Below are 288358 nucleotides of genomic sequence, written 5' to 3'. Positions count from 1 at the left end.
GAAGTTGGACTGCCCTGAGCCCATAATGCAGCTGAGGCTATGGGTAGGCACTCTAGATAAGAGGCCCAGCTGAGTCTAGCCTTCCAGATATACCTGACAAGGTACCAGAGACAGACATATGTATGAGGCTTTTTGGTGTCTGAGTCTCTCTAGAGCAGCCCATCAGTGGGCTGAGTATTGCTGAGTGATATCTGCAGAGGCAGGTTGGGCAGGAGAATCACCCAACTGAACTAAATTCCTAACCCACAGAATTTTGAGATATAATAAGATGGCTGCTGTTTTAATCAACTAATCTTGGGATCATTAGTTGTGCAGTAAATAACTAACCAAAACACAGATCCAGAAGAGTCAAACAATCCTATCCTCCCAGAAGTCTCATCCTGTGCTGCTTCCATTCAGGACTTCTAGCTGTCCTCTGAGCATCCCTTTTACATTCTTGTCACTATGGCTTTGCTACTGCTATTTCATCCATTTGAACTGACTTCTCATCTCGTCAACTGTACTCTCACTCATCACTTAAAGCTGCACTTTAAGGTCAACTTCTTATGCTTCCTTTCCTGACTATATTTAGTTCTCCTTGGTCTCTCCTCTCTTGTTCAAGAGGGTCTCACAACATGTTAGGGATAGAAAAGAGACCTTGATGGAGCAAACCCTATTCCCTAAAGGGAAAGCAGCTCAGATAGAGGGAAGTAGAAGTTAGGACATAGTGATATTGGGTTTACCTGGCAGTTTATTTCTAGGAGTAGTAGTGCATCTATGTATAAGGTTCATGGGTGATAGATATGAAGAGTTTTCCCTAAGGACTGGGTACAGCAGGGAACAGGGAGACTATCAAAGAAGTGGACTCCTCAGAGTTGAGATATTTCCTTCTCCTGAGAATTTACTATTTTTTGTAATGTACTTTATAGGACTCTACTTGGTAAAGTATTGGATGATCAGACCTGGTCTGCAGGAATATGTCAACATGTACTACTAGGTGGTTAGAAATATGAAATGACCCTTCACATATGCTCCTACTTGGTGAATCTGAAATGAACCCTCGAGCCTGAGCATATGGGCCTGGAAATATTGATTTGCAGGTTATAGGCACAGAGAACAGTGAAACTCATTTACAGAGAGTGAGCAAGAAAAAGCATGCTTCTTTTGGCTCTAAAGAATTTACTTAAAAATCTAAGTCTCCCCAGTCAGTCCCTGAGGCCTGGAGGCCTGAGTCATAGTTTGGCTCTCCCTACCTGTATCCCAAAATGCACTGGGGGAACTGTTGAACCTTTTGCCTGATTCCTGGTGGCTTACATGCTCTGAACAAGTTAATTCCCATGTCAGGATCTGTTTTCCATCTATAAAATGTGAGGCCTTGGCTGGCATGTATCCGAGGGCTCCTTGTGTCCTGCCTCCACCAATAGCAGCTGAAACTGAGACTGTGCCTGTGGCCTCCCACTCTGATGAGGCCCGGGCTCCTGGCCACCTGGTACAACAAGGCATTGGCAGGCTTCCAAAGCCAGGTTGGGACTTTATACTTAGCTAGGCCAGGGAGCCAATTAACAGTGGGTTGATCATAGTCTAAGACGCTCAATCTACGGATTTACTGAATCATTATTAAATCAGACCAATGAATAGTTTTTGGATGGATTTTTAATCCCTGTGAGGCACCCACCATGGGAAGGTAACAATGCACAATTACCAAGGCTACAGGTGATAAATGGCAATGGCCTTACAAGGAGAAAAAAGTCCTGCCTCCAGCCCCCTTGATTCCAGACACAGAGAAAACATTTGGGAAGGTCAGAACTGGGGATATGGAGTAAGCTAACAGAAATATTTTGTAAACCTCATTGTGAGTGATGTAGTTTTGAAAAATCCTACAAATAGAGCATCCAGAACAAGGGACAAGGAAGTCTACCCCTGTGGGTAGCAACTGGACTCATGGGACTGTGCTGTATTTTTTTTTTTTGGGGGGGGGGTCCAAAAAGCATGAATCTGCATCCCTGAAGTCTCAATTAGGCTGAGCTTTTCAGTGGAGGAGGCTAACAAGATCTATTCCATGCTTGTATGATTATGTCAAAATGGATTCTAATGTCATATGTAACTAAAAAGAACCAATTAAAAAAAGAAAAAATAATAAACTATGTGCAGACTGAATTCTCAAAGCCCATCAACCTTGATAGTGTTGGAGTTCACATGTTAGAAAGTGCACTTCTCTGTAAATGAAGAGCAAGACAGGAAGTAACCCATACTTTGGCCCAGTGGGAGGAGAATAAGATCATGATTGACAAACTTCCATGTTTTAGTCTTGCTCTCTCACCAACTGAATGGCCCTGATTTGACCTCTTAGGATCTTTGAGCTCACCTTGTATCCTCAATAAAATGACTGTGACAATAATCCTATTTCACAGAAATTTGGCACCAGCTTGAATAGCACCAAGAAGCCCCCAAGGAAATGAGATTAATTGGATTGTGTTATGTGCATGTAAAAATATGCACAATAAATTGTATTATTATGTATAAAGAACCAATAAAAATAAATTTTAAAAATAAAAAAGAAGCCATCATGGGGGCCAAACAAGAGAATATATGAGGGGCCCCAAGTTTCTGACTCGAGGTTGTCCCTGGCTTGTAGTTTGCACCACTCCTCAAACATCCATCCACTGCAGGCTGTGTGCTGTCGGTTTTAATGATTTCAGGAAGTCTGGGAGGATTGCCTGCCTTGCAAACTGAGATAGTACTTACCCAGTCAGGCTCCAGGGACCAAGTAGCACAGGAAGGCCAAGAGGCAAGACAGCATGCGGCCACTCCATCAGGGGACAGCCAGCTGGCCTTTGCCGACAACCACACATCTGTGCCTCAAGCCGAATCTCAGGTGGGGGCCTATGCGGCCTAAGGCATCTGTCAAGCAATTCACTCCCAAATATCAATAAAAAATAGTTTTAAGATTTCTAAAATGAACCACTTGGTTTAATAAGTTCTTGACAGGGAAACAGTAGATTTACAGTGCATCTTACATTGTAAATTTCTGTGAGTCCCCTAAGATCTTGCTAATATGCATATTCTGTTTCAGAAGGTTTTGGGGCAACCCAAATGTCTAAGGAAGCTCCCGGGTGATGCCACTAGTGCTAGTCCCTAGTCTGCACCCAGAGTAGCAAGGGACAAGGCTCAAGCCAAATCCTAAATGGGCCAGGCCAGGGTGAGAACCAGATTCCTGATGGGAAACACGCAGCCCTGGGAGCCAGGTAAATGATGTTCACAGTCATGGTCATGGCTCAAAGTGGGGATTCCAGGGGCACATCTATAGCACCTCTCTTCCCTTACAGAGTTCTGGACCAGAGGCTTCTCAGTTGGGTAGATGAAGATGGAAGTCCCAGCTCCATTACTGACAACCCCTCATGAGAGGAGTTGGGCCTAGTGAAGCACCACGGTGGGCTTGCCAGATGGCTCTACCATCTCCTCTCCTGATTTCAGCAGATGAACCCAGCCAGGCATTAGTGCAGCTGGCCAGTCTCCAGTGCCTTTGGGGTCCCCCCTGAGGGCCAGGCCCCTTTCTGCTTGGCCAAGAGCAGATCACACATTTCCCTGCATCCTGTGGTCAGGCAAGGAGGGAGGCCCTGAGAACAGAGAGGGAGGAGGGTGTGCGCCAGACAGAGGAGCAGGCCTGGCTCCTCCCCTGAAGCCCTGTCTGCTGCAGTCTGGCTGGGCACAAAATAGCGCAGCCACCAGGAGGCACTTGTAGGTTCAAACAGGAACTACTTTATTGCCCGAACTCTCACCCGCACTCCACTCGCGCTTCCCGGGAACTGTCTCACCCTCCACCGGGCTCCCCGAGAACTCAAGGGGAACTCCACCAGAACTCAAAAGTAGTGGGCGCCCGAGGCAGCAGGAGCCGCCCTATGGCCTGAACATATTGCACATTGCATATTGCCATATTGCAGACAGCAGGGGTCTATATACAACTGAATACACAGCCTGCTTCAATCCAGCATCATCCAGTCACAGCAATTATACACAGCTTAACTTAATTATCATCATCTTAATGGCTCCCTAGCACCTCTCAACCACTCCTTCTGGCAAAATGCTAGGCAACTCGGCTGTGCCTCTCAACACTGTCTGCTCTTGGGGGAGAGAAGTGGAGGGCAGAGGAGCATGGCTATGAGTGTCTCCTCTCACGTCCCTTGATGTGCTACCATGAAGTCCAGACATGGGGTCGAGGCCACACTCACCAACACAGGTTGAATGCAAGCTTGAGAAGCGGCAGCCTTCTGTCACCCTTTCCCTGGCTCTGCCCTGTCCATGTGCTCTCTACTCACCTCACAGTGGCCACAGTGGTCTTGCTGATCAGAATCCGATCCTGTCAGAGCTCTGCTCAAGAACTTCCAATGGCTTCCCTCTAGAGCTGCAGTGACACCTGCATCCCTCACAGTGGTGTGGAAGCCACGTGTGGTCTGGTCTCTGCTCACTCCACTCTAGCTACCTGGGCCTACTCACCTAGACTCGGGTCTCAGGTCAAGTGTCAAACCCTCAAACTGCCATGTGCACTCTCCCCCAAATGCCACCTTCCTTCATCACCTTTATTCCCACTCTCCTTTGTCGATGGCATTCTTCATTGCAAATTCTCTTCTGCCTATTGAAATTCAACTACAAATCTTACAGACAACTCCTCCTAGGAGGTGAATAATTTTTTGCAACATTTATCTGTCTCTGTACAGGTTTACTGGACCTATCCAAACCCTAGACACCCTTCCCTAGGGTCTTACTACTACAATAGTCTGTCAGTTTATATCATTCCAAAATTTAGATATTGAAATCTAATGGCAAATGCAATAGGATTAAGAGGTAGAACCTTTAGGAGATTATTGATATTAGTGTTCTTATAATGAGGGAACAAAAGAGCTTGTTTACCCCATCTGCCATGTGAGGACATAGCAACAAGGTACATAGATACTGGACCATCTGGTACCTTCACCTTTTACCTTCAAGCCTCCAGTACTTTGGCCAATAAATTTCTGTTGTGTATGAATTACCCAGACTAGTTATGGCATCTCAAGTGGACTAAGACACCACCCCTTTGCCAAATTCTTCTCCTATTTGTCTGTGGAGACCTGCCCTGAATCATATCTCTTACCTGGGATATACTGACTATCTGAGGATTTCATTCATCATGTGCAGGCCCCTACACAGGCTGTCCCCAAGGCCAGAGAGAGAGAATTACTTTTACAAGATCAAATAGCTTGTTATAGGCAGTGTTTATCCTCCAGCTCGACTCTTTTGTCTCTAACTGCATATCTTGGATATCTCATGAGGTCTTGAGACTCAACCAGGCCAAAACCAAACTTTTGATTCTCTTTCACCCCTGTCATCTCATCTTCCTACACTAAAATGAGCTCTCTTAGTGTGAGCCCATCCAGAGTATTTCAAGTGGGAAGGTGTACCTAGATAATGTTTCTACTCCATCTCTAAAGCAGCTGACTAGAGCCTTGTGTATCTGGAGCTCCTTGGTGGGTTGCCCTTCCCTTTCTTCCATTTTCCCTTCTGTTTACCACAGTGCCAGGTTTCTGTTCTCGCAACTAAAAGGCTCAGGGGTCACTCTAGTTGAACTGGGCTAACTGGGCTGCACGAAATAACCACACAAGAGACACACATACCTTTTTCTTTGGGGTAGCTGTGATGGCTCCTATGACCTTAAGGGGGTCCGCAGAAAGAGAGAAAGAGCACATGCTGACCCCTTTTATTGAGGAGAAGCTATTCAAATGAGGCAAGGGGTCAGGTTTCAGGGGCTGAATCTATCTTCATGATGGCCACTCTCAGCAGGTTGACTGACACCTGGGTAGGCCACACCCAAGGGCACAGTAAGAGGAGGGGATGACACAAGGCACTTCCATGGAAGATTCTATCCTAAACAGGGCAAGGGGTTAGATTACAAAGGAACAGGTGAGTGTAGCTCCACCCATGGGGCTGTAGCAAGACACACCCATGCAGGAGACACTGACCCTCGCACCCAAGAAGGGTGCCACGTTTTTGTGACTGGGAGCCTCAGCACCCAGCCGGGGAGTGTAACTCAGTCACGTGTAAGGTTGGCCTCCCACACCACAGTATATTATGTGACTATTCTGTTTTAGTTTGTCATCGATATTGAGAATAACTTCCTCCTTTCAGTGAATGCAAACATAAACCTGCACATTCTCCTTCAAATCCATTTTCTCATATTTTCATATCTCCCTCACTTCTCACACCTCAGCCATCAGCAAGTGTAGTTATTTGTCTCCAAATCTTATATCACATCCATCCATTTTTCTCTGACTTTAATACTCAGAGCCCAATCCAAACCACCATCACGACCTCTCCTGTAACATGAGTGACTACTTCTATGTCTGTTTCCTCCCCAGTGACACTGCTGCCAGGCTGTTCTTTTGTTCACAAGGTAGAAGTAATAAGGTTTAGAGAAATTTGCCCTTGTCCAGAAAACAATATGACTGCATTATATGCTGATACTTTGTTTGTTGTTACCAACCATCCATGTGATTTTGGAAAGTTCCTGCCCCTGTTTTGGTCTTACTATCATTACATCTGCAATTGGAGTGGGGGTGATAAGCCAGTCTCAGCACTGTTACCTTGAACATTCCCTGGAATGTTTCCCAAGCTTCTTGCCAAAGTGCTGCTCTATTTCTGCTACATAACCTGTCTAAGGCTCTCAGTATGACTTAAAACTCAGTTTACTATGGATAAAAGGCTTTACTCGAGGGTTATAATAATTGGCTTCAACTGGCAAAGCAAATGGCTTGACCTCAGATGCCATGGAAGCTTGTATGTGCCTCATTCAAACACCAAGTCAATAGTATAAGGGAGAGAAGTGCTTATACCAAATGCTGCCCTATTTCTAAGACTCCCAACAGTTTCATTGAGTTAGTTCTCTCACACTCTCATTGCTACACAGTGACCTAACTGGCAGTGATGATTTCTCCTACCCTTGCTATTTTTTTTTTCTCTGTGTTACAGCTGGACTCCTGAATGGTGCTATCATTCCTAGAACCAGGGCTTTAACTACCAATAGTTATTTTCCCTGACAATTGTGAATGGTATGTTATAGGTTGTAAGTTACATATTAATAGTATTATTTATGTAAATTGTTTTGACAATTTATTTTGCTCTTTTTAGCAAAATGAAGGAGACTGCTAACTCACAGTAATAGTAGCTTTAAGCACAATTAAAATGCTTTTTAGTAAGTATAAAAAGTTATCATAAATGAAAGAACTAATAACATAGTAAAGAATTAAACAGATGAAAATTGAAGTGGGAAACTAAATTTAAGCAAGCATGGAAGCTACCATTTACCAGGTGTATTTCAAAACCCCAGATTTGTGAATTAATAAGGTTTTTGGGTCTCCTGAGTTGAAAAAATGGAAAACAAATCTCAGTGTCTGAACAAAATGCAAAATGTAAAAACAGACCCCTTAAAACAACAACCTGGGACCATCAAATGATGAAAGTATTTAATAAGGACAAACTTATAGTAAATTAACCCAATTTTGGTCTTGAAGCCATGGTAGTAATTAAGCCAAGGTAGTCAAAGAAATATCATCTTGAACTTGGATGAAGGTTGTTCCAGATTAGAAGAATCCCTGGTAGTCCCATAGAAGCAAATGCTAATATTCTGTGAAGAAAAATCACATTAATCTTAGGTTTTGTTACTGTTACAATGAAAAAACCAGGCATACATAACTGGGCATGCAGGTAAACTCAGCACAATCAGTAAGAACAAAAACAACAAATACAAAAACTGTGGAAAATGGCAAAAGACACAGACTTCAAAAACTTAATAGTCAGACATAGATTGTTAAATAATAAAACATTGTAAAGTAAAATAAACACATACATAATTGCCAATTAGAGAAATTTTATATATCAATTCCCAATTATACTATATATTTATCTATTTATATTCACATATCTGTAAATGAGGAACTAAATATATAAGTTTAAGAGTAGATTATACCTCATGAAGGAATAATTGGTAAAACAAGAAATAGAGAAGAAATTATCCAGAATGCAACAAGAAGTTATGAAAATCTAGAAAATGCAGATAAGAGAGATAGAGACAAAATGGACACAATAAAGAGCTTTAACCTACATTTAATTCAAATCTCATGGGTGTATAAAGGAGAGAGAACATTGGTCAGAAGCAATATTTGAGGGGACAGTGGCAGATATATTTCCAAAACTGAAGAAAGGCACCAATCCACTGTTTTAGCAAGCCCCTTGCCCACCCTCAATCCCACTGGTAAAAAATAAGAAATAAAAAATCAGAAATATCATTATAGAACTCTAAAACAAAGGGAATAATTAACAGTGCCTGATACAATAACCAATATCTTTCAAAGGGTATATTAACAGCTAACTTCACAACAGCAAAAATGGGAATCAGAAAACAATGAAATTATATCATCTAAATAGTGAGGGAAAATGCCAACCCAGATTTCTATACCCACTGAACTTATCATTCAAGAATGAAAGCAAAACTAAGTAGTAGGAGATGTGATGATGGAAATAAGAGCTTGGAGATTAGAATACTAAGGAATGCCAGCAGCCCTAAAATCTGGAAAAGAAATTAATGTATTTTCCCCTGAAGTCTCTAGAAAGAGTCAGTCCTGCCAACACTGGGATTTTATTTTTTTCAAACCAAGAAAATATGTAATATATTCTTATTACAGACAAAAACATAGTATCTCAACTTAAATCAATTGCTACAAATCATGCAAAATAACAATCCATTGTGAAAGGAGATGTATCAGTCACTTACAAATGACAAAATAACCAATGATCCTATGAAAGAAAGTTCATCCTTAGAAATAATGAAAATGATTCTAGACAGATTTCCTATTAAACTTATAACTTTAAAATTATTAAAATTAATAGGATTGAATTAACAAGTACCTTTTTTAGCTGATGATATTTTACTTTACTTTTTATTTTATTTCTTTAAGATGAATTTATGATTTTCAGAAATGTAGGAGAAAATGCTGTTTAAAATCATTATGTTTTAAATCACCATGTTAATTTGTAACAACAGAAGTAGGTTTTATGTTTCTTCTTTCCTTGGTTGGAAATTTGTTCTGATAGAATATACTTTGACAGAGTTGACAACATATCCACATATCTTACATTATTTTGTGTAAATTCTATTATTTTGACTTTAATCTACCTATTTTCTGCAACCTATCCTCCAGATTATTCTATCTTGAACTATATCTAACCTGCAATTTTAACTCATATTTAAGCTTTTATTTTTGTGTAATCTGTAGTTATAACTCATCTCTAAGTATTTAACTTTACCTTTTAAAATTTCTAAATTAAAAAAAAATACCACAGGATCCTGATTAGGTTAGCTTTATGGTAAGTCTTAAAATCAACTAGTGTGAGTCTTCTGTATTGTTTTTCAAAATTACTTTGATTTTCTAGTTACTGTTTGTTTTGCTTTTTAAAAAAATATTTATATTTTAGTTGTAGTTGGGCACAATACCTTTATTTTATTTTATTTTATTTATTTATATATGGTGCTGAGGATTGAACCCAGGGCCTCGCATGTGCTAGTCAAGCACTCTACACTGAGCCACAACCCTAGCCCTGTTTGGGTGTGTTTTATTTTTCCATAATCAGTTCACAGATTTCTACTTAAAGTATCCAAAACCCTTCTGGCGTTTTTATCAAGATTACACAAAATATATAAATAACTCTGAATTTTTTATTTATTCTAATTTTTTATATATGACAGTAGAATGCAATTGAATTCATGTTTCACATATATAGCACAATTTTTCATGACTCTGATTGTACGCAAAGTAGAGTCACACTATTTGTGTCTTCATACATGTAGTTAGGGTAATGATGTCCATCTCATTCCACCATCTTTCCTACCCCCATGCTCCATCCCTTACCCTCCCTCCCCATTGCCTTATCTAAAGTTTGTCTGTTTCTCTCATGCTCCCCCCACATCCTCATTATAAATCAGCCTCCTTATATCAGAGAAAACATTCGACATTTGGTTATTTGGATTGGCTAACTTCACTTAGCATTATCTTCTCCAACTCCATCCATTTACCTGCAAATGCCATGATTTTGTTCTCTTTTAATGCTGAGAAATATTACATTGGGTGTATATGCCACATTTTTTTATCCACTCATCTACTGATGGCATCTATGTTGGTTCCACAATTTAGTTATTGTAAATTCTGCTGTCATAAACATTGATGTGGCTGTGTTCCTGCAGAATGCTGTTTGTAAGTCCTTTGGGTATAGACTGAGGAGTAGTATAGCTGGGTCCAATGGTCGTTCCATTCTCAGTTTTCCAAGGAATCTACATACTGCTGTCCATATTGGCTGCACCAATTTGGAGCCCCACCAGCAATGTATAAGTGTGCCTTTACCCCCACATCATCGCCAACACTTATTGTTATTTGTATTCTTGATAACTGCCATTCTGACTGGAGTGAGATGAAATCCTAGAGTAGTTTTGATCTGCATTTCTCAAATTGCTACAGATGATGAGCATTTTTTCATATATTTGTTGATTGATTGTATATCCTCTTCTGAGAAGTGTCTGTTCAGTTTCTTGACCCATTTATTGAATGGGTTATTAGAGTTTTTTTTCAGTATTAAGATTTTTGAGTTCTTTATATATCCTAGAGATCAGTGCTCTATCTGATGTGCATGTGGTAAACATTTGCACCCATTCTGTAGCCTTTAAATTCACCAACCCATTTATTGATTCTTGAAAGGTGAAAGACCTCTATAATGAAAACCACAGAACACTAAATAAAGAAAACATAGAAGAACTTAGAAGATGGAGAGAGCTTCCTTGTTCTTGGATAGGCAGAATTACTATTGTCAAAATGACCATACTACCAAAATCCCTTTACAAATTTAATACAATTACAATTAAAATACCAATGGCATTCCTCATAGAAATAGAAAAATTAGTTATGAAATTCATCTGGAAAATTAAGAGGCCCAGAATATCTGAAGCAATCCTTAGCAAGAAGAGTGAAGCAGGTGGCATCACTATACCAGACCTTAAACTAGAGTGCAGAGCAATAGTAACAAAAACAGTATTGGCACCAAAATAGACTGGTAGACCAATGACACGGAATTGAGGACACAGAGAAAAACCCACATAAATACAGTTATCTCATATTAGACAAAGATGCCAAAAACATATATTGCAGAAATGATAGCCTCTTAAACAAATGGGTGCTGGGAAAACTGGGAATCCATATGCAGCAAAATGAAATTAAACCTATCTCTCAACATGCACTAAACTCAACTCAAAGTGGATCAAGGACATAGAATTAAACCAGAGACCCTGAACCTAATAGAAGAAAAAATATGCCCAAATCTCCATCATGTCAGATTAGGCCCTGACATCCTTAAGAAGACACCTATAGCTCAAGAAATAAAATCAAGAATCAGTAAATAGGATGGATTCAAACTTTGAGTTCCTTTTGCATTCCTTGAGTACCTAATACCCTCCACCAAAAAACAAACAAAAAACTCCCCCACAAAAATCCCAAGAAATAAATGGGCAAAAGAACTAAATAGACGTTTCTCCAAAGAACAGTTACAAATGGGCAAAAAAATCTATGAAAAAAAAATGTTCAACATCCCTAGCAATCATGGAAATGCACATCAAAGCTTCATTGAGATTTCATTTCACTCCAGTTAGAATGACAATCATCAAGAATATAAATGATAATAAATGCTGGTGAGGACATTAGGGAAAAGGGTATACTCATGCTTTTTTTTGGTGGGACTGTAAATGTATATAACCACTTTTAAAGCAGTAAGGAGATTCCTCAAAAGACTAGGAATGGAACCACCATATGACCCAAGTATCCCACTCTTTGATATTTATCCAAAAAAAATTACAATCCACATACTACAGAGATGCAGCCACATCAATATTTACACCAGCACAATTAACAATAGCTAAATTGTGGAACCAAACTAGATGCCCTTCAGAAGATGAATGGATAAAGAAACTATGGTTCATATACACAATGGAATAATACTCAGCCTTAAAGAATGAAATTATGGCATTTGCTGGTAAATGGATGGAGTTGAAAAACATCCTGCCAAATGAAATAAGCCAGACTCAAAAAGACAAGGGTCCAATGTCCTCATATGAGGAAGCTAAAGAGCAAAAAGAAATCTAAAAAAAAGGATCTCATGAAAATAGAGATCAGTAGAGTAGAGGTAGAGGATCAAGAGGGAAGGAGGAGGTGAAGGAAAGGGTAACAACGGATGAATAAAATTGATTAAATTATATCTGTATGCATATATACATCACAATGAATCTCACTTTTATATATAAGTATAATGCAGCAATGAAAAAATATGGAAGATCAGAAGCAAAGAGGAAGTAAGAAATAAAATCAAGAATCAGTAAATGGGATGTATTCAAACTTTGAGTTCTTTTTGCAAAAAAAATGGGGATAGAGGTGGGGAGGGAAAGGGGAAGTACTAGGGAATGAAATGGAGCAAATTATATGCATCTATGCATATGTCACAATGAACCGAAATATTATGTATAATTATAATGCAATAATAAAAACATGTAAAATGAGCACTAATAAATAAATAGATTTAGATTTATTTGAGGGAATTAACCTATTTATTAACAGCATTAAGTCTTCAAATATATGAATTTGTTATAGCTCTCCAATTTCTTAGGTCTTTTTTGATTTCTCATATCAGAAATTTATTGAGTTTTTGCAATCAATCTTGCTTATGTTTTATTAAATTTATTTCTAAATATTTCAGATAATTTGGTTCTATTGTAAGTGGTTTGTAATTTCACTTATGAAATTATTTATGTAATTGTTTGCAAATTTCGATTTCCAATGGTTCTTTAGCAATAATAAAAATATGATTGATTTTGTCTGTTGACATCATGTACCACAATTTTTCCAAACTCAGTTCTAATAATTTCTGTGGTTTCTTTGGAATTTTGCATGGAAAAAATCTGTCCACCATAAAATCATATTTTATTTATTTATTTCCAATCTTTATTTTGTCACTGCTCTGACTAGTATCACTATGGTGATGTTAAAAAAGAGTGGTAAGAGTGCACATTTTTGTCTTTTCCCTAATGTTAGATGGAAAATATAGTGCTTTTTACTATTATGTATAAAGTTAAGTGTAGTTTTTTCATGTATGGATTTTAAGTTGAATAAGTTCCCTTCAATTCTTAATTTGCTGAGAATTTTATCATGAATTGATGCTGATTTTGTCAACTACTTTTCTGCATTTATTATCTTTGTTGTTTTTCTTGTTTATCCATCATGAATAGATTTAGAGCCATTCAGGTTATCTATTTCTTCTTGAATGAACTTTAACAGTTCATGTCCTTCAAATAATTTGTCTTTTTTCCTCATTTACCAAAATTTTTTATATAAATTTGATTATATGAAGCACTTATTATTCAATCTATTGATAATTTACATACCACAAATTTCACCTATTTCAAGTGTATAATCCAATGCTTTTAGTAAATTTATGGAGTTTTCAATCAACTTTAGAACATTTACATAACCCCCCAAAAATCTTCATGCCCATTTGCCATCAATATCCAATCCCATTTCCAGAGTCAGGCAAATACTAATCTATTTTTTGTTTCAATTGATTTCTCTTTTTTGGATATTTTGCATATATGAAGTTATACAATATATAGTGTCTCTTTGGCTTATATCAGCTACAACAAATTTCTTTAGTTTTATCCATTTTGTAATCCGATAGTATCCCTCCTTTATTATCTTTTAAAATTTCATATGGTCTGAATGTATTAATAATCATTTTTTTCTTTCCTCATGTCGCTAAATTGTGTGCTATAGCTTGGATATAGATTTTCCTCATAGGCATGTGTTAAAGGCCTAGTCTCCAACCCATGGGGCTGTTGGGAGATGGTGGAACCTTTAAAATGTGGGGCCCAGTTAGAAGTCACCCCATAATATAAAGGCATGCCCTTGCAGCTTTCTCTTCTTTCTTTTTTGCTTCCAGGTCATGATGTTGGGGCTTCTGCCATGTTATCCTACCATAGGCCCAAATGCAACATGATCAAGCAACCTTGATTGAACCTCTGAAACCACAAGCTAAAATAAACCTTTATCTTCATAAGCTTATTGTCTAATGCATTTGTTATAGTAATAGAAATCTAACATATAATGTATTTTCTCTATCTCTATCTAGCAAGAGGTTTATCAATTTTCTTAATTTCACAAAAACAGGATAACCTGGGTATGGTGGCACATGCCTGTAATCCCAGCGACTCAGAAGGCTGAAGCAGGAGGATGCAAGTTTGAGGCCAACCTCAGGAATTTAGTGAGGCCCTAAGATAAGAAATTTAGCAAGATCCTGTCTAAAAAAAAGTATAATTTCATTGTTTTATCTGTATTATTTCTATGTTCTCAATCTCACTGATTTTTTTAATCTTTATTATTCTGTATTATTAGATCTATGGGTCAGGTATGTTGTAGATTGTCTCTAAGTTTGGATTTGAGTAACATTTTCTCATTATGAGACTGGGATTACATTTTTTTTTATTTTTGGAGAAGAATCACTGAGGGAAAGTACCATCTTCATCCCATCATATTCTACTTCTTAACTGATTTTTGATATGATAAATGTACAATAATTTCCAGATATTTATGCATACATTTCATTCACATTTTTGTATATGTGCAGCTCTTCAATGCAAATACTTTTAAATGGTAAAATGAAATGGTAATGAGAAAATAAATCATAGGTCACTGCTTTCAACTCAGGGACCATTGACACCTTCAGAGAATTTTCTTTCACTGGAAATCTAGATTTCACCACTACAAGGCTCCTCCTTTTTGGTCATTTTTTTTAAACTACTTAATATTTTCACTATTTTAATACTTCCAACCTCTTCCTTTTGTTCCACCAGCCTACTAATTCCTGCAATTTCTGCCCCCATGATCACTGTTATTCATGGTTCATATGTACCAATGATAAAATTTAATTTATAAAGTAGTCACCGAAATAGATTAACAACAATAACAAATAAATTAGAACAATACTAAAAATACTATAATAAAAGTCTTCTTTCTCAAAATATTATATTGTACTAGATGTTTGGACTGTCATTAAACACAGGTTACCGAAACTGTGGAGTGTGAAACTGTGGATAAAGATGAATACTATACAGAGTATAAAAATCATTATATGAAATTCTCTTATTTCTGTGCCATATTCCCTTGATTTATAAAGAAACTGGAAATGAGTGGTTCCTGAAAGCAGCCAAAAAGTTTTGAGGATTGGTTTGATTGTGTCCTTGGGATAAAATATGCTGCTCAGCTCTAAGACCATGGAACATAGATGTTAGTAATCCACATATTGCCTTTGGTTAATAGTGATGAGATGCTTGTTGACATATGTGTTCTGGAACCCAAACTACTGCTATACTGACTGTTATGAGAGTAATTATGACCACAAAGACTGTGGGGTTGAACGAACTCTTGAATAAAAGGGCACTTGTCCAGAATGAAAATGGCAAATTCATATCTATAAACTTTCAGCTCAAATTATTCAAAGAACCAGATTATTGCTGTGTTGGCCCTAAACTAATTTATTTTTATAATCATAGGCCCAAAACTTCTGAAAATAAAGCACAAAATTTAATTGTGCAGGTTGTATAATTACAGTATAAGTTAAATTTCACAACCTCTCCATGATTTCAGGCTAATAATACTTTTAAAATCTTCATTTAACTATTTTTTTGCCTGTGTACAATATGAATATCTTGGAGAATAACTGTCAATTATTATTATCTTAATTAGGTGATGACTCCAATTCTAATTGCTATTGCAGATATAGTATCTTTACTGGAGCAAATCAACCCAGCTCCTGGCATTTTATATTCATCTACTGACCTTTACAATGCTTTCTCTCCATGCCAACTTGTAAAAAGTTTGCTCTACTTGAAAGGGTCAATAGTATGTTTTCAAAATCTTCCCTCAGGACTACATCAATTCTGCTTTTCCAAAATATAGAAACTAGAAATTTCAATTGCCTTGACATTCCATGCTACACAATGCTCTTCTATATTGACAAATCATGCTGATTATATATTATGATCAGGAAGTATGGGGAATATTATGTACTTTAGATATATTAATAAGACATAAGTGAACCAGAGGATAAGAGAAACAAAAAAATGACAATTCAGAGGAAGTTTTGGTGAGTCCATTGATTTGTAGCATCTTGAGAATCTCTCCAAGGGGAATGATCAAATCACTGCATTTTTTTTTACCACCAACAAATGAAAGAGATGTTAGTTTTATTTCCTATTCTTTTCTGAGGCAATATATACTACATTTGAGAATAGTGATTATACCATTTACTAAGCATCACATGTTATCAGTATTGAATGAGGGGCAGAGCAAGAGAAGACTCTGCAACAGCTCCAAATATTTCATTCCTCTGACCTTATAATGTAGATATGTTTTATGGAACATTTTGGAAACAAAAATAAGAAAACCACATACCAGCTCTCTAGGGCTTTGAAGTAAATCTGTGTTCTGTTTTTTTTTTTTAATTTTGTTTTGTTTTTTGTTTGTTTGTTTGGTTTGGTTTTTTTTTCTTTTTTCTGAGGATAACTTTTCTTTTGAGAAATATTTTCTGGATTTCCTGTGGGACTTAGCATAGAATGAATTCCAGATCAGATGATCATGCATCTCACTTTCTATCATGAACTAGATATTATTTGTCCTGGCAAGTCATGAAGTTGGGCATGCAAAGTTATCATCAGGTAGAATGACATATAACATGTAAAGTTGGAGCAGGTCTAGAAAACACAAGTAATTTGCATGAGCAGATGGCTCAGAATGATGCCTACTATATGAGATCCTCTAATTCTCTGTCTGTATACTATTGGTATAAACAACCTGAAATGATGGGGTTCTATTTTGCAGGATATGATATATACTTTGAATCAAAGACCAGTTGTGTGAGTTTGCTTGGGCTGCCATAATAAAATACCATACAGTGGTGATTAAAACAACCAAAATTTATTTTCTCATAGCTATAGATGCCAAAACATCTAAAATCAAGACTCCAGCAGGGTTCAATTTCTGGTGAGGGCCTACTTGCTGGTTTGTACAAACCTACCTTCGTACTGTGCCCTCAGATGGCAAAGAGAGAAATTTCTAGTATTTCTTCCTTTTTTCCTGAATTCATGCTGATATTTAATTAAAGCAAACAATAACAACAAAACTGAGACATGAAGAACTTCGTAGTTTGTAAACTGGAGAATATGTCTGAGCTTTGGAAACAAAAGTTTAACTTAAGAGTTTAACTACTTGTACCATCATTTACTTATTGTGTTGTGATGGGCAAGTCACTATCATTTCTTGATTTTCTTTATTGAGAAACAAGGGTAAATAGTTTTTGTTCTAGTAATCATACAACCTGAGTAAAATATGTGACACCATCATCACATGGGCTTGCAATAATAGCTCTTCTTTGGGTTGATAATGGTGTTAGCCTGACCTTTCTTTCAAAAACTTTTTTTGTTAGTGCATTATAGTTAACACCAGTTCTAGCAGCTTGGAGCTCCATCCATATGACCTCATTTAACATTAATCACATCTTTAAAGGCCATATCTCTAATATAGTTACATAGGGGATTAGGGTTTTAAATATGTGTTTTAGATGATATATTTTAGTTCATAGCACTAGGGTATGCCACTGAATATCTTACAGTCAGATATGTGTGTAAATCAAAGGGTGGAAGAGGGGACGCCCTGTTACTATTAAATCTATATTTATGGACTCTTTTTTTCATTGGCCTCTACAATTCAGAGCATTCTGGTTTGGATGTATTGATTCCTGAAAGAAGAATGTATCATGAGTGTTGCAGCAACAACAAAAACACTCAATTATTCCATTGAATTGTAATGTGAGGCAACTACCTGATCATTTTGGGCTCTTCATTCTACTGAACAAACAGGCAAAGAAGAAGCCAAGTGCAATGACACATGCCTGCAATCCCAGCGGCTCAGGAGGCTGAGGCAGGAGGATCATGAGTTCAAAGCCAGCCTCAGCAAAAGTGAGGCCCTAAGCAACTCAGTGAGACCCTGTCTCTAAATAAAATACAAAATAGGGCTGGGATGTGGCTCAGTGGTTCAGTGTCCTTGAGTTCAATCCCCAAGACCCCCCCAAAAAATGATGCCAAGAAGATTATTATATTGGCTGTAGTGATCAATCCATATTAGCAAGGGGGATTGGATTGTTGCTATATGATGAGGGCAGAAAGCAATATTTCTGGAACCTAGGAGGTTGTCTGGTACTTCTATGCCTCCAAATGAAAACTTCATGGGTAGTGATAGCAACCAAACCACAGAAGGACCATTAATTCTTCAGATCCTTCAGGAATGAAGATCTAGGTCAAATTACTATATGTCTATATCTATATATCTACATATCTTCAATTGGGGTCATAACTGAGAACAAGGGAATGTGGAATGATAAGGGGAAAAAATAAATTAAAAAAGTCTCTAGTCTCATGGCCAGGTATGGAAAATATGGATTACAACAGCTATTTATTTTTTCCCTTTCTTTTCTCATTCCCTGTATTATTTAGTATGTTTAGTTGGGGATTCACTTTAACATTTAAACTTTCTACAAAATAATATTAAATATTGTGACTGAATTTAAAAGATGGATCATGTGATCATTTCCCAGAAATAAATTCAATAATTTGGGAATCTTTATACATCTTTACTTTGAAAAATTGGTGTGGATGTCTTCTTTTGTATGAAGCACAGTTGGATCTTATCAGGCAGACACATAAATTTTTTTATTCCATAAAACAAGAAATCTTTACTTCTGATGCATAATTCTGGGCCTGAGACACTGCAAATAACATTTATGCTTTGTCAGTAAAGGTTCCTAAATGAAGCTCATAAGTCTGAAAGTAGGAGATGGGACTTCCTCCTTCTTGCCTGCTTCCTATGGATTTCTGTTCTTCTGCTTCCTCCAGTGAACATCACCCTAGCAACGTTGGGCAGCAACTGTTCCTTTTTGTAGCAATAGTTGAATCCAGATTTCACTGTTTCAAGCATTTGCATAACCACCATCATCCTGCCCTCTTAAAGGCATCATAATCAGTCTTTCTGAGATGTCTGAGTTCTGTCCCCACAATCCCCTCTTTTGAGCTCAAGGACAAGAGCACTAGCTGTTGGTGCACATTCCTAGAAGTTTAAGTTGTAGTTCTGGGCAGAACTAAGCTGATGGAGATCAGTTTTCAGAAATCTGTGTTCAAGCAACAAGGGGAAAACTTCTGAAAGTTTCTAAGTTTTAATAATTTTAACTTCTTTCTTTTTCTTCCACTCTTCCATCCTCTAGTTACTACCTCCATAACAGCTTAGAATTTCCTTTTACCCTTTCAGCTACCTGATTAGGTTTATTAGGTAACATTCTCTCTGTAAAAATTGATTTGATTCCTGTCTTGTAATTACACATGACATATGTATTAGTCAACAGCACTGCCATACTTCTTGTATTTACCACATCTCTTTATTGCATTAATAAGCCATGTTAAACAACAGACCTATGTAAGTGCATTCTGTGATGGACTCTTGTCAAAGCATTTCTCAGAACACATCCACATTGTAAAGTGATATAAGACTACATATTAATGCAGGATTCTAATAGGAGTAAGAGAGAAATGGATATCACCCAGAAATCTTAGTCTTGGAACTAGCTACATAAATGAATGACCCTTTGAATTTACACTTTTTTGGGGGTGGGCCTGAGTACTTCCTCAATTGTAAAAGTGTTCCTTTTCCTCCACAGCTTCTCTGTCATTTAGTAATTTGTATTTTTGATGGCTGCCATTCTAACTGGTGTGAGATGAAACCTCAATGCAAATTTTATCTGCATTTCCCTAATTGATAAAGATGCCGAACGTTGTTTCATATACTTGTTGGCCATTTGTAGTTCTTCTTTTGAGAAATGTCCATTTAGTTCATTTTCCCATTTATTAATTGGGGTTCTTTATGGTGAAAACTTTTTGAGATATTTATATATTTGGTGTATTAATCCTGTTAGAACAGCTAGCAATTTAATCAATTTCCTTTGTCTTTATATAAGCCTAAGTGAAATTCTATCATTTGCAACTAAGAACAATGAATTATATTCTTCTATTCTCTGGTAGTCCATTTTATAACTCTGCTTCCTATTCAACAGATCACAAGGCTCAGAAGGCTAACAGAAGGGTTAATTGGGCTTTCTATTTCAGTCTGAAGTTCCAATTATACCTTGGGACATGAGTTCCTACATCTGTCTTGCAGGTCTCACACATGCGCAGCTGATTCATCTAAAACCCAGGGGCCAGTCCTCCACCTAAATCCCATGAGAGGCTCCCTAATTATGGTTTTCCTGAACTTTATAATCCTATCAGATACCCTGGGTGAGTCATAAAGCTAGTCAAAGAAGGAGCCCAGAATTAAAAATTGCAGTTTCCAGTCATATTCAGAGTAGGGCAGAAAGAGGTATGAAGAGCCCTGGTCTAGAAGGTGTAGTTGAGGTTGAAGAAGGAGATACAGTCCTGGCTTGGCATGGTCACTCATTTACTCTCTGATCCTTGCTAGGTACTCACTTACTCTGAACCTTATAGTTCCCATTTGTCCAACTATGAGATTGAAGTAGCTGATCAATCTACAACCCCTACTCAATCTCTTTTCTCATTAATTTGGCTATGAGGGTTTGGAGAACAACTGAATCTAAGAATAAGGTCAAAATATTTAATTTGGGTATTAAATTTCATAAAGCCCTTACATGTTTGGGCTTTCATTTTTGTGTTATGTTGCTGATGAGATGATTGGTGAGCATAGCATTTTCTCCAGGAGTGTTCTGCTGCTTCAATCTCGGGAAGTAGTTGTGATAATTGATGAAAAGAAAGTGTCTGTCCTATGTAAAGAAAGAAGGAAGAATAGAATGCTAGCAAAGTATATATTATCTGACACGATGAAAGTTAGTTATGATCAATGCTATTGTCAATTAGAATGAAATCTTGCCAAGAAAGAATTTGGTTTGGGGAGATAATTGCCCTCTCAGGGCTGATGTGGGCCCCAAGTTGCCCTACCAGAAGGGAAGGGTTTGTGAAAGTTTTGAGACTGTTATGTTTCTCACTGGAAAAAGCAAACTAGATATCTATCACCAGCCAATTCAGCCCATCTCCTACATTCATACTTGTGCATGTTTATGTACATATATGCTCACATGTGAACATGTGCTGACACATAATCCCTCAAAGCCAGCACAGAGCCTGGCAGAGGTAGGTGCATGTTGCCTGAAGTAGGAAAATGACCAATGGTTAAAGTGTGTCAACATTGTCTGAATTGACAATGTAACTAAATACCAGCTTCTGGACAGCCCTTGATCCCTCCAACAAGTTTGTGCATAGCAGATCCAGCCAAGTGCAGTAAGAGTTCCCTCTTCTCCACTCTCTTGGAAGGCTCTTACCTGTATAAATGCTCCAGGAAAACTGAGGATGGTAGGATGTTTTTTTTTTTTAAGTGTAAAAGTTTGAACCAAGGGAGGAAGAGTGGCAGAGAGGGTGGAGGATGCAAAAGCAGCAAGTTGACATGATACAGAAGTTGGCAAAATCAAGAGTAGAGTGGGGCTAGCAGGAAAAGCTTGAGTGGAGCATGAAGAATTCTTATCACTTGAAGTGATCTGTGGCCAAAGAAATAGCAAATCATAATTTTCAAAATAACATATGTCAATGAAGAGAGAGATGCTCAGGAGAAATCAATCAACAAAGAATTCTAAACTGCACAATTTCTAGTCATCAGCTTGATTCACAGTCATTCTCCCATGTATGTATCCTCTCCTGCTTCCTCACTTTCCCTTATATCCTCGTCATCTGTAAAAGACATTGCTAACAGTTATTAAGTGCTTACCATGAGCAACTTACACACATTTATTTATTACTTATTCTCATATACCTAGGATATAGGTGCTGTTGTCATTATTCTTTTTCACAAATGAAGAAACTTAGGTGAAGATTGGTTAGGTAAGTTATACAAGATAATTCTGTTGATAAGTGGCTGAACTAAAACCTGAACCTGGGCAGGCTAACTCCAGCAAACTCTTACACCCTATACCAAACATATTTTACTTACTGAACACAGTGACTAGAAACTTTGTAAAGTTAGCAGAAGCTAACTTCATGCATAATATCAAAGGCAGGCATCTAAGATATTCCATTTACTGGGACCTTGAGGTTAACTTAAGGAACTATCAACCCCTCATTCCATATCTCCTTATATTTACTTCCTGCTTTTTTTTTTCAGCCACCAGCATTTAAAGAATGAAGTCTTCCAGTCTCTTTCCTTTACCAGAGCCTGGCCTTAGGCTGGGTACTGGCATATGATTGTAAGGCATTCAATTTTCTCTAGGGGTTCCCCTTACCCACAATAACATCTTTCCAGGGACCATCTCTGGGTGTGTGAGAATTGAGGCTTATTTTTTTCATGTCTGAATGGGATCTAGCAGAAAATAGAAAGATGGATGAAGTGCTAGTATGTCTGGCAGCCAGAGATGGATGGGCAGAAGCAAGAAGGAGAAGAACACAGAAAGAGTGCCTACTACTAGTGAATGACCACCAAAACCCTCTACTGGTGTAAGGATTTTCTTTCAGTATCATGGGGGAGGTACTCAATAACACAGAAACCTATCCTCTATCTGCATCAAAAACTGAATGATTTTTTTGGGTAAGTTTGCCCTTTTCACTCAATTGACATCTCAATGGTGAGCACTGAATTTTGCAACTTTTTTGCTTTATTTATCTATTCTAATTTGTTATTCATGACAGCAGAATGAATTACAATTCATAGTACACATATAGAGCACATTTTTTTCACGTATCTCGTTGTACACAAAGTAGAGTCACACCATTTGTGTCTTCATACATGTACTTGGAGTAGTGATGTCCATCTCATTCCACCATCTTTCCTACTCTCATTCCCCTTTCCCTTCCCTACCTTTTGCCCTATCTAAAGTTCCCCCATTCCTCCCATGCTCCCCACCTCCATCCCCATTATGGATCACCATCCACATATCAGATAAAATATTTGGCATTTGGGTTTTTGGAATTGGCTTACTTCATTAAGCATAATATTCTCCAACTCCATCCATTTACCTGCAAATGCCGTGATTTTATTCTCTTTTAATGCTGAGTAATATTCCATTATGTATATATACCACATTTTCTTTATCCATTCATCTACTGAAGGGCATCTAGGTTGGTTCCACAGTTTAACTATTGTGAATTGAGCTTCTATAAACATTGATGTGGCTACGTCACTATAGTATGCTGTTTTTAGTCCTTTGGGTAAAAACCAAGGAGTGGGATAGCTGGGTCTTATAGTCATCACTACCCGCAAGAGCAAGGGAATATGTCTGTCACTCAATCTTTCATTTGCTCTTGGAGAACTCCTCTCTTATTTAATCCTTTTTATTATTCATTGATTGTCATAAATGTGATTTTGAATTTTTGTGGCTATGATCTTTGTTAAAAATTGTGATTATCGCTAAGCATTATATAGACTCACTATGAAAACTGCCATTAGAATTTCCCATAACAATATTAATGATTGTAATTTAGCTCCTAGGAGCCTGTAATGCTGGAGAAGCTCTGTTCACAAAGCTTTGGTTGGATCTAGAAAGGCAGGAGGAAAGGTTACCTAGGACAATTTAAACATGGAGAAATAGTGCAGCTGGGTATTTGGCTTGTCAAGTCCAATTAGAGGGTGCATTCTAGTTAATGCCAGCCAAAGGAAACTGTGCAAAGAGGTCAGCCAAAAGGCTGGCAAGTGCAGCTGAGTGTATTTTCAGAAGTAAAAATCCCTGGGGCTGAGCTTACCTGGGTTTTTGCTAGATGGTAAGCTCACAACTGGTGAGCTGGTTGCTGGTTCTGGGGGATAAGAACCAGAATCAAATACATGTAAAGCGGACTTCATAAGAACTCTTCTTTTCAGGAAGAAATACCTACATGGGGCTGTGAACCATGGCTTGCATTAGGCAGGATTCCCGTCTCATCATCTTGTGTATTTCTCATTGGCAAATTAAACATGTAGTATCCACACTTATCAGGGCTCCTTAAGGATGTCAGAATTTGAGTGGAGGGAGAAGAGAAGCAGCATTATGTCTTGCTTGGTTAAAGGATATATCTCCAAATCATATTAAATCCCACTTCATCACAACCCTGAGTTCCAGCCTACCCAGCCTTGGTGTCCATTATAAGACTATTTTCCTTCTTTATTCAAATGGAAATGTCCCTTGTTTACCTGCATAGGGTGTGTGTGTGTGTGTGTGTGTGTGTGTGTGTGTGTATACACACACACATATATCTCACAAACACTACCCCTGTCAAGGGGTTGCAGGTATGAGCTTTTCATAAGAGCTACTCTTAATTCTGAGCAAGAAATACTCTCTTGTCTCCCCCAAAATGTGCTGTGCAAAACTCAACAAAAATTCATATTATAATAAATGTTACAGTAGTGATGGTAAATATGCTAGTGGGTGTGGAGTAAAGAGAGTTATAAAGTCCTAATAGATTGAGACAGATTGGTTTCATGAGTGGTGGGAAAGATATATTAACTTGATCTAATGTATACAGGTAAAGTTTAAGCCAACAATTGTAAAACTACAAAATTTTCTCATCCATGGAATATTTACCCCAAACCAGTGAACATGGTGTGTAGGCTGTAATAAAAGCCTCAAATGATTTCAAGGAATTGATTATCATACTGAGTGATTATTTATTCATCACAACATATTTTGGTAATAAACCAAGAACAAAAAAGATAAATAGAAATGATCATATATTCAGAAATACAAACACACACTTGTAGATGGCTTATGATTTAAATCAGAAATTAAAATGGAAATATAAAAATACTTAGAACTTAAAACAGCATATTTGAAGTCCAAGAATGTGGGACTTCTATCCATGGTAATAGGTATGTAATGGTATATTATTATGGTTTATTTGGCATTTTCTTGATGAATAATTATGTGTACGTTTTTATAAGCTTTTGTGTCACCTGTGTATCTTTTTGTAAAGTGTTCAAATATTTTACTCGTTTTTAATGGAATGCTTCATCTACTATTGTGGAGTTTGGGGAATTACTTATATAATCTAGATAAAGTCTTTTGTGAGATATATGATTTGTAATCATTGTCTCCTGATACATGTCATGCCTTTGATTCTCTTTTTGGAGATGAGAAATTTTAATTTTGATGAAGTCTGATTAATAATTATAGCAATTTTTTTTCTTTTATGGATCATGCTTTTTGTGTCATATCTAAGGAGTCAAGGTCATAAGCATTTTTTGTTTCCTTCCAGAAATTCCATAATTCTGGATTTTATATTTTGATGCCTTGCCTGTATGTAGATAACTTTTATAAATGGTATGAGTTATAAATCCAAGTTTAGACCTCATAGGGATATGATTGGTACATAGGTAGCCAAGTGTAAAAGCAAGACTTTTTGAAAAGACTATTTTTTTCTAGAAATTTGCCTTTGTATCTTCATTGAAAATCAGTTGTTCATATATGTGAGGGTCAATTTTTGGGTTTTGTTCAGTTCCTTTGACATGTTTGTCAACATCACACATTGATTGATTGATTATGTGGTTTTATAATAAGGCTTGAGACTAGAAAATGTAAGCTGTCCAACTTTGTTCTTTAAAAAATTTGTTTTGGCAATTCTAGGTAATTTATATTTCCAAATGAATTTTAGAATTTACGTATCTGGTCTACAAAAGACCTACAGTTTATTTTTATTTGTATTGCTGGAAAATTATAGAAAAAAAATGTGGATGAGTTATTTCTTAACAATATGTTGTCTTAGATAAAAGAGAGTGCATGTCTCCATTAATTAGATTTTTCTTTAACTTCTCCTAATAAAGGTTTAGGGTTTTCACTGTACATGTTTTATCAATGTTGTATGTGATTCATCCCTAAACATTTTTGTAATTTGATACCATTGTAATTGGTATTGTTTTATGTATTTCAATTTTTCATTGTTCATTGCTAGTACATAGAAATAAAAATTATTTTTATGTTGATCTGTATACTGTAAAATTCAAAACTTGTGAATTAAATATTTGATCAGAGCAAGGCACGGTGATGCACACCTGTAATCTTAGCAGCTTGAGAGGCTGAAGCAGGAAGATGGTGAATTAAATCCAGCCAAGCAACTCAGTGAGACCCTGTCTCTAGTAAAATAAAAAGAAGGATTGGGGATGTGGCTCAGTGGTTGAGTACTACTGAGTACAATCCCCAGTACCCCCTCCCCCAAAAAACATTTTATCAGGTTTTATAAATAGATAATTTTGTTTTCTGTAAATTAAGATGGTTTTGGAATTTTTTAAAAAGCAACAGATGACTTTTATTTATTTTTTTCTTGCCTAATTGACCTTGCTTGAACTTCCATGACAGTACTGAATAGGAGCAGTGAGTGTAGACCTCCTTGCTTTGCTCCTATACTTAGGGTAAAACATTCAGTCTTTCACCATGAAGAATGATGTTGGATGTGAATTTTTCATATATGGTCTTTATCAGATTGGGTAAGTTTCCTTCTATTCTTAGTTTGTAGAGTATATTCATCATGAAAGATTGTAGGATTTCTCAAATGACTTTTCTATCGAGAGGATTATGTTTTTATTTTTTAGTTTGTAAATATGGATAATTAACTATTGATTTTTTGAATACACAATATTTCAATCTTGTATTGCTGCAATAAACTAAGTTTGGTCATATGTATTATAGTTTTTTGTTGTTGGATGCAGTTTGCTATATCACTGTTCAGAATTGTTGCATCTATATTAATAAGGGATATGCCTGTAGCATTCTTTTCCTGTAATGTACTTTTCTTTGTGAGGCAAAGATAGCCTCACAGAATGAGGTGGGAAATACTCTTTCCTCTTCAATTTTATGTAATTTAGGTGGAATTGATATTATTTCTTCAATAAATGTTTGATAAAATTCACTGGTAAAGTCATTTGTGCCTGGAGGTTTCTTTGTGGGAGAGTTTATACAACAAATTCAATTACTTTAATAAATAAAGAGCCATTAGGTTTTTTTTTTCCTTTGCGGTGAACTTTGGTAGTTTATACTTTTCTGACAATTTGTCCATTTCACCTAAACTCTCAATTTTATGGCCATAAAATCTCCATAATATCCAGTTGTTTTCTTTCTAATATATGGAGAATCTGTAGTCATGCTTTTTCTCTTATTTATAATGTTGACAATTTACATCTTCTCTCTTTTGTTTCTGGTTTATTTATTTTATTAATCTTCTTAAAGAACCAGACTTTATTGTCATTGTATTTCTATACTGCTTGTGTTTCTATTTCATGGATTTATGCTCTTATATTTGTATTTATTATTGTTATCCTTCTTATTATTATTTTTTGTTCTTCTCTATTTCCATAAAGTAAAACCTTGCAGAATTAATTTAAAAATAAGTTTCTCCTATAGGCATTTAGTGGATGAGTTTCTCAGTACTGCATAATTTTCAATACATCATGTTTTCATTTTCCTTCTGTTGAAGTTTTTAGTTTCCCTTTTTATTTCTTCTGTGACTCATGAATTCTTTAATAGTATGCTTTTAGTTTCCAAGTACTTTGCAATTTTCCACCCAGATTTCTGTTATGATTTTCTGATTCAATCACATATTGCTAGATAACATACTCTGTATGGTGTGAATTATATTACATTTATTGTTGTATGTGCTATTCCTCATAATATGATCTATCTTGAAAAATATTCTATGTATGCTTGAGAGGAATGCATATTTTATTGTTGGTGGGTATATTGCTCTAAAAATATCATTCAAGAAGGACCTAAAATCAATAATTCTACTTTTCACCATAGAAAATTAGAAAAAAGAGCAAATTAAATCCAAAGCAAGTAGAAAAAAAGAAATAATCAAATGAATTCAGAAATCAATTAAATTGAAAAACAGAAATGAATGGGGAAAAATCAACAAAGCTAAAACTTTTGAAAAGATTGATAATATTAATCAATAAAATTGATAAAAATCGAGTTGAGCTAACTAAGAAAACAAAAGAGGAGACACAAATTAGACATATCAGAAATAAAAAAGGAACCACCATTACTTATCCCATCAGCATTAAAATAAAGGCCTCTAATCCTAGCAGCTTGGGATGCTGTAGTAGGAGAATCACAAGTTCAAAGTCAGCCTTAGCAACTTAGTGACGTCCTCAGCAATTTAGCAAGAGTCTGTCTCAAAATTAAAGTGGGGATGTGGCTCATTGGTTAAGCATCCCTGGGTTCAATCCCTGGTACCCCCCAAAAAAATAAAAAATAAAAGGAATATTAAGAACAACTTTATGTCCACAAATTTGTAAATTAGATGAAATGGACGTATTGCTTGAAAAAAAAGTCTACAAAAACTCACATAAGTAGAAATAGTTAATTTGAGTAAGTTTCTATTCATGTAAACAATCAATAGTTGATAACTTTTCAAATAGAATGCATCGACCCAGATGGTGTCACTGTTGAATTTTACCAAACATTTAAGTAAGAAATGATGTCAATTTTCTACCATGTCTTCCACAAAACAGAAGAACAGAGACTACTCCCTGATTCTATGAGATCAGCAGTACCTTAATGCCCTAATCAGAATAATACTTTGGAAGAAGGGACACTATAGATCAATATCTCTCGTAAGGATAGATGTAAAAAAAAAATACTCAAAATATTAGCAAACCAAATCTGACAGGGTATAAAAAGGAGTATATGGGATTTATTTTAGACATACAATACTAATTCACAATTCATAATTTAATAAGTAGTAAATCACATGAACAGGCTAAAGAAGAAAAGTCCTGTGATCACATCAATAGAAATAGAAAAAGTGAGGCACAGTGGTCATGCCTGGAATCCCAGCAATTTGGGAACTTGAGGCTGAAGGATCACAAGTTTGAGGCCAGCCTCAGCAATTTAACAAGACCGTCTCAAAATAAAAAAAACAAAACCAGCTAGTCATGTGGCTCAGTGGTTAAGCACCCCTGGGTTCAATTCCCAGTACAAAAAAAAAAAAAAAAAAAAAAAGATGAAGTGAACATATTCTACAAAATGCAATAGCAATTCACAATGAAAATTTTAGTGAACTAGAAATACAGGGGAAGTCTCTCAACTTGTTAAACACATTTACAAAATCAGCACAGCTACTATCAGATATTCAAAATATAGTTTAATGGCAGAAAGATCAGTAGAATAGAGGAAAGGGAATGGGGAAGGGAATAGGAGGTACTGGGGACTGACTGAATTAGAACAAGATATATTCCATGCTTTTATAATTGTGTCAAAACGGATTCTACTGTCCTGTATATTTAAAAAGAACCAATAAAAATTTAAAACATATATTTTAATTAACAAATACTAATTGGGTGTATTTAAGGGTTAAAATGTTGATCTGTATATACATTATAGAAAGAATCAATTAAATTAACATATGTATCACTTCACCAGCTATCATATATTTGTTGTGAGAATGTTAAAAATCTCTTCTATAAGAAATTGACATCAGATTTAGTGGTGAGAAATTATAAGCTTTCTGCCTAAAATTGAGAAAAAGGCAAGAATGCCCCTTCTCACCACTCTTACTCAATATCATAGTAAAACTCCAAGCTAATGCAGTAAAGCAAAAAAATGAAATAAAAGACATACAAATAACATGCCAATTTATGTAAAAAAATATCAAAGAATCAACAAAATATTTCCTGGAACTAACAAATGCTTATTGCAAGGTTGTGGGGTGCAAGATTAATATATAAGAGTTAACTGATTTCCTATATGTCAGCAATAAGCAATAGGAGTCTGGAATCTAAAACACAACACTATTTACATTAGAATCAAACATATCAAAATATTTTAGGGATAAATCTAATAAAATATGGACAACAGCTCTATTAGGAAAACTAAACAACTTTGAAAATAAGAGTGAAAGGAGATCTAAATAAATAGTACAAGTCCATAAATAAAAACATTCAAAACAATTATGTTGTCAGTTCTTCCAAACATGATACACATTTGATAAAATTTCAAAGTCCCAGAAAGTTATCTACTAGATATTGATATTGAAAAAATGAATCTAAAATTCATATAGAAAAATTAAAACCCAGAGTAGACAACACATTCAAGAGGAACAAAGTCGGAGGACTGACAATATTTGACTTCAAGTCTTACTAGAAATAATCAAGATATTGTGGTACTCATGAGAGAATAGACAAGTAGGTTAAAATAACATAATAGAGAACCCATATATAGACCCACTCAAATGTAGACACTTGATCCTTGACAAAGGAACAAAGGCAATTTGATATAAGAAATGATAGTTTTTTCAACAAATGATGCTTGAACATCTAGACATCAGCGTGCAAAGTAAATGCCACAAATCTTATATTCTGAGCTAAACTAATGCAAAATGGATCATAGACCTAAATGTAAAATATGAAGTTATAAAACTTCTACATGGTATCATAGGAGACTTTGTAGAGGAACTTGGTTTTGGTGATTATATTTTAATCATGGGAGATTAGACAACTGTATGCATTTGTCAGAACTCATCAAGTTACATACTTAAATAGATAAATTTTATTGGTTATAAACATATAAAGTAGACTGGTTTATTAAAACAACTTACAAAAGAACAGACAAATACATAATGTAAAAAGAAATAATCTGAAAGCAGACTCATGCATATGTGGAGAGTTTGTTTTTGACAAATGGAAAAGTAACATTTTCAGTGTCTTAGTCTGACTACTAGATATATATGTGTCTAAAAATAAAATTTTACCCTAACTCAAAAAATAATCCCAGGCATCTTGTCAATCTAAATAAGAAGAATAAAACAGTAAACCTGTTATGAGGATACATAGGAGAATAACACCATGACCTATAGTAGGTGAAAATTTCATAACCATAAAAGACAGCTTTGTAAATTGAACTACACCAAAAAATTAGGGCTTTTTTTCCCTTCAAAATAGAGTATTAAGAGAATATAAACACAAACCACAGGTTCCTGCTATAGGTGAAACTATTTAGAACTAATAGACACTGATGAATCACCTGCGTGATCTTTGACATATGTCCCCTTATAGTGGCACACTTGGTGAAAGAATTCAGCTGTTGAACTTTTCTGAAAACCTTGGCTGGGTATGAGGACCCTTGGAGAATAACAAAGAAAGAAATATTTTCTTTTAGGTACAGTGCCAGCTAACACCTCCCACGTGTGAAAGAATAGGGATTTAAGGCATGAGGAAGGGATTGGAGACAGGTACAATGTTTTTATCATGAGGTTTCTATAGGGAGTGTTAGCTCAATTCCCATTTTCTTGTCTGCTCCCTTAGATTATATCCTGCTATTTGGTAGAAGATCCGCAGTCCTCATTGGTACTTCTTATTTCTCAGCTTCCCAATCAGGAAACACTTTGTGAGAATAAATATTTTTGTGTAAATCCATAAATACAGCTGATGGTATAGAGTAAGTTAGCATTTCTGTCTGGACTTGAGCTATAACATAATTAGGCAAGGAGGCAGTAACAACTGTGTTTTTAAAAGATGAATTTGAAGAAAATATAACACAATGAAAGAATGTCTTTCTAGACACTAATGTGTTCTTAAAATAATCCAGAATGTTATCAGGAAAACATGAAGAAGAAGCCAAAGGTGTGACTGTGAAATTCTTTCTAAAGTTATCAGAAAATTTAAGGTGAAGTTTCATAAAACTCTCTCAGACAGAAAAAAAATGCTTTCTGAGACTCATAATTCATTTAAGTAATAGGATGTCTCTTGAACAGAATTTTTAAGAACTTTGAGGATATTATAGTGACCTGACTGCTTCACAGTGAGTCCAAGGAAGGCTTATCTCTTGAAGAGATTTGTGGGTTTTGTTTTTGTCTAACTGATTATAAATTGATATATAAATATCAATTTGAAGTGAACTATATCAGCATATACTGAAACATATAGAGACAATATAAAATAAACATTTAAACTCTACTCCAATTTGTACAGTCAAGAAGCAGACTGAAAAAATGACTGCACTGAAAACCCAGACAACTTTTGATGAGAAAGGAAGATTCAGAGAATTCAACAAAGAGCAAGGATGACAGAGTCAAGAGGAAAGGGAAAATCACTTTTAGGGAGCAGGATGTGGCCCTAATAAAAGAAATCTGGCAACATGTGCACAAGTAGATTGAGGATTGCTATGGAGCAGTGAGATTTATGTACCTCCCAATTATCCCATTTTTGAACTGAACTGTCTACTGAGGATATCCTATGCCTTCCTTCCCTTACAATATATCATGTGGGTTATATCAATTGTTACTTTAGTTTATAGGCCTTTAGTTCAAGAAGAACTACTCTCAATAAATTGAACACAGTCTTACTGACAGATGGATTTGATTTAAATGATAATATCTTGGACTTAATGCAATAACAGGGAAGGTGTCAGGGGTATAGGTGGGGGGTCTTTGGAGAGTCACAGTGTGTTTGCCTGGAGAGGAGTGTAAATATGTCACTAAATGGTGGATTATGGTATCTAAAAATCTTGGCAGCAAATCTTGTGACACTTCTCCTAGGAATCGAGGATAACTTCCCTTCACATGAATCTGAGAAGCTCAGGATTGCCTTGAACAATAAAGTGGACCTAATGCTGTTACTTCTAATGCCAGGTCATAGAAAGCAAGGCAAGTTCCTGCCTTGCTACTGAAATATTCATTTTGATACCTAATGACACTATGTAAGAAATCTAACATTTCTGGGGGAGTTCTGTTGTAAAGAAGTCCAAATCACATGGAAGGGCTATCTATAAGTGTGTCTGATAATAAAGTCAGCCAAGCCAAGCCTTTAGTCATCCAATCCTTTTGAACAGACATGTGAGCGAATAAGACTTCAGATGATTCCAGACACTCAACACACTGCCAACCATTCCAGTACTTCCAGCAGAGGTTTCACACATTGAGGAATGGAGATAAGTCATCCTCACTGTGCCTTAACCAAATCCATGATCCATGGAATCAGCGACTATAATAAAATGGGTTTTGTTTTACACTGCTACATTTGGGGTCATTTGTGATAAAGAAATTAATAATGGAAATATTCTTATTCAGAATATAATAAATGATACAAAATATTATGAATATAAGCAGAAAACTCAAGAGAAATATGGGCAAAAAATTCTAATAAGCACTAACCCAAATGAGGATATCAAAACAGCCAACATGCACATAAAAAGGTGCTTAACCTTATTACTCATCAGGGAAATGCAAATTAAACCATAATGAGATACCACTTCACACCCACCAGTGACTAAAAATAAAAATACAGAAAACAAATGCATGTATAGTTAAAAGAACTCTCATAAACTGCTGGCAGGAGTATAAGTTGGCTCAAGCACTTTAGAAAAATTGTTTGGCAGTAATTTTTCCAGTTAAAATATGCATATTGTGAATAGCAATGTCATTCCTAGGCTTATATTTAACAGACACCCATGCATGTGTGCACTGAAGGACTTGCACACAAATGTTCAAAGCAGCACTATTTATTAAAGCTGAAGACTAAAACTAACTCTCATGTCCATCATGAATAATAGGATAATTTCAATCGGGAGTGTAATAGAATATGTAATATTGAACAGCAATGAAAATTAATGATCTTCAGCTATAACCAACAACATAGGTGTATCTCAAAACATAAACATTACGGCTGGGTTTTGGCTCAACAGTAGAGCACTCACCTAGCACATGTAAGTCTCTGGGTTTGATCCTCAACACCACATGAAAATAAGTAAATAAAATAAAGGTACTGTGTCCAACTACAACTAAAAAAATATTTTTAAAAACATGAGCATTAGTAAGAAAAGCCAAATGTGAATGATACATATCTATGGTTCTATTTACCTATTGCTTAAAAACAAGAAAAGGCAATCAGTAGTGTTATATGACACAATAGTAATTTCTCTTGAGATGGAAAGAGAAGCAACAATTATAAAGGAAGATAAGAGGATTTGGGTATCATGGAAATACTCTTTCTTAATCTAAGGGGTTGCTACACTTGTATATTCACTCAGTAATATAATTGAATATTGGGTATGCAATTTTTGTAAGTAGGTTATACTTCACTAAAAGAAATTTTAAATGAAGTACAAAGAAGATTTTGAGTTGATAGATGAAATGAGGTGCAGAGAAAAAGAGGGTAAGTTATGAATTCACTCTGTGGAGGCAGGCCACAAGACAAAGGAGGCTGTTATGAGTGGCCATTGAGTTATAGAATCATCAGATATGAAGTTCTCATGTGTATGAGGTCTTTCCAACTGACTGGCAAAAATAGGGAAAAGTGTAGTAAGTGAACAAATATTAATAAAATAATAAATTAAAAATGCATAAATAAATATATTTAAAAAAACCTGTTTGGGTGGTGGGCTTATTTGTTTCTGCTCAAGTAGACAGAGAAAAATAAAAGGAGGGAGATTGTCCATTGTGCTACATATATCCCCTCTGGCAAAGCACAGAACAGACACAATACAGTTTGAAATGTGTTAGACAAATAGCTATTTTCTGAAGCAAGAGGAATGACAAGACCTATATTATGAAAATGTTCAGGGTCTAGGATCAGAGGAAACAAGGATCTGGAACTCTCAGAATCTAGGTGATCAGATACTAAGCTTGTGGTTCTCCTACTTTGTTTGGCTTTTGCTGAGAATCATCAGTGATACATGTGACTCAGCAATGAAATTTAATTAAGGCAAGTTACATTAAAAAGGTTCACTTCTTTCACCCTTTGAGCATATGTTTTGTGTGTGCTTACTACATGCAAGAGAATTGTAGGCGCTGTGAAGGAAATTAAGCCTATCCCCCCCCACCACACACACACACTCAGATCCACAAAACAGAGGAGATTAGCAAGGGCCACATGGAACAACATGGGATAGTAGTGGTCACAGGGCAGTGTCCTCTAAGAGCATAGCTGAAACATTGGAACTCATTCTGGGGCAAGATGACAACAGGAAAGTCTATGAAACAAGGACAGATAGATGAATAGACACATAGGAAAGGGCGCTTTGCGCTGAACCTCTGCAGGTCATTCAAGAAAAGTAAATGAAAATGGAGCAAAAGATATTAAAGGAGACATGGCAAGACTTTTGACTAGAGGCAGGTTAAGATCTTGACCATCAACATTATGATGTCAGGAAGTATATAGTGTTGGCTGAGATTGTAATTTGTCAGTTTTCTCCACCACAAAGTAACCCCCCTTTCCCTATTGTCCTCTTTGAAAGGAACTTATTATGCACAGTGACTTCTCTTCCATACTTAAGGAATGGGGATTTATACTCCCTCTCCTTGAAATGAAAGTTATCTATAAAAATTATTTGGAGTTCTGCAAGATTTTGACTCTTATTTCTTATTTATTTATTTATATCAACTTATGAAAATTTATTTTGTACTTTGGGTTATAATCCATACTACTTACTTTTTTCCCAAATCAATGCAGTTTTGGCCATTAAGAGCTCTTTCACTTGGCTAACAACTTTGTCCTTTTTACACACCACATTAAGGTAGGGTTGCATTTTGATCAACTCACTGCTTCCTTGCACTACAAGATGCTCTGGCTTACTGTGTATATTTATTCCTTCAGTCCTAGAATTATGTCTCCAAGGACTCTTGGCTAATTTATGGTTTTACAAACTTAAATCTGTTAGGAGTTATCTTTGCTACTGGGGATTCATTGCTTGCAGACTTTCTCAGCTGACAGAATAAGGAGATCTATGTGTTTACTAAACAGCATCTATAAACATTTAATACATGATACATTCTATATATTAAGACAAACATCATCTTTTAATAACTGTCTCCAATTTGAATTCATTACAGCTCATATGACATTAATCTCCTTACTGTGATTATCTTACTCAATAAGTTAAAACCTGGCTCTTCCATCTGCCATTGATTTGCTTAATTGTTCAATTCCAACATATATGTACAGTAATATCAGAACCGTGAATCCCTACCCTGAGAGGAAACAACTTTGTCAACTAGAGTATTATGATTATGTGTAGTTCATTTTGCCTTTAATCTCATAGATTCTATTCGTTTCCAAATTACTTTGGTCTTCATCTTTTCCCTCAATCCTTTCCCTAAGATGCTTTCAAACATTTGAAAACAGATTCTATGGTCACATTATGCATTCCTTCTTTATTATTATTATTTATTGTTTATTAGTTCTAAGTTATACATGACAGTAGAAAGTTCTTGACACATTATACAAAAATGGAACAGAATTTTTCATCTCTCTGGTTGTACATGAAGTAGTCACACCATCCATACAATCATACATGTACCTAGGGTAATGATGTCTGTCTCATTCCACCATCTTTCATACCCCTTTACCCCCCTCAGGCACTTTGTCCCATCCAAAGCTCTTCCACATATCCCATGTCTCCCCCCCATATGGATTAGTATCCACTTATCAGAAAACACGTTCAGCCCCTGTTTTTTTGAGATTGATTTCTTTTGTTTTGCATGATATTTTCCAACTCCATCTATTTACCTGCAAATATGCATTAATTCTTTTGTCATGGCTGCCTAAATTTTTAATTTTTTTTCAATATTGAGGTTTAGTCATTATACTATAAAGTTTTATTATCTGTCACAAATGCATTAATATGCATTTACCATTAAGGTATCATGCCAAACACTTTTATCTCCCTAAACAATCTCCTGTGCATTTGCTATTCAACCCTCCTTCCATCCTCCAAAATCCCGACAATCACTGATCTCTTTACTCTCACTATAGTTGTGTCTTTTCTATAATTACGTGTAATTGAAATCATAAATTTCATCTTTTCATACTGGGTTCTTTCACTTAGAAATAAATATTTTACATCCAGGTCTCTTCATACGTTAGATGTTAATTTCTTTTTATAGCTAAATAACTTTCCAATGTATGGGTACACTATAGTTTAATTTTCCATTCATCCACTGAAAGGCATCTTGATTGTTTCCTATTGTTATTATAAATAAAACTGCAATATACATTTGTGTGCATATTTATGTATGAACATAAGTTTTCACATAAATGGGATAAATATTTAAGACCATGATTGTTGAGTCATATATATATATAGCTGTGTAATACTATTTTAGCTATTTTTGAAACTATTAAAATATCTTCCAAAGAGACCGCACCATTTTACATTTTATAAACAAGGAAATTTCTTTTTAGACTTAATTTTTGCAGCATTTATTATTATTATTATTATTATTATTATTAATTTTGGGATTTCAAACATTTTACTAGGTGTGCAGAGGTATCATATTGTTCTAATTTTCAGTTCTTTAATGAAAAATAAACATCTTTTGATATGTTGAACATCTTTTCATGTGCTTTCACATCTGTATTTCTTCTTTGGTGAAGTGTCTACTCAAATTTTTTGTCTATTTTTGATTGGGTTGTATGTTTTCTTATATCTAAACTTTAAATATTCTTTCTAACATTTTGGATACAAGTTAGTTATCACGTATGTATTTTGAAAATGTATTCTCCCAAACTGTGGTTAATGGTTTCATCTCTTAAAAAAGTATTTCACAGCAGAATATTTTAATTTTAATCAAATCCATCTCATAATCTTTTCCTTCATGGATCATATTTCTGATGTTTAATCTAAAATCTTATTGCAAAAGCAAAGGTTACTTGGAGACTTATAAAATTAGAATTAAGACATTTGGTGCCACTTCAAGTAAAATAAAAGAGTAGGTCCCAATGGAGATAACAGAAACAGGCCCATATACTTGTGATATATGTTTTATGGCCAAGGTGGGCATTGTTGAGCAGTAGTGAATGGATGATTCATTCAACAAACCTTATGAGGACATATTTTCATTTTCAAAAAAATAAAAAGGCATATGGAAAAAAAATTTTTCTTTATCCCACAACCTACACAAAAATCTATTTCAATATGGATCTTAAGTCTAAATGAGAAAAGCAAATCAATAAAACTTCTAGAAGATAATAGACATGAATATTTTTGTGGGTGTAGAATAGGTAATCAGTGAACAAAATGAACAGCAAATCACTAATAATAAATGAAAATATTGATAAACAAGACTACTTAAAATGAAGTGTTTTAGTTATTATTTTTAAAGTAAAATAAAGGCAGGTCACACGGTGTCAGAACATATTTGTAACACATCAAATGAACCCAAGATTCCATCTTGGATATATAATTAACTTTTAAAAATCAATAATAAAATGATGGTATGATATAAAAGTGAGCTACAGACTAAGCAGTTATTTCATAAAGGAAAGTATATAAATAGCCAATAAGCATATAATGTAATGATCAACCTATTTGTTAAGCATAGGAGTATAAATTTATACTCCTGGGAGACACTACAATATATATAATATAGCTGATAAAATTAAAATAATTGTTTAAATCAACTGTTGATTGGAATATAAAGTAATAGGAATACTCAATATTTCCATTCCCCTGGTGGGAGTGTAAATTTTTATAACCACCTGGAGAAACCAGTAAGGCATAATTCATTGTATTTGAATAAATGATCATACTATATCCCAATTTCTGAGGTAAATGTACATGAATTTTCATGATAGAATTATGCATAATTGCCCTGTCTTAGTCTGTTTCATGCTGCTAAAACTGTATACCTGAGACTGGGTAAATTACAATGAAAATAAATTTATTTCTCTTGGTTCTAGAGGTTTTGAGAAGTCTAGTATGAAAGTGATGGCATTTAGTGGGGGCCTTCTTGCTGTGTCATCCCATGGTAGAAGTTGAGAAGGGAGATAGCAGGAGATTAAACATTCGGCCTCAAGCCCTTTAATCCATTCATGAGGCTGTAACCCTTATAACTTAAATACCTCCTATTAGGCTTAATTACTTAACATTATTGTATTGAGGATTAATTTTCCAATACAAAATGTTTTAGGGATGCATTCAAACAATAGCAAGCTCCAAACTGAAAAACTCCTAAATGTCTACCATTAGTAAAATGTATTTTAAACTGGTAGATTATTTGTATAATAGAATATTACACTGCAACACAAATGAACAAGCAAATTCCAAATATCAATATGGATGAACCTCACAAATATAAATTTGAATTACAAAAAGAAATTATATGTAAAAGAATATATATGCATATATATATTTATGTATACATATATAATTCCATTTATACAAGCTCAAAAATGAGCTAAACTAGAATATAATGTAGCATCAAAAAGGAACAAACTTCTGATATACGTACCAAAACAAATCCTGAAACAAAATAGTTTAAATATCATGATTCCATTTATATGAATTTCTGGAAAAGGAAAACTAATCTATTGTAACATCAGATAAATAGTTGCCTAAGGTGGGGGACAGACTGACTGAGAAGTAACATGAGGGAAATTCTCACAGTAATAAGAATGTTCTATATCAAGTATCAGTCAATAGGATTATCAAAATTCTTAATACAGTAGAAGAAAAAATAAATCTTAGATCAGTTAATGAAAGTTTTTCAGAATGAAACACAAAAAGGAAAAGGGAGTGAAAGAATAAAAATAGAATATTCAAGAATGGTAGGACAACTACAAATGGTCTAGACAAATGGGTTTTGGAGTAGTAGAGTCCGAGAATGAGAAAAGTTCAGAATAGAAGATATATTTGAAAAGATGATGATCAAGAAATTCCCAAGATTAATGAAATACAAAAATTAGAAGATCCATTTAGTTCAGGGGAAATAAACAGGAAAAAAAGAACACACAATAATCAAGCTGAAAAAATAAGATAATTACAAAACCTTGAAGACAATAATAATAAAAAATCACATATAGATGAAAGAAAGGTAAGAATCACATATAGATGAAAAAAAGTGGATTCACATGTAGTAGGTGACCTTTTGAACTTAGCTTTTTAAAAAATAAACAGCATAAGATAAAAGAGTGATATAGTTTAATTATTGAAAGAAGGGGAAAATTGCAATTCATGATTTATATCTGGCACTTGTCATTTCCTTCTGTAGGTGCCACATAGGCTTGATATAATGCAATAAGAACAACAACTTCACTTTGCTGACCTTCCTACCCCATGCTCATAGTTTCAGTATATAAAAACGGTTGGGGATATAGCTCCCTGGTACAGCACTTGCTTCACATGCTCAAGGTCCTGAGATAAACACCCCCTTTCCCAAATCAGATAAACCCTAATTGAGGGACAGTTTAAAACATATCTGACCAGTATTCCAACACTTCCAAGGTATTTTTTTTCTTAAAAAAAAAAAGGAAAATTTCAAAGTCTCAGAAAATGTTACAATAGGAGAAACTAAAGAGAACATGGCAACTAAATATAATACGGTATCTCAAATGAAGTCCTGAAACATGAAAAGTGAATTAGGTAAAAACTAAGGAAATATTAATTTATTATTTGTGGTGAAAGAATCATCAGAATATAAAATTTAATAATAAAGAAATCTCGTGTGGATATAAGGGAACTACCTTCAAAACATACCTGTAAACATAACATTTTCCAATTACAAAATTTATTAAAATTAAATGACAGCAGGAGAACTGTGAAAGAGAATCAAAATTGAAAGTAAGGTCACTATGGTAAGATGTTCATAACTCTGATTCACAAAATTTGATGATCCAAATATCACTGCACCTAACAACAGCAAAATACATATATTTTTTTCAAGTATATATTGGGCATTCATCAACACATATCCTAAATCACAAAGCAAACATCAAAAATTATTTTAAAATTGAAATTATACAGAGTATATTTTCTGAACATAGTGTAATCCAACTAGAAATTAAACAATAACAAGACAAAAGTCAAATTTCAAAACATATGGAAATTTTAAAATATACTTTTACAAAATCCTCTTGGCAAGAAGTGGTGGCACATACATGTAATCCCAGCAACTTGGGAAGCTCAGGCAGAAAATCACAAGTTTGAGGTCAGCCTCAGAAACTGCTATAGTGAGACCCTGTCTCAAAAACAATGTGATTTGGCAACCTGTATACTCAGAAAAATGAGATATTATATCTCATCTGATTCAAATGTATGATAAGTCAAGGTCATTGTATTGTCATGTGTAACTAATTAAAACAAATAAAAAATAACTTTTAAAAAAAGGATTGAGGATACAGCTCAATGGCAAAGTACCTCTGGGTTCAATCCACAGTAAACCCCACCCCAAATTCTTTCATATTAATGATCCCAGTAATGGGTCAAAGAGAATATTTTGAGGAAATAAAAAACTCAGTGAACTAAGTAAATTTTAAAATGCATATATTAGAATCTAGAGACGCAACTATACTCACATTTAAAGGAAAATTAGAGCATTTAGTGCTTAGATTAAGAACTAACACAGGTCTCAATTCAATAGTCTAAATTTCCACTTTGATGGAATAAAGAATCATTTAAAAAATAACCCAAAGCATACAGAAGAAAGAAAATAAAAAAGATAAGAATAAAAACAATGAAATAATTTCCCTTCTATTTTCATGGGATCCCCTTTTTAATTCTTTATTTTTCTCTAGCTTCTGCATAGGAGAGGAAATGTCACACTTTTGATTTTGAGTCTGGAGTAGAGGAAAGGGGTCAAGTGGGAAGGAGGAGGAACTGGAAAGGGGAAGAAACTGTGGAGTGAAATTGGCCAAATTATGCTATGTGTGTGTATAAATATATCACAATGAATTCCACTTGTATGTACTATGATAATGCATCAATTTTAAAAAGCAATAAATAAATAAATGGAAGGAAGTCAGAGGAAGAGATAAGGGAAAGAGGTAGTATGAGGGACTGAAATGAAGCAAATTTTGTTATATGCATCCATGAATATGTCAAAATGAATTTCACTATTATGTAAATATAAAGCAAAGTAAATGAAATAAATTTTAAAAAGAAATAAATGGAATTAAAAAATACAGAAACATCCAGGCACATGCCTGTATTCCCAGTGGCTCAGGAGGCTGAGGCAGGAGGATCGTGAGTTCAAAGCCAGCCTCAGCAACAGCAAGGGACTAAGCAACTCAGTGAGACCCTGTCTCTAAATAAAATACAAAATAGGGCTGGGGATGTGGCTCAGTGGTCTAGTTCCCTTCGGTTTAATCCCCAGCACCCCACAAAATATAGAGAAAACAAAGGAACCCCAAAGTTGTTTATTTGAAAGACCAATAAAATTAATAAAAATTTAGGGAGAAAACATAAGTAAAAAGACACAACTCCAAATATCAGGAATTAAACAGGGTATATCATTGCAGATACTGTAAAATAAAAAGAGCGAAATAAATAGGAAGAACATATTTATTTATATAAATTTAAAAACTTGTATTATGTTGAACAATTCTGCAAAAATTAGATGCTACCAAATCCCCAAACAGAATGAAAAATCTCAAAAGTACTGAAACTACTAAAGTGATGCCAACTGGAGATCTCTCTCAAAAATGTTTAAATAAAATTAACATCAATTGTACAAAATCTCTTTAAGAAAATAGAAGAGGAAGGAATATTTTCCAGCTTATTTTATGAGGTTAGTATTACCATCTATGAAAACTAGTCAAGACACTACAAAGAAAGGAAAATTGCAGAACAACACTTTTTGTGTACACAATAAAATTATCTTCTCCAAAATATTAGCAAATGCAATACAGAATATAAAAAGGATAATATACCATGATCAAGCAGCTTATCTGAGGATTGCAATATTTCACAATCATTGTAAACACCATAATAAAAGTAAATAAATTGATGATGATCTCACTTGAAGAAGAAAAAGCACTTGACATTATACAACTCCTATTTGTGGGAAAAACACTCAGAAAATGAAAACTAGATTTGAATTTACCCTGATAAAGGGCATCTACAAAATATTATCAAACACTATAGTGAAAGATGGAAAGCATTTTGCCTAAGAACAAGGATATACAATTGGCAAGGATATACATTCTCACCACTTACACTGAAGATTTTAGTGGAATACTTAGCATTGCAAGAAAGAAATAAGAATAAGAATAAATTATAAGCAAATAGATTGGAATGAAATACATGATGCTATCACCATTCTGACACATAATTGTCTATATATAAAATTCCAAGGAACTCCAAAAAATCCTAGAACCAATAAATGAGTTTGGCAAGTTGGCAGGACATAAATTCAATATACAAAAACTAATCATTTTCCATATCATACCAAAATATGTAAACCAAAAATTTAAAAGTACCATTTCAATAGCATCCATGTGTGTGTGTGTGTGTGTGTGTGTGTGTGTTTGAACATGCACAGGCATAATGAATCCCACTATTATGTATAATTATAATGCACCAATAAAAAATGCATAGGATCTAATGCTGAAAACTAGCTGATGAAAGAAATAAAAGAACACTTAAATAAAGAGAGAGACATAGTTTTCTGTGAACTTAAATATTCAAAGTAGTAAAAAGGTTATTTCTCATCAAATTACTATATAGATTAAAAACAATGCCAAACAGAATCTTATAATATAGACAAGATGATTCAAAAATTTATGGAAGGGCACAAGAAACCAGAATAGCCACGATAGTCCTGAAAAGGTAGAATAAAGTTGGAAGAATCACATTACAAAATTTTAAGATTTACTTTAAGGGTATATTACTCAATACAATATAATATCAGCTAAGGGGTAGATATATAGATCACACAAACTGAATAGAGAGTCCAGTAATAGATCCATACAATTATAATCTATAGAGTCTTTACAAAGGACTAAGACAATTCAATTGAAAAACATTGGTGATTCCGATAAATTGTATTGGGACTACTAGATAATCACATATCTTTAAAAATCTCTACTTCATACAAATAGATGATGTAGTTAAAGTATAAATGAAACATTATAGTTTTTAAAAATTATAGGAGAAAATCTTTATGACCTAAATTTATGCAAATGAAATGAATGAAAATGAATGAAATGACATGAATGAAAGAAGCCAATCTCAACAAATATTTATTCTTCCATTTATATGACATTCATGAACAGACAAAAGCAGAGCAATAAACAACAGTTGAGTGACTGATAAAATTAGATGTTGGGAGAGAGTAATTCTATAAAGGCATAATACATAAGAGGGGTGTTTGTTTACCTTTGAGGAAAATTATAGAACTGTTTTGTGTCCTGAATGTGGTTATGGCTATAGGAATCTACACGTGAATTTTTTACTGTATATCAACATTTTTCTGAAGAAGAGCTTTACTGGTTATAATTTAAAATACTGAAATAAGAAATTAAAAGATGGAATGACCATATTAATGTCAAAAATTGATTTAGAAGGAAAATTTTCATGGATAAATTGGAATGTTACATAATGATTGAAGAGGCATTTCAATAAGAAAATATAACAATTCTAAATGTGTATGCACCAAAAAGCAGAGCTTCAAAATACATGAAACAAAAACAGAACTGAGAAGACAGAGTCAATTCTACAATTATTGGAAGGGTGTAACACTCCTTCCTGAGTAAATGATAGAAAATGCAGATGGAAATCTTCAGAAATATAGATAGACCCAAATAGCACTACAGGCCAAATTCATCTAATTTGCCATTAAAGAACAATCCACAAAATATCATTGAAATACATGTTATGTTGAACTAAGGATAGTCACAAAAATAGACTAAAACACAATATTTAAAAGATTAAAAGAATTGAAATCATACAAAGTATATTCTGTACTCAGAACAAAATTAAAGAATATGATAACTATGAATTCCCCAAATATTTGAAAATAGAACAACTCATTTTTACTAGCTTATGTTTCAAAAGAAATTCTAAGGGAGGATTAGAAAACATTTAGAAATGGATGAAAATAAAATTATATATCAGAACTTATGAGATTTAGTTAATCAGTAGAGTGAAATTCACGTCATTAAATGCATATCTTAGAAAGGAAAAAATGAGCTGGGTGCAGTGGTGCATGCCTGTAATCCCAGCAGCTCAGGAGGCTGAGGCAGGAGGATCATGAGTTCAAAGTCAGCCTCAGCAAGGGAGAGGCGCTAAGCAACTCAGTGAAACCCTGTCTCTAAATAAAATACAAAATAGGCCTGGGGATGTGCCTCAGTGGTCGAGTGCCCCTGAGTTCAATACCCAGTACCTCGCCCAAAGAAAACCAATCAATAATCTAAGCTTCTACCTTAACAAATAATAAAAGAGTAAATTAAATCCTAAGCAAAAAGAAATGAGAATTATATATATAAGAGAAGAAATCAATAAGTTGAAATGAGGAAAACAATAAAATCAATGGCCATAAAAGTTGTAAAAAAAAAAAAAAACTTCAAGGAAAGTTAAACATCCCTGATATTAGATGATATTAAATATCTTGTTCAGAAACAATGACTTTGAACTCAGTTGAAGTATAAAAAACTGGAGATGAAAAGCAAGAGATACATATGAATTTGTAGAAAGGGTAAAAATGACAGAATACATACTATAATACATACATAAATTGAATGAATGTTTTATGATCCAGTAGTAGTATGAACTTGTTTCAATGTTAAGAACAGTTTTAATTTTGAAAGGGGAAAATTCTGGCTTAATATAAAATGTTTGGCCAAAAGGTAATGGTAAAAAATATTTGTGTTTATTAATTTCATTATATTCTATTTTAGAGAATGTGAGATGGCATTTTTAAAAGAGAGAAACAAAAATATTATGAAATTATTTCATTTAAAATAAATAAATTATGCACACAACTTTAAAGAGAAAGTACTTAAAGGAGAAAAGAGGATAAGTGGTTCTTTTTGAAGTGAAAGAACAAAGAACAAATTATACAATGGTGAGAAAATTCCCAATGCACAAGAAAAATATGAAATCCTATCAATATCAGAAAAAAACTATTCATGACTGTATTAGGACAGTGTGTGATTGAAAATGTTAAAATTGAGGAGGTATGAACGCAAAAAAAGTGAGATTTATTGCAAAACCAAGCACTTAACATCCTTAGTAGTGGATGAATCATTGTTCATTTTTATGTGGCGTTTTCCTTGTGAAAGATAATTATGTGGTGACTTTAAAATGTGTTGAAAACACATTAGGGAAAATGCAGGTCTTTGTTATAAAAAATATTGCATCCAACTTATAAAAATCAGATTAAAAAGTACAATAATCAATCATAACTTGGAATTAGTGATTGAAAAATTTAAATAACATAATTTGTATATTTCGATTTATTGCAAGAGACATATAGGCCTGGAGTTGCTCTTTTGCTCTCTGATCCATCCGACTTTATGGCATGCATTTTCTCCTTCAGTAAATCTATGCTTTGGCAAAATGAAAAAATAAAAGACAGAGAGATACAGAAGCAAGCTTTTGGCAAGAGATATATAAACAGCCCTCATAATGAAAGTGATCATGATAATTCCTTCTTCCAATATCGCCTATATACAGTCCTTCCTATAAATATCAAATCCTATCATGTCATGTAAAATATGACTTAAATATGAATATGATTTTCCTTTATAAACTAAAAGTTATTTCTAGAGGGGGGGTTTCAAAAACAGATTCTTAACTGTGAAGCATTGTATTTGAAAGTCTGAGAGAAATTGAATGACTACACATAGTCTACTAATTATGTTTCAAAGCTTTTTGTTTATTATTTATACTTATGCAAGTGGCAAGTACACTGGAGGCTGAATAGAATCCAACAAGAAGTTAATCAATATTGCAAAGAACCATCTAGGGAATTTGCATTTATTTTCAGTCATCCAAATCACATTTTAAAAATTTACAATAAAAAATTACAATGTTCTATTGTGATAATGGTAACCCATGTACTTTAGAAGTGTTAGAAATCTTGAAAGAGATTAAGAGAATTTAAAAATCACTCCTATTTATGTAAGAGAAAACATTCTTGGTGTTTAGCTGTATATATTCCCAACTGTATGTATATGTGTCTCTATGAACATATACATAGTCTTTTAATATATACATATACACAGCCATTCAATATGATTTTAATTTGAATAAATTGAAATGTTGGAGCATGTGTAATTCATGGCTAATTTAAGTTTTAAATCTGGAGTATAAGAATTCTGATTCTGGCCAACATGAAGTAATAAGGACCAAATTTACATATCTACCTGAAGCAACTAAAAAACAGACAAAAGATATGAAACAGCGATTTTCAATTTATTGGATATCAAGCAAAGAGTGCTTTGGAAGAGCTTGCAAATTAGTGAAGCAAGATCTACGGTTGTCCAAGCTTACTATCTAGAGAGACATTGCAGATCACAGTACACAGAGGGGGAAACTGATTATCTCCTTGAGTTAAGAACGTGATCTGGGAGTCTAGGGTGCCAACCAAGGGGCTTAGAGTTTGCAGGACAAAATTCCAGTAAAGAGAGAGAGAGCCACAGACAGAAATTTCCAGTGATCATGCAAGTCTGGGAATTATTCCTGCTTCCATTAGTTAGAATGGAGAACCTCGTAATTCATGGTGTATTGGTTGGAGTATACAGAACTGTTTTGCCTTAGAAGTGAGGAAATATTAGCCATAGACTAAACACTGTTTTTATCCTACTTAACAAAGTTTAAAACCAAGACCCAGTATTATTATCCATTTCTAAGTAATGTAACTGTATATCACAATGAAACTTGAGAATATTATTTAATTATAGCAACACAAAAATATCCAGCACTCAACAAGGTGAAATTCACAATGTCTGACATCCAATGCCCACTTACCAGGCATTCAAAGAAATGAGAAAGTAGGATCAATAATGAGAAGCAAAATAAGTAACAAACAATTTAGTAATGAGAGAGACAATAGAGTTAGTACACATATCAAAAGGATATCAAAACAATATATTGTGTTCCATATCTTAAATAAATAAGAGAAAAGGTTAAACATGTTAAATAGGGGCATGGAAACTATAAAAAGACTCTAAACAAATTTTGCAACATCGAAGCTACAATGTCTGAGTAGGATAAAAAATACACTGACTTGGATTAACAGCAGATTGGATTTGTAAAAAGAAAGAATTAATGAACACAGAGATATAGCAATAATGTGTAACAGAATAAAACACACAGGTGAAAACATTAAAAAACAATGATTAGAACATTACTGAGCTGTAAGGCAAGTTCAAGTGGCATAATTAACATACATTTGGAGACACTGACAGAGGAGAAAGAGGTATAGAAAAAGATATTTGAAGAAACAAAGAAAGAAAAATCTCCAAATCTGATGAAAACTATAAACTCCAAGATTCAAAAAGCTAAAAGAATTCCGAGAACAAGAACAAGAAAAATGGGGGAAAAAACAAATAACCCCAGATTCATCAAAATCAAATTAGTTGAAACCAGTGATTAACAGAAAACTCTAAAAATTGTTTAGAGAAAGAGACACTTTATCTACAGAGGAGCAAAGAGTCGATTTTTTGACAAAAACAATGCAGAAGAGAGGAGAAATACTTGCAAAATACTGAAACAAAAACATAACTGTCAATTTAAAATTCTGTACATCATGGAAATACATTGATGAAATAACGGTTTTTTAGGAAAGGCAAAATCTTAATCACTGACATATTAAAGGGAATCTTCTAGATAGAAATGATACCAGATAGAAATTTGGATCTAAACAAAGGAATGAGGAAAGTTATGCATTGCAACTTCATGAGTAAATTTAAAATTACTTCCTTAAAATATAATTTTTTTACAGATAATTGTTTGAAGTAAAAACAATAACAATGTGGGTTAAGATGTAGATCAGTAGTAGAGTGTTTTCCTGGCATATACTAGGCATGTTTAATTCCAACACCACAAAAAATATAATAATAACAATGCATAGTGGAGTATATATCATATAGGAATGGAATGTATGCCAACAATAGATGATAGGCTAAGAGGGGAGAAATGGAAATATACTGCTGTTTTTCATGTGTTTGATTATTCTTATTTCCAGTGGGTATGGCTAGCTATTTTCCTTTCTGTACTCACAGATCTAGTACAATGACTAGGTGAACCCTCACATATTAAGCATTTAAATAACACACATCATTTAAAATATGAGCACAGTGTGGCTTATTGGCAGGCTAAGAACTCCATATACAAAACTACTCTTTCTTCTTTGTTGAATAAGAAACTCATATGAGAAACACTTCACCTTGTGTTTTTACAGGGAATTAAGTACACATCTTTAAAACATTGTAATTGAAGTCAGGTGTGGTGGCACATGCATGTAATTCCAGCGACTAGGGAAACCTGACTCAGGAGGATCACAAGGTCAAAGCCAGCCTCAGCAATTTAGCAAGGCCCTAAGCAACTTAGCAAGACCCTGTCTCTAAATAATTTTTACAAAAAGGCTGGGGGTGTGGGTCAGAGGTTATACATAACTGAGTTCAATCCCTAGTTTTAAAAAAAATTTAGTTGAGATGAGATAATCTGAACATCAGTCACTCCCCATGTCTTCTATAATGTTGTGATGCAGCAAGAAGGCTCTCACCAGATATAGCCCTCAATCTTGCACTTCCAAGTCTGAAGAACTATAGGGAATAAATCTCTATATAAATTAGCCAGTCTCAGGTATTCTGTTACAGCAGCATAAAGTGGTCTATTACCAAAAAAAAAAAAAAAAAAATCAAACAGATTTTAATAAAGGCAGGTAGGGGAATTTTTTTAAAGGACATGAGGATTGTGAGTTCAAAGCCAGCTTCAGTAACTTATTGAGGTCCTAAGCAACTCAGTAAGAACCTGTCTCTAAATAAAATACAAATTAGGGCTGGGGATGTGGCTCAGTAGTTGAGTGCCCCTGAGTTTAATCGGTGGTACCGAGAGAGAGAGAGAGAGAGAGAGAGAGAGAGAGAGAGAGAGAGAGAGAGATCCCTTCCAGAAATCCAAATAGAATAAAAAATATATATGTACATATACCTATGTATATACAGATCACAGATAAACTCAAACAGGGTCTACTATGTTATAGGTGCTTTCAAACATAGCATCACATGTAATTTTCCAAGAATCTTTTAAGATATCCACAGGCAACCCCCAAATTTTGGTTGATCCTCAGCAAGGCATGTTTGCTTTCTCCATACAATAGCATTGTTATGCAGTACCCTTTGCAATATCATCTATAATGTCAGTAGGCTGAGAATCTCTCATTCCTTTTGACTGAACATATTTGAACAATAATAAAGGTGCTATTAGACACGCTGAAAACCAGGATTTTCTTGCAGGATAGGTACACAGACAAGAAACAAGATAGTAAACTACTGTTTTTTTTTTTTTTGAGAGAGAGAGAGGGAAAGAGAATTTTTTAGTATTTATTTTTCAGTTATTGGCAGACACAACAACTTTGTTTGAATGTGGTGCTGAGGATCAAACCCGGGCCGCACGCATGCCAGACGAGCGCGCTACCGCTTGAGCCACATCCCCAGCCCAACTACTGTTTTTTTTTTTCATTTCCCTCCCTTACATTTTATTGGTGCATTATAGTTGTACATAACGGTGGGATTCATTGTTACATATCTGTGCATGCGCATGCACATACATATACATACTATATATATATATATATATATATATATATATATATATATATATACACACACACACACACACACATATATATAGCACCAATTTGCCATTCTAGGGAAGGGGGAAATACTGGGGGATGAGTTTACTTTTCACCAAGAAACTATTTCCACCTCTTGGAGGCCCCAGAGATTTTAGGACTTCAGATTTCATAGTTTTAATGACAGTGATTTCTGTGGTCTTTCCTTATATACCACTGTGAGGGAGGATTTGGCCACATAGGCAAGGTAACTCATCTGTATATGTGTTCACTAGCCAGTTTCACATTAGGTATCATATTAAAATCCTCCTGCACGTATCTAGATCATTCCAAATATTCACTCACTAACTTCAATGTTAGATTTGAAGAACTAGTAGATTATGGGCCAAATCACTCTACTCTTCAGCTCATTTAAAAACAAAGTTTGTTTGGGGGAAATGACCAGTTGTCCAAATTTCACTGTCCAAATGCAAATTTTATATTAAAACAAATATTGCTATAATAGGGACTCCCAGGGATGAGACAGGAGGGCCAGGTTACTTCTAGAGGCAATAGGAATATTTCCTGTCACAGAGTTTGCAGGTAATTCTGGGCTGTTTGACAGGGAGAACAGTTGTCATAAGAGGCCACAGTGACAAGATCCCTGATTTGGATAGTAAGGGATGATGGGGATGACCAGGAGAAGGATGTTGTTAATGTTGAAAAGGTCTGGCTCTGGAGAAATGCCAACTCCTGCCAACTCCTATATAGAGTCGGCTGTTATAGGAACCTGGGGATTGGAACACAAAGATCTTATGTTAAAATCATCCACAGGCAACCCACAAATTTTGGTTGATCCTCACTGCCATGTTATGTTATTTAGGACTGATTTTAGCATGTTGGCTTCCTCCAGGGTTGTTTTGTCACCAGAGAGACATAATGCAGTGCTGAGAAGAGAAATAACTAATAAGTCAGAAGATTGGGCTCAGGCTAGCAGTGGGAAGAGTGTGGGCTCCAATAATTCAGACCATGGATCTCCTCCCAGTCCTGTCATTTAGTAGCCAGGGATCATGGGAATATCACAACCCTGTGAAGCTTGGAATCTTCTTCTCTGAAGTGGGCCTGAGAAGGTCTGTCCAGTAGGACTGTTGGATGTGTGTACTACTATATTTAAAGTCTCTAGAACAGTGCCTGGCCTATATTGGAACTGTAATGACTGTTTATATTGTCATTGTTCTCCAGCACATATTAAATAATACGCAATTCAAAAGTACATGGAATAGGTAATCAGCCAAATTTGAAATTTCATGATTTAAATTCAGTAAATATTCCCTCAGAGGACATACTGCAAAATCTGGGTTTGGAGGACCTATTCCCCTCTGGGAAGCTCTAAAAATCTTAGTTAAGGAACAGCTCTATCCTTCCTATCTGTTTTTTCATCCAAACCACTATTTTCATTCATTTGAACTCATCACCCCTTGCTTAGAGTTATCCAAATTACACTAAAGGTAAACTGATTAAAATGTTCTCTAATGGAGTTGGCTGACATGGAGGCAACATGTCACAGACTTACTTATCAGGAAAACCTTATTTTTCAGAAACCCTTTCAGATGATGGGTCTAAAATACCTAGTATGTGTACTATATTATAAAATATCTAGGTAAGAGCTCAAGATACCCTTTATACCTGTTCCAGGTAGAGATTCTTACCTGCTTTATCCACTCACCATCCAAAAGGAGCTACTCAGAGCAGATTTCCACTCTCTAACCCCTAAGAGATGCTATCTGAGTGTCTGGCCTCAGTCACTATGCTTTAATCACAATGAAGTTCTATAGGCAGAACTGCAATTTCTCAATGCCCCAAAATACCTTGGTTCAGGGCAAAAACAGATTGCTCTTCACTGGAATACCATCTTCTCATACCTCCTTTACTTGTTCTTAGGTCTTAGAGGACATTTCACCATCTTCATGATGTGACTGCTGAAGTTAGATTACCATTCTACAGATAAGAGTGGGTCTAGTTTACCCTAGTATCCCACTGCCAACCCAGGTCCTTGAAAATAGTGAATGCTCAATGAAAGCTTGAGGAAGAAATGAGCCAGTGAGCAGAGGTTTCATTTATTATAATTTAATTTTGATTTTAAGTTAACAAATCCAGGTGTATGTCTTTTAATTTTACAGAATGTAAGACTAAAAGTAATACAATAATAAAAGTCAATATGTTAAATTTTTTCCTTTACTGCTAAATCCATCCACATTTCCAAGAAAATTCCAATTCCAATGCTATGTATGTTGTTACATATTACAGAAAAGATAGAAAGCCTCCCAATTTGTTGTACAAAAGAGCAAAACTCTATTAAAGTGGGTAACAGGATGAATGTGAGATGAATGTAATTTGTAAGCTTAGATTCTGTGTCCCATATACCTTCTTGTAAAATTAACATTTTGAAACACCAAAAGGAAAATAAATTCCCAAATCACCTAAATAGTAAAACAAGGACGTTTTATAATGTATTCTCCCGAACTCCAGTCTGAACTTCAACTACTTTGATTATTGACTATGCAGGACCTTACTTTGGGCATAAAGAACTGCTACTGGCACTAAGACTTGCTCTGGCTGGGGTAGTAGCATCATCTGTTGTGGCAACTCTGGCCTGGGCTTTCTCTTCCTCATCTCTCAAAGCCTCCTCATACCATACCTGGAAGGCTCTGGGATCACTCCCATTGACCTTAGCCAAAAATTCCAAGAGACTCATTTTACTAGTTTCATTGTGGGCCCTTGGGCCCCACAGAAACTCATAGTGAGCAGGATCACTGTTAGGCACCTGCCGATACACCAGGTACTCTTCCTGCACCCAATCGTGGGTGATAAGCTTCCTGGGATCCCCATAGATGAAGTGTTCCCTCCCAGCACACACCCCCATAACACTCAGTGTTTCCCAAACTACCTCCTCAGAGGCACAGTTGCCCTCCATGAATATAATGCTCAGTATAAGTACCAGGAGACCAGCCTTGGGCATGCCCTGAACTTCACTCAGCATCCCATCATAGGTGAGGCCAAGGGTAGTCACAAGGACATAGGAGTGACTCGAGGGATCCACTTCCTTCAGGTCAATGCCAAAGACAAGCTGCATGCACTCAGAAGCCTCACTGAAGATCACAGGGAAGTGCTCCTGGTAATTTTTGATGACACTATTCAGCATTTCTGCCTTTGTAGTCAGCTCTTTCATTCGATACTTGAGGAGCAGAAATTCTACCAAATCATTCACCTTTTCATCTATCTCACTTCTAGACAAGGACTTACTAACTGTCAGGGATTGGGAGGTACTTGGACCCTCTTCTCCTTGGCTGGAGACATCAGATTGGCTGCATGGAGTAGAGGTTGTGGCAGTGTGGGAGGACGAAGCTGTCAGAGGACTCTGGGAAGGACTTAGTAACTCATCATAACCAAAATCATCCTCTGGGGAACTTGACAGTAGAGGATAGCAAGAGGAGGAAGTGGAGGAAGAGGAGCTGGGGAAAGAGGAAGAGCAAGTGGAGGAGGAAGAGGAAGTATCCTCCTCATCCACAGCTATGGAAACCTGGGCATCTATAAGGGCCTGTTTCTCCATTTGGGCCTGAAGGTCTTCCTCAAGCATGTAGCGCCGACGCTTTGGGGCTCGAGGCATGATGATTCTGGTCTAAGACAGCAAGCTGGACGATGGACAGGAGCTTAGTGTTGAAGACTTACCAGCCTGGGGAGAGAAGGTGCGTGTCAGGACCTTAGCTGAGAACTGAACCCTTGGAACCCCTCACAAAGGCCCACTACAGGTCTTCTCTTTGGGCAATGCTCTAGGTCTATTCAAGTTCCTCTCCTGGTAGGCCTATTTCCTGAAAACCTGAGGCAGGAAGTGAGGCAACTTCTGTGGGTACAGCAAGCCCACAGAGCACAAGGCCCAGGGTTAATAGTAGGGCTTCTGGGGCCTGAGCTCTGTGAGACTCCCTCTGTCCTGGTTAGTGTGGGATCCTTGATACACGTTCCCAGAGTGCACCACACCATGACTCCAAATACTGCCTGGGCCTCCTCTGCTCCAGGACCTGAGGACACTGCCTCATACAAAACCTTCACGACCTGGTTCCAGAAGTTCTTGTAAGAGGCACTGAGGGGCCCCACAGGTTGCAGACTCCAAGCACAACCTGATCCACCGGCCCTGATAGGAGGGATGGGCTGCCTTCTGTGAGGTCCCCACTGTTCTGAGGTGGATGGTCCCCTCTGCTTACTCTGGGCCCTTACCTTTCCCCTGGCAGGACCTGGATACCACCCATGTGCTGGCCTGAAGGACCTCCCTGTGAAGGAACACAAGGCAGTGAGGGGCCTCACATATGGCCACACCTTCTCAAAGGTGAAGCAAGAGCTGGCCAAATTCAATGGTTCCATGTGTCCTGGCCATGGAGGATCTGGCTCAGTCCCCACCTTAGGTATGAGATGCTCTTTAATGATCTAAGGGCACCTTCCTTAAACCTTAACAAATCCTTAAACAAACCCTGTCTACGTGAGACACCCAGAAAGGAAGTGAGGGAAAGGTAAAGCCAATGGAACTGGGTTGTCCTATGGCTGAGAAGAAAGGGCAGGTGAAGATCAGGGTCCTTGTGTTCCATTGAAGAAATTCCCTCTGTCCTTACCTGACTCCTGGCTATGCCTGAGATCCTCCTTCTGCTTTCCTGAGCCCAATCCCCTCTTACTGAGGCCTTCACTTCTCTGAAACCAATGACACACAGAAAATAAAGGAACCTTTACAACCCTGCCTGGGCTTCCTGTGCTGACAGCAGGTAACGGGAAGATTTCTGAGGGGCATCCACTGTATTCTGGGACCCTTGACCTTCCCCTAGGGTCCTCACTTTACTCTTGGGTAAACTGGGACACCTGTGTCTGATGACCAGATAGGGATCCCTGTGCTAAGGTGAAGTTACCCTGTCACATCAGGTTCCTCACTTCTCCAAGAGCCTGGTACTTCCCAGAGAAGTGAACAGTTTCCCACTGCCCTTGTGTAGGTTCTCCAGGGCTGGTGGTTGGACCTGGGTCCAATGTATTATGGGCTGAGAGATTACCCAAGTCCTTACTCATGCCCACGCCTGCCCTTCCTCACTACCACCCCATCTGAGATGAACTGACATCTTTACACCAAGACCCCATCTCCCTGAATACCTCCCATATTTGCGCCCATGGCAGAAGATCTTGCCACTTAGGGCCTCCTAGGGCTGACTATAGTGGGCAGGCACACTATGTGGTATCCACTGGGTCAGAGATGGGGATACTTTCAGTCCTCATGTAGAGTCCATACCTTGGGTCTGGCAGGTCCTGGATTCCTCCCTCTGCTGACGTGTTATCACCTCTTGGACCAAGGTCCCTACACATATAAAACCTCTCAGCCAAACCAGGAGGCAGAAATGAGCCAGAGTTACTTCCAGTGACCCTGAATGGGGTAGATTACAAGGGAAGCCAGACTCTGTGAGGTCCTTCTTTTGGGAGGTATGGCATTCAGTCCCTGTCACCAAAGTTCCTCACCTTGATTCCCAGCAGATGCTGGAATCCTCCCTCTGCTGACCAGCTGTGGCTCCTCTGCCGTCCTGATGAGCTCTCTCACACCAAGGCCTCACCTCCCTGATTTGGAGGAGACAGAAGTGAGGACAGCACATTTGGTTGGACACGGCTGCATGGGGTTTCCCCAGGTTACTGAACTTCCCAGAAGCCCCTGAGATTCCTCCCTCTCCTGACCTGAGAACACACACTTCAATCATGGTCACTCATCCCTGACACCCTGGAAGCACAGGAAGGTGCTGCCTCTGGCCACCCTGCCCTGGCCTGTCAGGGTAGAGGTCCCCCTTTGATCTGGAGTACAAGGCCCCCTCCTTCCTCCCTGAGTCCTCCCCTTGACTCCTGGCAGCAGCCCACTCCTCTCCTGAACTGAGTCCTCCTCCCTCAGATTCCAGAGTCAGAATGAAGGACAGGCTCAGTCTAAAAGCAGGGGCAGGACTAGGTGGTGCCCATTCTGTGTCCTAGGGCACTCAGTCCTCCCTCATTTCTAACCCTGACTGCCAACAGGCCCTCCTTCTTCTACTGAGTCTCTTAGCTCCCTTGGACCAAGATGCCAAAGTCAGAAATCATAGTCCCTGAAAACCTGCTACAGGCTTCTCAGGGATGAGAGTAGACTGGGCCTGATTGAAGGCTACCTCAGTCCTTCCTCAGTGCCCCCCTTGACTTCTAGCTGGTCTGGGCACCTCTTCTTGTTTACCTGAACCTATGCTTGTGCTACTAAACTATAACCTCACTCAGACATGAATGCCAAAGTCAGGAACCACCTTTTTCTTTACCTTATATGAGGCCTCCCTGGGCTGACTGCAGGGGCAGATTTCTATGGTGTTCTGGACATTCTGTAGTATATGGCCCCTCCTCCAAGACCAAGGGCATCACTTGTGTCAGATACCCAACTGAGGTTGTTAAGGTACTGCACCTCTACCCATCATGCCTAGATTTTCCCAGGTCTGATCTCAAGGGCTGAGTTAGATTTTGTGGGACTCCTCTACCAGTATCAAGTGGATCCCTTCATTCTTTCCTGTCTCTCCTCAACATGGTTTCTGTCAGTTTTTTGATCTTCATCCTCTGCTGATCTGTGTCCTTTGAGACTAACCAGGGTTCTTTAAAGCTGAGTGAAGGGTTCATTCCCCCCAATCTGGCCCTGTGTGCTGCAGAGCTGACCACACAGGCAAATCAGTGTAATTTTCTTGAACTCAGGGATGCTCTCTACCACTGAACAACATGTCTGTCTCTTTACATTTTATTTTTAAATTTTTGAGACAGGATCTTATCTGCTTAGGCTGCCCTTGAACTTGCCATCCTCCAGTCTCAGCATCTCAAGTAACTGGAATTATAGGTATGCACCCTCACTCCATCCAGACCTGCATAATTTGGGGTGGAACTGAAGCTAGATTTAAAGATAGGTAGTTAGTGTAGTTAGGTAAATTCGGTCTAATATCGGGTAAGATAAAAAAAAATGGAGACCATTATTATTTTTTTAAGAGAGAGAATTCTTTTTAATATTCATTTTTAGTTTTTGGTGGACACATCATCTTTATTTTTTTAATTTTTATGTTGTGCTGAGGGTCAAACCCAGCGCCCTGCGTATGCCAGGTAAGTGTCCTACCATGTCACCGGTTGAGACACATCCCCAGCCCAAGAGACCATGATTGAGAATGGTGTCCAGGAAACCAGAGCTGCACGTGGGGAAATTGAAATGTTAATGTCCCCAAGGCCCAGAACCCATCCTAAGGAACTGTTAAGGAAGTAGCTCCCAGTAAACAGGGAGGTGCTAATCAAAAACCACCCCAGGCCCTTCCTGGTCAGATTACTCCTTCAGCCCACCCAGGCCCCTCCTTTTGGCCTTTCCATCTGCATTCTAGCACTGAAAGATAAAGGGAAACAAAGGAAATGAGTGTGGGAAAGCTGAAAGAAGACCTTAGCTGTAAAAAAGGGAAGACCTCCTCTTCCATGGATTCCAACTTTGCCTTTAGGGTTCCCTTCTTCCTCGGGGAGAAGTCTTTTCTGCTGTCCTTTAATTAAAGCTTCCACTTTGCACCCTAAACTTGCCTCTGTGTGCTTCTGTGGTGTTATACTTCAGCATTGGGGAAGCAAGGACTCATCACCAGTAAACAGTGGTAACAGAAGTTTCTCAGTTTATCCTGAGCATCTCAGTTTGTCCTTTTCTTTTTTCATGCAAGTGTGCCAAGCTCTCTAATACTGAGCTACACCTAAAATCCAAATCTTGACATCAACGTAGTGCTGGTACTGTGTGCTACACGAACGTGAAGCACAGTCATGAAAACAAGGTCCTACTGAAGAATATCCTGCTAAGTGAAATAAGCCAATCCCCCAAATGCAAAGGCTGAAAGTTTTCTCTGATATGTGGATGCTAACACACAACGGCATGGGTGGGAGGCATAGGAGGGGGGGCGGCGAGAATAGAAGTACATGGATTAGGACAAAGGGGAATGAAGGGAAGAGGGAGGCGATGGGAATAGAAAAGACAGTGGAATGAATCTAACAGAACTTTCCTTGTATGTAGATGAATATACCACAGTGAAACTCCACAGTATGTATAACCACAAGAATGGGATCGTAATTAGAATAAGATACACTGCAAGTATGCATAATATGTCAAAATACACTGTACTTTCATATATATATATATATATATAAATGATTTATATATATATATATATATTTATATATATATTTATATATATATATATATATATATATATATATATATATATATATATATATATATAAATGAGAGAGAGAATTTTTAAAAAATCAAGGTCTTAACGTCTGTCCCATCCCCAAAGCAAACTCAGTGAATATCACAACCCACCGAATACCTGGGGCCACCTATTGTGGAAGGCAGGGCCGGATTGGGGTTCCCGAACTTTTCCCTTGGGCCCCTCACATACTATCGTCCGTTGAGCCTGGACCACAGGTCTCTACATACCCTCTGTTGGACCGGCACCACATCCCTCAGACCAAGACTTCACCTGTAAGATTCTGGAGAGCAAACTGAGGTTTAGCCTCATTCAGAAAACGGTTCTTGTGTCGGTTGACTTGAGATGGCGCCTCACGGGGAGCCTCCACTTCCTCAGCACTCCAGGGCGGAAGTCAGGGTGCACCACATCCGGCCAGGCTATCCTGACATCAGAGGTAGGCTTCTCTTCCGGTGTCTGAGGTCCCCTTGATCCCCCTTAAGAATTGTTATTTTGATCCTGGGTCCTGAGTCTTTTCCATTGGTTGATCTGTGTCTGGTTCCTCACTAAGGGTAATAACGTTTAGTCCTGGTCAGAGCCTGGAGCTCTTTTCTCTGATGATCAGAGGCTGCACTCTTCTCTTCAAATCTCACGTTCATAAATCCCTCCCCCTCACCATGACTTGGGGTACCCCTGAGCTGTCTGCAGGGGTATGGTAAAATTGGAATCCCTCTATTCTGCAATATGAGGTGTCCTCACTTCTACATCAATATCATTGTCTTCACTGCTGGCAAGGTCTGAGTGGTCTTACAATGCTGCCATGATTCTAGTTCCTTCAGGCCAAGGTTAAAACTGCCTTAAGACCCCCGAGGCAGAAATGAGTAGAGCCCTCAGCCTCACAATTATGTCTGGGGTCTTCAGGGCTGTTACCAGAGCTCAAGCTGAATTTTGTGCAATGTCTTCTCTTCTGAGATGCGTGGACCCCTTAGTCCTCACACATGAAAAATTCTGGCTCATTAATCAAATACTTGGCAAGACGTTCACTGTTCCTGACGTTTGCCCCACTGCAGTCTTTGCAAATGACATCATTTGCCAGTCCCAAGCTAGATTCTCTGTACAGCGCTGCAATGGCCATAATTGTGGTGAACTGTTACAGAAGCAGTCTCCAAGGCCCAAAGAACACATGAAGTCTCTTTGCCAGCCAGACGTAGACTGGAAATCTTTGTTCTTAAAGATTTCATTTTACCCTAACAGGTAGTCTAATTCTGCATTGTACAGTGTGCACTGACTTTCCCCTTTTTTAAGCCTCATTCTTAGTATGTTTAGAATATTAATTTCCTAAAATACTTATCCTTGCTATCTGTGATTCACTCACTATTCAATTTCTGTTCCATTATTTATATTCTATTAAAATATTTTTTCAAACAGGCCAGTCATCATAACTAACATACTTTCACGTAGTTTTAACACAGCCTCCACAGCCATATTTCTTCAATCTACACATTTTTCCTGCTGGCCTGATATTGCCCAATGGTTACTGGCATCTGTCCCTTGAGGTACTACCTCAGACTGTGCAATGAAGTATGGCCAAAAGTTGAAACATTTCCTGTTACCTATCCTGCCCCTGCCACCTCTAAAAGCTGGAGACCCTCTCCAACTTGATATCTGTCCTCCACTCCCTCCAACTCTTAATGCAAATGCTAGTTCAACAGTCCTGAATTCCCCAGTCTTTTCTTCTGTTTTGTTATTCAGATTTTGTTGATTATCAATACTGTATTTTCCCCTTCTCCCTTCAGTAGTTTTGCAGGGTTAATTTAGGAATTGTAACAAAGGAATAAGAACTTATTTTGACCCATGTAAGGTACTAACTCTGGAAATACTTTAGAAGTGTTCACATCTTTATAGTATTCCATTCTCTATTACTTAATATGATGAATGTTCCTCATATTTGGGAATTTGTTCATGTGACTATCAGCAAATTTTATAGTTGCCTCCATTAAGATCTTCTTCATTTTTGCTAGCATTCTTTTCAGGTGATTTGGGGGTTTGTTGCCATTGTGAATAGGATATTTTCTCTCACATGCTCTAATTACTTATGGCCTTGTGTAGCAGAATTCTTGATTTTCCCACTAATGAACTTCCATACAATTTTTATGAAGTTACTTATGCATTTATATGTTCACTTATGTATTCCTTTAGTGTTTTAAAAGATAATATTGTCACCAATATTCTTAATATCATATCTCATGTTTAGTTTTATAACCATAGCTCTGTGTATGTGTTCCAAAGCAATTTTGAACAGTAGAAGAGATACTATACATTTTTATCTTGACCCTCACTTTAATGAGAATTATTCTAATATTTCACATTTAAATGTACTTGTGATATTTTAGGAAGGGGAAATTATATTATAGTACTAGTTTACTTTTTTTACCATACAATTGTGTTGAATTTCTTTGAAAAGTTGTATGTTGCCATTAACAAGAACAAGTGTTTTTTTTTTCTCTTTTAATTTGTCTATAGGGAATTAAAATTGAAAGCATTTTATAATGTTAAATCATATTTTTATTCCTTGGACACAGCCTGTTTGTTCATTTAATTTACTGCTATGATGAATATGCTATTAAATTATTTAGAATATTTGCTGCTGTGGGCTTGGCTCCAGTGTGATTTTCATGGGGTGTTCTCATCTGGTATTGAAATCAACGAGCACTAGTCTGGCAAAATGAATTGAATAATTGCCATCATTTTGTGTGCTTTGGAAGAGTTTACATAAGACAGTAATTTATTTCTCCCTGACCATTTGCTAGAACTAGCCTGTAAAACTGCCTTGTCCTAGAACATTAGATGGTGGCTTGAGTTTTAAATGCAGTTTCTATCTATACTGTTTGATTAAATCTTTAAGTAGCCAATTTCACTTACAATTTTAAATTTAAGGCTTTTTTTTTGGCAGTGCTGGGGGTCAGAGACTCATGCATGCTAAGTAAATACTATACAACTGAGATACACATGGCATAATATTTATAATAAGATATTATATTCTCATGAAATAATATTAATAATAAAAATTTTAATGACAGAAATTCTAATCTATCTTCATCTCCTGCTATTGGAATAAACTGAAGCACATCCAAGATAAACCATTTTATTTCTAAACATTTCATATGCTTTTTTAATAAAAGATAACTCTTTTATGAACATAAATCCAATATAATTATATTTCCTCAAATTTTAAATAAATAATCATAAAGTATACAGCTATTTTTCACGTTTATGGGGCATACATACTTATAGAAAACTAGTTTCTCTGAATCAGTGTCCAAATATGTTTTAACCATTACAATTATTTGTTATGTTACTTAAGTTGTTTTTAATCTCCAATTCTTACTTCCATGACTTCATTTTCCTTGCAACTAAAAAATAAACAATGTGTCCTGTCCAGTTTCCCACAGAATGGATTATGCCTAATATAACACTTGTGCTGTCACTTAATTTTTTCAGACTACTTTCTCATGCTACAAAATGTTCTAGGAGAGACAGACAAAATATATACACAGGGAAATATATTATATAAAATATTTGTGTATGCACACACTATTAAGTATTCATATATGGATCTCAATATATATTAAACTGAACATGAGGTGTTGCTGAAGACTCCAATTCTAATTCATTACCACAAAAATCTTTCTAAGCCTCTGCCCCTTGCTTACTTGTAATATCCCATTCCAATAGTGAGAAATCTCCCTCCCACCATTCACCAATCTGTTCAATTAATTGTTTAATTTCAGTACACATGTATAGTGGTTTCACAATTATGAACCTGTTCTCCTGTGGAAAACAACATTACCACCACAGGATAGCTCTTAATACAGTTCTTTTTGATTTTAGCCTTATAGCATTCATTTCTGTTACTTAGGGCAGTAAATTCTCCCTCACACCCTTCAGAGAGGTTGCTTCATATTTTCTTAATGCAGTTAGAATATTTTGCGACATTCTGCATTCCATCATCCTGAAATTTCTTGATCTCCCAAATTATGTTGTTTTAAATTGTAATATATTAAAATTTGTGCTATGTAATGTCCTGGGTTCAATCCCCAGCACAAAACAAAACAAAAATTGTGTTGTTAAGTTCTATGATTTTAATAAATGTATATTGTCATACATGCACCATTATAGTATCATAAAAATACCTTCAGTGCCCTGTAAATCTCCTGTGATTAACTCATTTACACCTTTCCAAAATATCATGTAAATGGAGTAATACAGTCTCTAGTATTTTCTAGTTGGCTACTTTCACTTAGCAATATGAATTTAAAGCTCATTCATATCTTTGCAGGTCTTACAGATCATTCTTTTTAATTGATGAATGGTATGCCATTGTGTTCACAATTTGTCCATGTATTAAAGGACATCTTGCTTACTTTCACTTTTTCGAGAATTATCAAATAAGCAGTTATAAACATTCTTGAACAGGTTTTTGTGTGGAGGTAAGTTTTCAAAGTTGGGGGTATGTTTGCTGATCTATGGTTTATGTTTTACTTTGTATTTTTGAAAATATTTTTACTTATTTGATATTGTTTATTTTTCCACATTTTTACTGGTGCATTATAATTGTAGATATGATGGGATTTGTTGTTGCATATTTGTACAGGAACACAAGATAACTATATAATTTGGCCAATATCCACTCCACTTCCCAGCATTTCCCCCTCCCTCCCTGCCTCTCTCTCAGCCCCTGATCTCTTTCCTCTACTGATCTCACTTTGATTTCATGAGACCCGCCTCCACCTTTCCTTTCCTTTTCCTCTCTAGTTTCTACATATGAGAGAAAACATATATAACCTTTAACCTTTTGAGTTTAACTTACTTAAGTGTTTTGAAGAATGTGAAAAACCATCATCTAAAGTGTCTTTACTATTTTGCATTCCTCCCAGCATTGAGTGAAAGTTCCTACTCTGCATTTGCACCAGCAATTGGATTTGTAATTTTTTCTCAGTCCTAGACATGTCAGTAGGTATGAAGTAATATTTCAATTTTGTTTAATTTGGAATTCCTTAATAACAAATTATATTCACTATCTTTTATATGTTTATTTGTCATATATATATATATATATCTTCTTTACTGCATAGATCCATTGCCCAATTTTTAAATGAGTTGATTATTTCTATTGTTGAATTTGAAGAATTATTTGATTTTGCATACAAGATCTTTTGTAGATAAGTGTTTGACAGTTATTTTCTCCTTCTCGTGTCCTCTTTCATTCTCTTTACATTGTTTTTCACAGATCACATTTCAAAACAACAACCAAATTATAAACTTTTTTTCTTTCATGAATCTAAAAACTTATCCACACTCCTCCAAGGTCATATAAAATTTTCTCCTATGCTTTTTACTACAGCTTTTACAGTTTCTGCATTTTATACTTTGGTCTATAAGCTATTTGGGTTTACTTTTTGTGAAAAATTTAAGGATTTTTGTTCAAGTTTCTTTTCCTTTTTTTTTTTTTAAAAACTATCTTCGCCAAATTGCCTTTGCATCTTTGTCAGAAATCAGTAGACTCCATGAGTATGGTTTTATTTCTGATCAGTATTCTGTTTTATTAATCTGTATTTTTCTTACTTCCTCAAGTTTATACTGTCTTCATTACTATAGCTTTATAAAAATTGTTTAAGGTGGGTAATGTGAGTCATTCAACATTGTTGTTCTACATCTCATTGGCTATTTTAAGACATGATTTTTAGTCATGAGAACAATTGATATTTTAACAATTGATATTGTTTGCTTGCCATAATCACTTTTTTAGTCCCAACACTTTTGTTGTTGCTGATGTTATCAATTCCATGGATTTTTCCATATAAAACACCACTAAAGGGAGGCATAATTTTTCCTTCTCCAAATGTATGTACATTATTTACTTTTCTCATCTTATTGTACTAACTAGGACTTCCTCCCAAATTCTGAAAGAATGGCCACAGAAAACATCCTTGCCCTTTTTCTGATCATAGGTGAAAAGCATCTAATTCCTCACCATCAGGTATGGTGCTCCCTAAAGAATTTTTGTGGATGATCTTTATTAAACAGAGGAAGTTCCCTTCCTGGTTTGCTGAGACAATTTTGTCATGAATGAGTGTCGGAATTTATCAAATCAATTTTCTACATAAATTGATATGATAGTTTATCTTTAGCCTGTTGATGTCATGAATTACATGGATGTTTGATTTCATTTGCTTCTATTCTATTGAATATTATTGGATCTATGCTCATGAAAGAGATGTCTATAGTTCTGACTTCTTATAATAGATGTTGGTGTTAGGAATATTGTCGCTGCTTCTATTTTCTGGAAGAGATTGTGAAAAAGCGCTATCTATTCTTCCTTAAATGTCTAGGAGAATTTACCAGAGAAATAATCTGAACATGATGATATCTTTTTTGAAAGACATTAATTATTTATTAAATTAATTGGTCATAAATAAAATATAGATAGGAATGAATTTATGCAGGCTTTTTATACTTGTGTGAAGTTTTGTAGTTTGTGTCTTTAAGGATAATTTTATATTATTTATCAAATTTACAGATGTAGAGTTGTCACAGTATTCCTCCAATATCCTTTTTAATTTTTTTTTAGTTGTAGATGAACATAATACCTTTATTAGATTTGTTTATTTTTATGTGGTGCTGAGGACCAAACTCAGTGCCTCAGACATGATAGGCAAGCACTCTACCACTTAGCTACAACCCCAGACCTTCTCCACTATCCTTTTAATGTCTGTGGGATCAATAGGAATGATCCCTTTCTTATCTTTGATATTGGTAACTTGTGATTTCTTGTATTTCCTTGCCTATCCTTGCTAGAAGATTATCAATGTTGTTGATATGTTCCAGTAACTGGATTCTGATTTGATTGATTTTCCCTATTGTTTTCCTTTTTTTAATTTCATTGATTTATGCTATATTTATAATTAATTTTCTTCTGCTTGCTTTAAGTTTAATTTTCATTTCTTTATTCTACTAAGGTATATCTTAGGTTTTGATTTTAGATCTCTTTTTCTCTTTTACATACACTTAATGTTATAGTATTAATCCTAAACACTGATTTTGCTAATACTTCACAATTTTTAAAAATTATTTATTTATTAATTAATTTATTATTTTTTTAGATATACATGACAGTACAGTGTATTTGGACATACTATATATACATGGAGTATAACTTTCCATTTTTATAACCCACAAATTTTGATAATTTACATTTAATTTGAACTTAATTGAAAATTTCAATTAAGTATTCTCCTTTAGCCCATGAACTATTGGGATGTGTGTTGTTTAATTTATATATATATATATAACTATATATATATATTTATATATGTTTATGTATACTTATATATAAAGTATATATACCAACTATATAAATCAATTGATATATCTAAATATATAAAAATGTTTAGATATTAATTTAATTTATAAGTTATAAATTAATATACAGTATATATTGTATACTATTATAAATTATATGTATATATGTAATTATATCATATTATATATATTATTATATATCTTATCATATATTTCATATTATTATATATTTATATAAATACATATGCTATTTACAGATATGAAATGTATTTATATATCATATATAATTTTATATATCATATAACATATATTTAAATTTATATGTATTTTTAAAATTTATATATAAATTATATATAAATTAAATATATATAAATTTATATATATTTAAATTTCTCTTTCTTCTTTTTTTGGTATTCTGATTACTTAAATGTTATACCCTCAGAAAGTCTCCCACAGTTCTTCAATATTCTGTTTTTAAAATTCCGGTTTGTTTATGTGTTTCAATTCAGAAAGTTTCTATTGACGTACTTTAAAGCACACTATTTCTTCAGTATTTCTAGTCTATTGAGCTCATTAAAACTTTCTTCATTTTTGTTACTTTTTCTGCTTTCTGGCAATTCTTGTTGAATATTTTTAGAGTTGCATATTTCTGGTGATATCTGCTTACCTATCTGTTATTGCATATTGTATACTCTTTCCATTGCAGCCCTTAACATATTAGTCATAGTTATTTTAAATTTCTTGAATGATAATTTCAAAATTTCTATCATAGATGAGTCTGGTTGTAATGCTTGCTTTGTCTCTTCAGACTATTTTTTCTTGCCTTTTAGCATGACATGTAATTTTGTTTGTTGTTGAAAAGATAGGCATGTTATATGGGATAGCAGAAAATGAGGTAAATAGACCTTTATATTGTGGGATTTAATGTCAGTAAAAGTTGGACTATATTTATCATTCACTGCAACTATAGATTCCCAAGGCTTTAAATTCACTTATTGCTTTGGTTTCTTTTCCTTCTCTGTTGCCTTTGTGTTTCCCAATAGATTGCTTCTGTTTATTTATTTATTTAATTGCTGTGTTATAATTATACATAATAGTTGGTCTCATTAGTACGAGAACATAATATAATTGGATCAAGCTCATTCCCCAGTACCTTCCTTTTCTCTCCTCTCCTTCCTCTTCCTAATTAGCATCATCAGCATGGCATTACTTCTTAAACAAATTCTGTGTCTTATAGTTCTTTCAACTGTAATCCACTGTTATGATAGTGGAGATCTGTTGATATGGTGGTAAGTTGTAAGAGAAGGAAAATTCGCAATCTTAGGATTGAGTTTCAGTCTTTTAGAATATGTTTTACTGGATTTTGTCCTTTAGAAGTTTGTTTTACCTTTCTACCCCTCACATAAGAAAGAAATGGTAGAGAGACTGGAGTAAGGTAATTACACTTTTTACTGGAAAGCTTTTTTCATTAGAGAGTAGGTTTTGTTTTACAGAAGTGCAGGATATATTTAAAATGATTACTCTCCCCTTCCCAATTCAAAAACTATGAGGTGAATATTCACTCCCAAGTGTTGAAATATGGTGTACTTCTTGGAGATAAAATCCATAAACCAATGGATCCCCTCTAAGATCATAGTTCTAAGAGTGTTTGGCTCACACTCAACCTCCATCAGTTTTTCAATGTTTACATTTATGTCTTCCCATCACCTGCGGAGGCTTTGGCTCCCACTTAAGTTGTTCTCAGCTGTGTTTGTTATCATTTACCTGCCATTCTCAATTTTGGAGTAGCAGTTTCTACACAACCTCAATTCTTTGATACACCCAAGATAAGTTATCAATTTTCAGTTTTGTTCTTATTGTAATAGTGGAAGTGAAACTCCCAAACACTTTACATGTGAGACCTAAAACTGAAGGTCTACCATATTTTTAATGAAATTCAAAATTTATTTTGACAAATTAGGAAAATCAAAAGGATGCAAAAACAATGTAACAGAAATCTGTGTACTTGCTATAAGATTTTAATTTTGGACAGATTGCTGCAATCACAGTTTATGGCTTAATTTGAGGGAAAAAGATTAGAGTTCTGGCCAGTCGAGTCTGTTCAAATTTTTCTAGGCCCATTCTGAGAGAGGCCTCACGTGTTCCAGAGGAAATTATGGCCTTGCTATATCATTAGTTTTTTTTTTCTTCTTTCCCTTCTTCCTTTTTTTCCCTTTCTTCCTCCCTTCCCTCCCTCTTTCATTTTTCCTTTGTTGTGCTATGGATCAAACCTAGGTCTTTGTATATGATCAGCAAGTGTCAACAATTCATTTACCTCTCCAGCCACAGTATATTTTCATTCTTAGGCTATTATAACATTTGACGAAAACTGGTAACCTTGTGTGTGTGTGTATTTGCAATGTATATATGAATAGATATTTACAATACATGTGTAATAGTAAACTGTTTCTAGGTCAAAGACTATGCACATTTTCTATTTCTTTTTCAGTCAGCTTTGGTAATATAACAGTGGTTTATTTTGTAAAATTCCATCCATTTAATATAAATTGTCAAATATTCAGACTGTAGATTCTTCATTGCATTACCTTTTATTTTAAACTCTTTAATGCATTTCTGTCACTTTTTCTTTAGTCTCATGTCCATTTGAGTTTTATTTCTTAAGACTTACCTGAGGTATATCTTTTAAGAACTACTATGATGTTTTATTTTATTTTTCTTGTTTTTGTTTAGTATTGTGATTCTTTCCTTCCTCTTATATGCCTTTTGGTAAATATTTTTTGAGCTTGTTTAAATGAATGTTTAATTTATTTAACTTAAGTGGTTCTTATTTTCTATATAACTTCCAATGACTGCATTTAAGACTATAAAGTTTCTCTGTATATTGTTATTTGTAAGCATCCTACAGGTATTTAAATATAATGATCTATTGTCTTTCATGCTCACACATTCGAGTATTTTATTTTTCACTTGCTCTTTACTCAGACATTTTTTTAGACACCCACTGGTATTTTTCAGGTGGTTTGTTCTATCAATCTGTCTGTCTATCTGTCTATCACATTTAAGTGGGATATCTAATATTAATTTTGCAGTCCATTATGATGCAAGTATGGGGCTTGTATGATTAATTGATGAATGATTAGTACCCTGTCACATGATTAACTTTTGCGCTGTTTGGATGCAAAGCTTTATTTATATATATTCAACTCCATATCATCTATAATCAGAAACACAATGATTAAAGGAAAATAGTCATCAATTTCTCTTTCATACAGCAGTCCTAATCTATGTGAGTCAGGGTTGGGAACAGCTTTGCTTTACTTGTTCTGTCTAAAACCCATGATTCTGCTATTTTGCTACTCCAATACCCTTGGAGTGTTCTTTGTTTACGTATTTGAGCTAGGACACAAGTACATCTTTGTTCCGGGCATTGGAAATGAGAAAGAGGGCATCCAAGGCAAATGCTTTTTATTTTACTTACTCATGCAGTCATCACATTCACATATCATTGGCAGTTACGTTCCATTCAAAAGAATTGAGTCATGGGGCCTCATCTAGGTAAAAAGAAGACTAGAAATGGACTCTAGCTGAATAGCCAAGTGCAGCAGTCTGCTACAATAAGTATATACAAGTCTATGCTTTGTACATATGTGAATTCAAATTTATTAAATGATACTATTCAAATTTTATGTATTTCTATTATTAGTTTTTCCTATTTAAACTCTTAATTTTTGAGAAAGAATTGATAAATTTTTTTCTGCTTCAATTGTGCATATGTCCATTTTCCCTTGCATTTCAGATATTGTTTTTTACTTGAAACATTTTAGTGTGATATTGTTATATTGATAAATATTAAAGGTTGCTATAAACTACTTCTAGGATGTTTAGTGCCTTTTACCTTGACATCTACACTGTTTGATGATAATGTTTGCCCTACTGCTTCCTTTTTTTCTAGAATTTGACTTGAATGTATTTTATATCCATTTATTTTCCTACTATTTTGATCATTTTCTTTTAGCAATACCATGTGTTATGCTTTCAATTTTAAATATCTCCCAAAGACTCATACGCTAAAGGTTTAGTTGCCAACCTGTGGCACTATCTGGAGATGGTAAGGCCTATTGGAGAAATTTAGGTAGTTAGGGGCATAACTTTGATGGGGATACTGGGCCCAGGCCCCTTCCTCTCTCTCTTTTTGCTTACCAACTTGCAAAGATGAGAACAGTTTGCTCCACCACATGTTCCCTTCCATGATATCCTGCCTCAGCACAGACACATAGCAATGGAGCCCATTAGCCTTGGACTGAAACCTCTAAAACAATGACCCAAAACAAATCTTTTCCTCTTGGAAAAAACTTCTCCGGTATTTATCACAGTAATGAAAAAAAAATACAGCATGTAAATAGCATGTAACTATATTTCTTTCCAAGATAAATCTAAATGTATGTTTCTCTTAAGGAGGTAAATTTAATTAACCTACATATATTTAAATCACATATTGTTGGTGTGAATTTTTCTAACAGTTTTATTAAGAGATAAAACTTTAAAATTTATATAACATCCAATTTATACATTTGAAATGTACAAATCTATGTTTTTGTACGTGCAAAGAGTTGTGCAGTTATTAACCCAATCAATTTTAGACCATTTTCATTATTCAAAAAGGATCACTGTACACTTTAGTTATTATTCTCCAGCCAATCCCTTTCCTGCTAAATTTAGAAGACCACTAGTTTACATTCTTTCTCTATTAATTTACCTACACTAGACATTTAATGTAAGTGCAATTGTGTAATATGTGATCTTCTGAGACTGAATTCTTTCACATAGCACTTATTTAAGGTTTACCCATGTTGTAGATTGCATCAGTACTTTATTCCCACTTATACTAAGTAGCATTCCATTGTGTGGATGTAAAGCCCTGAGTGGCTATATTCTAATGTAATATTGGTGTTTTCAATGTTTTTCATTCTATTTTTTGTGTTATTCCCTTAGTGGTAGAACTAGCATCTGTAATATATTTTAACTTATTAGAAATTCCTTTAAATTTCTGGTAACATAATTCCAGTGATAGAAATATCATTCCTATTCCCTTTCCTCCCTTTTGTGATATATTTATTATACATACTAAATCTACATATATCACAAATTCAACAATATATAATTGTTATTTTATATATTTATGCATTTTAGAGAATGCATAAATATATAAATATATATTTATATATATGAATATATAAATATTAATATATATTATATATTAATAGTGTTATATTATCCTTCTTATTTATCATACCCATGTTTCTTTATTTGTTCCTGAGGATTCAAGTTACCATCTGGTCTTATTCATTTAACCAAATATAGTATTGTACCCACACACCTCCTTTGTGCTATTATTAGCAAATAAATTACTTTTCTGTATGTCAGAGTTCCAATAGCACAATTGGTACATATTGCTATGTGCAATTGTTTATGCAAAATAGTTAATAAAGGAAGATAATCATTTTTACTGAGTTACTCCACTTAATGGTTCTGTTTTCATTTTATATATGTTTGAATTATTATTTAGGGTCATTTGCTTTCAGTCTGAAGAATTTCTTTTAATAGTTTTGTAAGAAGGGTGTACTTACAATGAAATCTCCCCTTTTTTTAATGTGTGAGTGTTCTTACTTCACTTCATTTTGGCAGATACCTTTGCTAAATACAATTTCTTGGTTGATCCATTTTCTTCTTTAAACATTTAGAATATGTCATACCACTGCACCTGACCTCCCTTGTTTCTGATGAAAAATTTGTTATCCATCTTACTAATGTTCTTTTATAAATGAGAAGTCATTTTACTCTTGCTTCCTTCAAGATTTTCTCCTTTTCTTTGCCAATCAGTGTTTTTACTATGATGCATCTATTGTAGATACCACTGTCCTTATCCTACTTGGAGGTAACTGAGTTTCTTACAAGTCTATTTTGTCATCAAATTGGGCATGTTTTCAGCCATTATTTATTTGAATGTTCTGCTTCTAATGTCTCTCTCATCTATTCCTGCCATTCCCATTATGTATATGCAGATGTGCCCAATAATATCCTGTTTCTCAGAGGTTCTATTTAGTTTCCCTTATTGTTTTTGCTTTGTTTTTCAGACTGCATCATCTCTATTGCTGTTGAAGTTTGCTGATATTTTCTTCTGCCATTTGAAATATATTATTGAGATCCTTTAATCATTTTTCACTTTATTTCTTTCAAATTTTCAACTCCAGAATTTTCATTTGGTTCTTTGCATTAAACTTTTTATCTCTTTGCTGATATTCTTTATTTGATAAGGCATTGCCTTTGTACCTTAATTTACTTCTTTAGTTTTCAGAACATATTTGTAAAGAAGACTTTGAAGTTTTTATCTGTCTTCTCATGTCTCATAATTTTTCTTGGAAATTAGACATTTTAGATTAGATATTGCAACAGTTTTTGATACTGCCCCCATTTGTAGAGCTTGTTATTTTTATTTGCATACTTACTTGTTTAGTGACTGCCCAGATTGTTTTAGAGATATTTACCCCACAGTGTGAAACTTATGTTGTTGCTCTTTAGGGAGCACAGTCTTTGGCATGTGAGTAGTTTCCCTGTGATGACAATGGTTTAAGCATGGCTGTCTTTGACTCAATTTAATTTGAGGTTCTTTGCAGGGATAGTTTTTGAGTTCAGTGTTTGAGATTGTCCTGACCTCAGGAGGGCTCTTAGTTATCTCTTTCCCTGGTTATTTCTGGTAAACTAATTAGCCTCTCTTTTAATTTATTTATCTAATGAATCTACCAGCATCCTTTTAACAGCTTTTTATCACAACATCCTTTTTAAAGAATGCTTTTAGGCTTGAAATTCCCCATCTGTGTATCACATAAAGTCAGTTCCCTTAGGAAGAGCTTGACAGATTGCCCCTGTTGTGCTTGTTTCTTCCCCTGGCCAAAATCTGAGTCATGGTTCTGGAGGTGATGACAGAGACACAGGAATGCTTCTTTCTAAATGATATTCCTGCTTTAGGAACTGAGGGCTTGATATTTGGGGGAGGGGCAGGGAGTGTCCATAGTCTGGGGTCTGTTTGACTTGCTTCTCTTGGCATGGGAACTCTGCCTTATAAGACATGTTAAGGTGAATCAAGCCTCAGTATTTACAATGCCTTGTGACCAAACAGAGCTTATGGCCCATGAGTGTGGGCTAGGTGGAAGAAGTGAACTCCCACTTCTCAGTCACACTATCTGGGAAATTAGCTTCTGCTATAGGTAGCTTGGGGTGGGATGAGAAATGTTGATATCCTGACCCTTCTGGGAAGATACCATAGCATTTATCAGGGACCTAGGGGAGAAATAACTGTTACTGGCTGCACCCATCTGGAGTGAAGTTTCCTTTATCTTGTGGTAGGAAGGAGGTGGCAGGGAGTGGGTCATGGTTCAAACACTACAAACATTCACTCTCATTATTAAATGTCAGCAGATTTTCTTGAGTATTTTTCCATGTGCTCTATGCCCATAGGCCCATTTCCAGAAATTTTAAATGGTTATTCTAAAAATATTTTTACCACTCCCTGGTTTCACAGGGGAGTGGTTCCATGGAGCATTTCATTTTAGTAAGAACTCTGCTAAGTTGAGTTTAACAAGACCCCTTCCCCCATTCTCAATATCTTATCATTATCCATATCAGATCAGGTTTCTCATATTCTCCAGAATCCTCCTTACCCCTGATATTTCCAGTTAATAATTTCCCATCCACTAACTCCCACTCTGCTCCTTATTTATAAATTTATACTTGTCTGTGATGTACTTAGTGTTGAGTTCAATCTATTTCCTCCACTGTAGGACCCTGTTGCAGTGGTCCTTATATCAATCTCAGTCTTTCTGAATAAAGTCTTCTATACTATGCTTTAACAAGTGTCAATGTTATATATATATTTTTCCTTCTTTTTGCTTGGACTCAGATTTTTTTTTGCTAAAATATGTCTCAGAATAATGATCTTTTCAAAGATGTTGTGTGAGCTGTCCTCAGTATCCCTGAGAAAGACTTTATTTTGTCTTCATAATTGGTTAGTTTTTACATGGCTAGAGTACTCTTGTTTAAAAATATTTTTTCAACTTGGCACTGTAGCACATGCCTATAATCCCTGTGAGGTGGGAGGCTGAAGAAGAGGATGGTAAGTTCAAATCTAGCCTGAGCAATTTAATGAGACTTTCTTTCAAAATTTTTAAAAAATACTGAAAATAAAAAGGCTCAATGGTACAGGGCCCCTGGATTCAATTCTCAATATCTCAAAAATAAATAAAATATTTTCCCTAAGAAGTTTGTAGGTATCAGTTCACTGTTTCTAGTGTCTTGCATTGCACACGAGAAGTCTGATACCAGTCACATCTATATGTTTATGTGTAACCTCTTCTTTGTAGAAGGTTATGGCATTTTCTTTATAAAAAAATTGTAGATGGACTCAATACCTTTATTTTATGTATTTACTTCTATGTGATGCTGAGAATCTAACCCAGTGCCTCACACATACTAGGCAAGTGTTATACCACTGAGTTACAGCCACAGCCCCTGGTATTTCCTTTTATAAGCTGATTATTAAAAATAATCTAGGATATATCTAGGTTTCTCATGGGAAGTCATTATTGCTATTGCCCAAATATTTCTTGTTCTTCCCCTGGACACATGGTAGTCAGACTTCCCATCTCCTTAAAGTTACATGTAGCCATGTGATATGGATTGGCTAGTCCAATTTGGTAAGAGATGACATCATTTCCATGAACAAGCTTTAAGAAGAGTACACAATTTGCCACATACTCTTCCATCTGCAAATGAGTTGCGGAGGCCCAGATTTATCTAAAACCTTTGTGAACATGGTTGCTGAGTAACTACTTATTAGGAGAGATGCTGTGCTGACTAATATTGAATAAGCAGTATGAAAAAGAAATAAATCTTTTGTTAAAGTTACTGGTTTTTTTAGATTGTTTAATATTATAGTATAATCTAGTCTATCCAGACCGAAATAAAAATTGTTACCTAGAAGTGGTATGTTATCATAACAAAATTAGTAGGAACACATTAATAATTATAATAAAAATAATACTACATATGCAGCATTGGTTAAGGTACCAGATGAGTGTACTGAGTAACCTGTTATCAGAAGCTGGAGGAATGGTAATCCATGTTTTATAGCATTTAAATATTTGCTTACACAGTTATCTGCATTAATTTGTACCTAATTAATGTGCAGCTCTGCAAGAAAAGATTAGAATAGAGAATGGTGGCACTTTTGTTAGTTAATGTTGACCACATTTGACAAGTTATTACAATAAAGAGCTTAATTTAGAAAATAATTAGCTGGTTTGCAAGCAATGATGGAAGTGAATATAGATTTCAGAAATGTGAAGCTTCTCATCCTCAATGAGCAAAGACAAAACAACAAAGAAGGTTTTTTGGTGACCAAAATTTATTAAAACTCAGCCTTGTAGAAAGGATTAAATCAGGGATGTGGCCACTTAATCATTATAAAATATCTGTATGAACTTTGTGTTCTCAAAGGAGCACCTAAATTAAGGCTATCACAGTAATTTTTTTCCATTAGACAAAATGTTTTATGAAAAATAAACTTAAGGTGTAGCTCTTAAAGTCTGATAGACTCAAGGTACCCACAATTTAGTTGCAAGAGACATAAGAGTAGCAAAGCAAATAAATATAACAAATACGCAAAGTGTATTTAGAAATGAATTGTGGGTATAGTTATTGGCATTTGGAACTGAACCAAATTAAATAGATGAGAAATCTGGACTACATTAACTATAGTTGTTTGAGACTTAAAATTATTCCTTGGGTTCTAAAACATCCAAAATCAGGGAGCAAGTTGTGGAGTTTTTCATCTCTCAAGGGCATATATGGGAAATATTGGGAAATGCTAAACCAATGTGGTCAAGCAGGGTAGAAGAAAAGAAGGACACCTTTTGAGGGCAGAGAAGTCCATAGAGAAAAATCAGCTTGAAACCCCTTCCCAGGGGAGCAGAATAAGGGCTTAAGCAAGAAACATTATCATCCCCTGAGCAGAGGACTGTTTGGATCTGCATGGTGGGATTTAAGAATTGCTATTAACTAGTGATTGTGGTATGATTCCCATTCTTCTCTCAAGTGCATTCTTTATTGTACTTGTATTTCCTTATTATACTAATGAATATTGCATATGAGGGAGCAAAAATTTTCCCTTTTAGTCCATAATTGTCTTTACTTAGAGGGAAAATTTCTAGAACAAATAAATTTCCAAACACCACTCAGAGATCCTAGATTTTGAGAGTGAAAGAGCAACACAGTGGGACTTTTCTGTTCCTCCCTCAGAGGTAAATATGTTCTTCATGAAGAAAGGAGATGCAACATTTGGTGACAAATTGTTGAGTACTCTTCCTAGCCTTTAAAGTTAGGTGAGGCCATGTGCCTTATTTTGCCCAAGAAATGTGAACCAAAAATTTATATTTTGTCCAGAGATGGAAATTTTAAGAGCCAATGTTTAATTTTCCACGTGCTTTTGCCCTGTTTTGTGATCAGATGAAGCAGGTTTTATGATGAAGTCTCCATCAGAGTGGATCCCTGAGTAACTCTAATAAGTAGAGTCTTTCTGTTCACCTGCAATGGACATATAGTACGAGAGAAAATAGTCTTTTGTTGGGTTAGGTTCTGTGACTCGGGATTGTTAACTACCACAGCCTAACTGATGTAGTTTCGTCTTTTGACTTCTTTTCAATACTCAGTCTCATTTCAGCTATACTGTGCCCATTTGGTGGCCATGCTACTTAATTTAACTCCGTGGATGAGGCTGGTTCTCTGTAGTTCTAGGAAGGATTATATAGAGCAATCAAGGCAGCAATAGGCCACAATTACTATTAATTATCCAGAAGAGCTCCCATCTTCTAGCTCTGAAGTTACAACTGGTAGAAAATGTGAGATGATATGAATAACCAATCAAACATAATTAATAGATGAGTGAAACGAAGTCAAGTAGAGAAGAAGAAGGAGAATGGGAGAGGGGAGGACGGATGGGAGGGAAAAGGGGGGATTATGAACTGAAATTGATTCTCATGCATGTATGATTTGGTCAGGATGAACCCAAGTACTATGTATAACTATAAATGTCTAATAAAAAATGTGAGATTGTAACCCAAAGCTCTGTCAGTGTCCCCAATGCCAATTAATGCCAATTTAATAATGAGTATTAAATGTAATAATGTATTTAATAATGAGTATTAATGAGTACACGGTTTTGAGAAAAAGGAAAAAGAAGGTTTATTGCTTTGCTAGCAAAGGAAAAACACAGGGGACTCCTGTCCCAAAGGCTGTGAGTCTCCCTATCAGGAGGGAGTGGGAGGGTGGGGTTAAAGGAACTCTTCAGGTTACATTGCTGGTGTGCTCTGGTAGGGGTTCCCTGAGCACTCTGATGGCCTGTTAGTATTCACATGTTAAGTTGGGAGATATTTACTTCCCAGATCCTCAGCAGGCATCTCCTTCCTATAGTGGGTGTGTTCAAGGGCAATTAACTAGGCGAAGAAAAGATAACACTGTTTCCCTAACCTTTTTAGGGAGAGGGAGAGGGAAGAAGAGAGAGAGAGAAAAAAAAAAAACATGTTCTTTTGAAAAACAAACCTTAGAGCAAGGAGGGCTATATTCAGAAGATGAAGGGACCACTGTTTCAAGATAATATAGATGCTCAAATATCTGATTTACTTGTATACACTATAACCATGAAGAAGGCTGTGTTTGCAGACTGGTAAGTTTGTAATACTCCTATTTATTAATATTGTACTGGATGCATATACAAGCTTCTGAGAAAAGAAATTAATTAGTATTTACTTTCAAGAAAATAACAACTGTATGCATGTTCTGTGCCCCCAATATCTTACATCTGGGATGGCAAGGTAAGATCTGGATGTCACCTTACACAACCAGAATTTGTATGGCAAGCAAGATTTATATAGGAAAGAGGGCTGTTTCTATTGGAAGTGGGGGGACCTTTGTTTCTTGGGAAGCATCTGGTGATCCTACTGTCTTTTTGGAATGTAACTAAAATTTTCCATGGGAAAAAGTATAATGTTCTCTCCAGTCTCATAATCCAGGAATGTCCTAATGACCTTGAAAGATAACACACACGTCTGATGATAAAACTCTCTGGGTTTCTCTCATTATCTATACAGTTGTAAACTATCTTTTGTAGTTTGCTTTTTTATCCCAGGCTGCAAATATTCAATACAGTTTGCTCAGCAAGCCCTAACTGTGTAGAAAAAAAAAAAAAAAAACTATCTCTGTAAGTTCACACAGGCTCAGTAAATCCCTTCTATTTAGCTCAATATTAAACCCATGTGTTATTATCCTTTCTCCACTACATGTCCAACCCTCCAAACCTCTTAACTCTGGACTTTCTCTAATAGGAAGTTAGAACATTTCACTTTCTTTCCCAAATTCCTGGTTAGTTTACTTACACATGGGTTTTCTCCTTGCCATATAAATAACATAAAGAACATTGGAACACCTGGGAGTGATATTTGTCAGCTGAGAATAAAATCAACCTAATCAAGAACAAAGAAAATTATATTTATTTGCTGCTAACTAGGATTGCAATCCAAGAAAACAGATTCAAGCAATCTTGAAAATGTGTTTTTATAAAATGGAAGCTATATTTATAGCGTAATCCTCAAGGAGGTCGGAAATTACTATCACTTGTTATTTGGGAAGTATGATTGGTACCAGAAACAGTTGAGCTGTTTTGTAGGAAAGGGATTGGGTACAGTTTCAGTTTCAGTGTAGTTTGGGAAAGGGAGGCTACAGTATGGAAGGTCAGCAAAAGGTAACAGTGTTTCCAGAATCTGGATTTGGCTCAGTCCAAAGGTGTGTTTCCATCTCGGGTGGGTTCCTCTGGAACCCAGATCAAATGTCCATCTGTGGATTTGTCTGGGATTTGGTTATTTGGTTAACACTGCCACCCCCACCCCCACCCCCACCCCCACCCCCACCCCCACCACCTCCACCCAGGACACAGGCAAAAGTTTATTTAGGAAAGAAGAGACACAATCAAGAGAGAATGTGGGGGCTGGGGTTGTGGCTCAGTGGTAGAGCGCTCACCTAGCACATGCAAGGCCCTGGGTTCAATCCTCAGCACCACATAAAAATAAATAAATAAAATACAGGTTTTGTGTCCAACTACAACTAAAAATATTTTAAAAAAAACAGAGAATGTGTTCTATCTGGAAAGTGAGAATCTTTTGGGATAAAGAAAAAAAAATCAAGGGACAATGCAGGGTATCTTCAGTGGGAAAGACAGCTACCTCCTGGCTCATCAGACATGCACTGAACCAGTGCTACTCCATTTTGAGTTTTTCCTTTTCATATTTTTATAGTGAAGTTTACTTGGACATTCTAGTTGAACTGCAATTGTGCTCTTGGTATGTCTTGGTCACAGTAATGACATATTGTGGCATATTTATTTATGTACCTATTTCTCTGTAATCTCCCTTGAACTTACTAATTGGACATAGTTGAGTTTTATTAATTAAAACTTTCCCATTTTTCTCCTCCAATAGATACTTTTTCCTCTAGTTAACACTGTCTATTTAGATAAGCATTTTATATTTTTAAAATAAAGTACTTTTCCAACTTAGGGAGATTTTAGTTGGCCATTTATTTGGTTGTTTCCTCCCTTACTCCCATGACTCCTATTAGTTAGACATTTGCTCTTTTAGATTTGTCCTCCAAGTATCCTAACTTTACTGCCATTATTCCCAATTTTTTTGGCAGTATACCTGGGGAGAATGTGTTTGTTAATCTCTTGTCACTAATTAGTGCTATTTATAATATCTTTCTGCTATTTAGCCATTTTGAGATTTTCTATAATAAAAATTGAATTACAAAAACTGATTTCTCTAATTCTTTTTCAAAGCTGACTGCTCTTGTTTAGTGGATACAGTACCCTTTTATAGTTTTATGACACCTATATTTGAGTTCTCTCTTTTTTTCCCCTGTGAACTGTTTCCTCCAGGTTCTGTTCTTCTGTTTGCACAATTGGTGTCTTGAGTTTATACTGTTTGTTTTCCTTAAATAATTGGTGATCTTCATTTGTCTGTTCACAGATATAAATGAGGATCTAACTGTGGTTCACAAACCTATTTGCTCATTAGAATTACCTTGGGAGCTTTTAAAAATACTGATGTGCCCACCATACAATAAACCAATTAAAGGACAATATCTGAAAATAGTACCCAAGCACTTGAGTTTTTTCCTATTTACTTTTATGAAGTATAATTTATACACACTCTACTATAAAAATTGTAAGTGTACAGATAAATCTGCATACATATATATAATATACCACAATCCAAATAAATATATAGATCAAGAGTTGGAAAACTTTTTCTGTAAAGGACTGAATAGTTTGGATTTGCAGTCTAGGCAGTCTTTGACAGTGCTACTCAAATCTGTTGTAGTGCAAAAGCAGTCATGGGCAATATGAGTAAATAAATGAGCATGTCTTCATTCCAGTAAAATTTGACAAAACAGGCAGAATGTCCAATTTGGCCCATGAGCTGTAGTTTGCTGACCCCTTACATGGATAATTTCTAGCACCCCAGAAAACTTCCTCTTGTCCTTTCCCAATTAATACCCTCCCAAATGTAACCCCTATGTAGTGTCGGTATTTGAAAGCTGAGTGATTGTGATGTGCCATCAAGGTAGAGAATCACTGATATACTGGTCTAGAACAATCAATATTAGCTGTGTGTGTTGATCACAGCATAAATAAAATTCCCTATGCCCTCTGCTCACTCTAGTCACAATGTCCCTCTGGTAGTTTCCAACAGTAAACTCACAGCTTTAACCGAAGAAAATGACTCAAGCAGCTGGTTTGAGAGAAGATCATCAATAAAGTTGCTTCCACACACTGTAATTATTCTATGACTCTCTATGGCCTTTTCCCACTCTCATCTTTAGCTGCCTCTAATTTAATTCTTCCTGAGTTCATAGGTCTTTAACTCACCTATATGGAGCTTCAAGTAACTCAGGTCTATTAAGATTCACCATTAATTTTATTGTACTTGAATTCTACCTTCCAAAGTTTGCTCTATGTTCTAGAATATTGAGAACACTCTTCAAGGTTTTCTAATATTTCTACAGGATTCTTTTTTAACATTCACAATAATGGAATTTTGGAAGGGATGAGAGCACACTATTAGATGTCTTTAAAGTTAAATTCCTTAAAACAGCAGGGGTTGATGGCACCTGTAAAGCTGGAGAGATTCCCACCATTCTTTTCCCTGTTTAGATTTATTTTCAATGACTGCAGTGTTATTTAAGAAGTCTAGGGGAGTAGTTTGGTTACCTTATAATTTGGGATGACAGAAAGACAGTGAGAAAAGTCCACAAGTGAGGAGACTGGAATGAGTGAAAGTCTGATGGATCATATTTCAGATTCTGTCCTCTCCTCACCATCTTGCTTTACAAGGAGCAGAGATAAAATTATTATGTATCATTTATTATACATTTGGCCTCAAATAAAAGAAAAAATCAACTTGAGCTAGCTCGAAAAATAAGGAAACTAACTAAATCATATAATCTGAAATTTTTCAAGTAGATTGGGCTTTATGGAGACTGATGTCATCAGGGCCTCAAATTCTTTCTACTCTGTTGTACATAGGCTTCCTGTTGTGGCTGGTTCTTCATGGGTTATAGAACACTTTATACTGTCAAGTGCACTGACATGCCTTCTCACCTGCATTCAGAAGGAAGGAGAGGATAAATGGTGGAAATTCTGTCAAAAAAAAAATCAATGAGAACTTCCCAGAATCCCTTAGCCAGTTCTCATTTATCATTTCCATTTCCAAACTAAGTATGGTGCAAGAGTGCATAGGTTAGACAATAAAATATGTTCCAGGCACGAAAAAGGCCTAGTTTCATGCAAAGCATTTTATTCTCAATGTGGAAAGAGTGGACCCTTAAAAAATCTGAAGTTCTGTTAGAAAAGAGGAGGAGAGAAATAGATGCTGGGCATTATCAATTGAGCAAACATCTTCACATGGTGGCAGTTGGAAAGTAATAAAATAAGGGCAATATAATAGGGAAGTTAAAAGCTTGGGAGAAGGAGGGTGGACTGGTTCATATCATTTCAGCTTCCTGTGCCTATTTCCTCATGTGAAAAGGGGAAATAAAAGAATACCTATTCCATAGAGTTGTGTGAGGATTTGTTTATTCAACAAATACTTTTCAGAGTGTGCTGTGTACTGGGAACATGTTCCCCATGGTAGTTAAGTCCCTTTCCTGAGAAAGTTTGTCTTTAAGTGTGTGTATAGGTGTATGAATATGTGCAGTGGACAAGAAAGATAATCATAGGGTAAAAATACCCCCAAAATATAATTTCTGATAATGAAGAATGCCATCGACAAAGGAGAGTGGGAATAAAGGTAATGAAGGAAAGTGGCATTTGGGGGAGTGTGCACATGGCAGTTTGAGGGTTTGACACTTGACCTGAGACCCAAGTCTAGGTGAGTAGGCCCAGGTAGCTAGAGTGGAGTGAGCAGAGACCAGACCACACGTGGCTTCCACACCACTGTGAGGGATGCAGGTGTCACTGCAGCTCTAGAGGGAAGCCATTGGAAGTTCTTGAGCAGAGCTCTGACAGGATCGGATTCTGATCAGCAAGACCACTGTGGCCACTGTGAGGTGAGTAGAGAGCACATGGACAGGGCAGAGCCAGGGAAAGGGTGACAGAAGGCTGCCGCTTCTCAAGCTTGCATTCAACCTGTGTTGGTGAGTGTGGCCTCGACCCCATGTCTGGACTTCATGGTAGCACATCAAGGGACGTGAGAGGAGACACTCATAGCCATGCTCCTCTGCCCTCCACTTCTCTCCCCCAAGAGCAGACAGTGTTGAGAGGCACAGCCGAGTTGCCTAGCATTTTGCCAGAAGGAGTGGTTGAGAGGTGCTAGGGAGCCATTAAGATGATGATAATTAAGTTAAGCTGTGTATAATTGCTGTGACTGGATGATGCTGGATTGAAGCAGGCTGTGTATTCAGTTGTATATAGACCCCTGCTGTCTGCAATATGGCAATATGCAATGTGCAATATGTTCAGGCCATAGGGCGGCTCCTGCTGCCTCGGGCGCCCACTACTTTTGAGTTCTGGTGGAGTTCCCCTTGAGTTCTCGGGGAGCCCGGTGGAGGGTGAGACAGTTCCCGGGAAGCGCGAGTGGAGTGCGGGTGAGAGTTCGGGCAATAAAGTAGTTCCTGTTTGAACCTACAAGTGCCTCCTGGTGGCTGGGCTATTTTGTGCCCAGCCAGACTGCAGCAGACAGGGCTTCAGGGGAGGAGCCAGGCCTGCTCCTCTGTCTGGCGCACACCCTCCTCCCTCTCTGTTCTCAGGGCCTCCCTCCTTGCCTGACCACAGGATGCAGGGAAATGTGTGATCTGCTCTTGGCCAAGCAGAAAGGGGCCTGGCCCTCAGGGGGGACCCCAAAGGCACTGGAGACTGGCCAGCTGCACTAATGCCTGGCTGGGTTCATCTGCTGAAATCAGGAGAGGAGATGGTAGAGCCATCTGGCAAGCCCACCGTGGTGCTTCACTAGGCCCAACTCCTCTCATGAGGGGTTGTCAGTAATGGAGCTGGGACTTCCATCTTCATCTACCCAACTGAGAAGCCTCTGGTCCAGAACTCTGTAAGGGAAGAGAGGTGCTATAGATGTGCCCCTGGAATCCCCACTTTGAGCCATGACCATGACTGTGAACATCATTTACCTGGCTCCCAGGGCTGCGTGTTTCCCATCAGGAATCTGGTTCTCACCCTGGCCTGGCCCATTTAGGATTTGGCTTGAGCCTTGTCCCTTGCTACTCTGGGTGCAGACTAGGGACTATCCTTAGACCCTCTGTGTCAAAATCAGCATGTTAGCAAAATCCTAGGGGATTCATAGACAATTTACAATGTGTGTGTTAGGTTTTCATTGCTCTGACCAAAATGCTTGACAAGAACAATGTAGAGGAGGAAAAATTTAATTCAGAGTCATGGTTTCAGAGGCTCAATTCATAATCTAAGAGCTCTGTTACTATAGACCTGAGATGAGGCAGAATATCATGTCAGATGGGTGTATTGGAGAAAAGCTTCTCAGTTCATGGCAGCCATGGAACATAAAGTGATGGAGAAAGAAAGTTATAGAGAGACAGAGAGCAAGAGAGAGAGAAGCCAAGGACAAACTATAATCCCTGGCATGCCCATAGTGATCTACTTTTTTCTATCACTCCTATAGTTATAACCCAGTACACTGGTCCTTTTAATTATTAATCCATTAATTGATTAATCTACTCCTGAGGTTGCAGCTCTCAGCTCTCACAATCTAATCATTTCACCTCTGAATATTTCTGCAATAACACAGGAGCTGTTCAAGGTACATCTCGTATCCAAACCATAACAGTGAAATACACTGACTTCTGAAACTTGCTTTCAGTCTGTGTGGAGGCAAAGGCAATTTGAGTGGGAAGTGAGGTTTTCACAATTATGACTCAGTTTTTTGCTTTACCCAACCCTCATGCTCACCTTAACTACTGTATTTATTATCTTTGCATCCTACAATTACCATAGCAGAAAAAAATATATTGCTTAGTATTATCATTTCCACCCACTAATGGAATTATTTTTGTTTGTTTTGTGTTTTTAATCCACAGCAATAACATTTACTCTTGATAATTCTGTTCCAATCATTTATGTCTATAACCCTTACAAAAAGTGATGTCAGAATAATAGGAAGTTGGTAAACAGAAAGGTGTCCTTCTGTGAAATAATCTTCATATCCCAGATTTATAGTCCTCAGGGCCTCTGTAACAAAGCAAAGCCTCTGTAGCACACTTGGAGTGTGTCAAAGGCCTACTCAGAGTGGAACACTCTACCTGTAAAGGGATAGTTTCATCCTCAGAGGCTTCTCTAATAGTACCCTCTGAGCACTGGCTATGTCAGCTAATGCATGGGTAGGGGAAAAGTTTCTAAGAAGTGTCTCCTTCATTTCCTGGGATCCAGGGAAAAGACAAACTCATCAGTGCTTCCTTGGCAGACTTTCTTGTGGGAGGGTTCAGAAAGCAAGGTCTTGGAATAGGGTTCAGGAAAATGACTAGTTAGTTTCAAGGCTAGTATGGGAAATTCCTGGGGACTCCACCATCTTTTTTTAAGATATCTTTGAGAATTTCTGAAAGCCCCTCTCTCCATTATATTGAGCCTCCATATGATTCTCAAACAAGAATTGCTCTGACTGGGTCTCACATTTTTCTAGATGTACACATAGAATCTCATTCATCATTAGTTCATTCATTCATTCATCTACTCATTATCTTACTTTGGCAGGGCAAGGACTAAGATCTGATGATACAATAATGGCTTAAATTCTTTTGTAATATTATCCCCACCTCAACATTGATGTCTTTAATCTTCTTTTTCCTGAAAATCATGGAACACAGTCATCTTGTCTGGTCCAAGATCTGCTATTTTTCTGGGTAGCTACAATATCCACATGGAAGCTCCATTCAACATTTTTGACCTCTCCACCATCAATGTTTTTTTATTTTATTTCACAAGACTTCAGTTGTCCAGTCCATTGATTATACTTCCAATCAAACTACTTTATTACATTAAATTCAAGCATTCAATATTCTATCCATTACTTCTATTATTATAGTCATCTCTTCCTAAAACACCTGATTTTCAAATTCTTTAAGAGCGCCAATTATCTTCTATTCTCTTGTTGACACTCACAACTACTCTTGCTTATTGTCTTCGTGCCCCATTTATGCAACCAGTAGGCATTCAATGAAAATTCATAGACTCTCAATTCAACAGGCTCTTTTAATGCTAAGTCTCTATTCTGGCTATCTAAAACCTTTTCTTCCTTCATGAAACACTTGTTCTTTGACCCACATCTCCCCCTCCATATGCCCCTATACTCTGCTCTCTGTCCTCCATCAGAGGACTCTTCTCGAGTCACACTTGACTCTTCACAGTTCCTCAATAGTTCCTGAGCCTCATGTGATGCATGCCATTTTCTAAACAGAGAATACTATTTTTCCTATTAATCTCATAGAGTAGGGACACAAGGGACAATGAGCCACAGTTTAATAAATTGAATTCAAGTTTTATCTTGCGTATCCAACTTTGCTGAAAGAAAACAGGAAATATCTAAATAGACTTGAAAGGGGAGAGGGAAGAAAGTGTCATCTTCCTTGATCTTTCTCTTCACTGCTACTGGCCCCAAATCTTCCTCTTCCGTTTTCATTTCTACCAGATGATTGACAACTAAATGAACTCGATTTGAAAGATGGCTTCAGTGGACAGAATCAGAGAAAGCATCAAATTCCTGACATGCCAGTGACTGGGGTATTGCTACAAAATGAAGATATTTCTACATAGTTTCTGGACAAGGCTGCTCCAGTCTTCTTTACTGGTTTCATTACACCTTTATCCCTAATTTGAGTGCAGACATTCTTCTTGTCTTGAATTCTACTAGCCCAAAACATGAGATCCACCAAGGGAAGGGGCAGTGGGTGAGTGTGTGTATGTGTGTGTGTGTGTGTGTGTGTGTGTGTGTTGGGGGGGGGGTCTTACTGTCTTTATTTTCCAAGTGATACAAAGAATCATTAATGCAGTAACTTTTGCCGTATTTGCTGATTTAATCACCCTATAAGACAATTTAAAAATTCATTCTGTATAAAAATTGTGTTTATGTGTTTACATCACAGGAAAGTTGTATTATAGGAAAATGTTGTTCAAATGTTATAATGGTAATAAATTGAGTGGATGTCACAAAATGAAGCAGTCATTGGCTTCAGTTTAAAGTTTTTCCGGAAGCCAAGGAAAGCGAAGCACCACTTTTGTCTTCCCTGAGCATTCCTTTCTCTGGCATGTAAAGATCTGCTAACTTCCTGGTTGGTAGAATGCAGTGATTCGCAAACTTAGGGTTTTTCTTTTACCAAGATTACAGGGACATCTGCTGAGATTTTGTTCCCAGGCCCATCTCTTCTTGGTCCCAGTAAAGTAGGAATCTGAGGCCCTAAAGGATTACTTAAGAAGTAGGCATCCTTCCCCAAAGCCAGAAGCCTTATATTCTGGAGTTTGAAAATGTTTTCCTCGTAGGCCCACTAATAGGACCTTAAATACTGATGCTCCTGCTCCCACACCCTTAGCTGCTAGGACTCCTCTCCCTGACTAATCACTGAAGACATCTTTCAAATGAGTTTCATTTAGTTGTCAATCCTCAAGGAGGTGGGTGACAAGGCTCAGAAGTCTGGCAAAAACAGAACAAAAGATAAAAAAAAAAAATGACCCTTGCCTCCATTCTTTAGTTCCCACCCTTTTGCACAGTATCTTACCCTGTGATTTGTGGTTCCTGTGCATCTTTCTGCCCCACTCTTCCCGAAAACAGAGAGACATTGACTAATCAGTACCTGGCACTTGCAAGGACCTGGAAAATGCAGAAATAAATAATCTCTCTGCACAAGAACTCATGATCTTATGAGAGATGGCCAGGTAAACAATATTTAAAACATGGCCATCCTAGCACCATGTGTGTGGGAGCTAGGACAGGTCCACAGCATGCTGAGGAGTCAGGCAGACCCTCAGATATTCAGCCCCACCAATCGTTCTACCGGCTCCCAGTGTGGCACTGCCTTCCAGGTAGCATTGCCCTCCAGGATGCTGCATGTCCCTATGACTTTGGATTCTTTTCTAAATGCTTTGGCTCGTGGTTGTTGGCCCTGTCATTTATTAAGACCCCCAAGTTTTGTGACTTCTTTCTGTCCCTACATGGCTTTCCCAGGCAATTAAATCCTTGCGTAGTCTGTGTTAAATTTGCTCTTTGTTTACACATGAGTACAACATCATTGCTGGCAAAATCATTGAACCAGAATAAGGTTTTCTAAAGATACAAAGGTAAGGATTACATTTGTATGCTGCAGATAATATTCTGTTGCATGTTACTAGAAAACTCCCTGTGTTCGTGCTAGTCAGCTTTATCTGTTTTGTTCTGTGCTGTATACCTAAAATTTTGCACAGGGCTACATATGCAATAGATATTTGTGGAGTGAACTTCCTGCCACTATAAGCTAGATCTTAAACAAATTTGAACAGAAACCTTATATTCTGGGTTTTTTAAATGTTTGCCCAAGCTAATGATCCAGCATGAAATCTTATATTCAATTAGTGGGCTTCAGTTATTTTACAATGATTAGGACCCTGCAAAGGAATAAAGGTGAAAGGCACATTGGTTTCCTATGGCCACTATAAAAAATAACTACAGATTTAGTTAAACAATGTAATCTCAGTATCTTACAGTTATTGCGATCAAAAGTCTAAAATGAGTCTCACTGGGCTATTAGTTCTGCAGATCCTCTGGAATGATCCATTGATTTCTCTTTTTTAGCTTCTAGCATGCACCTGAATTCCTTGTTTCTTTGGTTCCGTTCTTCCATCATCAAAGCCAAGAATGTCCTAAAGTGAGTTCTCAGCCTGTAATCTCTCTGGTTTTCCTTCTGCTTCCATCTTGCAGTACAATGGCCCTTGTGATGACTTTGGGTCCACCCAGATAAAGCTAAGTGAATCTCCCTTTTTTAAGGTAAGGTGAATTAGTCACACTTCCCTCTTACACTCTTTCATTGAAATCAGAGATTTCTTGTCTATTACAAGGCTCAGACTACAGAATTTCTTCACTATTTCACCGTGGTTATCACTCCTACACCCTCTTGCTTATTAACTTTTATTCTTTCTCTGCTGCATTGAAGGTAAGGTCTAAATGTCTTTCCCAGCTCTTACAGAGCCCTTTACATATGATTTCTCTTTGTCTCCCTCTCCAGCCTCATCTAATACCCTACCTACTTCTGCTTTCAGTCTCCCTAGTGTCTTTAACTTTAATATTTTAATATAATATTATTTCTCTTTGATCATGCCCATTGTGCTCACGCTTTCTCTCTCTTCCTCTTTTTCTCTCTGCCCTTCTCCTGTGTCATCATGCCATTTAGGGAAAAGATAGGCTAACTGTTCCATCCATCCAAGCACAGGCTAACTAGTCCACCCAAATCACAGTTTATATGTAAGTTTTTCAAGCAAGCCCTTCCCTCAGCATCTCAGGCTAGTTAAGGCCTCCCATACATGTTTCTGGATCCCTAAGATTCAATGTTCAGCTTTTATTCCAGTCTCTCTGCCACCAGATTGCACCCTGCTTAGAGCATAGCCCATGACTGTCTTTGCTATAGAACCTCCAGCACTTGGCACAGAGCTGGCACTCATGCCAAGGAGGCTTTCATTAAATATCTGCTGAATGAATTTATTCCCTTCTGTTTATTACAATTAGCATGACAGAGGCTGGCCTCTGGCAAAAACTAACCCAGACTCAAATAGAACTCTGCAGAAGACAATGCATAAACACTACTCTAACCTACTCCACCATCACTATGACATCTAGATTCCAAAATATACTCATTCAAACATACACTCATAGATAGGCACTGGAATGACAGTGCCTCCGTCTTCCCTGATTTAATAAGCCTGGCTCAAAATGCCTCGTAGAGTTGGGGATATTCCCAAAGCTTTTCCTAACTACAAATGCTGGATAAATGGGATGGAATTTTGTCCAATCTGTGGGGATTTAAAGGGATCACATGACTTCCCTAAACTTCAGTTTCATAATCTGTGAAATAAAGATAATAATGATATCAACTCCAAAGAGTTGTTGTCAATACATAGTGACTGGCACCTAGTAGCACTCAAGTCTTTTTTTAGTAGTTGATAGACATAATGCCTTTTTTTATTTGTTTATTTTTATATGGTGCTGAGGATCAAATCCAGTGCCTCACATGTTAGACAAGTGCTCTGCCACTGAGCTACAACCCCAGCCCTGAAAGAATTTTTTTTAATATTTATTTTTTAGTTGTATGTGGACACAATATCTTTATTTATTTATTTTATGTGGTGCTGAGGATCAAACCCAGTGCCTCACACATGCTAGGCAAGCACTCCACCACTGAGCCACAATCCCAGCCCCACTCAGTGAGTCTTGTTGCTATTATCTCTGTCCATTATAGCCCAACCCTTAATTTGACTCCATGTCCCTCTGTAGCTCTTTCTTCTTCTCCCAAATTATTCTTGGTTAGTATTTTAGGAAAAGAATCCCCATCATATTTATTTGTTCAGTAAACAGTCCTTTCCTGAGCCTTTTACTATGTTCTAGGTACTGTACTGGTGTCTGTGGATATGGAGAAATAAAGGAACAGTTGGAAAGAAGAAGATCCAAGTACGTGACACATATTTTCTGCTCTATTAACACCAGTAGCCCTCCTCCCCACAGAGTAGATTTTTTTTCCCCAGGAAGAGATTTTGTCCTCAGAGAATATTGAAGATATTTTAAAAAATCAAAATAAAGAAAGCTATAAATTATCAACTCATATTGGGAATCCTATAATTGTGTTAAGAATTGTGATAATACCTTACACTTTGCTCTTATCTGATTACAGCTCAAGGGATAAACAGAAGCATGGCAGTCAGTATTTACCCTGCCAGGCATTGGGACTCTGGGACTTCAAGAGTATTGGCTTTCCCTCCACCCAATGCCTACTTTGCTACCATTTGCACCCAAAATGCAAACTGCACATTTCCTCATGTAAACAGTAAAAACTATTCCAGACTGTTTTGTATTCAAAACACAATTGATTTCAGCTTTAATAAGTTTGGCTAAAATCCTGGACTATCAAGCTCAGAAGGGCCTTTAAAGATCACAGAGTTGTAGGTCATCATATATATCAGCTCAGTGTGGGTGTGGCTTGAAGTGACTTGACAACTTCATAATTAGAAACAGATGCTCCCATGAAGGAATCTTAGATTTCACTGAATGAAACTAGTTATTCTAGGAGCTCAATAAGTCTCTACTTTGCCAATCACACTCAATAAACATTCCTAGATCTCCTTCTATCAAGAGGCAGAATGTACCCTTGTATTTCAGGAAGTGGTACCAGTTTGAAATGTATGAAGATTGTGGAGTTCTTGCCCAGAATGACACCTAAAGGTATAGAATTTCATTTGCTAGAATTGAAAGTCCTAAACTCCCAGCTTGGTACATCTTTCAGGCTCATCCTGAGACTATGATAATATTGATCAGCCTGAAATTGGACTTAAAATTTTTATTAATATCTTTCATGAAGTTCTGTTCATTTATTTGGCTCTTCAGTGACCTGATAAAGGATTTATGAGCTTTAGGATTCTAAGAGAGAATGTGTTTGCTGAACCGAAAAGTTGGAAGGAAACTACAAGGATGGGTCTGAAGGAAGTTGGTTTGGAATGGAGACACCAATCTCAGAGACTGACAAGTGACTTTCCTCAAAGCAGATCATATACATTGACATCAACTTTCTGAGCCAGAATCACAAGTCAGCAAAATTATGACATGAGGCCAACTTCTCAGGCAGATGACATGTTGTGTCTCTCATATCATCTTTTAGGTCCAGAGTAGTTACACATACCACCCATCCTACTGGGTAGAATATTTGGATTATTAAGACAAGTAATTCTAGCCATGCACCTCATTGTGGTGTCTCACATATGTGGTCTTTTATGTATCATGTCATGAATGCCCTTCTTTCTCTGCCTGGCAAATTCTGAATCACCTTCTAAAGTCTAGCTCATAAATTATTTTATTCAATAAGTGTTTGCTAAGTTTGGACTATGACTTTGGCCCTATACTATGGTACACAAACACAGCTCTCTCTCACAGTGCTTAGTCTGTTGGGAAACTTCAATGAAACAAGGTGAATATTGGGTTAGTATGAGCAAAAAAGTGGAATGGAAGTCCACAGGATGACAAAGCATCTAGTCTGGAGGAACAAGGGTATGAGATATGTGATATTTCAGGTGAGAACTGAGGTACTAACAAGAGTTAGCCAGGTGAAAGCAGGGAAGAAAGGAACATGACAGACTGAAGAAACATCCCAGATAAAGCATATGAGGTACTTGATGTGTGGCTGACATGGCTGATATATTGTAAGAAACAAATAGCCATTATAGTAGTAAGCAGGACCACATCACACAGAACTTTTAAGGCCAGGGTTTAATTTTGGATTTTATTCCATGTTCAGATGAGTTCCATTAAATGGTATTAAATGGGTAAGTGACATGATCTGGCTTATAATTTAAAAGAAAAGTCTAGTAATCCAGGCGAAACCTCATGATGGAAGCTTGGGCTGCTAGTAATGGGAGTACAAAGGAGGGAATAGAAAATGGGGTTTAAGTTGGAGGCTGAGTTTATAAGATTTTCAGTTGTGCTGGATATGGAGATGAGCAAGATTATCAAGAATACCTCCTAGGTTTTTGGCCTGAGCATCTTGGTGAATGCTGCTTCTATTGACTAATAAAGGAATGATCGAGGGAAGAATTTTGAGGGTTGAGGGAATAAGAATTTTGCTGTTAATATGACAAAAGAACTGGTTTGAAAGAAGGAAGCTAAAGACATCAGTTTGGCAGTCACCAGTACGAAGAAGGTGTGGTGACTTTCATATACGCCAACAATGTTTTTGACTCTCTGTGTCCCTCCTCTTACTCTATCCTGACCTTAGGTATGCTGCATGATTTCCCAGGCTAGGAGAGTAAAAGCTATGTAGCTTCCACCTGGTTCTTTTGGAACATTTGTTCTTCAGAGACTCCTTCTGGAGATGTTCTCTTTCAGAACCAAGATCACATGCTGTGAGAAGCCACAAGGAAAAAACGTGGAGATTCTCAAGACAACAGATGAACTTGTCCTTCAACCTTAGTAGCCCATCTGGCAGACATGTGAGCAAGGTTCCCATTGCCAAGTCAAACTCCATCAACCTCATTCATCTTCTCAGCTTAAGACCTGACTTTTGCCTTTCTGAACAGAACTGGAACTGGGCAATTAACATGTTTGTCTCTTACTCTAGAATCCCCTGCCATATGGAGCAGGGAAGTGAACCCTTCACTCCAAGATGTTCTAGTCAATGAAGTCACCCTCTGCTTGTTTTAGTCATCCTATCTGTAGTCTTAGACATCATGGAGGAGAGGCAAGTCATCCTTGCTGTCTTCTGTCCACATTTTTTTTTTACCTATGTATGGACAAGATGATATGGTATTATTTTACTTTGGAGTGGTTTGTTACACAATAAAAGATAACTGGAATATGTGGTAACTGAAACCATCAAGAGTAATGAGATCACTCAGGGAGAATGGGGAAAGGGAAACAAGAACAGGGGAAAGACTGTAGGGAGCCCCAAGCTTTTAAGGGAGGTGAGGGAAGAAGTTTAGTGGAAAAATATGAGAAATAGAAAGGTGGCAGGGGGAAAACATGGGGCTACCAGGAGACTGTGGTGTCATGGAAACTAATGAGTATGTTTCAAGGATGAAGTAGTTGTTAACTGTCAAATGCTGTTGAAAGGTCAAGTAAGATAACTAAAAATGTCTTTTGGTTTTAGTAACAAAGACAGTGGTGACTCAGCAAGAGCAGCTTACTGAGAGCAGATAACAAAATTAGCATTCTTTGAGAAGAGAGTAGAGATGAACAATAAGAAAAGGGGCTGGCCTTATACTGAAAGGAAGCTACTGTTTTTCTCTGACAGAAGAGAAGGGAAACCATGTAGATCCCACTAAGTCTATTTTGTCATAGGAGGTTAGGGAGTCTCCTTCTGGGAATTTGTTTTCTCTCCTGAGTTAAATGTTTGGAAGGAAGAAAAAGGAGAGGTGTTTGTTTTCACTCTGTGCTCTTAGCTTAGGTGGGGTCCCCCTGCCTGGCATCAGGATCCGTATAATCTCCTCAATTTAAGATCCAACTTTTTCCATGCACCGAATGGAGTTGGGCAACTAATAATCTTGCATCTCATCACATACATGAGACCTTGCCACAAGCAGAGCAAGGATATTAGGGTGGGGTTGGGGAGCTGAAGAGTTCACTGCTAGAGGTATAAATATAACCATAAATTCCTTGATTTAGCCTCCAAGCACCTTTACTTAGTATTTTAGTCAAATTCTTTTGAAACTGCCTACCCATCTGAAATGTATCACAGGGATCAAAAGGATGAGATTTGTGCACCCAGAATCAGGGTGGGTTCCCAGATGTAGTGATACGTCGGGGCTGAGCATCCCACCAGGAAGCTGTTGAAAGGGATACTTTGTTGATTCGGTTCTGATCATGATCTGATTTTACTAATGGGGAAACTAAGTCTCAGCTCAAGGAAAGGACTTGCCTAACATTACACAGCAACTGTAATGAAATTAAACCCAGTATAAAATCCATGTACCCATTTTTCCTCAGTGATTTTTCCTTGATACTCAATTATTAGAGCTGAGGTAGAAGGGAGGTAGAACAGGTAAGTTGCCCCATTATTTGTGTCAACATAGATAAAACTGAAGATCATTATGTTTAAGCAAAATAAGCCAGGCACAGAAGGACAAGTACCACATGATCTCACTTATATATGAAATCTAGAAAAGGACAAAACAAATGAACAAATCCCCAAAACTCAAGTACATAGACTTATTTTAATAGTCATTTCACTATTGTGTGTTTATCAAAACACCATTCTATATACCTTAAATAAAAGATATTTAAAGGAAAAAAAAGAATAAGAAAAGGTTGGAGGTTCTAGAAGGCTGCTTTTCCACCAACAAGGGCAAGGTGCTTTTGGCCTCACTCCAGCAGATGGTCACTGATGAATGCTTGTGGGCTAAAGGGCTACCTCCAGTTCTTGGATCCCTTTGACAGAATTTTTCCCAATTGAGTCCTTCCTCCTTCAGTCTCCTTACTATTCTTTCCTGCTGGACCTTTTGCAAGGCTTCAGAGTTTTCAGAGTGTCTTTTTTTCCAAGCCATCCTGGGATCCCGCTGAAGGATGTCATAACATAGATGCATACTGGATGGGCCAATGGATATGTCTGAGGTATTTAGGCAGGTCTAGTGCTCAGTCATGCCTTCTCTTGTCTTCAGTAATTTAGCAAGAGGTACTAATAGATCCTTAATGAACCCCCAGATTTAAAAGCCCATAGGAGCAAACAATTATTTAATTAGGATGAAGCTATTTAAAGTGGCTTAAAATAGAGCACATTTATTAGTACTTGGATGCTCCCAGAGCTGCCTTAGAAGACTGCACATTGGGTTTGTTTATTTCCATTAAGTTTCCATTGATCATGATTTGGCTAGTCTCTTCTCGAACACCACAGAAGAAATTCTCCTCCATGTAGTTAGCATTCAGTTATTCAGTAAATACTTACTGTTTTCTATGTGGTACATAGTCCTCTAGCAGCCTCTAGACTGGTACCTTCAATAATCTGCTTGGATCTCTCTGTCATGTTCCTAATACCATAAAATACTCCAACCCACGATATTGAGATTTAAACTTTAGTGGATCTCAGCAGCAGAAATGCTGATGGGAAAAGTTTGAGCTTTTCCCTATGACTAGGGGCGTAATTTTTAGAGGCAAGGTGGTTTCAGAAGGTTTTTAAGGAAGCAACACTTAAATCTTGGTAATTAGACAATTTTATATAAGAGGTTGCCTTCTGTGTCTTGTAGTTGTTTTTGGAATGTGACTGAACTTGTCAGGGACTAGAATTACTGTAGTAATAGCACACGCATCAGATGATCACAGGGTTGGAACACGCATCAAGGATCAGATCATCCAAGTCCCTTCCTTTATTTTAAGTGAGAAAACCCTTTTTTTAAGATCTGAAATTCTCTTCCCATCCTTTAGGACCCAAATACTTTTCCCAAGTAAATCTCTTGAGATTATTTCCCAGATTTCTTCTTACTCTGCAACATAAAGAATCATCTTCCATTTCTCAACACTCACTCTCATTCTGCCTAATAATACTAAGAGAACTATTGCCTAAGGGAAATAATAATCAATGGAAAAGAGAAAGCCTTTAGAATTATAATGACAATATCTTTCTTTATTCCCAGGGAGTTGATGAATATAGCATAGGAAGCAACACATCTGTTTCCTTCTCTCTTATAGTGGCCAATAAGACCATTGAGTGATAGAAGCTCTGTTTTTACATGGGCTCCATCACTGGAATGTTGTTCTTGCTTTGAGATAACTTTCTTCCAGCTTATTCTAATGGTGTTAAGTGTAAGAAAGGGTGGCACAAGAACAGGGGTGTACTGTCTGCAGTAGGCAAAGAGTGACCAATAAAAGTTCTCCAGCCCAAGTACAACTCAGAAAGGGTTTAATAAACAGCCGCTAAACATTGCACCAAAGCATTTGGAAACACAATTTCTACAGAGAGGCAAAGGTCAGGCTTCCATTCTAAATCCTTGACAATCAGTAACGGCCCCGCCCACCCCCACCCCCCATCCCCAGTTATCCACGAAACTACACTCTTCTAGTCATGAATTTACCTACAGACACAGTCTTAGGAATAATGGGACTGGCATGCATTATCCCAGCAATGGCGAGGAAGCAGGGGATGGGGGAAAGATGGATGAAAGGGCAACCAGCAGCTAATGATACACCCCTTAGGAGCTTTGTTCAGGGGGCAGGCAGGGAGAATCTGCTTGTAGTGCCATCTGTGGCTTTACCTTGAACTTCCAGGATACTCTGCACTAGTGTAATATTCAGATCCAAAGTGGCTAGAGCTGTGGACTTAAAGAGTCTCATTCTTTAAGTCATGACTATTACAGTGGTCTTCTTGGGGGATGCATTATAACTTTCTAAAGACCTTTTTGGTATCTCAAAAATGTGCGCTCATGACCCAGAAAGCTCACTGACATTGTGTTGATTCTGAGTCACAGTGGACCTGACTTCTCAGTTCTTTCTTCATTTTGGCCTTTGGAGAGGGGCATATGATAGTTCTTTATTAAAGATACTTGAAGGGACCCTAGACAACTATTCAAACTTCTGGGACTCAGTTTATCTACTTATAAATTTTTTAATTTATGCCTGTCCCTTTTACTCACATTAAAATTAAGAATGAATGAGATTAAATGGCCTGTAAATAATTCATTATAAAACTGGTAATAAAGTTAATGATTTAGTTGACTCAAAGTTAACTAGAAATATTTGTATGAATCACCAGTTTTCCCCTCATAAGAACTGGCATTCACAGATGACCAGAGGTGCCTGACATGGTGGGAACAAAGTGCCTGAGATTGGGAAGGGTGTGGATTTTGGAGGATATGGAAGGAAAAACTTGACTTGATTCTGCCAGTGACCCTTTCATTTGCACCAGTCTTCAATCCTTAACTACCATCAACCCCTCTAATCACATCCAGTATTTGACTATTGCCTTAGCAAAAGAGGTAAGTTTCTTATCTTTCCCCACTTTTAAAAATTCTCGTAGAAGCATTCAATGTAGATGTTTTTTTTGTTTCTGTTAACATCTTTTTGTTTAAAGGCATAGAAGAGAAATTTCCTGGAAGAGAGCTATACCAAGCACAAGTGTACTTTCCTGAGGGGCTGAACCTCACAGGGCTACAGCCATCTCGGTGCCAGTCTGGCCCAGTGGGTTTTATTTGTTTTGACCATACATGGTTGATAGTTTTGAGCCTTCATTGTCCTCACTAACTTCCAAGCCAAGAAAGGGATTGGGGATGATGAACATAGGTTAGTACTGGCTTCTTCCTTTCCTACCAGTTCTTATGCTGTAGGCAGAAGAGGTGGCAGACAGGACTATGTGTGATAGGCCTGCCTGGCTCCCAAGTGAGTAAGAGTTGTCTGGTCTAAACCAGTCAACAAATCTTCTCAGTCTATACCTCTCAAATAGCAAAGGCTACCACTTTAGGGAGCAGAGTCCCCAGTTCTTTCTGCAGTGGGCAGAGTGCAATAAAATACATGCAGTGCCCTCAGCTGGGGGAGACTGGTAGACTAAGATGAGCAACTGGACAAATGGCAGTGTTTGGCTCAGATGGGGGAACACTAAGCAATGTCAGAGGGACGAGTAATTTTTCTGTTGTTGGACTTTCATTGAGATTCATAAATATGAATTGAGAGTCAGAGCTTGGAAGGGGGTGAAAAAGAAAAATCCTGAAACACACAGAGGGGAGCCCAGGGGTTTAGATGCCTGGATGCTTCATGGGGTATGCAGTGCTCTGGTTGCCGGGCCACCACCACTATCTACTGTTTGCGGATCATGCCCTTGATCGCTGACTCCCGGTTCACATATGTGGCCCAATAGACCAGATTGAATATGGCAAAGAGCACAGGAAAGATGATGCGGGAAATTTTGTCAACCTTGCTGACACTGTTGTAGGTCTTCGTCTCAGCAGGGCTGTCCTGCACATAGGTAGCCTTGGGTGAAGCAATAATTGTCGGAGTTGAGGAGGCACTGGGAGTGGCGCCCTTGGAGATGGTGGAGAACTCAGTGTCCTTGGCCAGGTTGATGGGATAGGTGGTCCCCACAATGTTGAAGGTGGTGCTTGTTTTCTTTGTTGGTGCTGCTGGTGTTTTCTTCTAGAGGTTGGGAAGGGGAGAAGAGGGGAGGAGGGAAGAATAAAACAGAAACTAATTAATTCATTATACACAGTACCTTCAGTGGCTACAGGAAGGAGGAGCTATGAGGGAAATTAAGAAACAGGGGCCATGAAGCCAATACATAGCCAGGATTTTGTCTAGGGTGAATTGAAGATGAGTTTGAAAACAGAAAACACACATCATCATGGCTCACTAGCTATGTGGCTTTGTCTGAGTCACTTCTCCTCTCGTAGCTCCAGTTTCTTCATCTGTAAAATGAAGATCAAAATAATTGGCAGGTTGTTGAGAGGATCAGATGATAGAATGGTGGTAGCAACCACAGGTTAACTACAGACTGTTAGTCATAAGTGGGGCCTTATATATTATATAGTTTGATAGATGAGAAAACTTAGCCTCAAACTAAATGTGTGAGCTCATACTAGCAACCTGGACTCTTGATTTTTATCCATGGCTGCATTATGCTGCTTTCTAGAGACATTTTGGGTTACCCAAGAAATAACTCCAAAAGAACATAATTTCTAAGTGGTATATCTTCCTTGAGGAAGAGAGCTTGGTGAGTCCGCAAAGTCATTTTGTCTTAAAGGCACAATAAATACTATGGTATGTATACATGCATCATTATGACAAACATCCCAGGCTTCATGCACTGTAATGTATTCAACAAGGTTGGGAACACACCAAGGTTTTCCACTCTTGCCAGATTTCATGCAGGAGACACAGCCTCGCCAAAGGGCTATGAAAATGACCTTTCTGAGACAGCAAAGGCAGAGACAGCAAAGGCAGAGACAGCTGAGGGCTTGCTATGGCATTGCCTTTTGGGCTTATGTTTCAGAGTAAAAACACCCAAAGTGGCAAAGGGAAGCAAGCAAACACACATGCCCATTTGTCCTCACATTATATGCACTCATGTACACATGGAGCCTCACTAGAATTCCCCTGTTGCTGAAGAAAAAAGAGGAGACAATATTTAGGCTTGAATCAGAACAGAGAAGCTTAGGGGCAGGGAAAGCAAGGGAGCAGGGCAGCCCTCATCTCTAGCCAAAGGCAGGGGCCTGGCTCATGGGCTATAGGCTACATGCTGCCTCATTCCTCACTCTAACCTATTCTCTCCTCCATCCCTCTTTGGCTTAGAAATGCTCCAATTTCATTTTTCAGCCACCTCACATTTCCTTTCTTGATGTTAATTTGCTTCTCAGAATTCAGGCTTTGTTTCTTTACTCCTCCATTTCCTACTTGTTTACATCCTAGCTGTCTCTATTCCTACCCTTTCTTATTGCCCCTTTCTCCTAATCTCTTTAATTTCTTTTCTTCTTTGCTTTAGAGTTCCCCTGATTTTATCTTTTCTCCTTTCAACCTCAGTGCCATTTACCTTCCTGATCCTAGTAATAACTTTTGCTCAATATTTACTAAATGTCTACTGGGTCAAGAAGGGTTAAGTGGAAAGGTTAAAAGGTAAGAGAGCTTTAGTCCCTGTCTTCTAAGAGTGCACAGGCCAGTGTGGGAGACAGCCTTATGAACACTGTCATAGAATGTAATCAGAGTTATAATAGATTTGAGCAAAGTGTTACGAGAATTCAATAAAAGGCGGGGGAGCAAAAACTAGGAGGTATAGGAAAAGGTGGCTCAGAGAAAGCAGTGGGTTTTGTGGTGTGGCTCACAGAAGATGAGCAGGAACTCATCAGATGAAGATGTACCAAAGGCCACTACATAGGCCAAGGGCAGTGTCTGAGGGATGTCAAGGAGTTTGTAGAGGCTGATTCACAGTGTGCATGGCAAAGAATTGCATAAACTAAGGGTGTGCAGACAGGAAGAGGTCAAATCCCAAAAGGTTCTATATGCCATGTTCTCCCACTCAGCCTGCCTATACTGATTTCAGTGTTTTCAATCAGGAAGGGCAAGCATCAAAGATGAGGGGGTGTTGATTTAAGAAAATGAACAGTCTGACTAGCAGAACATTTTAAAAGCAATGCTTTTTTTTTTTCTTTTTCTCTTTGAGGATTGCATCACATTGCTATAAGGGGAGGGTGGGGACAGAACTCTAGGGCTTCTAAGAACCTTGTAAATGCTTTAAATACTACATAAGACTCATTTATAATTAGCAAAGTCATTTTGTGAATAGATTCCTGCTGTTAAATGCTTTTGCTATTAAATATAATAGTGCTTTACTTGTTTGCCTGCTTACTTATTAATTTGTTTAGTAATCCTTTTTTTTAATAGGAATACCAAGAAAGAAAAACAAAACCACTGCCCTGATTTTGCTAGAAAGCTTTCATGTTATAAGCTGGTTATGACCAGGTCTCTGAAATAATAATTTGAACAACAAACACTTTCTTTAGCTCCATAGGTACTTTGTGTTCTATAGATGAGGAGAAGAAGGAATCAATCCAATCACACATATTTTTAAGAAAGGAAAATTATCTTTTAATTGTGCTCACCATTTCCAACAAAACATATATTAATCAGTCAGTGTATTTTTTACTGGCATTGTCAAGGAAGAAAATTAAAGCAAACGTTTTAGTATTGAGGAGGAGTTGCTTATTTTCTTGCAATTGAATTATATTGGTTCCCTATATGTTTGGGATTTTAATCTCTTATTACATTCATGGTTTGCAAATATTGTTTCCCATTCTGTAGGTTGCTTTTTCACTGTAGGTTGATTTCTTTCTTTGTAGTTACCATGAAACTTACATTACATTATAACATGCTAGTTTAGACTGATAAAAACTCTATACTTTGTGTTCCCATCTCCACTAATAGTTTGTTTTTGATTCCATAATTTGTATCTTTTTATATTGTTATCTTTTCTGTTTTAGATTTTTTATTGATTGTTTTAATTATACATGACAGTAGAATCCATTTTGATATAGTTATACAAAAGTTATATTTTAACAAATTCTCATAGCTGTTATTTTTAATAGTTTCATCTTTTAACTTTCATACTAAAGATGTAAGTGGTCTGCATATCACCATTACAGTATTAGAATATTAGAATATTCTAAATTTAACTTTTAGCAGTGTATTTTATACTTTCATATGTTCTTGTGTTACTAATTAGCAATTTTTCCTTTCAGCTTGAAGAACTTCCTTTTTCATTTCTTATAAGATGATTCTGGTAGTGATGAACTCCCTCAGCTTTTGTTTGTCTGAGAAAGTCTTATTTCTGCATTTCTGAAGGACAGCTTTGCATGATACAGTATTCTTCATTGTCATTTTTTTTTCCTTTGGCACTTGGAATTTATCATCACTCTCTCTTCTGGCCTATAAAATCTATACTGAGAAATCTACTATGATATATTGGAACTCCTTTACATGTGAGTTTCTGTTTTTTTCCCCTTTCAAGGTATTCTCTGTCTTTGATTTGCAATTGTTGACTATGATACATTTCAACTGAGTTTTGTTTGCAGTGAATCTGATTGGAGGCCTATGATCTTGTACCTGGATATTTATTGTTCTCCCCAGATTTGGAAAGTATTCTGCTATCATTTTTATTTAGATAAACTTTATACCCCATCGTTTTTCTTTTTCTTCTCAAACTCCTATGACTGTAGGATTTGCTCCTTTGACGCTGTCACATAAATCTTATAAGCTTTCTTTGTTGCTTTTTATACTTAATAATTTTTCTTCTCCAAATGTATATTTTCAAATAACCTATCTTCAGGTTCACAGATTATTTTTTCTGCTTGTTGAATTCTGTTGTTGATGTTCTCTATTTCATTCCATTTTCAATTTCAGAATTTGTTTCATTTTTTAACAAAATACTTTCAATATCTGTTAATTTGATATTTTTGTTCATTAATCATTTTCCTGATAACACTGAATTGTTCCTCTGTATTTTCTTGAAGTACACTGAGCTTTCTTAAACCAATAATTTTGAATTGTTTTTCAGGCAATTCACATATCTCCACTTCTTTGAGAGATTTCTTTCTGTGTGTTTCTTTTATGCTTTATTGTACTATTGCAGTAGAATATATCTTCCAATATTCCCCTAAAGCAGGATACCTGGGAGATGACATTTCTGTGTTCTTGCAGGCCTGAAAATGACTACTTTATATTTTCACTTAAGTGATACTTTGGTTATCAGTTGTTCCTCAGGTTTATGAGATTTACTGTTTCAGTGTTTTCTAATATCTAATATAGTTGAGAAATCTGTTTGTTATTTATTTGCAAATAATTTTTTTTTCTTTCTAGATAATGTATAGATTATCAATTTTGTTCCTAGATTTCTGAAATTTCATGAAGATGTGCATTTATGTAGGCACATAAAAACACTTATGGAGTCTGGAGTCTTAGGACTTTCCATGTAAATATTTCTGTATTAGTTCTTTCTTAATTTCTTTCCTTCCTGTTCATTCATTCTGTGATTTCTGAATTATATGAACTTCTTGGATTCTCAAAGTCTTGTACCTTAACTTTTCATCCCTACGTCTCTTACTTTTATGTTAACTCCCCTGCCTCCAGCTTAATGGGTGATTTTCTTCCTTTTATTTTTCTACCTCACTATTAAAATTTTTATTTTGGCAAGTATATTATTTTAATATCAAGAACTCTTCTTTATTCTTTGATTTTATTTTATATAGCATCTTGTTCTTTTTTAATGGAAAATATATACAAATTTATGGTGAAACCCAAGATATAAGTTGGATTTGTTTTTCTTAATTTTTTTTAAATTATTCTTTTATTTATTTATTTTTTGGTGCTGGGAATGAAATCCATGGCCTTGTACATGCTAGTCAAGTGTTCTACCACTGAGCTTCATCCTCAGCCCCTTCTCTTTAATTCTTGATATTATCTCTGTTCTCTCTTTCCGATGTTGTTGTCTTTTATTCTTTAAATCTCTGGTTCCTGTCTTACAATACAATTTGGCTTGGTGGTCCAAAGTGGGTCACAGGGTGTGTGTGCGCCCTGGAAGGGTACTCCTCATCTTCAGCTCCCCTCCCTGCCACTTTCTCTCCCTCCCTCTCTCTATTTACTGGCTACCATGAGGTTAAGCCCTTTCAGCTGCCATGCCCTCCTGCTATGATGCTCTGCCTCAGTACAGGCACATAGCAATGGAGCCAGCTATCCATGAGTTGAAACCTTAGAAACCATGAGCCAAAATAAATCTTCTCCAGTAAGTTGTTTTACTCAGATTTTGTCACAGTGATGAAAAGCTGACTAATAATGAAGGGAAATCTTGCTTTTCATTCTGTAGAGCATGTATCTGGATTAATAATTTCAAATGTTGGACAGGCTCTGGAGTTTTAAAAATCTGTATACATGCTTTTAACCAATCCACCTAGTTGCACCTCTGTTCTCTCTATTGTGCCTGATGTATCTGAACATTGAGTTTCTCCTGGGTTCTGCCTTACTCCAGCTTGATAAATAATTTATTATTCCTTCCATTCATATTCAATTTTCTAAAGATGTATTCAAATGTTTTGTTTGACTGACAAACATTTTCCAGCTTTCCTGGTATTTGTGGCTTTATAGCTATTTTATTAATTTACTGTCATTTTAGAGGTAATGTCAGAATAAGCAGTTATAAAACACATATACTTGATCCTCAGAAGCCCACAGTTCATTCATCTTTCAGAGTATAATTATACTGCAGTCATTTGTCTTCATTTAAAAATGAGGCTTTATTTCCATCTGTTCCATTTTTCTTCTATAATCTTTCCTCCTACGTTTTATCTAATCCCTGACAATAATACAGATCAGAAATAAATTTTTAAATCAGTTATAATATTTTAAAACTTTCATGCTCACTCATTCTAGCTTTATAAAGCAAATGAGTTTTAATAAGTCCCTCCAAAGGCAGAAAAAGGCTAAACTATGATTAAATTCTAGTATGCTGACTTAAAGTACTTTATGCCTATTTCTATGAGTCTCACTGTTCCTACACACCATGGAAGTATAAAGTATAGGATCTTCACATTATAGATACATTTATGCATTCCATAGTTTATTTTTAAAATGTTACAATCTGCTTCTTATAGAGAATGTAAATATTTTGACCACAGGGAAGGCTAAGAAGGAAGACTAAGATCATCATCTTTTCAAAAAAGTTTTAGACCATTGTTTTTGTTCCTTTTTTAAAAAAAAATTAATTTTCAACACTGTTTGGGTGGAGAAATGGTCATTATTTTTGACATCTACCTCAACAATTTCTCAGTCTACTCTACTTCTCTATGTTCAAACCACTTTAGTACCTCTTCCTGGCCACAAAAACAACAACAACAAAAACAAAGAAACCAAAAAAATCAACCTCATTTTTTCACAAGATATCCATGGTAGCCTTTCAGATATCTATAATTAGAAATAACCACCTTCTTGAAGTGTTTGCCCCTCCTCCAGTATATCAATCAAATTGAAAGAGTAAACTTCACAGGGTCAACCTATACAGAAGAAAATGAGCTTATCATCTCACTTGTTATACATTTTAACTCAGAACTAAATCAAATTGCAATTCTTAAATGTTGTGCCACATGGTAAGTTTACATTTGAATTTCTCCCATCTTCCAACATTACATTTCTTTTTCTTTTACATTTATTTTATTTATTTATTTTATTTGGTGCTGAGGATTGAACCCAGAGCCTCACACTTGCTTGGCAAGTGCTCTGCCACTGAGCTACAACCCAGCCCCCCAAAATTACATTTCTAATGTGCAATCGTTTTTAAGATTTTACATCCCAGAATTTTTGATTTAAAAAATGTTGCCTTTTAACTTTAGATTGTCCTTTCAAACTTCAGAAATTCTTTTTGATTTTTAATTCAAAAATACTCCTCTCCCAAGTTATTAACATTCACTAACACTCCCTTATAAATGTGAATCTTATTCCTTATGTGTCTTCATCTGAGTCATTGATGACAACATTTGAAGGGTTACAAAAAGCATGAATTATTCTCAGGGATCTCTATTCAAGTTAATGTCAATCCATCAGTGAATTCTATTTGAATTCAATTGGTCAACCAATTACATCAGCCTAATGATAACTATTTTTAACTACTTTCTATTCACCATGGAGGCATAATGCAAAGTTACTCAAATTACTTGATAAAATCTATGACATTTCCTGATCTACCAGCTCATTAAACCTTTTATAAAGGTCATAAGGTTAGTTTGTCATAATTTTCTCTTAGCAAACTCAGGTTATATATTCCTTATTATGTTAATTGCTCTTAAAATATCTGTTTAATAATATATTCTAGAAATATTTAAGTTTACTATGTTAGAGTTAGTATATCTTTGCTTCCTTTTCCTCTCTCAATCCAAATAAAACAACAAGGCAAATAAAGGAAACTAAAACTTTATCTTGTTTTTGTTTTCTTTTATGAAGTGCTGAGGACCAAGCCCAGGACTTTGCACATGCTAGGCAAGCAATCTACCTCAGCTATATTCTCAGTCCTAAAAATTCATGTTTTGATGAAACTTAAATAATTTTATAACCTTGATCTCAAAAAGTGGCTAGTATGGCTTCAGAGAGGAAAAAAATGATCTTTGTTTTAAAATAAAATCAGTGTCATGCTGGTAGTTAAAATATCCTGTAATTCTTTTTGACCACCATAAAGGTCAGAGAAGGTAGGGAGTGGAAAATTAAAAGATAATGCAAAGTTACATGCATATACACATACATAGAAGTGTACCATATATAGAGTGCTTTCCTGTGAGTAAAGGAAACTTCTTGCAAGGTAGAAGCAGAATCACTACTCATAAGAGCTTATATAGACAACAAATGCTAGTCAAATATGAACTTGATACTTCTCATTCTCGACTACTCACTATTGTCCTTCTCACTCTCACTCATGCCCTCCCTAAATTGATGCTTCCACCTATAGCAGGGCTAGTAAATAACACCTCTAAAGAAACTTTAAGTGATAACTGAAGAAAAATTACCATGTTGAAAATGGTAAGGGACATGAAAGATAGGTTTATGAAAATAAAATGGAAAATAAAGAACTAAAATTATTAGAAAAGAAATGATATGAAAGATCAAAAAGTTCTATGATATGCATAATTTGACTTTCTAGGAAGAGAACATAACAAGTATTTTTTTTTATACTAGAGATTGAACCCAGGGGCACTTAATCACTGAGCCACATCCCCAGCCCCCCTTTTTTTTTTTAAATTTAGAGTCAGGGTCTCACAGAGTTTCTTAGAGCCTCACTAAGTTGCTGAGGTTGGCTTTAAACTAGAGATCCTCCCAAGCCACTGGAATTACAGTCATGCACCACTGCTCCTGGCTAGTATATATTTTTAAGGAAGATTTTCTGAAAAATAAGGTAATGAATCTATAGATTTAAAGGCCAATGTTGTATCCTGGGAAAATTTTACACAGATTAGGATATATCTTTGTTAAGTAACTGGACTTCACAAATAAAAGATACATTTATATGGGCTTTTAAGTAAAGTCTCCTATACTGTGAAAAATTGTCAAGGTGTCTCTAGATTTCTGGAAAAAAACATCAAATGCCAGAATTGATTATAGCAACCAAAGTCTGTAGTCATCAGAGAAAGAGAATGCATCCCATCCACTGCACAACAGCCCGCTTATAATTCAAGTAGAAACACAATGGACAGATATTTTATGCATTTAAGAAAGTACAAAATATGGTTCCCATGGGACCTTCTTAAGGAAACTTCTATAAGATAACCTTGAGGTAACCAACCAATGAATGGAAAAATTGGGAAAAAAGAGAACTATTTAAAGAAAAGAACCCATTAAGATGTAGAACTGGGGTGGGGATGTGGCTCAAGCAGTAGCGCATTTGCCTGGCATGCGTGCGGCCCGGGTTTGATCCTCAGCACCACATACAAAGATGTTGTGTCCTCCGAAATCTAAAAAATAAATGTTGAAAGTTCTCTCTCTCTCTCTCTCTTTTTTAAAAAACAATGTAGAACTATGATGAGACAACTATAGAAATTGTGGCCTTATAATAGTAATAAAACAAGTTTGGGAGATGAAAGGAACTGGTAGAGCAAGATGGAAAGAGTTAGGATTAGTATCCTGGTTTCCTTATACAGTAATAGTTGGGTGGGGACCAACAGATGATTTTCACCCCTGATAAATCAAGACATAGAGAGACAAACATTTAAGCAAACAGAAGTAATAACTTGACTAAGTATATTAATAAAACTAACCCCAAATAATTATGATAAAATAGATAGACTAAGAAAGTGTTAATAAGTTCTATTTAAATAAGTAGTTAGAGTCTATTTCAAAAATTTGCCAACTCACCATTTTGTACTCTTTGGAAAATGTCTTTTCCCCCAGCTTGAAAAATCTTCATTACCATTTCTATTCTCTGTGATTCTTTGAAAAGTACTAAAACAATTCTGTGTTCATGTGCCAGTTCTTTCTATCATATTTAATAATATTCATCTAGATTTATATTCCTTAACTCATTTAAGGGATCAAAGGAAGAAAAATCTTGATTCCACATTCATAATTAATTCCTACTAATCAGTTGGTTTATTTTTTCCTCCCTTCTTTACCATTTACCCACCAATCCAACCAATATTTTTTTTAGAGTAGAAAAAGTTTATTTGGGGCTCATAGTATAATAGGAGTTCACTTGATGCCTTGACTATGGCTTTGAAACTTATGTTTTTTTTTTTTTCTTTTTCCCAAACTTCTCCTCCCTGATCTCCCTTTCCCTGATCTTCTCTCTGATCTCCCCTCCCTAATCTCATTTTCTCTGAATCACCTCTATAAAACCTCCCTGTTCATGCTGAAGGGCAGAAACACAGCCTTTGAGACAGGAGTCTGCTGTGTTTCTCCTTTGTAGCAACCCAACAATAAACTATCTCTTTCCTTTTTCTCAAAACTGTGTCCTCGTTATTGGATTGGCATCTGGGACAAGGTCCAAGCTTTGGGCAACAATAGTTTCAGTGGTCTCAGTCCATATATGGCCAACTCCATTAGCTCTAGGCCAGAGATGAGACAGAAGGGTGTGGAGAGGAAAATGGCTCAGGACATCACTCCAGGAAGCAGAGAGAGACTCCGCTCCTAACCAACATTTATTCAGCATTTATAATGTGTCTGCTGTGCAAGGATACAGATAAGTCCCTGCCCTCAAGTTGTTCACAGTCTAACAAGGAGCCAAACAAATATTTTTAACATAAATAAATTATTTTAATATCAGAAGTACCCTCCCACATAAAAGTTAAACATCTCTAAATGATTCTAGAAAGGCTCTATGGAGAAAGTATCATTTCAATTGGCTCTCACCAAGCATGGGGGACAGAAATAGCATTTAAGTGGAGAATAAAAAATAAGCAAATATGCTGGGTACAGTAGCACATTTTTTTCAGGAGGCTGAGGCAGGAGGATCACAAGTTTAAAGCCAGCCTCAGCAACTTAGCAAGGCCATAAGCAACTCACTGAGACCCTGTCTCTGAACAAAATGTTAAAAGGGGCTGGCACTGTGGCTTAGTGGTTCAATTCTTAGTGGTTAGACCCTGGGTTCAATCCACAGTGCCCCCCCCCAAACAACAATAACAACAATCAAACAAACAAAAATAAGCAAAGACAGAAGGAATGATGATCCATTTGGTTTGACTGTAAAGTAAATGTACCAGAAGGTGATGTGCAGAGGTGGCTCTAGAGATTTTTCATTGGATTTAACATAGAGTGCAAGCTTCCAGGGGACTTTGTAAAAACAATGGGTTTCCCTTGAATCTAGCAGGATCACACTTACATTTGATAATGATGATGTAAACCCTCCATGGCACACCCTCTATGGACTGAGAACACCTGCTCTCTTTTCATTGCCCCCCCCCCCCCCCCCCCCCCCCCGACAAAACTCCAGCTTGCCAGAAGCACTCCAGTTGAGAATTGGATTGATGACCCCAGTGAATAGCACACAGCCCTGCCCAGTTCCTGCAGGCTATAGGCTGCTCACTCCTGGTCTCAATACAGTTCTCTCAGGGAGTGCTTCCTAGCTCTCATTTGTTGTGTATCTCACCTTCATTTCCAGGGCTTCTGGTACCTTCTTGCCTTCCCAAGCCCAACTCCGCTTGGTAAAGTAGTTGACAGTGGCAAATTCAATCAGTGCAGAAAATACAAAGGCATAACAGACGGCTATGAACCAGTCCATGGCCGTCGCATATGCCACTTTAGGTAAGGAGTTTCTGGCACTGATACTCAAGGTGGTCATGGTGAGAACAGTGGTGACACCTGGAGAGAGATAATATGAGAACAAGTTGCAACTGGAATGTGTTGAGAGTCTACTTGATGAGCTTACCAGATTCCTACTTGAAATGGTCCATTTAAAGTAAAATACACAGATATCAAAGCCGAATGGATGGGTCCACCTTGTAGTCACTCTATGTCAATTGGCACAGAGATAGGAATATTCAGTGCAGACCTTCTAACAGTTGTCCCTTAACCTGTACTTAAACATGTCTACTGAAGAGTAAAATTAGTTTATTTGATAATAAGAGAGTCTTAAAATTAGAAAAACCCACTTTTGAGCTGAAATTTGCATTCTCTTTAACTACCAGCCCACTGACTGCTCTTAGAGTTCCTTTTGTGACAAAAAGAAACATTCCACTCCCTCCTTTCCAGAACAGGCCTTCAGAGACCTGAAAAATGGGACCTATGATTTTGTGATCCTACTCATCTCCAGAATGGGTATGGAGACCCATGTTCTCCTTATGAAATTTTCTTGTTCACTGCCTTCTGCATCTTGGTGGTTCTATTCTGAACAGGCCAAAACTGAGTGCAAGATTCAGAACATGGTTTGAGGGGCTGGAGCTGTGGCTCAGTGGTAGAGCACTTGCCTAGCACGTGTGAGGCCTTGGGTTCAATCCTCAGCACTGCATTAAAAAAAAATAAATAAAATGAAGGTATTGTGTCCATCTACAACTAATTTTTTTAAAAGAACATGCTCTGAGATCTGTATGGTTTTCAGTTCTTTAATTCTAGACTTTCTTCTAATAATGAAATAACTATTGTGGAAAATCGTCCTGTAGTCACACCACACTTTAGGTCTCTGATACAAAATCTGTGTCTTGTGAGTTTTTGTAAAACCAGAGCTTTTGTTTATATAAATTGATCTAAATCATTCACACTTCAAGAAGGAACAATCACAACTTCTTTCTAAGTGCTGACATGCTGAAGAGGATGGGAAATATGAGCCTTATGAGCCTGGGTCAAGTAGAGCATGGAATGAAGTCATAATTCTATCCAGAGAGTCAACAATATGTGTTGCAGCCTTGGGGTTTCCATTCCCATCTTGCTCCATTGTGAACCTTACTTATACTTGCTGTATACATGACAATCCAGACTGAAACACAGACTCAGTGCGATTTAAATAGAGACCCTAAAAGAATACTTTGCATGAACTAGGTAGGGAGTCATCAAGCTGATTTGAAAAATACTACACATTTCAAGCCATGTTAGGAATCAGCCATGTAACTAGTATCTATTTAAAATAATTTGAATGCATAATCTGGTAAACTCTAAGAATGAACCCAAGACTCAGTAACCTTCATATCATACCAAGGTAGGAGTAACTTAAGGAAAAAGAAGCTACTTCATTTATGGTTATCAGCAAACACAATTTTCCACCCTGGCACATGCACAGCATTGTGCATGTGATTAGCTGGAGAGAACAGAACTGCAAAACACATTTCTTCACTATATCTCAGTAGAGATGTTTTAGGGTTTAATTAGAACTGTCATCTTATGGAGAGCTCTTAGCTGGTCAGACTTGGTAGACTCTTAATCAAAAATTCAGAACACTTTGTGCATGGGCAAAGAGAATCTAAGTATTTTAAAAAAGAGATCCAGCCTGTTAACCAGTGCTTTTCTTTCAAGACTCTTCTAGAAAGCTCTTCTTGAAAGGCTCAGGTAGCACTGACTGACCCTTCACTTCTTTTAAGCACTTCTAGTTCATTTACTTGATTACATGGGGTAGCCAAACTGCATGTGTGATCAGTGCAATGAAAATAAAATTGTATAGTCGGAACTCATTTGTTCCTGGCTTCCTTCACTTGGCATAATATTTTAGGTTCATTCATGTTTTTCATTTATCTTTAGTTATTCCTCTTAATTTCAGACGAAATGTATTGAAAGAATATAATTTATTCATGTATTCTGGGAGATCTATTAGTAGACATCAGGATTGCTTCCAATAATTGACAACTATAAACAAAGGTGTTTGGATGATCACATGTAAGTATTTGTAAGAGTGTATGCTTTCATTTTTCTTGGTAAATATCTAGGGATGGAATTGCAAGATCATATGGTGACCATATGTTTAGTTTCATATGACACAAACTGTTTTTTAAGTAGTTGTAACATTTAAAATTCCCAGAAGATATAGGAGAGTTTCAGTCAGCATGCATCTTTGATTTATGAAAATTAAATATTAATTGGTACACTTATCCCTGATAGTGAAAGCCCATAGAGCATTTTATATTCATGTATCACTAACTTAACTTATATAGATTATATTATAGTGTAGTATTTTATTCTAAACATGTTATTGACCGAATAAATCACTTGTTATTATTTTATACACTCAATTCACATTACCATTACTCATATTTTGTTTTATTTTTATTCTTGTTTTTAAATACACCTTCAACCTTCTTTCAAGGATGGTTCTCCTTTTGTTTCATAAATAACCTTTAGTGTTTCCTTGAGTGAGGATCGGATGGTAATAATGGATGCTTAGCATTTTATTTTATTTTATTTTATTTTGTCTAAAATGTCCTGTTTTTGTTTTTGTTGATGTCAGTTGTCAGTATGTTTGTTATCACTTTAAAGACAATGTGTTTTCTTCTAGGTTATTTTTAAGACCATTATGTTCTTTTTGCTTTTTGTTTCCAGAAGTTTCACTATGATGTGTCCTTATTTTCATGTCTTAATTTATCCTACTTGATTTTATAGATTTTAAAGTGTTTATTGGTTATTTATACATAATAATTGGCTTCATCTTGACATAATTTAATTTGTTGTAACTCAATCCCCAGTACTTACCCTTTTCCTTGCCTCCTCCCTCCTCTTGTTCCCTTCCCTTTACTGATCTATCTGCTATTTACTTACAGGTTTTCTTTTTTAAAGTAGTACTTTGTGAATATACATGATGTTGAGATTCACTGTGGTATATTCATATATGTACATAAGAAAGCTGGTCAGATTCATTACACTTTTCCTCCCTTATCCTGTCCCTACTTTATATCTTTCTTCAGGTTGTACAGTGATCAGCCAATACCTCTTAAATTTTTCATCAGTACCATTCTCTCACTTCTCTTCTTCTAGGATTCCAATTAGGCCATCTCAAAAACATTGTATGTCTTTTCTCTCCTATGTATTTTACATTTGTGTCCTTTTAAGTTATCTTCTTCTGCCCTATCTTCCAATTCATGGATTATCCTTCCACTATGTATAAACCATTGATATTTAATCTGTATTTTTCAGTTCTACAATTTCCAATATTCTCTCTGTGTGCATGTGATATATTCTCTCTCTCTCTCTCCAACTGTCTATCATTCTCTCATTTAATTTCCATGCATCTGCCAGATTTCTCACATTTCTTTAATCTACTTAAATATAGTCATCATGGCTTTTTGAAAGTCTATATCTAATGATGCAAATGTATATGTAGGAGAATACCAAGATTATAGGGTAAACACATTTTAAACTTTCAAAATGTTTTTTTTTTCACTTTACATTCCCACCAGTAGTGTCTTACAGTTCCAATTGTTCATGAAGCTCTCTAGTATCTGACAATATCAATCTTTTTAAATATGACCATGCATGTGTTTAAACTGATATCTCTGTGAATTTTTACTTTATGTTTCCCTGATAAAAATGATAAGGATCTTTTCATACACTTATGGGCATGCATGTGTGTGTGTGTGCGTGTGTGTGTGTGTGTGTATAAAAAGATCCTTATCATTTTTATGTATGTAAAATTTATATATATGCCCATAAGTATATGAAATCTATCTATCTATCTATCTATCTATCTATCTATCTATCTATCTATATCTTTATATCTATATCTATCTCTCTATATATCTATATCTATCTATCTATCTAATTGGATTCTTTGCCTTTTAATCATTGAGTTGCAGGAACTTTTGATATTTTAGGAATATATGTACTTTATAAGTCTTATGCATATGCACAATGTTTTATCCAAGTCTATGCTTGCCATTTTATCTTCTTAATGTTACCCTTTGATTAACAGAAATTGTTAAATTTGATGAAATTGAATGTATTAGTTCCTTTTCTTTGGTGTTATTAATTTTTTTGCAATAAGGAATTTCTGCCTACCAAATGATGCAAAGATATTACTTTAGATTTTCTTCTAAGAGCATCATAATTTTAGCTTTTATTTTCAAGTCTACGACCAACTTTAATTTAATTCTCTACAATGCCATCTTTGTGATAAATCAGGTTTCCAGACACATGGGCATGGATCTATTTTTCAGCTCTCTATAGTATTTCATTTATTTATTTTTCTTTTCTTTATGCCAATAACAGAGTCTTAATTACTATAGCTTTTTAATCATTTTTGACACTTTTGTGGGGAAAGTCTCTCTGCTTTGTTCTTCTTTAGAAGAATACTGGCTATTTTTGGCTCTGCATTCTTACATAAAAATTCTGCAATCACTTTTTAAATTAACATTTCAACTTGGAGGCTTTCACATCAATGTAGTTACTGTAAATATGAATTCTAAATTAGTATGAGGCTAAGATTAAATTAAAAAATAAATTCTCAAAGAATCCCATATTTCACACAGCGCCCAGGCAAAAATAAAAATGCTTTTTTGTTGTCTCCTGCACTGATAAGTGTGTTTTTCTAGTGCTCTCTTACATTGAGGGTATGACCCTTCAATGGTATTGAATTTATGGCCAGTGTCTTTGCATTAATGTCCTATACTTTTTTTTTTATTGTTGGTAGTTCAAAACATTACATCTATTTTGATAAATTTCACAGTTTGATTCAAAAGGGTTATGAACTCCCATTTTTACCCCGTATACAGATTGCTGAATCATAAAAGTATAGGACATTGATTCAGCAATGTCCTATACTTTTATGTAACAAATTGCCGGAAATTTAGTGACAAAACAACACAAATTTATTCATACACTAGATGTCTGAAATAAATTTCATTGGGTTCAGGTCAAGGTGTCAGCAGAAATGCACTGCCTCTGAATTCTCTAGAAGAATAATCTGTTGACTTTTCCGTCTTCCAGAACTACACAATTTGGATTCCTTTTCTAGTGGACCCCTTCCTCCTTCTTCATAGCCAACAGAAGAACATATTCCAATCTGTCCTATTTCTATCATCTCACTGCTTTTTTTCTCTGTAGTCAAATATCCTTATCACTTTTGGAACACTTGTGATTGCATTTAGGGCCCATGTAGAAGGTACAGGATAATCTTCCCAGCTTTTGAACTTAATCACCTCTTCAAAGTTACTTTTGCCATATAAGGTTATATTCACAAGTTCCAGGGACTTGACATGAATATCTTTGGGGGCCACTATTTAGTGTAACACAACCTTAGTTGTAACCCCCAACTTTACTTAGGCTCCATGCCTTCCTTGAATAACCTTAAAACTAAAACTTTTTTTAACCCAAATGGGTAATCCTTTCACTCATCTTCGTACTAGAGTATCAGTTCATGTGATGGAGACTGCACTTTTTAATTCCCTCTTCCATGGGGCCTTTAAATATTTCCTTTAATGTTTTTGACATTAGATGTTAACTTAAAAGAATGCTTTCTTATCTAGTGTTTTTAGGAATTTGTAGAGCAGGATTTTTCAGGATCTCTACTTTTTATATTTCCCAAAATGGGCACCTTTAACCCACTCCCACATAGCTTCTGCTAACTCCATTTCACTAGAACTGTTCTTTCCAAGATCACTAACATGAAGTATACCACAATACCCAACAGATAGTTTGAATATGCATCCTCTGTTGACTTCCATGATGTCATACCCTTCGAATTTTTTTCTTTTTTCTTTAAGATAACTCTTTCTCTTTCTCCACTGTTGTTTCTTCCTAGGCCTGACCTGAAGTGCTACTAATTTCTGAAACATCATTTACTATTTATTTAATGACATGGTAGAGCTTCAGGATATTGGTAGTAATGATTTCTGTGTGGGGCCATGGAAGTAGTTTAGTATCCCAAAAGAATTAATTAATATTTATGTCTTAAAAATCTTTCAGCAGGAGGAACAGGCAGAGAATATTTTGTATGCTTTAAGTATCTGGGGAAAAAGTGCTAATGATATTTAAATCTCTTCCTAGACATCAGAAAACTCATACTGAGTAGATTTTCTGATTATAGGTATTTTAAAAGAACTCTACAAATTGTTTGCAGCATTTACTGAATATTAGCTAATTCATATTTTCAAAAAAGCTAAAGTAAAAGCAGCATAGTCAGATGCTCACACCAAAAAAAAAAGGTTCTCTAAAAAGCTCCAAATTACTTCTATGCTGTCAGCTTGGTTTCCTACCCTTTACTTTCTTCAGTCTGCACTGAATACTTCCCTTTTCCACTGAAGGTTCAGTTCCTTTCCTTACTCCTGGGGCAATCCTGACTGAGGAGGGCAGAATTTCAGTAATCTTACTTCAACACTCCTCTTATTCCACATCCTTTTTAAGAATTCAGTTGCCTGAAATCCTAGAACCTGATGATTTAGTTACTATTGTGGGGCTTGCTCCTTAGTTACCTCTAGGAATTGTTCTTCAACCTTTCTCATCTCTTCTCTGACTACCCATAGTTGTCTTTTCAAATGTATCTTCCTCATTTTCCAGCAAGCAACACTTACCAAAGACTGTGCGGGCAGGGACAGACTCTCTGTTGAGCCAAAAAGACACTTGTGACAGAATCACAGTCATGATACATGGCAAGTAGGTCTGGATTACAAAGTAGCCAATTTTTCGCTTGAGATGAAAATGGGTTGTCATGACAACATATTCTCCTGGAGAGAGAGTAAAATTAGGCAGTATGTAGTCACATAAACATTGTTAAAGCAAGTTGGGCCCTAATTCAGTTCACAAAGTTCCTTATTATATTTAAGACAAGACATCCTAGCACCTCCCAAGCATGTAGTCAGAGCTCTTTAATAATCATGAAATAGTATGTTTTTGGTGTGCCAATATTGCTTGCTCAGAGCAATTTTGGCACCAATACACTTAAATAAATGCATGTTCTCACTTAAATAATATTAAGACACAATGATCTCTTCTACAGTGCTTGCTTTGTGACAGGCACTCACCTAGCACTTTAACTTTATTAACATATTTAATCTTTGCAACAACCCTATGACATAGGTGCTATTTTACTCTAATTTTATAGATGAAGACACTGAGGTAAAAAGAGACATATGTTCTAATTGGTTTATTTGGTTGAAGCCAAAAGTTTACATAGCAGAGTGTGGGCTGATCAGCAGTGTTTCACACCCAAAGTTTACATCAAAATGTACTCCACCATAATGTATAAGTAAAAAGAACCGATAAAAAGATTTCTACTTATTTAGATTTATTCCCATGTACTTAATTTTTTCTAAACCATGTTAAAATGTTTTATAAATTGCATTTATCATTCATTGCAGATAAATAGAAATAAACTTACTTTGCTCTGTGGGAAAAAAACAGTGAGTACTTATTGAACTTTTATTATGTGCCAAACAACAGCCTTCTAAGGCATGTACTAATTATTACATGATAAAATGCAATAGTCAGTTCTCACTTTTCTGGATTTGTCAGTAGTGTTTTACTTGTTATGGATTGAGTTGTGTCTTTCCAAAAGATATACCTTATTTGAAATTAAGACTTTTGCAGATATAATTTGTTAAAACAAGGCCATACCAGAGTAAGAAGAGGGAGATACATAGAAAGACACAGGGAGAGATTGGGGGTGGTTCATCCACAAGCCAAGAAGAGCTAAAGATTGCTGCTGTCCATCAGTAGAAGGTAGGAAGAGGTATGGGACAGATTATCACTGAGTCTCCAGAAAGAAACTCAGACGCTATCCCTTTTCTAGTAGAGACACTCTAACTGTTTACCATCTCCCAAAGAACAAAAGACAAATTCCCCCAATTAGCCCAGAAAGACCCCTTAAATCTGACCACACTAATACCTCTCTTATCAGAGTTTCATAATTTTCACTTCTATTACTCCAGCCACATTTCATTGTGGCATTATTCACAACTCAGGCAATTTCCCACTTTCTTACCCTACCCACTTCATTTTACCTACGTCTAGGAAGCACCATCTGGTCATCCAAACCTCAGTATATAATCCATCTTGTGTGTGTATTCTCATCTTAGCTTGTTTACATGGACATGAAAAATACACATAGGCTTATTTTTAATTTAGCAATGATCTCATACAAAACTATGTCATGTTTTCCTCATTATAATTTTGGAGCTACCCTTTTCTTTCTCTCTGCTTCTTTTTCAACCTCTTTGTCCTGTGTGTGTCCATCTGCTTATCTCTTTCTGTCTCCCTATTTCTTTTTCTTCCCTCTCTTTTTCAACTGAAAATGAATTGAAAAAATTATTTTTCCTGAAAGTTTGACTTATTAATGATATTTCTGATAATGTGAAATATTTATTTTTAAAAATATTTTATTTATTTTTTAGTTGTAGTTGGGCACAATACCTTTATTTATTTTTATGTGGTGCTGAGGATTGAACCCAGGGCCTTGCACATGCTAGGTGAGTGCTCTACCATTAAGCCACAACCCCAGCCCTAATGTGAAATATTTAATACATAAATGTAAAATGTATTATTCATAAATTACATTCTATGGATCTGAAAGGCAAAGCAAATGCACTTCTCAAAGGCTTATTAAATTTTAACAATTTGTTTTGAGTGTTCTGACATATTTTTCTGCAGTACTATCCTTTTGTATATTTTCTTTCCCTCTGTAATGCTGTCTCCTTAGATAGATAGAGAACTGAAATCTTTTACCAGGTTGGGGAGATTCTCCATCTCTTCCCTTTTAATGCACACTATCTGGGTCCAGAAACAGTAAATAGGACAGTGAAAAGCCACTTTTGCATATTCACAGGTATTCATACACAAGATAGTTTTATATGGATGAAAATTACAAATGAACTTTTAGGAAATTTAGCAAAATAATCCATTGTATCAGTTAATTGAATCAGTTTTTAAAAATACAGCTCTGATATTTTGTTTCTCTCCACATTTTTTCTCTGCCAAAGTGAGAACTGAAGCATTAATCAGATTGGAAGATTTTTTTTCTCACTTCACTCATCCTGTTTTTGCCCTTGTGCCCCAGCTTATTAAGCTTATTAAATGCCATCTGTGTTGTGTGTGAAATATTCAAGGGTACCATATAAAACATAATGCGTATGTATTCACAAATTAGTTATTATCTATGGATGAGAAATGCAGAATAGTTGAGTAAATTAATGATTTACATAACTGAATACATCTTTCTGAAGTGGACTGTCATATTCCCTCTTTCCTTTTCTCTATTGCTGCCTCTCTCTGTATTTGTTATTATGAAGGATGACCCTTTATAAGTGGTTTGGGGAATTTCTCCCCTGCCTTTGTACTCCAGCCTATTAAGCTCCATCTGTGTTAAATGTGAAATATTTTAAGGTACAGTGTGAAACATATTCTCAATTTGACTAATTTTTAAGGTTGCAAAATACACAAGAGGATTAACTCATTATACAACTTAAGTGAATATCCTTTTTAAATCTGTTTTTGGTATTTCTTCATCTTTCTATCTCTGTTCCTTGGTCTTTATCTTGCCTTGTGTTCTTTTTATTTCCATTTCTTTGATCTGTCTTTGTGTATTTTTCAGTCTCTCCCATGCTACATATCTGGAGATGACATACACCAAGATGATAACAATCAAACTATTACTCTAACAAATGATTAAATTTCTAGAAAAGATGGAAAAATAACATCATGTATCCAAACAACTATCCTTCTATAAAATTAATACAATAATTTGCTAAATGAGGGAAAATAGAATTAATGCTGAAAATAGAGAATATTGTCCACAACTAATGGCAGATTTTGAAAAATTTCATATACTTATTTCACACATATTTGAGTCTGAAACAAAAAGTCTTCTTACAGCTACTTCATACTGAGCATTTAGAGAGAAAGCCAGTCATACCAAACAGAATATCTATACACTGTAGGACTTTTCTTTGGCAGAGCCTCCCATTCATATGCTAGACCTTACATGGAGGAACATATTTGGGATTCAGAAGGGAATGTTCATAATTTGTAGTGACAATGAAAATAATATTCATATATGGAAAAGTAATAATACTGATATGGATCCTATAGTAAAACAAAGACTTCCACCCACATTTGTTCCTAAACTACCCATCTTATTCTTTTTCCTCTATGTTATTACAGTTAATAGTTCCTTATTCATATTCCTAGAAATATTATATATATATATATATATATATATATATATAGTTTGTACATGTGTATAGACATATGCACACACTAATTTAAAAGCATTTATCTATATGAATTAAAATAATGCAGTACACAGACAGAATAGACAGCAATAAAAAAAAAGATTAAATATGGGCTGGGAGTGTAACTAAGCAGTAGAGTGCTTGCATAGTATACTAAAATCTGGAATTATTTCTCAGAGAAGGAGGAGAAGGAAGAGGAAGAGGAAGAAGAGGAGGAGGAGGAGGAGGAGAGATGGAAAATAAAGGAGGAGGAGGAGGAGGAGGAGGAGGAAGAGGGATGGAAAAATAAGTCCAGACATGGACCTATATGTACATATGTGTATTTGTGCATACATGTGCATGTATGTAGACTTAGTACATGATAAACCCATTGTCATTTTTGGTGTAGGGATTGAACCTAGGAGTACTCTACCACTGAGCTATATCCCCAGTTCTTTTACTTTGAGACAGGGTCTCACTAAATTGTTCAGGGCTTCACTAAGTTGCTGAAGCTTGCCTCAAACTCAGGATCCTCCTGCCTTAGCCTCCTGAGCTTTGGGATTACAGGGATGCACTACTGCATCCAGCTTTAAATCCAGCATCTGAAATCACTGATGAAAAATGAGATAATTTGCTAGAGGGTAATTTACCTTAGTGTAAACCAAAAGGAATTCCAAATGTTTTTGCTCTGTAAATTTTTTAAAAATGGAAACAAAGTACTAATAATATAGGTTAAAAAAACTAGAGTTTTCTGTTCATAATACCATACTGAGCACACACATTTATGTTTACTCCTCTTCTTCTTAAGATTTCACTAAGCAACAGTGAAAGCACTAAAACCGTACAATCCCATGAGAAAGATAACAACAGGAAGTGAAAGAGCTTAACAAAACTTTGAATGCAGAAAGTGCCCACGGAGGAAACCAGCAGACAAGCAGTCCTGGGCGTGGATGGGAAACAGATGGGGCGCTGCCAATTGGAGAGGCTGGCTGGCAGTACCCAGAGAGGATGCAGGCCTCAAGACTGTAGGAACAACTAGGAGAGTGTCTCAAAAACAGGTGAAAAACAGGGTCATTATCTGAAGGTCTATACATAGAAGAGTTAATCTGCCCTACCTCCACATTCACAATGAATATATAAAATATTTATTCTCCTAGCCAAAAGAAACTATAGAGAAATAGGAAAATTAAAGTGGATGATAGGCTCCAAAGAAAGAAATGCAATTCCCCCAAAAGACAATGTTTACAGTCATACTGATACAAAGTCCCCTTGCTGGTTTTCAAATTTTAAAATTAATCTATAGAGTAAGTGTAAAATGATTAATTATGGGTATAGAACTGTATTAGTTTCTCATTGGTATTTCAATGTTCTTATATCTCTGAAGATCAGAAGTCTAAAATGGGATTCTGTGATAATCAAAGTTTTTAATTAAAATTTTTAAATGACACATACTATATATAAATTGTATATATTAATGCTGTTTTTATACACTGTTGGTGGAGCTGCATTCTTTTCTGGTGGTTTTAGGGAAGAGGCTACCATTTCCTTGCTTGTGGCCCCATTTTTCATCTTTAAAGCCTGCAGCAAAGTATCTTCTAAGTCATTTGCTCTCTGACTCTGGTCTTTCTGTCTCCTCTTGATAAGGACCTTTTGTGATTGTATTGGACCTACCTACATAATCTAGGATACTCTTTATTTCAAAAGCAGTTGATAAGAAATTTTAATTCCATCTGCAACCTTAATATCCCTTGCCTTATAAATTTATATGTTCACAGGTTCTGGAATGGGGATGTGTACATTTTTGGAGGGTCATTATTCTGCCTACCAAAAGAACTAAATGTATATTTTAATATGTTTTGACAGTGAAAGCAAAATTTAGTTGGTAGGTGTAGGAAACAAGAAAGAGATGAGGAAACAACAGAAACTTTGATAGAATAGGAAGTATAGGTGACTCTTATATCCAGCTACCAAGACTTAGAATGAAACTGGTGCAGGAGAGGAATGGTAAGGAGTAATTGAAGTGAGTTATGAACTTGCATACTTCAGAGTGGGGAATCTATGTTTAATGTCTAAAGGGATAAAGTTAAGGAATAGCACACTATTTATAACTATGAAAGGAGCCACTAAAAGTAAAGCATAAGTTGTTAAAACATTTAATTAGAGCTATGATATCATCATCTTTCAACATGGAATAATAATACTGCCACCTCAGAGTGTTGTTAAAGGTATACATGAGTGAAAATACTGTCCTCAGGGAAGTGCTTGGAACATATAATATGCTCAAAATTTTATCATTATCGATTTCACCACTATGTTCATGAGTTTAAAAAAATCTGAAATCAAGGTGTCAGCAGTGACAGGATCCATCTAAAACCCATAAGGGAATCCTTCCTTGGTTCTTGCTAGTTTTGTTGTTTGCTAGCAATGTTTAGCATTTCTCCACTTGGAAAAACATCCACCCTATTACTGCCTTTGTGTTTACGTAGTGTTTTGTGTGTTTCTGTGTCCAGATTTCCCATTTTCATAAGGACTCCAGTCATATTAGATTAGAAAGCCACCTTATTGCAGAATGATCTCATCCTAACCAGTTACGTTTGCAATGACGCTGTTTCCAAATAAGGTCACATTTTGAGGTATTGGGGTTAAAATTTCAACATATATTTTGGAGGGACATAATTCAATCCATAATATCCATGTTGCCAAGGTAAGGGGAAAGCAGCATGCTCATACACTGATAATGGGAGTATGAATTGTTTAACCTTTCAGAGTCAGAGTTTGTCAATATGTATTAAATTTTAAAAAACGTGTCTACTTTCTGAAGTATCAATCTCAATTTTCTGTCTATATGCTAGGAAGAGAATTACAGAGGAACAAAATTATATATGGAAAAAGAGGGTCTTTGAGTATTATTCAGAGCATTAAAACACAGAGCATAATAGTAGATAATTGGTTAGATTATGATCTGTATACATAAGGCCACTAACAGTGAAGATGTTATTTTGCTAATTTTCAAACTGAAACACTACACTTCCCATTGACAACAACACATATCACATCATTATCAAGAATTCTCTGGCCTTGTAAGAGAGCATTTTATTTTTTATTTGAAATAACCAAAACTGGTAATAAAGAACACGTGTTCATTCTAATTGTCAATATACTGTTACTAAATTTTGTGTATATTTGGGCCATTACATCTACTAACATGAAAACATGTTTAAAATATAAAACTAATTTAAAAGCAGCATATAAAACAGTATCAAGGGTATGGATCCACTTACATAAAGCATATTTGTGAAAAATACAGAGAATGTTCTTAAATATCAAAATGTATAATAACCAGTTAACGTACAAAAATCTTCTAAGAAGACTTTTTCCTAGAAAGTGGAATTAAAGAGTGCAGTTATACCTCTATATCCCTGACTGCTCAAGTCCCTCATATAAAACTGCATATTATTTGCATAGAACCTGTGCGTGTCTTCCCCTGTGCTTTACCTCATTTCTAGCTTCCTTATATCTGATATAATGTAAATACTATATTTATAATTCTTATCCTGTATTTTTTAGCAAATAATGACAAGTAAAATGTCTGTACATGTTCAGGGCAGATATAATTTTTTTTCAAATATTTTTTATCTGTACTTGATTCAGTATAGCAGATATAAACCCCAGAGACATGGAGGGTTGACTGTATTTTAGTTTCCAATATTGGCTCCTCTATGTAGTTTTAATTTTAATTTTCCTATCATGAATGTGCACTGTCCATGTGATAAAGGTGGAACAGTGGTTTTAATAAATGAAATGGCATCTGAGGCTGTGTGGATAGCAAACAACTGATCTTAAAAGTTGATGCCAGTTGGGCAGTGCAGAGGAGGGACTGGGAAGTGAGGAGAGTGGACTGATGGATGAAGTACTCTGCCTGGGGGTGGAAATATCAGCAGCCCTGGGCAGGCCCTCACCAAAGGCCTTGCTGGCTGTGCTGCACCCAGCTGTTTTGTGCTGTGCTGTGCCACATTACAACATGGTTTCTCTTACCTCTAGCCTTTGTGGGAAAGAATAGCCTTTCCCACACCTACTTCTAGATTTCTAAATCCATTTTGTCTCTCAAATACATTTGAAATGGCACCTTTTTTAGGTACCCTGCCCTGGTCCTGGGGTTGAGGGAAAATGGAGAGCAGAGAACATGACATGCTATGACATCATGAGATCACAGCTTATGGTCAGATAATGAAACAAAAGTACAAAATACACTACTTTATTTCTAACTGGGGATCCACAGAGACAAGTGCTGCTTGAAAAATTAATGTTGAAAGCTCCCATCTTTTCACAGCAAAAATATTATGTGATAATTGGGTTTCAGAATATATTCCATTTTGCCAAACACTTTAACATTAATTGGGATTTCATGGTATTTCCTTCCTTGGGACACTAGAACAGGCCAGTTAACAAATGGGAAAATCTTAAGGCTACAGAACAAGTCTCCAGTTCCATTTGTTAAAATGCAAAAACTAGCTATTAAAAAGATCTGATAGGGGCTGGGGATGTGGCTCAAGCGGTAGCGCGCTCGCTTGGCATGTGTGCGGCCCGGGTTCGATCCTCAGCACCACATACCAACAAAGATGTTGTGTCTGCCGAGAACTAAAAAATAAATATTAAAAAAACTCTCTCTCTCTCTCTCTTCCTCTCTCTCTCTCTCAAAAAAAACAACAACAACAACAAAAAAAAAAACGATCTGGTAGATTTTGCAAATAACATTTTTTTTTGAAGTGGGTGATCCCTTAGGAAAATAATTCCATGGCTACTCCCTGGACCTCCTGGCTATGTGCCTGACCTATACTGGGGTTATTAACTCACTACTTCAGCTTTCCCAACACTTTGTTTGTTTTTTGTTTGTTTGTTTGCCTTTGTTTGTTGTCTCTTCTACCATACTCCCTTGACCTCCCCCCCCCCCCCCCCCCCCCCCCCCCCCCCCCCCCCCCCCCGGCAAAAGCAGCAGGACACTATGGTTAAGAGGAACTTAAGAGAGGTTGGGTTGCAGCTCAGTGATAGAGCACTTGCCTAGCACTTGTGCAGCCCTGGGTTCAATCCTCAGCACCACATAAAAATAGATAAATAAATAAAATAAATGGGTTGTGTCTACCTGCAACTGAAAAAGTATTTTAAAAAGAAGGACTGAAGAGTCAATCTGCCTGGGTTTAGATTTGGGCTCTACTATTACACAGCTCTGACATGGGGCAAATCACTGAAGTTTTTTATGTCTCAGTTTCCTTTGTCATGACATTGTTTTGAAGAATAAATATTATAAGCACTTAGAACAGTGTTTGACATGTGATATATGTTATGCAAATGTTTGTTAAATAAAATAAGTAAATACCTGTACTTGACCGAATTATCTCTGTCCCAACAACATGGCCCAATAGGTCATACTGATTCAAGCGAGAACCATCCTGTGCCACTTCCACAGATTTGTTCTTCCCAAGAGTCCAAGAATAAACCACTTCAGCTGTTGTATAGGCATCTAAGACAGAGAAGAGTCAAGATGAAGTTGAAGGGAAAGGAAAATGGTTATTTATGATACTGATATTGTATGAGATTTAAATATATCTTGTACCCCCAAAGAGTTCTGGGTATGTGTTCTGTCCTTAACTGAATTCATCCATCCACCCAACACTCATTGAATGATTACTATAGTGCATGCCATATTCATAGTAATGAACCCAAAATAGTCTCTTCCTTCAATGACTCACAGACTTCTAGACTGATAACCAGTCTCCTTTTCTTTTAGGGTAGAATGTAGGGACAGGGAGAGGAATGACTATAATGTTATCTCATGCAGACATCACAAACTCAAATGTCTATGGGAGCCAGAAAAGCTACTTTGAATGAGTGAATCACACTAGTTCTAAGAAAAATACATTGCCAGAAAAGTAATAAAGTTTTCTTTTATTCACTATGGGTGATAATATGAGATGAAGCAAAAAAAAAAATCATACTACTGATATTTTAGATTAAAAATAAAAATCCAAACTTGAAATACCAAGAATTAATGATCACAGTTTTCTTTCATAACTTATTTATTACCATTTTGATGTGCAAATCAGAAAACTGAAATCTTTTCTTCTTCATGAGGGTGTTAATGTTTTATCTGGAATTCCAATGTCAACTACAGATTTTATACATATTAACTTTAAAAGGGGTGTAGGTAAGGGAAATGAATGAGTTGATTCCTTTCCAGACACAATTGACCTTTTTGCTCAGTGAATTTCTTTGCCCTGCCTATCTCAGGCACTTAGGTTCATAAATGGAAACTATTCACACTGTTCACCTTTTCCCTGCAAGCTTTGAGCTATGTTGTTCAAGTTAGTGAACGGAAGTGTTTTCAGCTCCTGGTGGCAACTGCTATGTTCATAACGTGGTCTATTGGAAATTTTGCCACAAATCAGATGTGAATCTAACAGTGAACAAATGTAAATTCTGGGTTCCTGAAAAATTCGGCAACACTGGATGCATATTTCATAACAAGTCTACGATCTGTTTATATTATACTTTTTTTTTTTTACTTAGGCTTTTTTCCTCCCATTTTTAATTGGTGCAGTATTGTTGTATATATTGATGGGATTTGTTTTTAAATATTTGTACATGCACAAAATATAACAATATAATTTGGCCAATATCACTCCACAGCATTCCCCCCCACCTCCTTACCTCCCACCCCTTCTCCCCTTTTCTCCACTGATCTCCCTTTGATTTTTAGGAGATCTGCCCCATTTTTGTTTTATTTCTTCCTCTCTAGTCTCTGTATATGAGATAAAACATACAATCCTTAACTTTCTGAGTTTGAATCATTTCACTTAACATAATGGCCCTGTTCCCTGCATTTTCCTGCAAATGCCATAATTTCATTCTTTTGTATAGCTGAATAAAACCCCATTGTGGATATATACCACATTTTCTTTACACATTCATCATTGATGGACACCTAGGCTGGTTCCATAGTTTGGCTATTGTAAATTGTGCTGCTATAAACATGGGTATGCATGTACATTATATTTTTTAGGAGCTTTTTCAATATAGCTAAGAAAACCTTTTACTGATTTTCTTAAAAGAATACCATGCAAAAACTTCTTCATTCACTTTAAAATTCTCATTGACATCATGAAAAATGCATGTATAATTCTATGGCATTTTTTATATCTTTGCTGTCATAAGCTGAAAATAAAATGTCACAAGAAATTTAACTTTTCAAAATAACTTGCCCTATATATGGCCTCAGTCATTTCTTCAATGCACCAACAATACTCCTACTTTTATACATAATTTCTGTTGTGCTATAGAGATATTTTTATAATTTTTTCATCTGTAAAATATTTTGATGCCTGAGAAAACTTATTGCTGATGACATGACTGCATTTCCCAGCAGCAACACCTAGGGTATACATTCAAATACAAAACTTGTTGAACTTTCAGTCTGTTCTTTAAATTAACATTTTTATTGTACATCTTTTCTATGCAGTAGTTCCCCCCCACCTGTGCTTTTGCTTTCCAAGGTTTCAGTTACCTTAAATTAATGCAGTCCAAAAATATTGAAGGAAAATCACAGAAATAAACAATGCATAAGTTTTAACCTACTTGGTGTTCTGAATAACATAATGAAATCTCATGCTATTCTACTTCTTTCTGCCTGGGGCATGAATCATCCCTTTGTCCATTGTATACAGGCTGTGAATGCTACCTGCCCATTAGTCACTTGGTAACCATTTTGATTATTGAATCAACTATTGTGATATTGCAGTACTTGTGCTTAAATAACCCTTATATAGTAGCCTAACACTCACCTCACATCACCTCATCATGTAGGCATTGCATCATTTCACATCATCACAAGAAGGAGAAGGATGAGTACAGTACAATAAGACATTTTGAGAGACAGAAAAAACATTTTTATATTTATTTTTTAGTTGTAGTTGAACACAATAACTTTATTTTATTTATTTATTTTTATGTGGTGCTGAGGATCAAAGCCAGGGTTTCACACGTGCTAGGCAAGCGCTCTGCCACTGAGCCACAATCCCAGCCTCAAAAAAGCATATTTATATAATCTTTATTCAGTAAGTATATTGACAGAATTGTCTACTTTATTATTCTTTATTATTGCTAACCTGTTACCATGCCACGCTTATAAATCAAACTTTATCATATATATGTATGTATAGGAAAAATTCTATACCTAGATAGAGTTTGGTACTATCCATGGATTCAAGGATTGGAAGTCTTGGAACATATCCCACTAGATTAGATAAGGGGTGATTTCTGTATATCAACTGTAGTTTTCTATAATGGATGGAATAATTATAATATTTGAAGTTTTATCCCTTCAGCAAAAGTATACTTTGTATGCACAGTAAAGATGTAGAAATATTTTTCATTCCTATAAGGAAATGCAAACTCTCCCATCTGTTTTGAAACATAGCCACCTCAGTCTGTGTTTTATTTTTTTAATGATAAGTATAGATACAAGAACTATTTCCTCTTAAATTCACTGGGAGATTTTAATTATAAGTAAAATGAGAATGCAAATAGGTTGATTAATAGCAACTGATATTGGAGCCTGTTTGCAGGGAGAAGGAAAAAGTGATGGTCAGGATCATGTGTCCTGGGCAAGCATATGCACATCTACAAAGGACAGGACTAACCAGCCTTAGTCAATTGCAGCCATGTAAGATTTAAGCCCAGTGTTGTCAGATACGCTGATTTCATGAAATGATAAACATATCTGGAATTTTATGAGACAATATCTTAAATTTCAAATCTTGGCAAATAATTTTAAAAGTAATTAACACATATTTAGATCAAACACATTACAGATGCAGTCCCAATTTGTGACATCTGGCCAAGAGACTTCCTCCTATATGTGGCTATAATCTCTTTTGATTCAACCTTGAAAACAAAGAATCCTTTGAGGCCCATTGTGTATCTAGGACTCCCACCTGGAATTGTAGCTCTTTAAACCATTATCATGAAGAAGAAAGGAAAATCTCAGGAATGTTTCCATACCATTGCCTAAAATATTTTCTGATATCATGTGAGATTGTCACAGTGCTATTAGTGAAATGTGATTTCACAAGATGTTGTCTTCTAATTTTTTCCTAGTGCCTTTCATCTTGTACCTATTCTGGAGTGCCCTGTACTCCTAAGCAAAGAACCAGCTGTATATATCTTCTTATCTTTGCTATTCTGGTGGTTGCAACACTCTCTATTTAAAGAGCAATACAGTCTTCCAACTAATCTACCCAAGATTTTGTTAGTTGGTTGGTTGGTTCTAGGGATTAAACCCAGGGCAACCACTGAGCCACCTCCATAGCCCTTTTTATATTTTATTTAGAGTCAGGGTCTCACTAAGGTGTTTAGGCCTTGCTAACTTGCTGAGGCTGGTTTTAAACTTTCTATACTCCTGCCTCAGTCTCCTGAGCAGCTGGGATTATAGTCATGCAACACCGTACCTGGCTACACAAATTTTGACAATGTGAAAACTACAGCAGGTTTGTTCAAGGAAAGGATAAGTGAAGGCAGATTTTTTTCTCACTCTTAAGAAAAAAAAAAAAATTCTTACTGGATTTCTAACTGAGGCTGAGTACCTGGAGCAGACATTCCTGAATACTAACCCTCAAAATCCTAGCAGGCCCTACTTCAGTTGTGAAATTATATTGTGCATCTAACCGTGTCTCAGAAGCTTCACCGGGCCCAGAATGGCAAATTGCTTTATGCAGAAAAAAAATATCAATTTCTTTGTCAATAATATATGGAAACAGAATCGTTTTGTAGATAAAAAATATTATCTTTTCATAATATGGAGATCAAAGCAGGAAAGGCATGAACTAATGAAGGGAGAGAAGTAAAGGGAAAAAATTTAAAAAAAAAAAAACAGTTGAGAGCTGATGGTGTAGTTCAATGGTAAAACACATTCTTAGAGTGCACAAAGTCTTGGGTTCCATTCCAGCACCAAAAATTAAAAAATAAAAATAAAAAGATGGAACAAAGAAAGGGGATCGGAGAAGGACAAAAATGAGAACAAATTGAAAGATACTTGACTGAATCTCTACTTGAAGCCTGACCCTATACTGGTAAACAAAGGATAAAAAGGCACAGTAACCACAATTAAGGAGCCCACAATCCATTGAAGGGGAAAGTGTACAACAGTTACAGTGGAAGTTTCAGCATAAGAAATGTGTGCACTAGTGAAACAAAAGCAAGTGTTAAGTGAAACCAGAAATAAGCACTATTGTTCCTGCTCAAAGTTGAATGTTAAAGAAGTATTCATAAAATAGATGATACTCACAAGATGAGGCCACTTTTAGGAGATGGAAAAGGACAATCTTAACCAAAAACCAACAGAACAAAGGACAGGAGTACATTGTACTTAAGTTGTCACAATCTTATCAGTTGACTTGGCTTAATAAGTGTGTGCTAGTATACCTATATGTTGCTGACAGTATATCATTCTTGAAAATTAAATATAAATAAAGCCATAAACATAGTGTACTATATACTTATACATTATATATAGTATAAGTATATATAAAGTATAAGTATATATAAAGTATAAGTATATATAAAGTATAAGTATATATATATATATATATATATATTCACACACATAAATAGTATACTGTATACAAACCAAGAGAATGTTCTTACAATAAATAACAAGTTTGGGAAGTAAAATAAATCCTTAAACTGATATTTAAGACTTGCAACTCTGGTAATTCTATTTAACTTACTAGGTCCAAAGGTGGTTATTGAAATACTAATCAAAGAGGATCTCTCACATATTCCAACTTCTATTTATTTATTTATTTTTATATTTTTAGTTGTAGATGGACACAATACCTTTATTTTGTTTATTTATTTTTTTCTTTATGTGGTGCCGAGGATGGAACCCAGTGCCTCACATGTGCTAAGCAAGTGCTCTACCACTGAGCCACAACTTCAGCCCTATTTATTTATTTTTATTTGTTCTTCTTAGTTATACTTCTGAGTTTCCTCCATATACTACCAGGCTCTTTTAAACACTTAAAAACTTGCTATTTCTTATTTAACAACATGCATGTCAATAATGATCATTAAAAAAATTAAAAAGTTTGGTTCTATACTACTAATAATAAATGTTGGTGAGGATGTGGGGGAAAAGGTACATTCATACATTGTTGATGGGACTACAAATTAGTGCAACCACTCTGTAAAGCAGTATGGAGATTCCTCAAAATTTAGGAAGGGAACCACAATATGACTCAGCTATCCCATTCCTCAGTATACATCCAGAAGATCTAAAATCAATATACTATAGGAATGCAGCCACATCAATGTTTATAGCAGCACAATTCACAATTGCCAACCTATAGAGCCTATCTTGGTACCTGTTGATAGATGAATGGATAAGGAAAATATGGTATTACTCAGTCATAAAGAATAATGAAACTATGACATTTGCTGGTAAATGGATGGAAATGGAGAAAATAATTCTAAGTGAAATAAGACAGAATCAAAAATTAAAGAGTCATATACTTTCTCATATGCAGAAACTAAAACAAAAGAAGAAAATAAAGAAAAAGAAGGTGACCCATGAAGATGGAGTAGAGAAAGGGGGTTGAGGGGGAGGGAGGAGCGATGGGATAAGGGCAGAACAGTGGAATGAATCTGACCCAGCTTTCCTATATACATACATGAATATACCACAGTGAATCTCACGTTCATATATATTCACAAGGTATTAATTTAAAAACAAACATATATAAATAGCAGAAAGATCAGTAAAGAGTAGAGGAAAGGGAATAGGGAAAGGGAGGAGAAGAGGGTAAGGGAAAGTACTGGGGAATGATATTGGAACAAATTATATTCCATGCATGTACAATTATGTCAAAATTAACTCTAATATTATGTATAACTACAGTACACTAATAAAAATACATTTGTGCCTTTTGGTTAATATAAACACTGTCTTAATTTGGAAACAAATGGAAACAAACTGTGGTCTAGAGATGCAAGCTTATATGTTATGTATATATTCAGCTTTATTAGATTCCACCAAATACTTTTCCCAAAACTTTATGAAGTTATACTCTTTTTGGTTTTGGGAGGGAGCAGGGTATTGGTGATTGAACTCAGGGTCACTCAACCACTGAGCTAGTTCCCCAGCCCTATTTTGTATTTTATTTAGAGACAGAGTCTCAATGAGTTGCTTAGGGCCTCACTTTGGCTGAGGCTGGGTTTGAACTCACAATCTCCCTGCCTCAGCCTCCGGAGCTGCTGGGTTACAGGTGTGCACCACCACACCTATACTCCTATCAGTACATCATGACAGCACATATTTGTTCTGCATCCTCACCAATATGTGATGTTTTCTGTCTTTTTCATTTTGATTATTTCAGTGAGTGAATAGTAATGCACTTTGGATTTTAATTTGCATTTTCTGCTAATGTAATTGGTTACTGTGTGTGTGTGTGTGTGTGTGTGTGTGTGTGTGTGAGAGAGAGAGAGAGAGAGAGAGAGAGAGAGAGAGAGAGAAAGTATTGTATAAGGTACAATCTCTACCACTTTAAAGACCATAAAGATATTTTATTATGTTTTCTTCTAAAATCTTTACCATTTTCCCTTTCACCCTTTTACATTTAGATCTACAAATCCATCTGGAATTTATTTCTGTGCATGATGTGAAATAAGAATCAAATGTCTCTTTTCTATTCTGTCCCATCAGTGTATACATCTGTCTTTGCAACAATACCTTGTCTGAATTATTATTGCTTTAAAATAGTTGTAGATAATTGATACTGGATTATATTTGCCTGAAAATTCTCTGGCTTTATTCTTGCATTGTTTTCTTCCTGTTTATTGTGCTTTGTGTGTTTGCATGCTTTGTCTTTGAATTAATAATTTTCATCAGTCTTAAAATGATTTGCATTAACTAGTTAATGATTGTTTTGCTCCTTTCTCTGCCTGTGGTCCTTCTATAAAATCACTCATTTCAATTTATTTTGCTATGTCCTACGTGCTTCTTACTCTTTTCTTTATTTTGTTTTTCTGTGCTTCAATTGTGCTATTTTTTTCATTTACTCATTTTCCAGGTATCTAACATTGTTTTCTGCTTGTTAATCTATGTATTAAATCTGAATTTTAAATATTATACTTTTCTATAAGTAATTTTCAATTTATTCTTCTTATAGATTTCAATTTTCACCTGAAATGGTCTATCTTTTTTCTCCTCTATTCATTTTTTCCTCTTTTTCTTCTTGAACATATTAGCCAAACATTTTAAAGTCTTTTTCTATAAACTGCATGTTTTTTTTTTTTATATTTTGTGTTCTTGCTTATAAATCTTGGTTTTAGGTCATATGGCCATGCTTTTTCATATGACTCACAATTTTTTTTAAATTAAATTCCAAACATTGCATGTAAAACTGTAAAACTCAGATAGAAGCCTCTCTTCTGAGGCTTCATTCCTTCCTTGATATGTGTGAAAATTTCACCTTAATCTCATATGGGACTGAGCTGGATTATAGTTTTGCTTAAATCCATTGTGTCCCTATTGTTCCCTTGTAACTACGACATAGCTCCCAAGGTTTTAAACTGACAACCTGCCACATATTTCTGTTTACCATTGAGAAACTGTGGGAAAGGCAACTCTGCTTTTCAATGCTTTCTTTTCATGTTGAATTATGGCCTCATGCTCTGTTAATGGAGTCAAACTGAATCCAAGCTGCAAACCAAGACCAGAATTAGCAAATTGCCCCAGGGATATAGAAAGTTAGATCATAATTTGATGTATGAAATGTTTTCCCACTTTCTCTAGAGTTTTAGTCTCTTCTATACTTATCCATTCTATACTTTTAGGTTTTCTAGTTGTTTACTATGAGAGCAATGGTCACAAACAATCAACTCTGTCCTACCCAAAATGGAAGTATTACTAGTCTCGTTCAATAGCAGATCCATTAGTACAAAAATCTACAAGTCACCAGAGAGTTCTCTGTCATAATGCTACACATGTAATCCATCATGAGGTCCTGTTGTATCTCCCTTCAGAACATATCCAGAATCAGGATACTTCTCATCACTTTTATCACTATCTCTGTGAGATGATCCATCAGCATCTTTGACTTGAGATAGTTCAATGATTTCCATTATCTCTCCATCATTATATGTCACCTGAAATATTGCAATAATCATTTACTTGAACTTCCTGCTTATATCCTGTCTCTAGTTATTTTAAAACTCCCTTGTAATATGTTTTTAAAAATAAGTAGATAATGGCATTATTTTGTTTAAAATATTCTAATCACTCCTCATTGTCCCTTGGCATATAATTCAAACCCCTCTAATGCCCTACAAGACTCTAGATGACCTGGTCCCCTCTTTAGTATCATCCTTTTCCAGTGCTTTCCACTTATTCTGGGAAGCCACATTGTTTGTTCTGATATTTATTGAACAAGCAGATACTGTTCTGATCTTTTCCTTGGGCAGTTACTGTTTCCTAGAGCATTATTCCCTCAGATATCTGCATTGTTAACCCCTCTACTTCATAAAAATTTCTTCTCAAATGTCACTTTTTGAAAAATTTTAATTGACAACATAATAACTGACATTTATGAAGTGTAGTGTGATATTTCAATACATGTATACAATTGTACGAATTATGATTGTGATCTTATGAAGATCAATTCTGGATAATTAGGGTAATTAGCATATGCAATCACTCCAAACATTCATGATTTCTTTGTGCTGGGAATAGTCCAAAACTTCTCTTCTAGCTATTGTCAAATACATACAAAATAACAACTATCTATAGTCATCCAACTATGCTATAGAACAGTAGAACTTATTCCTCCTACCTAACTGCATTTTGGTACCTGTTACACATCCTCTCCCTAGCCTCCCCAACTCCATATTGTTTCATAATAAAATAGGGTGATCCTGATCACTCTGTTTTCAATTACAATAGTAACACCTATTCTCTGTCTAGGCATGACTGATTCTCCTTATTCTGTAGTGCTTTCATGTTTCCCCATGGTTCTTCTCACTTTACAACCTATTTTATACTTTACTTTTTATTCATTGTTTATTTTATCTTTCACCATCCCTCTCTTATCATATAAGCTCCACAAGGGCAGAGGTTTTTGTTTTATTCATGGATGCATTCCAAACTCCTAGAATAGAAGCTGACACACAGGAGGCAATCTGTAAATATTTGACAAACTAATGATTGAAAAGATATGTCATACATAATTATTTGAGTCTTTTGAATAGCACTTTCTATTTCAAAACATAGAGCTAAATCTAATTTAGATGTGATCATCACAGATCTTGATATATTAATCTGATGACTCCTTACATAAGATACTATGCAATTCTTAGATTCAGAACCCTCAATTTTTATTCAACTTTGATTTTTCTAATTCATTTGAAAATGGAGTATCTACTCTCTTCTCTGTAAAATTTGCAGCTACTGAGAAATGCAATACTCTAAAAGATAAAGTCTCCAGAGTTTCTTCCTGTCTACCATTTACTTTTGAGAATTGGGCAGAGGTATATCAAGACGCAGGTAGAATGGACACTTCAAAAATATAATCACGTTCTCTGAGAGATCTTGTTCTTAGGAAGCTGTTCCTGTGCTATATACCAGCTCTGTTGTGCTCTCTCCTCTGGGCAATTTAGAAAACAGATGTTGATGCTTCAATCTGACAGAGAAATTAGTCTAAAATGGTGAAGTAAGGTTTGTTGCTAGGAAATAAAACTCTGTTAAGGGCTGTCTCCTCCTGCTGATCAGTTAGTACTACTTGACTTCACTCTCCTGACCCACTCCCATAACATCTAAAATAAAAGGCCTCAGCTTAAGAAACTTCAAGGGAACAAAATGGGATATATTAAGTTTCTTTTGGAAAAAGATTAGGTGAACAACTGAGAAAATACATACAGCTTCCAAACTTCAGTGGACAGGCATGCACATCCATGGGAAAATCTTCCAAATGCATAGGACACTCAGCATGAATTGTTAATCTAAAAGAAAGAAAGAAAGAAAGACAGAAAATGAAATAATGCTAAATTACATGTTATTCACCATGAAGCTCAGATCCCACTTGACAGCAATTGTACAGTCTTAAGAATGACAGGAAATTTTGCTTATTTAGGTTCTCTGAATCTTTATAAACATATAAGATGAATTAAATGAACTAGATAGGTCTCAGATCAATATTCAGTATTCATATTTTTAGATCAGATCTGAACCCCACCTTAGAAAAACAAATGAAATTTATCTGGTCAAATAGTACTTCCTTAGCCACCTTCCAAGAAGACTGGAAATACCAGGTTCTGACTCATTTGCTCCTGACCACAGCTTAATTATTTCTGAAATAATTCTCAGCAGGCTATTATGTGAGTTATCCAATTTAAAGATTGCACTTGAGAAGATAATGTGTAGAAAGAATATATTTTACCCTGATAATGAACAGAAAGATCCAAAAAAGGATTCTGCTGATCACAGGAACTGTTATGGCTTTTTTGAAAGAGATGACTCTTGCAGAACACACACACGCACACACACACACACACACACACACACACTTCATAAAAAATAAACACAAAGGTAATAGAGGACATCAGAATCATCAGATCCTCAGATCCTTAGGGATCAAGTCTGAAGAGTTCATGCTTTTTCAACAGAAGCAATAGATAGGAGATTATGCATGGATTTCTCAGTGGAAATCTGGATGGGGTATGATTTGCCATGTTCATATACTCTCTCTTACATTAGTCTGTCTAAATAATCTATGCCAAAGTTTCCCTCTGAATTATTTCTCATTTTTTGAGGCTCAACTTCGTTTGGCCTAGATTGTAGTCTCTTAGGTAGAAATGAGACCTACACAGTAACTGTTCAGAGTTCTTTGAAATGTAGTCTTATGAAGTACTTCTATATAGCTCCTGGTTATATCTAACCCAATTGCTGCCATCCCCCTGAAGTTCTAATAAGTTGAGAAGCTAGTTGTCAATTTTGGTGTTATTCATTTTCCCAGTAGCTTCTTCCCTTAGGCACCCTGCTTATAATTTTTCAGGATCCAAATACACCTAGGGGCCAGAATCTATGCCTAATGAGTCATCAGTATATCAAATAGAGAGAAATATGCCTCACTTTTAGGAATTATCAAAGTTGAGGCAACAAATTTACAAAGGCCTGTAGAAATCCTATGTGCAGAATCTCCATTTCTCATCCTCAATCCCAATGTACAGTAACAGTGTAAGGTAGGAGGATCCCAGCAAGAGGATATCCTCCAGGCCACTGCTATCTGACAATGTTTATCTTTGGTTGATGACAGTGAGATAGCAGAAGATATTTATTGTGAAATTATAGATATTCATATGTTTAGGAAGGCAAAGAAATTTAATGTATAATTATTATGATTATAATGATCATTGCTAATAACCCATGAGATGTTCACAGAATGTTACAGCTTCTAAAGCATATTCACATTCAGATAATCTTACTCAAGTCTGTCCCTAATATTTGTGACATAGTTATCCTAGTTGCCTGGAAGAAGGATGCTATTTATTCCATTTTTTTTCCCTTTGGTACCTCTGTGAAGTAAATATTGGAGGTATTATTATTATTCCTATTTCAGAGACAAGAATCCACAGAGTTAAATTGAGTTACTCAGAATCATACAACCAGAGGACAGGAGTGCCAATACAGAGATTGTTTTGCATTAGTTATCTTCTATTTACCCGAAGGTAAATCCCTCCTTGGGAATCTTTTAGTCACACCAGAGATGCTGTGATTATCTATGGTTATATCTAACTAAACATTTCCTGTGTTTAAGGTAGTTACAGGAAAATACCAAGAAAATAAGGAAGAATCAGAGCAATAACCACTACTGCACAATGATTACTGTATAAGAGGTGAACAATAATAATTACATATGCAGTTAACTCATTAACATAGAACAGGAGTTGGTGCACTATCTGGGTACAGTCAGAATGCTTCCTGGTGCAGAAAAAGCTAGAAGGGATCTTAAAATTAAAGTAAATAGCAAAGTGGAAGGAGGGAGGGAGGACAAGAAGGGAATACTGTATGACACCAGAGGTCAGAGAGCATTAGGATCTAAGAAGAACCAATGGAAAGAACACAGCATTATTTGGCTTGTGAAGTCCCCTGCCCCCACAAACATCTACTTTTTCTTCTCTGTGCTTAGGTGGGATGAGAGAGAAGTGGATGAAAAGGAAGATAGGAAAGTTATTACAAATCTGCTCCTAATCAGAAATCACTACCTTTGCATCCTGTCTTTATAATCTATTTGTTGTGGTCTTATTCTCCACATCCCAAGGACTGCTGGTACACATGAAGTAATTTCCCCTTGACATTACTCATAAGAGGCAGTATCTTGGAAATAATAATGTAAGTGGAGAGCAAGAACACAATTTTCTTTATTAAACCCTCATGGAATCTTTTCAGTATCCAACACAAGGAACAGGTTTCTCAGTGAAATATTTCTCTTATGTCATGAAATCACCTTTATGCCTGAAGAATAAAGGTCAAATTGGTGGGATTTTACAGACTGGTGGAAGAACTGAACTTTTGTTCAAGATACATAGGAAATTTTGTAAATATCCAAGAGATTAGTTAGAGCTGAAAGCATACTTGTCTTTTAGTTCCAACCTCTTGCTGCTTAGAGATGGACATATTGAATATTAGAGATGGGTAAGTATTTACTGAAGGGTACACAGTTGGTTTCTGCCTTCCAACCTGGAGCTGTTGCTAATGCACATATGGGTACATATGCTTTAGATATCCTGCTTTGAGCAATATCTATTATTGTTCTGATCATTTGTGAAGTTGTTTCACATCTATCAGCCATGTTTAGAGATGCTGACCAGTTAGCTATGAAGAGGTGGCTGACTGGAAAGCAATTGAGCTTGATTTTCTTATAACTTCATCCCAGAGGAATAAGTGCTTCAGTTTTGTCATTTATCCAGATAATGACAATATTTAAGTTTTTCTTCCAAATAGTCCATTCCATAATCTATGTAAAATACTTTTCTTTCCTAGTCTGATCAAGTCAATGATACAAAATTTAGACGTTCAGAATGATAACATTCACAATAAATGGAAATCATCATTTAATTTATGGGATTATGAACTGGAGGATGATACCTACAGAGTGATTGATGAGGGAGATTATTTATTACTGCAGTCTCATTAAAAGATGAAAGGGATATGAACTAAGATATTAGCAGTAGACATAGAAACAGATAATAAAACATTTAGAAGGAAAAATAAGAAAGACTTTGTGGTTAGGTATTAGACTATTCTCAACTTTAGTGTCCTAAACAGTTAAACAAAACCCATTTACCCATTCACTATTTATTCAATAACTTCATGGATGTCCAGGATATCAGGAAGCATAAGTCACTTGGCTGTAGTTCTTTCAACATGCCAAGTTCTCTGACTTCATGGCTTTTGCATTGACTATGCTCTTGGCCCAGAATGTTCTTCTTGCAAATGCCTGGATGACTAATCCTCACACTTTTTTTCAAGTCTATTTCTAATTACTCCTTCTAAATGGGGCCTTCTCTGTATTCTCAGTTTTCTACCCACCCCGTGGATAGTAAACATTGCTATGCTCGTTCGTTCGTTCTTTCTTTCTTTCTTTCTTTCTTTCTTTCTTTCTTTCTTTCTTTCTTTTGCAACTAACCTACAACATACTCTATAATTTTTTTATTCATCATAAGGTTAGGTACTTTTATCTTTTTTTTCTGTTTGACATGTGCCAAGAACCTAGCGCATTATAGGTATTCAAGGAACACACACTGAATGAATGAATTACTGAGTAACTTATTTCTTAAAGACCTATTTGTACTAAAAGCTTGCAAAGAGTAGGTATGCATTGGGCAAGAAAGCATTTGGGGATTCTTGGGGTTCCACAAAAAAACAGTATCTTGATGTGATTAATTACCAGAATAATATCTGGGCATATAGCTTCTTTTATACAATTTTGGAACTACAAGAGCTTTATATAAAGCATCTAGTTTTACCCCCCCCCCCATATATTTTATGTATGAGAAAACAGAGGGAAGGTAACTTGCCCAGAATAATCCAACATCTCTGGGAAAGAGCTGGTTGAAAGTTTCTTGACTCACTGGTGTATTCAACAAATATTTATTGGTTACCTACTATGCATCACGATATTGTCCTAAACAATGTAATTATATTAGGGAACTTATGAAGATTGTCCACTTAGGGCATAAATCTGAGTGGAGTAAAATGAAATAAACAATATAAATAAGTAAATTGTAGAGCATATTAAAAGGTGATATGCCCCAGGGAGAAAAATAAGTATGGGTAGAGAGTATATGGAGGTATTGATTTGACTAATATTTTAGGATAATTCTGGCAGCTGTGTAGAGAATAAATTGAAACAGGACAAGGACTCAAGCAGAGAGATGAAATCTAACAGTGATCACGACTCAAACCTCTTGAAAATCTTGAGATAGAAGGCAACTTTCTCAACTGATAAAGGGCGTTTGAAAAAAAAAAAAACAAAAAACCTTATATCTAGCAGCACCACACTCAATACTAAAGGACTGTTACTTATTTGTTCCATGAGGCAAGAATGTCTGTTCTCTGTTATTTACCACATTATTAGAGATTTTAGTCACTCCAAAAAGAAAACCAACAGGACATGACTGTTATAAATATGGAGTTATTTTTAAGGAGATGAGTAAAATATTCTAGGTTAGATAGATATCGGTGATGTTTGCACAACTGCAATTATGTTATAAATCATTTAATTGTGCACTTTAAAGAAAGGGTGCATTTTCTGACATATATATAATATTTCAGAAAAGCTGGCTAAAATTAGACAAGCAAAGAAATATAAGACAAAAATTGGAAAGCAAAAATCTAAACTGTCTTTGTTTGCAGGTGATATGTTCAGACATTCTGTGCATATATATTTAGAAGATCTAAAGCCATTAAGATGTCAATTCTCACCAAATTGCTCTATAAATTCAAAATTTCTTTTCAAAATCTCAGAAGTTTTTCTTTTAGTAAAACTGGTAAATTGGTTCTAAAACTTAAACCAAAACACAAAGAATCTAGAATAGTCAAAACAGCGAACTACAAAGCTTATATACAACAAAGGGGAAATGATTAACAGAGGAGGCAACCTACAGAAAGGGAAAAATATTTCCAAACCAGACATATTGCAAGCAGCTAATATCCAGAATATATAGGGAACTCAAAAAACTAAATGATGAATGTTGGTGAGGATGGGGAGAAAAGGAACAGGTATAAACTCTTGGGAGAAATATAAATTGGTACAGCTATTATGTAGAACAATATGGAGTCTCCTCAACAACCTAAAAACAGATCTATCATATGATCTAGCTATTCCAATGGGTATGGATACAAAGGAAATGAAATCACTATGCCAAAGAGACTCCCAAATGCCCATGTTTTCTGTGGTACTTTTCACAATAGTTCAGTCATAGAAACAGCCTCAGTGCCCATCAATGGATGAATGGAAAAATAAAATGCTGTATATATCCAATGGAATATTATTCAGCTGTAAAGAAGCCACAAAGAACTGGAGGGCAATACATTAAGTAAAATAAGCCAGACACAGAAATACAAATACTACATATTGTGTCTCATATGTACAAGATACCAAAAAATCAATCTAAATGTAGACTAATGATTATTAGAGGTTGAGAAGGATGTGTGTGGGATAGGTAATGATAGGTTGGATTTGATACAGGAAAACTGTATGCCTGTGTTGAAAAATCACACCAAATTCCACTAAAATGTACAATTAATACATGTTAATAATAATAATTTTTTAAAATGAACATAGACCCTTTTCCAAAGCATAAGCAAAAATCATCTAATAATATATTATAAATTTAAGAACTAAATTTTTTAAAGCAGAACATAGGAAAAAATCTTTGTTATCCTGTTAGGCAAAGATATCTTAGACACTACACCAAAACATGATCCATAAAAGACAGAATACTATAAATTAGACTCCATCAAATTTCAAAATTTTTGCTCATCAAAAGATATCACCATGAAAATGAAAAAAAAGGGCACAAAGTCTATGGATATATTTGTGAAATATATCTGATAAAAATATTTTTATCAAGATTTTATAAACTCTCAACAAAGTAGATATAGAAGAAGTACTTCAACAGGATAAAGACCATATGGTATGGCCATAAGGTAAGCCTACAGTAATATTATATTTGGCAGGAAAAATGGATATGTTTTCCTCCAAGACAAAGATGTCCACTCTCATCACTCCTATTCAAGAGTACTGAAATTTATAGCATGAACCGTTAGCAAGTAAGAGAGGGAAAAAGGAGAAGACAAAGGGAAAAGAAGGGAAGGTAAGAAACCCACATTGGAAAGAAAGAAGTTAAACCATTCCTATTTGCAGACAACACGATCCTTTATACAGAATCTCCAAAAAAAAAAAAAATCTGTCTGTAAACTGTTAGAAATAATGAACAAACTCAGTGAAATTTAAGAGTATAAAATCAGCATATAAACAACAAACAAAAATTAGTAGCATTTATATACACAGTGAATTATCTGAAAAAGAAAAACAAGACAAAATATCCCATTTATACAATCATGAAATAATAAAATAAAATACTTAGGGACAAATTTAACCAAGGAGAGTAAAGCTCTTTACAATGAAAACTATAAAACAGTGATGAAAGTTCTTGGAGAAGATACAAATAAATGGAAGAATACCCTGTGTACATGAATTGGAAGAATTAATATTATTTAAATGTTCATACTACTCAAAATGACCTATATTTGTTAGAATAAGTTATAATCTATGTATGTATAATATATCAAAATACACTCTATTGTCATGTGTATCTAAAAAGAACAAATAAAAAATAATAAAATACCTATACATTCAATGCTAGTCCTTTGAAAATACCAATGATATTTTTTTCATGGAAATATGGGAAAAAACCCTTAAAATCCACATAGAACCACAAGAGACCCCGAGAACCAAAGCAATCATGAACACAAGGAACAAAACTGAAGGCATCATGCTTCTTGCCTTCAAATATACTACAAAATTCTGGTGATCAAAAGACCAAGGTACTGGCACAAATGTAGACACAGAGACCAATACAACAGACAATAAAGACCAGACATAAATTCACATATTTATAGTCAAACAATTTTCATTAAAGATGTGAAGAACATACCATGTGGAAAGGATAGTCTTCAATAAATAGTGTTCTGGAGACTAGGTACCTACATGCAGATGAAACTATATCTTTTGTCTTATCACATGAAAAGTCATCTCAAAATGAGTTAAAAGCTTAATTGTAATACTTAAAACTATGAAACTACTGGAAGAAAGCATGGGGGATAGTTCCATGACATTGGTCTGTGCAATTATTTTTCTGGATATATCTCAAAAGCACAGACAAAAATAGATTCATGGGATTACACTAAGTATAAAGCTTCTGCATGGCAAAGGAAACAATCAACAAAGTAAGGAAACAATCTACAAAATGGGAGGATATTCTCAACATTTATTCCAGTGATTTATGCTATGTAATCTCTTTCACTTAAGAATCCTTGCTATTGACTTAAAGCCACTAAGAAAATAATTTCTTTTTTATTCCTTTGGAATTACACAAATTATAATGACACAGATATTTTGTGCCCTTATTTCATCTCATTGTTTATATGTAGGTACATTTTCAAAATAAGCACACTTATCAAAGATTATTCTACTATGCTATGTGCTGATTATTTTATATTTAATTATACTGTATGAATTTATGAATAATATTCATAAATAAACAAGTAATTGTTTTACACTTTTATATATATATAGTGCTTTGCATTTTAGAATTTTTTTGGAGGATACATATGTCTTATGTCCTGAAGTAGAATGAATATCATATGCAAGTCATTTGCTTTTATTTTTTATTGATTAGTTTTAGTCATCCATTTTCTTTTAGATGGAAATCCAACAAAAGCACCAACACAATGGGAAAAAATTTCCAACTCATAGTATCCATGTCCTCATCTTCTGCTATTGTCTGAGTGTTTGTGTCCCCAAAATGCACATGTTGAAAATTAATTCTCCATGAGAAAGTGTTAAGTGGTGGGACCTTTGAAGGTGATTGAGTCATAAGGTTTCTGCCTTCATCAGTGAGATTAGGGCATTTATAAAAGAAGGCCTAAGGAGATTGTTAGCCCTTTCTGCCTTGTGTGGAGCACAGCAAGTATGTGCCCGCTTTGAAGCAGATACCTAGCCCAGACAATGAATTTGGATCTTAGACTTCTAAGCTTTCAAAATCATAAGCAAAAATTTGACTGCTTTTAAATTATCCAGCCCAGGTTATTTTGTTCTAGCAGGCCAAATGGATTAAAAATGTGATCATTTGCCTTTGACCAAGGAAAAAGGATCATTCTAAAAAATGAGGTTCTATTGCTCATATTTTGATAACTCTCACTTTACTAAACCACTTTGCCATTTCCTTACCTATCCTCTACCAAAAACTCTGGCACACATTCATTACCCAGAATGTTATGGAGCTGTACATTTAACATTTGCATATCTTAAAATATGCATGTTTACTTCAATTAAAGAGTTTTTAAAACTGTAAAATTAATATGAATGAAAATGAGTTATGTAGAGCTTCACAATGCCCCACATAAAAACATCAAATTATTCCTAGATTTTTATATGTGGGATTCTGATTTTTTTGTACTGGGGATTGCACCCAGGAAGCTTTAAGATTGAGCTACATCCTTAGCCTTTATTTATTTATTTATTTGTTTATTTGTTTATTTATTTTTGAGACAGGATCTCACTAAGTTGCTGAGGCTGATCTCAACTTGCCTTCCTCCTCCCTCAGCCTCTTGAGTCATTGGGTTTACTGGCCTGCCTGATTTTTTAAAGTGGGGACAAAAACAAGGAGGAGCCCTGGAGGAAATACAAATTTCCACACTAATTAGAGTTCTACAGGGTAAAGGCTACTGAATATATGTATTGGTTATTCAGTGAGGCTGTCAACCTGTTAAGGGTAATGTAGGAGGGGACAGCTTAAACTACATAGAAGATGAGTTTTCCTACAGCTCAGGGTGTGTCCCACTGTAGATAATCTGTCAACTTGGCATTTTAGAAGTATAACAATCTGCTCTGCACTCTGAGGAAAGTTATTTCTAAAAACTAAAGTATAGAAAACACTATATCAAGAGCAGCTGAGGTGCCAGGCAGGCTGGTTCTATAATCATGGAGTAAAGGGTAGGGTCTAGGATTTACAGTGAAAAAGAAAGGATAGTAAATCACTTATAGCCATTATCAGTACAGGATGAGTCACTTGAAATATATCCCAACCAAACACCTAAACCAAGCAGTGCATTAGTCACAAGAATCCCAGTTGTCTGCAGACTTCTCATTAAATTCTCAAGGCACTGACAAGAGGCTCAGTCCACGGGAAGGAAGGTGATCACTTTACTATTGCATTTAGCATTTGGAGGGAGCACATTTGAGTATTACCAATTACCTCTGAGGTATAGCTCCATCTGACATTGGCACTTTCCCATACTTTCCCTCACTCTCCCTCCATCTGCAAATACTTGTGATTTCACTAAACAAAAATGTGTCTTTGTTCCCTGCCTGAGTGCCCTTTTCTCTTTATTTGTGCAATACATTTCCTTCACTTTGCTAAAATATGACCTCTGCTATGATACTTTGTCTGTGTCCTGTAGGCATAGTGGTTACCCAAGTTCACAGAAATTTCAGAGCACTTCAAATACACTAGTGCTTACCACATAGGATTTTCAGTATCTGTGTGTTTGTGTTTTGCACAAGTCTGAGCAACTTGAGAGGGGATCTCAAGTCTCAAGCAATCATCATTGCACCTCCATCCTAGGATGGTGGTTGGCACATAGCAGGTGGTAGATAATGCTTCTTTATCTGAAAAATACGTCTGAAAGATAGGCAGATGAGATATTTCCATCCCATTTTCCAGAAGAAGAAACTGAGACCCAGTGAGAAGAAATGTCTTGCTCAGGATCATACTACTAATGTGTTCCAGATTTCCTGATTTTACTCTAGATGCTCATGCCACTGCAACGTAGGGTCTCCACTCTAAGAGTAGCATCTAAAATAGTTGGGGATTTTTGGAATAAGGGGGACCCTTCTGTAAATCCTTCTCATTTAAAAATGAGCTTTGTAGCAAATTCAATTTGCCTAGTGATGACTTTCCTGTTTTGGAGAAGTGGAAGTCCTTCTTATTTCAAGGCCCTGATTTTCACCTGGAACTGGAAAAATGAAATAAATGTGATAACTCCCAGTAATATTTTCCTCCTCCCCTATGTCCAGCTCAAAAGCCAGTTTTCCTGAGAAGCCCTGCATTATATGGGTCCATGCCCCCAAGTCTGAGGAAATACTATGAGTTTTTAGCGCATAACACTCCATTGTTGGCTTTTCCTGAAACTTCCATTATGAATTATAGAGGTGTAAATGATGTGTCCTATCTTTCCTTCTAAGATGTGAGCTCTTGAAGGACAGGGGTTGATGTCATTGCACAGAGCACACCGAGTAATTTTTATATTATTTCTTGCTTCTCACCTCATTTGAAGCTTCCTCAGAACTCTAAATGAGCCACTCCATCTCTTCTATGCTCTTACTTCTGTTTATTAGAGTGAGGTTCACTAATTGTGGCTCCTGAGTCAGTTATTAGTTCAATGAATAAGGAAATGCAGGTGGAATCCCCTAGAGAAAAAGCCATCATATATATATATATATATATATATATATATATATATATATATATATATAAAATATATGTATAATATATATATAAAATATATGTATAATATATATAATATATGTATAATATATATGTATATATATAAAATATATGTATAATATATATATATAAAATACCGCATGAAAGAAAGAAAGCTATCTATGCTCAGTTGCTCTGGTTACATTAAATCCGATATAACTAACAATCTGGCTCAAATGCTTTCCCGGGTTCCTAGTCATTTCTGAAGCACTTTCTATAATGAAAATTCAAGTGCAACCCATTTGCATCTAAACTAGGGAAGAAAGGAGCTCTATTGTTAAAGTTAGGGAGAAGGGGTTCCTGCCATCAAGCAGCATTTATCCTTCAAACAATTTGTCCTTGTAACACCCCAAGTGCCTAAGCAAACTGACCCAATCACATAATCAAAGAATAAAGGAAGGCATCATAGACTTAATATGACAGAAACTCTTTCTTAATTGGTTGAAAATACACTTTTCCTCTTGATGATTCAACACAGAGAAACTAGTGCCTATTTCCTTTGAATTTGATTCATTATAGGATACTATTACCTTGTAACATAACACATAGAAGACAATTAATGTAATGTATTCAATTTTACAAAATCCTATTGTGTCAAAGTTCTCTTGGGTTCCAGACCTGCACTTCCAACTGAAGCCTGTCATGTCCATCTCAGACTCATTATTTAAAATTGATACACTGGGGGGTGGAGTTGTGGCTCAGCAGCACAGCACTCGCCTAGCATGTGCAAGGCCCTGGGTTTGATCCTCGGCACCACATATAAATACATAAAATAAAGGTATTGTGTCCAACTGCAACTAAAAAATAAATGTTTAAAAATTGATAGACTGAGCATTACCTTATTAGCAGAAGTTGTATGTTGTGATGTGAAGGAAAATTTTTTTCTTTAACTATGACTTGAGTTTGTATACCACCTCTTCCACTTATTACTGATGTGCCTTTGCCCTACCTAAGTTCAGTTTACTAACTATATCCATGGAAATATTCTCAATAAAACAAAACCTTCAGAGAGTGGTCATGTGCCATAACACATGTCACACTCTTTCAAAGGCTCATCCCATTTGTTCCATAAGATGACTTTAAAAGCAAATGTTGTTATGAATTATCTCAGCTTACAGAGGAAAAACTGTAAAAGACCTTCTTTTTATAATGTTCATTTTTTAGTGTCAATCGACCTTCATTTTATTTATTTATATGTGGTGCTAAGAATAGAACCCAGTGCCTCAAAAATGCTAGGCAAGCACCATACCACTGAACCCCAACCCCAACCGTGAATTCCACTTTCTTAATTATAATGCTATACTGTGACCCAGTATATATGCACATGATCATTGTTATGAGGATTAAATGAGACAAACACAGAACACCTAGGATAGTGCTTAGTATACAGCAACTGCTCAAGAATTATAGATTCTTAACCATTCCCTCCTCTCACCAAAATATCTTCATCTATTTCAACATTGGGCATTTGGTTTGGTTTTGCTTTTGTTTTATTTTTGTTAACAGAACCACAATTCATTCAGCATCCACTGAGATTATGGCAGGGACAATCTCAAGGCTCCTTTTACAAAACTACTCCAGTTGGACACAAGTTCTATTGAAAACCTCTCCCAGGAGAAGGCAACAGGGAGTAGGAGAGAGGGTGGACATGTTTAAAACACAATATACGCATTTATGAAATTGTCATGGTGAAATCCAATAATTTGTACAGTAAATATGTGTTAATAATTATAATAAAAAGAAGAAAAAAATCTCTCATTAATTTACACTGCCATTGCTTATTCTTCCCTGAACTATGAAATGGTCCACTAACTGACATCTTTGTTTCCAACTGATCCTTCAAGAGTGCAAGTAGAGCTTTTCATTGCAACACATAACAAAACTGGAATTGTTAAAGACTAAATTTCACTCTTTTTCTTGGCACAAACAATATTTCTTTACCCAGCTTGCCTTGCAATTCTAGTCAAAAGGTCAGCAGTAAAAGGAGTATATGCTGCTTAAGGCTCAATATGTAAACTCCTCCCACACTCAATCCTTCATGCGCCTTTTTCTATCTTTTGATATAGATAAGCACAGTGGTCTTGGAAACCATGTATCAAATATGACAGAATCACCAAATGAAAGTAAATTGGGTTCCTAAATTACCACTTGGAAATGAGTCTCCTGTCTATGAAGAACATCTGCTTTGAACATGAAGGAATGAGAAATGCACTTCTATCACATTGAACTACATTTTTGGGTTCAGCAACTTGTGTTAGCACAAACTATCTCTTATCTCTCACTTTAAAAAGATAACCCTCCCATGTAACTATAAGATAAATGTATTGTGTCACATCCAGATTATCATTCCTCATTTATCATGTGTAAATCCTTCCAAATAGGTATGCTATTTGGCTATATATCCAACTACCTTTCCTTATCACTGCCATTTTCCAAGAGCTTAGGCTGGTAGTGGACTTGTGATTCTCCTATAGTACCAAGTAGTTAGGACTACAGGCATAACCAGCTCAACGCTTCTTCTTGAATGTACTGCATATCTATATCCTTCTTCAAAACCTTACTTAGTGGGAAAATAATAACTGGAACCAGATGAACCTGCATTTACCTAATAACACTATCATCCTGAGAAACTCATTTATAATTTTTAAGCTTCACTTTCTGGATAAATTCAATAGGGATAATAATTATAAGCATTGCTTACCTATATTAAATACTTATTGTGAATATTACACATTTTACATAAAGTGCCTGGTACATAGTAGGTGTTCAATACATAGTAGTTATTTGTATAATTATGTTAGTTTTATGGCAACTTTCTTGCTAGAAACTGTACCTTCAACTTTGCCTTCTGTCAATATGCCTTCTACACTGTTTCCAGAGTGATCTATCTAAAATGAAAATCTTTTCAGTTCCTTCCTTGAAATCAAATGTTCAATGAATCCCCCTAATTTTTATGCTTATTAATACTGCTCCCCATGCCAGACACCTCCTCTGTACTATTTTCTGGTACAGTTATAGTGATCTTCACTTATTTCTCCCAATGTATAATCACTCCCTCCCTCCCTTACTCCCCAGAACTACCTACCTGCTGGACTCTCTCTGGAATATTTTCTTCCAATTTTAAAAATCTAATTTACCTCTAGACAACTTTTAAGTCTCAGTTGAATAGTGATTTCCTCAGGAATTTATTGTGGATGTCCCCACAGGCTCATTTCATTGTCCCTGCTAGATGCTCCCAAAGTACCTTTTATTTCCTCTTGTGAGATGAATTTTCTGATGGATTATATCAATTTATGAATGCATATCTGTGTGCATGCTATTTCCACTGCCTAGAATATCCTCCTATACCTCAGTTTGCTCTTCATCTCTTTGATAATTAACTACATTCCCTTCAGTAATAAAGAGATAAGATATGGATTGCCTCTTTTGCAGTTTTCTTTGATGCTCCCATGTAAATGTCTTTCTTTCTGATCCTGTAACTATCACATTTTGGACTTCCCTATATTAAGTGTTGTTTTTTTTTTTATTATAGTGCTACTAAATGTGCACTTGTCTCTTTAACTACTGGAGTATGACCTGTGTCTTACTTGTCTTTGTAGCTATACACATATCCCAGAGCATTAAACATGATAAGTACTTATAAATGTATCAAATAAATGATTCAAGTCAGTCCATTTTTTTATCTATTAGCTATTCAGATAGCTAGTGGGAATTTTTATATTCTACTATGTATTGTGCAGAATTTATATGTAATATGTATAAAGAATCATATTATTAACATGTTCATCCATATACTTATCACTAAATATGATGTCATTAATAAAGTTCCATATATGTCCACACTTGAGTAATAGAAATTAGAAATTTGTGTATGGATCTTGGATTGGGTTCTGTTAATCATTTTATTATGTGTGATGATGAAGTTAGCAGCAAGTAATGAGCTTTGGCCTGCATTTTTATAGTTGTCCTGAGGTCCAAAGATGAGACAAGGCAAAGCTTCTTTATCAACTGTCCTAGTTACATATCCATGTAACACTTCACTAGATTTTTCTAGGTAGTTGTCCTTCTGTAGCTTTCCCATAAAAATCCAGATAAGAATTCTGAGGACCAAAATAATATGGATGCTGCAGAATAATATTTTCCAAAAAATTCTAAGCATCCTGCAGACCTTTTCCAATATATGCTTGTCATGTGCATTTAAGAAGGCAGCTACAAACATCAGAATGAAGGACTGGAGAAATAAGACCAAGAGTTGCTAAAGGTCATTAGATGAATCAATTGTAGGGCCATAAAAAGAGCCAAGCCTTTATCTTGCCGTTTTGAGCCTAGATTGCCCTCCAGAGTCACCTTCCTAGATCCATGGTGAACTCTCTACTGTGTAGGACAAACAACAGTTTTGCCTTGCTTCTGTACTTCTGTACATCCTCTATTCTGTATTTCAAAATAAGTACAAAGGCATTCCATAAAGATTCTCGGATCATCTAATCTCAGTTTCTTGTCCAATTCAGACTAAAATGGAGGGCTCAGTGATTATCATCTTGATATTCATTCAACTCTATTTTCAGGTGACTAATCAATTTCTCTGCTTCATTCATCCTCTGCCCTCCTTGATCTAAATATTCATCTTTTTTTTCCTTCAAATTTCAATATTCTAGGGGCTGGGGCTGGGGCTCAGTGGTAGCACACTTGCCTGGTGTGTATGAGGCACTGGGTTGGATTCTCAACACTGCATACAAAGGTCTATCAACAACTAAAAAATATTTTTAAAAATTTTTTTAAAATTTCAGTATTCTAATGCTCTCCTCACTTTTTGGAAACTCCAGAACTGAAATGTATCTTCTATCTTCTCTTTCATTATTCAGTTTTGCCTCTATTCTGTTTTCTTTATTCATTCACTATTCTTCCTCCTCTAGTATTCTCCATCTCTAATGTGTTCAGTTTCTTTATTGCCCATTGCTATCTTCTCTATGTTCTCTTCCATTTGCTTTCTCTTGATTTATCCATCCACATTTCTTCCTCATCGTTTCAACCTTCCATCCACCTCCTTCCATGATCTCTCTTCTGTTTACAACTATTCTATTCTATTCTTTCCACAATTGTGTGAACTCCTAGGTCCTCTTCAATCTGTTCCCCTTTGCTCATTTAGTACAAGAATGTCTCTCTTCCATCTATTCTCTACCATTGCTCTATTCTCTCCAAATTCTTCTTCATACATTATATCCATTCATATCTCTCTACTGCCTATCTTTCCCACCTTCTTTTCAACATTTATGTCCTTTCATACAGTGTGATCATTCTCACCTTTTTGAAACTCTTTGAACCTTTGATATATCAGCCAAGATGTGTTAGATGAGTATGCAATAAGAAGCATTTCTAAAACCTCAGAGCCTTAAAGCAACAAATGTTCATTTCTAATTCACATTGTTTATCTGTGGTTTGGGAAGAAACTTGCTTCTATGTCAACCTCAATTAGGAACAGGAACATAGAATGATGGATCCAAAACCATCTGGAATAATGTGTATCACTATGATGAGGAAAGGCAACATGGCATATCATGCACTGGTTCTGAAAGGCTTCCTCTGTCCCTTAGAATTAACATGTGCCATTTATTTACACTCATTAGATTAACCCAAATGAGTCATTTGTTTCTGCCCAACTTTAAGGTACAAGGGGAATATAATACTACCATGTATCCAGAAGGAGGAGAATAGGGACAATTTGCCAAGTGGCAGTATTGACCACCATGCTTACCTTTCAAGATAGAGCACACTATTGATTCTATTAACATTTCCCTCACTTGTCCTTCTGGATCTCCTTTATAGGTCCCTCTTTTTCCCCCTCTGCCTTAATGATAGTAGTGTTTTATGATTGGATCCTTGGTCTGTATTTACTGCCTATTTTCTCAATTTATCATCCTTTCTGCATTCCGATCTATTTATCTGAAATAGAAATTCAAAGCTTCTTATCCAGATGATTTTGGCCATTTCCTAACCATTTTCCCTAATTTTCATCTTCACATACATTTTTTACACAGTAACTACATTGTCATATATTAAATTTAAAAAATCACCACCTCATTCTCTTATCTAAAATGTCTTCCATTCACTGCAATTGTACACTTGGCTTTCTGTCTAGAATACCCATCCTCTCTGCCCTCTGCTCCTACCTATAATATATTTGATTATATTCCACATATGTAATAATATAAAAATTAATACCAATAACCCGGAACCTAGGAGCTGCCTAACCAAAAGACTCTTTTCTCAACCTGTCTCAGGAGAATAAATTAGACAACTCTCCTCTCTCTTCCAATAATTGTGTGTGTGTGTATATATATTTATATATATATATATATATATATATATATATATATATCTTTAGCATTTTAGTTAATATTATTTGTGATTATCTAATTAATGTTTCACCCTTATTATATTGTGATGGTCAAAAGGACAGAGACCATCTGTAATTAATGTTTGTATACCCATAACTTAGTCCAGGGCCATGTATGTATTAGAAAGTCAAACCTGTTTGGTAAATGAACAAATTGAATTAAGACTTGTCTTTCTTGCACCCATGATTTCCTTCCCTTTTGTTCATCTCCTTCAGTGTTTCTTCCCCTACTCCTCTATGTCTTTTCTTCTTTTTTTCTCATATATTATATCCTCTTCATCAAGTTTTCCCATCCTTTTATGGCATCCTAATACTTAGTCTCTTTATTTTCCTCCATCTTCTCCATTATCTTCTCAGCTTTTCTACTCTTTTCTCTCCTTTCTCACATTCTCTCTTTCTCTATCTTCATATCTCTCTCTTCCTTCTCTCTATATATGATATGTATGTTATATGTCATATATATATTCACACACATACATATGTAATATGTATTCATAATATATATAAAATCTGGAAAAAATGTACATAATTAGTCTTCCCTTCCCCTCTCCTTCTCTATCCAATTCATATCCATTTTTCTTCTTTTCTCTAGAATTTCTCCTCTACCATATGTCCATTTTTCCTCTACTCTCTCATTTCTTCCTCTCTCCTTCAACTTTTAAGTATTCATCTTTTATCCTTTGTTCCTAAGCCATTTTCCTGTCTCCCAAATTCTTGTAGGAAAACATCAGTAAATAACAAATTGGAAGTAATGAGGGATATAATTCATATATTCACCAGCCATGCATTGAGTTTCATTGTGCAAAATAATAAATCCATAGATTTAAAATAGCCCTAGAAACTGCACGGAATGATTGCATTTATCTATTCAATAAAGGTTCACTCAGTTACACAAAATGAACACACATTAATGTGGGAGGAAGCTTCAAGGAGTGACAAATGACAGCATAAGAGCTATCAAAAGAATAAAAAACACACACAAAAACCAAAAACCAAAAACCAAAAATTTTCTTTTAGTATTGGAGCAAAAACTCTTATTGTATTGCAAGTGCTCTCAAAGATATTCTTTTGACAGTGAAATTCAATATCTAGTAACTCTAAGGACAATAATGAGTCATGAAATACATAAAATTATGATGGCTCCTATGTATTGGGTGGTAAAAATGTATAAAACATATTTTATATTTTATGAAGATTTCACTAAGCTACAATCTGAAGTGTTTGGAAACTTCATTTATATAAAATTCTTTGGCATCTCCAGGTAATGTGACATAAAATAAGTATCGCAGTATTTTTTATTTGTATATATAAAACATAATGTTTCAGAAAATATCTATCATCTCATCTGAGTCTCACAAGTCTGTTTCATAAGGGTATTTTTCCCTAGTCAAACTTAGCATATTCTAATGATCAGTATGTTCACACCTATATATATATTTTTATAAGTTTATGAAACTTAGTGTCCTTAAATATGAATGTGCCTGTGTATTAGGTCACATGTGTCTTTGAGTATGCATACATTTATAAAATACACATATATCTCTGTCTCATATTATTTATATGTGCAGCTACCTATTTATATGTGTATACAGAGTATGTATGCATACAAGCAAATATGTTAAGAAGTGTGCATGTATATATACATATGTGTGTATTCATTTCTAATCTGTAAATTTGAAATAATTATGGATACCCTAAAATGTGCTGCTTACAACCCCAATCCTATCCACAATATATTCTAGTTAGGAGCAATCATTCTCTCACCTCATTGTATAGAGAAGGGTTCCATTGTCTACCAGTCTGAGCAGCTTGTTCGGTGTGGTCATATTATGAGCCACTGATTTCTTGCCATTATGAAAGAAGGTGTCAGGAGTCCAGATCTTACTAGCCAGGAGATTGTTCAGTGGAAGGATCTTCATGGGTCCATCAAATTTCAGTCTCTCATCATGCCATGTCTGTCTAAAAAATACATCAATGGTGTACTCCTAGGGATAGAAAAGAGAGAAAATATTTTTTTTTTCAGAAGAGTCTTGATGAGGACCAGCAGTGCCCTCAGCAAGTATTAATTACATCTTCTGATGTAGAAGAACATCAGTCTACTAACAGTGGTTATTGAATGGTTACTGATAAGTCAGGTAAATGATTATGGCTGAAAAATAATGCCATAGGGATTGTGAGTATAGTGATAATATATCTGATGAGGCTTTTATTAGAAATAGCAGTACTAATACTATTTTACACATCACACAAGCTGACTACAAGACTTTTCTTATGAAAAGGCAAGCACTTTCTTGTTTTAATAGAAGAAATTCCTAACCTTGTCTTTACTCTAGGAAGATACCATATAAACATCTAAGGCCAATATAACAATAACCATAAAAACAAACTTTATACTTTAACACATATTTCATCAAAGCCTCAAAGTAACAATATGTCAGATGGGTTAAAACCTTATCTTCAATAGGCAATTAAATCTCATATATAAATAAAATAGAAATAAATGCACACATAGAAAAATGGGTAAGTGAACAGAAAATTAAATAAATGGATAAAAATTCTTATCAAAAATTAAAAATGTTCAAATTTCCTATTAATCAAAATATAAGTTAAAACAAGTATAAGTGTTCAAGCTTTTGATAATAGTAGAAAAAATTGTTTGAGCACATCTTTCCATTGCTATCAATGATTAAATCTGAACAACAACTGTATATTACGTGAAAGCAATGGGGAATGATTGAAAGCAGACAGACAAAAATGAGTATATACTTGGAAGATGGTAATAGCCATGGATTCAATTTGTAAATTAGTAATTTTTCTTTCCTGTAGGTAATACCCCAAGCCTAGCACTCCTCTGACATGTATGACAAATAGCCTTCCTAACTCAAGGTGGCAGGAAATCTGGAATATTAGGGATGAGAGTACAAGAAGCAAGAAAATCACTGAAATGATGGACATCCAAATCTCAGTATATTCTCTGCTTCAAGTCCCAGCTGACCACCATACAACATACAAATAGAGGCAACTATGGGACCCAGAAAAATCAGGCACAAATAATTGAGTAGTAGTCCACTAAATAAAAGAACTGTATTGGATGTTGCTTGTGAGTTTGCTGCTTTTTAGGCTGAAGAAATTCCTCAATCCATCACTATTCACATGGCAGAAGTCTGAAAACTTATTATTTTTATGTATCAGAGGAAATGTTCAGGACTGAAGGATGTGCTAAAATGCTTGGAGAGTTTCTGTAAGCCAGAGAACCACTGAGAAGGAGAGTCTCAAAATCTGAATGCAAATTTTGCCCAAATTCTTGATTAACCACAAAACACAGGGGATTACTGCAGGAGGTCAGTTTGAAAAAAAATTTATTAAAATTCTTTAGTTTAAAACACCCTAATGACTTCTGATCATATCTTGATTATCTTCCCTGACATATACTGGCCCTTGTCTTCCTCTTTGAGATATCCTTCACTCCTTCTCCACAAATTAACCAATTTGGCTTTTTATTCTTCCAGCATACCAAGTATATCCTTACTTAAGAATCTAAAAAAATCATATAATTTATTGTCTCAATAGGACTATTTTTGAGAGCAAGAGGAGATTTTATAAATAACCAGGGTAATGGGTGTAAACTAGGACTCTGCCAAATGAGAAACTGGAATTAGACTCCCACATAAAGCAAAGATCCTGAAAGGTTCCAACCTCAGCAAAAGGGTGAACTAGATAAAATTAATTAGACGAAACCAATCCACAACACAAACACTCAAAACAGAAGGTTGAGGAGAGAGGGGAAAGCCTTTTTTTTTATCAAATTTAGCAACTTCCATCCTCATCTTTTGTGGTATGATATTTAAATGTACACTATCTGCTTGATCTGAGGTTTTCAAACTGAAAAATTAACATAAAAATTAGTTTCAGGCTGGAGATACTACAAGATTAACTTACAGAAGCAAACACAAAAACACTCTGGAGGGATATAACCACAAATAACTAAAAATAAATTCACAGCCCCCAATAACAAAACACCAAAGAAAATGATCATGAGCAGGAATCAGATGATACAACATATAACAAAATTAGACTCCCTCCAAGTACTTCATATAACATAATTATCAAATAGAGATTATGAAAAAAGTACAATTAAAATTATAAAGGTTATGGGGAAAGGTAAGAAAGAAAAATCTGATTTTAAAAGGTCTATTTGAAGCTGACCTTTTATAAAAGAGAAATAGTCTTCGGAAATTAAAGCTTAATGAATGTGTCATATAAAGTAGATTAGATATTACTGAAGAGAGACTAATGAACTGGAAGATACATATGAGGAAAAATTGCTCAGTTTATATTTCAGACAGATAAATGATGAAAATATGAAACAGAGGAAAATCTCTTATTCTTTTATAGAGGACAAAAAGAAAAGGTTCAACATATGTCTATTAAGATTCTAAATGTGAAAGAATAGAGAAAATAGAAGAGGAATAATATTCAAAGTACTAATGGGTGAGTTGTCTCATAATTGTTGAAATATATGGATCCTTAGCTTTGAAACCATAATGAGCTCAATAAATTAAAGCAGATACAAGCAAGCATATAGCAGATTTAAGAATATTAAAGTGGTGAACTTCAAAACAAAATATAAATTACATGTAACTTACAATATAATATAATTTTGATTGATAGAAGTTTTCTTAAAAGGAATAATAGAGGGGCTCGGGTTGTAGCTCAGGGGAAGAGTGCTTGCCTAGCATGTGTGAGGCACTGGGTTAAATTCTCAGCATTACATATAAATAAAAAAATAAAGGTCCCTCAACAACTAAAAAAAATATTTTTTAAAAAGCAATAATGGAAGTCAAAAGACATCAAAAATACATCTTGAAATGCTAAAAGAAAAATAATGGTTAACTCAGAATGCTATAGTCAACTAGACTGTATTTTAAGAGCAAGATGAACAAGAAGCTAATTTTATTTTTTTTAAAGAGAGAGAGAGAGAGAGAGAGACAGAGAGAATTTTTTAATATTTATTTTTCAGTTTTTAGTGGACACAACATCTTTCTTTTATGTAGTGCTGAGGATCGAACCCAGCACCCTGTGCATGCCAGGCTAGCGCGTTACCGCTTGAGCCACATCCCCAGGACAAAGCTAATTTTAGATAAATAAAACAATACAGAGAATTTACCACTAACTGGTCCTCATTCTTACCTCAGATTTTCTCATGGCTGGGTCAATTACTGCCTTCAGGTCTAATTCAAAAGTCTCATCAGAAAGGCATTCCTTGACCATTCTATCATAAATAGTAATTTCTGTTCCCCTTATCATGTGCTACATTTCTTCTTCATAGCACTCATGAAATATATATTTATTATGTGCTTCATGCCAACAGCCTGGAAGTCCCATAAAAGTAGGGTCTTTTCTCTATTTGCTGCTATACCCTCAGCACCTAGAACTCTGACTGCTATAAAGTAGATTCTCTATACACACTTTTTGAATAAGTAAATTGTGGAATGAAGCCTTATGAAAAGAGCTACTAAAAGAATTTCTGAATGTCTCAAAACAGAAGATTGAGGAGAGAGGAGAAAGCCTTTTTATCCTTGAAAATCAAACAAAAGGAATATGCCACAAGGAAAAGCAAGTATAAGTATTGATGATGTTTTGGGTAAACTAAACAAATACTGGCTATTTACAAATAGTAATAAAGGCTATTAAACTAAGGCAGAGCAAAACTAATTAAACCAAATGAAAGGATGGAGTAAGAATATGTAAGTTAATACATTATTGAATTTTAGAGAAGAGTGAAAATATTCAGTACCATTAGACTTTAGGTCACATATGCATGTTATTATATAAGATAATCACTCAAGAATATAATATAAGTAGAATGTAAAACACAAAACAACAGAGGAAACAAACGGAAATGTAGAAAATGCTTCAATCTTATAGAAGGCAAGATAAGAAAAATAAATAAATCAGAAAAATTGGGAGGAATAATACACATAATCATATAATATAAATAAACTACTATAAATAAAATGGAAATATTATAAACAATGTACTTACATACTCTGTACAAACAAGACATAAAAATCGACAGATTGAAATCATACATTGGTTAATCTTAATTAATTAAAATAAAGGTTGTAGAGCTGTAAAATAGAGGTACAACAGACTGTAGAACAAACATTTTTGAGGGGATGAAATATAATGACATTAGCTGGAGTATTCCAAGTAGAAAATATAACAACTCTATCTTTGAATGCATTAATACCATGGAATCAAAATACATAAGACAAAACTTGAATTACATGGACAAATCAACAAACCATAGAACAAGTGAAAGATAAATGAGATCGAAAATTGAATAAAATCAAGAACCTTAACTGACAAGCATGAGCCAAAGAACACACACAGACTTACTGATTAAATACCCAGTAAAACACATAAAATTTTTGCCAAAAAAGAAAAATGGCAATGTGCTAAGCCATAAAGCCAATCTCAATAAATATGTCATACCCTAGAGACTATTTTTATTCAATATGAGGCATGAAATTAGGAATTAATAACAAAATTTTTACAAGTTAAAATTGAAAGACATACTACAAAAATGTCAAGAAACATGGAAGAGCAGGAACATCAAGTATTTTCTTCCTTTTTTTTTTTTTTTTTTTGGAGGGGGGTGCTGGGGATTGAACCAAGGGCCTTATGCATGCAAGGCAAGGACTCTACCAAATGAGCTATATCCCCAGCCCCTACCAAGTATTTTTAAGGACAGTAAAAAGGATGATCCAGATAAGAGCAAAAATTAGTGAATCAGAAAAAAAAGAAATAGTACAGATGATGAAAAAAGGTAAAAACAAGATACTTTGAAAACACTAACAATACTTTAAAAAAATTCTGACAAATTTATCAAGAAAAACAGACAAGGGAGGAATAGTAATGGAAAGGGTGGTGATATATAATAGTAAAATTAGAAAAATAGTTAATGATTTTTTGTACCAGTTGATGAGCACAAGAGTTTCTATAACACTACCTTATCTACTTTGGTCCCTCAAATCCAAGATGGACTGGTTCCATGAACCCCTGAAGATACCAAAATTTGAGGATGTCAAATCCCTTATAGTGTTTGCATATAACATACATACAATTTACTGTATGCTTTAAATCATCTCCAGATTATGTATAATGCCTAACACAATGTAAATTGTTATACTGCATTGTTTAGGGAATAATAAAAAGAAAAAAATCTGTATGTGTTTAGTGAACGTGCAAAAATTTTTAAAATATTTTCACACTCAGCATTTGGCTGAATTTGGGAATACAGTCCATGGATACATAGAGCCAGTTGTGTGTGTAAAGGCTTACTGATAGCCTGTGGAAAATAGATTGTAGGGAAATAAGAGTAGAACTGATAAGCATCACACATTGTATATTGTATACATATACTGAATTATCAAATTGTACCCCATAGTAAAATTAAAATAATAACTAAAATAGAGTAGAGATGGGAAAATCAGTTAGGGACTTTTTCCAGCTGGACATGCCAGAAGAGATGGTATCTTGGATCAGAGAAGTAGCAGTGTAGGTAGTGATAAGTGCCTAAATTTGGGGACATCTATAAACAAATACAGAGGCTATGAATACAATAATAGTAAAACCAAATAAGAGATATATAAAAAATAAAATAACATTAGTAAGTTAGATTTGTCCTAGGAACGTAAAGTTGCCCTGATATGAGGAAATCTACTAATATAATTAACCACATTGACAGTTTAGAGGGGGAAATAATGCAATATCTTAATAGGGGCCAAAATAGGAATTGGAAAATTTCAAATACACTCATAAGTGAACACACATACAGATACACTTCTTAGAAAACTAGAAATGCAACATATAGTAGATATGTCATATTCATTACTGTTTACGGTTGTCATTTAGCCTTTCTAAGAAATCTTGTAAATTTTCCAATATTATTTTAATCATATATTATTCTCATCTTTTCAAATTGTCAAAACCCAAATATTTAACATTTCTTGAAGTTACAATCAGTCTACAAACCTAGGTACCACCAATTGTTCAATCAGTCTCTCTCTCTCTCTCTCTCTCTCTCTCACACACACACACACACACACACACACACACACACACACACACACACACACCCCTCTCACAGGAAACTTCAATTCAAAAGTGTGTTGAGTTTCCAGCTCTGTGGAAAGGAAAGGCATCTCTTCATTAGTAACATTGCCACTAAATGCACACACAACCAAAAATGCTTAACCTCAAAGGTAACCAGGAAAATGCAAATATATAAATTAGATATCACTTCATACATATCAAAATGTCAAAAAATAAATGGTGACAATATGCAATGTTAGCAACGTGTGGACAAATGAAGCTCTAATACACTGCTAGTGGGATTATAAATTGATATAACCCATTACAAAAATATCTGTCCATATCTGAAAAAAGGTTAAATTATGCAAACTTTATGAATCACAAATTTTATCTGTAAATACACACTCTACAAAAATTCAAATATTATCACTTGAAGATATACATAAGAATGTTTGTTGAATCATTTTTTCTAAAGTAGCAAAAAAACTGTAAACACCTTAAGTGCACATTAACAGGAAAATGGATGCATTATAAAAATATAATGTAATAATTTTTAATAGTTAAAATAAATAAGTTACATTAAGCTTATCAAAAGTAATAGTTTTTAATACAGGGTTGAACAATAAGTTGTAAAATGATTCATGTGATGTAATGCATTTTACACAAAATGTTAAAAACACTAAAATCAGTAATTAGTCTGAAGCACATTTATAACATCAAAAAGAAAAATGCAAATTCATGATCATAATTATCTTTGAGGAGGGAAAGAGAAAGGAGAATGGAATCAAGTAAGATTCAGAGGGATGCCACCTGTTTCTTTAAAGGTTAGTTTTCAAAAAAAGAAATGTGGTACATTTTTAAAGAATTTATACTCTAATCTATTTAATCTTTTTAAAAGTTGGTTGATAGGTACCTATTTTTTTTATATTTTATTCTCTAAAGAGTAAAAAATACTGGGGAAAATCACATCACGATTATTTACTCCATAAGCAACCTATGACCTTTGGCCAAAAGCAATCAGATTTTGACCTAACCATTCTAAAAATGCAATCAATTCCTTCCTTGCAAATTGAGCCCTTGTATACTCTCCAAGGATGATTGCCTCCAAATTGACAAATGGATTCTGTTGTTTTGTGAGGCATTTAAATCAAATCTTCCAGATAATAAGCCTAAGTCTGCCTCTTGGGAAAGGCACTTAATACATTTCCTATACAAGGCACTGATGACACTTAGCTTGTGAGGAACCATTTCTATCTTGATGTTGGAACTTGAATGACTTCCAGTCTCCAACAATATTCTATATGTCAAAGCAAGTCTCAGAAAAAGTTTGAGAGGCTCATTCATTTTTAGCAGAGTGTGAGGACCAAGGTACTTAACATTAGACCAAAGTGCATTAACATTAGCATTACAGTGAAGGCTTTGTTGTTGCTTTTTTTATTTCGCAGAACTCTCTTATTTTGATCTTCCCTTTCCCCTCAGCTAATTTGTCTTGTTTCCATGATTATCTATTTTGAGGAGTCATGAATCCACATCATTCTTTCAGGTGTATGTACGCTATGAAATAAGAGAAAATTGACAGCCCAAGAGGTTTTCAAAATAGACCAATCCATTCTTGGCCTCAGACTGCCATTAAAGGAGACTTGAAAAGAATATAGCCACTTGTTTTGCTGTTAGGGAGTAAAACAAGTACACTAATTCTCATTCAACCACCATCAGGAGAGAGATCTGTGTGCTACTTTTTTTTGTAATTAACACAATTTTTTCTTGTACAGTGTTAGGCTATTTTGATAACTTCACATGATTTTCATATATAGTTGCCGGACCAGAATGTATGTTACCTGAATGTGTTTTCAAGAATTATGACTATAATGTCTTTTATGGGTTCTCATTTCCCAAGTTTCCTTTTCATTTTTCTCATTAAGCTAGATGGTTAGTTCTTATATTGTATTATCTCCTTATATCAATAGTTGGGTGTCCATTATATACCCTAGGAATTTTCTCTGTTGATAAGTTATAGCTAGCAGTTTTTATCTTAGTAGGATCTAAATAGTTAAATATCCTTGAGGAGAAGGTAAGTTTAAACTACCTAGAATTGGCATCTTAAATTTCCTAGTTTTTCTCTCCCTGAGTCTCCTAACATGATTCCTCTTTGTCCTCTATATTTTTTACTAGTTCTATTGGTATCTTCAGATAGCTATCTTTTGAATACATAACCCAGGATCCTGGGTCCCTAAACCTCCTGTTTGTCCAAGGATCAGGAGAAAATGTGGAACAGTGCCTGGGACTCAGAATATTGACAGCTAGGATGGAAGCTAAGAAAGAAGCTGGTTTGGATCAGAAGAGCACGCTTTTTTTTTGTCATCTGTTTTTTCTACCTTTCATTCCAATCATTGGCTATGAGCACAAAATACTATTCCTCAGCCTGTTTCCCACTCTTCACATTCTAATTCAAAGGATCTTGGGAGACCATGAAAAATATCTCCACTTTCCAAAGGCCAGACTTCACTGGTAGGGGTGCTAATTTGCAGTCCCACCAGCAATGTATGAGTGTGCCTTTTCCCCACATCCTTGCCAACATTTATTGTTTCTTATATTCTTGATAACTGCCATTCTGACTGGAGTGAGATGAACAAAATAGACATGGCCCATAATTTTAAGGTGCTTTCTGTCAAATTAAGAAGCTGTACCTGTGGGAAGGAAGCCAGTGTTCGGTCAATGAATGCTATGGGTGCAAAAGATTATGGTTGGTGATGAATCAGTGCTGAAACTGGCACTACAAGTTTCCTTCTTTGTGAACAAAATACTACTTCTATTTCTTTAGGAAAATATTTTGGACCAAAACGCTCTGGCTAGAAACAAATCAAGACCTAGCCAGCCCTAATAGGGAAAGAACTATCCTCTTACTTTGGCTTAATCGTGATGAAGAAAAACAAAGAAGTGAAACATAAAACTCCAAGAGAGAGAGAAAATCTGGATTATTAGAAATGTCTCCAGGGCCTATCACATCCATGGGTGGAAGAGGAGGAGGGAGAAGAACTTCAGATGTGCTTCACTGGTATCACTAGATTTAGATGCCTATTTTCATGTGTATGCTTACAGAATGTCTTAGAGTGTGTTGGTGGTGTTTATTCTGTATGCATTTGTGGTATACATTTTATAATTTTTTTAGTTGTCAATGGACCTTTATTTTATTTATTTTTATGTGTACTGAGGATGAAACCCAGTGCTTCACACATACTAGGCAAGTGCTCTGCCACTGAACCACATCCCCAGCCTGTGGTATATATTTGTCTGAATGTATTTGCGGATGTTGGCACACGAGTGAGAATAAGAGTATTTGTATGAATGTGTGTGTTTTAAAAGAGGAGTTTTTGGTAATTTTTTAATAAAAATCCTAATTCATAATCAATTTGACGCAGTTCAAAAAAAAGGGTGCATATCCATGGTGAATCAGTTGTTCCTGATGGCCTATGAACTCTCTGAATATTGGTTTCCCTAATGTCCTTTTTCAAAAATATTTTTTGGTTGTAGATGGGCATAATATGTTTATTTATTTACTTTTATGTGGTTCTGAGGATTGAACCTAGTTCCTCATACATGAAAGGCAAGTGTTTTATCACTGAGCTACAGCCCCCGCCCACTAGCATCCTTTAATGTAGAGTTAAGTTCCTAAAGAGTACTTCTTGAATGGCCAACTGGTACAACTTTAATGCATTCCTGAGTCCGAAGCTAGATAACAGGTTGAGAGGGGGGCAATCTAGACATATGGGCCTCCTTGCTTTCCCTAAGAGATAATCATCTTTTTCATTCCTCATTCATTGATCATACCATTTACTGAGCTCTCCTTAAGTGTCAAATGATATAAGTGCCTGGGAAACCATGAAGACTCAGCATTTGCTGTCAAGGAGTTCACAGGGAGTCTACTTTACCCTTAACCACTCACATACTGTATTAGCTTTTCATCCCCATAACCAAAATACTTGGTAAGAGCAACTTTGAGAAAAAAAAGTTTACTTTGGCTCATGATTTCAGAGATTAATTCCATGGTTAGCCAACTCCATTGCTTTGGGGACTGAAGTGAGGTAGAACATCATGGTGAAAATGATGTGGTGAAGTAAAACTGCTCAGATAATGCTCAGATCATGGCAACCAGGGTCGATGCGGTGGAAAAACAAGACAGACAACAGAGAGAGACAGAGAAAAAGAGAGGAGGGGACAAAACATAATCGCCAAGGGCGTCCTCACTCAATGATCTATTTCCTTAAGGCATGCCCCACCCTGCAGTTCATTCAAATTATTAATTCATCAAAGGGATTAATTCACTGATAATAAGTGCCTAGAACTCTGAGCCTTGCTGTATTGGGAACCATGTTTCCAAAGCATGAACTTTTCAGGAGACATTCCAGATCAGAAATATATACATATTAATAACCTCCCTTCCTGAGAACTAATCTTCTTTTCTGACTCCTAGACTTCACTCCTAATGGATGAGCCATGTATTTATCAGTATGTCTAAATTTGCTTTCAGCCACATTTTCTTCCTTGCAGTCCATTCTACATAGACCACTACATAAGTCATTCTAAAACAAGATTATTATATTTTCACAATCCTACTCAAATCTCTTTAGTGGCTCTGCATTACATACAGGAAAAACTCTACCACTTCCCTATTCAAATGCTTGTATTTACTCATTAGGTCAAAATGAGTAATACAGAATATATATATATATATATATATATATATATATATATACAGAATATATATTATATATTAATACAGAATATATATATTCTTAATACAGAATATATACATTCTGTATATATACAGAGAGAGAGAGAACATACTTTCCCAGATATTAAATTTTTTATTCTCAAAACATTTAGCATCTAATAACTGCCAGGCATACAAAGGAAATAATTGCTTCTTTGTTTATATGATGATTTGATCAAATATCTGATATCAGTAGGTACTGATGTGTGGCCTATTAGTATGAAATGTCTCACCTCGATGCCTCACAGTATTCTTTGCTTTGGCAGTAAGAGAGAATGATGGGAGAAGAAGCACTTCTTGCAGATGGCTCATGATCATCTCCTTGCTAACTCTGCTATGTCCTGCCATATTCTTTAAGTCTATCCCAAAGGTGTCATCCTGCCTACATATATAGAAGGATCAGTATCCAGTAGTGGTTTAGACGCTTTCTCCAAACTCCTTGAATCACTCCAGTCAATTCATGACCTCAGTGAATTAAACTCAGTTGCAAAGAACAGACTTCTTGGATGACACTGTTGGCTGCTTATGCAAGAATCCCTACCAAAATGCTCTCCTCACATTATCTATTTGTAGCAGTATATGTATGGTGTTGGTAAAGTATAAAGGGAAAGGATGGAGAAAATTTGATTGCAGATAGGGAGCCACGCCAAGTTTTTAAGGGTATTTTGTGGAAGAAGACAAAGATTCGCCTGCTGTGGGTCTGTACTTTTTATTTGTGAATGGTAAGGCTAGCAGGGGAAAGATGGATTTGGCTAAACCTAGACTAGTGAGGGTACAAAATTCATGTGAAACAAGATTTCTCCTCAGAACACAGCTACAAGGCCCTGCTGTAAGAAAATACCAATTTGTTTTCTTAAACCTATTGCGTCATTTTTCATTTTTATCTTCCTAGGAAGTAAACTTACCATGTCCGTGTCAGACACAGGGCCAAAACTGGTCACATAGATGTCAGTCTTCACTTCAGTCACAGCATCTGAGCAAAATAAAGTAAAAAAAGCAGAATATCATGAAAGAGTGTTGCCTTAGATCAGAGAGAATACTTGCTATTTCTGAGAAAAGATGTTTCACACACTCAGGAAAAACCCCTCAAGAACTTCTCACCTGTCCTGTTACTTCACAGAGAACATGCTAGATACAGGCATAAAGTAGGTTTCTATTTTAGTCAGTTGTTTTTCTTGCCATGAAAAAAACACCTGACAAGAATAATTTTAAGGAGAAAAAGTTTATTTTGGGGCTTGCAGTTTCTGAGTTCTCAGACCATTGATGGCTGATTCCATTCCATCCCTCAGAGGCCAAGGGGGAAGCCTCATATCTAAACCATAACAGCTCATCCCTGGCCACCTAAAATTCAAGGCCATTTCATAATGCAAAATATATTCAGTCCATTCCAAGAGTCCCCATAGTCTTAACAGTTTTAGAACTGTCCTAAAGTCCAAGTCCAAATTAGCCTGTTATACTCAAGGCAATCTCTCATTGTGCACTCCTATAAAAATCAAAAGCAAATTGCAAATATCTAATATATAAAGGCATAGAGTAAACATTTCCATTACAAAATGAAGAAATGGGGGCATAGAAAGTTGGGATAGGACCAAAGTAAGACTGAAATACATCTGGGCAAACAAGTCTTCTAGTTCCATGTGTGCTATTTGGAGCACAGGAGATAATGATGTACTCTCCAAAAGGCTTGTGTAGCTCTGCCCCTGTGGCCTTGTTGGTTGCAACCTACCTGGCCTCTTTGTTGGCTTGTTTCTGCTTGATTCCTGCAGTTTTCCTCAGCAGACTTCCCACATTACTGTCATTTCATAATCTCAGGGGTCTCCAGCAGCTTTGGCTTCTTTCTCTCATCTCCATGCATTGCCCTCTCAGGGGCAGCCCATAGGCACTCCTCCCCATTGCACTTTGCCTGGCCTCCCAGGCCTCCCTTTGAAATCTTGGTGGAAGCCTCCATGACCCCCTAACTCCAGCATCCTGTAATCCTGCAGAACCAGCACCTCGTGGTCGATGCCAGAGTCTTTTGCTATGTTGAGCAGTAGCCAAGCCTCCAGAAACTACAGCAGCAGTCTCTGAATGCCTTGGTGGATGCACTTGGTGAAACAAATTCTTGCCCCTACCCATGCAAGTAGGGTGCCCCACTGGGCTCAAAGAAATTTTTACTTTTATACCCTCGAACCTGAGATTTCCTCAAGCCATTTTGTCCTATTGTTTCTGGGTAAAGTTTTTACCATTTCTTTAGTGTCTGTAATGTCTTTAACATTCATTACATCTTTAATAGCCCCAGTTTTATTCACAGTTTTCTGGACAAACTGCAAGATTTTCAAATCTTTCTGCTCCTGATTATCACAATAAACTTGGCTGAAATTTGCCAGTAATATCTACACCATTGCCTGAATATTATGCTGCCTAGAAATTTAAAAGTCCATCATCTTTAAATTCAATCTCACAGATTAAAAGTCCATCATCTTTAAATTCAATCTCACAGAAATCTCAGGACTTGAGCAAAATATCTTTTCAGCTGGAACATAATATGAATGGCCTACAGTCTGGCCTTCTTAGCTCTCACCAGAATTCCCTCTTCAAGTCCACTTATAACAATCTTAAACTTTTCCAGCTTGCATTGCTAAACTTTCTAAAATTCCTCCCACAAATTCCAAAAATCCCCCAAACCTTGTTCAGCTTAGTACAGCAACAACCCCACTTCTCAGTATCAATTTCTTCTGTTTTAGTCAGCTTTTATGCTACTACGATCAAAAGATCTGACACAAACAATTTTAAGGAGCAAAAATTTATTTGGGGGCTCATGTTTTCAGAGCTCTCAATTTATAGAGAGCTGACTCCATTTCTCAGTGCCCATGGCAAGGCAGTATGTTGGAGGAAAGCATCTAGGGACATGGAACCAAAAAGCAGAGAGAGAGAATTCATCAACAGAGATAAAATATATACCCCAAGGGAATGGCCCCCAAGATCTACCTCCTCCAGTCACACCCTACCTGCCTTGAGTTACCACATATTTAATTGAGTTACCACATATTTAAACCATTGGGATTAGACTCTTATAACCCAAATCAATTTACCTCTAAACCTTCTTGCATTTTCTTACACATAAGCTTTTTTGGGGGACATCTCATAGTTAAACCATAACAGTATCTTTTTAGGTAGCACTGAAAATTACACCAGATTCCCAAAGCAACATAATTTAGAGAGGGCACTTAGAGATCCCTAGTATTCACTCATGTTGGGTTCTCTCACTAGGTTTACCATTACCTGTGTTAGGTTACAAATGTTGCAAAATCCAGATCTCTCCCACTTCTAGGAACCTAAGTAGATTTTACTACCACTCCCTTGCTCACATAAAGTAGAGAGGAGCGATATGGCTGGTTCAAGTTGTGGGAGGAAGTATTGTGTCCCTTTCTTTCTGGAAAATTTAAGGTCTAATGCAAGGTCCTCTATGCAGAAGAGATCATGGAAACAAACATATTTGATGTGGTGCTACCATAAGATCAAAAGAGTATGGAGTGACGAGCTATGGAGGACAACTGCCTTGGTGAGTAGTCTGGGTCCGCAAGAGACTTTACATGAATGAGAAATACATTTTTGTTGAGTGACTGAGGTTTGGAGATAATTGATATCACATGATACATTCTCTTTACATTAATTTTTTTCTTTATTATACTATCCTAATCCAAGAACTTCTGAAGGGCAGCATCCCTGTTTTATCTCTATACCCTCAACATACAGAATAGTGGTTTGTTACTCAGATGGTGTCCACTAAACACTTTTTGTATTAATGGATGAATCCCATCACATATTTGTCATGTGGCAAAATAATACTGTCTTAGTCCATTTTTGCTGGCATAACAAAATTCCTTAGACTGGATAATTTTTAAATAACAGAAATTTATAGCTCACAGTTTTCAAGGCTGGGAAATACAAAATCAAGACCCCAACAAAACTGAGAGCCCATTCCTCATATACGGTATCTTCTGTATCATCACCTAATGGAAGGGGCTAGGAAGTATTCTTAAGCCATTTTTATAAAAGCACTAATCCCATTCATGGACTAATCAGAACTGCAAGGCCCCCACCTCCTAACACTATCACAGTGAGGATTAAGTTTCAACATAGGAATATTGGAAAGACACAAACATTCAAATCATAATGGATACCCAGAAAATGAAGCTATCCCCCTTCCAAGTTTCTTGTTTTCTGCTTCCATAAGCCCTGTTTATCTCATTGCAGCTCATTTGGCCCACTCATGCCAGCGTGTCTCAGAGCACAAGGCAAAGCAGCCTACTCCAGACTAGTAAAGCCCATATCAGTAAGTCATCAAAGTCCCACTCTACGTGAGCGTGCCTGACCCTAGTGGAGACATCATCAATAAAGCCTACACAAGATTTTATATATTTGTATAATGAATTGGTTACTGAAGCCTAGGGTACTATTTCTTTTCTTTCACAGAGAGATAAGGCATTTACCTCCTCCATATGTACCATATTCTCTGCACTCAGGCAGTCCTGGATTCTCCCTGAATATACTTCATATCTTGTTGATTTCTCACATTCCAGAACTATCCCTGAAGAACTGATGGGTTCAATATACTCAAGGCCAATGCACTCATCCAAAAACATTCCATTTTCAAAAGAGACTATAAGCATCATTTAGTAATAATCAACACTATAATCAATTCACCAAAAGACACAATTTGCTCCTAAGCTTAATCAGCAAATAACATGTCTCTAAAACTAGAGTTGTGTTTTAAATAGTTGGGCTCTTGTCTAGGGTACAGGCTGCCTCAGAGCTATTTCTGTACTTGAAGGAGCAGAGTCTATGCCTCAGAACTCATAATATGATCCTAAAGGTATGTCTCCTCACACATACTACAAGGCTCATTTGCTGGTGAAGCAAATCCATTACACCTACTATTTGGCATAATGACTCCAATTGCCCTACTCCCAAGTACATAAAACACAATTAATTAACCAATGGAAGAGATCATAATGACATTAGAATCCTACATAATAGGCAGGACATTCCAGACACACAACAACTTTCTACACCAATGGAATTGTACAATTTTAAAAGAGTTATATACATTTTCAACAGAGGACTCAGCTTACAGGGGAAAAATGAGAAGAGAGTTGATGAGAAGATACTACAAAATTCAAGGATATGATAGGACTAGAGAGATCATGTGTAAAGTTGCCCAGCTGTAAAGTGACAAAAAAAGATATCCTGTCAAAATTCCCTTCTCTTCCTCTACTTCTCAGGCCAAGTCAGCACTTAATGACACTAGTGGAACAGTCAAGTGGCAAGAGACTGTACTAATTCTGAGGGTACAAAAGGAACCAGCCATAAGAAAGAGCCTTGTGGTAGTCAGAAAGTCTTGTGTTCTGGATCTCTTTTCCTGACTTGGTGAAAGCTTTACAAAAGAATGTTTTCCTTTGGTTACTCTTTAGCTGCAGAAAAGGGGAATTGGGAAGTTCACTCTGGTAATCAGTCTGTTATAAAGGATACCAAACCCCTTCTTTAATTTCAAGAAAAAATCTGGCAGGTAAGAGAATTAGGGGAAGTGAAATAAAAAGTGGGGGAGAGGAAAGGCTGGAAGGAAAGGTAAAGGACAGAGGTAATTAAAAAGGATTTGAGGTAAAAGATGGAAATACAGGATGAATGGGGGAAAGTGTGAAGAGAGGGAAAGAAAGGAATAGATAAAAGGAAATAAAATTAGCGATATAGAAACCTAGCAAGAGACAATGGGTAAATGAGAGAATAATGCTAAGAGATAAAAAGAGACATAATGCTTTTTTCACCAGAGAAATCCCAAATCCCTCAAACATAAAGGTGTGGAAAAGTGATTTTACTCATATCCTGGAAGTCCAAATGAAAGAGTGTTTTGAATTTATATTAACAACCTTAGGTATCTGGCCTTCCATTCCAAGCCCAGGCAAACACTGGGATATCTGGCATCCCTCCATTGTTCTACACAGGGACCACCATGCCCCAATAGCTAATCTAATTCTCTGCCTAAGAAATCTAGAATCTTAAAGTAAGGTACTTCAGAAAACACACAGAAGTACCCTACAAAAGAATGATAGAGCACTTAAAAGCATGATTAACTGGGTTTGAATTTAGGCTCTGCCACTGTTCTCTGTGTACCTTTTGAAACTTAACTCTTCTACACTTGTTTCTTCATCTGGAAAATTGGAATAATGATAGCACCTACCTCAGAATTTCTCTGAGGATATTCAGTTTTCAGTGTATGCTAGCTATCACTTCTAGTTAATGTTATTCCAGAGGCTAGACAACATGAGTTACCTGATTACACCAGGTGGGCAGAATTCACACAGAAGTTTAAGGTGTTGGGCCCCAGACAGAGAAGACAGAATCCACTTAGCACTCCAGCTCCTCTGTGTGAAGGAATAATTAAAAATTTGTGATTTCATTTAATTGGACACAAAGACCAGTGAATTAGACTAAAACTGATGAGGGTCACAATTCAGAGTCTAGTCTCTATTTACAGCCTTATCAATAAAGATAAATGTGAAATAGTAATTAGTGGAAAATAAGCAGGGCTTCTTTTTTCATCATTGCTTACATATGCTCCTTCACTCTTTATTCATCGATTTTATGGACTTAATATCCTTCCAATGTTTCCCTCTGAAAGAAAACATGAATTATCTTTTCTTTTTGCAAATTTGCTGTGATATTATAAGTGCTTCAATGGTCCCAAATTAACCAAAACATATATGAAATATATACACATGCATATGGCCACACACTTCCTTAACCTTTATTAGGACTATCATTGTTGGAAAACACATGAAGCAGCCTTACATTCTTTCTACTTGCTGATTCAAAAGAGTAAATATCAGAAAATCACCAAATGACCACTTTATTTATGTTTAATATATTCTGCATGATAAACTGAATTTTCTAGTTTAACCTCAAATATACATTAATCTTAGCATTGCCCTTTGAACCCACAACAACAAAGTGTCCTCCATTTTATTCTGAGACAGGGTCTTGTTAAAATGCTGAGGCTGGCCTCAAAATTGCAGTGCTCCTGACTCAGCCTCCTGAGTTGCTGGGATTACAAGTATCTACCACCATGCCTAGCTGAGATTTAAAGACCTTGCAAGATTTTAAAGAGTGACTGTTACACCCCTATATATGCTCTTCTTCATTTACAGACTTGTCCCAACTTCCTTAGACTGTTTTCTCTTTTGATATGGATTTAAGAACCCTCCCTATTCTCCATTCACTTTCTTCTGGCTAAGGTCTGATTTGTTACTGACCCTCTAAAATATGTTTCTGGTAAAGTTTGTCACAATTTCATTAGGTACATGATTATGAGACGAATAATAAGGAAAAAAGTCAACCACACCTCTTTATCTCAACTACAGGCCATGAAACACACTTCAAATTCCTCACAATGCCATTTTTTCTAAGAATAATGAGCCTTTCAAGATTGGGAATCCAGCCAAGAGAACAACTAGTCAACTTTTCTGATTTCTCACTTCCACATCACTAGGAATTTGGGAAAATAAATTGCATATACATATTTGAAGTGACTGGATTCCTGGAAAAGAACTCCCACAGGACTAGTTATCTGGGTCTGCTAACTACATGGACCTAAGGAATGGGCTACAATGACTTATACACAAGCTCTCACAGAAATGACAATTAGTGTGTTTTCTGTTCTCAAGCTAATGGCATTTCCATCTGTCATTGATAAAGCTTGAGGTGTTGTGATTTGCTAAGTACTCATTGTTAATCCCAATAGTATTAATCACAGATAAATTCCCTGGAAAAAAACAAAAGCAGGTAGTTTAGGGAAGCAGAAATTACAATAGTGTGCCAGATATCTTGAGTTCTTTTATAAACTCAGCTACTAACTTACAGCCTGTATTATAGGCTATTTGGGCAAACTTCACAGCTTTTGCAATTTGGTAGGCTTAGAGATCTATCATTGTCTTGTCTATGACACATCATCTAGTTTGTAGTATCCAGAAAGTGCAGCAAAAGTATCTAGTCACTGGAAAGTACAGCAAAATTCTAATAGCCAGCTGCTTTCCTTTTGAGGACATTAAGTTAGAATTTTTACTCTGTCTCTTTTTGTGTGTCTCTGTGTCTCTTTCTGTATCTCTCTGTCTCAGTTTCCATTTCTCTTTGTGTGTGTGTATATGTATATATTTGTATCTGTGGAGTCTCTCTTTGCTTCCTGATCATCATGTGAGCTGCTTCTGCCAGACTCTTTCACCATGATGTTCTGCATCATCTTGAGACCCAGTGAATGGAGCCTGCTGTCTATGGACTGAGACCTCTGAACTTTGTTCACCCAAATAAACTTTTCCTCTTCTAAAATTGTTCTTGTCGGGTCTTTTAGTCATAGCAACAAAAGGCTGACTAAAACTATATATAGAAAGAGTAGAATAATACCAGAGTGGAAAAATTAAAGTGGTGGTGATTGTGGTCCCTTAAATCTTGTGCAATTTCTTCCTGGTGTTGTGTTATAAGCATATATTGCACATCTTGCATAAAGTTGAAACAGCCTACAATCCAAATATAGCTAGTGGACAGTAGAGAACCTTTCAGACCATTCCAAATATAGCTAGTGGACAGTAGAGAACCTTTCACAGGTCCTTAAAAAACATTGGTTCTTGGGTCATTAACTGCAGCATTCCTCATTCTTTATCATTGTCCTATTCCTCAATCTGACACTTAATGCTTATATTGTGAAGCACCAACATATATTTCAATTGTTGATTCAACTGGTTTCACTTGTCTTTTACACATTCTAGATTTTTGCCTCCCCAATCTTTCTCTTAGCTTTTCCCTTATACCTATTATTTGCCATTTAACCTAACAGATACACAGAATGTAGTAAATAAATTAATGAATTTGACTTTGGAAGATCTTTGTCCAAGTTATAGAAGTGCTGCTGACAAGATCTATGACCCTTATTAAGATATTTGTATTTGCCTTCTTGATTATCAACTTACTTATCTAGAATATGACAAGTTTCAGCACAGGTATCAATAAAGCCCAATGAAAAAATATGAATTCATGGTTCACTGGTTTCTAAGACTAAAGTAGATCAGAAGCACCAAACAAAAAATAAAGAGATAGGATCAAAGGCAGGAACAATAAATAAATACTAATATAGTAATGAAATAGGCAGAAAAAATAACTGCACAATGTCTTCTCCATTCTAAAAGCATATCTAGAGCCAAGAGCCAGGGGAGATGTGCAGTAAAAATTTTAAAAAGTCAAAACATTCCAAAATGTTACAGGTATGCATGCACTGGCATTTTTGTACGGCCTACACATTCTTAACATAATATATAACTAACATATGAATGTGAAAACCAGTTAGTCCAGGTCCTAGTTCAAGTGAACTATGATAGTATTTCTTTTTATCTCTAAAAAAGGAGTTGATCTCGTTATGATTCTAATATTAAAACACTGTAGTTTCCATAGCCATAGTAAACTAGAAAAGACTACCAGAAGCAAAAACATGTTTGGTGCTTACAGATAATATGGCATAGGTAACTTCACATTTCAGTATAACCCCTCTGCTTCAAACACACAATAATGATAGATAAAATATTTTTGTAGTTGTTGATGAATATTTGTTTTATTTATTTATTTTTATGAGATGCTGAGGATGGAACCTGGTGCTTCCTACATGCTAGGCAAGTGCTCTACCTCTGAGCCATAACCCTAGCCCCTCTCTGGTGGTGTCTAATGAACATTAATTTCATAAGGAAGAAATGTCACTAGAAAGATCTGAGGGGAACTTCGTGAAACCCTATTTCTAAATAAAATACAATATAGGGCTGGGGATGTGGATCAGTGGTTAATTACTGCTGGGTTCAATATGTGGTTAAAAAAAGAAATTTCTTGGGCTCAAGTGAAATATGATGTAAGGGGGGGAATAGTTTATTAGGAGTAAAGAATGGGGAACAGGGATCAAAATCATGTATAAATATAAGGATATTTTTCCTTCTTAAGTTCATTAAAATAGTTATGACTGATGAAACAAAATACTACAATATTATCTTGTGTTTTTAATGAATGTTGATATAAAAAATTAAACAACTGCAACATTAACATCACTTGATTGGTAAATTGACTTACACTTTATTAGGAATGAAATAATATTAACTAAGAAGACTTTCAAAGATTGCAATCCTTATAGCAACTAATAAATCTCATAAAAACATGATTCTAAAATGATTATAAATTAACTAAAATAAAATAATAAAAAATATTCAAACATTCCAAAAGAATGAAGGAAATATAAAAAAGATAAACACAAGAACCTGGGAGACAAAAAGAAAACAAACAATAAAATGATACATATAAATGATACATACACAAAAAATATATTAAATGTATATGGCCAAGCATACCAATAAAACAAAAATTGTCAGACTGGAAAAAATGCTAGTCATACTCCACGTACAAGAAACAGATAAAAACAAAGGAAAGGAAAATGTATGCAGTGTAAATAATAACTGAAAGAGAAATGTTGTGTCTATATTAATATCAATAAAATAAATTTTAAGAAAGAAAAATTGTAAAACATAAAGACTTACATGATTGAATGACAGGTAAGGCATTACAAGGCCTAAAGTGTATATATCTAGTGATGGGGCTTCAAAACACATGAGGCAAGATTTAAAATAAATGAGGCAAAAACAAGCAGGATCAATGAAAAATAAACAAACCCCAAATTATTGTCAGAAAGGTCAATATTCCTCTATCAGAAATCCAGTAAGGTATGTACAAACAAAATTAATAAACGCAAGGAAGATGTGAACCTCATCAACCAATACCTACAACAGAAGAATATTAAATCTTTTCAAATGCAAAAGAACATTCATCCGATAGGCCTTAAAACAAACCTTAACAAATTTAAAAGAATTGAAATAACATAAATCATGATCAGTGACCATAAAAGATCAAAAAAAGGAATTGATAACAGAAAATATCTGTGAAGCCTCCAAATCATTAGAAATTAGTGAACACATTTCTAAAATAACACAGAAATAAAGAAGGAAGCCACAGGGATGATACGAAACATAATGAATTGAATAAACTGAAAACACAACATATACAGATGTTGGGATGTACATAAAGAAATACTTGAAGGGAAGTTTGTGGCATTAAATTATTATATAAACAAAGAGAAGAGTCAAAAGTTAATAAACTACCATCTAAAGAACTATAAATATAAAAAAGGAATAAAATAAATTCAAAGAAAGTAGGAGAAAAAACAATAAAAAACAGAGCAATAAAACTATAGAGAAAAACAGTGACATCATAAACTTGCTCTGATATATGTTTACATTATGGAATAATTGAATCAAGCTAATTAACAAATCTATCATTTTACATTTTTATCATTTTTCTAGTGAAATATATAAAATCTATTCTTTTAACAATAAAAAGTGAAAATAAATATATATGTGTGTGTGTATATATATATATATATGTGTGTGTGTGTGTGTGTGTGTGTGTGTGTGTGTATACATACACATATATGTATATGTATAAGACAAAAGATTGTTCTTTGGAAAACCCAAAGAATAATAAAACTCCACCCATACTGACCAGAAAACAAAATTAAAATAAAAAATAATATCAATATCAAGAATAAAAGAGGAGTGATATCCCCACAATTGGTAGAGCATGGAACATCCCCCCCCCCCGAAAAAAAAATCTATAACCTTGAAAAAATTGTCAGAATCAATTTTTTGTTTACTAACCAACAATTTGTTAATCATAAGTTTTTTTTTTTATTTTTAGTGTACTATAGTTATACATAGTTGTGGGCTCATTTTGATATATTCATAAATGCATATAACATAGTTTTCTCCATTTTCTGTCCCCAGTACTACCCATTCCCTTCCCCTCCTCTGCCCCCTGATTCTCTTCCTCTATTCTATTGGTCTTTTTTCTATTTATTATATTTAATTGATGCATTATAATTATATGTAAAATTGGAATGTATTGTGTTGTATTCATACATTTACCTAGAATAATTTGGTCAACCTAATTCTCCAGTTCTTCCCCTTTCTATTCCTTTTTCCCTCTTCTTGGTGCCCCACTTCTACTCTATTGATCTCCCTTTTATTTTCATAACATCCCTTTTATTAATTCCTTTTTATTCTCTAGTTTACACATATGAGAGAAAATATTTGACCATTGACTTTGTAAGTCTCAGAATCAACTTTTATAGATCTCTAGAATCTGTCAAAAGCTTACAACAATCAGGGAAAGATGTGGTGAAATAAAAGAACCTGTTCTATTAAAATAGAAGAGCCCTGTGGCATCTGCCTTTCCCCAGAAAAGAGGGAGCTCCTATCTTTGTATTCTGGGTGCAGGTTGCTAGTGGTAGAGTGAGCATAAGAAATTTATTCTCAAAGAATTGTGGTTGAGTATTTCAACCTAATTGGCAGCCCTGCAAGGACTGATGCAGTGACTTGCATTATGCTTCATCCAGCTTGGTACATTCCCAGTTACATCTGTTCCATCCCTTGGTGTATATCCAAAATAACTAAAATCAACATACTATAGTGATGCAGCCATATCAATGTTTATAGCAGCACAATTCATAATAGCTATGCTATGGAACCAATCTAAGTGACCTTCAACACATAAATGAATAAAGAAAATGTAGTATATATACACAATAGAATTTACTCAGACATAAAGAAGAATGAAATTATGGCATTTGCTGGTAAATGGATGGAGCTGGAGAATTTCATGCTGAGATACCAGACTCAGAATGTCAAGAGTTAAATACTTTCTTTCTACAGGAAAATAAGTGGGAGAAGTGAATCCCATGAAAATAGAACGGAGATCAAATGGGTATAAGAAGGGATTGAGGAGGGAGGAGGAAAGTTAAGAAAGGGGAAGAAATGAAAATGAAATTGATGGAAATATGTTATATGCTGGGATTGCATTCAGAGAAGTGTTTGTCAAAAAGTATTAAAAACAAAAGTATTGGTGGCAGCAACCTGGGGCTAGGGATAACAGGCAAGACAAGCAATTGACAGGCTGAAAATCTCTAGAAGAAAAAGGTTGGAGAAGGAAATATTTCAGTGAACAAGGGCTATGATAAACTTCTCACATATACTGGGTAATTGTCAAAGCCATACACATGGTCAAGGCCTAACACATGCTTGGGAAGACTGCAGGCTTTAACCTTTGATTTTCCAGACTTCATGGGAAGAGGAAGTAAAAAAGCTAAGACAAAGTCAGTTTTCCCTAAATGGACTTATAGATTGAGCCAATCCCAAATAAAATATAAATTATTTTGTTGTTTGTTTTGTGCTAATTGGTACAAATTCACAAGTTTATTCTAAAATCTATGTGGAAGGGAAAAAGGAGCTAAAATTGTCAAAAGACAGTTTTTAAATATGTTCTTAATTTTAAGGACTCCAAAAAAAGAGTTTGAGTGCTTCAAGATGTACTGTAAAGGTATAGCAATAAAAACAGTATAGTACTGGTGAAAGCACAGACACATAGGTCAATGGAACAGAATGAAGAGTTCAGAAATGTGTCCACATACTAGTCAGTTGCTTTTCATCCATGGTAATAATATAATGTAGGAAGCATAATATTTTTAACAATTGTACTAGTAGACAGAAGCCAAAGGATGAACTCCAATGTAAACAAAAATTAACTGCAAATGGAAAATAGAACTAAATGTAAAATCTAAAACTTCTAGAAGAAAATATAAGGGAGAATATTCATGACTTTGGGTCAAGGAAAAGTCTTCTTAATTTTGACACAAGAATCACAAAATATAGAAGTTAGACTTCATCAAAATTAAAAACTACTTCAAGGAAACTTTTTAAATAATCAAAAGATAAGTCAAAGATTGGGAGAAATATTTTCATATCACAGAGGATATATATTCAGAATATTTAAATAATTGTCAAAATTCAATAAGAGACCAAACAACTTAATAAAATTTTTGTAAAACATCTAAACAGATGTTTCACTGATAGAAATATACAGGTGACAATTGAGCACATAAAATATGCAAGCAGTAGAAACAAACAAGTTATAAATATAATTGTACCATTACTAGCATACTTTTTTCTTTTTATGTTTTTATTAATGTGTTATACTTATATGTAATATTGAGGTTTATTTTGACATAATTATGTAAGCATGAAATTTAATTTGCTTTACTTCATTCCCCAATGCTTTTCTTTTCCCTCCTGTCCTTTCACTGTTACCTTTTCTCTGTTTTATTGTTCTTCCTTCTATTTGTTTATAGTTTCCTTAATTAGTGCTTTATACATATACATAAAGGTGAAATTCACTATGGTATGTTCATGTATGTACTTAGCATAATTTAGTCAATTTCATTTCACAATTCTTTTATTTTCCTGTTCCCCCTCCCTTCATTTCAACCCTTCCTCTACTCCACTGATCTCCCTTCATTTTTCATGTGGATTCCCTCTTCACACACTGCCCTCCATTTTGGTCTAGTTTCCACGTTTGAGAAAAAACATTGATCCTTGACTTATTGGGTTAATGTATATTAACAAATGCTTGCCAAGGATTTTGAGCAATTCTCATATAGTTCTGGTGGGGATGCAAAATGATATGTCCACCATAAAAAACACTTTATACGTGTTTTGTAAAGTTAAACAAACCCTTGTCATATAACTTAGCAATACTATTTATAGAATTTTTATTCACAATCACCAAAAGAACAAAAATTTTCAATGTCTTTCAACTGATAGATCAACAAAGTACAATATATCCATATAATAGAATAGTAATCAATAAAATTGATTTAACTACTGATTGCAACAACAAAAATTAATTTAAAATGTATATTACTCACTAAAAGAAGCCAGACACAAAAGTCATAGACTGTATGATTCCATCTACATGGAATTTTGAAAAGGGTAAAACTTAAAAGACAGAAATCAGTTGTTTCCAATGTCCAGAGATTGATGGTGAGCAGAGTGAATAACAACAAAGAAACATAAGGGGATATTTCCAGTTGATGGAACTGTTCTATACCTTCATTGTTTTAATAGTTATAACACAAAGAGTGAACCATAATGTACATGTTATATATTAATTTTTAAGTATAAATCTTTGATATTAAACTTAAAAGTGGAAATGAGCAAGAACACCATTAAATAATCCTACATATCAAAACCAATGAAACAATCATCTCTAGCAATTAGAGAAACGCAAATCAAAACTACTCTAAGATTTCATCTCACTCCAGTCAGAATGGCAGTTATCAAGAATATAAGAAACAATAAATGTTGGCAAGGATGTGGGGAAAAGGCACACTCATACATTGCTGGTGGGACTGCAAATTGGCACAACCATTATAGAAAGCAATATGGAGATTCCTTGGAAAACTTTGAATGGAACCACCATTTGACCCAGCTATCCCACTCCTTGGTATATACCCAAAGGATGTAAAATCAGCATAATAAGGTGACACAGCCACATCAATGTTTATAGTAGCTCAAGTCACAATAGCAAAGATATGGAACCAACCTGTGCCCTTTTCAAGAGATAGGTAGACAAAATGTGGTACATATATACAATGGAATATTATTCAGCCTTAAAGAAAAATAAAATTATGGCATTTGCAGGTAAATAGATGGAACTAGAAAACAGCTTGCTAAGTGAAATAAGCCAATCCCCCCAAAAACAAATGCCAAATGTTTTCTCTGCTAAGTAGATGCTGATCTGTAGTGGGCCAGGGTTTAGGGAAGAATGAATGTACTTTGGATTGTGCAGAGGTCGGACTCTGGGTATGGGAAGGATGGTAGAAAGAGACAGACATTATCACTCTATATACATACATGTATGATTACACAACTGGAGTGACTCTGCACCATGTACATCCAGAGGAAGGAGAAGTTGTTGTGTACAATGTGTACACAACATTTGTGTACAATGTGTCAGAATGCTTTCTACTGTCATGTAAAATTAATTGGAACAAATTAAAAAAATAGAAGTAAGACCAGTAGAATAGAAGAAGGGGATCGTCAGGAGGGAAGAGAGGGAAAGGGGAGGTACTGGGGAATGAAACAGATAAAATCACACTGTTGTATTATGCACATGTACACATATATTACAACAAATTCCACTGTTGTGTAAAATCATAGTGTACCAATTAAAAGGAAAAAAATAAAAATCAATGAAACAGTTATATTGTCCTATGAATATATGGAACCATGAATCATAGCTGCATGTACATTACATATCAGAAAGTAAAGAATGAACTATTTGGGCTGGGGCTGGGGCTCAGTGGTAGAGCACTTGCCTAGCATGTGTGAGGCACTGGGTTTGATCCTCAGCACCACATAAACATTAATTAATTAATTAATTAATTAATTAATTAATTAAAGATCCATCGACAACTAAAAAAATATTTTTCAAGAAGAGAGTGAACTATTTAAAAATGTGCAGGTCATCCATGTGCAAATGCAAATCCCTGTCTCATGTCACATATAAATATTAATTGTGAGTATATTTTAAAACTTAAAATCAGTAAAGCAATTCATTGAAAAAAGGACACTGAGCCTCAGAAGTTTAATATCTCTATATAATCACAGAAATTGAGAATTATAAGACAGCACCATTCCACAGGTATAACCTGGCAAAAACATAGATGCAAAATAGTGCCAAATGTTGGCAAGAAAGGAAAATAAAAAAAATTCTCACACTCTGATGGGGAAGGTAGTAGTACAACCAATTAGGAGAGCAATTGGAAAATGTCTGCTAACAGAAGCACAAAGCCTATAACTGCTCCACTAATAGGTCTACATGCAACAAGAACCCTTGCACACATGCAAAAAGTGACATGTACAAAAATGTCCATTCAAAATTTTAAATATGGTTCTGTATAGGCATAATGGCAGTAATAGGTATCTTTCAGTAAATAGGATTCTGTTTTACCTCAGAAATCTCCAGTAGAGACTCCTTTGCAATCATTGTAAGTTAATGTGTTGCAAATGAGATGTGGTATCATTCTTTTTGTCATGGAACCCAGGCTTTTTGCCTTGAGTCCAGCATATCAATTTTTCAACTCAAAATAAATTATTTTTCTTCCTATATCTTTGTTACAGTTTTCTTATTGCTTTAACACTGCTAGGAAGTAGTTTATTTTCCAAATACACTCTGCCAAGTTCTACTTCCTTAATCTCAGTGTTAAACCAGAAAACTATATGTTTTCTCTCACATTTAAGTTGGCATACACCTTTGGTGCCCAACTCTTTTCTGTTCCAGCTTTGAAATTATGATGTCCTGTACCCTTTGTTAGAAAATATATTACCTCCTTAAAACCTTGATATTCAGATATTGGCCAACTGGGATCTTAATTTACTTTTATCCCATATTCATGCTTTTTTTCTTGTGCCACATGGAAGAGATGCAAAGAACCCTGAAATTAAGTCCTGGCTTTAATATTTATTGACTAACTTCCCCTAATCTTTTTAATCTTAGATTTTATCTCTGTGAAATGGGCATATCAATAACTGCCATCTCAGGCCTATTGTGAGAATCAAGTTACATAGTAGATGCTGGATGTGAAAAGGCACTTTGAAATTGCAAAGTGTTATCCACATGGTAGTTGTTATCAAAAAGATCATATGTATAATAGTGATTTTTCATGTACCTGTCTCAAAATTCTCTGTGAAATTTTCAAAATATGTGGGTCAGGAAAAACGAGCTATCTTTTTTGCATTTATTATAAACTATTAGAAACAGTGGCTATTTGAATGTCAAATGATCAGAATTTCCAGGTGAGGGGTATTTATTTTATGCTATTTTAAAAAATATGAATTGAGGGCTCTACTCCCAGAAATTCTGGTTTGGTGATCTGAAAGAGCCCAAGAATCTAGGTTTCTAAAAGCCTTCTAGATGATCTTGATAATAAGCAAATTTTAAGAATTACTTCTCTGACATGCTAATGTCTTAGTTCCCAGTGCCTCAAAATATATCTCACTTTGCTCTGCATGATGAATTTGCTTTGTACTTTATTGCCTTACAACTAGCCTCTGCCTCTAGATTCAGGCCCTTTCTAATGGTGCTTTGATTAGACAACTTGACTCTTTAATCCGGTGCCCCTTGACTCCACATTTTCCAGACTATCAGCCAGCTCTGTCACAATTTGTGTTCCACACAGGTTCCACCTATAAGTTCTCTGAAGTTGTTGTGGAGATGTTATACCACTACCTCCATTCTTAGCTTGGAGAAGACGATATTACAGCCATAAATGACTCAAGTATAAACACTGGAACTAAAATTAAAGTTTTATCTCTAATATCCTTCATCAGTAGTACTGCTCTTGCTATTTCTGCTAATAAAACTTCTTGAGAAAGGTACTGGTGATATTAAGACCACATTTTCCCCTCTTCAGATATATTTGCGTCTGGAGCAAAATAGATCTTTATCTTCACAGAAGGACCATGCAGACTGTATTAATGGTGTTTGTATTTAAGTTTGGAGGAGGCAGAAAGGTTTCATCCTTTTGGATAGGTGGACTTGTTAGGTTGAGTCCTGATTCTAGTTTTAAGGAAACACTAAGCAACATGGTTGGCAGCTATATTCAGCAAGATGGCCATTAATAATATTTACAATTCCAGCAGCAAACACAGGGCCATCAGACTCAAAGTTATTTCCCAAGATGGAATGAATCCCAGAAAAGGGATACTCTTGATATCAAAAGTGACTTGGCCAACAGGCAAGGACACCAGAACATTGCTGGTACATGACATTTAGACCCACCAAGTGCTAACAGCATTAGATTAAGTATACTTTATATTGCAGATAAAAAGCTGTTTCTATTCATAAAAGACAAGTCACTGATAGTACTACCTTTCCAAATGGGTTAACACCCATTTTCTGATTTAGGCTATCACCCAATTTTTATACTGAACGAGTATTTTCCATTCCAGTGGCACACATATTATGCGACCTAAGTATGGAATTTTAACTCAGGTCAAATCAGATTGATGCAGGAATATTAAGACACTTCATTGACTAAACCTGTTCCCCATCTGACTTAGTTATACCTTCCTAGTGATCATTTGTGATAGCCATACCCATTTATAGATGAAGAGGAGCCCAAAGGAAACAAGAATGCTGGGGAGATGCTATTATCTGTCATCTGATGTTTACATTTCTTCTTAGCCTTTTACAGTTAAGATCCTGAAAGATCTATATTTCTCTACTTCACTTTGGGCTTCTGCTAACAATGTTCTTCCCATACTAGCCTGGCTCTGCTTGTTATCTCACTGCAAAAAACTCCATACCTATTTACCATTAAAGAAGAGTTCTTTAGAAATTTGCAATAGAAGTTGCTTCCTACCTTCTTCCTTCTCCTCTCATTTCCCCACTCCCATCATGCATCTGACAGAACAGTAGATTTGGTATCTGAGGCTCAGCTTCCTGCAAAGCAGATAGACAGCACTCCAGGAGCTGAGGTCCTCTCCAATGATCTAATCTCCACTTAGGGCCCAGGGTTCAATATCCTTCCACCTTCTTGATGAGAACCCTCATGCTTAATGTGCAGTTAACTCTACTTCTACTAACAATTCTATGATCTCATCTCTCTGAATGACTCCATAGTATACTGTCCTTGAAAAAATCGAACCCCTATGCATTTACCATCTTATAAATAAGAGAAGTGAAATTAAAATAGGTCTTCACCAAGAGCATTATGCTAACAGCATAATGTTATTTATGTATGTAATACTCCAGCTACATTTTGGCTTTGATAAATTCCTTATTTTAAAAATATCTCTTGAACAGTGATACAACAGTCTATTTGAGCAGCCTCTTGATTGTTGTTTCAAACTCCAAATCTTTTGAATACCTGATTCAGGTTGTTTTTTATTGCTATATCAGCATTTTCTCTGGGCCAACCCCAAGGTATCAGTAGTTCTAAAATGAGAGATTTCCATTCCCAGTCAATTAAATATATGCAGAAATTATTTGGTTTGACTGACATTAATAATGGATGGTTGATTCCATCTTCACTTTTAGCCACTGACCACCTACATGATGTCCACTCCTGAAAGCTGAAAAATAATAAGGTGAAAAATGTGATCTAGGCAAAAAAATATTATGGTTGTCTAACCCTATACGTTTTTCCAAAGTGATCTACATGCATAGGAAGCATACCAATGCACAATAGAAATGCCTAGATATTCATATTTCCATAAGAGACACTACCTGGAGGCATATAATGTTCAAAACAGTCAATCAATGTGTATTTTGAAAGAGGAAGTTGATGTCTAGTTATTCCACAAAGCTACTCTAGTGAGTCAACTAATCTCACTTGTAAAAATGAGTATGCATTCTTGGGGATTTTGATGACCCCAAATCAGAAATATCACTTATGTTTGATCTTTATCTGTGACAACTATGTGCCCTAAGAGATTATTATAACATTTCCTAACTGTATTTTAATCTCTAACTTTTTATTTTAATGGGGATAGAACACCACTCAATGCAATTTACTCTAATCATTTTTGGAAAAGTCCCCTCCTATGTCCATGTACAGGAAAACTATCTCATTTCTGTCCACACTCCTCTTTGAATTTCTAACATAGCAACAGAGTCCTTTAAGAACATTTTTACACTGTTATAGTCCCAGTGATATTGACAGTGATCTTGCCATTGAATAATTCTCATGGAATAACTTGTTACACTTCTCCAGATAGAACAACTCCTTCTATAAAAACATTAACTTCTATTTTTACCATTTCTTAAAAATAACTACTAAAAGTGATACAATGGTGGCTGGTCATTCTTTGAGCAAACCAGGACATCCATTAAATCTAGTGGATCAAGGTTTAGAATAAGAGATATATTAAGTGGTGCTGGGCCTTGAAAGAGGACAAGATGGCACTTGACCCTCCTCTCAATATATAAGAATTAATAGACTAAATTTGAACTTGAAGCTCAAAAACTTCATGACCATTAATTCCTTCGTGTCCTTCAAGATGTTTGTACCATCTCTAGTATGGTGGGATATACCAAAAAAGGCCATCATAGCACAAATTATCCAGCCATCAGAATGTTCCAAAGTCTGTTCAAGCCCCTTCCATTTGGAAAATTATTTATTTTGGTGTCCTTCTCATGTTTTCTCTCTGTCTAGACAAAGTGAGGTCCCAGTATCTCAAACTCAGGTTGAAATTTTTGGTGTCTAATCTAAATGGAGTGACTAAATTGTAGGCTTCAGAATGTGTACATAAGAAAACTCTGAAAGAAAATGCTTAGCAGTGAAATTGAAAGTGAGTCCACTTAGTTCAACTGTGCACATTTACCATGCCTAATGATAGTGCACATTTATCATGCTTAATCTTATGAAACACTGTCAAATATATTATTCCATTTTATTTTCACAACACACCTGTAAGTATTTGTTTATTTAACAAATATTAAGAATTTACTATGGGCTGGGCAGGATTTGACAATTTACCAGTGAGTGATGATCTGGGGATCCTGAGTGACCACCATGATATAGTTACGCTGCTCTGATTATCTGAATGTGAACTATATTATTATGTATTAATGCATTAGGTTATTTATATATTATTATCATCAGAAAAATTTTTTCACATGATAAGTAGATTGTGCTATAAGACAAGACACATATATGAGGTTATGTAGTAATTTGGTGCTAAAAATAAGGGTAATATTCATTCTTTTCAGTCCTGACATTATGTATATTCCAATTATGTATAGCCATGCCTTCTTTTTTAAGTATTTTTATATCTTTATTTATTTCATTTATTTTTATGTGGTGCTGAGGATTGAACCCACTTCCTCGCATGTGCTAGGCAAGCACTCTACCACTGAGCCACAACCCCATGCCTTCTTTTTTAAAAGTATTTTTAGTTTTAGATGGACACAGAACCTTTGTTTATTTAGTTTTTTTAATGTGGTGCTGAGGATTGAATCCAGTGCCTCATGTGTGCTAGGCAAGCACTCTACCCCTGAGCCACGGCCACAGCCCCACCCCATGCCTTCTTTAACAATGTTTGGTGGCTGTGTACTCCTCCTCATTAATTAGATCTCAGGAAAAGAATAATCTAGAGCTGAGTTATGGTAAGAAAAGAAAACTATTAAGGAAAACTGCAGATAACTTATTTAAAGAAATGGCAAGCAATTGCAAGACCTAGTACTTTAAGGGCAAATTAAAAATAGATATCATGTTCATGTTGCAAATCAAGAGAAGGACTAAGCCAGGCACACTGCCTGTAATCCCAGCAGCTCAGGAGGCTGAGGTAGGAGAGTCACAAGTTCCAAGCCAGCTTCAGCAAAAGCGAGGCACTAAGCAATTCAGTGAGACCCTGACTGTAAGTAAATGACAAAATAGGGCTGGGGATGTGGCTCAGTGTTCAGGTATCCCTGAGTTAATCCCCAATACACACACATCAAAAGAAAACAAGAGAGGCACTAAAATATATAAATATTGGTGATGGGTGAGATGGTAAGAGCCTAAAAATATGTGACAATGTAGAATATGGAGTGTGATGTAGAATTTACTCAGAAGACAAATCAGCTCAAAGGTAGCTCATCATTAGGATGATTGCTAGCATCACTGGGTTGTGAGAAGGGTCCATTGTAGTTAGACTTGCTGAGACAAGACACATATGCATTTATTTTATACATCCTGACTTGATTTCTCCTCTTCTTTGGATGCTCTTTGTCATATTTTTCTATGCATCAAACAACTACTTTTACTTTTACTTACACATCTTTGTCTCTTCAGATTGTTCCCTGATTCTCTTTCTCACTAGTTGCAATCTTTGTTTTTGTTCTTAGTAACATGCATACACCACACTCATTGCACGCTCTCATAATTTCATGATTTTAAGTTTCTTCTTTGCCCACTAAATTTAGCATCATCAGAGCAGGAATCAGATATTACTCATTTGTGTATACCAAGAACCCACCAAAATAGGAGATTAACAATTGATATAAATAATTATTGAATTAGGGACTGGGGATAAGGCTCAGTTGGTAGAGTGCTTGCCTTGCATGCACAAGACCCTGGGTTCAATCTCAGCACCACAAAAAAATTATTGAGTTAAATAAATGAATAAAACTCTCAAGTTGCCCATTCTCCAGAATAATGATTTTTAAATTTATTTACTAAGAGCTTATCTTTCTTTGCTTCAAAACATTGTTAGCTTCATAATATTCTTTGAATAACATGACTTATACATCCAGCATGATCTAGTTCCTGCCTATCTGTCTAATTCCATGTTCTTACTACTGAATCTTACTATATTCCATCGTCACTGACTTTATTATCATTGTTGTTGTTTGTCTCTGACATATGTCAAGACTGTTATCACCTCATATTTATAACACTGACCTCTTGAATTCCAGTCCAAAGTGTTCACTTCTCTCTTACTGTTACCTGGACTAGAGCTGAAACTCGAGATAAAGTAAAAGAAACTAAATAAATAAAAGTAAAACACAATAAACAAAACAGCATGCTGGGAATAAGTATGAGAGTAAAACTGAATGTTATCTCACTCTAAACCATTCATTTGTTAGTGGTCAATGTAGACATAGTTATTGGAATGGTTAAAAAAAGACTTTATTTTTAAAAATAGTTTATTATGGTAAAATCCATATGATATAAAATTTACCAATGTAAAATTAACAATTTTATAGTATTTAGTATGTTCTCAATGTTGTACAAACACCACTTCCATCCAGTTCCAAAACATTTCATAACTCACAAGTAAAATTCATTAAGCAGTTTCTTCCCAGTCCCTCTCCTTTCAGTCCCTGGACAAAATCAATCTGCATTTTTATCTCTATAGTTTTATGTGTTCTGGATATTTTATATAAATTAAATATATAATATGTGACTTATTGTACCTGTCTTCCTTCACTTAGCATTATATTTTAAAGAACTAAAAAGTTTCAGGGGAATTAAAATTATTAAAGTGAAATATATGAGATGAAATTTAATAAGAATAAATAGAAATTATTGCATTTGTGTTCAAAATGATATACTAAAATTCCTAAGGTTGAAGAGACTGGCTGGTAAATAGTCATGAGAAAAAATCTGGTAGATATTGGTTGATCAGAAATAACAAAGTAAGCCATCAGCATCACAAAGTAATGTCATCACCAAATAAGCTAATCTTATTTTAAAATATATTAATAAAACTATCATATATAAAATGGGACAAGTAATAGAATATTAGGTTGTGAAATGGCTAGAAATCATCAAGAGTATTATGTTCAATAATAGATAACACACTTCATATTGGATATTAATAAACCAGGTGGTCTCCAGAGCAGCATTTTCCAAGCTGGATTATGGATTACTTCTATCAGAAGTGAGTTATTAACAGGTATTCTGGAAGAAAGATTCCCATGGTCACAAAAAATTATGTACTAAAATGGCTCCCTATATTTTCATAAACATTAACATATGAAGGAGTCTGTATAGATCCACATTAAAATCCACTTTGCTTTGTTAAACTCAAACACTTGACAAAATAAAAAACTATCACATAAAGGTGGAATTCACCGTGGTGTATTTATACCTGACATGTATACTTAAAGTACCAATTAAATCAAACTAATAGAAGGAAGACCAGTAGAATAGAGGAAGGGGAACACGGGGAGGGAGGAAGGAAGGGAAAGAGAATATACTGGAGACTGGAAATGAAGTAAATTATAGTCCAGGCATGTATGATTATGTTGAAATGACGTCCAATGTTATGTATAACTATAATGCACTAATTAAAAAAATAAAAATCTGGATTAAAAAAAAACTGGAGCACATTGAATTCTCAGAAGATACTGACATTCAGTGAAACATAATTTGAAAAATGTTGACTGAGAGGACATTGTTCAGGATTGTGAAAGACCCTGAAGTCAGAAAATATGAAAACACTTGCAGATACTACAGATAGAACTTCCCTCAAATTTCTGAAGGCTCATCATATGAAAAACAAAATACCTTTTGAGGGCAAGAAAATGAGTCAATTCCCCCATGGGCAGAATTTCCTAGGAAGGTTTAAAGAAGGTTAAAATACCCACTATAGGTATTCAAACAGAAGGTGGGTAGCTAGCTATCAGAGATGTCAAATAGGGAATTATTGTCCTGGAAGAGAAACTGGTCCAGAAAAAGTTAGAAGTTATTTCATAAATTAACAGAGAGAGAGAGAGAGAGAGAGAGAGAGAGAGAGAGAGAGAGAATATTGAATGGTGGATTAGAAGAAAGATGCACCTCCCAGCAGTTCCTTAGCACCAGATTTACAGAAGGAAGACTACTCCTCAGCAAGATGGATAACTAAGAGATCTCACTGAAATTATACATTGGACAGTAAAAGAACCCCCAGAGACAGAAGTCAGAAACTTGAACCTAATATGAGAAATAATATGTTATAGTTGAGTCAGTTTGGCTGATGGCAGTGGCTGCAGCTGCTAAAGGACAGGGAAGCACAGGCAGACAAAGAAGTCATCAGGTTGGCATATAAAATCATATATATATATATATATATATATATATATATATATATATATATTTAAATGGCTTGGGGAAACCTGTGGGTTACAGAGGAAGGCTGATTTTAATTGCCAGAGTTGGTGGGGTAAGTGGTTCAGTAAAAACCATCCAAAATCACTCACTTCAGAGGTGGGTAGTTTGATGAGAACCAGGATCACTGGCATGGAAAATGCTCCCAAGGTGCAGAAACCAGCTACCATCCATAAGTGCTGCACAGCAGCAAGCACAAACAGGAGATTGAAAACTTATGAAGGAGACCAGCAGACGCAGCTGTCACCTGGACCAGATAGGCTGAAATAGGAGCAAAAAGAATTGTGCCTAAGGCATCTGGGCCTTGGATACCCAAAGCTCTGCAGTTACTGGGCCCCAGGAGCGTTACTGGGAAGACACCTCTAATGGCCACAAGTAATGGACACATGGTGCTGCAGGTAATGCACATTCACAGCAGAGGCAAAACCTTGAAGGGTTGGTTAGCCCCTAAGCCTGAAAAATGGAATCTACTAGATGTAGATGCCCACCAGAGACCAGGATCTCCCCAGGAGCAGGGGGCATGGCTCAAGCTTCAGATACCCACTCACAGAGTTTCAAGGTCCGCCAGGACTCAGCCCCAGCTGAGCTTCCAATTTAGAGCACTGCACTAGCCCACTGTGGGTGTACAGTTTGCCAACAACCCCTAGTCTATCCCACTGTACAATGGGAGCCTTTGGGGAGAGCTACATAAACCAGCTGTGGTTCCTAACCCCTGTGGCTGGAAGCTAGATGAAGAACACAAATACAGTGGACTTAACAACATCCACCATTGACCTAAGGGTGGAAGAGTCTATATATATATATATATATATATATATATTGGAAACCCATCCTTGCTAACAGTCTTGACCACCTCAGCAAAAAAAACCCTTACTTCTCATTAAGAGTTTTACATTATAATTTTGGCTCTCTATTTTTACTTTCTGCATTCCCCTATCTTTTCACTTTTTAATTTTAATTTTGTAATTTTTTTCAATATTTAATTTAATTACTTTTTAATTTTTTGTTTTTCTATTCTGTAAGATTGTGGGGGGTGGTACTCTCATTGCATGAATGAGTTTGAATGTATATTTATTAATATATTTTTTTACATTTTAATTGCTTTTTTATGCACCTGTTTATTATCTCAGCTGAGTTAGGCCTTTAAAGAAAAACTAATACTAGTGTTTCTCAAATAATTCTATGAAACTGAAGAAACAAATACTCCCAAATACTGCAAATTGGTGCGGCCAATTTGGAAAGCAGTATGGACATTCCTGGGAAAGCTGGGAATGGAACCACCATTTGACCCTGCTATTGCCCTTCTTGGACTATTCCCTGAAGACCTTAAAAGAGCATGCTACAGGGATACTGCTACATTGATGTTCATAGCAGCACAATTCACAATAGCTAGACTGTGGAATCAGCCTAGATGCCCTTCAATAGATGAATGGATAAAAAAATGTGGCATTTATACATCATGGAGTATTACGCAGCACTAAAAAATGACAAATTCATGGAATTTGCAGGGAAATGGATGGCACTAGAGCAGATTATGCTTAGTGAAGCTAGCCAATCCCTAAAAAAACAAATACCAAATGTCTTCTTTGATATAATGAGAACAACTATGAACAGAGCAGGGAGGAAGAGCAGGAAGAAAGATTAACATTAAACAGAGACATGAGATGGGAGGGAAAGGGAGAGAGAAGGGAAATTGCATGGAAATGGAGGGAGACCCTCATTGCTATACAATATTACATATAAGAGGTTGTGAGGGGAATGGGAAAAAAAACAAGGAGAGAAATGAAGTACAGTAGATGGGGTAGAGAGAGAAGATGGGAGGGGAGGGGAGGGGGGATAGTAGAGGATAGGAAAGGTAGCAGAATACAACAGTCACTAATAGGGCATTATGTAAAACAGTGGATGTGTAACCGATGTGATGCTGCAATATGTATATGGGGGAAAATTGGGAGATCATAACCCACTTGAATCAAATGTATGAAAGATGATATGTCAAGAGCTTTGTAATGTTGTGAACAACCAATAAAAAAAAGAAGCACATACAAGAACCTAGCTGTCCTTTACACCTGAGATTCAAGATGGTTCAAAAACTTCTCAATAACTATTTTAAATTGTGGAAAAGAGTCTCTTTTTTAAATGAAAATGTGATTTATGTTAAAAAAAAAACAAAAAAAAAAACAAATACTCCCAAATGCATTTTATGAGTCCAGAATCATTCTGACACCAAAACCAGACAAAGACACATCAAGGAAAGAAAACTTCAGATCAATATTCGGATGATTATAGATGTAAAAATTCTTTATAAAATACTGGCAAATTGCATACAAAACATATTTAAAAGATAGTGCACTATGATCAAGTGGGGGTTCATCTTAGGGATGCAAGATTGGTTCAATATACAGAAATCAATGAATGTAATTCACCATACCAATAAACTTAAAGAATCACAAGATTATCTCAATAAGTGCAAAAAAAGCATTTGACAAAATTTAGCATCCATTCATGTTCAAAACACTAGAAAAACTAGGGAAAGTAGGAATATACCCCAACATTGTAAAAGCTATAAATGTTAAACACAATTCTCAATGGAGAAAAATTGAAAGCATTCCCTCAAAAAACTGAAACAAGACAAGGATGCCCTCTTTCACCACTTCTATTCAACATAGTCCTTGAAATTCTAGCCAGAGCAATTAGGCAAAGAATGAAATTAAAGAGATATGAATAGGAAAAGAACAGCTCAAACTATCCCTATTTGCCAACAACATGATTATATATTTAGAAGACGCGAAAAACTTCACCAGAAGACTTCTAGAGCTGATACCTGAATTCACAAAAGTAGAAGGATACAAGTTGCTCATAAATCAATAGCTTTCCTATACTCCAACAGCAATTTAGTTGAGGAAGAAATAAGGAAAACCACCCCATTCATAATAGCCTCAAAAATCAACTAAAATACTTGGGAATTAATCTAACCAAGGAGATAAAAAAAACTATACATTGAAAATTATAGAATACTGAATAAAGAAATTGAAGAGGACCTTAGAAGATTAAAAGACCTCCAGTGTTCTTAGATGGGCAGAATTAATATTGTCAAAATGACCATACTATTAAAGCAATGTACAGATTCAATGCAATCCCCCCAAAATATCAATGGTATTCTTCACAGAAATAGAAAAAAACAGTCCTTAAATCATTCAGAAGAATAAGAGACCCAGAATATCCAAAGCAATCCTGAACAAGAAGAGTGATACAGGAGGCATCAAAATACCTGAGAAGTATTGTATTGGCATCAAAATACATATGAACACCAATGGAGTAGAATAGAATACATACAGACAACCCACATAATTACAATCATCTGATACTTGACAGAGGTATCAAAAATGTATGTTGATGAAAGGTGCCAAAAACGTATGGTGATAACATTTTTGACAAATGGTGCTTGGAAAATTGGATACCCATATGTAGAAGAATTAAATCAGATCCCTATGTCTCACCTTGCACAAAACTTAAGTCAAAATAGATCAAACCCTAAGGAATTAGACCAGGAACTTTCAATTGCTAGAAAAAAACATATGGCTAACACTTCATCATATAGGTAGAAGCACTGACTTCCTCTAAAAGACTCCTAAAAGGTAAAAAAATAAAATCAAGACTCAATAAGTGAGATGCCAGAAAATTTAAGTTACTACACAGCAAAAGAAATGATTAAGAGTATAAAGTGAACACCTACAGAATAAGAGGAAATCTTTGCCAGTTACTCCTCTGACAGGAAATTAATATCCAGAATATATAAATAACTAAAAAAATCACCAAAATAATAAATAAAAAAACAAGTCAATAAATGGGCAAAAAGAACTAAACAGGCATTTCTTAAAAGAAGAAAAGCAAAATGTTCAACACCTATAGCAGTCAGGAAAATGCAAATCAAAACTATACCAAGATTCCACCTCAGTTCACACAGAATGGCATTTATCAAGAATACTAACATACCATAGGGAATTTCACCTTTATGTATGTGTAGAAAGAACCAATGAAAGATAAATAAACAAAGGAGAGAAAGGGAGATCAGTAGAATAGAAGAAGAAGAATAGGGGGAGGGGGGAAGTGAAAGAACAAAAGGGAAGGAGAATTGAAATCAAATTCCATGCATGTGTGATTTTGTCAAAATGAACAGAACTACTATGTATAACTATAATGCTCTATTTTTTTAAAAAAATATGACCTTCTGGTGGCTATAAACAAAAACATCCTTATAATTTAGAGATATGGATTAAATATGTATAAGTGAAATTATATGTTCAGGATTTTGTTTAAAATTATCTGTGGTGGAAAAAAAGAAAACCATTGACACCAGGAAAATATAAATAAATAAAAATAAAATTAACTGGGGTGGGAGAGACTTGTGGGTGGGTATACAATTGAAACAAAATTGGCCATATGCTGTATTTATAATTCTTGAAGCTAGGTGATCAAATGTGCATATATTCATATTATTTTGGCTACTTTAATGTGTTCAAATTTTTCCATAACAAAAAGGTTTTAAAAGACAAAAAGAAGTTAACATTCTGTGCTTCACTAACCAGCTCATAGACATCTCATGATTTAATACGTACTTCAATTGAAATGTTCCTGCAATATATACAGTGGTGCAGTAATGAGATGATGGTGTCTGCCCAAAGAAGCACAGAGTGTACTCCTTGGTAGAGTAAATATCAAGTACACATTTAATTCCCACTAGCCAGGCACTGCACAGCAATAAGACAATAGATTTAACACTTTAGAATCTTTAAAGTGAAGAATGAAAAAACTAGAATCTAAACTCCAAACTCATTTATAGGTCATCAAGTAAATGAACAAAACGGGATTTAACCAAAGTTGACAAGGAAATATCACAAACTTTTCCACTGAAATTAGATGGAAAACAAAGATGTCTGCTACTCTCTCTTATGTTCCACTCTAACTGAAGCTGATATGAATCTACCTGTGAAAAAATTAAAAGAAATGATAAACAAACTACAAGAATTAATAAGTCTCCTAGATAAAAGGGCAAAATGTAAAGCCAAACATAATTCTAAATAGCTATAAAATACCATTAAAAAACAGACCTCAAGGTAAAAGTTGAAAGAATATATGCACAACTTCTAATTTGAAAATCCTACATTATTAAAAGAAATTGAAGGAAAAACTAAATGAAGATATAGATCATATTTTTAATTAAGTGATTTTTTAAAAACTTCCACAAGCTAACCTATGCAATAAATACATTGTCAATCCCTACAGATTTGTTTTCTAAAAATTATAAGATATAGCTCAGTTCATAGAGTGCTTGCCTCACATGTACAAGGCCCTGGGTTCAATCCTCACCACCCCATAAAAAATAAAGAAAGAAAAATGATAAGCTGATTCTGAAACTTATCTAAAGATAAGAAGGGTGGTGAATAGCTAATGCAATATTGAGAAAGGAGAAGAAAAAAAACATATCAATTAAGATAGCAGTGGCATTATCATGAAAATGACTGTTAGTTTAAACATATGAAAATCAACCAATGTAATTCACCATATTGGTACACTAAAAAAGAAAAACCATATAATCAATATAATTTACAAAAAGAGTATTTGAAAAATTCCAAGATTCCTGTCAAAAACTTTCAGAAAACTAGTGGTAGAACACTGTGAAACTGAAAAAGTGCATCTAGGGAATAACTATGGCAAATATCAAATTTATGGTGTAAGATTAAAGGTTTTTTTCTTAAAATCAAGAAAAAGACAATGGTGTCTGTTTTTATCATTTCTATTCAACATTGTGGGTGAAGTCTAGTCAGCACAATAAAGCAAGAAAAAGGAGGCATCCATATAGCAAAAGAAGAATTAATTTTTTTCTACTTATATGACATAGTTTTCTATGTATATAATCTGATTAAATCTATGGAAAAAGCTACTAGAAGTTCTACTTCTGGCATGAAAGCATGATGAGTTCTGCAGACCTGATCTTCAGTGAAACTGAAATTTATTTTTAAACCAACCACTTGAAGTTTCTGGAAATGGTCCCAATATCATATAGCAAATGAAAAAAAATGTATTCAAGAAAATCTACTAAAATGCATTAATGAAAGCAAGAGCCCAGAATATTTAAACCAAGAATCATTCCTGCCCTGCCTCCTCCTAGCTCATGAAACACAAACTCTTTTCCAGACTGATGCAGCCAAGAACACAGGGAAATTCTGGGCAACTTTGGCTGAGAGATGGGATCTCCCTTCTTCCTCCCACCCCTACTCATGGGATGGAGAGTTTCACTTGCATATGTGCACTGCTGAAAGTCATGTAGCCCCAAGTGCCCTTGATCTGGCTAGTAGGACAGGGGTCTATGGTAAAAATTACAAGATGACAATACAGGGGCCACTGCTAACACCCCTTCCCCAGCATTCAACATGAAGTTATCCCTTAGAGAAAAGTGTAACATTGTTGATACTGCTCCCATCCCAGAATCTGAGCCATCACTTAGAGAATTTGCACAGGAGAGAAACAGGCCATAGAACAGAAAGCATTAAATCTGTCCCCAAAACAATTATATTAATTTGCAACAAATTATAGAGAAGTTAAATCTTATAGGTTCTCTCAAAAACTATGGAGATTATGTGAAAGGCAATTCAGTGGAAACTGACAATTTATTGGAAATGTATGCTAAACTCTAAAGCAGTTGGATCAAAGGAAAGAAACCAGAAAAATGACAGCTAGGAAGATCCATTCTGTATTCATAACAAATCATTAACCTCTGGAACTATTAAAATTTTCAAAGGTTTTTAAAGCATATGTTCTTAGTTGATTCAGTGCTGAAGTCAGGGGAGATGAGCAACAGTTGACCCCCCAAAGGGCAGTCACTGACACCTGTGTTAAACATTTTCCCTATTCCACCGCACCATATGCCTTGATTCTTTTTTTTTTTATGCCTTGATTCTTTACATTTGTTATTTCTTTAATCCTGCCAATGTTCCTGTCAATGACACAGTCAAGACTTAGCTCCAATGTTGGCTCAAGGAGAATAATTTTAACATAGTCGATGACTCAATTATCCTAAGAAACTGCAACTCCCTCAGCTCACAGTGCCTTTACCTCCTTGTATTCCTCCTAATGAATGCACTGGTTGAATTGTGTATAGTTTAAATTTAATACTGTTGTAATATATCCAATAAAATTTCTTTTAGCAATCAGGAAAACATCTTTACTATCAATCAAAGGTTTTTATCCTTTTATCAAAAACTCCAGCCCAAAACTATTAAAACAAATAGATTAATTCAACAAAGTTAAGGTACATATAAAATCAGCACATAAAAAACAATTGCATTGGTATATGCCAATGGGGAATCATCTGATAAGGAAAAAAATTCCATTTGTAAAAACTACAAAAATACCTGGAAATTTAACTAAGGAAATGAATGATCTATACAATGAAAATTATAAAATATTGCTGAAAGAAATTAAAGAGGACACACACAAAAATGTAAAGATCTTGTGTTCATGGATCAGAAGAATCAATATAATATCATGTCCATACTACTCAAATTGATCTACAGAATCAATGTAACCCCTACCAAAATATCAATGACATTCTTCACAGAACAAGAAAAAAAAAATAATCCTAAAATTCATATGGGACCATGAAAAATTCCCAAATAGTGAATGCGATTTTATGCCAAATGAACAAAGCAAGAGGCATTATACTACCTGACTTTAAAATTTACTACAAAAATATAGTAATCAAAACAGCATGGTTGGCATAAAAAGACACAGAACACTGGAATAGAATAGAGAGCCTAGGACTAAAGCCATGCATCTACAGCCAACTGAACTTCAATTGATGCTGTGAAAATTGTATATTTATTTGCAGCAGAATAAAACTGGACTCTTATCCTTTACTGGTTATAAAAATCAACTCAAATCTATTGAAATTTTAAATATAAATTCTGAAACTATAAAACTACTTGGAAAACTACAGGTAAAATATTCCAGGACAGCAGAATGGTCAAGATTTTTTCCCCTGGATAGGATCCCAAAAGTATAGGAAAGAAAAGCAAAAATAGATGAACTGGGTTTGTCTCTTTCTATTCTATTGTATTCCACTGGCCTTCATGTCTCTTTTTATGCCAATATCATGCTGTTTTGTTACTAGAGTTCTGTAGATAATTTGACATCAGATACTGTGATACCTCCAGCATCACTGTTATTGCTCATAATTGCTTTGGCTATTCTGAGTCTGTATTCTTCCATGTGAATTTTGGGATTTTTTTTCTAGTTCCATGAGGATTGTAATTGGAATTTTGATCATATTGAATCTATAGAGTGCTTTTAAAAATATGGTCATTTTAAAAATATTAATTGTGCTTATCCAAGGTAGGTCTTTCCATCATTTAAGATCTTCTTCAATTTCCTTCTCCAAGGTTCTAAAATTTTCACTGTAGAGGTCTTTCACCTCCTTGGATATATTTCTTCTCAAGTATTTTTTTAGGCTACTCTGAATGGAATTATTTTCCTGATTTTTTTTTCTCAGCAGGTTTATTATTGAACTGTAGGAAAGCTATTTTTTGTATCTTATATCCTGACATTTGCTGAATATGTTTATTAGCTCTACAAGACTTTTAGTGCAGTTGTTTTCCATTGTTGTTGTATCTGTGTGTGTGTGTGTGTGTGTGTGTGTGTGTGTGTGTATGTGTTGTTTTGTTTTTTGTGCTGGGAATTAAACCCAGGGTCACTCTACCAGTGAGTCACATTCCCAGCCCCCTCTCCTTTATTTTTTATGGTATTAGGGATTGAAGCCAGGGGTGCTTGAGCACTGAATCACATCCCAGTTCTTTTTAATATGTTATTAATTTATTTAGAGACAGGGTCTCACTGAGTTGCTTAGGACCTTGCTAATTTGTTGAGGCTGGATTCGAACTTGTAATCCTTCTGTCCCAGCCTCCTGAGTTGCTGAGAAATTTATTTTTTATTTTTAGACAGGGTTTCACTAAGTTGCTTAGGACCTCACTAAGTTGTTGAGGCTGGCTTTGAACTTACAATCTCCTACCTCAGCCTCCAAAGTTGCTTGGATTATAGGTTTGGAACTCTTTTTGGTGAAGGGGTTTTCTAGATATAGGGTTATGTCACCAGTAAATAGAGATATTTTGAGTAATTATTTTCCTATTTTTATCCTTTTAATTTTCTTCAGAGACAAATCTACACACATATAGTCACCTGATCCTTGACAAAAGGAGCCAAAAGCATACATCAGAAAAAAGATAGCATCTTTAACAAATGGTGCTGGGAAAACTGAATATCCATATGTTTAAGAGTAAAATTCTATCTTTCACTCTGCACAACAGTCGACTCAAAGTAAGTCAAACACCTAGGAATTACACCAGAAACAACTCCACCTGCTAGAAGAAAACACAGGGTCAACATTTCCACATAGTGGTATAGACATTGACTTCCTTAGCAAGACCCCTAAAGTGCAATAAATAAAACCAAGAATCAATAAGTTTGATGTCATTGAATTCAAAAGCCTCAGTACAGCAAAAGAAACAAGAGGCTGAAGAGAAAGCTTATAGAATGGGAGAAAAGCTTTGCTACCTAGTCCTCTGACAGGAGATGAATACCCAGAATATATATACAGAACTCAAGAAACTTAACACCAGCATCACATCCACAAAGCTCTGAGTTCATTGCCCAGTTTCAGAAAAGAAAAGACTAAAAATCTTAACCAAAAAAACTCAATCAATAAATGGGCAAATGAACTGAATGGATATTTCTCAAAGAAGAAACAGAAATGGCCAACAAATACATGAAAAAACTGCTCAACATCCTCTGCAATTAGAATGGCAACCATGAAGAATACAAGTATCAATAAGTGCTGGTGAAGATTAGGGGGAAAAGGTACACTCAAGCATTGCTGGTGGGACTACCAATTAGTACAATCACTTTGGAAAGCAGTGTGTAGATTCCCCAAAAGGCTAGGAATGGAACCACCACATGATCCAGCTATACCACTCCTTCTTATTCTTCCAATAGAAATAACATCAGCATATACAGTGATAGATAAATACTGATGTTTATAGAATTATATATAAATACAATTCACAATAGCTAAGTTATGGATCTAGCCTAGGTGTCCATCAACAGACAAATGGATAAATGTACTATATACACAATGGAGTTTTACTCAGAGATAAAGAAGAATGAAGTTGTGGCATTTTCTGGTGAATGGATGGAACTAGAGATCATCCTGCTAAGTGAAATAAGCCAGAATCAGAAAGTTAAGGGTCAACTTTTCTCTTTCATATGTAGACGCTAGAGAGAAATAAGGAATTTTAAAAGAAGGGAATCTCATTAAATAGAAGAGAGAACAGTGGAGTAGAGGGAGGGGATGAAGAGAGTAGAAGAGGTATGGGAAAGGAGAGAAACAGTGGAATGAAATTCACCAAACTTTATGCAGATGTACGACTATATCACAATGAATTCTACTTTTATATAAATATAATGCACCAATTACAAAAAAAAGTGAATAAAAGAAAGACCAGTAGAATATAGAGGAAATGAATGAGGGAGAGAGAAGAGAAAGAAAGGAGATAGTATCAGAAATTTAAGGGGAACAAATTATGTTATATGTATTAATGAATATGCCAAAATGAATCCCACTAATATGTATAACTATAATTTATTAATAAAAAGGAAAAATGGGCAAATGGGGTTATATCAAATCAAAAAACTTCTGCTCCTGAAAGAAAATAATTGACAATGGAGAAACAACTTATAGACTGAGAGAAAATAATTGCAAATAATACAATCTGACAAGCAATTAATATCCCAAAGTATATAAGGAACTCAAGTTAGAACAAAATAAATAATAATAATAATCTAATTAAAAATGGGCAATATATCTGGAAGATGCTTTTTTGTATAATTGATATCATTTTTTTTTCTTTAATGTTTTTCCAGAATTCACCAGCAATACAATGGGAATCTAGAGATTTTTTTTTTTTTTTTTTTTTTTTTTTTTTTTTTTTTTTATGGAAAGGGTCCTCATTTAAAATGACCATTCCATGATGGTGGATTGTGATGGACATTACTATCCAAAGTACATGTATAAAGACCCAAATTGGTGTGAATATACTGTATATACAACCAGAGATAAGAAAAATTGTGCTCTATATGTGTAATAAGAATTGTAATGCATTCCACTGTCATATATCAATAAAAATTAATTTAAAAAAATAATGAAATAAATAATATATAAAATGATCATTCCAGGGCTGGGGTTGTGGCTCAGTGGTAGAGCACTCACCTGGCATGTGTGAGGCACTGGGTTTGATCCTTAGCACCACATAAAAATAAAATAAACGTATTGGGTCCACCTACAACTAAAAAATCACATATTAAAAATAAATAAATGAAATAAAATAAAATGACCATTCCAGCCAGGCTTGGTGGTGCACCTCTATAATCATAACAATTTGGGAGGTTGAAACAGGAGGAAGAGAAGTTTTAGGCCAGGCTGGGCAACTTAGCAACATCTTGTCTCAAAATAAAAATGAAATGAATTATTCAAAATGAAAGCATAAAAATAACTAAATTCATAAAAGTTAAAAAAAGGAGCTTAGGGTGTAATTCAGAGGTAAAGCACAACTGAGTTAAATTCCTAGTACTACTAAAAAGAAAGGAAGGAAGAAAAAAAAGGAACAAAGGAAGGAAGATCTTTAAAAGCTGTAGGGCTCCTCAGGCTATATTTTCCTGCATAAACTTTGGTAATTCATGTCTTCAAGACGATTTTCTATTTAATTTCTATTGTCAATTTTATTGGCATAATATTAGCAAAAAACATTTCCTTACTCTTTCATGTATTATGATCTGTAATGATACACTCTCTCATTTCAGGTATGGTAATTTGTATCTTCTTTCTTTTCTCCCTGATAATTTTACCTAGAAATTTACTGATTTTATTAATCTACTAAAGAGCAATGGTTTAGTTTTTATTGATTTTCTCTATATTTGTTTTCTCTTTAATTGATTTATGTATATATATATATAGTGTAATATGTAATAATTATTTGTTTTATTTAATTATATAAATTATTACATATTGATCATACAATATATAATACAATATTGTATATTGTATTATGTTAATATAACATTTTATATTTCATTACTTAGTAATATTTAATAATTAATTCATTATTATTTGTTCTGTTTTATACTTCCTTAAGGTAAAGGCTTGGTGCATTTATTTGACACTGCTCCTTTCTAATACAGCCACTTAGATATTATAGGATTTCCTCTTAGGACTACTTTGTCATGTTTTCATTTCATTCAGTGGAAAATATTTTAAATTCTCCTTTCAATTTTTGTTTTGACTCATAGGTTAAAAGTATAACATTTAGTTCCCAGGTACTTGGAGATTATCCAGATATTTCTATTATTGATTTTTAATTTAATTGTATTTTGGCCAGAAAAGATAATTTGTATGCTGAAAATTCTTTTCATTTTTTATAAGCCAAAATAGCCGGTATATGGTCTATCTGGGTATGCTGGAAAAGACTACATATTCTGCTGTTGTTGGTTCGAATGTTCTAAAAATGCCAATTCAGTCAGGTTGATTTGGAGTGTGATTTGATGTTCTGTTGCTTCTGCTTATTTTTTTGTCTGCTTGTTCAATTACTTATTAAGAAAACAGTATTGAAATCTATAGCTCTAGTTAAAGATCTTCTCTTTCTCCTTTCAAGAGAACCATCTGCAGATTTTTGTAATTGATATTTCTCCTTCTTTCTCTTTCAATTTTCCTCTCTCTCTCTCTCTCTCTCTCTCTCTCTCTCTCTCTCTCTCTCTCTCATTCATGCAGCTTTCTTTTAAATTCTATGTACTATGGCCTCCCCACCTTCTCAATGCTTTCTCATCAATGGACAGAATCCACCAGTCACTATTTGGGTTCCCTCTCCCTGCATGATAACCTGAAAACACTGTCCAGGCCACCAGCCTTTTGTGATTGTAGGGTTCACTTTGTTTCCATTCTTAAGAGTCACTATCCTATATTGCCTTTGATCAATTTCTGAAAAAAACATTATGGAATATGTTCATTCTCAGTTGTTATTTAAGATGAGAGGTTAAATCTGATCCTCCTATTTCATTTTATCCAGAAGCAAAAGTTTCCAATTATATTATTCACAGGTACTCAAATTCCACAACTGAACTAATTTCCATTTCCTGATCCTGCCTTCATCACTCCAACCATAACTCCAAAAGAAAGAAAACAAAAAAGCACTGTTTCTTCTCTAGTCCAGTGTACACAATTTTAAAAATAGCACCACCCAATCACAGAAGCCAGTAATTAGAATTTTATCTTTTCCTTCTAATCTTTCTTTGGCCCCCATACTCTAATCAGGTACCAAATTCTCTCTTTTCAAACCACAGTCATCATCTTCATCCTGGAAAAAATGCAATTTATGACTGGTCTCTTCCTCCTGTACTTCTCAACTTTAGTCCATTATTTGTATCAAAACAACTATCTTATAGCCTTACTTTAAAAACAACAACAAAAATATGAAAAAAATCTTTCACTTTAATTAATAAGTGTGTTCATTGTAGCTGCATGACTGTAGTAATTCCAGAACTGTTTTGAGTATAGTAGAGGATTGAGAAAATATATCAGTGAAAAATACTGTGTTGAACTGCAATTAATAGTATCAATATAAATTTTTTACACATACAAGCATGTATATGTATATGCTTATGCAGATATTTGTATATATGCATATGTGTCCACATGTATATACATATGTATGAAAATATACAGATGTTTATATGTATATATAACACCCACACATGTATACATATATAGGTGTGTGTATATGTGTGTTTTCTATTTTGTCATTAATGACCATTGAAAGGTTCTAGAAGCAATGATATCCTTATAGCAAGAAGTTAAGTCTATATATAATTTCCCACAAAATATACTATTTCTTTTTGGAAAAATGACTGATCACAAGGCTGAATAATGGAAGGTACAAGATTAAGTCTGAAATGTACTGTTATGACATATACTTTAAAAGTGTTCAAAAATGAGGTGAATGTATCAAAAGGAAACAGAAAGCAGATTGAACAGGCTCCCAGTAGGCAAATATTGAAAATTGTAAGGAAAAATTTTAATCAAAATGAATAATGATACTAATATTTTATAATCCCCTGAATAAAATAAAAATGCATTCATACTGACAATTAGCTAATTAATTAACAGGAAAGAAATACTAATTTTACAAACAGAATGCCATATAATAAATGTAGAGGAAAAATGGATTAAGAAAAATCATTCTTTTGCAGCTATAACTGTTGTTATTCATGGAAGAATAATCAATATTTGCTAAAACTATTGGGTACAAGTTGGAAGAAGAGCAGAATAGTGTCAAATAATATCCCCATGACTTATTAATTGTAAGCTTAAAATGGTAATTTTAGAGTGAAGTAACCTGGTAGACATCAAAATTAATATTACAATAATAAAGCAAACAGACATCATGCTTCCTTCTTCAGTAATGCTTTGAGAAGGAACTCCTGTTGTTTTATTTCCAAAAATGAATAAGGAAGATATAATTGACATTATGAGAGAAAATAAATGCTGAGCAACTATATTAGAGTATAGGTTAATGAGTCATGACAATAAATGCAATGAATAATCCTGGATTGCATCCTAAATGAAGGAGAATTACTATAACAGACACTTTGGAGATATTAGAAAAATTTAAATATGGACTACAAATTAGAAAAGAGTATTATGTTAAGTTACATTTTCTGAATTGTAATTGTATTTTATAAAATTATTTAATTGTTCTAAGGAAATATACACTTAAGTATTTAGGAACAAAGGGAAATGATATATGTGACTAATTCTCAAATGATTTTGGAAAAAATTAAATTCACCCACTTCCATACTTGCCATTTTAACACAGCCCATGACATATTATAATGCATTCATTTAATTGTAATAATACTTCTGATTATACTAAACTGATGGTCAAGTGCAATCCCATCTAGCCTGTAGATTGCTACTCTTTGGAAGACCAGGCTAACATGTGCTCAGATTTGAGAACAAATTTCCCAGCTGTTTCTGGCCCATACCTGACATCCAGCCAGTGATTATTATTTTGTAGTTATTATTGTGTTTTTTTTACTAGAAACTGGCTTTGTCAAACTTTGAGGTATAATACTCCAGATACATTTGCCTAAAATTCAGAAACTTTCCAAAACCAAACTAGAAAGTTTATCCATTGGAATAAAGAATTAATTTCCAGTGCTCTAAAGGAAAAAATTCAACTTTACACTAAATTTCTTTATCAATAGACTACTGAAATTACCTTATGACTCATTTAGATGGAAAGGGCTGAGTAGAGAATATTAAAAGAATAACTGACCTCCAAGTCCAGGTCTCAGTCGGTTATCATAACCATCCAGAAGACGATCCAAGATTCTAGTGAAAATAGTGATGTTGTCAGTGCTGTCATCAGGAATATCTGGGGCATGCTTAGGAGAGAGTCTGATACAATACAAGGAAAAGAAAAGGAAAATAGCAGTTCTTAATAGGAAACAATTACATGTATAAACATTTTAATTCAGGGAAATTTCAAGCAATAGTCCAGGCCAATAAATAGCCCCATGTCTTAACCAAAATTGCAAGCACTTCTTATTTGTCACAATGATTGTCTGCATAGAAAGCCAAGAGTAATCAATACATCAGCTTTTACACTTGGACAACAAACTCAGAAAGGAAGACAAATTTCCCCATACTTATTGCTAGTAGAGGCAAAGATTGAATTAGAATCCAAATTTTCTGACTTTCTAGTGTCCCTGAGCTACTTCCTACTCCTCCAGTTTGGATATCTTTTGCAAGCCTTTATGAACACCATGCATTTTACTAACCACCTAATCAGACTAGGCACTGTGACTGATATCTATACATTGTGAGGAGGAGCTTGATGTTGTTTGGCAGAACTAGAATTTTTTTAAAGCCCTGAGTAGTTCAGGGAAAAGAGGGATATGGTGAGAGAAATGGCTATTGTTGAGGAGGGTAAAGAAGGCTGGTGTAGCATTAAATAAAGAACCAAGAACTAGAAATCATGGTACCTACTTATTTGGAAATGGGGTAGATGATCAAACAAATTATTGTACTATATATATATATATATCTTTAAGTCTTGGTTTTCCCTATTTTTAACTTGGACTCAAAAAGTTGACTTTAGTAAGTATATAATAATTATTCCCAGTATCTAGTTTATCAGAGCTGTAAAAGCCACAAGATACCAGTTAAGTAAAGATCCTATGAGACAGTTAATACATTCCAGAAATATCTATGCCTAGAATTGAGCAAGGTTCTTATGCTGAAAAAGAGCTTGAGAACGAACATACAGGGTAGTAGAAACATCTGAATTGAATAGTTCTCAACCTAAACCATAATTTTTTATCATGTAACTTAGTAAAAGTCAATTTGAACTATAAGTTTCTTAATTCATAAACATAATTCAATTCACTTACACATTTTTATTATTAACTATATGATCACTACTATTCTAGGTGTTCTAATAGAGCAGAAAACAAAATAAAATAAAACTAAGTAATGTTTCTCTTGCTTAACTTACAAGGTTTCTGAGATAATTGAATTATAAAATAAATATACTTGGAAAAGGGAAATTAAGCCTCAAGAGTTTGAAGACATGATTTGAGTTTATTAGTTGCATGACCTTAAGCAAACCATGTAACACCTTTAGTGGTAGCTTTAGCAATTAAAATCATCCCATATATATGCTGTGGTAATATCAAATAACATATTAAAATTGCCAGGATGAATGTTTCATATCTACAAGTATTTGAAGTTTGTTTTTAGAATAGTAGTTTTTGCACTCAAATGCATTATTCAAATATTAGTGATAATAACAAATTATTGGAACATGTATCATCCAAAAGTCATAGGGACAGCTTTAGCCAGAGAGGCACTGGAACCTAAGTAATAGAGGATGATTGGCTGTTTGAACAGATCATGAAAAATGATACAGAAGCTTCAATAGGAAGGGGGAATAAAGGAGGGAATTGAAGGGTAGAGTTAACCAACTGAAATCAATACACTGAAGAGAGAAATGCAGACACCTTGTCAGATGACAGCCTACATCTGGCAAAACCCACCAATGTTCTGGTCCATCTGATGTAAGGCCATGGAGCAGTTGTAGGAACTCAACTGATTCAGTGAAAATCTGTTTCTTATTATCTCTTGACTTTCACTGTGGGGGTTCTTGCCTTGGTTAGCCTAATTTAATTTCTGGGAACTAGATCTACAAAATGAATGGGAAACCATTTCTTGGATTACTAGAACATAACAGAACAGAGAATCCTCTTAAAGACATACACAAACCAAAAAGGGCTTTAGAGAATATCTATTCCTGGTGGATTTACAGATGAGAATGCTAAAGTTCCTGAATATAATTTTTAAATCAATTTGAGAATTATTGGGAAAGCTAAAAAATTAGATCCCAAATTCCCAGATGCAAGGCATTCAATTTCTCTATGATTTTTACACTTGATTACTGATATGTTTTTCTCCTGACATGGACTAAATTGCTGCATAAAGTGCTGGAAGTTGGTTTAAGTTAGAATCCAAATTAGAACTCTCTTCTTCAGTCACTGTACTGCACCAAGATGCTGTAGTTTGTGCCCATCCACAGGTATTTTAGGGTAAACATCAAAGAATCATAGTACCTGAGGATTATTAAGGACTTTAGAGATCATATAATTTTTTACCTTCATTTTACATATTAGACACCTAAAATATCAATGCAATTGAGAGAAAAAAATTGTTTAGTCACGTGTTTAAAGTTAATGAGATTGGTACACTAACAATACCTTATATCTGTCACTATTGGTTGGATCAAATATGATAATAATAAACCCCCATTAAAGAATAAAATTATGTTACTAATACATTATCTGTATGTTAAGCAGGTTTCATCATTTTTCTAGTTGTAACGATGGATCAGTAGCAAGTTCACAGGATTCAAGTCAAATGACTACAGTGTTAGTTCTGTCTCCGTCACTTATTTCCTTATATGTAAAATAGGGATAACATAACCCTACCTTAGAAAGCTTTTGGAAAAAAATAATTAAATAAAATAATAAAAATAAGACTGCTTTGTAAATGAGGGTTTTTCCTTATTTTTTTCCCAAACTCCTGATAACACAGTGAGAAACCTTTGAAATACATGCACTTTTAGTCAAGCTCACTAACCACGTAGATATTAAGTGCAGGATGTCAGCAGTAATAGCATTAATTCAACCACATCAAGGACCTTGGTGTGTTTATGGTAGGGGAAAGCACAGCTGCAGAATTGCTGATGCAGTTCAGACAACAGCCCAAAGAGAAGAGAAATTTACTTCATTAAAAGGATGACATTTTCCCTCATACTGCATATGTCCTGGGGGAGAACATGTTTTTAAATAATGAAAATTCTAGATTACTGGCAAATCATATCTCTGCACTACTCCCAAGACTTCTATAACTCTTCACGGTTTATCAAATAAAATCCCAACTCCTTAGCCTAATATTCACAGCCTTCTGCAATCTGGTGCCAATATACTTTTACAGCTGCAAATTCCACTATTTTATTTTCATACCAGAAATCATAGCCAAATCAGATCACTTACCATTTCCTAATATCCCCTGCATTCATTTTCCAAGCCCAGGCTTTCCCATGAGTAGAAAGGCCTTACTAAAGATTTATCTTGCTAAGGATACAGTTATATGTTGCGGAGGGAATGAGAAACATGTGTGGTCCAACAGCACACATTCTAATGTTTTTACAGAAACCACTTGAAGGAAAAATAAACTTTTTTTACAAGAATATGCCTAATCTATCTAAGAAAGAGAGTTGGTCTTAAATATTTTCTACAATATTATAATAAATCTAGAGAAGTATTGGCTTGAGACATGCCTACTTACATATGTTCTACCTGTTCATATTAACCATATTTGTTGAGTTAAAGTAAAATAAAGACCAAGTTCTTCATACCTTCTTAGAAACTGAAAGACTCTGCTTCACACACACACACACACACACACACACACACCAATAACAACAATGACAACAACAAAAACACAGGAAGAATAAACTAAAGCATATTGTAAATGGCAAAGGTACTAGAACTTAAAGATGATTCCACATATGAATATAAAAAGACATACCCCAATTTAAAATATCTCGTGATCAAAACACTACCATAAAGATTATCTAGTTGTCCAGGCAAAACAATGCAAGTCTATTTCTCATAATTCATCTGAATTAACCATAGGGCTAATGTATGAGCCCTATTTCAGCAACATTTTTGTTGAGTAGACTTTCATAGACCAGCCCCTGAACCATTTATGACACTGTCTCTGTGAAAAAAAAAAATTGACACAAAAGATGGGAAAACTACAACACTATACATATTCTCTCCCTCACTGTTACTTGCTCTTTACTCTACTCCCATATGATCAAAGCAATAAGCTGCCCACCAGCTCAAACCCTCTCATTCATTCCTGGTGACTGATATCCTTACCACAGTCTGGCAGTCATCATCATAATCAAGTGATCAAATTTAGTATCAGTATTACTGACACAACTTCACATCCAGAAATGATACAGTAAGAAGTCACAGTATCACATAGGAAGTATTCTTGATCCTGGCCTCAAATGTCCATCCTTGTCCTATGTCACAAATGCTACATTTCCACTTCAGGAGTAAAAATATTAGGATCAAATGATACTTATTATTTCTTCAGACCCTATGAAAAAACTGCATTTGCCCTATAGTAGGACAGTCTATCCAGTCATATGGCTGAGATATTAAGTATTCAGAGTCTGAGAGATTACTATGTATAAGCAAATGTTTATTTACATAAAATAAATTATCATATGCCTAATTCTTGCATTTATTTTTATTTATTTACTTTTGTTCCCAGGGATTGAACCCAGGTGTACTTAACCACTGAATCACATGCCCAGTCCTTTTTATTTTTATTTTGAAGCAGAGTCTTGCTAAATTGCTTAGGGTCTTGCTAAATTGCTGAGTCTGGCTTTGAACTTGTAAACCTCCTGCCTTAGCCTCTTGGGTTGCTGAGATTACAGGCATGCACCACCATGCCTGGCCTAATTCTTAGTTTTAAAGAAAAATTCTTTGTGATGACTATTTCCACCACTAAAGGCCTCTGCACCTCATACGAAAATTTGTTTTGCATGATATATCTGCTAGCTGGCCTTAGGTTCTTGCCCTATTCCTTGTGGTTCTCCTACCCATACAATATATCTCTAAAATGAGTCTCTTTGCAAATTGACCCTCTTCAAATAATCTTAACCAAAATGTCCAATTTGCAGTCAGATCTGGAGGATTCATCCAATACTTATTAGCTACTTAAGCACTTACCTGTGAACCCATTATGAAATTGCTGATATTTGACCATGTTGACCTAGAAAAACAGTTTCATGATGGTTCAACTTACTGTTAATATACAGAGTTCTCACTTGTTTGGTGATAAAAATACAGAATCAAGAAAGAGTATAAGAAATGTATTCATTATATAAATCTGAAATCATTTTCCATAATTCTTCCTCAAGAATATGAGACTAAGGTAGTCCCAGGACCACCCTGCTGATCAGAAGACCCACCCCAGAACCCAGCACAGGCCTAGGACAGTCCCACCCACTGAAAGACCCACCATGGAACCCAGGCCTACCCCACTTCCATCTTGGGACACTGCAGCCATCACCTTAGACCTCTTCCCACAGTAGCCTCCACCTTGGGACAACAGATAGGGCCTGGAGGCAGCTGCATCTCTGAACAGAGAGCCCACCCTTTCAGCACCATCTCTGAAAGTGTTTGTATCCATCTTGGGACACCTCCAATGCTATCTTGAGTTATCTCCTCTATTGCCACTATCACCTTTACTTGCAGTAACATTTATCTTGGGACACCAGCTGAGGTCTAGAAGCCCAACACCAAGGTGAGGTACAGGTAATCTCCAGAGACACTATAATATTATAGGGTACCAACTGTAATACTTCAGATCTGCACTGCAAGAAAGGGAGACATATAGACAACATGAACAAACAAGGGAGGAAATTGCCCCAAACAAACCAAGACACTACAATAATAGAATCCATGGATGGCACAGTTGATGAAATGTCAGAAAAGGGATTCAGAATGTACATAATTAAAATGGTCTATGATTTAAAAAATGACCTAGTGAGCAAATACAGGCAATAATTGATCACACTAAGAAAGAGATAAGGGAGCAAATACAGGTAGCAAAAGATTACTTCAAGAAAGAGAGATTCTGAAAAGAAAAACAATCAGAAATCCTTGAAATGAAGGAAATAATAAATAAAATAAAAACTCAATAGAAAGCATTACCAACAGACTAGATCACCTGGAAGACAGAATGTCAGATGATGAAGACAAAATATACAGTCTTGAAAATAAAGTTGACCACACAGTGAAGATGGTTCAAAACCATGAACAGAACATCCAAGAATTATGGGATAACATCAAAAGACCAAACCTAAGATTTATTGGGATAGAGGAAGGCAAAGAGATTAAAACCAAAGGAATACACAATCTTTTCAATTATATAATATCAGCAAATTCCCAAATATGAAGAATGAATTGGAAAATCAAATACAAGAGGCTTGCAGGATACCAAATGTACAAAATTACAACAGATCCACACCAAGGCACATTATAATGAAAATGCTTTGCATACAGAATAAGGATAGAATTTTAAAAACCACAAGAGAAAGGAATCAGATTATATATGGGGGAAATCAATTAGGATCTCTGCAGATTTTTCAAACCAGACCCTGAAATCTACAAGATCCTGGAACAACATACACCAAACTCTAAAGAAAATGGATGCCAAACAAGAATCAGAGCTAAAATCAAAGAAATTGAAACAAAAGAAACAATCAAAAACACTGACAAAACAAAAAGTTGGTTCTTTGAAAATAATAAAAATTGATAAACCCTTAGCCATTCTAACAAAGAGAGAGAAAAATCAATTTACTAACATCTGTGATGAAAAAGGAAATATCACAACAAACACTACAGAAATACAGAAGATAATCAGAAATTAATTTGAAAATTTGTACTCCAATAAAATAGAAAATATCAAAGGCATTGACCAATTTCTAGAGTCATATGATTTGCCCAAACTGAATCAGGATGATGTACACAACTTAAACAGATCAATTTGAAGCAATGAAATAGAAGATGCCATCAGAAGCCCACCAACCAAGAAAAGCCCAGGACCAGGTGGACATACACCTGAGTTCTACAAGACTTTCAAAGAAAAACTAATACCAATACTCCTCAAATTTTTTCATTAAGAAGAAAAGGAGGCAGCACTTCCAAACTCATTCTATGAGGCCAATATCACCCTGATTCCAAAAACCAGACAAAGACACATCAAAAAAAGAAAACTTAAGAGCAATATCTCTAATGAACATGGATGCAAAAATTCTCAATGAAATTCTGGCAAATCAAATTCAAAAACATGTTTAAAAGATAGTGCACCACTATCAAGTGAGGTTCATCCCAGGGATGCACAGTTGGTTCAACATACAGAAATCAATAAATGTAATTCATCACATCAGTAGACTTAAAGATAAGAATCATATGATCATCTCAACAATTATAGAACAAGCATTTGACAAAATACAGCACCTCTTGATGTGCAAAACACTAGAAAAAAAAACTAGGGATAACAGGAACATATCTCAACCTTGTTAGAGCTACCTAGGCTAAGCTTAAGGCCAATATTCCATCTAAAAACTGGAACAAAACAATTATGATCTCTTTCACCACTTCTATTTAACATAGTTCTTGAAACTCTAGCCAGAGCAATTAGACAGAAGAAAGATATTAAAGGAATATAGATAGGAAAACAAGAAATCAACTATCACTATTTGCTGATGACATAATTCTATACATAGAGGATCAAAACAATTCCACCAGAAAACTTCTAGAACTAATAAATGAATTCAGTGAAGTAGCAGGATACAAAATCAACACCCATAAATCAAAGGCAATTCTGTACATCAGTGACAAATCCTCTGAAAGAGAAACTAGGAAAACCACCTCATTTACAATAACCTCAAAATAAAATAAAATACTTGGGAATCAACAAAATCAAAGAGGTGAAAGAATTCTACAATGAAGACTATAGAACACTAAAGAAATTAAAGAAGACCTTAGAAGATGGAAAAATCTCCCTTGTTCTTGGATAGGCAGAATTAATACTGTCAAAATGACCATACTACCAAAAGCACTCTACAGATTCATGGCATTCCTAATCACAATCCCAATGACATTCCTCATAGAATTATAAAAAGCAATCATGAAATTCATCTGGAAAAATAAGAGACCCACAACAGCCAAAGAAATCCTCAGCAAGAAGAGTGAAGCAGGTAGAATCCTCTATACCAGACCTTAAACTAAACTATAGAGCAATAATAACAAAAACAGCACAGTATTAGCACCAAAATAGACTTGTAGATCAATGGTTCAGAATAGAAGACACAAAGACAAACCCACATAAATACAGTTATCTCATACTAGACAAGGGCACCGAAAAACATATATTGGAGAAAAGATAACCTCTTCAACAAATGGTGCTGGGAAAACTGAAAATCCATATGCAGCAAAATGAAATTAAGCCCGTATCTCTCACCATGCACTAAACTCAATTCAAAGTGGATTAGGGAACTAGAAATTAAACAGAGACCTTGTGCCTAATAGAAGAAAAAATAGGCCCAAATCTTCATTATGTCAGATTAGCCCCCTACTTCGTTATTAAGACTTCTATAGCACAAGAAATAAAATCAAGAATCAATAAATGGGATGGATTCAAACTGGAAAGCTTCTCCTTGGCAAAAGAAACAGTGAGAAGAGTAGAAAGCCTACAGAATGGAAGCAAATTTTTACCACATGCACATCAGATAGAGCAGTAATCTCTAGGATATATAAAGAATTCAAAAAGTTAAACACCAAAAATCAAACAACCCAATCAGTAAATGGGCCAAGAACTAAACAGTCACTTCTCAGAAGACGATATACAATCAATCAACAAATATATGAAAAAAAATGTTGAACATCTCTAGCAATTAGAGAAATGCAAATCAAAACTACTCTAAGATTTCATCTCACTCCAGTCAGAATGGCAGCTATTATGCAGACAAACAACTATAAGTGTTGGTGAGGATGTCAGGGGAAAGACACACTCATACTTTGCTGGTAGGACTGTAAATTGGTGCAATGAATATAGAAAGTAGTATGGAGATTCCTTAGAAAACTGAGAATGGAACCACCATTTGACCCAGCTATCCCACTTCTCAGTTTATACCCAAAGGACTTAAAAACTGCATAGTACAGTGACAAAGCCACATCAATGTTTTTAGCAGCACAATTCACAATAGCTAAATTGTGGAACCAACCTAGATGCCCTTCAGTAAATCAATGGATAAAAATGTGGTATATATACCCAATGGAATATTACTCAGCAATAAAAGAGAATAAAATCATGGCATTTGCAGGTGAATGGATGGAGTTGGAGTATATTATGATAAGTGAAGTCAACCAATCTCCCCCCAAAAAAGGCCGAATGTTTTCTCTGTTATGAGGATGCTGATCCATAATGGGGATGTGGTGGGAGCATAGGATGAATGGAGGAACTTTGGATAGGGCAAAATGTAGGGAGGGGAAGGGGGAATGGGAGTAGGAAAGATGGTGGAATGACATGGACATCATTACCCTAAGTACATGTATGAAGACACAAATGGTGTGACTTACTTTGTATACACCCAGAGACATTTAAAAAACTGTGCTCTATATGTGTACTATGAATTGTAATTCATTCTGCTGTTATGTATAAAAAATTCAAATAAAGAAATTTAAAATAAAATTTTAAAGAAAGAATGTGGTACTCAAAATCAGAATGGTGTTTTAGACCTGGTTCTACTATTACACAACTGTATGATCTTTAGAAAGTTAATTTGTATTTCTGAACCTCAGTTTCTTCATGTAAAAATTAAAGATCAGGGGCTGGGGCTGTAGCTCAGTGGTAGAGCACTTGCCTTGCAGGTGTGAGGCCCTGGGTTCTATCCTCAGCACAAGAAAGAGAGATAGAGAGAGAGAGAGAGAGAGAGAGAGAGAGAGAGAGAGAGAGAGAGAGAGATATGAATGGTGTCCATCTACAACTTTAAAAAATTATAAAATGAAGATCAGATTATAGATACTATCTATAGGTCTTTCCATCTCTGTTGTTCTAAAGATCCAGAATCTCATATCCCTATCTACAGTATTAGTTGTTTGAAAATAGAAACTATAGTCCCAAGTATTAACCAAAGTTTTCTTACATTAAAATCATCTGGAGAATTTGATTAAATGAAGATTTTAGGTACTATTCTCAGAACTTCTAAATCACAATCTTCAAGTGTGAAGCCTGCACTTCTTGCTTCTTGCTTACCCATACCAAACACTGAGAACCATTGTATTTAGCACATTGATAAACCATTGTTGGTTGTTAGAGCTTCAGGGACAACCAAGCTAGATGATTTAATAGAATGAACTAGTAAAGATGAATAAAGTAAGGAAGCACATGGATTTTTTTTCAACATACAAAGGCATATTTAATATGGTATGAAAACAAGCAAAAGGAAACAGCAGCTCCTTTATCAGAACTTTCACATATACTATACATTTTAAAGTTGAGTTGGCTCTTTTTTTTCTAGTAGATACAAATAAAGTGCCAACCCTAATATTCTAAGACAACTTTTTAGTAGTCTCATCCTTCCAAACCTTGAATATAAAAAAGTTTCTTTTTCAAAAAATATTTTCCATTATAATTATACATAATAGAGGGATTCATTATGACCTATTCACACACACACACACACACACACACACACACACATAGCATATATTAGTCTATGCAATCATTATGCCCTGGTATTAAAATCAAGCACTTCATTCTGCTTTTGCAGGAAGGATCTCTTGGCTTCTTATTTAGCATAATTGCTAAAACGTTTGGGCTATTTGGTTTCCAAAGCATTAGCAGGATGTAAACAAAATAATGTAAATAGGAAAGGCAACAACTAGCAGTGAGGATGGTGATAAAAATTGAAAAAGCAGATAAAGAATTAATATAATGAATGTTCTTTATAAGAATCAAAAATCACCAAGAAAAGGGACTATTGTGCTCATAATCTTTGTTTAGGTTTATAAGAAAATATGCAACATATTTTTAGAAAAGTTTAAAATGTCAGAAGAACTTAACCCCTTAAAGTAAGATTTGTTTATTTAGAACTTCTACCTTATTTAGAACATTTAGCATGGTCCAATGAAATCATATCCATGAGGAGTTAACAATAAAGGTCTAGTTTCACTTCCCATCTTGGGAGAAACAAAGAGACTCATATGCCAAGACTTAAATGGATATTTAAGTCCAGTTCTGTAGTCCTAAGCCCCAGTAAAAATCCTGATAAAAGATTGAAAGAATCAGAGTACATCAGTAATTCTTAAAAATAATTCAAACAGTTATATTTCAAGATGCATGTTTCCAAGAAAATGGTACTATAACCAAATGTAAAACAAACAAACAAAGTTCACTAGGAAGGAATGAAATATCCTGTGTAATACTGAAATATTTTAAGCTTAAGGTGTTATTAGTAATTATATCCCCTTGTGTTATGTTTTAGATATGAGGTATTTCCAAAAATCTCATATGTGAGACAATGCAAGAATTTTCAGAGGTATAAAGAAATTATGAGAGGTATAAAGTAATTGGCACATTAATTCAATCATATGGATTAACTGTGCTATAACTGTAGGCAGGTAGGGTGAAGCTAGAGGAAGTAGGTCAGTGGGGGCATGACTTTGGAGTTTATATATTTTGTCTCTCTGATTCCTGGTTGCCATGTCCTGAGCTGCTTTCCTCCACCACACCCTTCCACCATGATGCTGTGCCTCAGGCCCAGAGCAATGGAGGGAACTGAAACTGGACCGAACCTCTGAAACCCTCAGCCAAAATAAACTTTTCTCCCTCTACATTGTTCTTGTCAGGTTTGTTGCTCACAACAAGGAAAAAGCTGATTAAAACATATAGGATTTTAGTCTAAAAGAAGTTCAACAATTCTGAAGAACAGAGTTTGGTGGCAGGAGGACTAACTAAATATGGCTAATAAGGTAGACAGATAGAAGCTGGACCATAGTGGGCTTTATAAAATTATAAAAGGAGTTTTTACTTTATTCTACAAAAAATAAGATACCATTAAAGGGATGTAAATAGGTTTGGTATAATTTAGCATGCATGACAGAAGGAAACTGGCTATAGAGTAGGATTAGATGGGGGCAGACTTTAAGAATTACAACCAAATAGAGGCTCTTGCCATGGTACAAGTGAATTAAACTAGTGTGGTAGTGGGAAAATGGGTGAATTCAAGGCACACACAGGATAGAAATAATAGATCAGAGCAATTGATTCAAACTGGAGAGTGAAGGATACAAAATTGGCAAAAATAGAATTCTAAGTTTCTGGCTCAAGCAACAGAGTGCATGATGGCAACACTGACTAAAATAGGGAAAATGGAAAAAAGGATATGTTTTTGTTTTGTTGTGTTTGTTCTTTATGGTGAGGGAGATGTAAATGATGAGACTACTTTGGACATGCTTATTTTAAGGATTTTGTGGAATAATCAAGTGACATACCTAACAAAATGTTGAATATAGAAATATGATGTTCAAGAGAAGTCAGAAATGGAGGGTGAGATGAAAGTATGATGAGCAATTGAGGTGAAGCTACAAAAGTCTTGGCTCCTTGTCTCAAGGTATGACTATTCCATTTATGACTCCTATCTCCTTGTATTGTCAAATTGAGGCTATAATTCACATGAAATCACACTTTTGCTTAACTTTACCCATTTCCCTATCTTGTTGCCTTACTTTCTTACAGTTTTCTGCTGTGAGTATTCTCTTAATAAATCCTTTGCTCAAGAATACTTCCATCAGATGGAATTAGCAAAGACAGTAGAATGAATTGGACATAACTTTCCTATGTTCTTGTATGAATACACAACCAGTAAAATGCTGCATCATGTACAACCACAAGAATGGGAAATTTTACTCCATGTATGCATGATATGTCAAAATACACTCTACTGTCATGTGTAACTAAAAAGAACAAATAAATAAATTTTAAAATGAGTATTTCTGTCATGCCCTGCTTCTAGAGAATATAATCTAAGTACCCAGGAATTCTGTCTCTGAAGTCAAAGAACATCATACTATATGTGTATATTTTATGTATACTTCTCTCCTTATGTTTTATTTTATGAAACAAAAAAAGATAGTGGTGGGTGTAGGAATGGGTAAGAGGCAAGCAGAAGCAATCAAACAGACCACTTGTTCAATAAGCATGAATGTAAAGAGGAGCAAACACTACAGGGACTATCTGTGGAGAAAATCTTTAAGTTTAAGATAAGAGATTCCTTATCATTTTTAAATGTTAATGCACCAAACCCAAAAAAATGTGTAGTTTGAAGATTTATGAGAGAAGAGATAAAATTAATAGCAAAAGCTGGAGACAACTGCTTTTAAGATATCACAGAGGGGATTCAACATGAGCTACGGACCTAGGAAGATCTTTGAGGTCTCTTTTTGTGGGAGAGGGGTACCAGGGGCACACAACCACTGAGCCACATCCCAGCCCTATTTTGTATTTTATTTAGACACAGGGTCTCACTGAGTTGTTTAGTGTCTCGCTTTTGCTGAGGCTGGCTTTGAACTCATGATCCTTCTGTCTCAACCTCTGGAGCCACTGGGATTACAGGCATGCACCACTGAGCCCGACTTTGAGGTCTCTTTTTATCTTGAGATTCTGAGCTGATAATTTTTCTCTCAAATACAATGTAATATATCAGAAACCAGAGTATTTGGTTCATCTGAGGAAAACTCTGAAATGTGAGGTAAGCATTTATCAAATTCTTCTTTTGCCCCAAACCTTAAGTATTCTTACCCGCCAATATCTTGCTTTACAAAGTCCCCAGGTTCTTGTCGTCTTGATTCCCCTTGGCCAGTCGTTCCAGGGAGAATATTAATCAGAAAAAGAAGCCCAAGTCTGGTAATGTAGAAATGACACATATGTGTGATCATCATCTTCTCAGGTACTAACTTGGAGAGACCTGTGAAATCCACAATACAAGGAAAGGGGAATGGACAAAAGGGTAGAAAACAAAGGGAGGGAGGGGAAACAGATTAAAATGTATTCAGCTCTATTGGAACCATTTAACTCTTCTAGTATCCAGTTACAGAATGCTTAACCTGATATCCTCCTTCCCCCAGCTCATCAGTGCTACCAAAATCCACACCAATATAGGACATTTTTTCTGAATACACCAGAGCTCATCAAAAAAGGATACATAGGATAGTATAAAGAATTCTAGATCAAAAATCAAGAAACTTAACATATATTTCCATCTCTTTCCTTGTCTTCCTCTATGATGAAGTAACTTCCAGAACTTCCCTTAGCCTCAATTACCCCTTATACTCCAAGAGCTTAAAATGGTCTCTCACATATTTATTTTATTTCTCCTAATGCCACTTGACCTTTAGTGTCACAAAGGCTTTTCCTTTAGTTAACAGTGTAATAATGTAGAACTTCTGGCATATTAAGACCTGGAGACTTGCCAGGTAAGGTAGCACACACCTGTAAAACCAGCAGTTTAAGAGGCTGAAGCAGAGATATGTTACGTATGATCAGCTATTACCATTAAATGAATATGTCTATTGGTATATGTTCAGACAACCATCAATAAATGCAGAGATAGACTTTACACAAATAGATACCTAAATCATTATAACAAACTTTGTGATGTTTCAAATGATCATAGTGCATAAACTGAAAACTGTGATACTCACAGTGCCTTCAAACAAAATAAAGTGTTCATATAGCTGGAGATAAGTTGATTCATGCAGAGAGGTATTTGATTTATTTATCCTTAAGTGACATAGTTTAAGAGAAAATGGCCCTACTGTGAGAGTAGACTACCATGACGCAGAAGAGAATATCATGGTCCATAAGCAGGCAGACACAGTCAAAAATTTTCACAGGAGCAGAGAGGCAAGATACAAATGAAAGTGGGGTATCAATGACTACCGTGAGTGAAGAATTATCTATAATATTTGGATACACAACTATAGTGAAAACATCCATGGTGAATAAACTAAAAATTACAGGAAAGGAATATCATGTAATTACATAAATAGTCAAACAACCATGATGCATGAGAAGAAAGTAAAGCCTAATAATTGTTTAAAAGTCACTGTGAATAACCTAAAGCACACCACCAGTGTAGACAGCTATGGTGTATGTTTATATAAGTACAGTACATGGAAAACACCAACATTATAGGAGCTTACAACCAACTGTGGCACAGCAGCAGATGACTGTAGCAGGAGCAGAATGGCTATGAAACAGAATGAGACAAACCTTAGGCAGTTTCAGATAATCATGGTGTCTGAATGGATTATTCATGATATATGAACACATAACCATGACACATACTCAAGTCACATAACATATGATTGCACAGGCAAATTAGCAAATGGTTACTCTACCTATTCACCCTACTCGAGAGCTAATAGGACAAGGAACAAAGAAAGAGAAAATATCATACATAAAATCGAAAAATTGAAAATTAACACCTCCATCTCAGAATCGATCTCTTCTACCTCCATCTCTTCTAGAATCCATATCTGTATCTGTTCTCCAGGAGAAAACTCATAACTTAACTCAGATGTTAGACCTAGCATGTGCAAACCTGAGTCTCAGATATTCACATACAGCCCCCACACACACAGCATCAATGGGCCTCTTGCAGTCTGTCCCACCTCAATTAATAGTAATTCCACCCTTCCACTTGCTCAGAGTAAAGCTTTGATATCAATCTTGACTCCTCTGTTACTCTTATACCCTACATACAATGTATCAGTAAGCCCCAATTGATAGTCCATTCAAAAGGAAACATATCCAGGTAACAACCACTGCTCCTTACCTCCTCCAATATCATCTGGCTTGTTGTCTCTTTTCAAGATTATTGTAAAAGCTTTCTAACTTAGCTTGTTGCCTCTGCCCTTATTCCCCTTACTTCTATTCTACAAAAAGTAGCCAGAGTACACTTTCAAATTGTTATATGAGATCATGTCTCTTCAATTTCTCAAAGTCCTCCAATGCCTTCCCATTTCAAAAGCTTCACTGGGATCTACAAGGCCCTAGATGAACTCATCCCCAAATAGCTGGCTAACTTTATCTCCTATTAGCACTCCATTCTGGCCACTGTGGCTTCCTTGCTGCTCATTGATTATTCTGGGCATTTGCACTTGCTGGAGACTCTACCTAGAATTTTAATCCATCTAACTTCCAGATAGTTTGTTCCTCCACTTCCTTCAGGTTTTAATTCAAATAACATTTTTGCATTGAGGCCTTCTCTAGCCACCCTTTGTAAAATTTCCCTAATAATTTCTACATATTTGCTTGCTCTATTTTCTTCATTTGCACTTCTAATATATAGTTTATGTATTTTTGTTATTGTATGCTTCCCTAATAAAATATTTAAATGGGGACAAGGATATATGCAGTTGTCCCTTGGTATCTGTGTGATATTCTAAGACACATCTCCCTAAACCAAAATCTTCAGATGTTCAAATGCCTTTTATAAAATGGTGAAATATTCACATACAATCTATGTATATCCTCTAGTATACTGCAAATCCTCTCCAGATTACATATAATACCTAATACAATGTAAATTTTATGCAAATCATTGTTATACTATATTGTTTAGGGAATGACAAGAGGAAAAATTTGGATATAATCCAGAGACATTATTTCTTTGAATATTTCCAATTTATGGTTGTCTGAATCTGTAGATACAGAACTTTCATAGAAGAGTGCTTAACAAGCCAGTCACAGTGGCACATGTCTGTAATCCCATTGTCTCAGGAGGCTGAGGCAGAAGGATTGCGAGTTCAAAGCCAACCTCAGCAAAAGCACGGTGCTAAGCAACTCAGTGAGACCCTGTCTCTAAATAAAATACAAAATGGGGCTGAGGATGTGGCTCAGTAGTTGAGTGCCCCTGAGTTCAATCCCTGGTACCAAAACAAAAGTGCTTAACAAATAATGGGTACTTTAAAAATAACAAGTGAATGTTACTATGGCAAAGACATAACCCTAAACAAAGTAAAATGGTATAAAGGATTGAATATACGATGGACTTTGGAACCTGCCAGACCAAGAGTGTATAAGGAATTACCAAATACTAGTTGTTTTAGGCTTTAAAGACCTCTTTATTCAATTAAAATGGGGATAATAACATAGGGACTATAAAACTTAAATAAGATAATATATATAAAATGCCTAGCGAAGGACCTACTTCTTCTGTTACATCCTGTCCAAGTACAAATGTATCTTATCATGAATATTTGAGCACCTGCTATGTACAAGGTACAGATACAGCCAGTTCTTCTATTGGATTTGTTTTTAAAATTAAATGTTTTATAGATCATAATGTTGTGTCAACTTGTTCAATTTCAAATTTCTATATGGTATGTTAAGGATTGTAAGTAATTGACTACAAAATCTTTTAAGAATGAGCAGTACTTTAAACCTTGGTGCATTTATATGGACTTAGATGAAACTCTGGTTATAAACTTGGGGGAAGGAATAAAAGAGTTTATTTTATAGCATCTGGGAAACAATACTTGGGATGAGTGTGTGCATGCAAAGTTCTGAGAGTGCCAATATCTGGAGTTTTCGAGGTACTGTGCTCTACAGTGAGCCTCAGCTCTGCCCTAACTAGTCATCCATTCCTAAGGTCATATTCTAAGCTTTGTTGATAAAAAATCTATGATCTCAAATGACTCTCTGATCACATCTTTCCAAATCATTTTATGGAGTACCTTCATACTATCGATTCTTCTGTCTCCTGCTCCAATATCTCTGATCCTTTGAATATAACCTTTAAATTACACATCATCACCTTTGTGTTCTCTTTAACTTTCTTATCCTTCTTGGATTACACACAGAGACCATGATTAAAATCAGTATAATCATTCTCCAGTACGTACCTTAAACACACTTGCTTCTCTCTTACTCTGTTGTAGCTGCCTGGGAAAACATAAATTCTTGTTAAATTCAACCCTTTACCAGCAAACAAGCACTTGAATATAGCTAGAGGAAAATTCACAATTATGCCTGAGTGCCCTCTCTAGGTTTTCAACATACTTCTAATGTCCCAGGATCTTTTATATTTGCTAAACCAATTTACTCTCCCACTCTCTGATACAATAATTTTAAATTTCTTTTCTCTGCTTAAATCTCCAATATTTCTTCCCCCAGACTCTCAACAAAAGGCTTTGCTTGTTTTATCAAGAAAAACAAAAGCAATCAGAAAATAATTCCTCCATCTACATAATATCAATTATACCAACCTACCTGAATCTCAGCCGTATATTCTACCTTCCCTCTATTATCAAAGGCCTCTGTGATCCTGTTTAACACTAGCCCACCCACACATGCCCTGGATCCTATTCCCCGTTCCATGCTGAAGGATATTATTCCTGTTATATCTCTCCCACACTTGTCAGTATTGTTCTCTAGTGGCTCATTCCCTGCAGTATAAAAACAATGTAATATCATCCATTGTCAAAAAGAAAAAAAATTTCTCCCTTGACATGACATTGCCCTCCAACTCTTTCCCACTTTCTCAGCTTCATTTCAGTAATTTTCTATATCACTACTTCAGCTTCCTCCCTAATCATCCTCTAATACCATCCACACCAATCAAGTATTTTCACTTATAACTTCACTGAAATTACTTTCTATTAATTCATTCAAAACTTATGGAATAATATATACCAGACACCATCCTAAGTGCTGGAAATATAGCAGTAAACAAACAAAAAAAATGGAATCTACAAAGAAATAGAAGAACAATAGACCTAGGATTTGTCTCTCATATTTCAAATCCACCACATACAATCCACATACATACTTCAAATTTTCTGTTTTATACCCTATATCCAAATTATCATTCTGTTGACTTTAGAACATATGCAAAATCTACTTCACCCATTCTTTATTGCTCCTAAGGTGTTGGGTACACAATATCATCTCCCAGCCTTATGACTCCAATACATGCCTGCTATGCTTTGAATATGGTTTGTAGCCACCAAAATTCATGTTGAGGCTTGGTCCCCATTGTGACAGTGTTAGGAGGTGGGCCCTAGAGAAAGATGTTTGGGTTATCACAGATGTAGTCCCCAGAAATTCAAGCCTTTCTCTTTGAGTGATTTTTCACTCTCACAGGGTGGTTTAGTTATCATAACAGCAAGTCATTATAAAGCAAGTATACCTTTCATGTTCTCCCCTTTCTGCACATGAATTCTACTTTCTACTAAGAGCTTAAGCAGCATGAGACCTTTATCAGAAGCTAAGCAGATACTGATGCCTGGCTATTGGACTTCACTGGCCCCAGAATCATGTGCCACAATAAGCTTCTTTCTTTTAGGGTTATTCAACCTCAGGTGTTGTATTTTAGCGACAGAAAATAGACTAAGACAATGGTCTACCTTGTCTCTGTGCTTACACATTTTCTCCTTTATAATCCATTCTCTGAACAGCAACTGAAGTGAGATTTTTGAAAATATAAGTCAGATTATATCATCCCTTTTCCAATTTTTTCCAATGGATTTTCATTGGATACAGAGTACTTGAGATGATCTTAAGAATCTAGTTGATTTGACCACTAGCTACCTCTCAAAACTCCTATCTTTCCACTCTTCCTTTCCTCTATTCATACCAACTCATAGTTGTATCCTGATACTCCCTGTAAACACCCAAGGCTCCAGGTTTAGGGACATCACACTTGCTCCTCCTTCTTTGGTAAATTTTTTTCTCCATATATCAGATTGACTCGTTTCTTCACTATCTTCAGAATTCTATTCCCATATACCAATTCAGATACATCTTCTCTGATCTCCTTTATTTAAAACTGTGAAGTTTTAAATAAATTATTATTCTTCAGTTTTGTTATAGGATATATCACTACCTAAAATTACACTGCACATTTATTTGTTCATGGTCTACTTGTCTCATTAGCTATGTTTCATTAGTGCAGAGGTTGCAGAGCAGTGCCAGGCACATGATAGCTACCTAATGAAAATGTTTGCTGCAGAAAAAGAGCAAATGCTTTTCTGAGTTCATACCTATACAATCTGCCATCCTGTCCTTTTCAGAGATCTATTTTCAAGACTATTCTTCCCTTTTAAATCTTTCCTCCATGCCCATCCAATCCTTCATTTTATGGAAAACAAATGCTTTTCTGCCTGCAGTTTCTTAACAGAAAACATTATGTATTTTTGGCTTAAACAAATTTGGCTTTATGTCAAAGACACTTCTTCACATAGTGTAACTCCATATGTAGCACAACAAAATCGTTGAGTAATATTCAATGATCTTTTGATTGATCATAAACTAGAATTCTTCCCTATTATTATTAATTGTGCCAAACTTTTGTCATTTCTGTCAAGTCACCTACATAAGAAAACATATTCTTTTTCAGCAAAGAGTCAAGATGATCAGGAGAGGAAAACCACCAACAGCAGACAATAATAGCTACTTTCTAGCTATGATCTTTTATCATTCCTTTATTAATCAATGTTATGAATTACATGTGACATGTCCCCCAAAAGCTCATGTGTGGGACAATGAAAGAGAGTTAAAAGGTTTAATGATTGGGTCATGAGAGACTTAACCTAATCAGTTAATTAATCACCTGATGGGATTAACTAAGTGGTGACTAAAGTTGTGTGTGGCTGGGGGAGGTGAATCCCTGGGGTGTAACTTTAGGGTACATATTTTGTCTGGTGAGCAGAGTGCTTTCTGTTTCCTGGTCATCATATCCTGAGCTGTTTCCCTCCACCACATTTTTCCACCCTTATGTTCTGCCTCACCTCAAGCCCCAGGAAATGGAGTCCACCATCTATGGACTTAGACCTCTGAAATCATGAGGCCCAAAATAAACTTTTCTTTACTCTAAAATTGTTCTTGTCAGGTCTTTTAGTCATAGTGCCAAAAAAGCTGACTAAAACAATCAAGACTCTTGAACTAGTGATATAAAATTGTTTACTCCACCATATTCACCTTCTATTCATTCTTTCATAAACTGCCTTCTGCCTCCTTCTTTGTTTCACTGAAACTGCTATATGAATGATCACCTATAAAATAATAAACTATGCTTTAGAGAATCCACTAGGTTAAACTTCTTTATTTCCTTTTTTATGTTTTTATTAGGGCATTGCAGTTATACATAATAGTGGGGATAATTTTGACATTACCATGCATGCTTGGAATATAATTTGCTCCTCTTCAGTTCTGAGTACTTTCTCTTTCCCTTTCCTCCTCCCTCCCCCTATTTCCCTTCTTCTACTCCTTGATCTTCCTTCTATTTAATTACTCTTTTATGGATATGTATAAAGGTTAAATTCACTGTGATATATGCATGTATGTACAGAGCATAATTTGGTCAATTTTATTCCACTGTTATTCCCTTTAGCATTCACTCATGCCTGCCCCTCAATCTCCTCCCTTTACTCCACTAATCACCCTTCTATTTCCATGGGATAATTCCTCTTCTTCCCTTATTTTAGCTTAGTTTCCTCATTTGAGAGAAAACATCCAACAAAAAAATATGATGATTATAAATATCTATGCTCCAAATGTTGGTTAACCTATATATGAAACAAATCCTTCACAATTTAAAGAATCAAATACACCACAATACAATAACACTGGGTGATTTCAACAAACCTCTCTTACCATTAGAAAGGTCATCCAGACATAAACTAAGGAAAGATTCTTCAGAACTAAAAAATAAATATTACTAATCAAATGGACCTAACCAACATCTATATACTATTTCATTCATTGAAAATTGAATTTACTTTCTTCTCAGCAGCACATGGAGCTTTGTCTAAAATACATCATATTTTAGAGCACAAAGCAAGACTTAGCAAATACAAAAGGAAAATAGACATAGTTGCCTCCATCCTATCAGATCATAATGGAATGAAACTAGAAATCAATAAGATAAAAAACAGAAAGCATTTTAATATCTGAAGAGTAAATAATACACTTTTGACTGAGTAATGAATTATTTATTTAGTTTGATAACATTGACCAGAAACTCCTTCACTTAAATTCTTTGAATTCCATGAATTCTTTGAATTCCTAGAAATACTACACTTGCTTTCATGTCTAATCTGATCCTTGTTGAGGATTTCTAGGTGAATACTTCTAAATTTGAGGTTCCCTTATTTTGAATTAATGTGATACAAAAGAGTTGGCATTCATATATTAGAAAGAACATTTGGCCTTTGGTGTTGGGGGACTGGCTTATTTCACTTAGCATGACAGTTTCCAGTTCCGTCCATTTACTGGCAAATGCCATAATTTCATTCTTCTTTTTAGCTGAGTAATATTCCATTGTGTATATATACCACATGAAATGGGGTGCACTCCATGTATGTATAATATGTCAAAAAACACCCTACTGTCATGTGTATCTAAAAATAACCAAAACAAAGAAATATGATCAAAAACAAAGTATAAAAATATAATGGAAATTATATCTTCTTTCAATTTTTCATTAAAAGGGACAGATAACAATAGAAAACTGTGGGCAGAGAGAAATTTGATTATCAAGACTAATGGAAAAAAGGCAAAACTCCAGTGTCTAAAAAGATTTTATATATATACAACTTCTAGAAATAAAAAGAATTTTGGATAGTATATGTATTACTTGACCTACACTAAATACAAAGAAAAACAATCTTATATCTTCTACACTAGATGAAGAGAAAAACTTGAATAATTAAAAAACTATCAAAATAAGAACCAATGTAAATCTGTATCATGTAGATCCAGAAGAATGAGAAGTTATACTCCATATATGTATAATTTGTCAAAATATATTCTACTGTCACGTATAACTAATGAGAACAAATAAAAAATAAGAAATAAACTAAAGAAAAATAAAAAGGAGAAATAAAAAGAATTAAAATGATAGTTTCAAATACAGATAAATCAGCAAACATAAGACATATAAATGAATTAAAGGCTCAGTTAATCATAAACAACTTCAGCAAAGTAGCAGGATATAAAATTAACACCAATAAATCAACTGCATTTCTATACACCAAGGATGAATCAACTGAAAGATAAATCAGGAAAACTATCCATTCATAATAGCCTTGAAAAATTAAATACATGGGTATTAATGTAACAAAAGAGGCAAAAGACTTCTACAATGAAAACTACAGAACACTAAAGATGGAAATTAAAGAGAGCCTTAGAAAATGGAAAGATCTCTTACATTCTTGGATAGGCAGAATTAATATTTTCAAAATGGCCATACTACTAAAGGTACTATACAGATTAAATGCAATTCCTACAAAAATTTTAATGACATTATTCATAGAAATAGAAAAAAGAAGTCATGAAATTCATCTGGAAAAATAAGAGGCACAGAATAGCCAAAGCAATCCTCAGCAAGAAAAGTGAAGCAGAGGCATCACAATACCAGACCTTAAATTATATTGCAGAGCTACAGTTAAAAAAAAAAAAAGCAGCATGGCATAGGCACAAAAACAGACATGAAAACCAATTGTGCAAAATAAAGGAGAGGGAGATAAACCCACATAAATACAATTATTTCATACTAGACAAGCATACCAAAAAAATATATCAGAAAAAAAGATAGCTTATTCAACAAATAGTGCTGGAAAAACTGGCAATCCATATGGAGCAAAATGAAATCAACCTCTCTCACCCTGCACAAAACCCACCTCAAAGTGGATCAAGGATGTAGGCACTAGACCAGAGACTCTTCACCTACTAGGAGAAAAAGTAGGACCAACTCTCCATCATGTCAACTTAGGAACCAAATTCCTCAACAAGACCCCTAAAGTGCAAGAAGTAAAGTCAAGAATCAATAAATAGGATGGTATCAAACTAAATAGCTTCTTCACAGCAAAGGAAACAATCAAGAATGTGAAGAGAGAGCCTACTGAATGGGAGAAAATCTTTGCTACCTGCATCTCAGATGTAGCATTAATATACAAGATATACAAAGAACTCAAAAAACTTTAACACCAAAAACAAATAAATAATCCAAATAGTTAAAGGAAAAGGAACGCACTTCACAGAAGAAATACAAATGGTCAACAAACACATGAAAACACAAACAACTACTTTGCTGAAGTTGTTTATGATTAACTGAGCCTTTAAATCCTAATTCTAGCAATTAGAGAAATGAAATTAAAACTACACTGAAATTTCATCTCACTCCAGTCAGAATGGCAATTATCAAGAATGCAAGTAACAATAAACGTTGGCAAAGATGTGGGGAAAAAGGTAAACACATACATTGCTAGTGGGACTGCAAATTGGTGCAATCACTCTGAAAAGTGGTATAGAGATTCCTTAGAAAACTTAGAATTGAACTACCAATTGACCCAGTTATCCCACACCTCGGTTTATTCCCAAAGGAATTAATATCAGCACACTACAGTGATGCAGCCACATCAATGTTTATATTAGCTCAACTCACAATAGCCAAGCTATGGAACCAACCTAAGTGCCTTCAACAGATGAATGGATAAAGAAAATGTGGTGTATATTCACATGTAATATTACTCAGCCATAAAGAAGAATGAAATTGTGACATTTGCCTGTAATTAGATGGAACTGAAGACTATCATGCCTTATTTCAATAAGGCAATCCCAAAAAACCAAAGGCTAAATGTTGTCTCTGATATGCATATGCTAACACACAAAAAGAAGCAGGTAAGAATAGAAGTCTATTGGATTAGACAAAGGAGAATGAATGAAGGGAGTGGGAGTAGGAAAGACAGTAGAATGCATTGGACATAACTTCCCTATTTTCATATATGAATACACCACAGTGAAACTCCACATCATGTACAACCACAAGAATGGGATCCTAATTAGAATAAGTTATACTCCATGTATGCATGATATGTCAAAATACACTCTACTCTCATGTATATCTAAAAATAAATTTTAAAAGGCTCAGTTCAAATAAAAAGATTATAAGAGTTGGTTAGAAATAAGAAAGGGGAAGTACTTGGGACTGAAGTGGAGTAAATTATAATACATGCATGTATTATTTTCTAAAATGAACCCCAATATCATGTAAAACTATAATGCAGTAATAAAATGGAAATAAAACAACAAAAATTTAAAAATAGTAAAGACTGAATGAACTTCATGCCTCTTAAGAGTCATATCAAATCTGTAAACCCAGCAACTCATGAGGCTAAGGCAGGATGATGATAAGTTCAAGGCCAGCCTCCACAATTTAGCAAAGCCCTAAGCAACTTAGTAAAGCCCTGCCTCAATGTGAAAAATAAAAATGGCTGGGGATGTGGCTCAGAGGTTAAGTGCCCCTAAATTCAATTCCCATTACCAAAATAAATAAGTAAATAAATAATGACTCATATCTAAAACATAAGGGAACAAAAAGTTTTAAAGTTAAAAAGATATATTAAATATTAACCAAAATTATTTTAATATCAGGAAATAAAAACTTGAATGTAAAAGTGTTTTATTAGAAATAAAGGTGAAGCTCTCTCTATATGATAAAAGCTTCAACTTACAGGAAGATATGAAAAATTTTACACATTAAAATATTTAAAGCAAAATTCACAAAACTACAAAGAAGCACTCATGTTTCTCATCACAATGGGAAATTTAGCACACCTCTTTCAGAAATGAAGAGATTAAACAGAGTAGAGAAATCAAAAGAGATGTAGAAAATTCCAACAAGATTGAGTGACACACCTGACCTATTGGAAACATATTGAATACTGCACTCCTGATAGCAAAAAAGCACACATTTTTAATCTCACTAGGTATATTTACAAAAATTTATGGCTCTATAAAGCAATGAACAATAGATTTAAAATTCTTGATACACTATGGAATATTTTATATGGCCACATGCAATCAAGGTAACCATTAATTGAGAAAGAAAAAAATCCACAAATGATTGGAAATTAAGAAACACAGTTCTAGTCAGGCACAATGGCTCACACTTGCAATCCCAGCAGCTCAGGAAGCTAAGACAGGAGGATTCTAAGTTTAAAGCCAGCTTCAGCCATTCAGTGAGGCTCTAAGCAATTTTGTCAGACCCTGTCTCAAGATAAAAAGGGCTGGGAATGTGCTCAGTGTAAATTGTTCCTGGGTTAAATCCTCAGTGCTCATGCCCCACCCCCCAAAAATAAAGAAACACACTTCTAAATAACCAAAATAAAATCAAAGTACATATTAGGACATATTCTTAACTATACAATAACAAAATCACTATCAAACTTCTGCTATACAGTAATTATGGAAAAACATAGAGGAGTACAAAAACTAAATCTTAATGAACTAAGCATCTTAAAATAATTTAAATAAGCCCAAATAGGAAGGAAAATAGTAGTAAAAATTCGAACATAAGTTTTTGAAATAAGAAATAACTTATAAAAAAGAATATTATGAGGACCAAATTGATTCTGAAATAATATTAAATAGATCTTAAGTGGGTAATTAAACAATTTTATGCTAACACATGAATATTTAGACCAAATGAAAGCTATTTATTGAAAAACATATTAAACATTATGGAGGAGAAATTAGAGAAGGTGAATAGGCCAATAAGAAGTAAAGAAATTGAAATATTAGCCAACAATCCACCCACCAGGAAAACATATGGCCAGAGTCTTTCCTCTTTGTTGGCTGACATTCAACAGATAATGTAAATCATGCACAAATTCATCCCCAGAGTAATAAAAGATACAACACCCCCAACTTATATTATTATGACAACAATTGCAAGAAAGGAACATCACCGGCAAAAATCCAAAGGAACTTTAGTAAATTATACCCAAACCTAAAATAATACATCATGGCTAGAGTTAGGTTTAGCCAATGAATTCATGGTTAGTTGAGTATTAGAATGTCAATTAACATAATAGTCCACATGAACATAATTAAGGAGAAAAATGTTAGGCTCTTATCAATATAAGTAAGAACAAAAGGGAATTTCCTTGAATTGAGAGTATCTACAAAGCAACTCACAAAAAACACATATCTAAAGCAGAAATGATTAAAATTGTTCTTTTGAGATCAGAAACATGATGAAACTCCTACCTTCTATTGAAAATCCCAGAAAGACATGTAAAATAAGAATAAGAGATAAGTCTTGAAAAGGAAAAAATAAAATTAATGGCTATATATGAAATGAATGTGTCTACAGAAAATGCTAAATAACCAACAGGTAAATTATTACAATTTATAAGATAGTTTATCCAGATAGCCAGATAAAACATAATGTTCAGAAACCAATCATGCTATAAATAAAAACTGCATTCATGAGAGCATAAAATTTTAAATAAATCTAACAAATAATATGTAAAATTTCTGTAGGAGAAATGTATAGAATTTTATTTAGAGAGAAAATAAAGACCTAATTAAACACAATTTTGTAATGATGTCAATACCACAAAATCTAATATATTTTTTGATTGATAAATCTGGACAAGTTAGTTCTAAAATTTATATGTAATTGCAAATGACCAAGAAGAGCTTCTAGGTGTCTCAAGGAAGAAATGGATATCATCTACCAAATATCAAGAGATATTTTTCAGTTTCTCATTTATTAATATTATTTTAATTGATAAATCATAATTGTATACATGTATGGAGTGCAATGTGACATTTTTAAATAGTTTTTTTTAGTTGTTGAGAGACCTTTATTTTATTTGTTTATTTTTATGTGGTGCTGAGGATTGAACCCAGTGCCTCACACATGCTAGGCAAGCACTCTACTGCTGAGCTACAGCCCCAGCCCCACAATGCGACATTTTGATATATGTTTACCACGTGTGATTAGACTGAACTAATATATCCATCACCTTGCTTACATATCACTTTCTATGGTAATACATTTGAAATTTATTCAGTTCCTTTTAAAATATATAAAATATTATTATTTACTAGAGTCCTCCTGACCTGTAATAGATCTCAAAACTTATTATTCCTATTAATTTTTAGCTTTGTATCTTTCTATTAACAATTCCCCAATGTCTCTCTGTCCCTTACTGCAGCCTCTGGTAACTTATCTTTCTACTCTCTGCTTTTATGAGTTGAACATTTTTAGATACCACATATGAGTGAGATCATGCAATATTTATCTTTCTGTGCCTGGCTTATTTCACATTAGCATAATGTTCTCCAGGTTTATCCATGCTGTCACCAGTATTGCCTTCTTTTTAAAGGCTAACTAATATTCTATTATGTATACTGATCACATTTTTTTCAATTTTTTCTTTATTGGACATTTTCATATCTCAGCTATTATCAATAATGCTGTAACAAACAGCAGTACAGATATCCCTTTGATATATTGATTTCAATTCAGTTAATACATGCTCAAAAGTGGGATACATATGGTAGTTCTATTTTTAGTTTTTTAAGGAGCCTCCATAATCTTTTCCATAATGGTTATATTCACTCACATTTCCGACAGCAATATGCAGGAGTTTCATTCCTCTCCAGTCCCACTAATGCATCCTATCTTTTGTATTTTTTTATAAAAGCTGATCTAATAGGTGTGATATGATGTTATTATGGTTTTAATTTGCATTTCCCTGATAATGGTGTGAAGCATTTCCTCATAACTTTTGTCCATCTGTATGTCTACTTTTGAAAAATGTCAGTTGAGGTCCTTTGGCCATTTTAAATTGGATCATATACATTTATTGATTGATCAAAAAATTTAAAATCTCATAACATCATTATGATATGCAGTAACAGGAATCTCCTAAATTTTTGGAAGTAGTATAAAAGGTACAACCTCTTTAGAGAACAGTATGACATCAGATCATAAAGTCAATACACAAACTCATGATCTATTACTTCCTCTGCTAGACACAAACCTTCAAAAAACTTATGAGCAAAAATGCCAAGTTAATTATGACAGAATCTTCACAAAGGTGCTATTCTTGAAAACAATTTGGAAAAAACTATGTGTCTGTCTTATACTAGAATTGATAAATTGTGCTATATTCATACAATATACTAGTGTATAACTGTGAAATAGAATTAGCTACAATTAAATGCAACAACTTGAAAATATCTAAGAAACAATGTTAAACAAACAAGCATCACACAGGGAAACACAGCATCATTTTGCTCAAATAAAGTTCAAAAGGAGCAAAACCAAAGTGAATTTGTTTCTATCTATATATAATAAAGTGATTTTAAAAAGTTAGATTCAGTTGAAAAGTTGAGATCAGAAGTGGGTTTATTATATGGTTCAGAAGTAGTCACTTTTTTATAGATCTTGACTTGGTAGTGGTTATAGAGTTGTCATTTTATAATTATTCTTAAACAATGTATATCTTTATATATCAATTCTATATGTGTGCTATATTTCATATATTTTAAAATTAAAATACATAAAAATAAATCTTATACACATTAGATGCTAAAAATTTAAGATTGTTGATTTCATCAATATACTTCTTTAAGAATTTAGTCTTAGGATTGATTAGAGAAATGCAACTAAAGCAATGAGGCATCACTCCATCTGTCAAATGAACAAAGGGTTTTTAAAATAAATGCTAAGCAAAACAGGAAAATTATATATATTTAATAAATCTATGCAACCTTACTTGAAAACAATCTGGCAGCATGAATAAAATGCCTGTAAAAATGCTTGATCTGAATCATGAATTGTATTTCTAGAAATGTACCTAAAATTTAAAAAAAAAATCATGTTTAAATATATTTACCACAATATCACTATATTGTGCTATATAGCACAATTTTTAAATGATTTTAACTGTGCATATTAAGAGAATGACTGAATAAATAATCATCATTGATACATCTAAATATACAGTTTAAAATTGCATTTTAAAACTATTTTCATGTGGGAAAATGTAAATGACATATCAATATGTGTGCAAATCAGGATATATAGCTCAGGAAAAATGTTTCCACTCAAGGACAAATACTGTGAAAACAGAGAATGGAATTGAACACAACATTTCTCAAAGAGAATAATTAATGCACAGGAGCACAGAATCAATATGAGTACCCACTTGATCATGGAGCATTGTCTATATAAGATAACCATAGTGTATAAATAGGTGGCTAAGAGCTTCTCCATAGAACCACATAAATCAATAATCTGTAACGATGATCAAGAGCCAACTATGGATTATCAACTTGCACACATTTAACTCTGAACATAAATACCAGATGTACACAATGCAAAAGTTGACAACCATTAAATATTAGAAGGCATCAATATTCTAAGAGCACTCAGAAAGAGTGCATATTAAAGTGACAATGGTAAAAAGGTATACAGCCATGGCGAAGGAAAGAATCCTGGATGCTGTCACCAATAATATGAAGTTATTTAACCATGGAACATACCATAATAATTCTGGGGACATAAAAGTAGAATAACGATTATTCAGGTAGATATTTCATATGATTAAAAATATTAAAACAGGGCTGGGGCTGTAGCTCAGTGGTAGAGCACTTGCCTGGCATGTGTGAGGCACTGGGTTTGATTCTCAGCACCATATATAAATAAATAAATAAAATGAAGGTGTTGTGCCCATCTACAACTGAAAAAATTTAAATATTAAAACAAATGGATTTGCTTCAGGAGCAGATAAAACAATGCAAAAGTTTATGCTGGTACATTCTTAAGTATCCATGGTGCATGAACTGCTGTCACTTAAGAAGGAACAATTTATTATGATAGATAGTCAAAAAACCTGTGCTGAAAGGCATGAAATAGTAGATATTCACACATTTAAAAAGAGCAGCATAGTGATAGAATAGTGGACAAACATACTATATATGCTAAACATTTAATATTTATAATACTTTATTCTTCATACAGAAGTAGATAGATGTGATTCAGACGAAGACACACATACTGAATAAGTACAACTTTATGTTTTAAGACAAAAGGAGATGGTACTAATGATCTCCCTATTGAAGTATTCATCTTGCATGACTTAAACACAAAGCATGGAAAGAGGTGGCTTTAGTCCAGAAGCAGAGGGTAATGGTATAAAAGGAAACACCTTAGCATAGATCAAGAAGACCATCCATTGCACGTGAATACTCATCAACAACATTTGAGAATTTGACCATGATGCATACCAAATTAACTAGGAATACCAGTTGAAACTAATGAAACAGGAAGAATTAGCTATGGTGCAACAATAAGTGAACATAATACAGATTAAATCACAAGTGTATTATGTAATAAAAACATGGAGCATGAATTTAACAAATGGCTTTGGTCCAAGAGCTGAAGAAATTAATGAAATGAAGATCCTATGATACATGCCCAAATGGCCATGGTGCATGATGAAGGGGCACTTCTGGGGTCTGAGTATTTGACTATGATGCATAATCAGGGAGTCCTGCACTATTGCCTGAAAACCATATTATAGGAAGAAATGTGATCATTTAAGAGCAGATCTATATAGCTCAAGTGCATATAGTAATTGATATATGGTAATGATGCAAAATGAGATCATGAGCACATCATCACAATGCACCCTCACATAATGCAGCAAAATTAACACTTTGAAATGATATAGGAAGATGGTGTTGGAATAGCAGTAGTGATAGTCTGGAGGAAAACCATCATGCATAAGATAATGCATAGTCCAAGATACAGAATATGGCATTATCAGTACAGGATCAAACCATAATGGTTCATGCTCAGAAAACTGTTGCTTCTATGCTACACAGACAGAAAAGCATGTTAAATGATCAAAAATTTTGTGGCAGAAAAACAATATTAGAGTTTGTTTAAATGGATATTGTATGAGATAAAAATAATGCATTAGAGGAACAAATATTTTGGGGGAAAAGCAAATATGGAAAATAAAAATAACATAGTATGTGCTTAAATAGCAATGGGCCATGAATAAACAGATGTTTGAGCTTCTAATATACAACCAGATAACCTCAAAATGTTGAGAGTCAGGACATAGAAGCAATAGGATATGATACAGGAACTGACAGCTATTATAAGAAGCCATATAAAGAACAAACAGAATGAAATAAATTTGATATATAAACTTATTTATATAACATGGAAGATGGAAATCTCATTATAACAGTAGATGTGATTATATCATATGCAGAAAACCATATATCAGCATAATCACACAACCATGGAGATGAATATATAGTTATGTTTTAGAAGTAAGCAGGGATAGTAGGTAGACAAAGACATAAAATAGTACCTACTGAAATGGGCATGGTACAATATTTTTTAAATAATAAAATAAGATGAAATGGAATGGTCTAGGAACAGATGACAGTGACCCAATAGATGGCATTATGTCAAGTATTCAGACTATGTTTGTGCATTGAAAAATCTCCACCAGTGCTTAATTAAGCATGATAGAGAACAAAGAAAAACAGTGCTGGTATAATGATGATGATGATAGTTTATATTTATTTAGTAATTATTGTATATCAAGAACCCAGTACTTACATGAAATAACATTTTACTCTGACAACAGCAAATGAAGTAAATGATATTATTACTATTATTTTAGGGTTGAGGAAACCAAGGTAAAAAGATAAGATGTGACTTGCACATAGGTGTATCGTCACTCTATATCAGTATTTCCTCGGATGGACATAAGAGATTTTTTAAAACACACATACAGTAGAGGAACCAATGACTACATTGCAGATCTAGACAGCAATCCTTATTGCATAAATAACCATAGTCTATTATCAAACATTCCTGATGTGCAAGCAGCCACCACAGTAGTCAGAACATTTGACCGTAGGCACACTCAGATGATTCTACAATATAAGCTGACATCCAGGATGATGGAGGCATAGGCAAACACAGTGCTGTCATAATTAATAAACTGTTATTCATGATACAGGAAAATCTATTCTTCCATTCTCAATTCAAGAATAGATGATTGCATTTTTACATAATCATAGTGTGAGTATAAGTATGCCGTACAATTCTAAGCACAGCACATGAGCAGAAAATGCTTATATATGATCGGTCCACTGTGTACAATGAGCTGATACCAATATGAAAGGGAAGACAGACAGGTACAATGAACAAAAGTACAAAGTGAAGATTGCACAAATGATACCAATATATGCTTTTTTAAAAAGCCACAATACAGGAAAAAAATACCTTGATCTGGGGCAGATGGTAATGAAGAGAAACACTATGATATGCTGAGATGAGCCCATGAAAGAAAAACTATCCCCAGTGTTTGAGCATTTGGCCATGATTTGCACCAACATAAATTAAAACATGAGCTATCAATTATGATAACAGATACAAGCAAAAATTATATTGTAGTCAATTATGATGCTCTTTTTTGCGGGGGAGATACAATTAATAATAAAAACATAGTACAGGAAAGATGGCTTTGAAAAAATAGTAGAGGACATTGGTGTAAAATAAGAAATGAAGGCATAACATCAGTTGACCATGTTGAATGGACAATCACCACCAATAACTTAGTATGTGACTGAGATGCACAACCAACCAATCTTGGGGTGCAAACTGAAATCATAACAAAGAACAGGGAGACATAATACACATAATATAACAAATATCACTGAAAACAGTATTTACCATGTTCCAGGCACTAATCTAAGCATTTTATATTTGATTCTGAATCCTCACAACAACCCTATGAGGTAGGTATCATTAGCATTATTTTGTAGTTGAGAAAACAGAGACAGAGAGGGGTGAAATGACTTGCTCATAGACATCAAGAAATTAAATGGCAGAACTAGGATTCAACCAAGCAGACTGGTTTCAGAATCAGCACTGTAAATTTACACTGATGGTGCCATGCTTCCTCAGATGGATGTGGTACAAGATTAAAAACACAGAGCACAGGAACAAATGGCTTTGATCCAGAAGTAGACGGCTATGTAGCAAAAGTAGACACCGTAGCACATGCTCAAACATCCGTGGTGCATGAGCAGCCACCACAGGAGTCTGAGCATTTGACCACGATGCACACTCAGAAGGTTCTGCAACATAAGCTGACATCCAGCATATAGGAGTAGATACTGAGGACGAAGGAGGAGGCAAACATATTGAAGTAACAATCACAGTGCACAAAATGATATTCATGGTACAGAAAATTTCATTTTATTACAAAACAGAGAATGATGGTGCGTTTTCAGATAATTATGATGAGTGAGCACAAGATGATAGTAAAACTCCAAGCAATAAAATAGCAGAATGCATTATGTATATTGACACAACCATAGAAAATGAGCCAACAGCAACTTATAGCCAAGAGAAAAGTTATGATAAAAATAACCATGTGTGGATAACTCATAGATGGATATGGGACAGGATTGAAATATCCCCATACATGAAACTTTGTTTCAGAAGCAGGCAGCAAAGGTGCATAGAGAAACAGCATGGAACATAAAACAGTTGATAAAATCCATCATCAGAGTTTGATCACTACACTATGACATAGCAGTCATGGCACAGGAGTTAAGAGACATAAATATGGTACACAAATTTATTTTCTGAGAAGAAAACCATGCTGTGGTGTCCACTCAGATAGATACTGTGCTGTACAAAAAACCTATGGGCTTTACTCCACGAGTAGATGGCCAAACAAGACCTGATAGCATATGCTCAAATGATTATATTGCATGAGGAGCCAACACTAGTATTTGAGCAACACTAGTATTTGTGATACTTATCTATACAAACCCATGACATGAATTGAGAGTGGTGATACAGGAACAGATAGGCATGATACTATGCATAGTGAAATAGATATGGTTGGTGGTTATTCAATCATAATTACATTTATTCTATGAGCAGATGACAATGATGAAGCAAGTGAAGTCATGATACATGCTTAAATAGCCATCGTGTGTAAATAGTCATTATAAGCCTTTGAACATTTGTCTGGAATGCACAAACAGCTCAGTGGTATGAGATAACATCTATCATTTTGGAACTGATAGACATGGAGAAAGAAAATCAAGAGTGAGTCAGGAGTGGAAATCCATGGAAGGAGAATAAATAACCATAGAACACAGACCAATACATACATTATACATTAAACACTATTTTCCTGTAGAGCAGTAGTTAATGAAGGCTCCTGCTCAGGAACCATGGCGTATGAGCAGACAAGCATGCTGCATGCTCAGACAACCATGGTGCATGAGCAAAAACCTATACAATAATATAAAAGCAGGTGGATGTGGTACAGGAGCAAGTAACCTAATAAGGAATGTGCCCAGATGAGAGGGTATATGATACATGAAGATTCTTTCTTTGGGCCAGCAGGATATGGCAATGATGCTAGAGGGGATAACATGGCACATACTCAGACAATCGTGGTGCATGAATGACTACCACTGATGTTTGAGCATTTCACCATGATATATACCCAGACATTCCAAGGACATACACTGATGACTACAATATAGGGGCAGATGAACAAGGATATTAGGTAAGATAGTGATGATAGAAGATCAGAAAACAATAGTGCAGGAACTAAAAGACTATTACAGATGGCAATGATTCAAAGGGAGCCTCTATGGCATATGCTTATATCATGGTGCTTAAACATTATCACAGGTCTAATAATTTGACTATAATTCACATTCAGATAATTTTAGAATTTGAACTGACAACCATGATACATAATCAAGGGACACAGTATCATAATAATCATCATCATCATCATCATGTACATTTTACAACATTCTAGCCAGTGTTCAAAATAGGCTATGTGTAATAACATATAATTCTCACAACAACCTCATGAGGTGTTATTTTTGTCATTTTCAGAAGGCTGAATCTTGGAAACACAAACTGATGTGTTCAAGATCTCATAGACAGTAAGTGGATGATCCAGGATTCAAATCTAATCATTTCTCTTCCACTATCCATTCTCTTAGGTATGACAATATGCTGTGTTTCTTCTGACAGACATTACGCAAGATTTTAAAATAAAGAAATGAGTGGCTTTGTTCCAAAAGCAGATGGCAATGTTGCAAAAGTAGACACCATAGCACATGCTCAAACATCCGTGGTGCATAAGCAGCCACCACAGGAGTCTGAGCATTTGACCACGATGCACACACAGCAGTTTCTGCAACATAAGGTAATAATACCAGATTATAGGAGTAGATATTGATGACAAAGGGGAGAGAACACTCATTGAAGTAGCAGAAACCACTATGTACAAACTAAAACATATACTACAAAACATTTGTTCACAGTGAAAGAGTGGATAATGATGGTGTATTTTCACACAAGTGTGGTGTTTAAGCAGAAATCCATAAGACAACTTCAAAAACAGTACATGAGCAGAAATGTATAATCCATATTATCACAGAGAATATGTTAATTCACATTTTAAAAGATGGGATAAATAATGGTATCCCAAGAATCAATCATAGAGTGAAAACTGATCAGGTAATAAAAAAAATGGGAATGTATGTCATTAGTCCAACAGCAGAAGTAAATTATGCAGGATGTTCAGATGACTAAGATTCAAGCAAAACTTGCCTGTGTTTATGATGCACAATCACATACCTATAAAACATATGCTGTCAATTATGATACAGATATAGATGGACATTGTACAAAAATTAAAATATGGTGGGATGCTTACTCAGGTAGATACAATGTGTAATCAAAAATAACCATTAACACAATGAATGACTTTTTTAAGTTATGAATTTGATTTGCACAATGAATGACTTTGGTTCAAGAAAAGGTGAAAATGGTACAAAAAGAGACTTACATGGACATGATGCCTTATGAAAAATAATCGTGGTGAATGACTTACATAGAATTTGTGGTTTGGCCTAATATACAGTCAAACTATCCCATTATGAGTTATGATGCAGTTAGTAAACATGATAAAGGAACAGTCAGCAAATATAGAGAAAACTCCCCTTGTGCAGGAACTAAAGATCCCATTCCAAGAACTAATATCCATGTTAAAGAAGTTGTTGTCCACACAGAAGGAGATAATATTTCTTTTTTATACTCTCATGAGTGAGCCATATCTATCTGTGTGCATATTCACAGTCAAGGATGAAACATACACAATTTATAGTCAGATATCCTACAGGAATTGTGCCCATTCAAATGTGTTTCTCCATTCAGCATGCACAATATAGAATCAAGTTTTCAGTCAAAGATGACAATTGTTCAACATGAGACCTCATGTCATATGCTCAGATGGCTAATGCATGTGAACAACAACATCTTATGTTTGAGCATCTAATCATGATGAATATTTTGATAAGCTAACAATTTGAGGCACAAATGTTAATCCAAGAGAAATATCCAAAATGCAAGAGAGGGTAGATATTGTAGAGGAGCAAAGAGCAATATTGAAGAAGGAAGCAGATGTGACTAATATATAAGTTAATAAGGATGCTGCAAAATATGAAAACTATGACATAGAAGGTAGACAATCATAGATCAGGCTCAGACCTTAGTGGTGTATGAATAGACAACTAAACTTTGATGTTTACCCAGATGGACATATGCCTAATTTAAAAGCCATAATATAAGAACAAAGGTTTCCAAGAGCAAATGCTATTATGGATTGGATTATTTCCTCCCATAAAAGAGATATTGAAGTTCTAATGCCCTGTACCTTTGGATTTGACCTTATCTGGGAATAAATAAATAAATCCAATTTATAGATGTAATTGGATTAAGATGAGGTCATGCTGTGCTACGGTTTGAATATGGTTTGCCCCACTGAATCTCATGTTAAATTTTGATTGTCATTGTGATGGTGTTGGGATTTAGGGCCTTTAAGAAGTGACTAGATGAATCCTAATGTTATGTATAATGAAAAATAACTAATAAAAAGTTAAAAAAAATTAAAAATAAAAGAGAAATATTATTCCTACAATGTAAATAAAATGTTATCCCACTATAAAACTGTCATATCACACGAAAGAAGTGACTACATTGTTAAGAGGGAAAAATTCCTTTATTTAGAGAATGGGTTAATTTTCATGGGAGCAGATTAGGTATCGTCAGAGTGGGTTGTTCTAATGTAAGTCTGCTCATATCTTTTCTTCATGTGTCTATATGCCCTTCTGTTTGTCCACCATGTTATGATGCAGCACAAGGCCCTCATCAGGTATGGGAATCTGATCTCAAACTTCCATCTCTCAAAACCACAGACTAAATAGCTTCTTTCCTTTATAAATTATTCATCTATACTGTTATAGCAACAAAAATGACTAAAATATTTGGGTGGACAATAAATCCAAGCACTGGTGTCTTTATAAAAAGGGGGAAATCCAGACAGAGACAGAAAATGAAAGAACACCATGTGACAACTGAGGTAGAAAAAGATTAATGATGCCACAAGCCAAGAAAATATTGAGGCTAACAGAAGCTAGAAGAGGCAAGGATGGATCATCCCTTAAAGGCTACAGAGGCCACAAACCTGCCAACACTTTGACTTTGGAGTTCTAGCCTCCATAACTTTGAGAAGATAAATTAAACTACTCAGTGTGGGTTATTTTGTAATGGCAACCCTTGGAAACAAATTGGAATGGTAACAAATACAAATGATATTGTTACAAAAGGACATGTTGTGGCACATACTTAAATGACACTGTGCTTCCAATAATAGAAATAGAAAGTAGTAATTTACAAACATTGATTTACAGTTATGCTCTGCTTGATGTAGTAAACACAAAATGTCTGTGGCTGCTGTCAGTATAACACAGCATATTGTTTTACAGTAAACATTTTTGTAAGCTGAGAAAATGATGATAATGGTGAGGGAAGAATATGAAGAGTTTGATTAATATGTACTAAGTTACAGTTAGATAGGATAAGAAGTTCTTAATGTGCTATCACACAGTAGGATGACTTAGATAACAGTAATGAATATTATATTTCAAAAAGCTGCAAGAAAGAATTTTGAACATTTTTACCATAAAATACTAAACATCAGAGCAGATAAGTATGTTTAATCTGATTTAAACATTACACAATGTATATATGTATCAAACATGTATACACAACACATTTAAAAATCCAAAGTAAATAAAATTTTTAAATGAAAATAATTGTCAAAACTGCATGGTAGTTCATAAATATGAACAATTTTTATCTTCTTATATATTCATTAAAATAAAGTTATATTAAAAATAAAATGAAACAATGGTAAAAGTATAATCCAGTAAATACATAAACCAGTGGCATAGTCATTTATTATCAATTATCAAGTGTTTCATACACTATATAATTGTATGTGCTATACTTTTATAATGGCAGCACAGTAGGTTTATTTATACCAGCACCACCACAAACATGTGCCTAATGTATTGTGCTATGACTTATGACAGTTACAACATCACTAAGCAATAGGAATTTTTCATCTCCATTATAATTTTATGGAACCACTGTCATATATACAGTCCATCACTGACTGAAACATCATTACACAGTGCATGACTATAGTCAGCCTGGTACATAGAGAATACTGCTTTGATATATAAGTTTAAATAATACAGCATGCTAAGAAAGTAATGATTTATGAGCTAGAAATCACCATACAGTACCCTAAAGCTCTGGTACAGGTGTATATTGTCATGGTAAATGTTCAGATAAAATACAAAGTAAGCTGCACATAACAGAAGGAATTAACTGTCTCTACCTAAAGCATCCTAATATTCAGAGAAGGTAAATAACCATGATACATGAGGAAACAGAATTAAATTATGCTCAAAAGGGCAGCACTTGGGCTGGGGATGTGGCTCAAGCAGTAGCGTGCTCGCCTGGCATGCATGAGGCACTGGTTTGATCCTCAGCACCACATAAAAATAAAATAAAGATGCTGTGTCCACCAAGAACTAAAAGATAAATATTAAAAAATTCTCTCTCTCTCTCTCTCTCTCTCTCTCTCTCTCTCTCTCTCTCTCTCTCTTAAAAAAGGGGGCACCACTTAAGGGACAAATAAAAACATACATATAACTGAAATATAGAATCAGTTGCTATGATTTGTGCCAAAATGACCATCTATGTGCTCAGAATTCTGTGGTATAAGAACTTATAGCACAACTTTAAGTGCATATCACCCTGACACTTAAATCTTGGCACATGTTCAGATGATCATGGTGCCAAACTAGGTATCAGTAGTAGTGTATGCTCAAATAATCATAAGGTATTGTAAGGTGACCATGTTACATAATCAAATGTTACATTTGTTTCCTTTAATGTCCAAGATGTGGTAGCAGTAAAGTAATTGACAATGATAATCATATTTTTTAAAAAAGCTAAAGATAATTAAGCAGACACCAAAGGCCAAACACAGTTAAGTTGCAGGTTTAGATCATTGTAATGAAACATGAATCTAAGTCCCCCATTCCATACTGAAAGCCACAATGCAGAAGTAAACCACTAAGGTATTGAAACAAATAGTCCTTAAGTGGAAATAAATAACTGTGAAATGTTTTAGGAAAAAAAAGTATATTAACAGGTAGTCAAAGTATCTGAGAAGACAAACATAGCACACCATGTTAACACAGCTTTTGCATGTTAGCCAATGGTCATGGTGTAGGAGTTTAAATGACCCTAAGTATAAAGTTATACCACCAAGTTGAATTCTCAGAATAATGTAATGAACCAGAAAACATGCATGAAAGGTAATCAACTACAGTAAGGAATAAAAAGCAAATAATAATTGTGTGGTAGGAATGTAACCCCATGATCTGTGTGGAGTCATGATATATCAAGAGGGGAAAAATCTTGAAAAGTCTCAAGACACAAAAAGAGATTGGCTGGGGAGAACCATCCACTAATTAGCTGACAGTTCAGTTCCAGAGCCGAACTTCCTAGTCTAGTAAAGACTACACAGATTAGGGCCAGAGAAAGAGACAGGTCAGACAGAATCAATACCAGTCCCAATTCTTGGAAGTGTCTTAAGATAATAGAGAGGTGTCCACCATCATGTGCATCCACAATACTGGGGTCCTAATTAGAATATGACATTCTGTGCTTATATAATTGTATTGAAATAGGTTCTATGATCATATATAACTATAGAACCAATAAAATAAAAGATAAAGTGATACCATCATAGCCACTCAGACTAGAAAATTAATGCTCCAACAGTCACAAGTTTCCTTCATGTATTCAGATTCTGAACAAATATTTCACAATTGCACCAAGTTCTGACAACAAAACAGTCAACATAAAAAGTAAAAATGCTCAACTTTTAGGATTTGATAGTTTAAAGGGAAAATTGAGAATTATAATAAAGTTTGGTTTGAGAAATTATGGAAGATGTAATAAAGGAAGTGATGTTTGGACTGAGACCTGAAAGACGAGTAAGAACTGGTAAAGTTCACATTAAAAAAAAAAAGAAAGAAAGTAAGACTTTTCTATCAAATACGAAGACTGAAAGGGTCAACATATCATGCTATGCTAGAAAATATGAAGACAGTTCAGTCCTCCTATAGCAAAGAAAGAGAGGAAAAGAGTGGGTAGAAATAAGACCAGAAAGGTAAGCAGAAACAGTTCATGCATGCTCTTCCAAGCCACTTCAAAGAGTTTAGGTTTGATTTTTTAGAGCAAAGGAAAACTACTGCAGAATATTGTCACACAAGCAGATTTGCATTAGAGATGGCATTCTGGTTGTTAGGTGCATATTGGGCTAAAGAAAGGTAAAACCAGGGTAAAGATTAGAAAAATTGATGTTAGGGAATGGAGCAAAAAGTTTGGCTCAGATGTAGTGAAGCAATTCTGCAATAGCTGGAAAGAAGACAGAAATACTATACAGAAAGAACTCTGAAGCTTTCATGAGAACCCGTAGTTCTATAACCTAAGGGAATACTAGTGGCTTACTTATTTGACAAATATATTATGACAGCCCAATACCACACAGTACTCTGAACTATATGAAATATTATCTCACATTCATTAATTTAGTTGTTGTTGATATTATTTTTAACTATTTGTTTAAGAACATAGTACTGAAGAATATCATGCTAAATGAAATAAGCCAATCCCACAAATCCAAAGGCTGAATGTTCTCTCTGATATGTGGATACTAATATACAATGAGGAAGAGAAGAATAGAAGTTCACTGAGTAAGACAAAGGGGAATGAAATGAAGGGAGAGGGATGGGAGTAGGAAAGACAGCAGAATGAATTGTACATAACTTTCCTATGTTCATATATGAATGGACAACCAGTGTAACTCCACATCATGTACAACCATAATATTGGGAAGTTACATTCCATGTATGTATGATATGTCAAAATGCACTCTACTGTCATGTATGTCTAAAAAGAATTTTTAAAATCTTTTAAAAAGAACATAGGCATTAATTAAAAAAAAATGACTCTCTTGGAGCAGGACCAAGATTCTGGGCCCCATGGTCTTCACTTCCTATTATTATAACACTGAATAGGTTAACATTACATGGCAAAAGTGACTTCAGAGATAGAACTAGTTGATATCAAATGACAAAAATAAGAAGATTATCCTGGATGCTCCAGGTAGGTCCAATGTAATCACATGCATGGGCCCTTAAAAGCAGATGAGAAATGCAGAAGAAGAGGTCAGAGATGTGGCAGAAGAAGCAGGAGGGATTCAAAGCATGAGAGAAACTCAATGTTCTATTGATATCTTTGAACATGAAGGTATTCATGAGCCAGGAGTCTGTGTGGCCTCTAAAAGGTAGGGAAAAAAAAAAAAAACTTCTGGCCAACAGCCAGCAAGGGAACTTGGACTTCAGTTCAGCAACATGAAACTGAAATCTGTCAACAACCTTAGTAAGCTTGGAAGCAGATTCATCCTAGAGCCTCCAGAAAAATGCAGCCTGGACAGAGGCTTTACAGAGCTGTGAGATAAAGAATGTGTATTGTTTTAAACTGCTATATTTGTGGTAGTTTGTTATATCAGCAATAGAAAATTAATACATTTGGTTTCTTCATCTCTAAAACAAGCATAAATCTTGTATTTCTTCTGGATTGCATGATGATTTCATCTATATGTGTGTTTGTGTGTATCATATAATTGTTTAAATTTGTTATATGATTGTAATATATAATTCACTAGAGTATACACCACATAATAGGCACCCAATAAATGGTTGCAAATGATGTTACATTAATAATAGGTTATTTCTGTACACTTATGATGCATTTTGTCATTCATTATCAGATTTTGTTCTTATCACCATCCTGATAGATAAGCATGGCAACAATTTTTCAGCCTATCCAATAGATAAGGATGTAAAACACTAAGAGGTATTTACTTGCTCACAAAGTGACCACTAAATGTCAGAGAAGGTACTAAATCCAGAAATCTTTATTTCTGGTCAAGTCTTGTTTTCTTAATCAGCTTTAAATATGAAAGTTTGCTGAAGGAGTTGATACAATGGAGAGAAATCAGTTATACTATTGGGAAGGGGAAAATACTTCTTTACTGACCAAGTTGTTTATGCCTCTCATGTACCACAGAGTTAGCTGAGGCTCTGGAAATGAATACTGGATATTTGCAAGAAACATAATTTGACAATGGGTCTGCTGGGAGACCATTCTAGGAGAACAGTGAAGACTATAGGATACTGAGATTTGGATAAGGCCATGTAGAAACCAGCACTAAGGGATTTAAGAATCTGATATAGCTGTCTGAAGAGCAAAAACCATGTAGTTCTTAAACCCAGAGTGTTCCGGTTTCAGCCAAAGCCATTAATCCTCTCTGCTTCCTGCTTCCCCAGCTCACTCACACACCCCTCCCAACAGTTTCACAATTCAGCTTTATTTCAAAGTCCAAGAATCTCAAATATAAATCCAGCATGCTACCTAAAGCTAGAAAGAAACCACAGGAAACTAAAAGGCTATCCAAGGTACTTCCATATATCCAAATCTAGAAACACAATCTTACAAGATCCACCTAAGGACTATTGGTCATATCTGGATAAATGGTGAACCAAGGCAGAATCCGCTATTCCAGAAGCTGATGGGAACAAACCTTCTGTTCACTCCTGCAGACTGTGCCCACACCTTAAGTCAATGTTGATGTCTACCAAGACATTTCACACTTTCTTCATATCAAGGTGGAGAAGGAATATAGGAAATTCATACCAATCATCATACAGCAAAGATAAGGTTGTATGTGTATGATGCCATCCATTTTTGCTACACAGATAAATTTATGGGATATATTTTATATTACCTCTAATTTTGACATATTTTGCTTCCTCTACTGGACGTTAGTTTCTTTATTTGTAAGATGAAAGAGTTGAACTAAATGGCAACTAAACTTCCAGGTCTAATATTCTATAATTCAGAGAAATATCAACTAAGAACAAATCAAGAGCATAAGCAGGGTTGGGTTTACTTTAACCTCTTATTTCCTAGGTCCAAGCTTTGCTTACAATTAGAAATGTACAACTCTACCAATTCTAGGGTTGTGATAAAGGAAAACAAGGAATGTGAAGAATCAAGTACCATGATAAAATGCTAATTATATAATTAAATTTTATTGGAGCATCATAATTATACATAGTAACTGGGTTCATTTTGACAAAGTCAAATATGCAAGGAATTTTATTTCAAGCCCCATCACCCCTTTTCCTTCCTTGAGCCTTCCCTCTGCTCTCCCTCCTCTACTCTATTAAACTTCCTTTCTTCTACATATGCATAAAAAGAAATTCTCTTTTGTGTCTTTAAATTCTCTTTCTCCTATATCTACTCCACTGACCTTTCCTGTATCTTATGATTATCTGATTCCCTCCCCCTCTTTCTTCTTTCCTTTAATTTGGCATTAGTCCCCACATATGAAAGAAAACATTTGAACTTTGAGTTTCTGAGTCTGGCATAATTCACTTAGCATGAATTTCTCCATTTCCATCCATTTACTGGAAAATGCCATAATTCCATTCTTTTTTAGAGCTGAGTTATACTCTACTGTTGACAGGCACCTAGGTTCATTTCATAACTCGACTATTGTGAATTGTGCTACTATAAACATTGATATGCCTGCATCACTATAGTATGTTGATTTCAGATCTTTTGGATAAATACTACGGGGTTGGATAGCTGGGTCATATAGTGGTTCTGTTCCTACTCTTTTGAGGAATCTCCATATTGTTTTCTGAGTGGTTGTATTAATTTGCAGTTACAAAAACAATTGAAGAGTATACCTTTTCCCACATCCTCTCTAGCATTTATTATTATCTACATTCTTGATAATTACCATCCTGACTAGAGTAAGATGAAATCTTGGTGTAGTTTTGATTTTTATTTCCCTAATTTCTAGAGATGTTGAACATTTTTTCATATATGACTTGACCATTTAGTTTTCTTCTTTTGAAAGTTTCTTTTCAGTTCTTTTGCCCATTTATTATTTGGGGCTTATTTGGCATTGAGTTGTTTGAGTTCTTTATATATTCTGGATATAAAACTCCTGTCAGAGTAGTAGCTGACAAAGATTTTTCTCCCATTCCATAGGCTCTTTCTTCACTCTCATTATCATTTCTTTTATGAGGCAGAAGTTTTTTTTTTTATTTGATGGCATCGTACTTACTGATTCTCAGTTTTATTTCTTGAGCTTTATGGGTCTTGCTGAGGAAGTTGCTGCCTGTACCTTTATGACAAAATGTTGACCGTGTATTCTCTTCTAGCTGTTGCAAGGTTACTGTTCTAATTTCTAAATCTTTGATCTATTTTGATTTGACTTTTGTGCAGGGTGAAAAACAAGGATCAAAATTCATTATTGTACATATGGATATGCAGGTTTTTTTCCAGTACCATTTATTAAAAAGGCTGTCTTTTCTCTGACATATATTTTCAGCACCTTTGTGAAGTTTCTGATGGCTATATATATTTGGGTTTGTTTCTGCATCTTCTATTCTATTCCATTGGTCTTCAATGACATAATTAATTTAATAAAACCTGACTGTATAGCATGTGACAGATATTGTACCAAGAATGGGACTACAGATATTTTTTAAAAGGCAAAACATCCTCTTGGGATAGACTAAAAACAACTAACATTTACTTTAAGGCAGAATTAGATAATCAGAGCAACATTATAAGCACTATATTCTTAGCCAAGTGGAGAAGAAATCAATCATGATTTAGGAGGACCAAAGAGAGTACAAAATTGGAGGAAGGAGGTTGCATTTTAGTGACAAGTTGAAAATATTTCAGTATAAGATGAAATGGGATGGACATTCTACAAGAGTTAATACTCTTTTAAAGCATATTAAAGGAAGCATTGTAACAAAAGGATATTTTTAAAAAATTAAATCACCTCCAGATATTTATGTGATGTCTACAGAAACTTTATACTTAATAGTAAAACAATAAAAGTATCCTCACCAAGGTGAGGAAGGAGATAAAATGCACCGTTAACACCACCACTATTCAACATAGTACTCTAACATTTAGTCAATGAATTAAGCAAAGGAAAATGGGAAAATATTGGAAAAGAAAATACAATTAGTTAGCAATAGAATAATAAAGAATTTACTATAAAATGGACAAAATTGTTAATTCAAATACATCAGTCAATATCATTTGTGAAAACCAGCAATAAACAATTAAAGACTGTAATGGGAGAAAAAAGAACATTTATATATCCACAAAACTATAAAAATTAAGAAAAATATATAACAATATAAAATACATTTGAAAAAAACTATAAAACTTCACTAAGAACTTCTGCTTATGGGTATGATAGATAACCTTTTTACAACAGACCAAAACATCCATCAAGAAAATGTAGAAAACTTTGGTAAAATGTGTGTGTGTGTGTGTGTGTGTGTGCATGCTCACCTGTGTGCGCATATGTGCATACACATATTTTAGAGGCAAACATCCTGAAATACCAGACCACATACCATTCCATGTGGAATCTGACAACAAAATAATGCAGGCAGAGAGATTGAAAAGTCAAGCAGAAAGCAGTTACTCAGAGACTGAGATGCTAAAGCAGAGTTATCTATACTCTCATGGAAATGGTGAGAAAAAAAAAAAAAAAAAAAAAAAAAAACTTCAGGTCTTCAAGTAAGCCTGATTTTTAAAAACAAGATCTGGAAGAAAGGAGAAGACAGAAATGACACTGTCAGTCTGAGCCACATTTTCCATAGAGGTATTTACTGATTTTGAAATGGTTTTACTGGAAATCCAAGTTAAGAAGCATTGCTAAATGATGGCAAGCTAAACGAAGCTATCAGAAGTCTCATGGAATTTTGGATCCAAGAAAGTGAAGAATACCTGGCAAGTTCTCCAAATTTCCCTGGGGTGCTGAAATGCTATACAAAGAGTAAGAGGGGATATGAAATATATCATGCCTTATGGTAAAAATCTCATCCTTGAAGTGTATCAATCCTTAATTAGATTAAGGTGATCTACTTTCAGTTTAGCTGTCTGCAAGAAACTCAATACTCTTTTTTGTTAAGATAACAACAGAGAACTCCAGGTTCCGGATAAGATGGAATAGATTTTTTTCTCCCTATTCCTCCCAAGTTGTTAGAACTAAAGCCTCAGATGTCATGCAACAAAAAATTCTAAGAAGACATTAAGTGGTGGAAGCCCAGCTAGGTAAGAACCTATGGACTTTAGGAATTATATAGCAGTAAGTTCCCTGCACTTTCGTTTTACTCCCACAACAAATATCCCCAGGCATTTTTCCCAGGTACTAGAAAAGTCTGAAAGTAAAAACCCCAAGAGAGGAAGAACCAAAAACCCCTATGGAAAACCTATTCTCAGACACTTCTCAGAAGATGATATAAAGTCGATCAACAAATATATGAAAAACTGTTCACCCTCGCTAGCAATTAGAGAAATGCAAATCAAAACTTCTCTAAGATATCATCTCACTCCAGTCAGAATGGCAGCTATTAAGAACACAAACAACAGTAAGTGTTGGTGAGGATGTGGGGGAAAAGGCACACTCATACACTGTCGGTAGGACTGCAAATTGGTGCAGCCAATATGGAAAGGAGTACGGAGATTCCTTGGAAATATGGGAATGGAACCACCATTTGACCCAGCTATCCCTCTCCTCAGTGTATACTTAAAGGACTTAAAAACAGCATACTACAGGGACACAGCCACATCAATGTTTATAGCAGCACAAGTCACAATAGCTAAACTCTGGAACCAACTTAGATGCCTTTAAAAGATGAATGGGCAAAGAAACTGTGGTATATATACACAATGGAATATTACTCAGTAATAAAAGAGAATAAAATCATGGCATTTGCAGTAAATGCATGGAGTTGGAGAATATAATGCTAATGAAGTTAGCCTATCCCCAAAAAACAAATGCCAAATGTTTTCTCTGATATAAGGAGCCTGATTCATAGTGGGGTAGGGAGGGGGAGCATGGGAAGAATAGACAAACACCAGATAGGGCAAAGGGGAGGGGAGAAAGGGAAGGGGCATGGGGGTAGGAAAGATGATGAAATGAGATGGACATCATTACCCTAAGTACATGTATGAAGACACAAATGGTGTGACTTATTTTGTATACAACCCGAAATATGAAAAATTGTGCTCTATATGTGTACTATGAATTGAAATGCATTCTACTGTCATATACAACAAATTAGAATGAATTTTTAAAAACAAAAGAAAAACCTGTGCTCCCTAGCCAAAGGACAGAGAAAGGTTCAACCTAGAAAGACACAAAAGTACCCTACCCAAATGCCACCAGTAGTTGCAGGGGGGACTAAGTAAGAAGTCTGAACTTCCAAATCCCATTCAGTTGTACAGGCAGCCTGAGATGATGATCCCTTCTTCTCTAGACAGGTCACCAACAGAGGCAGAGTAGGAAGTTTAGACCTTAAATCTTTTTTTTTTTTTTGCAACCTTTGGTGTAATTTGTTTTATTTGTGCTAATTAGTTATATATGTTAGTGGAATACATTTTGACACATCATACATAAACACAGTATAACTTCTCATTCTTCTGATTGTACATGATGTAAAATTACACCAGCCATGTAATCATATGTGCATATAGGGTCATAATGTTCTATCATTCTACTATGCTTCTTACCCTTCTTATGTCCCCTCCCCTCTCGTCAGTCCCCTCTGAATAATCCAAAGTACTTCTATTCTTCCCTAGCCCCTACCCCCTTATTATGAATTAACATCCACATATCAGAGAAAACATTAGGACTTTGGTTCTTTGGGATTGGCTAATTTCACTAAGCATGATAGTCTCCAACTCCAATGAAAGCAGGAGAGACAGAAAGTCATTCATTTTGTGGTTCCCAGTGTTCAAGGAAATTTACATAAATTTACTAGCTGACCATTAATCTAACAAAATATAAACTTCACTGACTGTAAAAGACCATGAATATACTCTTTAGAAAGAATTTTAAAAGTCACTAAACAAATAAACTATAACCCCCAAAAAAGAAACAACCAAAAATCCTGGGAGGGAGGAGAATTTGACGTTCACAGTAAACACATATAGTATTCTAAGCGCTCACTTTATAAAAAAAAAAAGAAATTATTAAAAGGAACCAAATGATAATTCTGAAGTTAAAAATGCTATGACTAGAATGAAAAAAAAAACATTAGAGATTCAATAACAGATTTGAGTAGTAGACTAAAGAACCACTCAACTTGAAGATAGCTCAACTGAGATTATCCAGTCTAATGTGCAGAAAGAAAAACAATAAGAAAAATGTTGTGGCAAGTGAATATCTACATGCAAAAAGGATTTGAATCCTTTCTACTTACCATATGCAAAAAGTAATTCATGATGGATCAAACACCTATATATAAAAGCTAAAACTATATAATTCTTAGATGAAAAAAAAAAGGAAAGTCCTCACAAATATGGATTAAACAATAGGTTCTTGGATACAACACCAAAAGCACAAACAACGAAAGAAAAAAAGTAGACAAAATGGACTCTATCAAAATTGAAATCTTTTGCATATCAAATAATACAATAAAGAGTGAAAAGAAAACCCACAAGTGGAGAAAATATCTGCTAATAAAGTTCTAGTGTCCTCATTATATGAAAAACAACTCAGCAATAAAAGAACTATCCAATTAAAAGATGGTCAAACAAAAAATTTTATGATATAGATTGCATCTCAATAAAGCTATGACTTAAAGAAAGCACGCAAAGATTCTCTGCCCCCTATCAATGGTTTTTAATGGGCAAAGATTTTGATGAGATATTTCTCCAAAGATATACAATAGTCAACAACCACCTGAAAAGAAGCTCAAGGATATTAGTCATTAGGGAAATGCAAATCAATACTATAGATACCACCACATACCCATTAGTGTCATGATATTTTAAAAAATGAAAATGAGTATTGTTAAGGATATGGGGGATATTTATATATTGCTTATAGTTATGTAAAATGTTTCAAATATTGTGGAAAACATGAATCTACTCACACTAAAATCTCAAAGACTTCTAAGTTTGTTAAATTTCAGTCCACAGTGAAACTCATTATAATTATACTTTCAAAAGGCAAAGTGGAAGGAGAAATTCTTGATAGGAACACAAGAGAAGCAACTATCTCTCATCATAATTGCACCTAAACCTTTAAAAAATGAAATCCCAGGTCAGATTGCTTCACTAGATTATTTACCAAATTTTAAATAGAAATTACACCGGTTTGACAAAATCTCTTCTAGAAATTAGAAGAGGGGGGAATAAAGGCCAGGATTGCCCTTATTCTAAAAAGCAATCAAAGGCAGCACCCCAAAAAGGAAATTAGAATCAAATATACCTTATGAGTATAGAAACAAAAATCCTAGAGAAAATATTAGTAAATTGGATCAAGCAATGTATAAAAACAATTATATGATGTAACTAGTTAGGATTTATTCCAGTTATGCAAGGTTGGTTCAACATTCAACTTAATCAGTTAATTTAATCTACCATAACATGCTAAAGAAACAGTATCATATGATAATGCCCATTGATGCAAAGTATTTCACAAAATCAAACACCCATTCATAAATGTAAAACTTTCAGCAAACTAGAAATGGAGACCATAATTAAGTTGATAAAGGACAACTAAATGAAGTAGAGTTAAAGTTATATTTAAGTTAATAGTGAAATATTGAGTTCTTTCCTCCTAAAATCACAGCAAAGTCATTTATTTTAATAACTGCCATTAGACATGATATTAGGAATGTTAACCAGTATAATAAGAAAAGGAAATAAAAAATATAGAAAGAAATTAAAATTAAAGGAAGAAATTAAACTGTGCCTATTTGTAGATGACATGATTTTCTATGTATAAAATTACAAAAGATAATCAAAAATTTTAAAAATTCTCATAATAAGTATGTTTCTCAGTCACAGGACACAAGATGAACATAAAAACATCAGTCATATTTCTATACACTAGCAACAAAGGAAACAAAATATAGGCACAATTCTGATTAGAATATAAAATAACTTAAGCATTCTGAAAAATTATTTGGCAGATTCTTAAAAAAATAAACATGCACTTAACATAAGATCTGTCAGTTGCACTCTTAGGTATCCATTCAAAGGAGTGAAGTTTTATGTACATGCAAAAAACTCTTACACTGATGTTCACACCAGCTATATATAAAGAAATAGATGGGGGGGTATGGAGGATTAAATCTAAGGATACTTAAATACTGAGCAACATACCTAACCCTTTATATGTTTTTTGGGGGGGAGGGACAAGGTCTTACTAAGTTGCTGAGGCTGGCTTTGAACTGGCTTTGAACTGACAATCCTCCTGTTTCAGCCTCCCTAGCTGCTGGATTACCACTGTGCCTAGCGCACAATCTTTATTCTTAATGGCCCCAAACTGGAGACAGCACAAAAATATTTCAACAGGAGAATGGATAAACAAATCTGGACCATCCATTCTTCAGAATACTATTCAGTCGGTAAAGAAAGAGCCAATTACTGATACATGCAACAACTTGGATGGTACTCAAGGTCACCGTGCTTAAGATGCCAATCTTTCACCAAAGAAAACATACAAATGATAAATATGCATATGAAAAGACAATCAGCATTATATATCACTGGAGAACTGCAAAACAAAACAATGAAATACCATACTGTTAAAATGATTGATATTCAAAACATTAACAGCACCAAATGCTGACAAGAATATGGAGCAACGGGAATTCTAATCCATTGCTCATGAGAATACAAAATCAATAGCGATTTGGAAAACAGTCTCATAGTTACAAAACTAAAAATACCATTAACATACAATTCAGCAGCTGTACTGCTTGCTATGTACCTAAATGAGTTGAAAACTTATGTGCACACAAAAAAAGCCTAAACACAAATGTTTATGGCAGCTTTATTAACAATTGCCAAAACATGGAAGAACCAAGATGTTCTTCAGTAGGTGAATGAATAAACAAACTGTGGTGCATTCAGATAATGGAATGTTTCAGTACTAAAAAGCAGTGAATTGTTCACACACACACACACACACACAACACAAAGTCATCCTAAAAACGCTGTGTACTATATGATTCAAATTATAAGAAATTCTTGAAAAGATTGTATGAAGATTATAAAGGTCGATAGTTCCCATGAGTTTGAAAGGAAAGAGAGGGAGATGAATAGGTGGAACACAGGGGTTTTAAACTGTGAAAATATTCAATAACGGTAGATATTGTAATTATAAGTTTGTTAAAACTCAAAGAATGGTGTACAATGCAAAGCATAAACCCTAATGCAAATTATGAACTTTATTTAATCATACTGTATTAAATATTGGCTCACTAATATTAATGAACAAACCAGTGGGGAAAATATCTGCTAATTATCTGATAAAAGTCTAGTATCCTCAATATATGAAAAACTTACAACTCAGTAATAAAAGAAGTATCTAATTAAAATATGGGCAAAGAATGAATTTTGTGATATGTAGATTGCATCTATCTTTCATTAGCATGGTATTAATAATAGTGAAAACAAGCAGGGAAGTTATGTGGTATAAACAGAAAATCTGTACTTTCTGTTGAATTTTTTGGTGAACCTAAAATTACCCTAGACTATGACATTTATTGAGTTTATATAGCAAATATAAAATTGTTATGTAATATAAATAAATTATATAATATTATCAAACTAGACATGGAAAACAGATTAATCATTCCAGGAAAAGAGAAAAAGGTAGATGTTACTATAAAGGGGTAACATGAAGGAGTTTCTGTATGGTGATTGAACAGTTCTGTATCTTGATTATGGTGGTGGTTCTATAAATGCATATGTAAGTTTAAATTGCATAGAACTACCAACAGACACACAAAAATCAGTGCATATAAAACATTCTTATATATCTGTAGTACAATGATGTTATTGAGGTCTGTGGCTTACTGAATATTTCATTATATTCATATCAAAACTCCCACAGGCAAAACCTAGGTAAAGAGTTCACAGGGCCTTGGTTTATACCCAAAGGACCTAAAAACAGCATACTACAGGGACACAGCCACATCAATGTTTATAGCAGCACAAGTCACAATAGCTAAACTGTGGAACCAACCTAGATGCCCTCCAGTAGATGGATGGATAAAAAAATGTGGTGTATCTCTAGCAGTCAGAGAAATGCAAATCAAAACCACCCTAAGATACCATCTCACTCCAGTAAGATTGGCAGCCATTATGAAGTCAAACAACAACAAGTGCTGGGGAGGATGTGGGGAAAAGGGTACACTTGTACATTGCTGGTAGGACTGCAAATTGGTGCGGCCAATTTGGAAAGCAGTATGGACATTCCTGGGAAAGCTGAGAATGGAACCACCATTTGACCCTGCTATTGCCCTTCTTGGACTATTCCCTGAAGACCTTAAAAGAGCATGCTACAGGGATACTGCTACATTGATGTTCATAGCAGCACAATTCACAATAGCTACACTGTGGAACCAACCCAGATGCCCTTCAATAGATGAATGGATAAAAAAAAATGTGGCATTTATACACCATGGAATATTACGCAGCACTAAAAAATGACAAAATCATGGAATTTGCAGGGAAATGGATGGCACTAGAGCAGATTATGCTTAGTGAAGCTAGCCAATCCCTAAAAAACAAATACCAAATGTCTTCTTTGATATAATGAGAGCAACTATGAACAGAGCAGGGAGGAAGAGCAGGAAGAAAAGATGAACATTAAACAGAGACATGAGATGGGAGGGAAAGGGAGAGAAAAGGGAAATTGCGTGGAAATGAAGGGAGACCCTCATTGCTATACAAAATTACATATAAGAGGTTGTGAGGGGAATGGGAAAATAAACAAGGAGAGAAATGAATCACAGTAGATGGGGTAGAGAGAGAAGATGGGAGGGAAGGGGGGGGATAGTAGGGGATAGGAAAGGTAGCAGAATACAACAATTACTAATAGGGCATTATGTAAAATTGTGGATGTGTAACCGATGTGATTCTGCAATCTGCATTTGGGGTAAAATTGGGAGTTCATAACCCATTTGAATCAAATGTATGAAATATGATATGTCAAGAGCTTTGTAATGTTGTGAACAACCAATAAAAAAAAAAGAAAAAAAATGTGGTGTATATACACAATGGAATATTACTCAGCAATAAAAGAAAATAAAACCATGGCATTTGCAGGTAAATGGATGGAGTTGGAGAATATAGTGCTAAGTGAAGTTAGTCAATCTCAAAAAAACAACCGCTAAATATTTTCTCTGATATAATGAAGCTGATCCATAATGGTTGGGGAGCATGGGAGGAATGGAGGAACTTTAGATAGGGCAAAGGGGAAGGAGGGGAAGGAAGAGGGGTATGGGGGTAGGAAAAACAGTGGAATGAGATGGACATTATTACCATGAGTACATGTATGAAGACACAAATGGTGTGACTCTACTTTGTGTACAACCAGAGACAGGAAAATTGTGTTCTATGTGTGTACTATGAATTGAAATGCATTCTGCTTCCATGTATAACAAATTAGAATAAATAAAGAAATAAAAAAGAGTTCACAGGGATCTATGAACTATTGCCACTTTTTAAAAACTATTGTTTTAAAATAAAATAATCAAAAGATAATATCAACCAGGGTATTACACATTTTCATTTAAAGTGCTCAACATTCAAACAAAAATTATTGAGAATCAGATAAAACTGAAAATACAGACTAGAAGTCCCAGGTACAATCCACGTAAAGTAATGCCCTCATAGCCTACGAAATAATGAGAGTTAATTTTTAGAAAATAGATCTCATGGAAATTTTCAAATAACACTGGAATATATAAAAATTAGCAAATAGATATTCTAGAACTGAAAACTTAATAAATGAATTTTAGGATGTAGTAACTTATTGCATAGCATCAGAAATCAATAAAGATGAAAATAAAACATTTAACTAAACCTACACAATACGTATAAAACATAACAACCAAAAATACAAGAGTTGTATTTTTGCAAATGCACATTTAGCCTCACTAAATTTCTTATAGGCCATGAAGGAAACCTAAACCAATTTCAAATTTTAAAATTCAGATTATATTCTTTGACCACAGTTTAAACTTGAAATCATAAAAAAGGTAACTATAAAATCATCTCAATTTGGAAATTAAGAAATTCACTTCTAAATAAACCATAGCTCAAAGAAGAAGTCCAAATTATGTAAGAAAACATCTAGTACTACATGAAAATAAAAGTATGGCAAATCAAAACTTCTGATACAACAGACTCTGTATTAGAGGAAAATCTATAGCCTTAGATGAATATATTTGAAAAGAAGAAAGGATATAAATCTGTTATCTAATTATATATCAGATATAGTAAAAAATCAAGTTAAAATAAAAGAAATTAGAAGACTATAATAAATATAAAACCAGAAATTAATGAAATAAAAATCTATAATCAAGGCATGCAGCAAAGAAAAAAGTTGGTTATATGAAAACAACAATGGAAAATGAAAAGCCATCCTCAAAACTGATGAATTAAAAAAAAATAAACAAATGATCAATGTTTGGAATGGAAAGGGCAGCATTACAGATCAATAGTTATTAAAGACATGAGAATATACCATTTAAAAAATAGACTGCATGCCAAAAAACGTGGAAAATTATAATAAAAATTCTCTTAAAATATGTTAAAATTGATAAAATAATTTAAAAATTGTAATGCTTCCACAATTCTTTTTAAAAATGAGCCTGTAACTAAAGATCTTCCCCAAAAGAAAACTTGAAGCCCAGATGGCATTACCAGTGAATTCCTATAAACATTTAAAGAATAAATAGAATCAGTGTTACATAATGTCTTCCAGAATGTAAAAATGTTGTTGTATCCAAATTCATTTTTGAAGCTAACATTAGTTTAATCCCCAAACCCAACAAAAAGTTGACAAAACAAAAAGCATGCATGCAAAAATTCTAAAACTCATGCACATGCACATTTATTTCCCATTCTGTGTTGCAAAATATCACAAAAGGCTGAGTTTATATCAAGGATATAAAGTTGCTTTAACACATGAAAATCAGTCAATTCGCAACATTAACAGAATAATCACATGATCAACTCAATAGATCTTAAAAAATCTGAAAAAATTAGCACCCATTCATGATTAAAAAAAAATCTTTGCAAACCAAAAAAATAGAAACTTACTTAATCTGATGAAGGGTATATATGGTAAACTACAGCAAAAATCATATTAAAATGAAAAAAAAGTCACATTTAATGATGGAATGATGAAACATTCATTTTCCCTTAAGATAAGGAATAAAATAGAAGATGTTTGATTCTCACTTATATTCAACATTGTTTACTGGAGGTAGAAGACACTACAGTAAAGCAAAAAATATGTAAAAAAAATAAATACAGAGTAAAAATAAAAGTAATTCAATAATTAATTAAACTATACATAAATTAGAACTAGTAGTAAATAGGTTCATCAGTATCTCTGAGTGGCAGATCAATATTCAAAAATTGTTTTTCTATTCAACCACAAAAATATTTGGAAAATAATTTTAGAAAAAGATACATTTGTAGCATCAAATAACAGTAAATATCTAAGAATAAATACAGAGAAACCTATACAAGATCTCTATGCAATAAACTACAAAAATATTGAAATATAAAACCCTAATAAATTTACAGATATATGTGTTCACAGATTGGAGAACTACATTTTGAAAAAGTAGAAATTATCTCCAAATTGGCCCATAGATTACATGAAATTGCAATACAAATTTTGAAAAAAAATTTTATCATGTGGAAATTGTCAACATGATTCCAAAAATTACAAGAACAAAGTTAGGGTTATTACTCTATCACATTATCAAGTCTTATTAAAGGGTTTTATAATTAATAGGATATCTATGGATTATCCACAAATAAATCAATGACTCTTGAACCTTACCTCACAACATACACAAAAATTAACTCTTTTTAGGCTTGGGAATGTAGCTCAGTGATAGAACACTTGCTTAGCATATATGATGCCTTGTGTTAAACTCCCAGCACTGCAAAAAAATTAATTCTATTTATGTATATCTGTGAAATATGTGAAAGGTATGACAAATACACTTATAGAAGATAACATAGAATAATATCTTCATGATATTGTGGGACACAAGGATTTTTTTTAAGAGAGAGTGAGAGGAGAGAGAGAGAGAGAGAGAGAGAGAGAGAGAGAGAGAGAGAGAGAGAAAGAATTTTTTTAATATTTATTTTTTAGTTCTCGGCGGACACAACATCTTTGTTGGTATGTGGTGCTGAGGATCGAACCCGGGCCGCACGCATGCCAGGCGAGCGCGCTACCGCTTGAGCCACATCCCCAGCCCCAACACAAGGATTTTTTAAATGGAACAAAAATATTTTAGCCATGAAACAAAAGATTGATTGATTGGACTATATTAAAATTAAGAATTTCAATTCATTGCTTAAGAGTGAAAAGGCAAATCCCATGGGTGGGAGATGATACATGCAATGCACATATCTCACACAAGATTACTACTCAAAATATAAAGAACTAAAAATCAGTAAGAAATTTAGAGAACTGAATAGACAAATGCACAGATGATTTGAATAGGCTTCTCAAAAAATTTGAAGAACATCCAGATGACAAAAAATATGGAATGATGATCAAACCCCCAAGTCATCATGGAAATGTAAATTTAAACTACTATGATATGATACCAAAACATGTATAGAATAACAACTAAAATTTTTAAGTAAGGGAGTACTAAGTGCTACAGTGGAAAGAGAGCCATCCGGACTCACATACACTCTTGGTAGACATGTAAATTGGTGCAAAATATTAGGAAACCCCTTGACATTTTCTAGTAAATTGTATATATGCATAACCTATAACCCACTAATTCCATTCCCAGTTATACAAAAAGAAATGAGGCCATGTGTTCACTAAATGAACAATGTCTGCAACATTACTCATTATGGTATAGAACTGAACACAATACAAATGTCCATCAAGAGCAGACCTGTGGTTTATATATAGAATGGAATACAACACAGCACTAAAAATTAATGAACTATAGCTTTTGCAACATTTTGCATGAATTTAAAAATTATGCTGGGTAGAACAAGCCATACACAGGGAATACAAACTGGATTATAAAGGAGTATTGTTTCATTTATATGAAATTTAATAACAAGTGAAACTGATCTGTAGCGTAAAAAATCCAGATATTAGTTATCTCTGGGGGCGGGTATGGCAGTGACTGAGAAAAGTCATGAAGAAATAGCTCTGGGGGTGTTGATTTTCTATTTCTTGAACTAGAGACTGATTACACAGGTTTGTACATTTAATAAAACTTCATTGAGCTGTACACTTGTGCTTTTGTATTTTTTCTATGTATTCTACACTTCATTTTTTAATGTTTTCATTAACAGAAACAATGTGTTTCTCCCAGTGGAAACCTAATTTTCTTAAAGATAGAAATGGTCCCCAGTTTTTATATAATTCAAAGTACTCTTAAGAAATGTCCCAACATGATTTCCTTAAAGATTGAGATGTCTGTCAAGGCTACTAAATTTCATCACCAGAGATACTACTGAAATCCAGAGGATCACCAGAAACCATTTTGAAAATTTATTCTCTAACAAGCTAGAAAATCTTGAAGATATTGACATATACCTAGAGACATATACCTACCCAAATTGAACCATGAGGATATAGAAAACTAAAACATATCAATTTCAAGTAATGAAATTGAAGCAGCTATCAAAAACCTTCTACCAAAGAAAAGCCCAGGCCTGAATGGATTCTCAACTGAGTTCAAACAGATCTTTCAAGAAGAATTAATACCAATCCTCCTAAAATTATTCCATGAAATAATAATAAAGGGAACAATACAAAACTCATTCCATGGAACCAATAATATGCTGATACCAAAACCAGAAAAAGACACACCTAGGAAAGAAAACTTCAGAACAATGTCTTTGATGAACAGATACAAATATTCTTAATAAAATATTGCCAAAATGCATACAAAAACACATTAAAAAGACTGTGCATCATGATTAAGTGGGTTTAATTCCAGGGATTTAAAGTTGGTTTGAAATACAGAAATCAATTAATGTAATTCACCATATAAATAGAGTTAAGGACAAGAATCACATGATTCAGGGGGATGGGAATAGGAGAGACAGTAGAATGAATCAGACATCACTTTCTTATGTTCATACATTAATAAAAAACCAGTGTAACACCACATCATGTACAACCATAATAATAGGATCCTAATTAGAATAAGTCATACTCCATGTAAGTATAATATGTCAAAATACTTGACTGTCATGTATATCTAAAAAGAATGAATAAAAATCAATCAGATGGTTATCTCAATAGATAAAGAAAAAGCATTTGACAAACTATAGCACCCATTCATGTTTAAAACATGAGAACAACTAGGAATAAAAAGAACTTACCTCAACATTGTAAAGTCTATATATGACAAACAAGGCCAACATTATTCTGAATGGAGAAAAATTGAAAGCATTGCCTCTAAAAACAGGAACAAGATAACAATATTCTCAGAAGATGATATAAAATCGATTAACAAATATATGAAAAACTGTTCATTATCTCTAGCAATTAGAGAAATGCAAATCAAAACTGCACTGAGATTTCACTTCACTCCAGTCAGAATGGCAATTATCAAGAATACACATAACAATAAATGTTGGCAAGATGTGGGGAAAATTGCACATTCATACATTGCTGGTGGGACTGCAAATTAGTTTAACCACTCGGAAAGCAGTATGGAGATTCCTCAGAAAACTTGGAATAGAACCACCATTTGACCCAGTTATCCCACTTCTTGGTCTATACCCAAAGGACTTAAAATCAGCATACTGCTGTGACACAGCCACATTGTATCCTGTAATATTTGCATGTCATTATGTGTATGCAACAAAATAATGGTAAAATGATGAGTCCTAGGAGGGGAAGGGAAAGGCACTTTTGTAATAATGGGAAAGAGATATACTTTTCACAATACACAATTTTGTACACCTTGAATTATGACCCTTGTTCATGAATTAAAATGGAAACAAAATCAGTGAAACTAAACAGGGTCACAGAAGCAGATCCATACATATATAGTTTTCTGGAGGATAAAAGAGCAATTTGAGATCAATGAGGAAGCCATGGATTATTCAATAAATTGCACTGGAAAATGGATATTATTTAGAAGAAAAGTCAGACATATTTCACACAAAGGAATATAATGCTACTAAATATAAATAACAAATATTGAATATAAGAAAAATATAGAAGCATATCTTTTGTAAAATTGGGGAAGACCACAAGTTTTTTAAAAAATATTTTTAGATGTATGGACGTTTATTTTACTCATTTATTTATATGCAGTGTTGAGAATCAAACCCAGTGCCTCACACATGATAGGTTAGTGCTCTACTACTGAGCCACAGCCTCAAGACCATAAGTTTTAAGTACACATTTATCTAAACATCTCTATAACAAAAATGTTTTTTAAAGAAAGAGAGAGAGAGAATTTTTTTCAATATTTATTTTTTAGTTGTCGGTGGTCACAACATCTTTATTATATTTTTATGTGGTGCTGAGGATGGAACCCAGCGCCCCGCACATGCCAGGAGAGTGCGCTACCACTTGAGCCCATCCCCAGCCCCAAAAAAAATGATTTTGAAGAAAAGCAACATTAAGATTTGGAATCAAAACAGTAACATTTCAGACATATAAAGAGTTAATATGAATCAGCAATTAAAAGATGAAACAAACTACAAAACTGAGCAAAAGATTTGTGGACAACCAATTTACCAGGGAATGATACAAATGGATAACTAACATATAAAAATATACTCAACCTCAAGTTTTTCATTTTTAACATCTTATTTTATTGGTGCATTATAATTATACACAAACTGAATTCATCATGCCATATTTTAACATGCACATAACATAATTTGATTATTCTCATTCCCCAGTACCTCCCCTTTTCCACCCCTCCTCCATCCCCTGATTCACTTGCTCTACTGTACTTATTTACCTTCTAGTAGTAGTAGTAGTAGTAAAATTAGTGCATTATAATTGTATATAAAATTGGGATTCACTGTGGCTTACTCCTTAACAGACAGCCATAATTTGGTGGATTTCCTTCCCCAGCATTTTCTCATGTTCTCCCCTCCTTCCTCCCTCTTGACCCCCTTCCTCTACTTTATTGATCTCCTTTCTATTTTCATTACATTCCATTTATATTTATTTTTTCTCTCTTTCCCTTTCCACAAATGAGAGAATACATTCAACCCCTATCTCTTTAAATTAATTTCTATTTGTTTTAATTAGTTATACATGAAATTAGAATGCATTTATGCACTTTTATATATCATACATACATGGGGTATAATTTCTCATTTTTCTGAGTATACATGTTATAGAATCATAAAAAAGGCCAAATGTTTTTTCTAATATGTAGATGCTAATTCAACCCCTACCTTTTGAGTCTGGCTTATTTCACTTAGAATGATGCTCTCTAGTTCCATTCATTTACCAGCAGAGGACATAACTTTATTCTCCATTATGGCTGAATAAAATTCCATTGTGTTTGTATACCACATTTTCTTTATCCATTTGTCTTTTGGTAGGGACCTAATCTGGTTCTATAACTTAGTTTTTGCAAGTTTCGCTGCTTTAAACATTAGTATTCATGTATTATTAAAGCCTGCTGATTTAAGATCTTTTGGATAATTATCAAAGAGTTATATAGCTGGGTCATATGGTTGTTCCATTACTAGTCTTTTGACAAATCTCCATACTGATTTCCAAACTGCTTGTACTAATTTTCAGTCCTCTCTACAATATGTAATGTACCTTTTCCTTATATCCTTGCCATCATTGTTATTTGTGTTCTTGATGATTGCTATTTCTGCTGCTAATGAGATAAAAATCTCAGTATAATTTTCATATGTATTTTCACAATTGCTAAGGATGTGGAACATATTTTCATATATTTCTTGGCCATTTGTATTTCTTCTTTTGAGAAATGTATGTTTAGATCATTTTCCCATTTCTTGACTGGGTTATTTGGCTTTATGATATTACATTTTTTTGAATCCTTTATTTTTCCTGGATAATAATCCCCTGCCAGAAGAGTAGCTGGCAAAGATTTTCTACCACTCTGTAAGGTCTGTCTTCAAGTTCATTGTTTATTTTGCTGTGCAGAAGCTTTTTAACTTGATACCATCCCACTTATTGATTCTCAGTTTTATTTCTTGAGCTTTATTAAGGAAGTCAATGCCTGCACCAATATGCCCAAGTGTTGGCTCTACAATTTTTTTCTAGCAGTTGTACTGTTTCTGACCTAATTCCTAGGTTTTTGATTCACTTTGAGTTGATTTTTCTATAGGAGAAGAGATGAGGATCTATCTCCATCATTCTTATACATATGGATATCCAGTTTTCCCAGCACCATTTGTTAAAGGCTGTCTTTTCTCCGATGTATATTTTTGGCACCTTTGTCAAGGATCAGATGTGGATTTGTCTCTATGTCTTTTATTCTATTCCATTGATATTCTGTGTTAGTCAGCTTTTCATCACTGTGATAAAAACAGCCCACAAAAGTAAAACAAAGGAAGAAAAGTTTACTTGGGTTCATGGTTTCAGAGGTTCAGTGCTTGTTTGGCCAATTCCATTGCTCTGAGCCGTTGGTAAGGCAGAATATTGTGACAGAAGCGCACAGTGGAAAATAGCTACTTGGTTCACAGTAGCTGGGAAGCAGAAAGAGTGAGGGAAGGGCCAGGGGGACAAAATATAACACCAAGTTCATGCCCTCAGATAGATACTTAGTTACTCCCCCTCACCCACTTGCCTACAGTTATCACCCAGTACAGTAGGTCTTTCAAATTATTAATCCATAAAATGGATGAATACACTGGTGAAGTTACAGCTCTCATAATCTAATCATTTTGCATATGAACCTTAATACAGGAGCTTTGGGGGGACACCTCATATACAAAGAATAACATTCTTCATATCTATTTTTATGCCAACATCATGATGTTTTTGTTACTACACCTCTGTAGTACAATTCAAGATCAGCTTTGCTCTTGTTGTTCAAAATTGCTATGGCTATTCTGGATCCTTTATTCTTTCTTATGAATTGTAGGACTGTTTTTGCAAGTTCCATGAAGAATGTCATTGGTATTTTTGTGGGGATTACATTTAATCTGTACATTGCTTTTGGTAGTATGGCCATTTTGACAATATTAATTCTGATTCTCCAATAACATGGGAAGTCTTTCCCTCTTCTAAGGACTTCTTTAATTTCTTTCTTCATCAATTCCATTTTTTCACATGTCCTACCCTAACAGTTCCCATATATACTCCATCTTAATCTTTCAATTTTATTCCCTAAAACCCTCTTAGTTTCAATAGGTTTGTTTTAAAGTATTAAGAAAACAAAACCTAACTGCACGGTCTGTTGCTAAACTATCCCTTTAGTCTTATATTCATGTGAAGCTTGTCAGCGTTCTAGACTCTCAAGATGCATAGTTCTCCTTTTAGATTCCACAATAAACCATACTATCCATTCTACATAGACATCAGATGCTTATTATCTCAATAGCCATTTGCCAATTCATTTTTTAAAAAACACTCCAAAAGGGCTGGGGTTGTGCCTCAGTGGTAGCATGTTTGCCTTGCATGCGTAGGGCACTGGGTTGGATCCTCAGCACCACATAAAAATAAAATAAAATAAAGGTATTGTGTCCATCTACAACTAAAAAATATTTTTTTCAAAAAAAGCACCTTAAAAAGCAGTCTAAAATAGCTGAGTACTTATAACCAAATATAAGAATAATAATATACTAAAAACTAATTAAATACTCTGTATAAAAATAAATAGTATCACATTGAATTTTCAAAGACTATATGCTATAAACAAGGCACACATCTAAATGTAAGAATGTTGAAAGGTTGAAAAGGATGAAAAAGATGAAGTTGACTAAAGTATGCTATATGCATATATGAATATTTCACAATTAATTTCACTTTTACATATAACTATCATGCACCAATTTAAGAAAACAATATATAAATAGAAGAAAGACCAGTAGATGAAAGGTTTGGGGGAAGAGAGGAGGGGAAGGAAAGAGGTGGTACTAGAGTCTAATGTGGATCAAACTATGTTACATGCATTTATAAATGACTAAATTAACCATGGTATTATATTTAATTATAATGCAGTAATAAGAACAAAAACGTATACCAATCAAAAAAATTAATCCAAAGAAAACTTTTGAGGCTAAATCAATATCAGACAAAGTAGACATTAAGGGAAAAATTATAACTCACAACTGACACTTCATAGACCATGATAAAATGTTCCATTCATTGGGAAGATAAAACATTTCTAAATATGTATACACCCAATATCACCTCAAGAGTTATGAGGTAAGATATGACATCAAGAAAAACTACCCAAACCACATTTAAGTACATCCTTCTCAGTAACAGAACAAGGACAGAAAAAAAATCAGTAAGGATATACAGCATGTGAATAACACTGAAAAAGTCAACTTAATTGGCATATATAGAACACTATTCTCAACAATTTCAATTTTATTCCCTAAAACCCTCTTAGTTTTAATAGGGTTGTTTTAAAATATTAAGAAAACAAAACCTAACTACATTTATGAAAATATTATTTTCATAAATGTATGAAATATTTATATATCCTGACCATATGTCAGGCTAAGTCAGCATACTTTTTCTGTAAAGGCCAAAATAGTGAATTTAGGAATTTTTTTTTTTCTGTAGGTGGTCAGGAAGTAAATATTTTAGGTTTTGCAGACCTAACACAATATCACATTATTTTTCTTTATAAGCCAACTTTCAAACATGTAAAAACATTTTTAGCCTATGGGACATACAAATATGGTTCATAACCTAATTTGCTCTATGGGCTATTATCGGCTGACTTCTCTTCTAGGCTATAAAACAGTTCTCCACAAATTTAAAAGCATTGAAATTCTATGGAATATGCTTTCTGACCACAAAACAATTGAGCAAAAAAAAATAATCAAACATAATTAGGAAAATCTCCATCATTTGGAAACTAAGGGATATACGTCTGAATAGCCCTAAATTATGGGGTAAATTACAGTGGGAACTAGACAATATTTTAAAGGTTCTAATATTAAAAAGAATAATACATATTTAAACTCTTGGTTATAGATAAGTCCAGATCAAAGGGACTTTTGTGGCCTTAAAAATAAATATTAGCAAAGGAAAAAAGTTGAAAATCAGTGAGCTAAACATCATGTCATCACATTAGAAAAAGACAAATCACATTCAATGAAAGCAGAAGAAATTAAGAAAGATTTAAAACAAAAATTAATAAAGGAGAAAACAAATACTCAATAAGGAGGATCAACAAAAGAAGAGGTTGTTTCTTAGAGAAGAATACAAAAGTTGACAAACTCCTATAGTGGCAATGAAGAAATAAGAGAGAAAGCACAAATAATCAAAGTGTGGAATGAAAAGAAAAATATGATGACAGATCCTTCAGATATCAAAAAGATCCTGAAATACTATGAAAACACTAATGCCATCAACTTGAAAATGCAATTAAAATGTACAAATTGCTAGAAAATACATCTTACGCTTACTCAAGCCAAAATGGAAAATCAGAACGGAACTATAATATTAAAGACATTGAGCCTACAACTAAAATCTCTTTTTAAAAAAAAAAAAAAGTTAAGGCCTAGATGAATTCACTATTACCTTCTCCAACAAATAAAGTTATTGTCTAAGGCTGCAGATCCTTCATACCAAAATTCAAACAGAACATTAGAAGAAAATCACTTTTACAAACAAGTCTTTCTAATGAACTATTGGAAAAATGCAAACAAAAACACTAGATAACAACATATAAAAAGAAGGACACATCACACCCAAATTGAGTTAATTCCAAGAATGCAAGTTTTCTGTAATATTTGCATAAGCAATGAGATTCACAATATCTACAGGTTAAAGAGAATAATCATAATTTCAATTTATGAATTTTATGAAATGTTTTATGCAATATTTATTGCTAATCAAACTACTAGAAATACAAAGCAACTTCTTTAATCAGATAAAATACATTGGCAAGAATCTGTAGCAAGCATTACATTAATGGCAAAACATTAAGTTTTCCATCATTGAATCCCTAGATTAATTGGTGCTACAAACCAGTTAATAATCTAGATGGTTTTTCAGTGTAATTTTAATCTTGCCACACTTCCATGAAATAATTGGTATTATCCCCATTTTATATATTAGCTATTGAGTCTTAGAGAGAGGTTCAGTTACTTGCTCATGATCAAATATCACATGAATGAATAAGTATTTAACCCTATGCATCACTACCTCTTGCAATGCCAATCCCTTCATTCCTTCTATATTAACTACCACATTCACATTATTAGCAAGTCCTGCCCTTTCTATTTCTGACTGTTACTCAGAATCAGGCCAATTATATGTACTTCCCCCAATTCTTCCTCTATGCTGCTTCCATCACCATTAACAACTGTTCTGATATGAGCTCATTCATTCATCTAGACTACTTTAATATGCTTTTAATTTGGCTACACAGGTATAATACCAAACATCCCACCTCTGTTTTTTGTTGTTGTTGTTTTTACTTTTTATTTGGAAGTTATTTCAAACTTTGAATACCCAAGAATAGAATATACTCTTTGTCCATATTAATCAACTGTTAAAATTTGCCACATTGTGCCTCTATACCCCATAAATACTTTATTGTGTATTTCCTAGAGATCAATATCATACTCATATAACCCACTTATATTCAATTATCAAAATCAAGAAATGTAGCATTGACACAACGTTATTACCTACTTTGGAGTCTATCCATATTGAAATGCCACCAATTGTCTTAAAAATAATGCCCTTTATAGCAATTTTCCCAGTCCAGGATTCAATCTAAGATCACACATTACATTCAGTTATTATGCCTCTTTAGTCTCCTTTAATCTGGGACAGTTCCTCAATCTTTCTTTGTCTTCAATGACATTGACACTTTTAAAAAGAAAATATCAGTTATTTTGCAGAAGGCCCGTAATCTAAATTTGTCTAGTGTTTTTTTTTTTTTTTTTTTTTCCTTATTAGACAGAGATGATGGGGTTTGGGGCAAGAACAGCACATAAGCCATTGTGAGTCCTCTATAGCACATCATATCTGAAGGCACCTGATTTTTATGTTGTGATGTTACATGAGATTACTTAGATGAAGTCCTGACTGCCAGGTTTCCAGTATAGAACAACATCCTTTAAACTGCTTTCCTGGCTTCTGTTTCTACTTCCCAATTGGATATTTATCCCATCTTTACTTCTCCAATCCTACTTTATGCCCCTACCTTGATGTTTTTCAACAAAATATGCCTGTTCCTACCTCAGAGCCCATGTGCAGGCCCAGAAATCTGTCTTTGACTTCAATTTGCATGACAGGCTCTTTTTGATCATTTAGGTTCAGTTTAAATAATTTCTTCTTAAAGAGGCTATCTTTCGCTGCCCTTTATAGGTCTCCGATGTTTTCCCTGACTGCAGAAACTTGTGTGTTTTTCTCCTATTACTTCTCATAATTTCCAACTGTTTATCTATGGAATTAAAAATTATAATACCTATAATCATGTTATATGCATATATAAACATACCAAAGAGAATCCCACCTTGTGTATATGTAGAAAGAACCAATATAAAATAAAAGGGTGAAAGGAAGATCAGTAAAGTAGAGGAAGAATAGGGGGAGGGAGGCGGGGAGGGAGGAGGGGAGGTGGGGAGGGAGGAGTGGAGGGAGAGGGGATTGAAATCAAATTCCTTGCATGTATGATTTTGTCAAAATTAACCAAACTACTACATATGACTATGATGCTCTAATTTAAAAAATTACAATGTCTGTCTTCCCCACACTAAACTAAAAATTCCACAACAGCAAGATCCTTTCTTCTTTTTTGCTTTCTCCTGTATCTCCTGTTCCTTACATGGAATATGGTTCATAAGCTAAAGATGAATATTGTGTGAGTAAATGAGAAACTGACATTATTTAGAACCATCCCAAAACAGATCACATTCTGCCCCCTTAACTTAGAGACTGACATTTTAAGACCCAGCAAAGTATAAGAAAACGATTTTTAAGTCACAAAGACCCAGGTTCAAATGCCAAATCAAAATAGAGGTGCCTGACCTTGGGCTTTCACAGGTGAGATTTCTTCATATGCAAATAGAGGATACCATCATCTATCTCACTGCATTGTTAGGATTAAATTCTTGTGAAAACAAATTAGAATCATGGTTAGTGCATAAAGGGAGCTGCATAAATGATCAACGGGGTTAATCACTCTGGATTAAAAGATATTCAGAGTAGCACTCTTACAAATCCTTACAAATCGTACTGCTTAGCTTGCTATGCATGCACCAGTACAGGTGAATTGACTAATACCCAAGGGAAATCAAGTCCCCCACAGTGAACTCTTCATACTCTTCTATGATGGACTCAGCTCTGTGCTGGTAATGATGAAATTCTCTCTCTCCTCTAATGAAAATCAGTTTCTCCAAACAGATAGATATGATTCCACTTTCTCTGTCACTCCCTTTCTCGGTACTTTCTTGTCACTCCTGCATTATTTCTGTCACATCCCTTGTCATGAGCAATCGTGCGTTAGTGATTTATATGTGCCTCAGTTTTTCTTCTACTAGATTTGACTGAATAATAACAACAAAATAATAATGACAACAGCAAACATTTCTATAGCACTTACTATCATACTTCCTCTAATCCATGATGCCATCAATTTTAAGACACTCCAATATTTTCTGTAGCACTAAAAAAACAAACACACTTCCAAATAAATTATGGATGTCATGGATAGTTAAGACTTGTTCTGATTTTCAAAATGTTAAAATATATGAAAAATGCTTCCTAAAATTGATGAAATGTGATCTGTTAGATATCATCCTAAGCACTTTACATTTATTAATTCATTTAGTCATTTAACTCTCACAATAACCCTGCAAGTCATGTAATATTATATTACATTCTTTTTCTTTCATACCAGGGATTGAACCAAGGGATGCTTTACCACTGAGTCACATCCCCAGCCCTTTTTACATTTTTTTTTGAGGTAGGGTGTCTCTAAGTTGCTTAGGGTCTTGCTAAATTGCTGAGGTGTTATATTATATCTTGATTAATTCTCTCCAATATATCTTCTATCATTCACTCTTTCCATACACAGAATCATTATTGTTAACTCTTATTACCTAATTCCCTTTGATTTATCATTATATACTCAAAATTCAACACAGTCAACTGATACATTTCATGTAGTCAATAAATAGCTGTTTAGAGGAAAAATAAAAACTTCTTGCCTCTCACCAAAAAAGGAGTTATTAAATGGAACTTATATATATCTGACAATTTCTATAGAAATCAGTCACACAGAAGCTCCAATAAGTGAACATCAGATTTGTCAATTCTAGCTACAATATCCAGAGGCAAATCCTGCCTGGATCTGCAGCATATCAAAACATCTGGAAAGCTATTGCCCATCCATACGTATTGCTTATATGACCCTACATACTTTATATGGAATATAGGTAATAACTAAAATTATTCTTTATCCCTGGGAGGTACTTGGAAAAACAAGGAAACCATTTACAGAGTCTCACAGACTCACCAATTAGAGACAAGTGATTCAAGAACTAAATCACCACGGAAGAAGAGACAACCTGTCTTGTTTGTGCAATTGCCTCAGGCTTCTGGCCAGATTTACAACTGGTCTTATCCTAAGAGTGCACTGACTCATAGTTCCTTCCAACTCTGCACCCAGATTCCAAAACACACACCTTGCAGACAATGATTCAGAGCTGTGGCTGCTTTGCAATGGCAATGTCCCACCTCCCATCCAAAGAGCTACTCTCAATTGTAGTCCCTGTAGCTGCAGGCAGACAGATGAAGCTGTATACTAAAGAGTAACTGCAGATTTGAAGTTTATCCTCAGGGTAGTGCAACTATAAACAGGAATATGCAATGTGCACAGTCCAGCAAACTGCCTTTATCTAAAAATAAAAATCTGCTACCAGACACAAAAATAGAGGAAGGTTCCATTCATATATACCCATTTCAGCCTCTAGCCCCCACTGAGCATATATAACAAGAAGTATTATTGTAGTATAGATACTGCCCAGGATCCCCCAAATAATTCTGCAGAATACAATATTTTTAGATTTCTAAACAAATAGTCAAAAATCAGAAGGAAATCACTCCAAAAGTAAAGATGAAAGTGAATTCTAAAACTGAGTATTTATTTCTTTCTGCCTAGGTGTTAATACAGCTGGAATGGCACTTGTACAACGACATACATTTTACAAACTTTTGGCAAGCATACATCCACTCCCCAAGAATAAGAGAATTTCTGTCTCAATCCAGCCCCAGCTGAAAACCAAGAAAGACTATTTAAAGCAAACAAGAAATTGGTGAAAAACAATCAACCACTGAAAATGAAGAATATTCTTACTGGATCACCAATGTGGTAGGCAAAGAAAGAAAATGGAGAGGACTGTGGGATTTTGGCAAAAAAAAAAGAGCAGAAAGCTAAGGTTCTGAGAAGAAAGAATCACATTAAAAGACAGGAAAAAACAATAATTCAGTCTTTATGGGTGAATGAGACAGATCAGAAAAGCTGGTAGGAAATAGAGTTAGCAAAAGTACAAGTTCAATCTAACTAGGCTTCCTAGTGTTTGCTAAATATTCCATTTGGTATTCCTATCAATGTACCTCTGATATATCTCTCAAACCTATCTTCTCTCTCTCTCCAGATATCACCTTAGTCAGAGCAATGTTACTTGTCTTTTCACATCTACTCTAGCTGCCCTTCTGTTGCATTAATTCATCCTTCCCACTACAACCAGAAGCCCAGAAGCGGCCATTAAAATGCAAATAAGATTGCCTTCCTTCCCTCCTTAAAACTATTTAAAGGACCCCTACTACTCTTGGGGAAAAGACTAAACCCTTGAATTTGGCTTACAAAGTCTTTATAAAAAACTAAAAATAGATCTATCATATGATCAATGTGTATCACTCCTGGGTATATACCTAAAGAAAATGAAGTCAGCATACAAAACAGATTAGTGCATACCCATGTTTGTAGCCACACAATTCACAATAGCCAAGTTAAGGAATCAGCCTAGGTACCTGTCAACAAATGAATGGATATAGAAAATATTATATACATATATATATAAATTAAAATAATATATATTATTATATATAATATAATATACATGAGTTTTATATATGTGTATATATATATATATATATATATATATATATGTTATATATATGTTTTATATGTGTGTGTGTGTGTGTGTGTGTATAAGTATTACTCAGCCATAAAGAAGAATGAAATCATGTCATTTGCAGGAAAATGGATGGAATTGGAGAATACCATGTTATGTGAAATTAGATGAACACAGAAAAATAACTATCACATTTTTTCTTTCATTTATGAAACTATATTCATCATGGACTTTGGTTTATAGTTTTCTTTCCTTGATGTGTCTTCTTCTGGTTTTGGTATCAGAGTAATAAAAAGTATTTGGATGTAAAAGCTAAAAAGATAACATAACTAGAAAATATAAGACAATTAGGCAAAGAGACAGAGCAACTGGAGGAAAAAGGGAAGGCAAGAGATACTAAGGAGGACAAATACAATCAAAGCATGAAATATTCATGTGTGGAGAATGTCAGAGTTAAACCTATTAATCAATATAATTAATGTGTTAATAATTGTAATTTAAATCATTTAAAGAAATAAAAACAAGCAGCACTTTTTAAAAAAATTAGCAAAAATCTTACCTCTTCAGCCTGAACTGACAGTACTCCCTGTCAGGGCCACACCAGCCCTCCTCTCACTTCTTCCAATGCAAAGGCACCACAGTTTCCCACCTGAAAGATTACCTGAGACTATGGCAAAACCTCCATTAGCCCCATTCATTCCTCCCACATCAATCAATATAGTTGTTTTCAACTTCAAGATAGGTTGCGTCCTTATCCATTTCCTCTATTTCTGTTTAAAGTTGTTTAAACATCACACAAGCAACTACAACTTTTCCCACATTCCTGTCTTCTCTTCCTCCTTTCTGTCACAATAAGACTTTCATACTGAGGTAACAATTGCCACCAATCTGACCTACAAATATTTCTTTTATATCTGCCTGGGGCCCAAGTTTTAGGCAAGTCCAGGGTTCCTGCTATCATAGTCAAAAACACATGCCTGCCAGACCCAACCTGAGTGGTTGTTGTCAGGTTGGTGTTGGTGTCTGTGACTTAGAACAAAGCAGCCTGCGGGGAAAGAAACATCAGTCAGGTGCCAACGGAAATGCCTGTCAATCAGCAGGACCTCCTGGCCTCCTGGAGCAACTCTAGCAGGATAAGGGACTCTAAAAATCCCCTTTCGTGTCCCAAGCCCTTCCCTCCTGCCTTAGCCCCATAAAATCCCAGTCTGGTGGAGCTCCCACATGGTTTCTCCTCAGACTCTTCTCATGTCCACTCTGTTGGTCCTGATGGAGTTCCACCTGGGAGTGAGTCTCAAATAAAGCCTCATTCAGTGGCCTTTTAAATCTGCCTCCTTTGGTCGCTGCCTACCTTGCCTGATCTTACAGTTGTCTCTGCTGTTTTACAACCTATGATATTTTACCCAATATATGAGTACTGTAATCTATGATTACAAATCAACCACAAAAAAATAATCAAGGATAATTCTTCATAAATAAGATACCAAGGAGAGATCCAAGATGGTGGAATAGAGGTGGTTGCATTCCTGGCTGCTCTGTGGCATGAAACCAAGAAAGCAGACAGGCAGCTTCTCCTCAAGGTGGGTGAACAAAAATAGTGGGGGAGAACCTAAAACTGGACATTCAGAACAGACCGGGGACACAGGAGGTTGGATACAATAAAATAAGAGAAAAATCCCCAGTAGCATAGCCAGGCCAGAAGCTCCAGCAGAGAGGTCTCTCTGTGAGCACAGTGGAGGGATAAGGGACTTAAAGGAACCTGCATTTTGTGGGAGTCCCAAGGTATGTTTGGGTACAGTGTTTAGGAACCAAGGACATTGCTGGGCAAACCTGAAGGATGTGCACTGCACCTATGTCTGTGTTGGGGGGCAGGAAGAAGCCACTATCTCTCCAGGTGGCATGTGGAGGACAAGGGAAGGAACCATTTTGCAGTTGCAGTGTGGGGGCCAGCAACAGAGGAAGCCAATTCCTGGCAAACCTGAGTTTGTCCCAAAGTACAAGCTCAGTAAACACACATTTCACAACATAAAGAGTGCTAAAGTGACCAGAAAAAAAATCAAATGTGGAGACACGTTTACACAGAGGACAACTGGTCATAGAAACCTACCAGGCTCTACCCCTCCCTGTCCAATCCAGCAGCTTGGAGGACTGGCTGGGAGACATGCATCTGGCTGGGATCTCGCTGGGAACTCAGAAGGCTGGAGATAGCAAAAATTGTTTGGACACTGAACCCCAGACCAGGAAACAAGAAGTAGGGGACTAAAAATTGGTTCCCGGACCACACAAGTGGAACCCAGGGGAGATCCCTGGGGTGAAGTCTTCCAGCATGGTCCAGCAAGTACTGGGCACTGGAGGTGCACCAATTTAAAGTCTCCAGGCCAGTTATCATTCAGCAAAGGATCTGGAGCCCACCTAAACCTAAACCCTGACTCCAGGAACTCTACCCAAGGGATTACTTCTCTCACTCCAGTAATTTGAGGGTGGAGCATCACACTCCAGAAAACCCCACCTAAAACTGCTGAGAAGAGAAGCTCAAAATAGTTTAAACTCCAATGGAAAGAATTCTGTAACTTTTCACCAATATTTTTAAATTCTTTTTCACTGTTTAATCGTGACCTTAATGGTACATGGACATTTAAATAGTTTCCTTTTTTTTTCCCTTCTCATCTCTTGCATTTTTGAAGCCAGTTATTTTATATGTATTAGTGTTTTTTTGTGAATTAGGATGTTTGATTAGTCTATTTTAGTTTTGTTTTGTATTTTTTTTTTAATTTTTGCTTTACATATATTTTTTCTTGTACCTACCTGTTTCCCTTGATTCTCTCTTTTCTTCCTGGTAACAGTCAATCTCTATTGTTCTTTCACTCTTCCTTTAATATTTTACTTCTCCCCTCTTCCCTCATAATCATCATATCCTATATCACTTCTGTTCTCTCCATGTCCACCATTTGAAAATGTAAACCCTTTTGCAAACTTGCTATTTTTATTGTATGCAATAACTGATCATTTCTGTTTATTGTGATAATTAAAATTATAGATGTCATAGTAGGAAATATTTGATTTAATGTGTTTGAATTGGTTGTTGTGATTATTTGTCTTGTCCTAAACAGTGAGATACTGGAAGCCTTCAGGGATGCTATAAGTCCACAGGGTAGAAACTCTACTGCTTCAGATCCATACTATTAGATGGGTAGACACACAAAAACATGAAAAAGCAAGGAAAGAAATCACTCCAAGCAAGCAAACATAATCCAATAACAGAATTCATTGACACCACAGTGGAAGAAATGTCAGAAGAGTTTAGAATGTACATAGTTTAAATAATCTGCGAAGTAGAAAATGATGTAAGATAGCTAATACAGGTAAGAAAATTTCACTTCAATAAAGAGATACAGATTCTGAAAAAAACAAATCCTTAAAATGAATGCAAAAATAAACCAAATTAAAAATTCAATAGAAAGCATCACCCACAGACTAGATTACTTGGAAGGCAGAACCTCAGGTGATGAAGACAAATATATAATCTTGAAAACAGAGTTGATCATGGAGGGAAGATGCTAAGAAACCATGAACAGAACTTCTAAGAATTATGGGATAATATGAAAAGACCAAATTTAAGATTTTTTAAAATTTATTTGTTCTAATCAGTTATATATGACAGCAGAATGCTCTTAGATTCACTGTACAGAAATAGAGTACAATTTTTCACTTCTCTGGTTGTACATGAAAAGGTTCCCATCATTTGAGGAATGCACAATCTTTTCAATGAAATAATATCAGAAAATCTCCCAATGAAATGGAAAATCAAATACAAGAGGCTTACACAACCACAAATGTGCAAAATTACCACAGACCCACATCAAGGCACATTATAAAGAAAATGCCTAGCATGCAGAATAAGGATAGAATTTTAAAGGCTGCAAGAGAAATATATCAGATTACAAATAGAGAGAAACCAATATGGATCTCAGCTGATTTCTCAACCCAGACACTCAAAGCTCAGAGGTCCTGAAATAATATATACCAAGCTCTGAAAGAAAATGAATGCCAACCAATAATCCCATATCCAGCAAAATTAAGCTTCAGATTTAAAGGTGAAATAAAAACCTTCCATGATACATGAAAAATTAAAAGAATTTGCAACCAGAATATTTGGTTGCACTTCAGTATATTTTCAGCAAAATACTCCATGAGGAAGAAATGAAAAAAAGGGGGGGTACCATTGAAGGGAAGAACTATGATAAAGGAATAGTCAATCAAAGGAGAAAATAATTCAAATTAAAAACTAGAAATAAACCAAAATGACCAGAAACACAAATTATATCCTCAATAATAATCTTTGAACATCAATTGCCTAAACTTATCAATGAAAAAACAAAGACTGGCAGATTGGATTAAAAAACAAGACCCAACAATATGCTGTCTCCAAGAGACTCACCTCATAGGCAAAGACAGCCACAGACTGAAGGATGAAAGCACGGGAAAACAAAACAGTCACGTGGACTGGATAAAAAAAGCTAAGGTTTCTATCTTCATATCAGATAAAGTGAACTTCAAAGTTAATCAGAAGGGACAAAGAAGGACATTTCATACTGCTTAAGGGAATTATACATCAACAAGACATAATAATCATAATGTTTATGCTCCAAACAATGGAGAATCTATGTACATCAAACAAACCCTTCTCAATTTCAAGAACCAAATAGATCACAACACAATAATTCTGGGTAACTTTAATATGCCTCTCTCACCACTGGATAGATCCTTCAAATAAAAAGGAAATAAAGAAGATATAGAAATTAAAAATATGATTAATAATTTAGACTTAACAGACATATATAGAATATTTCATCCATCAATGAACAAATGCATTTTCTTCTCAGCAACACATATATCCTTATTTAAAATAGACCACATCTTAAGCCACAAAGTAATTCTTAACAAATACAAAATACAGAAATAATACCTTGCATTCTATCAGATCATAATGAATTGAAATTAGAAATCAGTGATAGAATAAAAAATAGAAGCTACTCCAACACCTGGATAATAAATAATATGCTATTGAATGATGAATGGATAGCAGAAGAAATCAGGGATGAAATTAAAAAAAATACTTAGAAGTAAATGAGAATAGTGATACAACTTATCCAAATCTCGGGGACACCATGAAGGTAGTGTTAAGAGGAAAATTCATTGCATTGAGCTCATTCATTAAAAGAATAGAAAGTCAATGAATAGACTTAACATTACATCTCAAAGCTCTAGAAAAAGAAAAACAAATCAACATCAAAAGCAGTAGATGACAAAAAATAATTAAAATCTAAGGTGAAATCAATAAAATTGAAACAAAAAAATTCAAAAAATTGACAAAACAAAAAGTTGGTTATTTGAAAAAAATAAATAAAATTGATAAGCCCTTAGCCATGCTAATAAAGAGAAGGAAAGAGAAAGCTCAAATTACTAATGTACGTGATGAAAAAGGAAGTTTCACAATGGACACTACTGAAATACAGAAGATAATTAGAAATTATTGTGAAAATTTATACGCCAATAAAATAGAAAATCTTGAAAACATCAACAAACTTCTACAGAAATATGACCTACCCAAAATGAATCGGGAGGATATACACAATTTGAACAGATCAATCTCAAGCAATGAAATAAAAGACACCATCAAAATCCTACCAACTAAGAAAAGCTCAGGACCAGACAGATTCTCAGCAGAGTTCTACCACACCTTCAAAGAAGAATTAACATCAATAGCCCTCAAATTACTCCACAAAATAGAAAATGAAGGAACCCTTCCAAACTCATTCTATCAGGCTAATATCGCCCTGATACCAAAACCAGACAAACACACATCAAGGAGAGAAAACTTCAGACCAATATCCCCGTTAAACATAGATGCAAAAATTTTCAATAAAATTCTGGCAAATTGCATACAAAAACTTATTTAAAAAATAGTGCATCACAATCAAGTGAGGTCCACCCCTGGGATGCAAGGTTGGTTCAACAAAGGGAAATCAATAAATGTAATTAATCACATTAATAGACTTAAAGACAAGAATTGTATGACCATCTGAATAGATGCAGAGAAAGCATTTGACAAGATACAAGATCCCTTTATGTTCAAAACAGTACAAAAACTAAGAATTGTAGGAACACAACTCAACATTGTAAAAGCTATCTATGCTAAGCACCAAACCAACACCATTCTAGGAGAAAAAGTGAAAGTATTCCCTGTAAGAACTGGAACAAGACAAGGATGCCCTCTTTCACCACTTCTAATCAACATGGTGCTTGAAATTCTAGCCAGAGCAATTAGACAAATGAAGGAAATTAAAGGGCTATGAGTAGGAAAAGAAGAACTCAAACTATCACTATTTGCTGATGACATGATTCTATACTTACAGGATCCAAAAAAATTCCACCAAAAATGTTCTAGAACTAATAAACTAATTTAGCACAGTAACAAGATATAAAATTAACACCCATAAATCACAGGCCTTCTTAAACATCAATTATGAATCCAGTGAAAGAGAAATTAGGAAAACTACCCAATTCACAATAGCCTCAAAAACAATAAAATATTTTGGAATCAATCAAACAAAAGAACTGAAAGACCTCTACAATGAAAACTACAAAACACTAAAAAAAAATTGAAGATGACCTTAGAAGATAGAAAGATCTCCTATGCTCTTGGATACACAGAATTAACATTGTCGGAATGGCATACTACCAAAGTATTACACAGATTTAATGCTATTCCTATTAAAATTCCAATGACATTCTTCTTAGGAATTGAGAAAATAATCATGAAATTTATTTGGAAAAATAAGAGACAAAAAATATTCAAAACAATCCTTAGCTAGAAGAGTGAAGCAGGAGGGCATCATAATAACAGACCTTACACTATACTACAGAGCTATATTAACAAAAATGGCGTGGTGTTGGCACCAAAATAGACACATAGACAAATGGTACAAAATAGAAGACACAAAGACAAACTCACATAAATACAGCTGTCTCATGCTAGACAAAGGCACCATAAACACACATTACAGCAAAGATAGTTTCTTCAAGAAATGGTGCTAGGAAAACTGGAAGTCCATATATAGCTAAATGAAATTAAATCTCTCTCTCTCACCCTGCACAAAATTCAACTCAAAGTGGATCAAAGACTTAGGCACAAGAACAGAGACCCAGCACCTAATAGAAGAAAAATTAGGCCTAATTTCTCATCATATTGGCTTAGGACCTGACTTCCTTAATGAAACTCCTAAAGTGCAAGAAGTAAAATCAAGAATCACAAATGGGACGGATTAAAACTAAAAAGCTTCTTCTCAGCAAAAAAAAAAAAAAAAAAAACAGTCAATAACGTGAAGAGAGAGCCTACAGAGTGGGAGAAAATCTTACCATATGCACCTCAGATAGTGCACTAATCTCCAGGATATATAAAGAACTCAAAAAACTTAACACCAATAGAACAAATAAGCCAATCAATAAGTGGGCTAAGAAACTGGACAGACACTTCACAGAATACAAAGGATCAATAAACATGAAAAAATATTCAACATCTCTACCAATTAAAGAAATGAAAATCAAAGCTATACTAAGATTTCATCTTACCCCAGTCAGAATGGCAATTATCAAGAATAAAAGCAACATTTATTGTGGAATGTGGGGGGAAATGTACAGTCATATATTGCTGGTGGGACTGCAAATTGGAACAACCATTATGGAAAGCAGTATGGAAATTCCTCAGAAACCACCATTTGACCCAGCTATTGCCCTTCTCGGACTATTCCCTGAAGACCTTAAAAGTGCGTACTACAGGGATACTGCCACATCGATGTTCATAGCAGCACAATTCACAATAGCTAGACTGTGGAACCAACCTAGATGCCCTTCAATAGATGAATGGATAAAAAAAAAATGTGGCATTTATACACCATGGAGTATTACGCAGCACTAAAAAATGACAAATTCATGGAATTTGCAGGGAAATGGATGGCACTAGAGCAGATTATGCTTAGTGAAGCTAGCCAATCCCTAAAAAACAAATACCAAATGTCTTCTTTGATATAATGAGAGCAACTATGAACAGAGCAGGGAGGAAGAGCAGGAAGAAAGATGAACATTAAACAGAGACATGAGATGGGAGGGAAAGGGAGAGAAAAGGGAAATTGCATGGAAATGAAGGGAGAACCTCATTGTTATACAAAATTACATATAAGAGGTTGTGAGGGGAATGGGAAAATAAACAAGGAGAGAAATGAATTACAGTAGATGGGGTAGAGAGAGAAGATGGGAGGGGAGGGGAGGGGGGATAGTAGAGGATAGGAAAGGTAGCAGAATACAACAGTTACTAATAGGGCATTACGTAAAAATGTGGATGTGTAACCGATGTGATTCTGCAATCTGCATTTGGGGTAAAATTGGGAGTTCATAACCCACTTGAATGTAATGTTTGAAATATGATATGTCAAGAGCTTTGTAATGTTTTGAACAACCAATTAAAAAAAAAAAGAAAGAAATACGTTAGCCAGGCGTAATCCCAGCAGCTTGGGAGGCTGAAGCAGGAGGATTGCTAGTTCAAAGTCAGCCTCAGCAATTTCTCCAGGTCCTTAGCAACTCAGTGAGACCCTGTCTCTAAAGAAAATATAAAAAGGGCTGGGGATGGGGCTCAGTGGTCAAGTGCCCCTGGGTTCAATCCTGGTATCAACAACAACAACGAAAAAAGAAGAAGAAGAAGGAGGAGGAGGAGGAGGAGGAGGAGGAGGAGGAGGAGGAGGAGGAGGAGGAGAAGGAGAAGGAGAAGGAGAAGGAGAAGGAGAAGGAGAAGGAGAAGGAGAAGGAGAAGGAGAAGGAGAAGGAGAAGGAGAAGGAGAAGGGAAAGGAGAAGGAGAAGGAGAAGGAGAAGGAGAAGGAGAAGGAGAAGGAGAAGGAGAAGGAGAAGAAGAAGAAGAAGAAGAAGAAGAAGAAGAAGAAGAAGAAGAAGAAGAAGAAGAAGAAGAAGAAAAGAAAAATAGATGTCAATCACTGCAGAGCTGGCATATGAATCCCCTAACAATATGAGTTCTGGATTAGGCTAACAATATTAGTAACTCAGAATCTCTTTGGGATTGGATCTTTACAAACGAGCTAACATGGCTACTTTTTCAAAGATATGCAAGGGCAGATGCACATTATTGACACTGAAGTCATTTTATTTTCCAGGGGCAAAGGAGCTGTCTTATTTACTTCTTGAATGAATAATGATATTAATATTAGTAACTGTAAAAGAATCAAAGAGGGGTGCTGGGGTGGTGGCTCAGTGGCAGAGAGCTTGCCTTGCACATGTGAGGCATTGGGTTCAATCCTCACACCACATAAAAATAAATAAAACACAATCAAGATATTGCGTCCACCTATAACTAAAAAA

The 288358-nt window shown here is 35.1% G+C and overlaps 2 protein-coding genes across 2 annotated transcripts; both read right to left on the bottom strand.

The window, feature by feature from the left end:
- Positions 1-53204: 53204 nt before the first annotated feature.
- LOC113193136 (melanoma-associated antigen 10-like) lies at positions 53205-54302 on the bottom strand. The gene has a single exon (XM_026403511.1). The coding sequence runs from the start codon at positions 54300-54302 to the stop codon at positions 53205-53207; it is 1098 nt and encodes a 365-aa protein (XP_026259296.1).
- A 44082-nt stretch (positions 54303-98384) lies between these two features.
- Positions 98385-221125, bottom strand: Gabra3 (gamma-aminobutyric acid type A receptor subunit alpha3). Its single transcript, XM_026403517.2, has 9 exons — positions 220986-221125; positions 207313-207434; positions 167202-167269; positions 155190-155410; positions 136116-136198; positions 125529-125672; positions 116522-116674; positions 109687-109898; positions 98385-98720 (listed from the first exon to the last, which is right to left on the bottom strand). Exons 1-9 carry the CDS (start codon positions 221123-221125, stop codon positions 98385-98387), a joined length of 1479 nt encoding a protein of 492 aa, XP_026259302.1.
- Positions 221126-288358: the final 67233 nt, after the last annotated feature.

The sequence above is a fragment of the Urocitellus parryii genome, chromosome X (assembly GCF_045843805.1).
Source record: "Urocitellus parryii isolate mUroPar1 chromosome X, mUroPar1.hap1, whole genome shotgun sequence".
In the NCBI taxonomy this organism is placed as follows: Eukaryota; Metazoa; Chordata; class Mammalia; order Rodentia; family Sciuridae; genus Urocitellus; species Urocitellus parryii.
This window is presented reverse-complemented; position numbering and strand designations above follow the sequence as displayed.

What these genes read in the sequence shown, in the direction of transcription:
- Gabra3 (XM_026403517.2), bottom strand. Translation starts at nt 221,125, where the DNA reads ATGATGATCACACATATGTGTCATTTCTACATTACCAGACTTGGGCTT. An exon ending in CTGTGTCTGACACGGACATG is followed by an intron (nt 155,411 to 167,201) that starts GTAAGTTTACTT and finishes TTCTATCCCTAG; the next exon opens with GAGTACACCATTGATGTATT. An exon ending in TCCACTGAAGTTTGGAAGCT is followed by an intron (nt 125,673 to 136,115) that starts GTATGTATTTTC and finishes TCTCTGTCTTAG; the next exon opens with ATGCCTATACAACAGCTGAA.
- LOC113193136 (XM_026403511.1), bottom strand. Translation starts at nt 54,302, where the DNA reads ATGCCTCGAGCCCCAAAGCGTCGGCGCTACATGCTTGAGGAAGACCTT.